The 288358-nt window shown below is 44.9% G+C and overlaps 3 protein-coding genes and 1 non-coding gene across 10 annotated transcripts; 3 read left to right on the forward strand and 1 right to left on the reverse strand.

Moving 5' to 3' along the window:
- Positions 1-39410: 39410 nt before the first annotated feature.
- On the reverse strand, positions 39411-173632 carry ADAMTS7 (ADAM metallopeptidase with thrombospondin type 1 motif 7). Its single transcript, XM_030578602.1, has 23 exons — positions 173159-173632; positions 164749-164947; positions 158768-158964; positions 157315-157398; positions 156259-156383; positions 154393-154542; positions 149503-149646; positions 138976-139120; positions 138346-138438; positions 136636-136781; positions 128708-128877; positions 128096-128229; positions 122317-122437; positions 119408-119652; positions 108460-108601; positions 96062-96188; positions 94993-95206; positions 88425-90341; positions 86026-86178; positions 85068-85241; positions 83397-83543; positions 80121-80280; positions 39411-41494 (listed from the first exon to the last, which is right to left on the reverse strand). Exons 1-23 carry the CDS (start codon positions 173630-173632, stop codon positions 41331-41333), a joined length of 5625 nt encoding a protein of 1874 aa, XP_030434462.1. The 3' UTR covers positions 39411-41330.
- An 18173-nt stretch (positions 173633-191805) lies between these two features.
- Positions 191806-194190, forward strand: LOC115658768 (relaxin-3 receptor 1-like). Its single transcript, XM_030578192.1, has one exon. It carries the CDS (start codon positions 191806-191808, stop codon positions 192874-192876), a length of 1071 nt encoding a protein of 356 aa, XP_030434052.1. The 3' UTR covers positions 192877-194190.
- A 4671-nt stretch (positions 194191-198861) lies between these two features.
- TRNAK-CUU lies at positions 198862-198934 on the forward strand. Its single transcript has one exon. It is a non-coding gene; the product is annotated as a tRNA-Lys (tRNA).
- A 368-nt stretch (positions 198935-199302) lies between these two features.
- On the forward strand, positions 199303-237587 carry MORF4L1 (mortality factor 4 like 1). Of its 7 annotated transcripts, none has more exons than XM_030577548.1 (15): positions 199303-199420; positions 201095-201128; positions 205277-205323; positions 213059-213126; positions 215357-215383; positions 215796-215882; positions 216718-216798; positions 220655-220717; positions 224975-225000; positions 225634-225722; positions 226788-226889; positions 230002-230090; positions 232795-232967; positions 233309-233393; positions 236898-237585. In XM_030577548.1, the coding sequence occupies exons 1-15, from the start codon at positions 199316-199318 to the stop codon at positions 236980-236982; spliced, it is 1161 nt and encodes a 386-aa protein (XP_030433408.1). In that variant the 5' UTR covers positions 199303-199315; the 3' UTR covers positions 236983-237585. The 7 variants fall into 7 exon arrangements, with proteins under 7 accessions (XP_030433408.1, XP_030433413.1, XP_030433410.1 ...); XM_030577546.1 differs by lacking the exon at positions 199303-199420 and adding an exon at positions 200356-200767; XM_030577553.1 differs by lacking the exon at positions 201095-201128 and having other exon boundaries at positions 199322-199420; positions 236898-237584.
- Positions 237588-288358: the final 50771 nt, after the last annotated feature.

The following is a 288358-nucleotide window of genomic DNA, read 5'->3' on the forward strand; positions in this document are numbered from 1 at the left end:
ATTATTTACCACTTCCCCAGTTTTTGGTTCACCTGCAAACTTTATCAGTGATGATTTCTGTTTTCTTTCAAGTCATTGATAAAAATGTTAAATTGCATAGGGTGACGAGTAAAGGGTGTGTTTCCAGTCATGGTCACCCTATGCACCCAATTGCATAAGGTAACCCTGACTGGAAACACACCTGCTTGATGACAATTCCCTGTTTCCAATCACGTTTTGAGACCTATTTGCTAGCCAGTTTTCAATCCATTTAATGTGCACCCTGTTAATTTTGTTCTAGTTTTTTAATCAAAGTGTCATGGTACTAAGTCAAACCCCTTACAGAAGTCTATGTATCTTATATCAACACTATTGCCTTGAGCAACCAAACATGCAATCTCACATAAAAACATAAGAATGGCCATATTGAGTCAGACCAATGGTCCAGTTAGCCCAGTGTCCAGCTGTCATAACTTTAGTCCCAGATTTGGACCTTAGCGTCCAAAATATGGGGGTTAGCATGAAAACCTCCAAGCTTAGTTACCAGCTTGGACCTGGTACTTGCTGCCACCACCCAAAAATTTAGAGTGTTTTGGGGCACTCTGGTCCCCCTGAAAAACCTTCCCTGGGGACCCCAAGACCCAAATCCCTTGAGTCTCACAACAAAGGGAAATAATCCTTTTCCCCTTCCCCCCTCCATGTGCTCCTGGAGAGATACACAGACACAAGCTCTGCGAATCCAAACAGAGTGACTCCCCCTCTCCGTTCCCAGTCCTGGAAACCAGAATCACCGAGTCAATCTCCCTTCCCCCCCAACCCAGAGGGTATGCAAAGTCAGGCGAACAAATCCAACACACACAGATCTCCCTCTGACTCCTTCTTCCCACCAATTCCCTGGTGAGTACAGACTCAACTTCCCTGAAGTTTCCCAGTAAAGAAAACTCCAACAGGTCTTAAAAGAAAGCTTTATATAAAAGAAAGAAAATTACATACAAATGGTCTCTCTGTATTAAGGTGACAAATACAGGGTCGATTGCTTAAAAGAAATATCAATAAACAGCCTTATTCAAAAAGAATACAAATCAAAGCACTCCAGCAACTATAGACATGTAAATAAATGATCTCTGTACTCACAACTTGGAAACAGAAGATTAGAGAGCAGGAAATAGAAATCACTCCTCATAGCTGAGAGAAAAGCAGGCAGACAGAAAACAAAGACTCAGACACAAAACTCCCTCCACCCAGAGTTGAAAAAATCCGGTTTCCTGATTGGTCCTCTGGTCAGGTGCTTCAGGTGAAAGAGACATTAACCCTTAGCTATCTGTTTATGACACCAGTCTACTGACAGTGGCCAGTGCCAGGTGCTTCATAGGGAATGAACAAAACAGGCAATCATCAAATGATCCATCCCTGTCATCCACTCCCACCTTCTGGCAGTCAGAGGTTTAGGGACACCCAGAGCACAGGGTTGTGTCCTTGACCATCTTGGCTAATAGCCATTGATGGACATATCCTCCAGGAATTTATTTAGTTCTTTTTTGAACCCCATTATAGTTTTGGCCTTCAAGTTAGTTTGACAAGATCTATTTTCCATAAACCCATGTTAATTGATATTAATAGTACCCTCTTTTAATTAATTACTTTATTGAGTCCCACATTAGCCACTCCATTATCTTGCTCAGGATCAATGTCAGACTGACAGGCCTACAATGACCTGGATCATCCTGTTTACCATTTTTAAAAACTAGCACAAAAGCCGTTTTTTCCTCAGTCTTCTGGAATTTCTCCAGTATTCTAAGAGTTACTCAAAATCAACATTGACAGTCCAGCAAGCTCTTTTACAACTTTTAAAACTCTTGGATGCAAGTGACTGGACCTGCTGATTTAAAAATGTCTGACTATACTAGCTTCTTGTATCCTCTATAGGTACTAGTAAAATGGAAAGAGTATTATCACCATGTGATGAGACTATCATCTGTTTTTCCCCAAATACAGAACAGAAATATTTATTGAACACTTCTGCTTTTTCTGTATTATCATTGACAATTCTACAATTTCCATCTAGTAATGGACTGATACCAGTGCAGAATTCTCTTTGTTCCTAATTTTAAAAACTATTCCTTACTGTCTTTAATTCTGCTGGTCATAAATTTCTCCTTGTGTCTCTTTGCTTCCCTTATCAATTTTCTACAATTCTTAGCTTTTCATTTATATCATTACTATAAAATTCCCCTTTCTTCTATTTGTTATATATTATTTTTTTATTGATGCCTTTACTTCTCCTCTAAACCAAGTTGGTTTCTTAACCTGCATATCCTTCTTTCTTTTTGGGCATCTAGTAAAGAGTTATTAAATAGTTCCCAATAATCAATTATAATTTTTTTTTCATACCAGCTGATTTGGCACATAATTTTCAGTTTTGTGAAATTGACCCTATTAGTGCACCATCTATCTATCTATCTATATATAACTAGTCTGGACTTATTTTCTCTTGCACACTATAAATGTGATCAAGGCATGATCACTTTTACCTAAGCTACCATTAATTTTTAGTTCTGAGATCAAGTCATACAGGCCCATGTGGAGTTCTCTGGCCACTCCCAAACCAATGGGAAGAAAACATGACATTTCCCATCCTCGCAGGATCCTGTTTCAGAGAAAGAGAACCTTCTTGCAATACCAATGTTTCATATTTACAATAAAAGAATCAGAAATAATGTGAATCAACTGCAGAGGGCACTAGTGAGCCAGAGCAGCACTCCGTGCATTCTGAGAGCAAGCTCAGAAAATGCGGTCTGACTTCTCAGAGTGCTCCGCTCTCCCATATGGCTAATGGCTTTCTGGGTCTTGGGTCCATTGGAGAATTATAATATTCAGGGACTCAATAACAGGGCTCAGGTGGGGGCTGCTGAGCTGACTGATTCCAGAGGCAGCAATCTGGACACCAGGCTAGTGTTTTACATCTTTAAAAGAGGAATCAAATATGTTAAGTGTCTTGGATGAAATAGGCATTAAGGAGTCAATGGTGGTTATGCTTGTGCAAACTATCCCTGCACTTACGTGTTCTCCCTTCCCATGGTACTGTTGGCCCATGTGACAGGTATATGTACAAGGTGCTTATAGGAACATACAGGCTTGGGGAAACTGTCTTTACATGGCTATTAAATTGTCTGAATCATAGAATATCAAGGTTGGAAGGGACCTCAGGAGATCATCTAGTCCAACCCCCTACTCAAAGCAAGGCCAATCCCCAGATAGATTTTTACCTCAGTTCCCTAAATGGCCCCCTCAAGGACTGAACTGACAACCCTGGGTTTAGCAGGCCAATGCTCAAACCACCGAGCTATCCCTCCCTCTGGTAGGAAGTAACAAAGTCATCCCATGCAGCCTAGCTGGAGAGCTCCTAGCAGGGGCCTCTGAACAGGCAGGCGGGCTACAGACAGGGATACTCAGGCCTTTTTGGTCCCAGTCCAACAAACAAACAGAAACTGGGCTTCCTGAGCCAGAGTGTGAACCAAGCTCATACAGGGGCTTGGTCTTTGTCCAGCTTTCTACCTGGGATCAACACGTTGCACAAAAAAATGACTTTGTGCAACTGAACTTCAAGTCCTTCACAAGGCAGGCTGGGCGGGGTTCCAAGGGGGACTTAGGCATGATAGCACTGAGTGCTGTGGCACCTCACTTTCAGGCAATTAGAAAAAAAAATCACAGGAACACATGATCCCCAAAGTCTGATTCCGGCATCCAGGCTCCTTATACAATGAACAGGGACAGATAGGTGCCTTAGGCAGTGATCCACAACGCCAGCAGGGTGCCACCTAAGCCAGGCAATGGGAGATGCTGGTCAGAGGGGCATGTGCAAAGCCCCGTCCTTCTCTTGGGCCCTGACTGTCACAGGTACCTGCCACCCCAAGGAGAGAACAAGGGATAGGCCCCGAGAAGGAGCAATTGAACCAGCGGGTTGTATGTTGTGTCATCATACTCTGGAAGTATATTGAGCAGGGTCTTTTATAAAAGCTTGTAATGTTCTAATCTTAATCACTATGAGCTATGCATCAGGGTGTGGTTATGAATCTCTGTATTTGTGTATAGAGCGAACTGTGCTTGTAAGCTCTGGCTCTACCTCACAGCAGGGTAAAGCGCAGTCAGAGAGGGAGAGACGCCTCTGAAACCAGCTGTTTACACAAACCTGGACTGACTTACTGATCCATTGTACAACCCAGGAAAAGACAATGATGGGCCATTGGAGTTAATGGAAAGACATTGAGACAACTGGGAATTTTCCCACTTTGAATATTATACTGACTGAAGAAAACAATCCTATAAATCCCTTTAAAATAAAGGGAGGTTGAAGTGAAATCCATCCAGAAACTGAGGACAGGAAGCTGTCCATGAAACACTGGATCCACTGGCTAGGGAGGTGCACACTAGGGAACTGTTCAAAGGTAACTTGGATTAGAAAAGGGATTTTATCTACTGTGGGAGTGTCAAGCCTAAAGTTGCATCTTTCTTTATTTTCTGCATAACTTGTAACGTTTGCTCCCCCCTTTTATTTAATGTCATTGTCTATTAAATGAATTGTTTATTTCTCTCCCAAGCAGCCAGCTGGTTTGCAAGTCTGTGGGGTGTGTGCGCCACAGTCAGTGATAACTGGGGGGCTGGTGTCACTCCTCAGGGGTGACGAACCAGGGAGAACATTCTGAATGTCTGGTACGTAAGAGCTCAGGGAGGATGGATCTGGGGAGACTCGTGACTGAAGAGCAGTAGGTGTTACCTTGGCCTACTTACTCCTTGTAGGGTGAGACTTTGTGCATGTGGGCAGGGTCCTGGCGTCAGGAATCTTCTGAACCAGAGCTGCCTGGCACCAAGGCACTCCACTTACAGGGGAGGGGGTGATGGACATTCTTACCAGTATGGGTGGTCCCCAAAACATCACAGTGCTTAGGTCTGGGCTGCAAGAAGGCACCTCCCTCTGCTTTGTGATCCATGAATGTGGGGAGATAGGCATTCAGCGCCTAAGTTGTGTGCGGGATCTAAGACAAAATGGGTTGGGAGGGGGAGACCCTCCTTGCAACCTTTGGCCTAGTGGCCAAGGTAGTCACCCAGGATGTGGGAAACCCCCACTTTCAAGTTTGGTGCCTCCTTGAGGGGGGAGGGAAGGGGGAAAAAGGATTTGAACAGGGCCCAGACATCTCTTGGGTGAGCATCCCAACCACTAGGCTATGGAAAATTCTGACATGGGCTCCAGCAATCTCTCCTATTGACAGAGCCGTCCCATCCATAGGGCAGACCGGGGCAACTGCCCTGGTCCTTGCTCTTCAAGTCCAGGGCAGCCTGGGGGGCTAGCAGGGGGCCTGGCACCAGCGAGCAACCTGGCCCCAGCCCACCTCACTCCGCTGGCTCCCAGCATTGTTCAGGGGAGAGGGCAGAAGCCGGAAAGGGGTGGGATGGAGGTTTGGGGGACAGGATGGGGCCTGGGCCAGAGGGGGAGGGTTGTCCCAGACCCCACACCCCCATAGGGACAACCCTGCCTATTGAAGCTGTTCACTTTAATTAAGCAACTGAATCTTTATATGTTAATGGGGCCAGTGAAAGAAAGAGTCACAGTGACTCCATAATCTGCTGGTTGGGGTTCTCACCTGAGAGGCGGCTGATCCCGCTTCAAATTCCTCCTCCCCCTCTGGAGGAGAGGGGGCTTGAGCTGGCAGTCTCCCACATCCTGGGTGAGTACCCTAGCCCCAGGGCAAAGGGTTATAAGGGAGGGCTGTCCTCTCCGCCTGCCCTCAGTCAGGGCTCCCCACCCCACCCCTGGGGGCAGGCAGCCAAAAGCCTCTTTCCCATTTGTGAGTTGCTCTGGGGTTTAGGCAGGAAATGGGAGTCTGGACCTCTCTCATGGGGCAGCAGAAAACATGCTGAGGCAGGACATAGGTGCCTGGTCTGCACGCCCAGTGGAAGAATGTAGGCATGGAGTGCGTTTAGATGCCTAAGGGGGTTAGCAGCTCCTGAATGGGAATTCACAGTGGTTCCTAAAACCAGGTCTTGGGCATTGAAGCACCTTTCTGGATCCCATTGGCTATTCCCAGTCTGCATTTCCTCCAGGACAGGCCAGCAGCTGCCTCATTCCTTTACCTTGGGTTTAAGTCACCTGACTTGCCACAACGTGGACTAGTTCATACACCATCTCTGCCCCAAGTTCATACAACTCTGGGTTATCCTCTGCTCACGGAGCCTTGTTAGTTTTCTCCCTGGCAATCCTGAGAGAGGATCTTTATGGCTCAGCACAGCTTGGGCCCAGTGAGTGAGGACTTGCTGGGATGCTCACAGAACACCAATGGTCCATGCAGCACTTAAGGGAGACCCTGCTCATGACACTTCCTCATGCAATGCTCCTGCTCACCGATGGAACTGAATTGTTCCTCTCCTGCCAGGCAGGAAATAAAGCAGAATGAAGTGCAAGCAGGAATACTGTAGGGAAGTTGCAGCTGCCCTCAGTCTGGGAGAGAGGCCGCACCCCTTGCAACAAGGCCTCTGGAGGGGCACAGTTCAGGGGGGAATTAGCACCAGGGCCTCCACCACTCAGTGGGATAGAGCAGTTAGTAACCTCAGAGCCCAGGCCCTGAGGCAGGGAGGGGAACTAGTCAGGGGTCCTGCCCCTGGCAGACTGCAGACAAACACAAGTCTCTTGGCCTTGAATGAGGGGCTTGCCACCCCCAGCTGAGGTGGTAGGGGGCAAGGGGATGCAGGCCCACCCAACCCCATCAGGTCCCAGCCCAGGATCCTAACAGTGGCAGTGGTCTGCCACTGGGGCAGCAGGGAGCCCAGCCACAACACGTTAGCCAGTGGTCAGTCAGCAACACAGCCAAACTATATTCTGCTTCCCGAGGCCACTTCCTGCACTCCCATTCAAGGGACAGGTTGCCAGACATCTGGTTTTCAACCAGAACGCCCAGTTGAAAAGGGATCCTGGTAGCTCTGGTCAGCACATTGACTAGGCTGTTATAACCCGTTGGCAGTGCAGCAGGGCTAGGGCAGGCTGTCTACCTGCCCTGGCTCCACACAGCTCCAGTAAGGGGCCAGCATTTCCCACCAGCTCCTAGGCAGAGAGGGGCAGCCAGAGGAGCTCCCTGCAATACTCCCACCTCCACAGCTCCCGTTGGCCAGGAACCACAGCCAATGGGAGCCACAGGGGCAGCACACACACTGCACAGAGCCACCTGACCGTGCTCTGCCTAGGGGCCAGACATGCTGGTCTCTTCTGGGAGCAGCATGGAGCCAGCAGGCAGGGATCCTGCCTTAGCCCCTCTGTGCTGCCAACCAGGAGTCACCGGAAGTAGGCACCAGCCAGAGCCCACACCCCAAGCCCCTCCCACATCCCAACTCCATCCTAGAGCCCACACCCCCTCCCACATCTAAAACCCTTCCCCACCCCAAGGCCTGCTCCCACAGTCCAAACCCCTTGGCCCTAGCCAAGAGCCCCCTCCTGCACCCCAAGTCCATCATCCCCATCCCAGAGCACACACCTACAGTCAAAGTCCTCACTCCATTCTGCACCCCCAGCAAGTGAGTGAGGGCAGGGGAGAGCAAGCAACAGAGAAAGATGGGCTGAAACAAGGGGGGAGTAAGGCCTCAGAGAAGGGGCAGGTAAAGGGTGTTCAGTTTTGTGCAATTAGAAAGGTGGCAACCTGGGTCTCAGAGTCAGCAATCATATCACCAAGGTAAACTGCTAAAGGCAGCCCCAACAGTGCCTCAGCTTTTCTGGCAACCTGCAGTCCCTCCAGGTCTCAGGCACTGTAGTAGCCCTGTCTGCTCCAAGCTCTAGCAGCAGGAAAAAGATATCCTGTTCCTTTCCCCAAGAAAGCTGGAGGGCTCACCTTTTATATTTCTGGTTCCTGCCCCCCCTCTGTTTTTGGTGGGGCAGACATGGGTGTCCTGGCTTCACCCAGCAGAGAGCGGTCATGGCTGTCCCTCTGTCCATCTGGAAGGGAGGCCACACCCCCCACTGCAGGTACTAATCAATTAGGCTACTATGGAAAGGTTCGATCACAAACCATTAGCTAGATATATATTTAGACAGACTCCTGTGAGCCATCTCTGTGGTTTAATGGTCTGAGACTGGATTGAGACACTTTCCCAAGAAGTTTACCTGTGGTGGGTTTAGCCAGCATGAGTGGTGTTGATTCTCTAAGGCCTGATGAAGCTATTTCCTCCCTCACTTATAGACTGCACCTGGGAAGCCCAGGCTTCTGCCCTGATAGGGAGTGGGGCTATAAAAATAAGTCCTGGGCCTTGGCTTAGGAAATTATTCTAAAGAAGAGAAGCTCAGAAATCTGGCCAGGGAAAACAGCAGGAACTGAAATCGGGACAGCATTGTGAGGGGGTGGCCTTTGAGGAGTTTGATCAGGGATAGAGCTGGTAGACAAACCTTAGACTGAGAAACTGCAGGAGCTCTAAACAGACTAGCATGGCTTTGAGAAATATAGGGACTTAAAATCCATGGGACTCCTTTTTCAATGTCTGTGTGTGTTCTCTGGTGGGCCTGTTCGTGGGCCCAACCTGCTTTTTCTCGGTGGGGAACCACTGACGTTCCGTTTGGTTTAAGCTAGGTGTTGGACAAGAGCTACGGAGGAGCTTAGCCTACTCCCACCGCAAGCTTGCAGCACACGTTTTCTGGAACACCAAACATAGCGTTCTGAGGGGCAGGTTCTGCAGCAATGGGCAGCCTTGTTATTTTCCCTCTGTATTTCTTGTTTTCCTTCCTCTGCTCCACTGATCAGACCCTTCTCCACCAGAAGTGAGATGTACTTTTGCCCACTGTGTTGTTTCCTGCATGTCTCCTCATACAGTCAGATGACTTAAGCTTCAGGCGCTAGGTATGCAAAATGGCCAGAGGAGATCCTGTCCACACCGTGATGGTTTGGAGACTCAAATAAAGGGTAATTTTGTTTTGGTGCCGTTTCATGGGCACTCACAAATCAATTGTCTAACATCACAGAACCTTTTTGAGTATTGCCAACCTCTTCATTCAAAAATTGTCAGCCAGAGCCCCAAAATTGTGAGATTGAAAAATCCTTTAAAAAAATGGAAGTAGAGATTTTCTTCTAATCAGATGAACCTGAGAGCTGGGGCTTTGAGGAAAACATCAACTGTAATGAGAGTTGGCATCAATCCCTTGTATTAATATTACTTACCTCTTATAAGACTCAGTGGGGCATCCCTTGATTTATCTGGGACTATTCACATGTGTAAATTCTTTGCTGGGTTGGGGCCATATAGTATCTTTTAGTCATTGCTGTAAAATCCCTCCACAAACATGCCGCTCAAGCTTCTGAAAACTAGTTCGCACTGTGTAGAGAGGGCTGGCATCAGCGTTTTTGCCACCCCAAGTGTCGAAGGGGGGGAAAAAAGCAGCGATCAGCTGCACTTCAGCTCTACCGCCGCTGCTTCATTCTATTCTTTGGCGGAGGGTCTGTCAGTCCCTCTCAGAGGGAAGGACCCGCCGCTCAAGAGCTAGACGTGCCGCTCCTTTGTGCTGGCCGCCCCAAGCAGCTGCTTGCTGTGCTGATGCCTGAGGCCGGCCCTGCGTGTAGAGTCTTAACATAAATATTAGCACAGTCACAAACAGACTAACCACACATCATCTTGTGTCCATAGTTACTCCAATATTAATAACTTCTTATTACAACTTCCACACTGTCCTGACTTCGTGTGAGTCCTGTCTCTTTCCCATCCCTTTCCCTCTGGAATCATGTTTCTCTTTTGTCCCTGCCCAGCTTGAGCTCCTTCCTCCCTGAGCTCCCTGATTAGCGCAGGGAACTTGTCTTCTGGTAGTCAGCTGACCTCTCCTGTAACTTGTGGTTTAAGGACGGAGTATTGAGGTGCAGGGATCTTCTCTCCAGACAGCTTCTTTTTGCCATGGAATGTCTCCCACACTCACGGTGTCTTTCTGAAAGGTGGGTCCCTAGGGAGCTGCCTGTGCCGAAAGCCATCACTAAAATGACTTATGTTCACTCTCTTGCTTTGCTAGAAGACACATTTTATAGCACTACATTTCATTTGTTTGTTTCCTTCTGTCACTGAAATGAAAGTTTTCATCAGATTTAGATGCTCAGATATGTTCCCTTACACTCTTTCCTCCTCACATGAACATGTACTTTCTTCCTCCCAGGGTTTCTATTCAGAGCTGGACCGACACCCCTCCTTTTTGCAGGAACACACAGAACTGGTTGTGATATCATGTACAGTACAAATATGCACAGTGTGAATGGATATGAAAGTTAAGGAACCCACTGTAGAAATCTTACACAGCAGAGAAAAGTTACTAAAATATTGACATGACTTTTCAGTCCAACAGGTCATTCACTAGCTATGCCCAGAAAGCTGATCTGATTTTTTTACTCTCATTTTGAACTGTACGGAGATAGGGAAAAAATACATTCTTTGTGTCCTTCAAGAGACCTATTATCTGATCCTTGAGTAATCCAAACTCATTGCTTTGGTTTAAATAATCACATAGCCAGATGAATTCACTGTAGGTAGGCGAACTTACTTTATGTAACCTTGGCCTTGGACTATTACAATATAAAATCCAAATGTTACATATTATATTAAGATGATCAGTAAATCAGCCACCATTGTCTAAATAATAAAGTAATTTTTATCTCAGAAATCCTTCTATACCTGCTACAGTATTGTAACACCTTGATGAATCAAAGCATTAGAACATATGAATCGAACCTGTCTCACGCTCAGATGTTTCTATCTTGTTTTCAGTAAATGTTTAAATCTTCTCTCTATACAGCCTCCAGCTTTTTGCCTCAGAGAGCTGATCTTGCCAGGCAATCTCAAAATCAGATGTTGGTTGTTTATTTGGTATAAAGGCAAGACAGTTAAGTTGGAGAAGGGAATAGTGCAGCAGAGGCAAAATGACCAAAACAACAGGGATGTAGGTGACAAGGGAGTAGCAATGCTGATATCCTAAAAAGATGTCATCCAATGGGACGTCAGGTTCGCTAGTCTGTTACAAGACTTCTAATACTATGCAATAATGTTGTGTCCTTGTGCATGTGCACAGATTCCGGAGAACAAGATGGCTGATGGCGCATAGTCCAAGTAACACAAGCAGAGCACTCACTCAGATGTGCTCAAAGGCAGGTAATGGAGGGATTCAATCCTCCACAGCCCATAGCTAATGTGCAGCTGAACCACAGCCGTTCTGTTCTGCAGGAAGGCTGGTGAATGCAATCTGATGATTTCCCCTTATGTGGCACCCCCTGGCTAGGCCCCCAACAGGCCCATTATATCTGCTGTCTATGTTCCACTGCAGAGAACCGCCACGGCATGTCCACTGCGTTCTGAGCCTCCAATGACTTTGCAAGTCTCACAGGATTTTGCTCTTACACAGTTTGTCCCTACATAAGATGATTTCTCTTTTAGTTCCATCACAATATAATTGTGTTCTAATAGCCCCATGTACTGTAGTAATGTGCTGGAGTGTCTTGCTATAGCACACAGTTCATATATATTTCTATTTGAAGAAAAGCAGATGCTTATCTAATATGAAGTAAAAATTTTATCTTGTCTGCATAAGTAAAAGAGCCATTTGCATACTCTGCTTTTGGAGTAATTCAGGCAACACCGACAACACAATCTCCATTCCAGCTAAATGTAATGTCCAAAGAAACAATTGCAAGCGACTGAGTTTGTGTGGGTTTGCTGCAGAGGGATCCAGCCCTTCCGAATAAGTCAGAGCTGCAATAAGTCAAGAGACTGGTTGTGCAAACAGTGGTTTGGCAGGAGTCTCCCTGCTAGCTCTCCATGGTTGCTATTGCAGCATTATGTCACTGAATGGAATCTTTTCTTACCCAAAAATATGTGGAAGTTCTTCTTTCCCCAGGAAGAAGATGGATGTGAAAAGCAAAAAGAGCAACTTTATTGTCTAAATAATGAGACATTGGAACCAGGCACTGCAGCCTGTGGTTTCACATCCCATGATTATGTCTGCTGAAAGACCACACGTAATTTGGGCACTCAGTTGTTAATGGTGTACTCTATGGGCTGAATTCACTCCGGTGTAAGTGAGAGCTGCTCCATAGAGATCAGCCTTTATACCCCGTCTGCAGGGAATTCTACTGAGTGACTGTTCCAGACAGTCAAAAATATGATTAACACTTCCCACAGCAGGTATCTAAGTACTCTGGTCTGTTGTTTGAAGACACTTGCAAGAAATCACTCATCCCAGAGGGAACACTGCGTCACGCTGATCTCTGGTACAATTCCCCTGAAGTCATATGGATGCTATGGATTCATTTGGCCCATCTTGTTTCTTTAGCAATGAGAAGATGTTTTCAAATTATACTTCTAGTATGAGTGCCTGGAGACACTACCCTAGTCACCTAAAATTGCTATTGCTAATGTAATATTTTCTATTGCAATACTGGGCTGATTTGTCATGACAATTCCAATCACAGATAGAGTTGACTGAATACAGCAAATGATTCATGGCTATAGTTTAAATCTTAGCACATTCCCCCTGACTGTGTGTGCACATCTTTTCTGTGCACTTTCCATGAATATTCTAGTGAATTAATTTACTGGCAGGAATGGTTGCCAAAACAGCAAATGTTAAGCAACTATTGCAGAATATTTGTGGAGAGATGATTTTGAATTTTTCAGTTATAGTAAATTGTATGTGGAATCTGATTCTAAAGGTTATACTCAACCAATTAGAATAGAAATATGCCCTGTGGTCCATTTCCAAAACATCTGGAATTATAAATAGGGGATATTTGCACCAAGGAAGGAAGAAACTTCCCCTGTGGAGAGATTATCCCAGAAATGACTGTTATGCCGTTTCTTGCATCTTCCTCTGGTGCTGGCCACTGCTGGAGACAGGACAAAAGAATAGCTTGACCCTGATCTGGCGATCCTCATGGAGCTCGGAAGGTACAGATCAAGAACTACTTGCAGGATTATTCACTGACTTCATCTGAAAATCAAAATCATCTGAGAAAATTGTGATTTCTTTGCAAACAATTCACCAACTGAAAGAGGCAAAACTAATTAATTGAAAAAATATTTATGACTTATTCACTAAGTTCCTCTCATAGGCCGGGAATGAGAGAAATAGCTGTGTATTTTTTAAAGAGATCTAGGTACTTCTCATAATGTCACTGTTTAAAGTAGCCATTCTAGCAGTAGATTCTAGCCTAATGGAGATAGAATGGACGCATTGTGATACTCCTGTCTCATGAGGGTACATCTATACTACCTGCCATATCGGCGGGTACTGTTCGATGTGTCAGGGATCAATTTATCACGTCTCGTCTGGACGCGATAAATCGATCCGCTAATTGACGCCCATACTCCACCTCGGCAGGAGGAGTAAGTGGAGTCGATGGGGGAGCCGCGGCAGTTGACTCGCTGCCTTGAGGACGGCCAGGTAAGTTGAACGAAGATACTTCGACTTCAGCTAGGCGAATAGTGTAGCTGAAGTTGCGTATCTTAGTTCGAACACCCCCCCTGCCCCACCAGTATAGACCAGCCCTCATTTAACCATTGTGCTAATGCAGAAGAAGCTGCAGAGACTGGTTTAGAGTAGAGATGGGCAAATCTATTGGTGAATCTCATGTTTTCAGGCTTTGCTCATTTAACAACCTAAACTATTTCCCCCTGTCATCAATGAAAACTTTAATCAAACCAACCACCTTTTTCCTGCTGAAAAGGAAATCTGTGCTCTCTTTAGGGCTAGAGGAACTCACCCAAAGATCGGCTCGCCCAAGAAGGTACCTGGGGAGACTGATTTTTCATTAGATCATTTTTTTATCTGACTTGGATCAGACCTTTATTCAGAGTGGGAATGCACAACCCATAATGTAACTGTCTGGACCAATGATGTTTGAGTGAGTCTGAAATGCGCTGGCCTGTCCCTGTGCTGGAGTTTGTAGAAGATGGAAGTTCAAACTCTTCAATGTTTCCCTGAAGGAGTTTATTGCTCCATTGAGTGGGACCGTGGTCTGGATTTTCTGAGATTTTCTTTCTCTGTTCCAGTTAGTGATGCTTCCTTCCTTCCTACTGCAAGAGCAGCCCATTGAGCAGAGCCAACCTAAAACATGTTGGGTGGGGAGGGAGGAAACCTTTAACCTGTCAGAATGGAGTGGCTTGTACGAAGGCCAATTCCCATCAAGGATTGTCTCCTGCTAGTTTTGGAGGGACATATTCGCTTTCCTTTGCGGTCACTATTCTGTCTTTCTGTCAATGGGCCAGATCCAGTAGCCCTTGCTCTCGCAAAACTTTCAAGGAAGAATTGCCCGAGTTAGGACTGAGTCATATTTTAGTGTTAATGAAAAACAAGTAAACTGATGAGTTACCATGGACCTGACGTGCTGACCACTATCCAGTCATCCAAAAGCTCCAAAGTGCAATTCCTTAAAGGTGGTCTTCAGAAGAAAATTAATGTGGTGGTGCCCTTTTTTTGGTGCTCTAGGACATATAAAGAAAAGAGAGATGTTGTTACCGTCCTCCTAAAATGATTACAGGTTTTTTTTCTTGTTTTCTTTACAGTGGAAGTATCAGGATTGCCAAGTCTGGTTCTCCCTCAGGGCCGGCTTTAGCAAGTGCGGGGCCCGATTCGTGCTCACCCGGTGGTGCTCCGGGTCTTCAGTGGCACTTCGGCAGTGAGCCCTTCATTCGCTTTGGGTCTTCAGTGGCACTCAAGGACCCACTGCCGAAGTGCTGCCAAAGACACGGAGCGCCGCCGGGTGAGTAAAAATTAAAAAGGCGCCAGCGTGGGGCCCTCTTAGGGGCGGGTGCGGGGCCCTCTTAGGCGGAGGGCCCAATTCCAGGGAATTGGGCGAATCGACCTAAAGCCGGCCCTGTTTTCCCTGGTTCTGTTGGAGAGTTTAGTTACTCATAGACGTGGGTGGTAGCTCTCTCAGCCTTTACCTGAAGGAGCTGGGACACCTCAACCAAGACAGCTTTTCTCTGAACACCAACCAGTCAAACAATTCCCATCAGAGTATTAGTCAGTTTCAGTAAAACTCACTTCACTTCTCAGTTAGTCAGGTTTCACTTCCTTGTTCCTCTAGTTCTCCAGTCATGTCCAGTGTCTTCTAGGGGAGCCAAGACCTGAATTCTGAATGTAAAAACAAGCAGAAAATAAGACTCCTGCTGTTCTTCAAAAAAGCCTTTGGAGCCCTCTTTACATATCAAAAAATAAAAGCAACACAAATGGATCCCAGTCAAAGTATGTTTTCTTTTGCTAAGCCTCTAAATCTGTGTTCAGTTTGCAACCATATGCTCAGCACACTTGCTGTGACTCAAATGTCAGGTGTACCTTGTTGTTGCTGGGCCACGAGGCCTTTGATTTGCAGACTTTCTGTCTCTTTGTCTGATGTGCTTTCCAGTCTTTCCACTGCATGTCTAGCTCTATTCTCTGTTTTTGGAATTCTCAATTGCAGAGATTTCTTTGTACTGCCTTCTTTGTTGTCTGCTATAGCAGGACCATGTTTATTTGCTCTGTTCCGTAACACCTAAGAAACCGGAGGGCTAGTGTGCTCATTGATGTGCCAGAAAATTCCGGTTCAGAGTAAGCCTTGATCTGTATATGGTATCATGCCTGTATTAAGCAATAGAGTTACTTGTGAGACTTCCTGTAGGTCATAGAATCATAGAAGATTACAGTTGGAAGAGACCTCAGCAGGTCATCTAGTCCAACCCCCTGCTCAAAACAGGACCAACCCCACTAAATCATCCCAGCCAGGGCTTTGTCAAGCCGGGCCTTAAAAACCTCTAAGGATGGAGATTCCACCATCCCTAGGTAACCCAGTCCAGTGCTTCACCACCCTCCGAGTGAAATAGTTTTTCCCAATATCCAACCTAGACCTCTCCCACTGCAACTTGAGACCATTTCTCCTTGTTCTGTCATCTGCTGCCACTGAGAACAGCCTAACTCCATCCTCTTTGGTACCCCCTTCAGTTAGTTGAAGGCTTCTATCAAATCCCCCCTCACACTTCTCTTCTGCAGACTAAACAATCCCAGTTCCCTCAGCCTCTCCTCATAAATCAGTCCCCAATCATTTTTGTTGCCCTCCGCTGGACTCTCTCCAATTTGTCCACATCCCTTCTGTAGTGGGGGGACCAAAACTGGATGCAGTACTCCAGATGTGGCCTCACCCGTGCTGAATAGAGGGGAATAATCACTTCCCTCAATTTGCTGGCAATGCTTCTACTTATACAGTCCAATATGTTGTTAGTCTTTGTGGCAAGAAGGACACGCTGTTGACTCATATCCAGCTTCTCGTCCACTGTAACCCCCAGGTCCTCTTCTGCAGAATTGCCACTTAGCCAGTTGGTCCCTAGTCTGTAGCAGTGCATGGGATTCTTCCGTCATAAGTGGAGGACTCTGCACTTGTCCTTGTTGAACCTCATCAGATTTCTTTTGGCTGAATTCTCCAATTTGTCTAGGTCACTCTGGACCCTATCCCTACCCTCCAGCATATCTACATCTCCCTCCAGTTTAGTGTCATCCACGAACTTGCTGAGGGTGAAATTCATCCCATCATCCAGATCATTAATGAAGATGTTGAACAAAACCGGTCCCAGGACCGACCTCTGAGTCACTCCACTTGATATTGGCTGCCAACTAGACATTGAGCTATTGATCACTACCCATTGAGCCCGATGAGCTAGCCAGCTTTCTATCCACCTTATACTTCATTAATCCAACCCATACTTGAACTTCACAGACAAGGTCAGCTCCCAGACTGCTGCACTGGGCAGCATAGTATGGGGAGAAGGTGAGCAGCCCTCACTGGAGAAGGAAGTGGCTCAAAACTATTTAGAAAAACTGGATGAGCACAAGTCTATGGGGCCGGATGTAATGTATCCGAGGGTGCTGAGGGACTTGTCTGATGTGATTGCGGCAAGAATACTGTGGGTAACCATATCAAAAGCTTTGCTGATGTCCAGATATATCACATCCACCACTTTTCCCATATCCACAGAGCCAGTTAGCTCATCATAGAAGGCAATCAGGTTGGTACGGCATGACTTGTCCTTGGTGAATCCATGTTGACTGTTCCTGATCACCTTCCTCTCTGCCAAGTGCTTCAAAATGGATTCCTTGAGGACCTGTCCATGATTTTTCCAAGGACTGAGGTGAGGCTGACTGGCCTGTAGTTTTCTGGATTCTTCTTCTTCCCTTTCCTAAAGAAGGGCACTACATTAGCCTTTTCCCAATCATCCGAGACCTCCCCCGATCACCATGAATTTTCAAAGATAATGGCCAATGGCACCGCAATCACATCAGACAACTCCCTCAGCACCCTCGGATACATTAGATCCGGCCCCATAGACTTGTGCTCATCCAGTTTTTCTAAATAGTTTTGAGCCACTTCTTTCTCCAGTGAGGGCTGCTCACCTTCTCCCCATACTGTGCTGCCCAGTGCAGCAGTCTGGGAGCTGACCTTGCCTGTGAAGACTGAGGCACAAATAACATTGAGTACTTCAGCTTTTTCCACATCGTCTGTCACTAGGTTGCCTCCCCCATTCAGTAAGGGTTCCACACTTTTTCTGACCACTTTCTTGTTGCTAAAACACCTGTAGAAACCCTTTTTGTTAGCCTTCACATCCCTTGCTAGCTGCAACCCCAGCTGTGTTTTGGCCTTCCTGATTACACCCCTGCATGCTTGAGCAATATTTTTATACTCTTCCCTAGTCATCTGTCCAAGTTTCCACTTCTTGTAAGCTTCCTTTTTATGTTTAAGCTCACTGAAGATTTCTCTGTTAGGCCAAGCTGGTCACCTGCCATATTTGCTATTCTTTCTGCACATCGGGATGGTTTGTTCCTGTGCCCTCAATAAGGCTTCTTTAAAATACAGCCAGCTCTCCTGGAGTCCTTTCTCCCCCACTTCTCCCGCACATTTGCCTCCCAGGGGATCCTGCCCATCAGATCCCTGAGGGAGTCAAAGTCTGCTTTTCTGAAGTCCAGGGTCCGTATTCTGCTGCTCTCCTTTCTTCCTTTTGTCAGGATCCTGAACTCAACCATCTCATGTTGTATCTATACCCACCACAAGTACAAAGAGGGATATATCAGCGTACAGTATCTCTAGTTTGTTGGGAGGCAACTTTTCTTATGGCAACTGGCATGATTCTTTCCTATTTCGTTGTACCTTTTATCACCATACTGCCAGACTTTCTAACTGTGCCTGCTATGTGAATGATGAATGGCCAGGTGGCCTTGTAAGATTATAGGGATAGTGTGGGCGGGGAGAAGGCAAAAGATCCGCCTGCGTGTGTACATATTTCAGACTCCTAGCTGCTGCATTATATCCATGCTAACTTAGGAACTGTACCTCTTCACACAGGGTGGGTATCTGCATAACTAATAAAGAATGGGGTGGATCAGCTGGTTCACTAACAGAAAGTACAGACTATCAGCAAGTTTTCCTCAATGGTTTTGTTCTTGAAGTTTTCAAGAGTATCATTATTGCCAAAGAGGTGCAAAAAATGGTTTTACAGCTGTGGAAAACAAAGAGGGACAACCCCAATCTGGGTCCATTTCCAGCCCGTGTTTCTCTCACCTCCCATATAATTCACAGGTGGCACTGTTTTATGGCATTTCTTGTACATGGCCAGGGAGATGGCTAGTCCCCAGCGTTGCTTGCGTACTCTGCTCAGTGTGCTCTGCCTTGTATGTTCACAAGATCTAAGCAGGGAGTTAACTAGTCCATTCTGGATGGGATTCCACCTGGGGCTTGACACTCTCACACAAGCACTGGGCTTTTTTGTTCTTTCTGCTTTTTTGACTCTTTAAGTGCTCAGCACCCTGTTCCTGGTTGGTAAGGAGTGAGCTGAGTCACTGCCCGGAGTGGTAGGTCAGTATTTAAGTGCTCAATGCATAAGCATTATTGTTTGTGTTCTAATAGTGCCTTGAGGCCTGTACATGTGTGGTGCTCTATCTCGATAAAGAAAGAGACATCTCTGCCCCAAGGAGCTTACAATTTATGCCTAAGGCAAGAGATGCATACAAGAAACATGCAGAGGGAAGAGAAGGTAACAATGAGGCAGTTGTGATCAATGTGGCAATCAGCAGTCACCGCACACATCTGGCTAACCACTGAGTGTTCTGCAGAAGGGTTTTTTTGGGGGGAGATTTGAAGGATAGTTTTGTGTATACAGCTCCTCGTAAAATTCCACAGCAGCTCATCTCCACTTCAATTACAGATCTATCAGGGGAAGTCTCTATATCCTACCACTTTGTTTAAAGCTCAATGCTGGAATTTTCTGTGTTTTCCTGGGACCTCTGCCCTAAGAAAATCTTGGTGTGCAAGTGCAGAAGGCTGAAAAAAGGGAAAGTTCAATTTTTGCTCCATTTCTCCTGTTTAAATATTTGTATTCCTGCCTTTCCGCTGGAAAAAACGAACCTTGTTGTGGAAAGTTATCCCCTTGCTGGCCATCCCGTGGTCACTCCTGTCGAGCGGTGGCAGTGTGCCTGTTCTGGCTTGCTGAATTTCTAGCAGCATCTATTACCTCATTACTGAGACATCACTGATCGGAGGTTTGCTTCTACTTCCATGGGTGTGCATTGCTGTTCTTGGCATCTTCCCTTCCACCTCAGACATGGACAGGACACTGGTCTGTTGAAAGTCTCTGGTGTTTGGATTTCATAATGTCCAAATTTAATTTGGTTTTTCCGGCTCTTCCCTTTGTTACAGTAAAACGCTCCACTGTAGGATCCGTTAAAGATGGCTGGATTCAGCTGGAGCCTAACGTTGTTTTCATGGATGAGCACTCCATTCATGACAAGCCGCTTGCTTTGATTAGTGATCTGATGACAGGCATGACCTTGGACTTTGTTTATATTAGAGACGCCTGGTTATTTCAGTTGCATTTAGTAATCCCGCTTGATGCATGTCCTCCCAAATCCTCATGTGCCCCCCAGGCCAGACCAGAGCACATTTTACCTGAGTAGCAAGAAACAGTAGAGCCGGGAATGATACCAATCATAAAATCTCAGGATCAGGTTCTCAGTTTGGCAGTCCCTCTTTCCTCTGTCTTACAGCTTTGTTTGGGAGACCACTGCCAGGGGGGTTGTGGCATGGTTTATTCTCCTTTTGTACATAGGACACAGGCACCTAACACAAATTCCTAATTGGATTGTCCCATTTTATTTCCATATCATACATAACCCAATAAGGAAGGGCTATGAGGACAGATCTAGGCCTGGGCTTTCATACTCACACAGTTAGTGAGAATGCTATGATGGGAATTACATCTACCACATCTGTCTCCAGAACAGTGGGCTGGCTCCAGTTCCTGTTGAAGTCAATGACAAAACTCCCAATGAGAGCGATGGAAGCAGTGAAGGGCCCATTGGTTGCATCATCACTCAGAGGCAGCTTGAGGGGCACAGAGGACCTAAAGTAGGAGACACTCGGATAAAGCCAGACAATCATTGGATTTAAGGCCTGATCCTATGAAGTGCTGAGCACCCTTAACTCCCACTGAGGTCAAGTTGGAGTTGAGGTCCGCACTTCCCAGTAGTCACTCAGCACCTTTCAGACACTTATGGCTGAATTCTGCCTTCATGCCTTGTGCATCCCACAGTGGTGTCAGCTGGGTTGCAAGGGCATAAAAATGAGCAGAATCTGGCCCTGAGAACCCCACTGCAGCATTCCAATGCGGCTGCTGCATTAGCAGAAGCTTCCAGTTTCCCCATCTCTTGCAAAGTAATTTTCAGGGATTTCAGGTTCTCGTGCCAGAGGGATCTGTGGCCTGTCAAAAGACATTGGATATTTAACAGGCAAAACTAAGGCCAAAAGAGTTCAGCTTATTCCCCAGCTAATGTTTCCAGTCACACAGATATTTCCACTTTATTGGACAGTTGCTCTAGTTCTAAATGGGTGTTTACTTTACCAGGCAGTTAATGGATCTGAGAGACTTGGAATCAGTTGCAGCCTAGACTCTCCCTCCTGGAAACCTGACTCCAGCTCTGTGTGTGAGTATCTACCAACACAACACCTCCTTGGCCCAGTGTTCTTATCTTCACCTAGGGTGACCAGACATCCCGATAAAATCAGGACTATCCCGATACTTAGGCGTTTGTCCTGCGTCCGAACCGATGTTTGGTCAGGATGCAATTTGTCCCGATATTTCGCAGTGACCCCCCCTCCCAGTGTGTCCCGATATTTTCTTCCTCTCATCTGGTCACCATTTCTTCACTCCCAGCCTTCTCCATGGAGCCACTGATTATTAAAAGGCCAAGTCCCCTTGTGGGGTGACCCATTGTTCAGCCATTTCATTCAAGAGATACAGTGTGTGTCCTCCCCTCCCCCGCCATTTTCTTTCCTCCTTCCTTGGGAATCTGAAAAGGAAACTGGTCTTCCTCCTAATCCACCATCACGCACAAACCAGTTATTGTAGAGTTGCCCTTCGGTGCAGGGCTTTTGCTGCCCTCCCAAGGAAAAATCCATGGTGGGAGAAAGCAAATGAAAATCCCCAAACAACTTTGAAGCCAGGGCTTGCTAGAGCTATTTTTTCCTTTGAGGGGAGAGGTTAGCAACCTCATGGGAAAAGCAGGGGAGGTCCCACCTTTCCCCATTCCCCCAAATGCAGAGACTTACATGATTTGCTTGGAAAGCAGGCACTATGCCACCGTCTATCTAGGTCTCCACATAAAGGGTCTATTGCACTAAGCTGTCCTGTTAGCGCTCTCTCTTCCTTTGACAGCCTGGCCCCCAGCCTACAATCACACATTAGCAGGAGTTCTGCCAGAGCTGATGTCCATCAATTAGCCACTGCTATCATTCAAATCCCTGAAAGGTCCCAAAGGAGCATGACCTAGAATGAAGCTGCTGCCTTGTTCCACTCTGTGGCCCCACAAGAGCGTTCAAGCTTGGGGAGCAAGGAGGGAGGTGTCACTTCTCTCCCACAGGTGTATAGCACCTTACACCTGGCCCTCCATTCCTTTGCTTCCCTCCAGGCTGTGTAACAGAGGGCGCAGCGCCCGTTGTTTATACTTCATCCATTTGGTCTAGAAAGAAAAGTTTGCAAAATTTCCCTCTAAGAGAAGCATGTGAACTTTGCACAGAGGTAAAATGAATTCATGTGTTCAGTCAGTCAAAGGTTAGGCAAACCAGCCTTGACAATATCCTTTAGGTGCAAAATCATGAAAATCATTAACATTAACTCATATGCACACTCCTTGCTACAGAGATGTCCTAGCAACTGGGTTAGGACTAGAAGTTATAGATCTAAAACCAATAATGTAGGAGTCCACACAAAAGATCTACCACCTTTCTGAAACGGCCCTGTATTTGCACCAGAAGCAAAGTCCCTGGGACTTCAAAGAAGCCAGGATGTGAATTCCAAGTCTTCACTCCATGGCACAGTCAGATGGCTCCAACTAGAACACCAGCGTGAAACTCTCTTCAGCTTTACACCAGCTCAGATCTGGATCCAAACACTGCAGCCAGCCCCAGCTCTGCCTGTGAGGAAAGTAAATTCCGCAGACGTATGATGACGCACCGTGTTCTGCGGCAATGGGTTTATTTCACAGCTTTAAAGTGTTCAGCTCTCTGTCTTTTCATCAGTTCCTTGTAGTGTTAGTGTTTGTGGAGTATTTAGTGTGTATCCTTCCATGGCAGTTCGGCCTGGGCAAGGACAATGGCAGCAGGCCCTAAGTGGCATGGCTTCGCTCCACACACTAGCAAAGCTAGCAGCTGTATATTCGCCTGGTTTGCAATACAGTATAGTCAGCGACATTGACTTTGAATACCACACAGTGCTTCCCTTAAATCTGTGCTAGATTATGTTAATTAATCCTCATGCCTCAAAGTCACTTTCCACTGGTTTATCCACAGTAGATTTCAACAACTTTCCAAATTCAGAGAGGTTAAACTACCTGGCCTACATTCTCTTGGATCTTGTCCATGCTTTTCAGGAATAACAGCGGTTAGGTCATGACAGTTGTGAGTGTTCTTTCTAGTCTCCACTCGCTGGGTCTGAAAATCCTAGAAGACCACATTTTAATGGGAGTTCTGTTCATGGAGCGGCTGGAGTAGCTGGGACATCCCTGGGCCAGAATAGCAAAATTCAGATGTGAACATGAACTTTTGCAAGGTTTGTGGAAGAGGATGATAGAAGGTTTCAGACCCTCTGCTCTGGTGTGGGCCTCTCCCATCAAGTCACTGTTATGTTGTATACAGGAGCAAATCTTGTGCCCTACTCCTTGATGAGGTTCTGCTGCATAGGCCAGGAAGGAGGATTTCTGAGTGGCCATTCTGGAAGTGCATATCCCCAGTGTGGTGGGAGAGCCAAGTTCCCCAAGGGATTCCTGCATCAGGGTGCCCGGAGGAGGTAGTTTGGATCATCCGACTCTCCCCTCAACTGCAGAAGAGGGGACCTATGGCTGTGGAGGCTATTCCAATTACTGGTCTCTGCAGAGTGCCCCATAGTCTTCAGGTGAGAATTCCTCCAACATTGCTCTATGGAAATCCCCACTGCCCAGCATGGTTACTTAGTCAGGGCACTAGCTGATGATTTACTCTACTGTCTAGCTGAAATGAGTGGCTTCCTGCTTTACTTTATTTTGTAGCTACTGGCATCACATTTTCTTTAAGGAAACCCCAATGGTCCATATGACTAGGGGACAATGAAGCTTAGTTAACTTACTAAGACTGAGCTAAGATTAATATTTTGAGAAGGGTTGGTTGAAAAATGGTATTTTCCATGAAAAGGTTTTGTTTGTTTCCAAATTTCTCATGAAAACTTTTGATTTTTCATCTAAATGAAAAACTTTGTTTGCTGTTCCCCTCTTTCTCCTTTCTCTTCATTTCACCCTTTTATTCCACTAGGAAGGGAAGGGGGGGGAGAAAGAGAGAAAGGTACAGCACTACCAAATCCCCTGAACTAAAAGCCCAAATGCTTTTGATTATATTTGGAAAAAAAAATGTAAAACTGTCCATGGAACAAAATTTTCCATAAATATTTTGTATAGCTAGAAAAGTCTTTTTTTGTTGTTGACAAAACTTCATGATGAATAAATTTCAACTAGCTCTAATTGTGAGTCATTTATTTCTGAGCCATGTATTTATCTGAACATATTTACTCAAACCTCTGCATGGCAGATAATAAAATTCTGCTTTTTTTATTTGAAAAGGTGGCTTCATTTAAATTAATGTGTTTCTGTCATTACCATAAAAATATTATTCATTTGAAAATAAATTAAAAGTTTGCTCCACAAGCATGAATGGCCTGGATCGTATGGAGAGTTTACTGTACATTTCTACAAAACTCTTAATACAAATCCAGATCTTATCCCCTGTCCAGAACAGTGCATTATTTGAATAACTTACTATCACCTCTACATACCCAGTGCTGCTGACACAACCTACACATGACTAACTAAGAACCATGTCTTTAAGGAAAAAATTTTAAACCTTTATTTTAGAATCAAATGATTACAGAGCCCAATTATTCTCTGGAATAATTTGTATTTGTTATTAGTTCTTTATAAAAGATGCCATGGAACCACAAATATGAAGGCATTTCTCTTGTGTCTTTAATGCCGTCCTTAATTACTGGTAGTCTGGTTGTGTACATCTGCTAGGTTGGGGGTAACTGTGGGAAAGGGTCTTGGAATGCATATTGACATTGTGAAATATGCATTGTGTGCAGCTCTTACTCCAAGCCTCTTTTGCCTACAAGGCAACTTGTTGCATTCTGAAGGTAACAAAGAGAATATAAACTGCCCAATCTGATCCATTCCAACTCTGAGTCTAAAGCTACCTCCTGGAGGGATTTCTCAATAGATCAGTACATAGATAACAATAGTTTCATGCAAAAAACCCCACTGTACCATGACAATTTTTCTTTGTCCAAAAAAGCCTGTCTTTAGTTTATAATGTGTTACTCCAAAAATCGCATGTTAAGCTTCTGTGTAAATCTTTCCGCATTTGGTAATTAGCTGCCATAAGCCACTGCCAAAACACAGTAGCACAATGGATTTTAGGAAACTTTGCTGAAACACAGTTAAAAAGACATTTTGTTTGCTTTGTTTCCTCTGTGGGAAATGTAGGAAAAGCCCACTTATGAATATTTCAAAACTTAATGCTCAGCCTATGTTAATAGCCTTAAGGTCAGAGAAATATCATATGGGATAGTGCGCTGAAGAAGTTTAAAAAAAAAGATTGTTTAAATATGCTCATGTTTTTATGTTTATCAGGGAGGACTACAGTGCACAGATTTTTGGCTCTGATCCTTGAAGAAGTTGGGATGTGAATACAAGCTCTCACAGTGTTTGGAATGGAGTCCAGGGAGATAATAGGTGCCAGAGTTTTATGGCAGGCAAAATTACAATATTTTGGGGTTCTGGGTTGTTTTGATGTTAGGGTACAATGGGAGGTGAGATGAGTAATGTAATTCTCTAAAATGGAGAATGTAAGTGTACTTTTGTCTGACATTTTACAAGGAATGTGAAGATTGGAATGTCAACCTCTTGCAGTCTCTTGTTGAATGAACTAAGATTCTTCCTCATTTTTTTTTATTTTTGGATATTTTTGGTTGATTTTGACTTTTTACTCTTTGATCTAGATGTGCAATTACTCTCCTGTTTGAAAGGAACTTCCCCAAAACCAGCCATTTGAAACATTTCCTATTGTTTTTAACAACTAAAAATGTGAGAAGGCAAATTTTGGAAATCATAGAAGTAAAGTGTTGAGTATTAAATCTTTTCCCCACAAACCGGAACTTCCATATTGTTATTTAGGATTATATGACGCATCTACATAATCATGAGTAAATTTCAAATGTACATGGAAACAAAGAAGTGGCCTATGAAATCCTTAATTAACATTTTGCTGTTTTCAATTCAGCTAAATCAATTTGTGAACCTTGAAAAGATTTGCCATTAAGTTCCAGCTAGATGCGTGCAGACGCCTTGCTGTTTCTATTTGCATTTGATTCATGGACTAGAAAAAAAGAACCTTCTGTTTGCAAGTGTTCAGTTCTTTCAGCCACGAAAGTTGTTTGTGGGCTAAATCTGATGCAGTCATTTTTTAGGTAACATTTTTTGAGCAGAAAGCAGAGCAGTTATATAATCAGAGCCCACTACTTCATTATATCAGGTGATTCCCAGAAAGATTAGACCGGCTACTTCACAACAAAAACTTGAAGTTTTACTTTCCAAACCATGTTGTTTAAAGCACCTCTGCCCACCCTCCCAAACAAAACAACCTCTCCCCTCCACAAATAACAGGACAAACTCACTCTGCATGGAGTGCTGTCCAATACACAAACTAAAGTAACTGGAAAAGCAAACAAATGGGGCTAGATCTCCATTTTTTCTAGCAAGCTCCTGAGCAGATGACAACCTGGCTGCTCAGGTTGTGTGCTGGGATTTTGGGCTAACAATCAAAATAGCCAACGTACAACCACAAGGAGTTTTAATGAGTTCAAGAATCACTGAATTTTATTACAAAGCTATTCCAACTCATTTGTCAATGAAACAATGTAACCACTACAAAACACAGTGCATGAGAATGTTGCAGCGTTCAGTAGCTTGAGGATTTACTTATTTTGATTTCCTGAGTCTCCGCTTTGCAGTTTGAAAGGCGGTGTTGTCTTTTCCGACCTCTAGTTCAGTGCAGTGGGGTTGTTTTGGGATCACTACCCAGTCTGGAGCCCATCGGACCTGACAGATCTGTATTCATTAGAACAATGATTTGTTTATTACATGACTGACCCCTGGAAAGGCCAATGAGTTTCAAATCAGGGCCCAATCACAGCAGCTGAGGGTTGGGCTGCATTGATCTCCTCATTCCAGCTCTGATCAGTGCTGTGATAACTACTGCCTTAAAGTGAAAACTCCTGAGCTTTTGGATAAAAAAGGTGTGACTTGCTCAGTCAGAGGCTATGTTTGCGGCTGGAATTGAATTTCTAGGGCTCGCAGTGGCATCATCAAACTCAATGAACACTGAGCATAGTCGAAATGCCCTGATAGGAAAAGTTGGGTCTGCATTTACCTCTCGATCACCCACAAGTCTGATCTCAGAGATTTTCCAACAGGCAGCTCTTGAGATGACTGTCCAGGGAAATATTGAGCCCAGCTTTGCCTCGTGAGCACTTTCCAATGTATCAGTACAATATCTAAATTCACATTTAGTGAGTCTAATCCCAGGATACATTTTAAAGATTTGTTCTGTGCTTTTGTCTCTGTATTTACCATACATTCTGTTTCCTGAACCAGCCATGTGTATTTTAAACTTCTTCAAAGCCTCTTCCAGCTCTTAGTTTCCATTTCATGTACAGTTTCCTTCATGGCAACCTGCCCAATTATTTGTCTTTCCGTGGTTCATAGGCACAGCAGCAAAAGGAGATGGGGAAATACCCTTAGGGCCTGATCCAAGGCCCTTGAAGTCAGTGGTAGCCTTTCCATTTGGCTTTGGCTCAGGCCCAGTGTGAGTAATAAGTTGTTTTTTGCTACCTAGGGACATTCTGGCACATTGCTAATAATATAACAATGCAGCACCACAACTGGGCTGTGAACAATAGTAACAGTTTACAGAGAGCGGAGGAGGGAAGAGCTGGTCCCTTAAGACATAATAGGAAACCTAAATTTAAACCTAAAAAGAACTCAGAATGTCTCAATGGCCCTGGACATTTGCTGTTGGATTTCCTCTGGTCTATGGGAAACTGATGGGTGGTGCTTATACAATTAGATTACGAATGCTATGTGAACATACTAGCTACATAATTACTTGTTTTTTCACCCCCACCCACTATGGTATGTTCTTTTATTACTATGTCTCTGTTCGCCAGGCAGGTTTTGTCTTCCTCCAATGGTCTAGTCTAACTCCTTTGTAATGTCAGTGGAGACATATCCATTGCTTTCAGTGGAGGGTGGCTCAGGTGCTAAACATTTTGGGTGAAATGCCCTTGACTTCAACAGGGCCAGGATTTCACTCTTTAATGCTCTGTACAGCGTTAAGCATCCTAGGTGCACCAAACTGGTGATCGGAAAGACCCCAGAGAATCAGTTTACATTGGTTATTGGTTTGACAATACAGAAATATGAGCACTGAAGCAGGAGGTATATATTGAGTGTCCATGCAGAGGGGGTATGCTGAAATAACTAATCTGGAATGTGGCTATTTTAGTAAATTTCAAGTGTAGACAAGCCCTGATGGATGAAATCTTAATATCCTAAACATTGCTTGTGGCTCTCCTAAGAGAAAGCTGAGAGTTTGACAGTGTGTCGTCTTTTAGTCACGTCTTTTGGAGATATTTGTATCCTTTTTTCATATATTTTTTCACCAGACTCTGAAACGAGACATTACAACAGGTCCTCCAGCAACTTGGTCTACCAAGAACATTTTGTTGAGGACATGTTCTTCCAGGTGTAAGAAATAATATCTTGAAACTCCATCCACTGGGGTGAAATATTCTTGATTATTCTATAAAACAGGCATGGAATCAAATGGAGGCTAGGGTGACCAGACAGCCAATGTGAAAAATCAAGATGGGGGCGGGGGGTAATAGGAGCCTATATAAGAGAGAGACCCAAAAACCAGGACTTTCCCTATAAAAGTGGGACATCTGGTCACCCTAATGGAGGCAAAGGTGACAAAGCTATATAGGAAAAACATGAATTCCCACCTATGTCTCTAGCAAGACTAGAATCTGTGCAGCATCACGCAGTAAGCATCCCTTTAACTACGCCCATTTTCTTCTCAGAGCAAGCGTTCTTGTGCAGTAATTCAGAGTTCTTATTGTCACTAAACCACAACAGAGCAGAACCAGGGGGCTTGGCTATATCAAAGCATTGGTGTATGGAAGAGATTTAAAGAGCTGTCTTACAGAGAAGCAATGAGCTGGATAACATGTTCCCAAGAAGGGCTGGAGTCAGATAGTATTAGGAGATTTCAGTAAAAGCTGGATGACCTGGGGTTTAAAATTAAGAGGGAAATATTGGGCTTGGCACCTAGGATAGCTGACCAGCATGACTGCCTTTACAGGAGGCTGGGAGGGGATTTTACAATGATCCCTCTGCCCCCCCGCCTTGGCTATAAGATTTTATTTGCACATGAGTTGTCTTCTGACACCACTTTTTTTTAGGTTTTATAACAAGAGGCTAGAGACAGCAAAGCTGTCATCATACCATTCTGGACAGGATGGGTCCCTGGGCTGCCTCTGTTCCTGCCCTATTATGTAAGGGTCACATGCTCCATTTCCAATCAGGAAGCAAAAGTGTGTCCCATCCCTTCCCTGTCCAAACCCTTTATATAATAGCCACTGGCTCCCAGTACACTGCAAAATTTCTGCCTTAGACGAGACAAAGGTTACTTTCCATTCTTGTACAGTGGAAAATGTCAGTGAAACGTAACCTAAGCTGGAATACCTCCAAAGATGTTCACAGTATTTTCAAGTGACACTTGTGTAGGTACTAAGACAGATCCTCCACCCTCACCCCATATTACAGCCTAAACTCAGCTGCTGCAAATGAAATAGTGCACTTCAGGAGAGGAAGGTTGGAAGGAAAAGCAAAGAACTGGTAACTTCTTAGTGCCAGTTAGACTACTGATTCAGATGGAGGCAGGATCAAGCCCGTTATTACAGCCGGGATTATTCATAGCCCCTGCTGTACAAAGGCAACTAGAATTTGCCTAGGATCGCAGAACAATTTCTCCTGCAGACTCCCTCAGTTTGGCAGGAAAACCAAACATTTTCAAGATTGCTAACTAAAACTGAGTGGCCGAAAGATCTGCAGAATGGGCTTCTTAGATTTTTGCAGAGGTGAATTGGCTGACTCTCAGTTGTGCGATTCATCCCCCACTCTGTGGTAAATGATGCATACATGGTTTGCAGAGTTGGTCTTCAAAAGAATCTTTCTGAAGTAATCAATCAAAAGCATTTTTTAGTGACAAATTAGTTGTGTCCTGTAGCCCACGAAAACTTATGCTCAAATAAATTTGTTAGTCACTAAGGTGCCACAAGTCCTCCTGTTCTTTTTGCATATCTATCCTGAATCTTTAATAAAACAAAGCGCTACCTTGGTCTTTATTCTTTATATGCTATTAATAGCACATGTCCTTTCAGAAACACTGAGTAAGAACAGTTGCTATCGCGATGAGAGACCAGGAAGAGCCTTGCTCAAAATAATGACGCCAAGAGAACCCCAAGAGAGCCTGGTGTTGGACCAGGATCTAATAGCAGCGGGCAGATGAACCATTTAAGAAACCCTGGGGCAGAATGAAAAATTCAGATACTGTTGAAATAATTTCTGCTCTGTTCTAACTGCTTTGAAAATGTCTCACACTTCCTGTTCATCCCTCATTTGTTCATCATCTTAGGAAGCGGGGCCTCCTGTCACCCATGAAGGGGAGTGCTGGGGGGCACCAGTGTTCGTGGCTGAGGAGTGTTATCCAACAGCTCCCAGTCAGACTGTAGGTGAGATGTATTTTCACTCTACACTCATGAAGACGTATATCCATCACTAGTAACAGAAACTGTCCCTTTGTGCAGAACATAGTAAAGAACTGCACATTGTATGAATGTGCACAGCTTGTAAACCATTGTCTATGTCGTGTACATGTATGTAACCACTGATATGGGGATACCATGCTAAAATATCCTTTTTACAGTATGTTTAGACTAATCAGTTTCCACTTGGTTTGCAGATATGGCCTTGGCTACGTTGAGTAGGGACCACATATTCATGTTCTGGTAACCTGCGCGCCATTGTAATTTTCACAGAAACTAAGCAGAGCTGCAATTTCACCTTTCCCCATATTACAAACAACATGAACATGGCCATGGAAGTGAGATGAGACTGCTAAGAATTGTGGCAAAATAATTAATAATTCGATGTTCGCCAAATCATTGAGAGGAAACTCGATATTCAGTGCAATTATACTCAAGGATTGTGACCTATAAACATCCTAGCAGCACAGGACTGTAGGTTGAAGAAAAAATAGTAATGCAAATGATTTCATTTTAACATTCATGTAAGTGAACAAAATTAATTGTACAATTAATTAATTAAAACTTTTTTGTTTTTCTGTCCCTGTTTTTCTATTGTAATTCTTTTTTTTATAAATAAAGGTAAATTGGCTTTTTTTAAAGATGCACTTAAACACTTTTTGAGAGACCATCTTTGTTATTAGTGAGACGTTTTCAGTGTATAATTATTTTCATGCATTTTCAGACTCCCGTTGGCAGTTCTCATTCTAGTAATGTCCCTGCAGTGCCTGTATACTGATAAAAGAAAGTCAGAAATAAGAGAAATTTAATACAGTTGTTTGGCTACAAGAGTCTAGGCAGAATGTTGCTATTTAACTGAGCAAAGCAAGTTAATCCATTTATAAAGTTTGCTCCCAGTAAACACTTGGCTTCTCTTCAATAGGAAATGATGAACTCTGAACTCAAATTGCATGGAAATATTTACATTTCAATTTATTTTTTATTCTTATTTAGCTAGAAAAGACCCCTTCATTGCAACAGAAACTTAAGACCTGATTTAGCAAAACACTTAACATTTACTGGAGAAAATCTCTTCCTTAAAATCTTCATTAGAATTAAATTACCAAAAAAATCATGGTGCACCTGCTGGGGCTCGGGGCTTCATAGGAGTGGGGCTGAAACCCCAAGTCCCAGCTGGCGCCTCCGGCAGGGCTGAAGCCCCTAGCCTAGCAAGTGTGACCTGGCTCTCGAGCTTCTGAAGATTGTCATATGCAGCTTGCAGGGTCAGTAAGCTTAGCCACTCCTGGTGTATAACATCAGCCTTGAGAACGGTGCTTACTAGAATAGTATCAGGGGTAGCCGTGTTAGCCTGTATCCACAAAAACAATGAGGAGCCCGGTGGCACCTTAAAGACTAACAGATTTATTTGGGCATAAGCTTTCGTGGGTAAAAAACCCACTTCATCAGATGTATGTATCTGAAGAAGTGGCTGAAGAAGTGGGTTTTTTACCCATGAAAGCTTATGCCCAAATAAATCTGTTAGTGTTTAAGGTGCCACCGGCCTCCTCGTTACTTACTAGAATGACTGACTTGAGCTCTGAGGTCATTCTAAGGAATCTCACCAGCCCAGGGCTTTTTGAATATGTCATGAAAAAAGCTCCCTTTCATTTTGACATCACTCAGTTGACTGTCAAAGCTCACAGAGGGAAAAAATCTGTCCTACAAGCTTCACAGAGCCACATATCGAGTGTCTGAATTTGTTTCAATTTAATAACAAATTAAATTGGCATGATCTACTGGCCTCTTAAAAAACTAAAACAATGATTGTGTAATTGAGCATCTACAGGAATCCTTGGGGTAATATATTGAAGCGAGGCTAGAATTTCACTAATCTAACTAATAATAATAATAATGATAAAAATTCCTGCTATTGCTCCTCAATGTACAATGCTAGTTTGTTTCATGTGTCATTTATTAAATCATTACACAGAGTGCCAGCTGAGATTTTATTTGACAATTGATTCAGTAAAAGACATTGATGTACAGTTCTGCTCTGAAAATTGACCCTATAAGCAGCATCATGGAGCTGTGTGTTAGTGACACCAGTTCTGATATGGTAGGTTTACAATAAAGAAGATGGTTTTTCTATCTATCATCTCTGTAAACTCATCCTGAGCTCCTGTCTTGAACACCTGAAAAGAAAAAAAAAAGGTTCTAGGGGCAAAAAATGTACTTTTATTCTCCGTTGTGCAGCCACATTGCTCCAGCGACACCTGTACACTGAAAAGCTTTGCACAGTTATTGATTCTCCCTGCAATCTGTAACTCAGTAAACAAATCTGTTGCTAGTGCAGAAAAGCAGCTTATTCGTTCAGCTGTGTTTGTTCTGCAGAGCTCACACGGGTAAAAAGTAGTAGAAAACAATTGATCTCACTCTGCACACAGGGAACAGGTCTGTCAACTATAAAGGTGCCATTTTCAGTAACTTTTCAGAGTAGGGATAATAACTCTTGTCATGGTAGATTGGAGAAAAAACTTTTCGTGTTAGACTCTGGACCATCATGTGGAATGAGGCTGATGATGATAGACACTAGGCTTAAAAGGGTAGGGCTGTTTCAGTAAATTACAGTCCTCTTATATTATACAAAGACTGCATGGTACATATATTTCTTAAGGATTGTCAGTCTCATGCAGGTTATTTCCATGTGCAGACTAAAATGAAATTTCTGCATGTGGAAATGTCTGCATCTATGGTGTGTTGTAAGCCGAAGACTTCTCATGATCACAATGGAGATAGAATGTTACAAACCCCTCTCTTGTAATAGATTTTTATGAATGGCCATGCAGCTTTGATGTCATGTGGGGAAAGAAGGGTATAATAGCAAAGATTCAGAAATGTAATGGCTAGCAGTCTCTGCCAAAGACTTATGAATGGAAATGTGTTGGTGGTTGGAACTCAGAACCAAGTATTTATTTATAACCAATCTATTGTAATTTTGGTATCACAAAAATCAAAAGAAATAATTAGGAAAGTGGATTTTTTGATTGTTTTGTTACATTAAAGATAATGCTTGTTAATTAGGAGGCAAACAATTTTGTGATAAGCTGATTAGCTTTCAAAGCAAAATATGCCACCAAAGAGAGACACTTCTTTTGATCTTCTTGGACATTTGAATAACTTTTGTTGTTTTTCAGAGAGTCTTTAATGTGCTCCCGAGAATGCGTGAGTTAGGCTCCAATCCAGCACTCACTGAAGATAACTGAAAGACTCTTGTCTACTTCAATGGAATGTGAATCAGACCCATATAGTAATTAGGGCCTTGCTTCAGCAAAGCACTCAAGCATGTGGTTAACTTTATGCTCTGAGTAAGCAGGGAACCTCAGAGGCGCTGGAACAATTTGTATAGTGGCGGTGCTGAGAGCTTTTGAACCAAACTGTAAACCCTGAATATGATGGAAACCACTTCAAGCCAGCACCTTTCATTCCAGCACCTGTGGGAAGGTGTCATTCTTCAGTTAGTATCACCCTTTTCTAAAATGGATACTGATATTAGACATTGCCAGAGTTCGTGAGGACAGGCTTTTAAGAGACAGGTTCTGAATAAATTACGTATTGTGTTTTCCCTTCCTGAGTTGCAATTATCTCAGTTTACCAGCTATTTCAGATCACTACAAAATATCTTAAATTATTACTTGTGTTACCATACATTTTTATTTGCATCCTCCTGAGATGTCGACCTTGTCATGTATTTGGAAATCAAATGGAAAGCCTGCATATTATGGATCCCCGTAGAGTAGTTAAAAGCAGATAAACTCTCTTGCAGCATTTTAAATAACCACTATGAATGTCTACTGGGTTTCTGGCATGGATCTGGTCTGTGAAGCTAGATTTGTAGCTGTGCTTTTGGTTTAAATTAGTTCCAACTGCTCACAATTTGAGTGCTTGGAAATTGCCTTCACCAGGTTTTTTTTCCCCCAAAGCCATGCAGTGCTCTCCAAGTGGAGTATTGTGACAGCTGGAACTAGTTGTATTTCTAAGGAGCACAGCTCCGATCCGGATATATTGATCCTCTAAGACATTTTGTGGTTTACAGTTCTTGAAATATTCAATTAAATTAACTTGGACCAGGTCCCCACAGGAGGGCACTGGCTCTACTCTTTTGCGCTGGGTAGGAGTAAGGTTTGATTTACATGGTTGGTGCTTCTGGGAGAGTTTGTATGGAGCAGAGGCCAGAGGCTAATTGCCTTGTAGAGAGAGAAGGTGGGTGAGGTACTTTCGTTTATTGGACAACTTCTTTTTACACTCATTTCTCCTCCCATGCCTGTTGAATGTAGAAATTGGACCTGTGGCAGTAAGGATTAACCCTCGCAGTACCAGCGTGGGGCCGATCCGCCCCGTCACAGTACCCCTCAAAGGAGAGGCTGTTGCTGGTTGCTTTAGGCTGACTGCTTGGCTCTCTAAATCATTAGCGAGGCCCCCAACATCACTGAGGCCTGGTCTACACTGGGGGGGGGGTCGATGTAAGATACGCAACTTCAGCTAATGGAATACCGTAGCTGAAGTTGAAGTATCTTATTTCGACTTACCTCCTGTCCTCACTGCGCGGGAACGACGTCCGCGGCTCCCCCGCCGACTCTGCTACCGCCGCTCGCTCCGGTGGAGTTACGGATTCGATGGGAGCACGTTCGGGGATCGATATATCGCATCTAGATGAGACGCGATATATCAATGCCCAATAAATCGATCGCTACCCGCCGATACTGGACGGATCCTAAGTATTGCCATGACGCCATGTCTGTAAGGCTGCAGTGCAGAGTCAGGTTTGTGAGAGGGAAGGCTCTAAGTGAGTGGGAAGTCATATTTATTCAGTGGTGCTCTGATTCCGGTCCCTTCTCACTCTCACTGGCTGCTGGGAAGGCGCAGCATGTTTCTTCTCCTGGCTCCCTACTTTGGACTGCTGGGGAGGGAGTCTTTCCCCTCCTGCTCGCCTCCTCCACTTCCTGGATGTTTGGAATCCCCAGGATCCTTCCCCCTCCTTCCAGTCTGTTTTCCCACCCTCGTCTCGTGTGCAGTTTGGCTGCCTGAGTTCCCAAATGTCTGCACTGGGTCACTGCCAGCAGTAGCAGTGTGCATGTCTGAGTGAGGCAGGGCTGCGGCCCGGCCCCCCTTAACTCCTGATGGCACCTGAAGGGCTGTGTAGGGCCGGGGCTGGAGTTCCCGTTAGGCACAGTAGGCCCGTGCCTCCAGGTACCAGCATTCTAAGGGTGTCTGAAAGTGAAAAGGGGGTGAAAAGTTCCCTTTTTTAGGGCAAACACAAAGGTCAGCTGTAGGCAGGGGAGGGGCGCTGAAGGTGCTGTGCCTAGGGGCGCATACTGTGTAAATCTGGCCTTGGCTAGGGCGGGGTGCATGGTGCAGCTTTTTCTAAACTGAAGTATCACAAGGGCCACTGTTCACCTTCTCCACCTTGCCTGTTGGCATCCTACCAGCTCATTGCTTTCACAGGCCTGGTGCTTCCTGCCACTATCACGTGAGCACTGCGCGAGGATTGCTCTGGCCCACCTCATGCCTCCAGCCTGAAGACATGTAATTTGGACCACAGTATGCAACTGGAAATCTAAAACAATATTGCTTCCAGGTGCACATTCATGCCTCCTCCCTCACGTCCCCAGGCAGCTTTAGCTGGTGGAGGTGGTGCAAAGGGAGTGTTCACCCTTACAGCTAGTAAGCAGCATCCCAGGGGCGGTGCTAGCCCATTCGGGGCCCTACGGAGGATTATTTTGGGGCCTTTCCCCCACAATATAGAATACAAAGTGAATATGGGGCCCTAAGCAATTGCTTAATTTGCTTATGCCTACCACTGGCTCTGCGGCACCCATGTGTTTTCTAGCTGCCCTCACTGAGGCAGGACCGGTGCTAGGCTTTTGAGTGACCTAGGCGGACAGCAATTTTGTTACCCTGCACGCTGGCCCCGCAGCTCCGATGGAGCTGCTGCAGTGGTGTCTGCGGGAGGTCCACCGGAGCCGCACGAGCAGCCCTCCGTCCGCCCGCCCACCTGCTCGCAGGCACGACTGTGGCAGCTCCATGGGAGCTGCCTGCCGCCCCCTCCGGACACCCTGGACTGCTGGCTGCCGCAGCGGTGCCCTGACCCAGGGTCAGTGCGCCTCCGCGGCAGCTGGCAGCCCAGGGAACCCCGCCCCGGGCTGCCAGCTGCCGGGGCGGTGCCCTGACCCGGGGGACACCCTGGGCTGCCGGCTGCCGCTGGCAGCTCAGACTCCCTCTCTGTCCCAGCAGCAGCAGATGGTCAACCATTTAAAAAAAATTGGGGGGGCACTTTTTGGCGCCCTCAAATCTCAGCGCCCTAGGCAACCACCTAGTCCGCCTAAATGGTTGCACCGGCCCTGCATTGAGGTAACATTAGTCTAATTGTTTGGTGGGTTCTCTCTGGAAAGGCAAACTGAGGCTTGTGTCAGATAACCAAGGAACACCTGATTTCCCCCCACATTGACCTGGAGAGCAGGGCTAGTTAGAGGTTTGCTACATTAACAGCTTTGGGAAATTCTGCCAGGATGTTATTGCAGTGGTGCACAAAGCTCTCACGTGTAACCTGTGGCTTCTGCTGTTGGGAGTATATTTCATCACTGTAGCCCTCACAGGCTTAAACTCCCCAAGAGCAAAGCAGTTGTTTGACTTTACATCAACACCTTGAGTGTTTCTGTAGTGCCTGCTATATCACCGTCCAGCCAGTTCCCAGGTCTGCCTGTTTTACATGAATGAAAAATTCATTCATATCTGCGTAGCAAACTTGTCTGGCAATGCAGAGTGTTAATGACATCAAAGTCTTTAGAGAGGCTTTTGAGTCTTTTCCACTGTTCTTTGCTTTTACAGGACCAGGTGAAAGAGGCATTGGTTTCACGAGAGCTGGATCTGTGGTTGCCTTTGTGCACAGCACAAATGTTTCCAGTATAAAAGAACTATGATCTTTGTAATGCTTGGGCCATAGGAACATCCATTATGTTCTTTGTAGTCAGGACAATAATGGTTTAAAAGAGAACTAGATAAATTCATGGAGGTTAAGTCCATAAATGGCTATTAGCCAGGATGGGTAAGGAATGGTGTCCCTAGCCTCTGTTTGTCAGAGGATGGAGATGGATGGCAGGAGAGGGATCACTTGAGCATGGCCTGTTAGGTTCACTCCCTCTGGGGCACCTGGCATTGGCCACTCTCAGCAGACAGGATACTGGGCTGGATGGACCTTTGGCCTGACCCAGCCTGGCCGATCTTACGTTCTTATGACAACCAGCTAACACTATCTCACTAAAGGGGTTCCCAATGACAGTGCTGTAACAAGGGCAAAGCAAGCGAGGCACTTGCCTCAGGCGCAGAAAGTCGAGGGGCGCAGAAGTAATGGACATGTTTGTCACATGTAGTTAGTACACTAAGCTTCGTTTTGTGGTGAAAAGGTTATTCTTGCACAGGCTATTCTCAGGCATTTGAATCCTTCTGGATAGCTACAGGATAGCCCCTGAGTTCTTGGGCTAAGTTAAGCACACAGATACTGCTGTCTCTTTTGACAGAGGTGTTGAATGGTTGAGGCTATGTAAGGGAAGGTATATTCAGCTGTGCATGCTACAGAGGCACCAGCTGTATGGACCAAGAGATGTCAAATTGCTCTAGAATTCTGCTCTGCTTTGTCATGTATGCAAACTGACCTCCAAAAGGCAACAAAGAATGGCAAATCATTAAGGCATATGTACACCATGCCAATGAGTCTATGATTCAACAGAGAGCTCCAAACTGTCCTCACACAAACAGAATACCTACAGCAGAATACATCACCCAGAGTTGGAAACATTCTTTATTCTGTTGGTTTCACTCTGAATTAAAGGATGTAGCAAAACCCAGTGGTGTTTTTTCTACCTTGATGTTGAATTGGAAAGTGCTGTAGGAATATTTTTGCAGCAGGTATACATTTGCTTGGTGTGCAGCTGTTGATTGGTTTGATACTATGCTTGAATGAAATGTACTTGAATGAATACTTCTGTTGCAATATTTGCTTGTACAATGTCCATCTTTGTCAATTCAGTAGCTCAGAGTTTCAGTAGCTCAGAAGGCTGCCATGTTTTCTCAATGAAATGTGACTAGTGCCACTAGATCTGGTCCAATGCTCATTTAAAGGAGGGTCACATGTTGAAAGGCAAGTTTTATAACTCGCAGTTTAGGGAAGATTACTGCAGCTATATGAGAATTCTCCATGATAAGTAAAAACAAATGACTGGGAAGAAGCCATTATGACTAGTTCCTTCTAGAGGCATGGGATGTATGCAACATTGAAAACAATTCTTTTTTACTTTAGATTTCTCTTCCTCAGCAGGAACATATAAATATCAGTTTTACAGCATCTTGATTACCTGAACCAGTCGTATCAGTTATCAAAACTTCCTTTCTTCATAAAATATATGGAAATACATATATTTTAAAGGAGAATTTCAATAATTCTGTTGGAGAATGACCATCTAGATTTCCAAGTAAGATACCTATGTTCATCAAAGTGTCAAAATTAGCAAATTGGCCAAACACTAGTCACCTGTGTTTTGGACATCCTGGGTCACTTGAAAATGTGGACTATCATTGAAAGTACCCTGTCTGGCACAGGGATAAAATTTGCAAAAGCACCTAAGTGACTTTGAAGTCAAAAAGAGTCCTAAGCCACCTAGGCACTTTCACATTTTTACTCCAGATCTGCATATATCTACATGCTTTATATTTTAATCACAAAATTATTAATAATTTCCATCAGCCTCAAAGGATTTTCAGAAGCATCCTGATTGTTGGTTTCTGCTATAGATAAGAGGAAAGTTGTCAGGCAGCCAGTGCTATCATGGTACATACATTTTCTCTATGGGATTTTAATGAAAAATTATTTGAACAGCAAGAGAACAGAGAAACCTGCAGACATTAAATTTCCTTTTGTAACAGTTTAATTTAACACACTTGTGAGCTACAGGCATTTAAAAAAACAACAAACTTAGAAACTATTTCTCAGTAAAGTCTTAGAGCCCTGATGAATGCAACCAAATGATGCATAGGACAGCACCATTGCTGGGAAATACAACAGGAACGTACACAATCTCTTTAAATATAAAAAATTTACATCAGCTTGGAACGAAACAAAATACAGGTGGTAGAGTGATGGGCTGCAGTTTACATACAAATTAGACACAGGAATTTCCCTTGTCATCTTGGCACTTGTACTGAAAATGGCTTCATACAGTACAAATCAGGGTGGCACTAAAAAAGGTTCACTTCTTCTGAACTATACAATTGTATTGCACAACATCATTTAACTGATACTGGGCTCACTCCTACTTCAATTAAAATCAGTGGCAAAATCCCATTTACTTCAGTGCAAGTAGGAATTTATTCACTGTCTACAATTATTTGGTCGTTTTTTTTTTTTTGTATCCTGAAGAGTAACATACAAATGAAGTTTTATCAAAATGTTTTGGACCTTTTCCAGGGACCAATATAATACATCCTTCGTAATACACTGAGGGAGTAACATACAGTCACTGTTGGACCCCAGACAGATAAGAACAATGCCTGTCTTGATAATTATGTACCCTTTCCTTGTACAATATTGGACAGTCTAATTAAAAGAATCAAGTAACTTTAACAAAAGTAAAGCTATATAAGCAGAAAGAAGATTTTTAAATTTGTAGAAACAAAGACAAAACCTTAATTAACCACCAAACTTATACAAAGTGTTGTAATCACATGCAGAAATCCAGTTATGCCATTAACAATCCAATTTGTCATTCGTGCCTTCGAGAGGAATAATGTGGAGAAGGTAAAATAGCAGTATATGCAGTTTTAATACACTGTTCATGAATTAGACTAGGATAGCACTCTGGACTCTTTACGAATATATGCCGGGTACAATGTAATTTTTCCTCCAACCTAAATTTGTCTCTTCAGTCATGATTTGATGTCCTCACCCCTCTACCTTCCATCAAAACACCCTCATATGTACACTCACTTTTACACAGAAAACCACCAGCAGCATTAAAAGGGTAAGGAATACTCAGACATACTGGACAATCTGCAAGCCTAATACTCTTGGTGAAAATGACAAGTGCAGGTATTTTTCTTCCTTGCTCACTCTGATCTGTCTCTGTTTCTTAAATTATGGTGAGCTAACTTCAATTTGTAAACATTCTTAAGTACATTACAAAAGTGGGTTGCCAGCTTTGAGTCCCTCTAGAAATAAAGGAAAAAGGGGAAAAAAGGCCAAAACTACACTGTTTGGAATGATAGATGCTCACTTATAGATAATAATAATTAATAATAATAAAGAGTCACTTAGTGAGAGTTTTGTGCTGGCCTGCCAACACCAACCAAAAGCTGCAAATGTCAGATGATAGCACCATACATCTTTTAGAGAGAGCTCCCCAAAACGTTTGCTATTCTGTTTTAAGTTTGTTTCCTAAAATGTTTTCTTGTAGATTGTCTAACATTAGGCATGACATGAAATATGGAAAATTGTATCTGTTTTCAGCTACTTGCTAGGAAACAGTACATTTCTCCATGGTAACTAGCAGGGCTTTGATTGCTGTCTAGTGAGAGCTAGGCTCTGTTTTTCAGACTGATCATTTGAGCACCATGTATTGTAGTTACAAAAAAACTGAAAAAATCTTCCCTGTGTTTTTAAAGAGCACCATACAAAATCCCCAGTGGAGGAACTTGTAGCAACATTCTGCATTGCTATATGAACAGACCATGTGGCAAAACCTAGTTTTAAGGAATTCCTTTTGTTCATTGCATAATGTATGTTCTCTTGAAGCTTCTACAGCTCTGTTTTTCCCCTCCCCATAAAGGGTCCTTCTACCTAAATGGTTTCACCTCCTGGAGACACGTTCATTCCCACGATCCCGAGCACTGTGACCGTGCTGGCGGCAGGTTCGGCAGCACTGCACATTGACAGTTGGAAGATGGCATCTTCCCAGAATCCTTAGGGTTTGACAAAAACTGAACGTGAGGCGGTCCCGCTCACAGATGAAGGCTGAAGGAGAGAGAATGAAGAGACAGAGATAACATTAGCATGAATACAAGGTTTGATACAAAAGTCTGTATTTGGCTGACATTATAGTAAATAAAGGAACAAAGAGCAGTGCAGCCCTGGGAAGCAGAGTCTTCTTCTCCCCTAGGGCTGAATGTTCATATTTGTTCCCATCTAATCTAAGTGCCAATGGAAACTCACCCATCACAGATCAGACCTGTGACATCACCTTTAGCAAAATCAAGCAATTAGAATTCTTGTATTTATTCATTATTTATCAGTCATGGGACCACAAAGCTTGAGTAGCAGGATTTGCACAGATGGGGACGAGACACTGTGCTGACATCAAAGGGACAGAATCCTCCCCCACAGCGACTTCATGGGATAATGCTGCCTGTCTTTGGGATGCTAAAAGGCACTGGGGTGGCTAAGTTTTGTTATGTGTCAATTTCACAGCAGGCTCTTTAATCAGACATGTACTGCTGCGAGTCCCACTGAAGTCAGCTGGAGTGGATATCATTCAGCTCCTTGCAGAGATTAGTTAGTTAATGTCTGGAAATGGATTTGAAGTCTTAAGTGCTATATAAATGCAAAGTATTATTATTAGTGGGACTCATGGCAGGTCTGTACCAATGATTTTATCTGCCTGGATCTGTCCCTTAACTGTTCTCCTATCTTTATTTCCAAATCGGTGAATTATACAATAAAGGTGGATCATATCGTAAGTATGGGGCACAGTGCAGCACTGTGGATGCCAATCATTCACTTTACTATTGGAATTTAGAGGAATGCTTCCAGGTGACTTTGGGGTATGAATGCTCCATCCCCAGAATCTTTATGGCACATAATTTTCACAGGAGTGCTGAGTTCTTTTACATTCTTACAAGAGCACCATGAACTAACTGGATGGCTTTTAATCAGAACAACATCAGCTATGGTTTAAGATACTGTCCATTATGGATTACCGCATCACAACAGCATTCTTTGACAATATAGTCACAAAACCCCGCTGGTCTAACTATGAACTGCCTCTAATCCTCCCATCTTCAAACCCTGATTTAAAACCATCAGTGTACCCCAAATCTTGTTCGAGTCACCGGTCAGCTGTTAATAAATGCAAACAATGTCCCCTCTTGAGTTTGTATGCGAATACTCTTTCTGTCTCAGTGGGAACATTAGATGTATACTGCACAGGAATCAATCAGCTCAGTGAGCAAGGTAATCTGTGAGTTCACGTCATACTCGTCAGATTAATGCTCCTCTCGGTGAACTGAAATATTCCACGCTGCCATGAAACTTTAACTAGCAATGGGCAAACCTCAAATGGCTCAGCGCTCTGGTGTTTCACTCCCTCGTCCTTTTCCCTCATGGCCCTACCCACGCTGCTTCTCTTCCCCCTGAGGTCCCCTCTGCTCTTCCTGCAAGGATCCCCCACACCTGCTGCTCACACCTCTCTGCCCCCTCCGCTGAGGCGCCCCCAACCCACTGAGGAGTGGCAGGTGGAGGGGGCCTCAAGGGAGAGGGCAGAACAGCGCGAGCGGCAGGGGACTTGGGGGAGGCGGCCAAGCGGGAGTGGGGTCTGGGGTGGAATGGGGATAGAGTGCGGGCAGAGCCTCAGGGGAGGAGGCCAAGCAGGGGGCAATGCCACAGTCTGGGTGCCAGTGGGCTGCCCCACTTCTAGGGAGCTTCTGGCACTCAGACCTAGCCTCCCCAAATGCAGGAATCATGTGCCACCCATGTACACGGCTACGTTAAACACCATTAAATCACATCACCTCTGTCTAGTTCGACTCCCCCCTGTAATCTATAGGAATGATTACAGTAAAGTGTGACTCCTTCCCAAAGTCTAAATCTGATGGGTGATGGTGGTAATCTGCTAATTCACTCTGTATTGTCTACTTTTGGGCAACACTCTCTCATAGACTCATAGACTTTGAGGTCAGAAGGGACCATCATGAACATCTAGCCTGACCTCCTGCACATCACAGGCCACAGAACTTCACCCACCCACTCCAAAGGAGACCAGAATTGTATACACTATTCCAAGTGAGGTCTCACCAGTTCCTTGTATACTGGTACTAATACTTCCCTGTCGCTATTGGAAATACCTCGACTGATGCATCCTAGGATTGCATTAGCCTTTTTCACAGATGCATCACATTGGCAGCTCATGTGATCAACCAATACACCCAGGTCTTTCTTCTCTTCTGTCACTTCCAACTGATACATCACCAGCTTATAGCAAAATTCTTGTTGTTAGTCCCTAAATGCATAACTTTGCACTTTTCACTAGTAAATAACGAATTTCCTATTTCAGTGGAGATCTTTCCTCTCTCTCTTGCTCTCCCTCAGCTATTCCTGCTTGGCAATCATTCTTTGGGGCTTGAAAAACTTGTTTACAACAGACTAAGCCCCTCCTATCCTTCCCTTTAGGGCATCTACTTAAAGGGAGCCCCCACTAGCTAGAAGCTGGTTGCTTTGCATGGTTACAACTTCCAGCCCAGTCAGCAGAGTTGCGGAATCCATTCAAACTCCTGGAAAGCTGAGCTGTACTCAGATCACTGGCTGCTGGGGGTGGGGTTTGAAAGCCCAGGCTGGGGTTTTCAGGAACTCCCCAACAGTGTGTGAGAACCAGCTCAAGATCTTAATGAGAAATCTGCTCCCTAGCTCGTTTCTGTACACAAAGGGCCAGGTTGTGAGTGGCACTTGCCTAGGTTTACAGGATACCCAGAGCTGTCCACTGCCCCCGTTCCAATCACCATGCAAAGGCTAGCACTATAGTCCTGGTGGTCCTGAGGGGCTGCTTTCCACCTGTCTCCTGAAGTGGCCTACACCTCGCTACAGGACCAGATGTCCAAATGTGATGGTGTTCAGCACCTGCCCATGCACCCAGAGAGTCTATATCCCCCGTCTGGGCCCTGAGCCAAGAAGTGCCCTATCTGGCCTCTCCCCCCTCAGTTTTATGAGTATAAAGCAGATCCTTAGCATTGCTTTAAGGGGTTTGTTCAGTACGTAATTTAAAATCGCGGCAGAACTGGTACTTCAGGAGCCACCACAGGACACTTCCATACTGGCTCAATAGTCAGAAAGTGTTTTTTTCGTAGACATCAGGTATTTTCACAGAGAACTACAGACAGTTAAGAAAGTGGAGTAACTTCATTGTGCTTCTTCCATGTTTATAGCTTCACAGACTTTATGGCCAGAAAGGACCATTATGACCATCTAGTCTGACCCCAGCCCAGCACAGGCCCGAGAATTCCATCCTGGAAATTATGCATCAAGGCCTAACCTCCACTTCAGCTACAGCAAACCCTTTAGAAAGAGATGCAGTCTGGGTTTAAAGGCTTTAAGTCACACAGTCTTCATCATGTCCCTCAGTAAATTGTTCCAATGGCTAATCAGCCTCACTTAAACATACTACTACTACTACTAATTAATAATAATAATAAAATTCCACCTTATTTCCCTTCTGAATTTGTCTAGCTTCAAATCCCAGGCATTAGAGCTTGGCTCCCCATTCCTAAACATGTCCATGTCACTAGGCGTTGAATTCTGAAAGCACTGCTTGCAAAATGAGCTCCCTGGGAATTAGGGTCTCAGTCTATCTCCCCTCCTCACAGCACTTATCCCTGTGCAGCAGCAGCCCAGCTTTGGCGTACAGGCCCCATGGGGAGGTGGTTCCTCTAGCACGTTTGCTGCTCTCTGCCGTCAGGCCATAAGACATATCTCTACCCTGATATAACGCTGTCCTCGGGAGCCAAAAAATCTTACTGCGTTATAGGTGAAACCGTGTTATATCAAACTTGCTTTGATTCACCGGAGTGTGCCCCCCGCGCCCCAGAGCACTGCTTTATCACATTATATCCAAATTGGTGTTATATCGGGTGGCGTTATATTGGGGTAGAGGTGTACTTGTACCCGGAGCAGTTTGTCTCCCACTCCCAGACACTGCAGGGCATAGGTCTATTGTGAGGTAACCCGAATATCTCCAAAGCCTCTGAGGAACAATAAAAACTTTGCAAAAACACTAAAAATCATGGACTGAAGAGAGACACTGGGTTGAAGGCTCATTACCACAATCTGTGACCCACTATCCCGCCCCCCACAGCTGCTTCTCCACTCCCTTTTCCTCCCTATGACTGGAGGCAGGTTAACTGGCCACTTCACCTTGAATGGTCTCTCGAAATAGGTGTTAACTGCTTGTGCTAAACAATCTGCTCCACCTTGTATTTAGCAGTGACCCAAGTTAGGGCTTGGCTGCACCGGCATGGCTGCTCTGCTGTAGCACTTTAGTGAAGATGCTATTAAATCAACAGGAGGTGCTCTCCTGTCTGCGTATTTAATCCCAAGAGGTGCCCAAGAGGTGGTAGCAAAGGCAAGAAGTGTTTTTCACACCCCCGAGTGACGTAATTATACCAACATGTTTGTTCATCTCCCAGACCTGAGGAAGAGCTCTGTGAAAGCTTGAAAGCTTGTCTCTCTCACCAACAGAAACTGGTCCAATAAAAGATATTACCTCACCCACCTTGTCCCTCTAAAAATGTTGCACATTTCAGCCTGGAGCAACCGCCTTGAAAGTAAAGGTGTGTGAAGGAAATGTTAACAGATCATTGACCGGCAGGGTTATAAAACTGGTTAAAACTGAACGCACAAACTCACAATCACAATCTTATGCCATTATCTCAGTCACTTATGCAAGTGAAACCATTTCACCTCTATAGGATTCAGTAATCATTTACTCTTCAATAAGAGGAATGACCTCAGGTTAACCCAAACCTGCTAATTTCAGGTTCCTGTGGAATTTCTCAGCTTTGCCTCTAAAATCTCCGCACTTACAGAGCTTCCGCTTTGAAAGTAACATTGAATAGAAGAGAGAAGCAGCAGAAGATGTGTCCTTTGAAGGGATGCTGCAAAGAGGACAGTTCTTGAGCTCTCCATAATGTTCATTAAGCATTGAAGTTAAATAGGTGGAAATGAAAAGACAAAAATATCCAAAAGAGGTTTAAACAGCTTGCCTAAAAAATACCCTGTGCTGTAACCAAGCAGCGCTCTAGCTAGCCAGAATTCCCATAAGGTTTGTATTGCAGCCCTGGGTAACTGGCACTAAAACACCGAGGGCACATACTGAGACTGATGTCCATTGGGCACTGTGTATTTTTTCCAATGTTTCACTTATTTTTAGATTCATAGAATTTCAAGGCCAGAAAGAACCATCATGATCACAGTCTGACTTCCTGGATAATACAGGCCAGATAATTTCACCAGCTGATTCCTGTATCAAGTCCTTAACTTCTAACTGCGCTAGGCTACAGGTTTCAGAAAGCCTTCCAGTCTTGCTTATAAGACTTCAAATGAAGGCGATGCTACCACATCCCTTGACAAGCTGTTCCAGTGATTAATTACCCTCACTGTTAGAATGTTGGATCTTGTTTCTAGTCTGAATTTCTCTTGCTTCCAGCCACTGGATCTCATTATGCCTATGTCTGTTATTAAAGAGCCATCTGCTATTGGAAATCTTCTCCCCATGTAGGTGCTTGTAGGTTACAGTCCAGTCACTTCTAATCTTCTTTACTAAGCGAAATAGTTTGAGCTTCTTCAGTCTTCCACTGTGCGATTGCTAATCATTCTTGCAGCTCTTTTTTAAACCCTTTCCAATTTGTCAGTATCCTTTTTAAACTGCAGACTCCAGAACTGGACACAATATTCCAGTAATGGTCTCCCTAATGCCATGTTTGAGGTAACACCAGATTCTTATTCATATTTGATATTCCACTGTTTATACATGTGTTAGCTACAAAGGTGTGATTTTTATCAAACAACAACAAAAAAGATTTATTCCAGATGGTTTTCCTGAAGATGGTGTTTGGCCACATGTTACACACACACTCACCATAACTTTTCTGCCTATCTTACTTTTCACTTGGCTTTAATTTTTGTGTGTGAGCCAAGCAGTGACCCCTCTTTTGCATTTATTGTCCCTGTACACTGATGGGATAACTCGCAAGGGGTCTGTCTAGTCCTCTTGTCCTCAAGAAGATTAGATGTCATCATAGAGACCAGTTATTGTTTATATTAATTAAATCATCAGAGATTACCAAGGTGAAAAGACTGTTGCATAGCACACTGACGGTAGGAGACTCCATCCCATCTGGTGGACGATGACCTGGCCTTGGTTATGCACACCTTTGTCACCGCCTGGCTGGACTAGAGCAAAGCGATAGATCTGGGCAGGAAATCACCTGCCCTATGGAAACTCCAACTAGTACAAGAACATGGCATTGCATCTTCTCAGCAATGGCTACCATGAGCACATCCAACCTGCTCTCTGCTCTCTGCACTGGCTTCCAACAGAATTGAGAGTCAGACACGTTCTTGGTTCTTATCCTCATGGCTCTCAGTGGCCTGGGCCCAGGATATTTAAAAGAGCGTCAAGTGCCGTGATGAAGATTGTGGTAGTCAACTCTGTTCCTCAGGCAAAATGGAGCTTTCTACCATCAGGCTAAACCTGGTCTGTGCAGCAGATTGAGCATTCTCAAGGGCTGGCCTCAGGCCGTGGAACAACTAACCACAGGAATTAAGGACCATTACAAACCTACCCCTATTTGTTATCCTTACTTAATAGCCATGGAAAGAGAGATGCGTGTTCTTGTGCTGGGAAAAAAATCTGCTTTTCCAGATCTCTAGACTAGAGCAATTGCTTAAAAAAAAAAAAAGAAAGGCTAGCTAAAGCCAGAGCTCTGCTGACACATTAGGAACTGAAAACTTGTTTTGTTTTTTCAAGTTGGCATGAAAGTCACTTTAAATTTCATTTAAACTGCTGCCATTCAGACATAGGCATTTACTTTTATGCTGGAGGGGGCAAAAAATTCCTGGTACAGGTTTTGTAATAACAAGGAAAAGTTTAGCTTGGAGCTGAGTTGACATAACCAGAGAATTAAGCTTCTGACCTCTGGCCTTTGTGATTTTCTGAGTACCCGTTCTGACTTGAAAAAGCATTCTCCCAGTTTGCTGCCTCTTCTAGGGCTGCTCAACTATCGTCATATTGAAATAAATTGTGCGAACATTATCACAGAAAATTGTATATACACCTCTACCCCGCTATAACGCCACCCGATATAACATGAATTTGGCTATAACGGGGTAAAGCAGCGTTCCGGGGGGGCGGGGGGGCAGGGTTGTGCACTCCAGACGATGAAAACAAGTTCGATATAACACAGTTTCACCTATAATGCGGTAAGATTTTTTTGGCTCCCGAGGACAGTGTTATATCAGGGTAGAGATGTATGTATGTATCGGGGGTGTGTGTGTGTGTGTGTTAATGTGTACACAAATAAATTTTATCTCTCTCTATATGGAGATATATATATCCCTCTCATGTAACACATTTTCTCACCTATGTGATGGTAAAGTTGTGACTGGATTTTTCTAATGCTGAAGCAATCCCATCTCAAAATGTCAGTCTAGCAGCACTGGGACTTCTAGCCAGTGACCAGAAGGCATTTTTTTTGTTTTTAAAAACTAACTTCCTATCTCTTTTCAGGCATGTATCCAGTGTGCGATGCATTGGCATTAACACAATTCTTCCAGCCTTGGTGTTCCCTCTTGTGGCACTGAAAAGCATGTCTATGCTGCAGTGATTAGCCCATTAATAAGGTTTTAGGGATGGATCCTGTGCTTAATTTGTGCCAGGAGGGCCTGGCAGTTCATAGCCCTGTCACCTCCAGACCTGGCAGTTCAGATGCCCAGCACCTCTGGGCCTGGCGGTTCAGAGCCTGGCCTCTCTGGGCCTGGCGGTTCAGAGCCCCAGCACCTCTGGGCCTGGAGGTTCAGATCCCCAGCACCTCTGGGCCTGGAGGTTCAGATCCCCAGCACCTCTGGGCCTGGTGGTTCAGAGCCCGGCCTCTCTGGGCCTGGCGGTTCAGAGCCCCAGCACCTCTGGGCCTGGCGGTTCAGAGCCCGGCCTCTCTGGGCCTGGCGGTTCAGAGCCCCGGCACCTCTGGGCCTGGCGGTTCAGAGCCCGGCTTCTCTGGGCCTGGCGGTTCAGAGCCCTGCTGCATCAGTTATGAATGAAAAAAACTGCTTGAGCCACGGCACCGCGTTCATTACAGATTAAGCCCTGGCTGGATCCTACACACACTGAGCTTAATGTTAAAACTCCTGTTGACTTCAGTGAGAGCAGGATCATTCCCTTGTTAGAGCTTGACTAGCTGAGCATTTACAAGCCTTGTTTTCACTCTGTTGGCTAAAGTGCTCATATCAGTAATTAGAAACAGGCATCTATGAGTGACCCTGGGAATTCAGAGTGTTGTAGATTACAAAGCTATAAAACAGCTCATAGCAATGAATTTCGATTTTCACTATGGGGTCCAATCCTGCAAAGGAAGAGCATCCGATGAGAGGTACTGAGTGCTCTCAACACCCACGGACTCCACCTTGTAAAAGCAAACCACAGTTGGACCGAGTTTCCAGTCTATCTGAATGTTCATGAGAGGATGGGGGTGGGGGTGGGGATGGGGGGGAACCTTTGTGATTCAGAGAGAGGCCGGCTCACCTGAACAGAGTTCAATGGGATGATCTTTGTGGCCTAACCATGTGATGTGTGTGGCTACTATGGCCGTCATCTTTGTTTACCAAGGTGGTGAATTTAGGATAGCCAGTGTAACAGTGAGATGTCAAATGGACCAGCTTTCCTCTGTAATTAGGCTAACCTGTTGACGTAGGTTGTCGCAGGGAAGTTCATTTGTGATTGTTATGTCACAGAGAGACATAACACAGATGCAGCTTTTTCCCCAGGGCTCCTTGCTTGGTGACTTCCTGGTCTCTTAACTCCCTTAGTCCAGGATTGTCCTGTTACAGAGGAACTTTTTTCCCAGCATGCCTTTCTGGGAACTGGCCCTTTACATTTGGCGGATGCCTAATGTGGCCATTTTCTCTCTTTTTCAATACTCTGAATCCCTTTCACATTTCCTCCAGTTTTCCCTTTCTTTTTCCAGAGGTGGGAACACAATCTCAGCATGGTCCCTTGACCTACTGAATTGTACAAAACTCAGAGCCCTGGGTGAGCAATTGCTACACGTAAATAAATCAACAATCATAACCTACCCTGTTTATTATGGGGCACATTCTTCTGGGTGCAGCACTCCCACAGAAATCTGTTGTATTTTCCATAGGAAGATGGCAAGATATGCCTCATGTTTGTAATATTTCTTATAAAAGCACAGGCTAATCCATGACTGCATTGCTCCCTCGGATGGACCACTGAGATTAGAAACCAATCACTATTTCTTAAAGAGAGTCATTAAAAAAGATATTTAAGGTAAATCAGCTAATGTTTTTTTTTCAAGGAGAATTCAACAGTTTAAATTTGATTACTCTAAAGAAAATAATTCAAAGACGAATAGATATGATTAAGAAGCAGTAGAGGTTTGACTTTAGTATGGCTTTGGATACTGTTTGAATGACCCACTCATAAACAAACTAGGAAAATACGACCTAGATGGAGCTACAGTAAGGTGGGTGTATAACTGGTTAGAAAACCGTTCACAGAGAGTAGTTATCAGTGGTGGTGGTTCACAGTCAAGCTGGAAGGAATTATTGAGTGGGGTCCCACAGCAATCAGTTCTGGGTCAATATCTTCATCAATGACTTAAATAATGGCATAGAGTACACTTTAAAAGTTTTTCTGGATGATACCAAGCTGGGAGGGGTTGCAAGTGCTTTGGAGGATAGGATTAAAATTCAAAATGATCTGGACAAACTGGAGAAATGGTCTGAAGTAAATAGGAGGAAATTCAATAAGGACAAATGCAAAGTACTCCACTTAGAAAAGAACAATCAGTTGCACACATACAAAATGAGAAATGGCTGCCTAGGAAGAAGCACTGCGGAAAGGGATCTGGGGGTCATAGTGTAGCACAAGCTAAATATGAGTGAAAAGTGTAACACTGTTGCAAAAAAAGCAAACATCATTCTGGGATGTATTATCAGGAGTCTTATAAGCAAGAAACGAGAAATAATTCTGCTCTGCTCTGCGCTGATTAGGCCTCAACTGGAGTATAGTGTCCAGTTTTGGTTGCCAAATTTCAGAAAAGACAGAAGTCCAGAATTGACAGAAGTCCAGAGAAGAGCAATAAAAACGATTAAAAGTCTAGAAAACATGACCTATGAGGGAAGATTGAAAAAGTTGGGTTTGCTTAGTTTGGAGAAGAGAAGACTGAGAGGGCAATGATGACTGTTTGCAAGTACATAAAAGGTTGCTACAAGGAGGAGGGGAAAAAATTGTTCACCTTAACCTTTGAGGACAAGACAAGAAGCAATGGGCTTAAATTGCAGCCAGGGTGGGTTAGGTTGGACATTAGGAAAAGATTCCCAACTGTCTGGGCAGTTAAGCACAGGAATAAATTGCCCAGGGAGGTTGTGGAATCTCCATCATTGGAGATTTTTTAAGAGCAGGTTGGATAAACACTTGTCAGGGATGGTCTAGATAATAATTAGTCCTGCCAAGAGTGCAGGGGACTGGGTTAGATGACCTCTCAATGTCCTTTCCAGTCCTACAATTCTAATTCTATTGGAATGATAACTAGAGAGTATAGGATGGATTTATTACTGAGAGGACTTGTGGATATTTTCCCTCTAGGTTTGAGCTTGTACAGAAAAAAGTCCTGATCCTGCAATTGTCTCCGGATGGGCAGAGCTCCATGGAGCTCCGTTGACTTCAGAGCTGCCATGTATGGGGTCAGCTGCAGAATTGGGGCCTACTGTTCCCAGTTATAGCTCCACTCCACTCAAGCATTAGTGAAATGCTCCAGCTGTAACAGCTGTTGTTTTAAAAATACATTTATTAGAGAGCAAGTAAGCATGTAGCAATATGTTGGCTTAATTGTGCTGAAGTCCATGTAGGCTCTTTATAGCTGATAGACTGTAGATCACACAGATTGGCAGAACGCCACTGAAAATTCCACCCCCCCCCCAAATATCATTCCATTATGTCCTTCTTTAATCCAGCCTTTGATAGCCTCTTTAGCTGAATATATACATATTGTTCAGCTTGGTAAATGTATATTTGTGTGTGAGACTGAGAAAGAGAGAAAATATGCCCTTCTATTTATAGTTTTCTGCCCTTTTAAAATAAGCTCTGTCCCTGGTCACTGTATTAAGAGGGAGAAGATAACATAACTTGGAGCATGCACAGTCACCAAAAGAACGGTATAAATTAAGTGATATAAGCTTCCTGCACTGTTACTCCCCTTTTAGATTTTTGTCCTTGTTCTACAGTGGCTAAGTCCAACAAACTACTACATTCCAAAGTCTGATAAGGACCCCTCCCTCCTGCCCCGAGTAAATACAGGGTTATAGTTCAGAGGTCAGGGTGCACATTGTATGCATGCAACCAGGAAACTAGATTCTTGTGGGCTGTCATTAAAGAAAATGCTTTAACACTTTTGTTGTTGATTACTTTCCATCACAACTGATATCACAGTCCCCCATGTCTGCATTTCTAAAGGGACTATTCCCCATAGCATTAGGCAGGATCTCATGCATGGACTGTGGCAGGCTGAGACGATGGAGAATAAATACAATTCATGTCTACGTGCCAGTCACATCAGAGTCATGGAAGGGATAGGGAGAAAAATAAAGACACAACTTCCATTTCTTTAGATTCTGTTCCTTGTTTTGGAGCCTGCTGCTATTCTCCTTGGAGGGGACTCTTTCTAGATGAGGGAATTTCAGCTGGTAGGGACTGAAAAGAGTTTACATCTGTCCCTTATGGTGTCTGTACAGCACCCAGCACACTGGAGCTCAGGTGTTGGTTGGAACCTCTAGCTCAGTGGGTCTCAAACTTTTGTACTGGTGACCTCTTTCACATTGCAAGCTTCTGAGTGCAATCCCCCTAATAAATTAAACACCCTTTTTAATATATTTAACACCATTATAAATGCTGGAGGCAAGCGGGCTTCGGGGTGGAGGTTGACAACTCACGACCCCCCACATAATGACCCTGCGACCCCGAGTGGTCCTGACCCCCAATTTGAGAACCCCTGCTCTAGCTGCTAACTGTAATACAAATAATAATATCAGATTTATTTTCAGTGGCCTAAATCCAACACTGAGGAGAGATGTGTGGGGAAACTTGCATTACTGTTGACTCGTTCAGTCATTCGTCAGCACTAAATTACCTTTAAAAAAGCTGCTTACCACAGATTATCTTGCAACATGTTTAATGTTTTTGCAGGAACAGGAATAGCCACAATGCTATTAAATTAATTCCTTTTCTTATTTTGGTGGTTGTCCTCATGCAAGGGTTTGTTGGCCAGACTTATAAACTGGAAAGCCCATTAATCTAAGTCATAAAGAGACCTGTCTTCCCTCATGCTTTTTACAAGCACCTTGGGCTGCATGCTGCATATAGGCAGGGGTGTTGGGACAATTTGTATAGTGGAGATGCTGAGAGCCATTGAAACAAACTGTAAACCATGGATATGATGAAAACAACTTCAATTAAGGGGGTGCAGTAGCACCCCCAGCACTCCTAGTTCCAGCACCTATGCAGACAGGAATCCAAAACCTGACATATTCATAGGAGCTATAGCCCAGTGAATATACTAGGATTCCAATTTTTTGCCTCTTTAAGATGTGCACCATTTCCTGCATGGGAAGCACATGCAATACTTTGCTTGTAAATGCAAAAAGGGTGGTTTGCAACTAACTGTGGGGATCTGTGCACTTCTTGCAAGGAACTGTAAAATGTGAATTGTTTTGAGAGAAGCAAATCAAAGACTTTTAGAAAGACCTGGTAATTTTCTGTGTCTCAGAGAGGTTTAACAGAGAGACAGCAGAATCTCATGAAGATTTTGTGGATTAAATGTATTTCTGATAATAACCAGGAGAGTTTTACCCATGGAAACATGGGCCAAGGTTTTCAATACAGGGTGTCTACTAGAGTTAGATTCCAGAGGCACCCAAACTAGTGGGCTGATTTTCATAAGAGCTGAACATTCAGCTCAACTCAACGGTGCTCAGCACTTTTGAAAATCAGGCCAGTTATTCTAAATATGGAATTCGGAGCCTAGCGTTAGTGGTTTTCTTCTGGAAATCTTGGCATGATGTTCTACAGCTCTGTAGAAGATCTGGCTCTTGTTAGTCCATGCTGCATTCTTGCTCCTCGCAACTTACCATGTAACATTTTTATTTTATTTTGTAATATAAGCGTTTACACAGCTTTACCTTTCCTTTCTGGAGATGATTATTTTGGAGGAGACATGATGGCTGTAAAATTGCAGACAGCTCATAGCTGTGAGAGGCTAATCCATCAAATGGTTAAAGAGAAACATATTCTAGAGGTGCCATTGTTAATAGAGATCACTAAATCTGCTTTTAAACTGGGTTACACATTAATAGAAACAGCCTCTTTAAGCCATGGCTTCTTCACTGGCAGCAGCGTTGTTGTTTTCTCCCTTCAGCTAGAAATAACAGAGTGATGGGCGGGGAGGATGTCACACATTCGGACCCCAAGGAGAATAGTGTTTTCATTCTGAATGCAAGTGCTCTGTTCCCATCCAGAGCAAGTAATGACATCACCGGGTCAGAGGTTACACCAGTCCCATTCTACAGCTAGCCCTGAACTAAAGCACAGTCCAATTACGTAGCCTACATCTAACACTTCCTAAGTGTCTGACTTAGGAGAATTGGAGACAAAGGGAAAAAATGCCTGTGCCTTTTGAGAGGTTAAGAAGGATTATCCATTTTTCAGTCTGTGGATCTAATGACAGAGAGAAATTCTCCTTTCCCAAGAGCTGAGGCAGAGCCACAACTGAAGGACTTTTCTTAAACTCATGAAAAATGAATGCGCTTTCTTTCATTTCATTCTCTATGAACAATACGGGGAGAAAGAGCCAACTATGTCTAAATGGGTCACTTAATGCGACCCTGTGACCTCCTATCCAAAATATGAAACCAATTTAAATACACGTGCTAAAGGATTCTCAAAACTCTTGCAAGTTGCATTAACTCCAAAATGAAAAAATAATCATACTCTTATTGCAGCAAATAAATCTTCATGGGCAGCTATTTTGCATAAGCAACATTTTTTACAATACAAAGGTAAAAGGGATAGTGATGCAGTATTTAGGCCTTCCTTATTGGTGGCATGTACTGATCTCTGTTTTGACATCAACAGGAGTTGCACACACAGCCGGATTGCAGGAAGCAGGATTGCTTTAGAGGAGAGGGAAGTGTTAGTTCAAGTTGGCTGAGTTAAAACATGGGTAAAACATGATTTCTTAAAATGGGGAGGAGGAGAGAAGTGCTTTAAGGAGCATGCTGATGTACCCCGGTTAAATGAAATGTTCAGTGATGGGGAGATTTGTTCTATGTCACATTATTGGCCAATCTTCTTGTTTTTTTCCTTTTATCTTTTGAAGACTACTTTTAACAGATAATTACCCACCAGAGTAGCTCTGAACACAGATTTGATAAGTGGCACTTTGGGGGTGCAATACATATTTTTATTCTCTGCTACAGGCCTGAGCTTGGGCTCCTTCACCACAAAAAACCCTCTACTGTTCCCCAAATTTTCTAGAATCAAGTTGCGTACAGAAAATCTGGGCAGTGGATTAGCCAGAAGCTGTAGCAACCCCTGTCCCTGTAGCATCAGCTCTTCTCTTCTCTCCTGTATGTCTCCTAAAAATGCCACAAAATGGAGCAAGAAAAATGCCTTTGATATGTTTTGGAATGTTTTCAAAATAGTTAAGTAAGGGTTAATATTTTGTTGCTCAGATTAGGTCTCACTTCTTCATTGAAAGGCCTCCTTATCAAAGGCTTTCAAGAGAGGCTCCTTTACAGAGCTATTTAAATAGCCAGCAAAGGAGTTCTATCCTTGTGAGATTCTTTTTAGGATGAGACTTCAGAACACTAAAGCTGCTTATGCATTCATACAGATGTAAGACAAAACATAAGATAAACAGAGAGATTCTTTCAGCCTTCTAATTGGTTGCACTAGGCAGTAATGCCTACTGGGATTTAGTTTTTAAAAAGTTATCTGGACAGAGATTGTTCGTGGGGAGGGTGGGGCAGGAATCTTCTGGATGAGTTGATCAAAAAGCATGATCACTTCAATAAAAACTGCACAAGACATTCACCCTGTGATATGAAAATCTACTGTTTTAATTAGGGAATGAAATACCGCTTTGTAGTTGCATCTGAATGATCATTATTAGATTTATTATTATTTATCCAGTTGTGCCATTTGATGTTAGAGTTGGCAATTTCCTGGGACAGGACACTGGTAAATATCAGCTTAAACCTGGTTAAACCAGGAAACTGGGAAAAATAATTGCAGCAGTGTCCAGCAAGTTCAGTAAGCACAGAACTAATCTGTTCAAACTTTGGATACAGCCATTCAAAACTGAGGAATAGGCTTGGTCTAGCCACTATATCAAAGTTGGTCTTCTACTACAGAATACTGCACGGCCAAATGACCTGCACTGGTATCTGCAACTCTGCTTCCTTTTGATTGCTTAATGCTGCAAGCCAACCACAATGCATTATTGGTGTTTTCATATAATCGACTGTTTTTGACTTTTGTTTATATAATATTGAAAACAGAAATATGAGTCATGAGGCGTATAATGTGCTGTGTATTGATTAAACTGTTCTTAAAATAGAAAAATTGTCTTGAACTGGGCCTGCCTAGTGTTTCCTGGGCAGTAAAAACCAAGATTTTACCATCTGAAAACCACCCCTGGTAAACACCCTGCCATCCCTGCTCACTGCACAAATACAGAAGACAACAAAGTCACAGCCTTGAGGATGTGTTGTGGTTGAAAGGGCGTGTGTGCATTTTAAACAAAAAATGTAGAAGCAGTAGGTGTCCATGAAAGATGCTGGCTTGATTGCCATACTGAGTGAAGTCCACCCACCTATAGCCATTCTCCTATGCCCCTCCCTCAATACACCTCTCCTCAGCAGAAACAACCAGTATTACCAGGGTCAGAGCATGCGAGTTCAGCTACCATGCTCCTCACGTTGCTGAGTGCATTGATAAATAATTCTAAAATGTCCACCAGGAAGCACTCCTACATGAAATCAGTGACAAAGTATCATTTGGGAATATCAATTCTTGACTGCATATTATTGGTATTTCGCAAGAAATAAAGGAAACTCAGTGGCACATTTATTGCTGTTTCCCCATCCATGGAATAGGACACAGACTTACATGCACAAATTATTCTGAAAATCAGAATGTGATGCAGTGATTTCTAATACGCCTTTTTTGAGGCCAGCTCAAACACTATATTAATTCTCACCTTACTTGCTAACTAGTACCGAGTTCGACAAGGCATTGCATAGTGTAAACAGCCTCATGGAGAGGAAGGAACTAAAATCAGAAAACAATGCAGCTGCTGTGATTCCATCAGCCCTGTGTTTAGAGTAACAACAGAAGTACCAGGAGTCCATATACTGTGTTACATGCTTCGGCAGAAGATAGACCCAAACCAACCAACACTCCCACCCCACAATCCAATTACAGACAAACTCTGGAGAAATTCAGAGTTGGATCCCAGCCCCCCAAGACTATGGGCAAATTTAGATCTAAAGGCCACCAAACTAAAGCAGTAAATTGCACAACTATTGTGCATTTGCTTTGAACCAAGGTACATAGGTACACAAGGTACAGGGCAGTGGAGAATCAAGCCCTTTAAAACATCTATAAAGTGCGGATAATAATACTTGCTTTCTATTTACACTGTACAGGGCTGGCTCAAGCAGCGAAGAAAAAAGAAAAGAAAAGAAAGAAAAACAAGAAAAACCCGATTGAGCTGCCACTGAAGTGCCGCCGAAGAGGAAGACGGAGTGAAGGACCTGCCACCGAATTGCCGCTGAAGACTAAAGCAGAGCGTTTGAGCTGCCGCCAAAGTGCAGCCCCAATAACGGATGGAGTGCTGCCCCTTTCTATTGGCCGCCCCAGGCACCTGCTTCCTTCGCTGGTGCCTGGAGCCAGCCCTGCCACTATAAATTCTTCAGGGTGGAGACTATCTCCGTGTGTTTGTCCAGCACCTAGCAGAGCGGGGTGGGGCCTTTTGGCACTGCTGCAGTCAATAACAGTCATCTTTGGCTGTTCTAAAGGCATGTCAGAGACACTATCGGAAACAAACATCATGGGGAAAAATGAAACAAAAATGGTGTGAAAATAATAACAGAGTAAAAACACTGTGCTGAACTCTGTTTCCCACGTGTGCCCCGTTGCGGCGTTGCTGGGGGCAGAACTGACCCACTGCACTCACAAGCACCAGCAAGGGGTTCCAAGAATTCTACCCCTCGGCGAGAGATGATAAGGGACAGAAAATGTAAACACCGGGGACGACATTCCCTTTGCAACTGGAACTCCAGTACTGGCTGCCTGGGAGAGCCACAGGAATCCCCGAGCTTGAGCAAGGGTTGGCAAAAGTGCAGCACAAGCAGAGGGAGGAACATTTGCAAGTCTATAATAAAACACATACAGACTGCTGGTCACAGGCATCCCCACTGTAAGCATATGTTTCCCTTTAAAGAACGTTCCAGGACCAGGCTTTATGATGAGAGATGAGGCCAAAACTAAACGGTGACGGTTGAATTTGAATTTCTTGATCTGATTCTGTCCACATGTTTTTCAGAGGAGGGATGTTCCAAAAGCACAAGGTGTCTATTTCCAGTTCCAAACTCTCCTGCTAACAGCTTGTTTCACAAGATGTATTCTTTAGAAAGCCCTTGAAATGTGCCAGACAAAACGGAAGAGAAGATTCCTGTCCCAATTTCTGCCATTTGGGGCTGAAATCCTTGCTCTGATTGGAGCCAGAATCCCAGCTCTGATTCAGTCTTAAACTCCAAATGAGATCCGAGCATGCTTCCCTAGCTCCTTTCTAATTCAGAAAGCTATTCTCAGTGCTCAGCACGCTCTAAAGAAAACCTTTCGTTGCCATTTCATTTGAGTGCAGGATCTCAGGAACAGGCGCGGCTGACCATCCCCATCAGCTCCAGGGGGGCTGATGCATAGGTCTTCAACATACCTGAATTAAATTAACTCCAGCAAGTGACATTTATTAGCTATGGAAAGGCAGGTGGCGGCAGTGGGGAGAATCAGGGGAAGGAACACAAGTTGATGACAACCTACAAGGAATGAAGTGTTTGGTTTTAATGACACAACAATTGACAAAGTATTTTAATGGTACTCTGTACGTATACACTACTCATTATCCAACATGTTTATACTGCTGAACAGGGTAATAATGCTGACAGATCCCAGCTGCCTAGCTTAACGCTGGGGCAACAGCAGATCTTTCCCTCCTGATGCTATTTGTTAATACATTTTTCACTAGATCCAAATTAGCCTTCTGGCTCCAAAGGAGAAATCGTTTCACTAATAGGTCCCCTGAGCAGAAAATCCACCACAGAGTTACATGTAATATGTAGCTGTACTTTGAACCAGACATTTAAAAAGTGTGTTCTTAGGCCAAGTGTGCTGGCTAAAATGGAGAAATCAGCGTCTCAACAAGGTAAGATGGACTTTTCATTATTAATCATGGGAGATGATGGAATTGTTGTTCTGTTAGAAAGGAACTCTGCCTAGTGATTTTGTTTCTTTTCATACTTCTGAAAGAGTTTTGATAGTCTTTGCTGTGTGGCCCGTGTAATGCATTAGCTTCTTTTTAGGGCTACTCCTTAAGTTTAAGAACTTTTGGGATCTGCGTAGAAATAATATAACTCCCACAAAGTGAAAATTTAGCTAAAAACACATTAAGGCCACTTACAGGGGACATCTATCCACACAAACTCTTAAAGCAGGGAAGTGCCTAGGTGCAGGATCCTTCTTTAACATGCCTTAAAACCCCACAAAGCACATGTACTCACTCAGTCCCTCTGTAAATAAATCTCACATACAATGACACTCCCCAAACCTCAGGATTCCACGATAATGCAGTCCTTAACTCAGCCCACAGCACATCAATGTATTTGTCAGTTTGGCATCCAGGAACTGGGAAACTAAATGGTCGGCTCTTTTTCAGTGGGGATATATGAGGGCCGAGTTATGGGATTAGAGACAGCCAAACACAATTTAGAGCAGTCCTGAGGCTGCCCTAAATTGTGGCATGGGCCAAAATGGCCCCAGGTCAGCTGCAGGATGGGGGTGGGAATAACACAAACATGGTATAAAGCCACTTTTGCACTCACTTCCCCATTGGGTTCTGTGTGAATGGGACCCTTCCTTTTTTAAAATTGGGTTAATGCTGCACAGTTCTTGGCTGGGGCACATTTCCATACAATTCAGGATCAAACGCAGGTTCACACTGAAGTTTCACAGTGGTATTAAAAAAAAATTAGGACCCCTGCAACTCAGGCTCATCATTGAATGACCTATAATAATTTCAGGTCATGTGCTAAACTAAAGCATTCTTGGCAGAGAACAGAATGCAGATGGTACCATAAATCCTAGCAAAGCGGGATTGTCCTCTCAATATTTCTGGTCTGCAGATTTAATCAGCAAAGAACTATTTTCTTATTCTCTCTTTTAAAAAAAACCCTCAAGACCTTGTTTCTGCAGCAGCATGTTAACTACTCAGATAGGTTCTTAAGTTATGGTGGATTGTGTCATTTTCCTTTGTGTGATATGAGCACATGTATATACGTGCCAAGCGTCATAGCTCAGCATAGTTATTTAAGCATGGTGAATTAATTGACGTCAGTAAAGTGACTCTGGATTTACATCACTGTATCTGAGCAGACTACTGACCTCAGCTGCAGCTGTAACTACCACAGACAGGACCTGCTCCAACTCTCCGTAGAAGTCAATGGGAGTTGGATCAGTTCCTGACTGCAGAAAACATCATTTTAGCTCTCAGCTTTCAGACTAAAGAGAAGGCAATGAACCCAATGGTGTCACCAGTTGGGATAGACTTGGCTGTGATATAATACCCCTGGGCTGGGGTTAGGAACAACACGACTCACTTCCCTATGCTGCCCCACCAGTATGCCTCATCTCTGACTTGCAGGTTGCCCCCAGTCACCATACAGAGTCAGTGCTTGGCGCCTCTGGTGGTCTCAGCAGTAATGGTGGTTGACGGTGGTTTCAGGGATATGATACCAGCATGTTGTGAACTGGACTGACACTCATAGGTGCCAACTTCGTGGGTGCTCTGGGGCTGAAGCACCCATGGAAAAAACCAGTGAGTGCTCAGCACCTACCGCTGGCCCTGCCAATCAGCTCCCCACCCCCTGAGCCTCCCACCCACCATAATCAGCTGTTCAGCGGCATCCAGGAGGTGCAGCTGGGAAGGAGGCAGGAAGAGGTGGGGCTTGCAGGAAGGGGTGGAGTGGGGGCAGGGCCTGGGGCAGAGTGGGGATCAAGCATCCCCCCAGAGATTTGTGCAGTTGGCGCCTCTACTAACACTTCCTCCTTCCTTCATCTAAGGCGTGGCCTAGGCTACAGAGTTAGGGTGATGTAAGCTGCCTTACATCAATCTAACTCTGTAAGTGTGATGTAGCTTCCTGTGACACTGCCCCCCATATGCTTCATGGTTGTATGATTACGAGATGATTATGGCATAATTATGATGCATTTTGTACAAGATGAGTCATGTGAGGTATCATTGGAAAAGTTATGATTTGCTGAATACAATTATCCTATTTGTATGCATGACTCATTTTTGTATCAAAAGTTATGAAAATTGACTATGGATCTGTATTTCAAATGGGTTACTCTGGAAAACACCCACAGCCAGCCTTTCAGGTACAACAATGAAGAAGCCCGACGGTGCTAATAGCACATCAGCAAAGACAATGGGCTGTGGAATAGCTCAGCCTTCCTGTGGACATTTCAGCCAGCCTGTAAGTAATGGCTGCTCTGACTCTGTGAGGGCATGTGACAGAACCACATGACTCTGGATTCCATTCTGGGTACCTGTATTTTTCCACAAATTGGGCTGGGAGCTGTTTTTGGAACAAAGGGTTCCCACCATATGCTAATGCTATATAAGGCAGGGAGTGACCTCATCTGTGGTCCTTCACTCCCCCACAACTCAACACCTGAAAGAAGTTCTGAAAGAAAAGGATTTGGAACAGGGGTGAGGCTCCCAAGCTACAAAGCAAGTGCAGCTTGTGCCTTGAGTATCTGCAAGCCTATTTGTATCATCAGTCAGGGCGAGAAATTGCTAATTCATATCCAATCTTTCTAGTATTTTAGGCTTAGTTTGCAGTTTTGTTCATTTACTAGGTAATCTGCTTTGATCTGTTTGCTGTCACTTATAATCACATAAAATCTAACTTTTTGTAGTTAATAACTTTGTTTTTTGTTTTAATTTAAACCAGTGTGCCTTTGACTGAAGTGTCTGGGGAAAATCTCAGCTTTGTTTAACACGAGTGTATTGTGCATATTCCTCTCCACACTGAGGGAGAGGTGACCTTTATTAATGAGCTTACACTGTACAGTGGCTGCAGCCTGTAATGTCCCTTTGTTCTCCACTTTTAACACGGAACCTTTCACTCAAATCTGTGACCATTCTGGCAGCATCACTTGTGCCACTAGAGTTCAAGGTCTGTGACTCTTTATTGGAAACCACATTTTTCCATGGTTTAGAACCTGTGTGTATAGATTCCGTTTGGAGAGGCACTGTGCGGACAGCTATGGACATGGGTGAGGAGGCTTTAAAAAAAAGCAAGCCCCCAAAAGACCTAACTGAATGTCAAAGCAAGTAATCTGGATTGGTTTAAGATGCTGACACATCCTGACGTCTCCGTGGCAAAACCCACGGAGTGAACCTCTGAGTGACAACATCTGCAATACTGATCTCAGCCATAAATTCTGCCCTCTCTTCTTTGGGTGTTCCTGAGAAATCACAGCATGGCAGTTCAGGTAGCTGAGGGTCAGAAGTGACCAGTACAAAGCCTCTGCTCAGCTGTCTGTACTGAGCAAGCCTAGGCACCAGTCCTGCACCCAGGGATGCCAATGGGACTCTGCACTAGCCCAGAGGGCTGTGCTAGCACACCTGTTTGCACAATCAGGGTCACAGCAATGTACCATATGCATTGAGTCGATATGGAACTGAAACCTGTGGCCAGAACAGATGTTCACTGGTAGAAGTGAAAGAGCTAATCAACAATGTCACTATTACCTGTGCAATATTCTTACTGCTCTGAAAAATCATAACAAAGGGACATTTATCCTGGACAGATGAGGTATGAACAAAAGGAATCATACACAATGACTATGCATCTCCTGGCATTCACTGTGGCATGAGGACACGCTCCTCTGTTTATCCCTGGTCATTTTGCTTGAATATAAAGTAGCTGTTGCCTTTGTGTTTCAACCAGCTTTGCCTTCTAGATAAAAGGGCTCCTCTTACTTGGGATTCCTGCCATGGGGTCTATTTCCTAGTTTGCTTCCAAGGCTGTAATAAAACTAGATGCACTGCATAGCTCTTTTCAAATTTTCTACCTAAGTGTTTGGAGAAATTCTTATCTGATGACAGAGTGGTTAATGTGGCTGAGCTGACCCTCTGCATTGCTCCGGGGCTCAAAAGGGAAGGGCAGAGACACAGCAACCAGCTTTACCGAGGCATTTGCTGGCTCTCTTATCTTGATGGCAGCCTTGTCTATATTCCAAAATCTGCTCCTGCTCTTATCTTCTAGGACCTGTGGTCAGAGAATGGGACTTCCAGATAATAGTTCTGAAAGTCAACAAGAAATTGTGGGGTTTTCATATGAAGGCAATGCTCATAGCTGAATGGAAGTTCCCATCCAGCAAAGAAATTGGAAAAGATGAACATCTCTGCACACCCACAGACAGGGATTTTTCGGGCGAGGGGGAGAAATGGATTTTGTGACTGGAAACTGAAAATGCTTCCAGCATTTGCAAACTGAAATTTTCCATTTACCCATGGACAGCTGCACTGTGGGTGTTTTTCTACCACCCTCTCCAAAAATTTAGCTCAATCTAGAGGTGAAAGGGGATTCATTTTTCATGCTGCTGCAGTTCCAAGCATTCTTACAGCAGACACTGCTAGTTATGAGATTACACACAACCTGTGCGTTTTGCCGAACAGTAATACAACTGTAAGTGGACAATGTGCTTAGCCACACAGCTCCTGAACTAGACTTTGACTTGAAAGTGTTTTGAAACAGGTTGGGTAATGACCCATGAACAACCTCCCATGTGTCTCTACTACTTTTCCATTGCTTCTTTGGAAGAGAAGCTACCCAGTGTGCACAGGACACAATACCATAACTGAGTGGGAATCTGGAGATCCTGTCCCAGTAATGGGTGAAGTTCAGAAGGCTTTAGAGACTTTGTGCAGTTTGGGGACGGAGCTGAACATTCAGATACTTCTTGGAAGCTTTGGGTGCTTTGGAGGTTTGTTTTCCCACCTTCACTTCCTATAAGTCTCCAACTGGCTCCAGTTGTGAGGTGGGTTTGTGCTGCCGTGGAGCAGAACATCGGCCCAGCAATCCTGAGATAGCATCAGTTCCCACAGAATTTGAACTTTCATTTAAAAATAAATGTAACTTCTAGCCCTTACGGTCATATGAAAACGTTCTGAGTGTGATCTGATGCAGAGCTGTTAGACAACATAGTGCTTTATGGATGACATTTTATCACCAGAAGCATTTACACTGTGCCCACCATTGCAATATGCTGCCTCTCAACATCACAGAGGGTTGTGGGGAGAAACGAAGGGTATTTTTGTGAAGGCAACGGATTTAGACTCAAAAAATCTTGGTTGAGCTCCTAGCTCTGCCACATACTTCCTGTTTGACTTTGGACCAGTCACTTAATTTCTCTGCACCTCAGGTCCCTACCTGTAAAATGGGGAATTAAATGGTTACTGCCTTGGCGGGATGCTGTGAGGATAACTCTGTGAAAGTGTGTATGGTTCTCCAATATGTCAGCTCTGTGGGTCATGTAAGGACACAGATAGATACGATCATCTTTGCCCACAGCTGGATGGGGATTTAACATTAGAAGCTGTCTTAAAAATAACTTCTATGCAATCATTAATTAATTTATGCCATGGAGACGGAACAGGATTCTGGCTTTAATTAGTTCTGACGTTCTTTAATTAGAGATAATTAAAAGTGAGATGTTTGTTTATTTTTGATCTCTTTGCTGCCTATTTTAAAAATTAGAATTATGATGTTTTTAACCTTTAAACTCTGCTGAATTTATTTGCATTTTTATGGCCAACATAAACATAGTCACTTAAAGAGAAATAAATGATTTTGCTGATATCATGGGAGCTTATTTTACAGAAACATTCTCTATGTTCTTCTAACAGACACAGAAATGTCGCAGCCTTTATGACTCCTGTTCTGTAAAATCTCCTTAAAGTCAAAAAGGAGAATACAAGTTTATGTCCATGCCTTCTACCTGTGGATTTACACAGCTCTCACTTCCTGCCACGTGAAGCTTTTGTTACTCATCATAGTTTGGCAGGAAATGTTTGTGTTTCCCACTGATGTTTCCTGCCCTGAGCTATATTTAACATTCATATAGTTTTTAATGAAGAACTTTAGGGTTTGTTTTTTTAAATAGACATTTGTGTGTTGAAGATGTACCCAAATGGTTATTCTGGTAAATCCATGGCTAGATAGTTCAGTATTTATATGACCCTCACCATAGTAGTCCAGCCAGTCTCACTTTCTCTTTGTTTGTTCAAATAACACAAACATTTCCTTACTACTATTACTAATTGAATGTAACTGAACATTCCTTAAGTGTTAAAGTACCTTATAGCACTACAGACTGTACAGACAGGGATCACCTGTCACTAACATGCAGCCATCTGAGAGGGGGAACATTCCAGTGATTATAATCTTGCCAGCAACACTACATGACAATCAAGGGACAGGAAGTAAAGAATAATTCTTTGTGATTGTGTTTAATTGAAGCAACATGGGACTTTCAGAAAGCAGAATGGCGTCGTTATCCCTATGGAACCTGGACAGAAAACCACTGCTATTGGAAAGGAGATAATTAATTACAAGAAATCATCAGGCCCATTGGTTTGTTTCATATGAAAGATCTGATTCAAATCCCATTAGTCAACAGAAAGACTCCCATTAACTTCAATGGGTTTAGGATCAGGACCTCAGAGGAAGACTGCCAGCTAATTACATCACAAACACCACTTAGAATCATAGAAGATTAGGGTTGGAAGAGACTGCTGTCAACTTGCTGAGGGTGCACACCATCCCATCATCCAGATAATTAATGTTTAACAAAACCTGCCCGAGGACCAACCTTTGGCACACTCCACTTGATACTGGCTGCCAAGTAGACATCGAGCTGTTGATCACTACCCGTTGAGCCCGATGATCTAGCCAGCTTTCTATCCACCTTATAGTCCATTCATCCAATCCATACTTTTTTAACTTGCTGGCAAAAATGCTGTGGGAGACCATATCAAAAGCTTTGCTAAAATCAAGGTATATCACAAATATAGATCTCCGTATCTTCTTTTTCTCTGGACTCCTCCAATCCAATACAGTATTAATCAGGTCCAAAGGTACTTATCCAATGAGATTAAGCCTGTGGTAGCACACTGGCCCTGACTTAATGACAAAATTAACCTTAAAAGTATGACGCTACTCTAGTAGCACTTCTCTAGTCTACATTGCATCTACAATGTAAACATGAATTTGAACTTACAATTACATGCAGCAGTAGTGAAACACCATTAGAGTTTCTAAATATATAGAAGTTAATTTTCTAATACAAAAGTTATTGCATCCAACCTGAAATAACTTTACTTTGGACCTGTGGAGGTTGCCTAGGGAGCAGGGATCATGACCTGATTACATTCAATATGGGCAAGGAGAAGATAGTCCCAACCAGTAATATACATACTCGGTGCTTCAAAGGGGCTAATTTCCCAAAGGTGAAGAAAATTATAAGTGAAATTGACTGGGAGGTAAAATGTGGACAGAAAGATGTGAATGAACATTAGAAGTTCTTTAAGAAGAGTTTATTAGAGGGCCAAAAAGCCGCAAGTAAACAATCTAGAAAAAGGGCACCTTTGGCTAAAAGCATATCCTGATTCGGTGGTGAAGTGAAGATAGCAATTAACAATAAAAAAGCAACACATAACAATTGATGATAATTGAAAAAAAGGGGAAGAGATTAGAATCAATATAAATTTTAGAAGTTTATTAAGTCTAGAAAATTGATAAGAGAAGCAAAAGACACCAGGAAAAAATCCAAGGCTAGCAGGATTAAGGACAATAAAAAGGACGTTTTTTTTAAAGTATATTAGGAACAAAAGAAATTCTAGCAATGTTATAGGCCAATTACTAGATGGAGATGGGGAATTGGCGGGAGAAAGAAGTCGGGGGGGAGATCTGTGTGTGTTAAATTTACTAGCTTGATTTTGCATTCCCTCTGGGTGAAGAGGGAGGTAATTCTGTTCCCCAGGACTGGGAACGGGGAGGGTGAAGTCCCTCTGTTTAGATTCACAGAGCTTGTGTCTGTGTATCTCTCCAGGAGCACCTGGAGGGGGGGAAGGGAAAAGATTTATTTCCCTTTGTTGTGAAACTCAAGGGATTTGGGTCTTGGGGTCCCCAGGGAAGGTTTTTGTGGGGACCAGAGTGCCCCAAAACACTCTAATTTTTTGGGTGGTGGCAGCAGTACCAGGTCCAAGCTGGTAACTAAGCTTGGAGGTTTTCATGCTAACCCCCATATTTTGGACGCTAAGGTCCAAATCTGGGACCAGGTTATGACAAGGTGGTAAAATTATTAATAATGCAGAAAAGACAGAATTGTTCAATAAATATTTCTGTTCTGTTACTGGAAGTAAGCAGGATCATGTGCCTGTATCACATGAAGATAATGAAGTACTTTCCAGTCCATTAGTAACTAAGGAAGATGTTAAACTGTATCTAGTAAGGATAAAGATTTTTAAATGCAACAGGCCTGTATAACTTGCACCTCAGTCCTAAAAGAGGTAGTGGAGGTGATCTCTGGCTCTTTGATGTTCATTTTTTATAAATCTTAGAATATCAGGAAATTCCAGAAAATTGGAAGAGTGCTAAAGTTGTGCCAATATTCACAAAGGGCAAGCAGGATGACCTGGGAATGATAGGCTGGTTACTCTGACATCAATCGGTGGGAAAGATGATATAAGATTCAATTAATAAAGAATTAAAGGATAGGAATATAATTAATGCCAGTCAAATGGTTTTATGGAAAATAGGTCTTATAAAAACACCTGATTTCATTCTTTGATGAGATTACAAGTTTGGTTGCTAAAGATCACGGAGCAGAAGTAATATATTGAGACATTTGTACGGCATTTGAACAAGTACCACACAACATCCAGATTTTAAAAAATTAGCACTATACAATATCAATAAAGAACTGGCTAAGAAGAAGAAATGGCTAACGGAGAGATCTCAAAGTAGAAGTCGGTGGGGATCATTGCTGCATGGGGGTCTTTCTAGTGGGATTCCACAGGTATTGATACTAGGTCCGATGCTCTTCAATGGTTCTATCACTGCTAACATTTGCAGTGACACAAAAATTGGCAGAGAGGTAATTAAGGATGACAGGCTAGTCACACAGAATGATCTAGATCACTTGGTCAGTGGGGCCCGTTCAAACAAAATGTTACCCATCTAAGAAGAAGGAATGCAGGCCTGGCCTACAGAATGCGGTGCTGTTTCCTGGAAAGCAGTGACTCTGACAAGGATTTAGGGGTCATAGTGGACAAGCAGCTCAACATGGGCTCTCAGTGCAATGCTGTGACACAAAGGGATAATGTGATCCTTGGATGTCTAAGTAGGGGAGTAGTGAGTAGCAGTAGAGAGGTGACTATCTCTGCATAGGGCGTTGGTGAGAGACTACAATACTGCGTATGGTTCTGGTGCCCACATTTTTAAAAGGATGTTGAAAAATTGGAGGGGTTGCAGGAAAGAGCCACAAAAGTGATTGGAAGGCTGGAGAAAATGGCGGACAGTGAGAGACTTAAAGAGCTCAATCTGCTTAGCTTATCAAATAGAAGACTGAGAGGAAACGTGATTGTAGAGTGTAAGTACCTTCACAGGGAGAAACTTACTGGGTACTAATGAGTCTTTAACATAGCTGAGAAAGGCATAAAAAGAACTCACGGCTGGAAGCTGAAGCCAGACAATTCAATTTGGAAATAAGACACATAATTTTACCAGTGAGGGTGATTAACCACTGGAACAAACTAGGAAGGGCAGTGGTGAATTCTCCATCTCTTAATATCTTCAGATCAACACTGGATGCCTTTCTGGAAGGATATGCTTTAGCCAAACTGCAGTTATTTGTGTCAATACAAGGGCAACAGGTGAAATTTAAAAGTCTTTGATACACAGCAGGTCAGACTAGATGATCTAATGGTCTCTTGTAGCCTTAACTCTATGAATATGAATTAAGGCTGCAAGTAACTCTGATCTCAGCATATTAAACGAGTGGTTCACATTGCTTTGATTGCTTTTTCCGGACTGCATGATCTGGAGAAAGGGGTAAACAGTGAGGTGGTAAAGTTTGCAGATGATACTAAACTGCTCAAGATAGTTAAGACCAAAGCAGACTGTGAAGAACTTCAGAAAGATCTCACAAAACTAGTGATTGGGCAACAAAATGGCAAATAAAATTTAATGTGGATAAATGTAAAGTAATGCATATTGGAAAAAATAACCCCAACTATACATACAATATGATGGGGGCTAATTTAGCTATAGCCAGTCAGGAAAAAGATCTTGGAGTCATCGTGGATAGTTCTTTGAAGATGTCCACGCAGTGTGCAGAGGTGGCCAAAAAAGCAAACAAGATGTTAGGAATCATTAAAAAAGAGATGGAGAATAAGACTGAACATATATTATTGCCCTTATATAAATCCATGGTACGCCCACATCTCGAATACTGTGTACAGATGTGGTCTCCTCACCTCAAAAAAGATATTCTAGCACTAGAAAAGGTTCAGAAAAGGGCAACTAAAATGATTAGGGGTTTGGAGAGGGTCCCATATGAGGAAAGATTAAAGAGGCAAGGACTCTTCATCTTGGAAAAGAGGAGACTAAGGGGGGATATGATAGAGGTCTATAAAATCATGAGTGATGTGAAGAAAGTGGATAAGGAAAAGTTATTTACTTATTTGCATAATACAACAACTAGAGGTCACCAAATGAAATGGATAGGCAGCAGGTTTAAAACAAATAAAAGGAAGTTCTTCTTCACACAGTGCACAGTCAATCCGTGGTACTCCTTACTTGAGGAGGTTGTGAAGGCTGGGACTATAACAGCGTTTAAAAGGTAACTGGATAAATTCATGGTGGTTAAGTCTATAAATGGCTATTAGCCAGGATGGGTAAGGAATGGTGTCCTTAGTCTCTGTTTGTCAGAGGATGGAGATGGATGGCAGGAGAGAGATCACTTGATCATTGCCTGTTAGGTTCACTCCCTCTGGGGCATCAGGCATTGGCCACTGTCGGTAGACAGGATACTGGGCTAGATGGACCTTTGGTCTGACCCGATACGGCCATTCTTATGTTCTTATGCATGTAAGCAACTCCACCAACTACTGAAAATGTAAAAATGGGCGAGGTTACTTCTCAGGTTGTCTAGGTTCACTAGGGATTTTCTTTGCTGAAGAGACGATAAATACGGGTCTAGTGGAGGTTGAGTCTCTTTGTGTCTTTTGTTTGCTATTTCTAACTTTTTTTGGTTTTTATTTGTTTTGCAGTCCCTTCTGCATCCCCAGAGATAGCAGCAGCCTGTGAGCAGTCATTTGGACTGCAGTGTAGCCTCCCATTTAGAACAAAGACTGAATGCACCCCTTCAGCTGAACTTCTCAACTCTAGGCACAAGTAGCAGCTATCACTTCTACAGCTTGCACTGGAACTAGCTTTTAATACATTCTTTGTTAAACAAAACTCTGAAGGGTTTAATGTTTCTTTCTGGGCAGACAAAAAGCTCCTTTCCAGACACATTAAAGTGATAAGAATGAGTAATATTTAACATGTGATTATCAGTGACATCTAATCCTCTTGTTATGTTGCTTTTGCTTTTCAGCAATGTTACCCTTGCAGCCCCAGAGAGATTTCCAGCAGACAGGAGATTGTCTAGTACCAAGGCACATGCATATGTTTCTCTGACAGAAGGTGAAAGGAGCAAGGAATAAACAAAATGCCTGTTACATAAAAGAGCATTATGCCTGCAGCCAAGGTAAGTAAATAAAGCCAGTAAATAGTCTGCCTTGCTCAGGTTAGAGACAGAAATGTCCAGGACTAGTCCAACATCTCCAGGGATCAGTGCAGGATTGTGCTTGACAGGACATTTTCTAGTGCTTAGTCCAGGTTTGTTTTAGCCATTTCAAGTGATAGGACATCACCGCTAAATTGAGTGGCTGTTTCACCATCTAACAGATCTTCCTGTCAGCAAGTTTTCTTTTGGTATTCAGTTCCAACTTTCCTTCTCTTAACTACATCCTATGACTTCTAGTTCTATCTCCTTGTACCACACTAAACAGCCCCCCCCATCCTTGGGGTTACTTTCAAACCAGTTTTACCCTGGTGAAACACTAGTGACTTCAGTGGCATTACTCCAGATTTGCATTGCTGAGAGGACAATCTGCCTGTTGCTGTTTGCACTCATCAGACATTTGTAGGTAGTTTTCACGTTCCCACTTAATTGTTGCTCTGTTTAGCTCTTGTGCAAAGCACTCCTTCCAGCCTCCTGATAATGTTTAATGATCTTTGACCTCCTTCCAATTTCTCTATATCTGTTTACCCAGAATCGAATGCAACAGTCCATGTGCTGGCTGTCTCCCAGATTATCCTAGAAAGAACTTATCTCTATCCTGCTTTATGCCACTGATACCTGTATGCTGTTGCCACTATCTCGTTGGTCTCTTTTCTCGCCATACTGCATTGTAAACCTGTAGCTAATTTACGGCCCACTATCACACTTAGATCTCTTTCTGCACTACTGCTTTTCAGATTTCTGGCTCCCACTGATTGTCTGCATTGCAGCTGATATTTCTCCAGCTATTACTAAGCTGACTATCATACTGTTATTTCCTGCCTTTCTTTCTATTCACTTTATTACATCTCTGTCCTCACTTCTTTGTATCACCTCCTGATTTAGTAACTTCCATGAATTTCATTAACACTCTGCTAGTCCCTAGAGCTGTAAGGTTTTCTGTTTATCATTACCTTTGTATGTGGCACATCAGCCAGTTTGAAATCCATGTGACAGTGCTCCTTTCCGAGCCAAATTGATTTAATGTTGCAAATAAGATTTCATGAGACATCAGATCAAATGTTTTCCGTGGTTTTTGTATATAACATCTAATGAATTCCCTTCATTTACTAACTTTGAATTTTTATCAGAAAAGCAATTAAATTTGTCTGGTCTGATTAGGTCTTGATAAGTTCATGCTGCTCACTGCCAGTGTTTCTATTATCCTCTAATAAACGCACACATAGTCTCTTAATAGTCTGATGAGGAGTTAAAATGAGTTGTAGTTGACAAGATATTTCTTTCCTTTTCCTGAACATCAAAACCACATTTGTCTCTTTCTAATCACCTCGTACATCCCAAGAGTTTACAAATAATTATTTTGTATTACTCATATTGCTGTGGTGCCCAGAAGGCTCCAATCAGTATCAAGATGCTATTGTACAAGGTCCTGTACAAACACACATCTAAGGGGTAGAATCTGATGCTGTTGCTTAGAGAAATGGCTTTCAACCTTCCCAGACTACTGTGCCCCTTTCAGGAAGCTGATGAGTCCTGTGTACCCAAGTTTCACCGCACTTTAAATCGACTTGCTTACAAAATCAGACATACAAAAGCGTCACAGCACACTCTTACTCCAAAATTGCTGACTTTCTCAGTTTACCAAATAATTATAAAATAATTCAATTGGAATAGAAATATTGTACTTACATTTCAGTGTATAGTATGTAGTGCAGTATAAACAAGTCATTGTTTGGATGAAATTTGAGTTTGTACTGACTTCGCTAGGGCTTTTTATGTAGCCTGTTGTAAAACTAGGCAACTATCTAGATGAGTTGACGGATCCCCTGGAAGACCTCTGGTGTACCCCCAGGTACACATACCCCTGGTTGAGAACCACTGGTTTAGAGTGCATAGCACTTTATTCCATACGTAATCCCACCATGGCTGGCTCCAGGGTTTTTGCTGCCCCAAGCAGGGAAAAGGCGTGATCGCGATCTGCAGCTCTACCGCCGCCACTTCAGTCTTTGGTAGCAATTTGGCGGCTGGCTCTTCGCTCCGAGAGGGAGTGAGGGACCCGCCGCCGAAGACCCAGACATGCCACCCCTCACTGTCGGCCGCCCCAAGCAGCTGCTTGCTGGGCTGGTACCTGGAGTCGGCCCTGAATCCCACTAAGTGAACAGTGTTGCTTCACTGGGTCTGGCCCTAAGATGACAAGCGACAGGGGAAAAAAACACTAAAATATGCGCAATGTGTATGCATAATTTGTATGTGCAAATATACTCAGCTGGTATTAACCAATGCAGCTTCATCAAAGCCCTAGAGCTACATTGATTTCCACCAGCTGAGGATCTGACCCATACATTTCTCCTGGTGTTGCCTGCAGCCTAGCCATCACTTGTTGGCTGATTTCTTGCCGCCATTGCAGTAGAACTCTTGAGAAGGTTTTAAAGGAGGAGAGAGCCCTGCTGCCCTTTGCATGGTTCCATGCACAAGGGGTGGTGTGGAAAAAGGCACAAAGCAGTTGGGACAATGGGCAGGCGGGTGTTTGAGACTGGGACTGTTGGCAGTGTGGAGAGAAGAGAGGTAAGGTCACAAGACAGTAGTGAGAGGGAGAGCCGCGAAGGGCCTCAATGGTGAAGAAAGAAGCTTGAACTTGAAATGGCAGCCGTGGAGGGAGGGTTCACTGATTCAGAAATGACTTCTCAGTCTATCCTGAGATTGTGCTCAGTTTTGAGAATCATCCTACTTGGTGTCAGTTACACCCACGACAGATCACGGTTGTCATTGTTGAGAGTGGGGGACACTGTGATTTACAAGGCAGTAAAGGTTATAATATGGTCATGTGTGATCAACCACTGCAAGCACAGCATGTGAGATTCCTCCGAGCCTGTCAGGGACATAAGCAAAGAGGACTCCCAACTCATTGTATCGGTGATGCAGCAATATTTAAACTGGCTTAAGTGGGGTCAGAGGGTCTGCAGCCACTTCTCTCCTCCTCTGCATAGTCCATCTCCTTTTACTCATGGTAACTGCATGTCCTAAATGGCAATAATATATGTGACTTATAGCAAGCTGGCTTTTTGGACTTTGCAAAGCTGCTGCAGAGCCAGCTGTCAGACGCTACCCAAGCACAATGAGCAAGGGGCATTGTCTCTTCACACAGTCACAGCTTCAGCAGGTTTTGAAGGGCACGAGCGTCAAGGTATCTCTGACCTGAGTGCGTCACACAACATAATTCTTCACTGCCTGCTAAGCTGCCCCCAGGGACACTTTGCAAGCTTCTTCTGAGTCCAGTCACTTAACTCTGCCTGTGAACTCCATCATAGTCTGTTTGGAACCTAGCCATGGCCATGACATTCCATGGCTGCGTGAGGGAGTGATGGCTGTTTACGAATGGTGGATGTTTTCTTGACTGAACCAAAATGAAAAGAAAATGTGCATCAAAAGAGTCTAGGGAAGAAACGATTTCTTTAGGGCTCTCTCACGTCAACGTGTCTGTATTTCCACAGGCTGTTTTCACAAATAGGTTAGGTGACTGCCCTGTTCTCAGAATCTGCAGCATGTATTCTTTATTTTGTGTGGGAAGCACAGGCTCAATAAGTTACAGTTGTTTGTACTAGTAGATTGAAATAAAGTTCAGAGTCTGTGCAATGGATCACAGAAAAATAATTGCCTACTGCCTCCAATTTAACTCAGGGGCAGGTGGACTAACATGCTTGGATTGCTTTCAATAGTTTAAAATGGTGAGAGTTTAAGGATTTTTCTTGTTTGCATCCTGGGGAAGGATGGGTGGAGGTAGAATGGAAGGCAGAAGAGGGTTTAGTTTCTCATGTTGTACCAATCATTCTGCGTAAACTCTACAAAATTGTCTTAGCATTCCTGCATTCAGAGTAATAAAATCCCAGTGTTTTGAGTTTTGCTGCATTTCAAAACACATGGCTATGAACTGGAACTGTTCAGCATTCACCCAGCTCTTACAGGAGCCTCTAACCATTCCTGGGCATTAGCCTAACATTCTGGCTTGAAGCCCCAAAAGGTGAGTTCAATCTATACTGCAGGTAACTCAGCTGCAATCAGTTGGTTCTGGCACATTAACCCCCCATCGAAATGCCTGTATTGTAACCATGACCACTGAAACCTCATTAGCCAGCTTTGCTCTCCACCCCATTTCCTAGTTGCATCCCTAATCAGTGTGATCTGGGTCTAAATTCCAGACTGTTTATTAACCCTTTCATGGTTTAAATTCAGTCTGGGTGCAGGGAGAAAGTGATGGGCATGAAAGAGCAATGCCACTAGCCTGGCCCAAGGACCCTATGCAGCCCATAGGCTTGGCACAGCTGTATCCCATGCACGGCTCTGACAATGGACAGAAATAATTGCCAGTTAAAGGTTCTTTTAAATGGTTTTTCGTACCACTGGCATTGGTTACCAGATCCACTGCTGGCTGGATGCAATGGGCTAGATTATGGCATTGACACTCCCAGTGTACAAGGAAAGGAGCATTGTGGAGATCACCCAAAGCATGAGCATTTTCCCCACCTTGTGTGCATGAATTTGAACCATGAAAGGGTTAATAAGTGCTTCTTGTGCAGCCTTCACCCTGCAAGGATCATTGTGACCTGCCCTTTAATCAAGGAAACGTGCAGCAGGGGGCCATTTGTTAAATGGCCCCTTAGACCCCGGTGGCCCTTTGGCACACGTTTCTCACTCTATGCCTCTGGCATGAAGCTTTCCTAGGCTTACAGAAATACAGTCCTATTACCACGGGGAAGCTACTCATCCAAATATGTATCAGTGCAGAGATATTTTGAGCCTATTTATCACTGCTATTCATCATGAGAACAAAGGGAGGAAAAGGAAGAGAACAATCATTGTATATTGCCGTATGATTTTCCATCCACAAGGACTATCAATTGCCTGAGGTTTCATATTGGCAACATGTCTTTCTCTTCCTTTTTAATGATGTGAAACCTCTGAATACCCTGATTTGGACCTATGTGCATGTCAGCTGCTTGCCTTGCCTTCCCCACGGTAGATATTGCTTGGTGCCATTATAAAACAAGTCCAGTCAAGGACCCTGCAGACCTACACTCCCATCGGCTAGGCTATTCAGACGTAGAGAGCTGAAAAACACATGCTATCTACACACTGTTTAAAAATGTGCCAAATATATGGCCAGTCAATTTCACAGCGAAAGGACTAAAACTTAGCTGAAAACTCTTTGTATTAAAAACCTGCCTTGAGTCAAGGGTGGTGAACCAGGCAAAAGGGATGTTCCAGCCACCCCAGCTTGCTGAGGAGGTGCGAGCGATCTGCTATCAATGCTCTGCATTGTATTATTTTAAAGGCAAGACTGTCATCTCCTATTGCATTAGCATTCTTCAGAAAGTTATGTTAATTTCACAGATGACAGCCACCCCCCCCCCACCTCCCCAAACTGGGCAAAACTACTCCATGCACAACCCTTTCCTGGCCAGTGCAGGGATCTGAAAGGGGACTAAACATTTCCTCCTAACATGAAATGGTTCGAGTGTCACACTATGAGGAAGGGGACAGGGAAAGAGAATAAAATATCAGGGGTTAATGAAGGTCCTAAAAATACATTAAAGCCATGCATAAAAAGAATTAGAGCTGCTCCTTATCAAGGTAATAAAGGAATATAGGTTGGAAAGGCCCCAGTTCTCAGCCCATCAACCTGCCAGAGTAGCTGGGCTGGCTTCTGGGTAGCACTGAAGGGCTGGGGGAAAGAACCAACCCCCTTCCCTTCCCTATCTCACTGCTGTTCTGCAGCTCTGATGCTGCAGCAGCGTGCCCCCTCGGCAGGGCAGGAAGGTCTATGCAGTGTCTGAGCCAATAGCACGGCCCCATGTACATTGCTATCTGGCAGCCGCTGCTCTGCGGATGTCCATGCCACAGGGCTACATACGCCTCTCTCTTTATATCACTCCCATCCCATACAGCAGAACTGTGTTGGCTCGACTTTGCCAGGCAACACTCTGCATAGCCATGGTGGAGACAGGGCAGGATTTCCCCCTAAAAGATTAGGTTTGCCCACTGTCTTTCAGCTTGCCATTAACGATCTGCGCTCTCCAGTTAGTTACCCACGAGTGAAATGTGAGGCTGGGATAACACAAACAATGGGAGGCGTTAAGTTCTGTTAGAAACAATATTTACATTGACTGCACCCAGAAAACGCAGCATGTTCCGATGTGGTTTTCAGTCATCTTCAGAGCACAGCTTAGTAAGGGGCAAAGAGACCATAAATCCAAGGATGTGCATGCCATTTAAACAGTATGTACTAACAGTGTGAAATGATGCAGCACTGTATTTCCCTGTACTTATTATAGGAAATAGCTGTGGGATCTCAGATCCTGTGGGCAAATGTTGAGTTTTTAATCTAGTTACTGGTTTGTTCAATATAGCTGTCTGGTACAGTATGAGTTCTGGGATGTTTCCAATCTCTACGGGAGATATGGTAATTGCATTATTGCACAGATGTGCCAAGTCCCACACTGTAAACCTGGAACTTACTTCACTCCTTCATAAACTCAGTATCAAGGGGACTTCTCCTGTATGGCAGGACAATTATGTAAAGCAATATGGCAAGTTCACTGTACAGATGTTTAGGAGGCCTGAGAACCTGAAATTTCATTCTGTCTTTTCGGACGACATCCTGCGCATTGTGCATGATTCATATCTGAAATGGCATAATAAATCTTCGCCAGGCAATGCTTGGCTCCTCACTGAGAGGGTGGAACTGCAGGCTGACAAAGGTTTATAACATATGAACTAGTTGTGTTTATTTTACACACTAGACAGCCCCAATGAGAGGATGAGGAAAGAGAACGAGATGGCTGGGTGGGGGCATGGATGTTCAGATCAAAAGCTTCAATCTTTTTTTCCCCCCGAGTAAATTCAAATTTCTTTGTTACATTTGCTCAGAATTAAATACTCCATCTCAGAAACAGAGAATAAGGGGCCTGATCCAAGATCCATTAAAGTCAATAAGGGGCTTTTAATTGGTGCTGTCCTAACAGCTCTTACTGACGTCCATGGTAAATCTCATTTTGACTTCAATCAGAGCAGAGTTAGTCCAGTGCTGAGCACTTTTGAAAATCCCACCTGTACAGTATAGTACAAAGTCTATCCTGCTATTTAATAAGGCTGAGATGAAAATGTGATAACCTCATGCAACATCTGCTCTGCAGCTAGCCAGACATTTTCAAGTCCAGTAAAACCATGTTTTCTTGTAAAGCTATTTCTAAATTCCGATGTGTGTTGGACACTATGTAAAGCACAATGCTGCATCACAAGGACAACCTTGCAAAGGCAGGGCCACCCAGAGGATTCAGGCCTGGCGCAAAGCAATTTCAGGGGCCCCTTCCATAAAAAAAAGTTGCAATACTATAGAATATTATATTCTTGTGGGGGCCCCTGCAGGACCCGGGGCCTGGGGCAAATTGCCCCACTTGCCCCCCTCTCTGGGCAGCCCTGTGCAAAGGGCTCAGTCCTTCCTGGTGCTCAGCCCTCCAGCCTGATCCAGCCACACACTGAGGCATGTGCTTAATTTTAAGCATGTGAGCAGTGCCATTCATTAAAGTGCTTTGCTGACTTGGGCCAGAGTGTTCAACACCTTGAAGGACTGACCCCCAAAAGCCCAATTCTCCTGTATACCAAACTGGAACATTTGGATGGTTTTTAAACCATTCCTATTGCCTCATAGAAATATCATTGGCTCTAAGGCTGAACAGCAGCACTGACATTTTCTATGCTTAACTGGAAAGGCCAGATCTGCAGTTGGTGTAAATCAGCAAAGCTCCATTGAAGGCAAGGAAGCTACTGATTTATACAAGCTGAAGATATGGCCCAGCTTCTGTGTATTGTGGCTGCTACGATATCTTTATTTACTCCAGGTGAAGCCACTGGTACAAGTCTGAGTATGGTTAAATTTAATCTACTGTCAACCTTTAGAGGCTTAATAATTCTAAGTCGTGATGACAAAATATGTTTTATTGCAACTTTCCTAAATGGGCTCCACATTGTGTGTGATTCCAATTAGTTTTAGCGGTGGCATCATTACAGGGTTACCAACAAGATTGCATTAGAATACAGAAGTGATTTAATGCAAATATTTATTCTGAATGCAATCCTCCACTTCAGAGTTTCTTAACTGAAAGCAAAGTTCAATTGTCTACAGTTCCCTTAGATCAGAACCAAACCTCAGCAGAGTTCATGAAATGCAGAATTTCTACACTGGAAAGCCTTGCACAAGCCCTCGTGCAGCTCGACTCACTCAAAGAGACAAATATGTAATGTTAATTTCACTGGAAAGACGTAGCCCTGAATTCTGGGCTAAGTTTTTGAAGCCATATGACCTTGCATTAGTTATTAAACACTTACTTGACTCGTTATTGTCACAGTCCTGGGGATTGCACTTCTGGGTGTTCTCTGGCCACTGTTCGTGGTCACACAGGCTACTGTCTTCTTCAGCTTCGCCAGTTTTTGTGTTCATGCACTTCACCTGTCTCCGCTGGATGCCACCACCACAGGTAGCTGTGCACTGCAGAAAGTTAATTAGCTGGGATATAATCAACTGCATCCAGAAGTAAGGGTTATTTTTATATGTTGCTGCTGGAGTTGAGACTTCACTTAAATAGCTATACGCTACATCGCTAGTCATATGATTAAACTGGCACCCGAGCAAAATTCCTACACTGTCGTTGTAGAACTTATTTCTCTTTTATCCTCCGCTCCAGTTAGTTCTGTTTCTATGGGATACAAATTCTATTTCTATTGTACATAACCCACAGTTTATCTGGTGCTGCTGGGCTCATTAGCTTCCGCTAAGTGAACAGACCGCTATTAAATCTGCTGACTGAGGAGGTGGGAGGCTTCTTGTTTGACGGAACATGAGGCACGGTTAGCAACACACGTCCATTAACCTTCATTGTCTTCAGAGCTGGCCTGGCTCGTCCAGTTTTTATAATGTATCTGAACAAAACAGGACTTCTTTAGAAACAGAGTCTTCCCCCCCCGCCCCCGCGTACCTTTTCTCAGCACAGCTAGTCAATGAGAAACTCTGTAGCGTGGTTTATTTTTGCCAATATTCTGTACAATTTATTGAAACGGAGTCACTCACAATACGTCTCCATTCACGCCTCAGATACATGGACATGGAATGGGACATTGGTCGGAACTGAAAAGTTTTGCCACCATAACTATGTCAGTTCGGGGGGTGATTTTTTTTGCTGACATCGTTATATTGGGAAAAGCCCTAGTATAGACACAGTTATACTGGTATAAGGTGATTTATACCAGCATCATTTATTTCATTTTGCCAAACCAAAATAAGCTAGAGTGGTAGAAGCACTTTTATGCAGCTACACTAGGGGTTTTTGGCTGCTTTAACTATGCCAGGATAGTTAAAGTGGCAAAATGTTTAAGTGTAGACAAGGCCTTATAAACTCTACTATCAATTGTATGGGCTTGATTGCAGAAACCGTGTTATAGACCAGGTAGTATAGCAGTTGTATGCTTATCTGAGTTACAGAGTATGTCTACAGTACGGGATTATTCCGATTTTACATAAACTGGTTTTGTAAAACAGATTGTATAAAGTCAAGTGTATGTGGCCACACTAAGCACATTAATTCAGTGGAGTGCGTCCATGTACTGAGACTAGTGTCGATTTCTGGAGCGTTGCACTCAGGGTAGCTATCTCGTAGCTATCCCATAGTTCCCGCAGTCTCCCCCGCCCACTGGAATTCTGGGTTGAGAGCCCAATGCATGATGGTGCAAAAACAGTGTCGCGGGTGATTCTGGGTAAATGTCGTCACTCATTCCTTCCTCCATGAAAGCAATGGCAGACAATCATTTCGTGCCCTTTTTCCCTGGATTGCCCTGGCAGACGCCATAGCATGGCAACCATGGAGCCCATTTTGCCTTTTGTAACTGTCACCGTATGTGTACTGGATGCCGTTGACAGAGGCGGTACTGCACCGCTACACAGCAGCATTAATTTGCCTTTGCAAGTTAGCAGAGATGGTTACTAGTCGTTCTGTACCATCTGCTGCTGTCATGGGTGCTCCTGGCTGACCTTCGTTGAGGTTGGCTGGGTGTGCAAAGACAAAAATGAGAATGACTCCCCAGGTCATTCCCTCCTTTGTGTTGTATCTAAAAATAGAGTCAGTCCTGCCTAGAATATGGGGCAAGTGTACTAGAGAACCAGTGTACCAGAGAGCACAGCCGCTCCATGTCAGATCCCGCAGAAATGATGAGCTGCATGCCATTCTAGGGGGTGCCCCTGCAACAACTCCACCCATTGCTTCCTTGCTCCCCCAGCTCTCCTGGGCTATCGTTGCAGTGTCCCCTCCATTTGTGTGATTAAGTAATAAAGAATGCAGGAATAAGAAACACTGACTTTTTAGTGAGATAAAATGAGGGGGAGGCAGCCTCCAGCTGCTATGATAGTCCAGGCAGTACAGAATCTTTTCTTTAGACATGAAGGGCGGGGGGCTGATGGAGCTCAGCCCCTAGTTGCTATGATGAAGATGGTTATCAGCCGTTCTGTACCATCTGCCGGGAATGACCAGGAGTCATTCCTATTTTTACCCAGGTGCCCCCGGCCAACCTCACCTGAGGCCAGCCAGGAGCACTCATGGGATGATGACGAGGACGGCTACCAGTCCTTCTGCACTGTACCGTCTGCCACCGAGGAAGGGAGGGGAGAGGATGCTGTTGTTCAGTGCCGCAGCACCGCGTCTACCAGCAGCATGCAGTAGACATATGGTGACATTGAAAAAAGTCAAGAAATGATTTTTTTCCCTTTTCTTTCACGGAGGGAGAGTGGGGGTAAATCGACGAGATATACCCTGAACCACCCTGGACAATGTGTTTGACCCTACAGGCATTGGGAGCTCAGCCAAGAATGCAAATACTTTTTGGAAACTGTGGGACAGCTGGAGTCCTCAGTACCCCCTCCCTCCCTCCATGAGAGTCCATTTGATTCTTTGGCTTTCCGTTATGCTTGTCACGCAGCACTGTGCTGTGGACTCTGTATCATAGCCTAGAGATTTTTTTCAAATGCTTTGGCATTTCGTCTTCTGTAACGGAGCTCTGATAGAACAGATTTGTCTCCCCATACAGTGATCAGATCCAGTATCTTCTGTACGGTCCATGCTGGAGCTCTTTTTGGATTTGGGACTGCATCACCACCCGTGCTGATCAGAGCACCACGCTGGGCAAACAGGAAATGAAATTCAAAAGTTTGCGGGGCTTTTCCTGTCTACCTGGCCAGTGCATCCGAGTTCAGATTGCTTTCCAGAGCGGTCACAGTGGTGCACTGTGGGATACCGCCCGGAGGCCAATACCATCGATTTGCGGCCACACTAACCCTAATCCGACATGGCAATACCGATTTCAGTGCTACTCCTCTCGTCGGGGAGGAGTACAAAAACCGGCTTAAAGAGCCCTTTATATCGATATAAAGGGCCTCGTTGTGTGGACGGGTGCAGGGTTAAATCGGTTTAACGCTGCTAAAAACGATTTAAACCCGTAGTGTAGACCAGGCCACAGTTAAATCCCTGGAAAACTGCTGTTCAAAAATAATACACGTGATTAATTCCCAAGAGAAATTCAGCTGCAGGAGACATTTATTTCCCTTAAACATTTGCTCACCTGTCCCCATGACCCCACTACCCATTTGGTACATGGGTGAGTGTTGCAGGGTCTTGTGTTATTTGGCCTTAGCATTTCATCACATCGTCCGAATTCTGGACACGTAACTAAACGCTCCTGCTCACCGCTGCCGCATGACTCAGAGCACTAAGGAGAAACAAACAAACCATCAAATTGAAATCAGTCTGGAGTAACAGAAAAGGAAAAACACCCCGTTTACTTGTTTCTTATGGAATTACAGTGTCAAGTGGCCCTAAGAAAAATTTGCCTCCAGTGTTGAATGCCCATTTTTCTGATTATAACTATTGTCTGCGAGTGGTTTCAGTTGTGGAAGTGAGGATACTAAATTGATTTGAAGTTTAACTCTTAGGCACACACAGCTTTATAAGAATACAGCAGATTTCGGCTCATAGACATTTACTACTTCCTAGATCCAAATACTTAGAGGGTCAGATTCCGCCCACAGCACAGGTCACACAATACTCCCACTGACTTCTCATCATCGAGAATCACACAAGCCGAACTGAGTGTGGAATGTGGCCTACCAGCTGACTAGTATACTTCTTAAATAATAGCCGGTGTACGCTGCACTATGAGGCTAAGCAAAAGTAAAAGCCAGCGAAATGTATTTGCAGGGAAGGGAGTGAAAAATAAGTGCTGATGTGAAACATCACATCACAAACCAGATAAAAAATATATTTACTGGATATACAGATAAGAAAATGAATGGGGCGTCTAGTGATAAATGGATCCAAGTTAGGAAGATATTTGACTGGGAGAGTGTAGAGTAAACAATAGATTTCAAGGCCTTCAGATTCCTTTACTTAGCTGACAGCCTACTTTTAAAGCTGAAGGCAAAAATGAACATGGAATAAAAGATAATGGGCTAATCCCATGCTGCCGTGTAAGCATGGGGGTTACGAAAGCAGGACTGTGCCAAGCTCAGACTGGTGGGGAAGGAGAAAATCAGTGAAGAAATAACATTTAAATAACCATTTAAACATTTATCTGTGGAATCTTCCAACTGAAGATACCCTGGGATGCATCATTTTGTGGCTTCACAAATACCAGAAGTCCCCGTTTAATCCCAGAATGCTTCTCCCCAACGATATCCCAGAATGCCTCATTCAGTGACATCTCCGGTAAACAAAGAAAAAACAGGAAAGGAAAACAGATAAGTTACAAGCTATTTTGGGGCTGAGTGCCTTCACCAGCCTGCTCAGGGGACCCTCTGGTGGGCACCGCATATGGCTGGCTTCAGCGGGATTCTCCTACGTCCAACAGGGGTTTAGAACACAGCACTAGCTTTATTAGTCTCCTAGTTTGTGGGGCTGTTGATCTGCCCGTGGAAACTTATGGGGGCAAGTGGAAGAGAACATAGATCAGCAGTTGCTTACTGGAATTTCCATTAAAACATTCAACTCGTGTCTGAGATTAACCCAATTTTCATCACAGTTTGGCAGTTCAACATTTAATAGACACTTGATAATGTTGGGTTATTTGCAAACAGCTGTTAAAACATTGAAAAGAATTTGGTCCATCTGTGCCTTCATGTATTCCTTACAGAGAGGCCTGCTGCATCAGGACCCTCTGAACTCTAGGGACGTTTGGGCCAGGCCCATCTCCGATGATGTATTGCGTGCACCTTCTCTCTCTGGAAATCCCCCTCACCTCTCTCCAGGACGAGATATACCAGTCCAGACAAGGCATGGTTTGGCAGGGAGTCTGCATTGGGGGCTTGTAGAAAACAGCTTGACAATGAAAGGGCCGCAGAAGCCTCTGTTCTCTGGTGTCAACGCAGTGCACGTCCCGAACCTTCAGTCCCCCTCCGCAGTTCTTGGAGCACTGGGTAAACAATACAATGAGTCATGCTGGTGGAGCGGAGGCAGTAACAGTGTCCAGACATGAATCTCTCTGGCAAAGTGGAGTTTACCCAGATATTAAATAAATGAATTGTCAAGCTCTGCCTTCATTAACTCTTTCAGTTTTTACTTTTGGGTCTCTCCCTGATTGTACCTGGCCCAAGCTGGAGAAGGTCCTAAGCATGACTATCACCCCCGGACTTTCCACTCTCAGACAATTCTATTTGCATTTTTAATGGCGAAAGCTTTTTGAGGTCATGTCCCCACACCCACAGATCTTGAAAGTTAAGGCCTATTAAAACCATCTCTAGTAATCCTGCCGTTCCAGGAGCAGTGCCTACCATTTATTCTCAATGGGATTGTCCAGTCTAGTTTCAAAAGTCTCACGCTATGAGGGATTCTTGTGAAACTTTCTGAGAGTCTAACATGGCCAAGGTATTCCCCAATATCCCCCCACAACTCTCCTTAATAGCTTTAGCCCAGACCACCCTAAGGGATTTTACTCCTACTTTTGCTCACTCCCTTCCAATCAGAGCTATTATGTTCTCACTTAGTTACTCTTTACACTCACTGGGTTTCCTAGTTTGGGCTTCAGCCCCAAGAGGAATGTTTACACTGCTATTCTTAGCTGCGTAGCCTGAGCCCAGTGTCTCTGAGTCAATTGACCCTGACTCTGAGACTTCATGGTGTGGATTTTTCTTTGCAGTGCAGACATACTCAGAGACACCAGTAAAAGGCAAGGAGAAGGGAAGTATATTTCTGTTTACCTTACTCCAGTTTCCAATACGCCACGAGGAACATGGTCTCAGGTAACACCTTCGAGCAGGGACAGGTTTATTTGCAGCAACACAATCTTCATCTTTGCCTGTGCTACAATGCACTGTCCTCCAGCTCGCTCCTAAGCCACAGGTTGTGGAGCACTGGAACACAGTCAGTAACAGAGCAAAAATTAACCCCTTCCTCCACCCACCCACAGAAACCAAACTCAGCAATCAGGGAACTACACAGGCAGCAAAGCAAACAACTTGTCTTCGTGGGAAAATCCTATGGAATTCGACGGGTGAAATCACAAGGATGCAATAAAAATTAAATGGGATTCTGCAGAAATGTGTCTTAAAACCTGCAGGGTCCAATTCACCACTGGATTACTGCAGGTCAGTGGCGTTACATCACTGTCAATGCAACAGTGAATCACAACCACAGAATGTAACAGAGACTGAAAGGCTTTCTACAGAACATTTAAACCATCCTGAAGAAGTGAATAGAGAACTTTATCCCTGCTAGAGAAGTGTTTGTGCTAGTTTACAATTCCCCAGCAAGATTCTCATTCTTTAATCAATTCCTAGAGGACTTCAGGCTTCCTTGTGTTTTGGGAGGAAGAAGAGTAGGAAAGGAGATCCTCTAGAATAACTTTAGTTGTGTGTGCTCTGGCTAGGAGACTGTGTCCTTTCTTCTCCACTCCAGCTTTGCCTTTTGAAATGCTTTACAGATTTGTGCATTTGACTGTTACTTGGCATTACCCACCACGAGTTTCTAACTGATTAAGAAGCAGCTGCACTTGCTGGGCCATGAAGCTACAGGGTAAGTGGGTGCAGCTCCAGGGTCTTTATTTCACCAGGGGTGGATTTAGTCTGGTTAATTTTAGAGCTTCATTTAATTAGCATTGCTGGCTTTGTTTGTTTAACTGCTCTCTGCAAAGAAACTCCTCATTTCCTTTAAGGCCAAGCATTCCTTTTATTGTAGTTCACAGTTCAAGTCTTTTTATGTGATACAAGTTCTGATAAACTTCTCTCTCCTATCAGTCCCCTTCCAAAGTGTACAGCCTGCGTACACAAGATGTATAAAAAGGGCATTGAACATGAGCATTATTTGAGCCCTGCATCAGGAACTGACGAGGCCTGTTCAGAATATGTGATTAAATTGTGCTCTCAGTTAAACCAGTGTAATTCTGTTTCATTGCTGTGACGTAGCTGTCCTTGAGCAGCATATGACCCACTGCACACTGTGAACTCTGTAACAGACGTTCTCGATAGAGAAAGTGCAGTGGAGGGAAATTTGGATTATACTCTTTGTGCTTTTTTGACTCTCACTTTATTACCATGCAGTGAATTGCATCAGCCTTTTGTCTGTCATTACAAAGTCTATCCAAAGAGTAGTCATAGGAAGCTATCACCATGTAATAAAGGGACACGAATAATTAGTGATAGTAGCTCACTCAGCAGACTTGGTGCTGTACGATTTTTTTGATAAGTTGTAGTTGTGATGCGAATAGAATCCCTGTGATTTTACCATGTTTTAAGGCTCTCTCAGACAAAGGTGTAACTGAGCTTACCCGGGCAGAGCCTGCGTACTACGGTGTGTCTGTACAGAGCCTCGCACAACAGGGCCCTGACCTGCCAGGCCCCCAGGCACTCCAGTAATACAGATAGTGGAAGGGAGTTGGAAGCCCGTTCGTGGCCTGGAGCTGGCGCACTGCCAGTGCTATATATTTAGCTGCTGGGCGAAGTGCTGGGTGGGGCCACCCCCCCACTAGAGAACTGGGGGGACCCTTCCCCGTAAGGCTTAGCGCACAATGGGACTGTGCAGGCTGCTCCATGCTTCACCAAGTTAGGGCTAAGTTAGGGTTAGGGCTCCAGTGGCTGCACAGCGTGTGGGAGGGACTATGGTGCCTTCTCCCTGCTCTCCCACTTGCGAGGCAAACGTAAGGGCTGCTCTAACCCAGGCTTTGTGCTTGGGGGGCACAGGCTGCCTCAGTGGGAGGATAATGCCGCAAAGGGGGCAGGTATAACTGCACCCCCCTGTTGCACCAGCCAGCAGAGCTAGAGTGTGTGCAGGGGAGACAGGCTGCATCCCTTAGGAGTGTAACAGTGGGTGTGCTCACCCATGCACTGGGAAGCTCTGGCCAGCTTCCTGCTCTTGGTCTCCACCCGCAGCCAGGGCACCTCTGTGCCCCACCCCATACTGCTGACTAAATGCCCATAGCACCACCTTGCACTTAATTCCTCCTGCTAATGCATGGAAATGGAGCTTGGCCAAGGAAAAGAACGGATCTGTGAAACAGGTACCTTTTCTGTAAGCCCTACATGACAAAGCCCTGCTAAAGGGCCGGGGCCATCTGCCAGACAATGCCAGGGCTACTCTTTTCACAGGTGTCAGATGTACTTGCCTCACTCCAGCGCCCAACTTCCCAGTTGGTCGTTACTGTGGCTGCTCTGGTAGCAGGGAGCAATAGGAAAGAATCCTCCTTTGTTTCTGCCTCCTGCTGCTGCTGCTCGGGAAGACTGGGTGTGGGGAGAGACGTTCCATGTTCTCCATCCCTGTTAGCAAATATCCTCTGGGTGCCCCCTGGGGAGCTTCCACTCGGGCCTGTGCTTTCGGTTGGGCCTGCGTGGGTGGCCCTGGGCACGTCAGAAAACACCTCCCTTCTATAATGAGTCGTCTCTATTTCATGTGCTTCCCTCTCAGCCCACCATGCCGTGGTGAACTCGGCTGGCAAAGCAGAGAGCGTCCCTTCTGGACCAGCTGTGGGGTTTGGATCTGAGGATACTGGCATGGCTGGTGCTTGGGCACCCTGGGGGGCTAGACTGTTTGATGTAAGTGTCCTGATTTCTTGTGTGGATGGCTCATGCACATGGGGAGGCATGGACCTCGGCAGGGGAAGAGCTGTCATGGCGGCTGCTCGTGTATCAGGCATCTGTGAAGCAGCATTGAAATCATCTAGCTGCTTTGGTACATCCTCTGCACGGGATGTATGGTCATCCGGTTCCTTGTTATCTAACTTATATGAACCCATAGTGGGGTGAGTATCTTCACTCGTGCCTCCTGTTTCCTGCTTAGATCCGTGTTCAGTGGAGAGGAAAGGGGTGTCTTTAGCTGCAGGATGCAGTGATTCATTTGTCGTTGACTGGGGAGGGAGGTTATGTGGGGGCCTGTTCATGTATGCACTGTCTGCTGTTGCAGTTATGCTGGCCTGTGCTTCTTCATCTTCGGTTTTGGAGCCAGTGTCACCATCATCGATGATGATCAAATCCATTTCATTGGTATCTTCCTGGCCTGGCTCGGTAATACCAGCCAAGCCATCATCTTCGCTGTCGTTGTTAGTAGGCACCTCTGTGTTTTTACCATCCTCTTCTCTGCTTCCAGGCTTTCCTGTAGTTCCCCAAATGTCATACATCTCTTCTCCACCAGCACTGCCCTTGTCAACAGGCAGTGGTGGAGAGGGGATGTCCAGATAAGGATAACTGACAGAGGGGATGGTGACTGTCGCATCCTCTTCAGAAATGGTCCTTGTCAGCAGGACTCCTTGTGTTTTATCAGTGGGCAGATTATCCTGGCTGTTTATAGAATAAAGGCTTGTTCCGTTTTCAGTGGATGGATGATCTTCAGAAAGTGGCGTCTGCATTTCCTTCTCCTCATCTCCAATGTAAGAGGGGGTTATGTAGTGGGCAGTAGCTGTCCCGATATCCTCATGTTCTTCAGTTATACCAAAGAGAGTTTTATTGTCTCCAATGCCACTTTTTTCCTTTTCTTCATTATGCACATCTGCAGAAGTATTTGTCTCACTTCTTGCTGAGTTTCCTTCATTGGGTTCTCCTGGTTTTACATTATACGGAATGTTAGGAGACATTTCATTAGAAGCCTCGCCCTCAGCATCTGGTTTAAACCCCTCACTCTTGATGTCTTTCTCACCCAGGGGATCATAGGACAGATCTTCATGGAAATTGATAAAATTATAATCATAGTAAAAATCATCCACAAACACATTTTCCTTTTTGTTACTGCTGCTTGAAAAATCTTCCTCTGTTATGACATTCTCATCTTTGGATTTTGGATTATTTGGAATTGAGGGGCTGAAGTGGGAAATGTGATGATTGGGAATGTAATTTATTTCATTAAATAGTTCTCTGCTTGAAGATCCGCTGCCAGACCAGTCAGTGTTGGCATTTTCTATTTTCTTCTGGCATTGTTTCAGGGAGCAAGTAGTTTCTGACAGTGGTCTCTGTGTAAGATCACAAGTTGTCCTAGTATTGTTACTGCAATAAACAAGGCGTCTTTGTGTTCCATTTCCACATGTTACTGAGCACTAGAATAGAAAAAGAAATGAAAATATCAGAAACGAGAGCATGAGAAGCAGTAGTCAGTAAATGATAGTAAGGATGTGTATTATCATACAACTATGGGAATGGCTATGCAAATGAGATGCTTTAATATTCACATAGGAATGACTATGCTAATATCAGTGCTAGCTCTCTGAGCCTGTAAAGCCAGAAGGCAGAAAACGCTTGAACTGAGCAGCTTGTTCATACAATTAATAAAAATTCTGTACCTTCTCCAACCAACTTGACTCAGGAGTGCTTTACTAAATATTATGCCACTTCGCTCTGCTGGGTAGCTATACAGTACCGAGAAATCTATATATTACAAAAAAAGTCTGGTAGTGAGCCTGTAATAAAGGGCCATTCATATTTCTGTTACAAACCACTTTTCTGGTGTATTTATATCTCGGCCTATTTTGCTTTAGGCTGAAACTTGGCCTACATGCCGGCCAGAAAGTTTTCTTGGAGTTGGGATTTGTGGAGAGAACTGGTTAAGATGATCTAATAGCCCCAACTGCAGTTGCCATGAATTCTGGCCCTTCTCATGACAGAGATTGTTAAATAAAGGGGTGATAACATGGGTGTGGGCCTGGGAAATGGAAAACCAAGGATTAATAAGACATTTTGTTGAGGGAAAGCACATAATGGACCCATTGACATTATTCAGTATAAAAGAGACCCACAAACTGGAAATAAGGTCAGTGAAATTATCCTGCCTAATATGTAAGTCATAATTTCATTAACATCACACTTGCTCTAATGAGCCACAGATCGTTATGCTTAATTATAACTGATTTATGTAGCATTACTCATGTATTACGAAGTCCTTTACACAATCAAACTAGAAAGGCAAACCTAAGCACAGGGGCTTTCAATAGAAATACCATTTATTTGGGTTGACAATATATCAGTTTGGGCAAAAGTTTAATTTACAGTGAACAAAGCAAGGCAATCAGAATTCAAAGTGAATTTCACAGATTAAGTTCTCAGACTATTTGCAGAGTTATGTGGGGTCTGGCCAAGCTGTGCTTGGGGGCAGACTCATGTGAACATGTGTGTGTGTGGATGGGGGTGGATATGTTACATATGTGCAAAGGTCATTAGGTGCCAACGTTGTGCTTCCGCAGTCCCCATGCTGCTAGCTAGCCCTTGGCACAAGTTAATGTCTCTCTGAGGGACCAATAAGGCAGCTGGGGAGTGAAGTGAGTGGAGTGGAGGTCACATCCTCTCCCGAGAGCACGCAGTGTGGGAGTTGTTTATGAGGATGTGCACATTGGCTGTCTATCCTGGGTGCTCGCCCACACTGGAGAAATCCTAGTTGCCCAGTGAGGGCTGTGATTTGGACCATTCGTGTCATTGGCCCATATACTAAAAAGGACAAATGTATTAATATTGTCAATCAAAATATGGGGAAAGCAGGCCCGTTCTCATGAACATACTAAGACAGAGTTCAAGACTGTGTTTCTACTGCAATGGTTGAAAAGAGAGGAAGTTTGGCTCAATGATTAGGGCACAAGCCTTACTTAATTCCCTGCTCTATCCCGGACTGCCAGTGTGACCCTGGGTAAGTCATTTAGTCTCTTGGTGCCTCAGTTTCCCATCTGTACAATGGGGATAACAGCACTGCCTTATCTCATAGGAGTGTTGTGAGGATAAATACATTGCAAATTGTGAGGTGCTCAGATACTGCGATGAAGGGGGGCAGGGTGAATAACTTGGATGGATGGATGGACAAGTAGCAGTGACATTGCAGTGGGGGATCTTCATTCTGGTTTTATATGCATATCATGTTCAACGCTTTGGGGAAAACACTGGTTTCTTGAACTCTGTTCTCAGGATGTCAGTGAAGGATTTTCAAATACCTTTTTGGTTGTAAATGTAAATCAATTCACGATTTTCTAGTTTTTCTCTCCCCGTTGGGGAACCGAGGGCCAGGTCTGGACTAGCAAAGAGATTATGGTCCCCACTATGATTCCAGCTGGCTCTGGTGTGGGAGGACAGACCCAGTGAAGCATCTTCCCCACCCTTGGTCAGCCCCAATGTTCCCTGCATTTATCAGTTGCTGACTCAGCAGCTTACAGCCTCTGCCTGAGAATCGAAGGGCAGGACTGAGCCTTTGTTTCCTGTAGGTTACAGGTTCTTTGGAAATGTAAAATCTGAGTGAATCTGGGGTAAGGAATGTGCTTGGCACAAGGATCAGTTTATTTAGAACAAGTGTTCATTACCAGACATTTATACCAGTTACAAAATAGCACTGAAATAACCTGTTATGACGTACTAACATCCCTTAGCAGGACCCAAGCCCATTTCACACCACCCTGCTGCCACCATAAGAACACAACCAGACCAAGGAGCAATGTCTACAGCCCATTCCTTATTATGTACACCAAAGCCTGAGAAAACAGGTGACCCCAGAAGGTCAACAAGCCCAGGCAGCTAAGGCACAAGGCAACTGAGTCCCAGAGTAGAAAACCTCTACTGAGAACGCTCTGGCCCGTCTCCTGATGTTTGAATCTAGGGGATCTCAGCAGGCTGATCTCAACTATCAGGATGGCACAAGGAGGGAGAGATTAGGAACTTCACAGGGGTGGCAACCAACAAGCACGGGAAAAGTTTGACAACATACTTTAGCCTTTTGACCACAGCATTGAACTGGGAGCTCATGTTCTGCTGATTATCTACCATGACCCCCAAGTCTATTTCAGAGTAAGTTCTTTCTGGGCTAGCAGTCCCTATCCTGTAACTATGGCTTGCGTTCTTTGTTTCTAGCTGCATGATGTTGCATTTGGCTATATTGCAATGAATATTGTTTGCTTGCATTCAGTTTACAAAGCGATCTGGATCGTTTTGGATCACTGACCTGTTTTCTTCATTATTTACCACTCCCCCAGTCTCTATGTCATCTGCAAATGTTATCAGGAATGATTTTATGTTTTCTTCCAGATCGCTGATAAAAATGTAAAATAGTGGAAGGCCAAGAACTGTTCCCTGTGGGACCTACTGCAAACACACCCACTCAGTGATGATTCCCTGTTTACAATCACATTTTGAGACCTATCATTAGCCTGTTTTTATCTGTTTAATGTATCCACAGAGATTTCGGATCATTCTAGTTTCTTAATCAAAATGTCATGTGGTAACTTGTTAAATGCCTTATAAAAATCTATGTATATTACAACAACACTATTACCATTATCAGCCAAACTTATAATTTCATCAAAAAAGATATCAAACATATACCCATATTTGGCATAGATAATATTACCCTCATTTAATTCTTTATTAATTGAGTGCCATATCAGCTGTTGCATTATTTTGCCCAGGATCAGTGTTAGGTTGGCAGGTCTATAAATACTCAGTTCTTCCAACTGACCCTTTTAAAATATTGGCACAACTTTAGCCCTCTTCCTGCCTTCTGGAACTTCCACAGTGTTCCAAGACTTATTGAAAATCACTATAACTGGTCCAGAAGGCTCCTCAGCCAGTCCCTTTTAAACTTTGGCCGCTCCAGGCCAATGGGGAGGCGGGAAGTGGTAGCCAGCACATCCCGACTGCGAACCATGGCCAGTGGGAGCCACGATTGGCCAAAGCTACAGACGCGGCAGGTAAATAAACCGGCCCGGCGCGCCAGGGGCTTTCCCTACACAAGCGGCGTCCCACATTTGGGAAGCACTGCCTTAGTGTGTACACACATACAAACTCTCGTGACTTCCCTAAAACGCCATGTTGCAGTGGGCTCAAAACATTTGCAAGATTCTGCCAAAGTTTAGGGTGGAAACTCGTGGTGCTGCAAAATATTTAAAAGGCTTTAAAAGCTTTTATTTCTGTCAATCTAATTCTTTGCACCAAGCACTGAGTATTTGCTAGTCCCTGATGGAGGAAACAGCCAAATTTGAAGAAGGAAAAAAGATTATAACAGCCTTGTGGTGATTCTTTATTTTAAGATCTGTCTGGGTCACAAACCTGCTTTTCACTTGATCTGTTTTTTATAATTGCAGCTCCTCAAAAAAAGAGAGAATTAAAATGAATTTTAATGTTTAAATTGTCAGGACTCAACTATTTCCAGGAATGTCTGACAAGTGGGGTTTGAAAGAGCTAGACACCTCCTGCCCCTCCCCCAACCTGAGTTTTCTGTCTGAATTCCTCTCCTTCCCCCCTCTTTAAAATGGTTTCATCTGAGCCAGCCCCTGTGTAAAGTATTTCACTGCTGAGATTGTTCTAGGATGTAGTGATTCCCCAGAGGGCCCAGTGCTTTGCATGTGAGTGCGGTAATGAACAAGCCACCTGAATCAAGGATTAGTTCTCTAAGCTGGTGGGTCTCAACTTTTTTTCATTTTCTAATGGAGGTCTGGACCCCTTTGGAAATCTTAGACATACTTTGAGGGCCCCCAAGGGTCCTTGGACCACAGGCTGAAAACCATGGTTCTATGGTAATTACCACCTTTCGCAGACCCCTTAGCCATAGTCCACAGATCCCCAGGGTTGAGAACCACTGGACCTCGGCTGAGAACCACTGCTCTAATATTTACTGTGGTTCCAGCAGAGCTCAATGTTCCCTGAGCATGTTTATCTAAGTGACCCTTCAAGCTTCCCAAGGAAACTGAGACTAATGTGCTCTTCACCCTCTGACTTTCTCACCTCAGACCAGTTGCCCACGGCCCATTGAGCAGGACAGAGGATATCCCTATTACAGGGCGCAGTGGCGTCTGGCTTGGAGAGATTCTGACATTCTGTGTGCTGAAAAGCCCGCTGTTCGTCCAGCCACACGCTTTGAATGCAAAGGACCGTCCTCTTCATGAGCCCAGCTTCACCACAAGTGGCAGAGCATTTCTGCCACTCGCCAACCCACCACCTAGGAAAATGAAAGGGGAAAAGGTGGGAGCTGAAGTGAGCTTTCATATTAGCAGGTTTGTTGCCAGCAACAATGCAATATCTATCCTCCTTTGTAAGACGAAACACTCAGCATTACAGAGATGTTCACATCTCCACATTCTGAGCTAGATTTCAAACACTCCAATCTGCACAGGCATTGAGAGCCTGGAGCGTGGTTTAAGGTGTAAAGACAGATGCTGTTTGCAAAGCAGAGGCTAGTTGGGACTGCTCTCCTGCCTAGAGGTCAGAGGAGTGGGGGTCGCTAGGGAAACTTGGCTCCTGATCAGGGTTTTGGATTTCAACCTTCCCAAAAGTTCAGCGCATTGGGATTCAGGATCTGCAGTTCTGTGTGGCATGAGTTGTCATCTACAGGGCAGCATGTGAGTTCATGGTCCTTTCCAGCAAGGTCTGAACCCAGAGGAGCTCAGACCCAGCTCCTCTTAACTTCCATTGATTTCAATAGGAATTAGGCACTTTAATACCTTTGAGGATCTGTCTACAGGCCCAAGCTGCAAATGCCTATTCACATGGGCATCAGTGAGGCTCTGCATAGGAGCAAAAGGTCTCTTGTATGGATCCAATTGCAGGATTGGGGCCATAGTTCTTACCAGATGCCAGGGTGGAGGGAGTCACATGCAGAATCATGGAGTCCAGTGGTCACTTTTATACAGACAGGCCAGCGCCCAGGCTGCTGTAGGTCAGTGCAGTTCTGCTGACTTCAGATGCTAATTTGCACCAGTTGAGGCTCTGCCCTTCTGCAGCCACTCTGCTAAAGTAGTGACAGCATCCAGGGCTGGATGAGAATGAGAAGCTGGAAAAGCAAAGAAAAGCAAACCTGGCTGGGCAGGGCTCTTCACTACACGTCCTCTGCTTGTCGTCGGGTCGGGTTAATGAGTCACAGTACCGCTCTTCCACTATCCCAGCCATCTTTTCAACACAGTGCACAATCTGCCTCTGAACACCTGGTGACAGAGAGAGGCAGCAAACACGGGTTCAGTTTGGCAAGCAGGGCCCCCACTGAAAATGGCTTTGGTGTGTCAAGAGCTGAGTGTTTGAGCTGCACACCTGCAGGTAGCTGTTACAATCGGTCCCCTTTATAGGGGGCTTGAGGCATGGAATGTTATAATTAAGTGGCCTCGGAATGAAATGATTTGGGCCTCAGGTCAGCAGATGTCAGGTTTAGATTGCAGCGCTCTGAGACACACATGCACAGCACTTATTATGAAGTATGAACAACCAGCGCCTTTGTCTGAGCATTTCCTTTGTTAGCCAGTCTGCTGGTAGCTCCCTCCCTATTTAAAATCAACCAAAAAAGTAGCCTATAAAAAATTAAAGATAATAATGCTGACTATGTAGGAGGAATAAAATGAACTCCCCACAATAGATCCTTTAAAATGGAAGCTACAAAAACATCAGTCGGGCACTGGCGTAGTGTGGTTTTTATTCTCTTGTTTCATTAACCCCAAGGTGTTTGGTCATTGAAAATCCATTGCTAACATGTTACAGGAGGCCCTCAAATAACTTGACTTACTAAGAAGAAAAGAAAAAATCCTTAAAAATTAAATGACTTGAAAAGTCTGTTTCTGCAGTTTGTCCGTGATGCCTGCCCAGAATCTTTTATACCATTTATGAAACTCACAAACTGTCAACTTTCTGCTCAGCAGCCACTTCATTTTGCTCCCTCTCTCACTCATCTGCACTGGCCCAGCTTGTCGGTGGAACAATGCTTGCATTGTCCATGGATGTGAAACGGGCAGGAGGAAACCCAATACATGATATGTTATCATGATCAGATTTCTGGAACTGCACAGTGCTGGAAAAGAATCCTGGATACACAACTCCCACTGGTCGGTGCAGTGTGGAGGTGAAGGGTTAGATACAGTACCAATTTACCCAGGGCACCAAGTGTCTAAAATGAAAAACACAGCAAGCAATGCAAGATTTTCCCCAGGGAAGCAGGATGTGTTATCTGTTTGGCCGGAATGAGATAAATTCTTAGAGTCTGACTTTAGATCCAATCTAGGGCACTCCAAGCAGAAACCTACAGATCAATGGTAGAAAGATCTTGTAAATGTGTAGCTGTCAAAAAAAAAATAGAAGAAAAGAAACGTGCCAATTCACTTTCAAAGCTCAGGGTGGTGGGGAAATAACACTAAATAAGCAAGGACATATAAGTTCCCTGGTCCATAGAATACAGTCGGTATTTAAACAAATCAAAGTTTGCTCAATAATGTAAAATGAATGTAATTCGCCTTGTTACACTTTACCCTTCACTCTGAATGAAACTTCACATTCCATGTGCTCTGTTAATCCATTCCGAAAGAGTGAAGCATACATTTCTCAGTCTAGCTGACTTTTCATAGAAGTGTAGGAGTGGAAGGGACCTGAACAGGTCACCTAGTCCAGTCCCCTGCACTCAAGGCAGGCCAACGTATTGTTTTCAGTTTAAGGAAAACGAAGAAAGAGGACATATCAAGTCTCCAGGAGAGAATGACTACCTATACTGTGGCTCACTCTCTTACAGTCTGTATCTGCACGCAGCCCATGTGGTAGCTGCCTCACAGGTCCCTCTGCAGCAGTCAGAGAGGCGTTCTACGTTAAAGTTCCAGCACACAAAGAAGTGGACTGCTACTCTCTTCTTTTAACTGCACAATGTGCAGGTTTCACTAATGGAAAAGCTCTCTGCTATGTGGTTTAGCAATCAGGTAAATTACACACAGCCTCTTCTGGCTGGGGGTGCATAAACTGACTTTCTCGTTGCGGAGCATTTCTGAATAGAAGAGACTCAGAAACAATGTAGGTAACATGATCTATACCTGCCACCATCTCCATTGGACCCCCGGGGATAGGCTCCCCATGTCATGCGTCTGGTGCAGTATTTCTGTAATACAGTGTAATTATGATAATAACTCCAGCTGAGGAGTGCAAGTTTCCCTACATGAAATCCTGGCCCCACTGAAGTCAATAGGAGTTTTGCTTAATTTTTCAGAACCTCCAGCTTATTTTAACACAATTGTTTGCACGAACAAACATGTATCTGTCCACTTACTCATAACCTTGACTAGCTAAAATAGGAAGCATCTGGTGAAAGGATAAGAAAGATCCCCTGCTGACTCTTCCTGCAATGGGCATGTTGTTCATTATTACCTATGACAACATTGTGTATGACAAACTTCATTTCCTTTCGATTATAAACAAGTTGAAACATTAAAAAAAACACCAGCTGTGAACCAATCTCTCTGCAGGTGGAGGGAGCTCACCATTCGAGGAGCTGGAAGGTTTCTCAACTTGCAATCATTGATAATATGTACAAAGGATCAAAACTTACTTAATTGCCAATTGCAAGCAAGGCTTGAGACATAATTCTTCTGCTCTACTGCGTGTTGATTAGGCCTCAGCTGGAGTATTGTGTCCAGTTCTGGATGCCACATTTCAGGAAAGATGTGGACAAATTGGAGAACGAGCAGAGAAGAGCAACAAAAATGATTAAAGGTCTAGAACACACGACCGATGAGGGAAGATTGAAAAAATTGGGTTTGCTTAGTCTGGAGGAGAGAAGACTGAGAGGGGCCATGGAAACAGTTTTCAAATACATAAAAGGTTGTTATAAGGAGGAGGGAGAAAAATGGTTCTCCTTAACCTCTGAGGATAGGACAAGAAGCAATGGGCTTAAATTGCAGCCAGGGTGGGTTAGGTTGGACATTAGGAAAAACTTCCTGTCAGGGTGGTTAAGCACTGGAATAAATTGCCCAGGGAGGTTGTGGAATCTCCATCATTGGAGATTTTAAAGAGCAGGTTAGACAAACACCTGTCAGGAATGGTTCTGCCGTGAGTGCAGAGGACTGGGGACTTTAGAGGTCCCTTCCAGGCCTATAATTCTATGAACATCTGCCTTTGTACACACAACCCAAAATGGCACCAGCCTTTCCTCCATCCATATTCTATTTCAACCTTATGTCTGGTTCGTTGCTCATTGTCACCTCTAACTATCTCAGCATCTTGACTTTCTAGGTGTCTCCCTTCTATCAAGTATAAGAGTTTGGGGTTATTTCCCCCTAAATGTATAGTTTGCATGTTTCCTAGTTGAGTTTCAATTTATTATTTTTCTGCCAGTGCGTCTAATTCCTCTAAACTGGCGCACAATCATTTTGCTGCTTCTGTTTGTTTATGCAGAACTAGCACACCCAAGAACATTGACTAGTTGGGTGAGGTTTTTTCCCTGAAGAAAAATCTTTGTGTTCAAAACTAGCTAAGCACTCCAGTAAGTGGCAGGTGAGCAGAGAGCTCAGCTTATCATGAGAGCTGTGTGCCAGCCCCCTGTGTATTGACGGATTTGCTAATCTATCTCACCAATAAGCATCTATATACGCCACGGTGAGAGCACAAAGTGACTGGTGCTAGGCTGAGTTACACCAGATGAGCACCCCTCCCTCAGTCACCTACACTAGATTCTTCATGCAGTCTTGATCACCTCTGAATGACAAAGGCCATGGCTCCTACAGTAAACGCTCATTAGGCCCAGACCACAACTCCATAAACTGCAGGTTACAATAAAAATAAAAAACCCCAGTTCAACAGCTGCTTGCTTTGTCCCCCTGGAGGTAACAAAACCTGGCCTGACCTGCAGATCTCATTTCCTCGAGGGGGTGACCTTTGCCCTATAGAGCAGGACCAGTGAATTTAATGGGATCACAAGATGGTGTCACACTGTTTGCACAAGCAGTCCCATTAACAGCATGACAGGCTTAGCCTCTAACCTTAACCTCTTTCTTGAGCTGGGAAAGGGAGTAATTCATTACTACATGTGAACCAAAACAGAATGTACTGCAAGGTACAAGGGTCTGAAATTACTAGCGGGGGGATACTATTTCAGAAAGGTGACTGTATATCAATGTACATGTTCCTTTCAGCCCCCTTTCCCAGAAGCTACTAGAATCAGAAAGAAAGAACACTTCCTTGGTGCAAAAGAATAAATTAATCAGCAGTTCGCTGTGCTCGGTAAGACCAACCAGGACTTTGGAGTCTTCCTTAGAAAGGCCTGGAGTGCAGAACAGCCAGAAGGGCAGGACAAAACATTGGTAAAAGTTGAAATGATCAATACCCATTGCAGGTAACGTTGTCATGCCCTTGTAGTGGCTGGTCATTTTCTGCTAGGTTAGCTCAGGGTGTGGAAATGGACCCAGGATGCTCGTGTTTGAATCAGTGCAGCCTGGGTTGGTGATGGAAGCAAGGGATCTGGGAAGCACAAGGAGAGATCCACCTGCACTGGGCTGATAAGAAGCGGGTTAGATGTTCTGTGGGGGTAGCTATAGGGTGGACAGTAAAGAAGATGACGGGTTTTAGGAATCACAGGTGAGAACAACAGACCAGTAAATAACTCCTCTGTGTTTTTATAGCATTTTCATTTGAGGAGCTCAAAGCACTTTACCAACACTAATCAATGGAGAATCCCAAGACCTTTTAGCGCATATGCTCCATTATTAGCTCCATCCTCCAGACAGGGAATCTGAGGTTCAAGGAGGTTAAGTGATTTGTTCCAGAGCTGAGAACAGACACCAGGTCGCTTGACTCCCACTTCTGCCCTTGTACCACAGCCTCATCCTTCCTCTTTTCCTGTCTATGCTGAGAGTAGAAATGATGTAAAAAGCACCAGCTCGTCCAACCACTGAACTGCAGGGTAGAGATTAAACCATGTCATGAACCTTGCTAGACTCCAATAAACTTTGGCAAGGCCAGGTTACCGTCATCTCAACTAACCACAATGAACCTCATGGGCTTTCTCTGTTCCACAATGGCTGATGATCTATCTTTGTGTTTAAACAGTTCAGAGCAACAAGCCTGTTATAAAACACGTGTTCTCTTTGCTAGCAAGTTGCAGCCATTGCTATGTTCACTAGGTGATGCCTCTGTGCTGGTATTTCTGGCATCTGACTTGCGCCTTTCATCTCACACATACTGGCCTGTGGCATTGCTGGATGAATTAGGCAGGGAGGAGAGGCAGAGAATAGCTTCTTTGGACAGACAGATGTTTTATACTCAACAGCGACAGAAAAGAAAATTATCCTCCTCAGCGAAGAGTCCAGTGGAATTTACTAGGGATGAACCCAACAGGGATCTCTAGAAATGATGCTAAATACATACAGGGCCAGGTCCTCAGTGTGTGTAAATAGGTGTAGCTCCACCGAAGGACAATGAAGTGCTGCTGATTTACACCAGTGGGTGGGCCACAGACTTTTAATAGAGAATTATACTGTGTCCTTTCCATCAGTTTTTGAACCATCCTAAAAGAGAGTGAAATAATAATAACCCCCAGCTCTTAGCCAGCACTTTTCATCTGCAGAGCTCAAAGCATTTTACAAAGTATGAGGTCAGCATCAGTATCATGATCCACGTGTGACAGATGGGGAAACTGAGGCACAGAGCAGGGCTGTGACTTGGCCAAGGTCACCCAGCAGGTCAGCAGCAGAACCAAAAAGAAACCCAGGTCTTAATAGATTCTATAGGGTGGTTCAGAGAACCTACAGAAAGGCTGTTGTTTTCTGCTGCATTTTCTAGAGGTTTTCCACACAGGTGGGATGAGAGCTTAGTGGGGTGTTAAAAGATGCTGTGGGTTAGATTTTGCTCTGGAGGTCTGAAGGGTTAAAATCCATGTGTATTTTATTTAACAACCTGGTCTATGGATTGTGCCAGCTCTTTTCCACACCCAAAGGCCAGAATTTGGTCAAGAGACCGGAGGCCTAGCAAATAGTGATTAGCTAAGAGAAAGCTGGGGTAAACAGATAATCTTGTTTTGCTAAAATAGGCCTGGTCAGCAATTTGCCAGGTGTTGGAGGTAAGAACTAAATAATTGTGTCTTATTCAGAGTTGCAAATTGAACAAAGGATCCCTGTTGTTATTATGTTAGTCTCTTCTGTAGAGAGACGTTCTTCCCACAGATCCAACCTTGAGTTTATGAAAAGTTAGCACATGTCAGTATAAAAATATGGCATCCTTCCACCTCCCTTCCCAGGGACCAATACCTGCCTTAAGACATAAAGGAGACAATCTTTATTGCCATATACTTTCACTGTTTCTTTTCTTTAACCCCTAGGAATGTACTTGTTGGACCATCAAATAAGTTGCTCCATTCCTATGGACCCCAAATCAGAATTCAACATATATATTTTATAGTAACAACATTTTATCAAAGTATTAATTAAACGTTAACTTGCTAACTTAAGACTGTGGGCAGAGACATTATGTAACCTTTTAACCGTTGGCTAATGTGCTATCTTGTCTTGCTGCAAAACCTATTTCGGGGTGTGGAACTGCCTACCCCGTCACTTTCCCCTGCATATGGAAAATCTATATATTCTATTGTAATCAATTGATTGACAGTGTCTCTAAGCCTAATAGCAAGGTAACACTCTGCCAGTGGTGTGTGTAATAAACTCCTATGCTTGACCTACATGGTGTGGATTTATGTCCTTCAAGGTCCATCCAGCTGTAGGGGCATTTCATACACCATGCCTCCAGGAAAGCCAGGAGAAGCTGGTTTCTGGCTTGTTGTTTAAGAGGGTGCAGCTATGGTCTCCCTGGGAGAGACCAGCTGGGCAGAGCTAATCACCTTGTTTTAAGCTCCCTCTGTTCCTCGGGGAGGGGGTGGGGGGATTTAGAGCTAGCAGTGGTGTTAGACCCATGTCATTGTGCTGCCAGAATGCAAAGGCTGGCATGGCCCCTGGCCCCAGCTCATGGCAGGGGCTGGAGAAAGCAGAAGGTGCCTCTGCTATACAGTTCTGCACAGAGGTGAGGTACAAGTGAGCCCCAGATATTCGTATTAGTTATCATTAATCACATTTACTACAGTAGTGCCTACAGGTTAACCAGGAACAGGGCCTTGTTGTGTGGAAATGGCAGTGATTCTCAAGGCAGCGCTTTCAATCGTATAGCCTACCTCGGGGTCTCCGAATAACCCCTCCCAGCGTAGGACACCTACCACACGCCTACTGTAAGCAGCGGACTTTACCACTGTCCGAGTGAGCAGTGGAAGATCTCACCCACGTGTCTGCTGTGAAACACTAACCCCTCTGGTAGTAGTATTGTTACGGCTGAGCTGAGTAGAAACCGTCAGCACCCCACACTCCCTTAGTCTGGTGAGCTGCTGCAGGGCTCGCGCTTCGGTTCTTCTGGGGCTAGTGCCTATCTACAAGCTGTCAAAAGCATCCAAGATTCCCTGCAAATAAGGAAGAGATGTGGAGGCTCATTTAATGTTCGAATGACAACCATACTCCAGGGACCCACTAGCATTCAGCCCTGACAACTCCCAGTTGGCAGGCTGGTAGCCTGCGTCTGTGATTGGATATCGGTTTTTACAGCTGCACTTTGGCAACAGTCTCAAAAAAAAAGTTTGACTGGCAAGAAGCCAGCTCTTGCTTTGTTGGCACTCTCAGTGAATGGCTAAATCATCTGATCGAGCTTCCTGTATCCACTCAGCAGCTCTGGTGGGGAGAAGCAGCTAAGGATGAGCTCACGTTCCACAAGCTGCTGAGATACCCTTTTTTTTTTTTTAATTCTTGCAGCACGCACTTCTGCCGTGACTGTGGAGAGCGTAACTAATGATAAGACCGAGTCGCTGTGAAGTAAGGAGGCAGAGGGAATTCCTGGGCTCTCCTGAAAAGAGGAAACTCCCAGACCGCTTGGCTCAGCTTTGTCAGAGAGGATTTTCGGAGGGTATTTGGCGCTTGTGAAATGTGTGAGGTTAGCAGCCCTGGTGCCTGAAGTCTTGTTTATTTACAGAACAAGTAAAGCACGAGCTTTCCCACACCACTGCCCTTCGAACCTGAGCTGCAGGGGCCTCGGCCAGACGAGGGGAAGTTTGCACAAACTGTTGTTCTCGGTCCCCTTACTGTGTGGCCTGATGCTTCCAGCATCGCGGTGGGCAGAGGAGAGCGTGGAGCCATCAGACTGCTGTTCCCTCTCCTGTGCAGGTGGTGGAGGTGTGGTGGGCAGCGGAGCAGCTGACATGCACAAGCCGAGTGGGAAATAAGCTGTGCTGGGTGCATGACTGATGCAGCTTCCCCCATGCAGCAAGGGAAAGGAAGGGAGAGAACCGTGACTCCTGCTCTGCTCCGGGATAGCACAACCAAGTGCTGCTCCTTCCTTAGGACAGACAGTGACACTGCAGCCAAGCCCTATGGCATTAGATGGTAGTAACAAATACCCTCTCAGACACTCCCCCACCTACCACGGAAATCAATGGGCCTGATTCCAATTTCACACCACTTTTACATCTCCACTGACTTCAACAGAGTGACTCCGATTGACTATGGGGTAAATAGGATCAGGATCATCTCAGTGGGGCAGGTTGGGTAGCTGTGACTCTGTATGGCCACCTTATTTCCTCTTCCATCTCTTCTGAAACATGATTAACTAAAACAAACAAGCAAATCCCAAAGTGAAATGGATTCTAAATAAAAACGCGTGAGCAAAGTTCTCTCTCTTGTATCTCAATCCTTTATCACACAGCAGTGTGCTAGTTGGGGGACAAGTCCCAACCAAGTGGAGATCCAGTGTAAAAACCTAGGAGTTTGAGATGTGCCAGGAACCTTCATGTTTCAGGGCATACACTAACCTCTAACCGTTGGGGGCTAGGGAGGAATGTTCTCTGGGGATAAGTTATTATGGATCTACTCAGTGCAGAGTTTCTTTGGCTGAAGCAGCTGGCACAGGTCACTAGCAGGGCCAGCTCCAGGCACCAGCGAAGGAAGCAGGTGCTTGGGGTGGCCAATTCAAAGGGGTGGCACAGCCAGGTCTTCGGCGGGAATTCAGCAGCTGCCGCTGAAGATGAAGAAAGGGAATGAAGGACCCACTGCCGAACTGCCACCGAAGAATGGAGCAGTGTGATTGAGCTGATGCTGATCGGCTATTTTTTTTTCCCTCCCCGCCACTTGGGGTGGCAGAAAACCTGGAGCCGGCCCTGGCCACTAGGTTACATTAAGAATTAGGAGTTGTAGGGATAAAGTTTTCTCAGATGGTAAAAGCATCTTTGGACTGTTGGAAAAGTAATTTGCTGTGTGTGTGTGTGTGTGTGTGTGTGTGTGTGTGTGTGTGTGTGTGTGTGTAAAAACACATAAATACACATACACACACATATATTATCCACCAACCCTGCTCCAGTTAAAGATAATGGCAAAAATCCCCCAGGAACTTCAGTGGGAGCAAAGATTGGGCCCCCTTATCTTTACGTACTTGGGTCAGATACTTTTATTTTTGACAATTATTTAAAAAGAGAAATAACCACTTGGAAGTTCCAAAAATACTTACAAGATGTGTGCCTCGTGCCCTATGAGATTACTGTCCATACATCTCAAGGTACCAGTCTCAGAGGAGCTATAAGAGATGGCTATGCAGACTTTTTAAACATTCTCAACTGATCACAAGAACAATTCAGTTAGAAACAGATTTCTTAGAACCCACTGCAGGACAGGAAAAAATGTTTCTTTGGAAAATGAAGGTGCCTTGGCACATAAAACATAAAATTCAGTTAAAAGAATGGAAATGGGCGAGTTTCCTGACAGAGCTGATCATTAAGGTGGGTTTAAATATGTCCTTTCAAAATAAAGAATGTGTGCTAGGCAGCGTTTCAGCTTCTAATGACTTTCCACAGGGATCAGTGGACACACAAATACTTTATGTGTGAAAGACAAAGAGGAAAATCATGCAAGATTTTCCACAAACTTTCCACGTACCCAGGTCACTGAATCTCTCTCTCTCTCTCAGAGCAGCGGGAAATGCTGACCATAATAATAATATAATATAATCCAGAATGGCTTCTGAATAAGGCTGTCAGCAGTGCAGCGGAGGCGCCTACATTTGCAAACTGTGCACTCAAGTGTGAGCCTCTTTGGTTTTGTGTAGCTGCCTTGCAAAGTTTTACATTCAGCTGCTAGACCACAGTTCTCATTATAGCCTCATGCTGTGTCACCGCTCACCCTCAAAACTAACGGGAAAGGAAGATAATATGTCATTATAAAGCCAAAACCAAAACAAGAGACAGATTCTTCTCATTTCTGTTTGTGGAGTAAAATCAAAACAAAGTGTTCGGTTGCCTCTGAGAAGCTGGCGAGGAGATAGAGGACCACACACACATACACACCTCGAAAGCTTCAACCTCCCAAGGGAGCCATGGGATCATAGGAAAGAAATCTAAAGTTCAAAGACATGTAGCAATGTATATGCCTCTCTGCTGTAGCTCTGTAACAAATACTTGAAAGTTTAACCTTCCTCATTCTGGACAAGTAGTTCTGTAAAACTCACAGACAGCTGGACACCCCTTAGCCTCCCACTCTTCTAACTATGGGATAAATTGTCTCCATTATGCTGACAGTTTGGAAACTCACTGGGACTTGTAGTTTACATGCAGCCTGACCAAGTGTCATTATTTAACACTGCAAAATATACATTGGCGGTGCTGGAGTGGTGTTTGTCCCAGGATATAGAGAGACAAAGTAGGAGAGGTAATAGTTTTTACTGGACCAACTTCTGTTGGTAGAAAGGACAAGTTTTAGAGCTTCAAAGAGCTCCTCTTCAGGTCTAGGGAAGGAAAAAAGAGTGTCTGAGCTAAATACAAGGTGGGGCAGATTGTCAAGCTTAAGGGGTTTACACATGCTATAGGAGACCATTTACATTTAAAATGAAGTGGGCAATTAAGGGTGAGCAGACAGTGGGGTGTGTTACAAAGAGTTGTGATGAGCCATAAAATCAGAGTCACTGGTGAGTCCATGGTTTATAGCATGAGTCTACCAGAGTAGCGAATTTAAGTTCCCAGGCTTGTCTTTTGAAGGTGTTGTGTGGGTTCCCTTGGAGGATGAGGGCTGAAAGGTCAGATGTGGGGTGCTCACTTTGGTTGGGTGACAGGGTGTTTGGGAGCTAGCTCTTTGGGAGCGGGTCCTGGCCTGGACCCCAGAGCACAGGGTGGGACTGGGGTCCCAGCCAGTCACAGGGAAGGGGGCCTACAAGGGTGGTGGAGCCCAGCAGGCTGAGCTGAAGCCTGGCTGAGGAAAAGCCCCAGAAAGGGTGGAAGGATTTTTGTTTCCGTTAGAGACATTTTTAGACTTTTATTTCGGGACGACTGGGAGCCGGAAAGGGTGCACGAAAGACGGTGTCCCGGCCGCAGGGCTGAGTTCCGAGGCAGAGACACAGTCCCGGTGCTGGTGTGACCCCGGCAGGGGGCGCTAGCCCAGCGAGAGAGCTGTGACGTCTGGCCGCGAGGGGGTACCTTGTGGTGAGTAGCCCATTACACACATCCTGAAACAGGCAGACTGCTCACCAGAGCCAAGGAGGAGAGCATAGGAGAAGCTGTGGAAGGAATGGAAGGCAAGCTGAGGGAAAAGGGCAGGGGGAGGTGACTGATGACCTGGTGTGTTGACTTTGGGGAGGGGACAGGCGAATCACGGATACAGATCAAGGAACAGCATGAGCCCTACCCTGCACGCTTTAGGGATCTGCTGGATGAGGCATTTCCATGGAATCTCTCAAGTCTGATCCTCTGCGAGTTGCTTGAAATTGTTTTTTTAAAATAGTGTTGTGCAAACCCCAATACAGGCAACTTTATGTTTATTCAACTTCTTTAAAACTCTTTTGTCTGAATCAACCAGAAGGCCCTGAAACCTCCAGGCAACCAGCATGGTAACAGGACACCAAGTTAAGAGGAAAAAGCTGATAAAGTGCAGACTCCAAGCTCCTGAGCTCCACAGGGGGTCTGGTCTGGATATTTATGACCCCAGCAGCTGTTTCTGTATTACAAACCCACTGAAACCTAAGGCCAAAGAGTTTCTAAGACACATGTCAGCAAACTGTTCTGATGTGTATTTTCTAGGTTGTGATGTAAAATGTGGCACAAATGAATTATTTTGTGTTGTTCCCTTTAAACATGATGTTTATAGAGATTTGGCCAGAACTGGCATGTTTCAGACCTATTTATTGGGGAGGTCACACTGTTCCCATGAGAACTGGACCTATTCTGGTACCTTAACTGTGGTGGTAACCCCTGATGATTATGCAAATATTTTAGCGTGAGACAGATCTGATCAAACTGATTTCTGATGGGATGTGCTGTACCAGAACTTGTTGGTTTCTATGTGCATGGAATACTTTACAAAAAATCACCTCTACTCCCCTTGCTATAGTAAAGCAGCGTGTGAGGGCAAAGCTGATTGTAATCGTAACACTGCATGAAAAGATCGACAAACGTACCTGCCCCACAGGTGGCAGTGCACTTAGTCCAGGAGCCGTATCGCCAGGAAAACTCTGAGGGCTGAGTCTCATTCTCATGCTCAGGCTCCCTTCGGATCGTGTACTGGTATCGAACCCCTGGGTTTGTCTCCTGGAACAATAGCTGTGAGGAGAAAAAGTCACAGCTCATTCAGCAACGTGGCATTGATTGGGCTTTTTGGCTTCTATTATAGGTCAAGACATTGCTATGCAGCAGCATAACATACACAAACACACTTGCGTGCAACATAGGGATCTGGAGAGGACTGGAGAAAGTCCTATTCAATACACAAGGTCCTTGGGGTTGTCTACACAGCAAAGACAATATGCGGCTCGATGTGTCGGCTGACTTGGGCTCGTGAGGGCGGCTGGGCTGTTTCCTTGCCATGTAAACTTCTGGGCTCGGGCTGAAGCACGAGCTCTAGGCCCCTGCAACGTGGGAGGGTCTTTAAATGCTGAAAAGCTCAACCAGAACACACCGATTCTGGGCCAATTTCAGTGCCAATACTTAGAGCGGAGCTACTTCATCGACACTGGTATACATGAACTAGAGTGACCAGATGTCCCAAAATTATTGGGACCATCCTGCCATTAGGGGCTGTGTCTTATATATGCAACAATACCCGCCTTCCCCAAAAAGAGTGTTCCAATTTTTCCCACTTGCTATCTGGTAACCCTAAAATGAACTCAGAATTTGGCCTGTTGCCTCTTGTTCAGGGGATCACTGGCAACAAATCTGCCATAACTATAGAAGCAGCAAAGAATCCTGTGGAACCTTATAGACTAACAGACGTTTTGGAGCATGAGCTTTCATGGGTGAATACCCACTTCGTCGGAAGTATGTAGTGGAAATTTCCAGGGGCAGGTATATATATGCAAGCAAGCTAGAGATAACGAGGTTAGTTCAATCAGGGAGGATGAGGCCCTGTTCTAGCAGTTGAGGTGTGAAAACCAAGGGAGGAGAAACTGGTTCTGTAGTTGGCAAGCCATTCACAGTCTTTGTTTAATCCTGAGCTGATGGTGTCAAATTTGCAGATGAACTGAAGCTCAGCAGCTTCTCTTTTGAAGTCTGGTCCTGAAGTTTTTTTGCTGCAGGATGGCCACCTTAAGATCTGCTATTGTGTGGCCAGGGAGGTTGAAGTGTTCTCCTACAGGTTTTTGTATATTGCCATTCCTAATATCTGATTTGTGTCCATTTATCCTTTTCTGTAGAGACTGTCCAGTTTGGCCGATGTACATAGCAGAGGGGCATTGCTGGCATATGATGGCGTATATTACATTGGTGGACGTGCAGGTAAATGAACCAGTGATGGTGTGGCTGATCTGGTTAGGTCCTGTGATGGTGTCGCTGGTGTAGATATGTGGACAGAGTTGGCATCGAGGTTTGTTGCATGGATTGGTTCCTGAGCTAGAGTTACTCTGGTGCGGTGTGCAGTTACTGGTGAGAATATGCTTCAGGTTGGCAGGTTGTCTGTGGGCAAGGACTGGCCTGCCACCCAAGGCCTGTGAAAGTGTGGGATCATTGTCCAGGATGGGTTGTAGATCCCTGATGATGCGTTGGAGGGGTTTTAGCTGGGGACTGTATGTGATGGTCAGTGGAGACTTGTTGGTTTCTTTCTTGGGTTTGTCTTGCAGTAGGAGGCTTCTGGGTACACATAGATCAACAAAGCCCACACTTTCACAGGCCTTGGGTGGCAGGCCAGTTCTCGCCGACAGACAACCTGCCAACCTGAAGCATATTCTCACCAGTAACTGCACACTGCACCAGAGTAACTCTAGCTCACATACAGCACCTCTTGCAAGCAACAAAGTGCTTTAAAAAGTATAAAAATAAAGTGTTTCTAAAGATCACTGCTCCTTCCCCACCACTGAGCTTCAGCCATCAGAATTACCCCAGCAACGCTGCCCAGTAGCTTTAGAATAGAGTGAGAAAACTGGCAAATCCAAGTGAAGCAACAAGGAAGTTGCAGTAGGTGCAATGTAGTTAATCCAGTGGAGACCTACTCACATCCATGGGGCTCACGCCTCTAGTTTTGTCTTCCCTCCTCCCCCATAGAAGTGCCAGAGGACCTTTGATAACCAGACTGTCACCTCAGCCCTCCGAAGCACAGTGCCTCCTAGCACCACATCAGCGTAGTGAAGGTTGATGGTGTTAAAATTAGCCATTGCAAGGGTATTATGGTTAGGAAATAGTTAAAAGGCTTTCCCTTCTATTAGAGATGAGGCCAAGCTGCCAAGTGCAGGCCAGATCAGGACTAAAATAATAATAATAGGAGATATACCTATCTTCTAGAACTGGAAGGGACCCTGAAGGGTCAGTAAGTCTAGCCCCCTGCCTTCACTAGCAGGACCAGTACTTTTGCCCCAGATCCCTAAATGGCCCCCTCAAGGACTGAACTCACAATACTGGGTTAGCAGGCCAATGCTCAAACCCCTGAGCTATCCCTCCCCCTTTCTCCAAAATGCTTTGTTGTTTGATTCAGTTACTTATATAAAGGGCAAGCCATGAAGTTCAGGGCCAAGCTTTTCCAAAGGGGAGAAGGGTTTTGGCTCCAGAGTGCAGGCTGAAATACATCTTTAGTTCTAACTGGATGAAAGGAGAATGGGATCAGGCTGTGTTAACTGCAGTCTCAGTAGACGACCTCTTCCTCACTCTGTGGAATATACCAAACTTTTGCGTGGACCAGAGGGGCACCATTGGATGGCTGCGTGATTACCTGGCACTGAGCTGCCTGAAGGCTAGTTCATGTAAATTGCTTTTCCTGACATCTCCAATAAGGAATTTTATAAGTGATGGGAATTTCTGAGCTTCTCGCTTTTCCTGGCTCTGTAGGTGAGACTGGCTGTTGTCACCCCAGAGGAAGACACAGAAGAAATGCTGATGCGGCAGAACATCAGGAAAAACACTGTTATGTGTGAACCATTAAAACTGACTTGTCTTAAGACAGTGTGAGAAGGAAGCAGGAAGGGAATGCAATTAAAGTTTGTATTTTAATAGGCGATGCGAGAGAGACAGAGAGTGGGAACAAAAATCTTCTGGCAGAAGCATGTTCTAGAAGTCATTGCTGTGAAGCATTTGAGCTGGTCAATCATAAAATGAGGACTTTGGTTAAATTGTTGTTAGAGGAGGTAAAATACGTTTGCTTTTAAAATAAGTCTCTGGGCTTACGTCATTTCCACTGTTGTCATAAACATCTGAATAAAGTTGGGTGGCTCACACTACTGACTTGGAGACAAAAGTGCCACTGATTAACACTGTTTCCTGAAGGTTTTCCCTGGAGGTTTCCCAACCAAATACTGCCCATACCCAACTCTGGTTAGCAAATAGAATCTGTTGAGACCATAGCCCCTTTTGATATTGCATCAAGCAAAGAATCAGCATGGTGTCACACTAACTTGCAATGGTCTAAGAACTGCTAGCACAGAGAGATGGAAAGTAGCGGAGATGAAAAAAGTATCCAGAACAATCTTCAGTTAGCAAAAACACACTTGAAAAAATGTTATGCATTCCTCCCATGTGAAATGTGGGGCTCTTTCTCCACATGACTGAAATGGATTCACTGGTTAATATAAATTCAATCCAAGCTGCTTCACATACCAATAAGCAGGGCCACAGCACTCATGAAAGCTTGTGGGCTTAGCCTTGTTTTCTTAGCCTAAGTGCTTCCATTATCGCCAAAGCTCTGTTGTTCTTGGAACTTTGGTGCAGCAGAGGGCTTCCTTCCAAGAACCTCCTGATGAATAGTGAAACCTCATTGTCAGAAGGGTTTAATTAGGTTACAAATCCCAGGAAGCTTTCCAGAGATTTTCTGGGGTAAGGCATTCTGAATAGTTAACATTAACAAGGGAAAATGATACTGACAATATTAGGACAAGAAAACTTCACGATTTCTCTTACTTCTTTCTAAAAATGTATTAACATATCTGCTTACTTGATATTTATCAAACTAACCTTTCCATCAAAGCAGAGAATATGGCCGAAGTACCATAGGTTGCTGCTTACTTAACCACCACTTCTAACCCATCATGGTAGACTGATAGCTCCAACATGCAGGAAGAGACACCTAAAGGGAGCATGAGGTGCCATGAAGAGCATGAAAATACAGTATTAAGAGGTCTTGAACCACTTCGCCAAACTCTGTAAGAGACTGGGAGGGTCCCATAACACAGCAGCAGTATCGGGCACTTCTTATAGTTAATATTTAATTAAATATAAGCTAAATAAATAAAAGTCACTGGCTGGATTGCCAAGGTTACGCTGCCTGAGAGTTTGGCCAATTATGCAAAACTTCTTTTGTGCCACGAAGCATAGCATAGATCTTTTGGCCAGCTAGGCTTGGGAACGCATAACTTGCTCTACAATTAGCTTCTGCAAAGAAAGGCTTGGGTTCGCAAGAGCATGAGGAAGGGTGTCCCAGGTTGGGCTGAGATACTTTGCCTACAGGTGTTTGTTTACAAGTAGAGACAGAAACTAGTATTTACTTCCTGGAAAAGGACTGTCAAAAACTGGTGGTGGCATGATGGGAAATATATTCATGGTAAATAGAAGATCACTGACAAAACACGCAAATAATACAGGGTCAATAAGAATACGGGGCCTGATAGTCCACTGCTTTGCACCTTCTGCTGCCATGTGCACCTGTACAAAGTGGGCATGAAACAGTATCCAATCAGAATTCCCTACACCAGTGGTAATTTCAAACACCCCACGGCCCTGAGTGCATGATCCTGCACCACTGACTTCAGCAGGCAGAGGCAAGCCCTCACCTTTCACAGGCGTAAATGACAACACAGAGTTCAAGGATGCACAGGATTAGGCCCCAGGATCTCCCGTCTCCCTCCCACCCCACTCGTGGAAGGGAATGTCATAACGCTGTGGATGCTGGGGGCTGGGGTTCCATTTGACACATACAGCAAAACTCTGCATCCCAGGGAAAGGATACAGGCAGGCTTCTCATGACAGCTGTTGCTGTCATTACCTTTTACCCAGGCAGCCTGCAAAGGATGGGAATGCAAACACAAGGGGAAATAATTAAGTAGGGAAATCTGTGGTCTAAGATTCTATCTGCAAAATTACAAAGCCAAGAACTCCTACGGAGCCCCTTCCTCCCCTTCAGGTATTTGAGAACAACTTGCCTTGCACCGAGGGAGTGTCTTATTTCCTTTTGCCTTTGCTTTTCCCCCTTGAATTAACACAGCTCAGAAAGCAGATGCAATCTGTCTTTCCATGTATTAAGGGGCAGTAAAACGGAATAATGCAGTTAAATCAACAAATAAACCCAAATGCCCACGTGTGATTTGCTCTGGCTGTATTTCAAAGAGGCATCATCGTATGCTGCATTTTGTGTGAACCTTTGGGCAACTGATTGTTCAGATGTGGAACTGCAGATGTTAGAAATGAACAGACTATGAACCACAAGAGGGTAGAGGCTGGTTCTACTGACATGAAAGTCAGTGCCAAGTGCCCATTGACTTTAATAGAAGCTTCAGGCTCATAGTCCTAAAGAGAACAGTTCTCAGGTAACTCCCATTCAAAAGCTTCAAGAGGTTCCATCAACCGGGAGACTTTGTGTTAAACCAACCAGGGCTGGCGTCTGCAGCAGTGAGTATGTGCATTTGCGCAGCCAGATCCATAGCTGAAAAGTGGGATGAGAATTGGCTTCTGTGAAATCCACATAAAAATAATTGCTTTAAAATTATTCGATTTCCTTGTTACTTTTCAGACCATCTCTTCATATAGATTGATAGCCCCCCACAAGCAGCCACAGCCAATTAAAATATAAAGCAGCTCTGAAAAATACTACTTCCAGCAATGCTTTTACATTGAGTAGGGTGACAAGTAAAATGGTAGGATTTGTTTGCAGAACAGGACAATTTTCAAATAAGCACCAGACCTTCTGTAACTGCCATTGAGCAGGGATTTATTGGGATTCAAGTCTTGCTCTTATTCAGAGTGTTCCTCAGATGCCTCAAACATACATATTTGTGAAAAGGCTTCCTGGGCAACTGACAACAAACGTGAGTTCAGGCTGCCCAGCCCCATCACAGGAGAGCCCAAGATATGTGGGGAACTTTTGGGTTAGAACTCCTGAGGAACCTACCAGCTGGAGTAAACCTAATACACATACTCATCATTTGGAAAAAGAAAAAAAGACTTTCCTCGTCAATGGGAGTGGGAGGGAGGGGAGGAGAGGCGAAGGAGGGGAATGTTAAAGTAAACAGCTCACCACTGGCATGAATAAACTCTGAAATTCATTAACTGCTCCCTCTGCTCCCTGGGTTGTTTGCTCTAGTCTAAGCAAAGAGAAGAGCCTGTTGAAATTAACATTTGCAATAACCAGGGCAAAGGACCTATGCCCACCCCTCCCCCATCCCTGCTGCCCAGCAGACGAATTGTGCAGTGGATTTCTTAAAATGTACACTGACTTTTTAGGAACATGCACAAATAATAATAACTCTCCTTCCTAGGCTGAGGTCCCCCTAGCTGAACCCCAGAACTAGGGCATCATTTTCTGTTATGTGCAGCGATGTCAAACACACAAGTACAAAATGGGGATGATGGTAGGTGAGCCGTACTGCTCACAAGGGTCTGGGGGAGTTACAATGGGTCACAAATCGAATATGAGCCAACAATGTGATGCAGCTGCGAAAAAAGCTAATGTCATTCTGGAGGATATTAACAGGATTGTCGCATGTGAGACATGGGAAATAATTGTCTTGGTTTCCTCAACACCAGTGAGGCCTCAGCTGGAGTGCTGTGTCCAGTTCCAGGTGCCGCACTTTAAGAAAGATGTGGATAAACTGGAGAGAATCCAGAAGAGAGTAACAAAAATGATAAAAGGTTTAGAAAAGCTGAGCTGTGAGGAAAGACTAAAAGGGCTGGGCATGTTTAAGGAGACTGAGTGGGGATCTGATAACAGTCTTCAAGTGTGTTAAGGGCTGTTCTAAAGAGGACAGGGATCAATTGTTCTCCATGGTCACTGAAGGTAGGACAAGAAGTAATGGGCTTAATCTGCAGCCAGGGAACTTTAGGTCAGACAGTAGAAAACCCTTTTTAACTCTAAGGATAGATAAGCTCTGGAACAGGGAGGTCCAGGGAGGTTGTGGAATCCCTGTCATGGGGGAGGTTTTTAAGAACAGGTTAGACAAACACCTGTCCAGGATGCTCTCAGCTGACTTGGTCCTGCCTCAGAGCGAAGGGATAGACTAGATGACCTCACAAGGTCCCTTTCACACCTATGTTTCTATGATTCAATGATTTCTGATGTTCTCCCCCTGCTCCCACCTCCCAAACTCAAGAGTTGACAAAAGCCAACAAAAATTCATGACCATGGTAGAGCACTGTCCTTGGCTCCTGCCACAGCGAGATTGGCCAATGACTGGACAGGATGTGGGCAAAGGGGAAGGTCAGGCTTTGTTCTGAATGTCCTGGGGTCTGACTGGTTTGCGTTGGAGCTTGAAGTCCAAATTCCACATAAACCCATCCCCACAGCATGTCCCCAGGAGACCACTGCACAGTTACTCTGTGTATAGGCTCCTTTCCCCTCAGGGAGTGTCTCTGGGCAGCATTTTATGGGCCTTCTCCGCCAACGCTGGTCTATAATGATCGTAGCTCCACTGAAGTCAAACAGTGACGCTGGTGCAAAGTGGTGTAAAATGAGAGGAGAAATCAGCCCCCTTTATTTTTAAAACTTAAAGACTCACTCCTGGGCTGGAAGTTAAGTTGGCAGAGATCCAACTGGAATAAAATCTTGAGCCTGCATAATCAGAAACGTCTGACAATTTCGTTATTTAATGTAAATAGTGACACGGGCCCGGCCTTTACTGCAGAGTAGCACTGTTTGGAAAGGTATTTAAACATGAGGGAGAGGGGACAGCTGGCTACTCCTAAGAGCTCGTGTTTTAAAAGGAAAAATGATCAAAACTTAATTAGTGAAGTGAGTCTGGCTACCTAAAAGACACAAACCTATATGCTAGTTAGTATGAGGCAGATTCACACTGAGCGGAAGTTTGGGCAGGAAAAAGAAACTTTGTTGCTCTTGCTAAAAGTAAGTAATTAGATTAATAGATGAAGGGAATGGGCAGAAGTGAAGAGGACTCTTCCCTACAAACAAGAGCCTGCTGAATTACGCAGACAGAACTCCAATTCCTTCGCGGGGAGGCGGGGGGAGGGTGTCTGGTGACCTGCTGAAACACAGGAGCAAAATCTGAATGGATGGCAAATAATAATCTTTTCTCTAGTGCTTTTCCTTGGTAGATCTCAAAGCACTTCACGCGTTTTAATGCATTTATCCTCACAATAGCCCTGGGAGGGGAGATGCAGTGTTAGCCCCTTTGCGCAGACAGGGAACTGAGGCACACAGAAGCTGAGTGACCTGCCTGACATCTTGCAGGAAGTCTGTGGCCGAGGAGGGGAATGAACTGGGGTCTCCAAAGTTCTAGACGAGACTTTTTTGAAATCCCCAAATGGAAATTTAGATTAATAGTTCAAGCTGCAGCTGATTCCTGTGTAACATTACATTGGAAGGTGATGATGGCTGCCAGCAAGGGATCTGGGATCCAAAGCCATCACAGATCACGTTAAAGCCAATGGGGCAGGCACTCTCTTTCAGGCTCAATGGAAGGACAATCAAGCCCTGTAGTAAAACCAGGTGGTGACTTTGGGGCTAGCACCTGTACTAGGCTGCATGGTAGGTCATAGCAAAACCATGGGCTGAGGGGTTTCCCTGGGGACAGGCGCCAGGGCTGGGATACTGGTTCCAGGCTGTGTATGTTGGAGGCAGAAAGACAGGGGAAAGAGTTGTGAGTGTGACCCGGAGAGGAAGCAGAGGGACAGGGCTTTGGGGGCACAGAGCTTGCTGGTGTGTCAGACTTGGGGATTTCTGAGCAAGGAAACTGCCTGCTGCTGCTTATTTCTGCTGTGTTCAGGGAGACAGGATTTTGGGAAAATTTTTGGTAAATAAACAAGATTGAATTGAGAATATACCTGATGCACATCATCAATGTATTATTCTAATGAAAGCAACCCTGCAAGGCCCCGAACTTTGGCTTATCTCCTCGGGAACAATAACTTAAAATAAGAGTGGGGCAAAATCTTTGTCTCCGTTTGCCTCAGAAAGTTTCTTGGTGCTTCCCTCTTGCTGCTATTACAGAGCTGTGTTCATGCCTCTTTATAGCCTAGAAACATGACTCTTGGGGGCTAGGAGGAACAGAGAGTCTGGATTTTGCCCTGAGTAAGAGATTCTCATCGTTTGTGGTTCTCCCCTCACTCCCATGAGCATCCGGAGCTGACATTACTCCCACAAAGTAGGCTGATTTGCAGAGCCTTTAACACTGCAAACCAAATGTTATATTTGTATATATATCCATCAGCCTCCTCCCCCCTGCCATAGTTAGTGCCCTAGTGCAGGCCATGGGCTGACCCTCATGCCAAGACTCTTGGCTACAGGATGCTTGAGGGGCTGGCGAGATGCCACCAGGTCACAATACTGCATTGTAATGGGATAATGGCATTGTCATGGCCTTGCACTGCAAAGCAACCCAACACTGCTGCTGCATTCAGGAAGGGGCATCTAGGCCAAGGGGTCTTATGTCAAAGCATCTTGAGGGCTCTGTTAACCCTGTTAAAAATGTTGTGATCTCTTTCCCCTTTCCCTATGAGATAAGAAAAAGGATTCAAGAAATAGACATTTCTTTTAGTATTCTCTCTCCTGTGTAAATGTTTTGAGGAATGCTGCTCTTTGGATTAGTTTCAGCTGCAAAGAACATGGGCTGGATCCACCCACTAATTTGGAAATATGCGCATCAGATCAAGCGAATCCTTCTGGTTGCTAATTTCAGCTGGTCCCAAAGAAACATGCACGATTACTAGTTGCCGTCAAAGCACCAGTTTGTGCTGAAATTCTGACTGCCCCATGAGCAGAGAGAACTAGGCATACTGTGCTCTTCTACAGAGAAATCCCACGGGCAGCTGTGAGCTCTGATGCGAAAGGGAAGAGCAGAAGGGATTTCCAGAGTCTAAGGTGTATCTGATTGCCAGCACAGTACAGCTGAGTTCCTATAAAGAGATTACAGTGCTTGAGGTTTGGCTCTGCAGACGGCGAATGCAAGTGCTCTCGTTCCTCAGCTCAAGCAGCAGCGAGATGGTGTGATAACCAGTCCAACGTTTTCCTTGCATGAGACTTTTAATAGTCAGTTGCTCTGAGCTCCACCAAATGCACACTTCATTTGGGAGGATCTGGTGGTAGGTTTGCCAGGTTCTGTTATGCATAGCTGTAGGTGTGCTGTCTAACCAGAGCAACTGTTTAAATTGGACTCAGCAAGGAAAATCAAAATTATTCCACTGGCTGCAATTACCACGAATTGAAAATATTTTGATAGGCTCAGCTGTGCTTTGCTGATTTGAAATCATACTGGGAGAGAAATTACACCCAGTTCGGAATGATAAGGCATTTGCTCTGCTTTAAAGCTTAATGCTTCCCTAATCAAGGGGAAGGATGGTCTTATGGATAAGGCCTTGGCAGCTCTGGGTTCAAATCTCAGCTCTGCCATAGAATTCCTGTGTGACTTTGAGCAAGTTACTTAATTCTCTGTGTATCTGTTCCCCCTCTGTAAAAGGAAGATAAGTCCTTTGTCCATCGTGTCTATTTAGATTGCAGGCTCTCTGGAGCAAGGACTTAGGTGAATGTACAGTCCCTAGGTCAGTGAGGCCTAGATTTTGGTTGTTGTCTCTAGACAATATCATAATACTACTACTAATAATCAGAGCTATGTTATCAGCGAATGAGGACTAAGTGCCCTTCCTAGCTGTCACTGGCATTTTTCTAAGTTTATATTTGTGAAGAGCTTTGCTGCATGTTGATCTGCCCCACACAGATCTTTGCACCTGTCACATGTGGCTACATGGCAAAATAAAACATCGTACAAGTACCTGGATCCAGACGGGCTCCCCTGTGGGCCCAGGGGATGTGAGGTTCTCCCAGTTTCCAGTCCTCTCGTAGGTGAAGGTTGTCCCAGCCACTTTGTAATCTCCGTTCCATTGGATGGTCCACCCGCCATTCAGAAAGTATTTCTCTGGATCTTCACTCCTTAAAGCCAGAAAATTTCCTGCTTCTGCCACTTCCTCAATTCTAATCTCCCGGGCTCCAGCTGGGATCATCCCAATGTCAACGTAACCTGGGAATTTCATTGACTGTCAGTCTCAGGCAGTCGAACAAACAGAAGAACCCCATGCCAGATAAATCAATCACTTCCAGTCAAATGGCTAGAGCAATGAGAGCTGCCAAGCTGATTAAACAGAGCATTTTGTCTTTTAGTTGCTGATTTCAGCACCAGCGAGTACTTGGGGCCTCAGATAAAATAGTTCTTTCATTCCAGGTTTCAGGGGTAGCGGTGTTAGTCTGTATCAGCAAAAAAACCAAGGAGTCCTTGTGGCACCTTAGAGACTAACAAATTTATTTGGGGCATAAGCTTTCATGGGCTAAAACCCACTTCATCGGATGTATGAAATGAAAAATACAGGAGCAGGTATAAATACATGAAAGGATGGGGGTTGCTTTATCAAGTGTGAGGTCAGTCTAATGAGATAAATCAACTAACATCAGGATACCAAGGGAGGAAAAATAACTTTTGAAGTGGTAAGAGAGTGGCCCATTACAGACGGTTGACAAGAAGGTGTTTGTAACAGTAGGGAGAAATTAGTATTGGGGAAATGAAGTTTAGCTTTTGTAATGACCCAACCACTCCCAGTCTTTATTCAGGGTCATTACAAAACCTAAACTTAATTTCCCCAATACTAATTTCTCCCTTCTGTTACTCACACCTTCTTGTTCAGTGGTTCTCAAACTGGGGCCGCCACTTCCAGCAGCTCCCATTGGCCTGGAGCAGCGAACTGCGGCCAGTGGAAGCCCCGATCAGCTGGACCTGTGGATGTGGCAGGTAAACAAACCAGCCCAGCCAGCCAAGGGCTTTCCCTACACAAGCGGCAGCCCCAGTTCGAGAACCACTGTTCTTGTCAACTGTCTATAATGGGCCACTCTCTTATCACTTCAAAAGTTATTTTTCCTCCCTTGGTATTCTGCTGTTAGGTGATTTATCTCGTTAGACTGACCTCACACTTGGTAAAGCTACCCCATCCTTTCATGTATTTATACCTGCTCCTGTATTTTTCACATCTTTCTTTCCAGTGAGCCACATGCAGAATCTTACATGGAGCCAGGCTGTGTTTTCTGCTGGTCCATTCCATTGCAGAACTGAAAGTGTCCCCACTGAGCCTTGACCAATGCATTTAAAGTGCTTTTACCTTGTCCACATTGACCATCCAAACCCTCTAAAACCTTCTGTTAAGCTGAACCCAGAGGTCCAGCTAACTCAGATTTCTCTACACAGTGCAGACAATGGCCTAGCAGCAAAGGTCTGTAAATGGATATTTTTCCTCCAAGCAGTAAACACTGGGATGATAATCAATTTAACATGTCTCTGTTCCAAAGGCTAAAGCTTTGCCCCCTGGAAGTCAAGTGCAAAAGTATCAGTGATATTAAAAGGAGCAAGATTAAATAGTAAAAGATGATTTCAAGTTTTTGGTCTCTAACAAATATAAATCAGAATGAAATGAATGATATTGATGGAATCACTCCCTTAGCTTCCTACATGTCATAGCCAATGCCTTTCAGAACAATTGCACTGCCAATAATTTACTTTCTCTTTATTGCTGACCCTACTTTCCCCTGTGGAATTTCCTAACAGTTGCATTATTGAAGAGTTCCTGTTTGTAAACCGGTCCTGCCCCTCCCCCCATACTGCTGATAAAAGGAAAAACTGGATCTACAGATTAAGGGTGTTTGTATTAAGAAAATCATTTAAAACAACAAATCTGAATCTTTTTCTCTCTTTCTCTTATTCAAATAGGCGAGATCTTTGACCTAACCTCATTCTGTCCACTTGCTCAGTTTTCAGGGCCACGTTTAGTTATTAAGGTTGCTTGGTTATACTTTACAAAGTTCCAGTCATGTTTCTTTAATGAAAAGAAGTGCTGTCTCTATCTATCTGTACAAAAACCATCTTGGCATTTTAATATATAAAGCATGGAACAGAAACAGAGCTTTCCTATTTTAAAAAAAAGTTGTGAGGGAATTTTGTGCTCAAAAACATAATGATAAATAGTAATAATGGTACACCGCACTTTTACAGCACTTTCTGCCAAAGGATCTCAAAGCCCTTTATAAACTGTGATGAACTACAGTCTCCTTGTGAGGTTGGAGTTTTCCCTGTTTCACAGACAGGGAAAATTGATGCACAAAGATGCTAAGTGACTCGCTCTAGGTAACTGTGTTGTCCTGAGTCAAGCAGAGTACCTTGAAGGGTACCTCAAGGACCCTGAAAAACCAGGGCCATCCACATGCACTGTGTCCCCTAAGCAGCATGGTGATCTGCCAAGTAAAGACTTATCTATTCCCCAGAAAGTTACTACAAATGCTGCCACCACCGGCATGAACTGGCCAGGAGTACATGCTGCTCACACGTGCATTCCACAGCACATCCCCTGCCTGCCAGTCTAGCAGCCTCCGGCCTTAGCTTGCAGGGTTCCTGGAGAAAAGGATCTGTGTGGTGGATTTGTCCCTTCTACCTGCAAAATCTCTGAGCACCTTTTCTTGCTATATCTTATTAGTATTTGTTTAACCTTTAATGACCTGCTTCCCTTCCTAAATGTGTCCGTCATGGAACATGGCAGGTGCTGTGCATTCTCACCAATTCATGCTGCTCACAACTGTTCCCTGTCAGAACAGGAACCAGCAAAAGTTCAGGGACAGGTTGGCAGATGGTTGTGACAGACAGCCTTACCCAGCCCCTCGCTCTCCTCGAACATCTTTTTCACAGTCTGGCAGGTGGATCCATCCCCATGGCACACCCCGCAGCGATCCTCAACAGCGTTGGAGTCAATTTCATAGTCGCAGCCCACGTTCTGAAACACAAGAACTCCCAGAGCTCACAATCTCTTCACAAGGCTCTGGTTTTAAATGACGAGAGAAGTGCAATTTCTGTTGGTTCCAACAGCTGCATTATGCACTTCCAGAGTCTCAGAAAGTGCATGGGAGCCTGCTGTAATAATGTTAATGGGTCTGTTTCTCCATCACACAGCACGCAGGTGTCTCTCAGTGCCAGCAAGCTGTGCCCGAGACAGAGAGTCATGATGGGATCACCAGTCCTCACAGGAAATAATGAATGTGACCAGGACCAGGCTGCCTGGCAGTGTACCATTTGTCATTGGTAGGATGCGAAATAAGGAAGACAGATACATGGGTTACCCAGGGAGATTAAGGGCCAGATTCTGGCATGGGGGAAATCTTGAACTTACATACAGCCAGTTCCTCCTGCTTCTCTGGTGCATGGGGTAGGCTGGGACTCTGGCTAGGGGCAGGGAAAGGCCACATACAGTGCTTAGCACCATGGTGTCCTGGTCCGTGGCTGGGGCTCCTTGGACTCTACAAAACTATTAATTCCAAATGATAATAATAATGTCCTGGGCTGGAATATGCTGTGTTCTGCCAAGACTCGGCCAACACAATAACCCAGAGGGGACTGCTTTTGCCAGTGTAAGTGAGAGCAGCCTTGCTGATCCGGGGGTCTCGATCAGGCCCCTGCCTGTCCCAGGAGAACAGGGTGGGGGGTGTTTAGGTGACATGAATTTGGTGATTGTGCCCTGAACTGTTTTGTCCATGGCCATCGCTGAAGAATTATGTATTGTTATTACATTTCTTTTACAGCCTTCTATTTTGTTTCACTTCACCATCCCAGGGTGTAGCTGTAGTATCCAAGCGCTGGTTCCATCTCTCTTCTTGCAAACAATGCGGTCTCAGCTAACGGCCCTGAAGTTCGGTTCATCTTAATCTAGGGATCAGGGCACAAGTAGATGCAGCCTGTTTAGCTTCAGTGAAGTTGCAAACACTTACACAGGGTTGAAGCCAGCGGGATGTTCCTTATGCTGAGGCATACGGTGTCAGATTTCTAACTGTGCACTTACTCATGACCACTTTTCCTGCCATCTGTCCTGCTCAGAAGGGATGAAGGAGTCAGGTCTGGCAGTTCACTAAAGATTCACCAAAGCCAGCTCGTGTTGGTAAGTTATTAAATTGTCGCATATGCAGCACCTGGGTTTCTTTTTGAAGTTAGGCACTCACATACCTTGACAAGAATGCAGTCCATATACCTGTTTCCATTTTCTTCTGGGCCTGTCTGTGAGCATCTAGCATTTGTTTGCACCCTTTCAATTTTACACCGATTTTGATGTAAAGTTGGATGCAATACTATTTGTAAAAGCCCAACCTGTTACCTTTCTGCTCATTTCTTTCATAGTTTTCTGTTACATGAACCTAAGAGTAGGGAGTTGGTCAGGTAGGAGAAGAGAATTGTTGGACCTCGTTAGTGCTAAATCCCATGCTTTAGTTGGGAGACGGCAGCCTTCTGATTGGTAGATCTGCCAGTGCAGTTTCTCTGCAGTGCCAGGGAGATTTTTTATATTCTGCTAACATACTGTGTGCACTCACATGCAGATGGCAGTGCCCAGTCTCTCGCCCTTCAGTACCAGAGGTATCCATTTGATTTTAGTTCAATAAAAGCCCTGGAGTGAATGCCTAAAGGGTCCTTTTAGTATGTGTGTGTGACAGCGTGTACCGGGCCTTCGTGTCCCCTGCTGGAGGCCCCGCTGCTCTGCTACACTCCGTCCCAAGAAACTGCAAGATGGGCAGAAAAAAAGCCGCAAAGCTGCATCCTCTAGGCTTGCTTAGAGAGGCCTCACTGGAGCGGCCATCTTGGAAGGAAGAAAGACCTGGTCCATCAAAGGCTAGAAGGGCTAGTGATGACCAGTCAGAGCTCAGCAGGCTCAAATAAAAGATCCTGAGGGGCCTTAGCAGGTCAGTTCCCAGTGGGGAGCAGAGGGGTGAAGGAGGGTGCTCCTCTTTAGTCAAAGGCCGACAAGTAGACAGCACTCATGGCTGGCTGAACTTACACTGCGACTGCAGAGGGAGAAGGACCTGGGGACACCGGCCCGCAGTTAGGGCTGGAGATCAAAGGGCCCAGTAGCAAGGGGCCCAGGGAAGCAGCAGTGACAGATTGAATAAACAGTACCTGGCTGTTGTGCATAGGGTCCCTGGATTGAAACCCGGAGTAGAGGGTGGGCCAGCCCTATCAGCCATAGGTAAAGTGCCATGAAGCCCAAGAAGAGGATAAGCCTCATTTGGGAGCCTGAACAAAAAGGTCAAATCTAAAGGGCCCAGAGCCAGGGATGAAGGCCCCAGCAGGGGCAAAGAGACTGTTAGTTACTGGACTCTTTAATACCCCCAGGTTCATCTGGACTTTGTGATATGGCCAGAGGGCCATGCCACTGAAGACCCGCTCAGGTTAGCTGGCAGCCTGTACCGGGTGCCAGGGGTGAGAAAAAGTCTGCAGTACCACACCCAGACACTTGAAGGCACTCAAGAGGTAAGTGCCCCTTCACACAGTGTGAATAGGCGAGTTGTCCCATTTGGGTTCAGTAGTGTCCAGGAAAACAGTTTTATTTGTGTGATGGGGAAAGAATGTTGTTACTTTTTCCTACCATAAGAGCCTGTTCTGAGCCAAGGAGTTAGTTTTAATTTTGGTGTCGGAGACTAAGACAGCGCCAGCTTTTTGTGTGCCACAAGCTCTGGCTGACTAACCTGTCATTTGCACAGGGCTGCTAAATCTCATTTTTCACTTGTACGTGCCACATGAAGATTGCGACCCTTTGAGCTTATACTAAAAGTGGAGCCAGCTCTGTGAGTACTGCTCGGCAGAGTAACTGCCACCGGGCTTTGGACTCTGGCTCTGTTGGCCACAAAATCTGAATAGCTGTTTCTAAGGAAGAGTGAGATTTTCCATGAATGGTTTCGACATAAGCAGCTGCAAAGATAATTGCTTATTGATTATTTCCCCATCTCCTCTCTGTGCCATGTGGAGTGCAAAGACCCAGCAGCCCACACAGATCTGGGAAAGTCTTGTAGTGCTGGTGTTGTTCTGCAATACCAACAAAGGGGAACAGGCAGCACTGTGTTTCCTCTTTTGAGTCCAGTAATTTCTCTTTCCGACTGGCAGCAGCCAAGACTTGAGTATGTTCAAACACGCTGTTGCTCGGCGTTTAGCTGCCTTTCTGCTCTGAGTGATATTGGTGAGTACATAGCAACCCACATGAGCGGGAAGATAAGGACTTATCTTTTCCCTTGTCTAGTGACTGTTTCTTTTTTATCCATTCACTCTAGGTCGAGCTCACTGCTGGCACACATGGGTGGCTTCTCAGCCTCCTCCTAGTGCAGTCAACACATGATGTATAGAGCCAGAAATCACCCTCCACCTTCAGGCTTGTTTGTATTAACAGGCTAATACCAAATAAACACTATCAACCCCAGCCCAAGCATTTTCCCAGGCTCCTAGGAACAGGTCAGTGCCAGATGCTGCGTTCCTGTCTGCAGATCCACTTCCCCTACAGCCAGAGCAGGGTAAATGACCCACCTGGAACACCGAATGAGCAGGCTCAACAGGGCAGGTGCACAGAAGGAGTGTCCTGATAGGGCATAACTCCCTCCAAGCACAAGGAAGCTGTTGGTGAATTTGGCCTGTATTGTGCTTGTAGTCGGCTGGGTTTGTTTTCATTAATTATGTTGGGGAATATCTGGCGGCGAAAGCCGTCTGGGAACGAGAGAGCTCTTGGCAAGTCACTGAAGGAGCACGCTGCTGACACAGAAGCCTGAGCATTGCACTAGGCCAGCTACTGTTTCTCTATGCACACCACTATTCCACACAGCTAACCCAGGCGGTGAAACTCCCAGCCATGGAGCACAAGTGCAATGGTTGTAATCCCTGCATGGTTCATTGTACTCGATGGAACGGAAAATCTGCTCCTATGTGGTCTGCAGGCTGATACAGCTGGCTGCAAATGAAACCATGTGCTGCAACTGTGAGAGGGGCTGGACAATGGACCCACAAATAAACAGCATCTCTGGCCAAGGAATTAGGGTGCAAATCACCTCTGTACAGAGCAGAGGGTGATTTCAGTGGTGGTGAGGACTTGTCTGGTCATCTGCACGGGGGGCGGAATTTCACCCTTACATTGTACATATTCCCATCTTCGTGGCAGTCCTTCAAAGTACATTTTTACCTAAGAGCTACTGCAGGTACCATGCACCTGCCACGGATGGAACTCTGATCAAACAGCTGAATCCCAATCATGTGCTCTCTGGGTCACTCTTCCTCTGCTTGCTCTGGGCAGTATTGGTGATGTCAATTGCAAGAGGAGGGAAGTGACTCACATGTAATTGCCTGGAAACCACCATCACTTTTCAGAGAGTGGGCAGCCCTGTCAATGCAAGTCCATGTTGTTGCAGCTGCTTAAGATAGCAATAAATTTGGTCCACGGACTGCAAAACTGAGATGCCTCCAATTGCCTTCTACGTGTCTGATCCAATGAGCACTGAAGACTTTGGGGCGCTCTCCGTTAACGTCATTGGGCACTGGGTAAGACTCTATTTTAATAAGTAAAAATGGAGCTTAGTTATAAAATATAAAATAGAGAGTTTTCTTTGTGAAAACATTTTCTGATAAAACATGAGGCGTATTCATTATATCCCAAATCTTGAGACTACTCACCTGAGTAAGGGCTATGAGTGTGAGCAAGATTTTGCAAGACTGCATCCCTCTGTCCCCTGGAAAAGTCTTCACAGAAATCTAAAGAAGACTCCTACAGGATTCCAAGGCAGGCATGATTCGACAGTCCTGAGGTGGGTTTTAGTAGCAAGACAGCCTGCAAAACTTGTGCAGTCTGCTCTTCATCAGCGACACCTTGTAGATGGTTTTGCCAAAGGGTGTTTCTGCCAAAGGAATTGCTTCCTGAGGCTGGCTGTCATGCCTCCTTATCTGCCTCCCAGTTGGCTTTGGCAGCACTTTGTTCTAGGTATCGTGAGTTTGGGAAATGTCCTTCCCAGATGTCAGTCAACAGAGCTCGGCCTGAAGCCAGCATTAGTTTTTATAGCATTTCAAAGACAGAAAATAAAAATTTAAAAAATCAGAAACCCACAGGGTCTGGATTCTATATTAAGATTAAAATGTTCTTTTGTTCAGATGTGTCCATTGTTTTTAACTTCCATTCCTGAAGGCCAAATCTCATCCACAACATGGATCCAAATATGGCCATGTCTTATCTTCATGCAACCCCATCCACGTGAGTCAGGAAGGACACCATCATTCCCACGCATGAAAATAATAACAAAGTTTGTCAATAAAACATCTGTTTTGGTGCGAGCAGGCAAAGCCCTTATACCATTCCTTCACATGCTCAACACACACAATAGAGCAAACAGTAACACCAGTCCTGGGTTTGCCTTTATTTAACAAATCTCTAAGATCAGTCTTGTGCTTACAAACATAACTGGGCTTTTCCCAGCTAGATTCCTGTCTCTCCCTCTAAGTCTTTCTTCCTGAGAGAGCCACCTGGAGTTGAAACTAAGGGGATTCATCTGGCCTGGATTCTAGGGTGAGTCAGCAAAATACCTCTGCACCTCTGCACAGGTTCTCAGAGACACATTTCATAAAGAAAGACTACACCAAAGCATACCTTACAGATCCCATTGATACAGAGATCCCGGCTTGCGTTCCCTTCATAACATGGAGTCCCATCGATGACAGCATCCCGGAGCTTTTCGGAAAAGTATTCATCTTCTGGGCGGCAGTGCAACTCACACGGATTGACTGAGGGTTCCAAACAGACTGTAAATAAACCTTCAAGGCCAAGAGTATCTGCATACTTCTACTCATGTCCTGTCTTCTCCCATCCCTGCTACAGAACCACGACTTGCACTGTCAGGACTTTCCTCTGCTCTAAATAATCAGCTTCTGACTCATAAACTAAACCTGCAAATGCACCTATGACCCCTTCACTTGAAGTGCTGCCAACTTAGAATGTCAGCTCTTTGGGGCAGAGATTGCCTTTTTTCGTTCTCTATTTGTCCCTAGTACAATGGGGTTCTAGTGTATGACTTGAGCTCCTAGATGCTACAGAAACGCAAATAATAAATTAATAATAAATATGCCTTAATTATGACAGCACTGAAAGATAAAACTTCTTGGCCTTGTGCATGGATTCTAACCATTGATACAGATCATTAGTAAAATCAATTTAAAATAATGGTCTAGCTTTGCAAATAGAGGCTCAGGAGGTTGGACTTACTGTTGGTTGGTACTGGCATCCACTTATAGAGTTTCCCTTTATATAGCAAGGCATCAAACTGGCTGCACTGGATGTGGCGGAAGGATGGTTTGTCTGTGGGGCATGGCTTCATGTTACAAACCCGGAATCGCTTCCGTTCCCCAAGGCAGTATTTACCACCATACTTTGGTCTGTTATCAAAAGCAGGAGAACAGAAAACACAAGCAGGTGCAACACATTAGGATGAAATTCACTAACTTATCATAGAATATAAGGAGCACGTTACTCAGTGTTATCCCTATTGGCTGCTAATCTTTTAATTTACCACATTTGGTCAGATTCCCTAGTCAAGCAAAACCCTGTCTAAAGTCAATGGAGATTTGCTCAATTAAAGTCCACGTAATTTGATACCCTATGACAGGTTGCACCAATATAAATCCAGAATAACTCCACTGTATTCAGTGGCTTTACCCCAGCAGAGCAGAGAGCAGAACATAGCCATGTGACTCTACAATCACATGGAATGGAAAGCATTACCTGTGCTAACCAGCGATGGCTCAGAGTTTCAGCCTTCCATCCCAGATCTGAACATACCCATATTTCAGGGTGTGTGAGTGTGTAAGTTTGAAGTCAGGTGTTTGATTAGGACTATTCTAGAGAGGGGAGACAGATCTGGATTTGAACTGTGAAGCTCTGGTATGTTTGGATCTGTAGTTTTGGTTCAGATCTGTCGCTCGTTTTAATAAGTATGATTCTCCTTCCTCAGACAGACCTACAACTGTAACACAAATAAGGAGCTCACTTTTTTGCAGCTCTAACATACCCAAATGGAAAGTGCCACAAAAGGAAGTTATTTGTGTCACATTGGACCAATGGCTGGTGTCTCTGTATCTTATAATCACATCCCTTCGTTCGTTCCCCTGCTGATATATTGTCAGTTATTGGGACATTTCTTTACTCTGGGGCAGATCCTCACTGAGGTTGATTGGAGCTTTACCACTGACTTCAGTGAATGATGTATCAGGCTCTTTGCTCGTAAATCTTTGAGAAACTCCATAAAAGCAGCAAACATTCCAGGTTAAACCTAAATCCACCATAAAGCCAGTTTTCCACTGAAAAAGCCCTGAATCCCTACTATACAACTTGTTTCTAGATTAATAACCCTGTTGATGATGTAATTGGCAGAGGTGTCTTCTGGACCCATTGGGATTAGAACTTGACCTGTTGGTGGTTTATTAACATGGCAGCTCAAAGATGGCTTTTACTAAGTGAACGTTGTCAAGCTGAATTTCTTTACTGAAAGACCTCGCTCTCTTGTTGGCAGGTTACATCATCTCCTCTCACCCCACCAAAAAAAGAGAGAGGCAACATTGTTTGCCATCTTGGGGAAGGAAGCTTTGATCCCTGGAACCAAGTCCTTTGCTCATCTTTCAACAGATTTCGTGAACAAATAAGCCCATACAATTCTGACTTTCAAACAGAAATGAGCTGAACACCAATTAAAAAATAATGAAGCTGCAATTTAGTGCAGGGTTCCTGCCTTTTCTCCCCCGCCCTTTTCCCCCTGGCTTGAAACAATGGCTGCATTCAGAAGCAACTTTCCCAAAGAGCCAATCTGACCTGGCTGTGAGAGGAAGATCTGAGGCCCTGCCAGTGTCTGTGTTACATCAAAAGGTGTGAAGCCTGAGGCCCTCGGCTGTCGCAATGGCCTCCAGTTCGGCTGAACCTCTCCATTGACTCTATGGAATATCCCAGTCAGGCAGCCGTGGGCAAACGGCTAGCTTCCCGAGCTGTAACACACCGTTGAACAGCACAGGAGACCTCTGGGCTGTGGCATCAAAGGAAAATTTGTGGGATCTGAGCTCTTTTCAATAACTATTTAAGTTAGCGAAAGTGACCGAATTTAAGTATAATTGACTTTTATCGGGGGTGCTGCTTGTTTACATTTTGCATTTCACTCCACCAGAGCAATGAAACCTGACTAATTCCTTTTGGGTTTGTTTCTAGACAATTGCACTTTTGAGTTTTTCTGCCTTAGCAGAATGTTGCACTGTCTGGGCTACCACACTGCAGGGAAATATTTAAAGCCAAACGGGGGAAAAAACCCTATTTTCTTTTTTAAAAATTAGAATAGAATACAATAAAGCACAAGTTAAATAATTTCTATGACTTCTTTATATGATTTTTTTGTAAAACTATTAAAAAGCAAATGTACATTGTGGCTCTACCTCCACAGTGTGACTTTACTGTTACCAATATGGCCAATTTTACGGCCTCACTTTATGATGGTATAAAAATGGTTATTAAAGTTAAGCGTCAATGGTAATGTTTGAAGCCCTTCTTTCCTGCAATTGCAGTCAAGAATCATTATCTACGTAGGAACCTATAGTCTCAGCCATCTCCTCAGTGTTTTCAGTAACTGACAAATGATTGCCATTTCTCAAGATAAAACTGGCTGCTTACGTTCCACAAAGCATAAAGCCATCTATTTTACCATCTTTACAAGTATGCCCTGATGAGATTGCTTTGGCTAACAGCATGGATTACTGGAACCAGAATCTTCCTGAACTGGCCACACATTTGTCAAAAATGGCCCAGCTATTGGAAACATTTCAACAGAGATCCTCTTTTGTCATCAAGTCTATTTCTGTATTAATAAATAGAAGGCACAGGTCCTGTCCTCTTGTCATGTAGGTATAAACATGGAAACATTCTATCCTTGAAATGAAGCCTCATTGGAGTTATTCCAGGTTTGCACCAGTGTAACAGAGATCAGAGTGTGGCCCATTTTGGGTCTGTGTTGGAGAGTGCTACTTTTCAGCTTTCCCAAGGACAGGCCTCCAACCTTGGGTCTGCTCCTGTTCCAGCTGGAATCAATGGCAAAACTGACATTGCCTTCTGTGGGTGCAAGACTGAGCCCTTTGTGTTCCAAGTGCTGTGAAAATAACATCCACTGTTTACCTTCCTTGAGTCTAATGTTCTGTGACAGGTGGCTGGAGCACATGGTACAACACAGTTATTAAATCTATAAAATGACGATTAATTACAGTGATTGTTTAGTTAACCATATGTCTATTGTTCTCCTTTGAAACAATGTCCTTCTCATGAGTGCTTTAGAAGAGTGAAAATCTCAAATATGCTAAACAAAAGGTTTGATCATCACACTTGATTTTGCATGTGATTATTATGTGCTAAATGTTTGCACTAATATAGCACTGGAGAGACTTTTTGCCAGCTAGAATACTCTTTTCTTTTCAATAGTCAGGTGTAAGTGAGTTCTCATTTGTCTCCATATCGTTCACATCACTACAGAAACCTCTGTATTGCCCATACCTCTACAGTTTGCCCTTGATACATTTTTTTAAAAGATGTTTGGCCAACAAATGCTAGTAGAACAATTGTCATGACTATTTATTTACACTTCCGGGACAGAGGAAAAGGTCCAAAGATCATACACACACAGAACCATGAAGAGGTGGCAAGGAGCAATACCACATTTTACTAACTGAAATATATTTAAAGCTGCATAACCTAACTTGAATTCACATCAGCTCATTGGGTCTGGTTCTGATCTCACTTATACTAGTTTTATATTGGTGTGCAGTTACTCGTCATTTTTATCAGTGTAACTGATATCACTGGGGAAGTGGTCTGATGTGTAATAATATATCCCATCAAATCCTACATCGAGTTTAGCGATAACAGCCAGGCACACTAGCTAGAACTACTTTCCAGGCCCTTCCCTTTTATAAACCGTCACCTGAACTGATTGTAAACTCTTTGGGAGCAGGAACTGTCTTTTATTTTCTGTTCAGTGTCCAGCACTGTGACCCTAACTGGTGTTTGTTTATAGGTGCTACTTTAATTAGAGCTGGGTGAAATTTTTCAGCTGAAACTCTCTCTTAATCCTCTTAATCTTCATCTTAAATAATTTTAATCAAAAAAGGCAGTTGGGGGACACCAAACTGTTTTCCAAATTTGTGTCCATTTTGTCAAATTGTTCATTTGAGACAAAGATCTGAAATGTTTTGATTTTTTTTTTGGCTTCAAACAACTTTTTGTTTCTAAATTTCCTTTAATTTTATTTTTTAAATATTTAAAATTTAAAATATTCAAAAATGTTAAGTGGTCAAAATCAAAACAAAACATTGTTTGACCCAAAATTAATTTTTTACAAACTTTTCAGTTTGCTAAAAATAAAAAAAAATGTTTTTGTCCAACCTAAAGCTATTTTTTTTTCACTTTTCAAATTTTCCAGTGAAGAGAAAAAACTGTTATTTGCCAAACTCTATCTGTAATATAATAAATGCCGAAGGGCCTGATACCAGCAGCATAAGTGATTTCATAACAATCTATTCACATATAGAACACTGGAATTCATATGATGCAGAGAGAATTCCCAAAAATTGCAACAGAAGAGCTGGTTTGAATTTTTTGGCACAGTGTTTTTGGGATGTATGGAACAGACTTGGCCAGTCACAAGAAAAGGAATTGGTATGCTCTCCACCATGGAAATGAAGATGCTGAGATGATCAAATGGTTGGACACTTCATGAAAGGAAATGAAATGAGGTTGTGAGGATTCTTATGTGGGTTGCCCCAATTGAAGACAAGTTGAGGGAGGCTATGCTACGTTGATATGGATGTATCCAATGGAGACCTGAGAGTGTTATTGATAGGAATGCCCTTGCAATCATCATGGATGGAAGATGACCAAAAGTAGGCCAAAGAATCAATACGTGGACCCGATATCAGTGGACCTTAGAGAGATCAATTGCATGACAGCCTGGTGTACAATCAAGAGTTTTGGAAGAAGACTACAAAAGTCACTGACCTCAAACAGAGATGTGTTGAAGAAGAAGAAGATGATGATGATGATGATGATTTTTGGGGGAAATTGTCAGCATTTGCAACCAACTGTCCCCACCATCTTTCCCGCACTGCTCCCAATCGGCCTCAGATCTACTCTGAAGGAACAACTGGCACTACTTGGCAATTCTGTAAGGAGTCTGAGTAGAGAGGCCAAAGACTGGAGGAGCTATGGGTATTGAACTTTTTTCCCATCATTGAAAGGTGATTAGTCAAAAGTGGACTACAGCAGAACTAGGATGAGCTCAAAATTATATTAATGCAAAGAAGTCTGGAGGGCTATTAAAGAAATGAGCAATGGCTTCAGTTAGGCAACTCATGTGAGCAAGGACTGCAGGATTGGATCACAGCCCAGCCAAGAACACGTGTCTGCAGCTGAAAGCACCTCCTCCCCCATCTCCACACCATTTGTATAGTGGAAGGGCAGTTCATTAAGGGTATTGTAGTGGGGTGGCCTGCCCCTTTAAGGACTGGAGGCCTGCAGCTTGCCAGCCCGCACAGTTAACCTGCCTGCCGGGGATGAGATGTGGGGTTTAATTAGAATCAAAGGGCAGCAAGAAATTGCTAGAGAGAGGGAGAGGCTCAGGAAATTGTAGAGAATGAGAGACTCCTACAGGCAAGATCCTGAGGCCAGGCTAGGAGGAGCAGGGAGAAGCCTACTCAAGAAAGAAATCCCTGAGACCAGGGGACTTTGGGGCAGTGTCCAGCTTAAGGCCGGAGGGAAAATTTTTTGTGTTTAATTTTGAACTTTGTTAAAAAACTAATTCCTAAGGAGCGTTGTTATTGGACTTGTAAAAGCCTCTTCTAGAGTTGATTGTGGAACTAAGAAGGGACACTGAGGCGAGGGGCAGTTTGCAGGGCTGTCCTGAGGCCACCAGGGCCACTGGGAGGTGGAAGGGCCACTTGATGTCCGATAGGATTCAAAACTCAATGGAATAAATGGGAACCTTTCCATTTCAATTGATTTCAGTGGGTTTGAGATCAGGTCCTCAATGCTCCATGCTAGTAGTTTCTAAATGATGGAAAGAGTTTTTTCACTGTGCATGTAGGAGGCCCAAGCTCTGCATTGTTCTCTAGGGTGTAATGGGAAGGTTGTTCCAAAAGAAAAAAAAAAACAAAAACCCCTCCTCTCTGTCTTTTTAAATGAGTAGAATTCTTTTTCTGTAAATAGAGTTATTCTCTGTTTGGAAGCTACCAGCACATCTGGGCACTATTTGTAGCTGTTTCCTGCTTCTTAACCCTTTGCCAACTTGAGCTTGTTGTGACATTTCCCATGGCGCACTTCCATATGACTATAAGGAAGTTACATTTTCCCTGAACAGTTTCTTCAGAGGAAACTTGAATTAAAGAAAATAAACTTAATTTATGTTTTATGGTTATGGAAACACCTAAAGAAGAAAAACTGCCGTATTCATACACGTTTGCTCCATCTGAAAGGCAAGGCCAAAGAGATTTACCTACAGCAGCCAAAACAAATAATTTCCTTGGGCGAGCTTTGCCAGCTTTGCAGTGTTTGCTCTCCCACATGCCTGTGGTTGTGTTTAAAATACTCTGTAAACGACAACTGCACTCCTCCAGCAAAACTCATGTCAAACATAAACTTTGCTCTTGACCTAGAAACAAGATTACATAAAGTTTTTTTTAAAACCAAGTTCAATTGCACATGCTAAAATGATGTACTTGTGAAAGTGGTTAACCAGGGAACCTATTCTGGGCTCATTAGAGACCTTTCTTTATCTGATTCTGAAACTCCTTAAGCCATGAAAGGCTGAATGCCATCTGAAAAATAAGTAAAGACCATAAAATTGCTCTTGTGGTTGTGATTGATTGTGTACTCAAAAGACCTCAAGAAAACCAGGGGTGTGCGTTAAAACACTTGGGGGGAGGGAGTGCTGTTAATCATGCACCTACATCGTGAGGTCTGTGTTAGTTCTGCAAATCTGGAATGTCATTTCAAAGCTCATTTGGAAGGACAGACCATTGTGAAAATATTCCTCTGCAAGGAGCTTGGAGGCAGTCCCCACTTTACAGATTATCCCCCCTCTTTTTTACCACCAGCCCTGGCACTTTTTCTGGGGGCTCATTTTAAAAAACCTTCTTATCTTTTGCCCAGATGGTGCCCCATTGCCTTTTAAGTAGAACTCATCATAGACTTAATGGGAAGTTCTGCTTATGAACTGAGGGCATGACATAGCCCCATATCCTTTAAACCCACTGTGTCGCTATGGTTCATTATAACTCCTGCTCCTCACCTTGGGTCACAGGCTCTGACACTATAACCTTTGGGAAAGCTTTGTTTCTAATACCATCCAACAGTTATCTGGTGGGGGAAGGAAGAGACATCTGGGGACCAGCTGTGTCAGCCCAGAAATCATGGAACACACAATGCTACACCATAGTCTGTTATCAGATGCTTTGATTATAGGGCCACCTTAGAAAGTTACGCCACATTTGGCCACTGCCACATTAAAATCTGACAGAAAACAATCCTCTTGTTGTGCCTCATACACTTTGTTATAACCTGTATGCAAACTGCTCATTGAGAACAAAGGGCAGTAAATGGTGCTGGAATTTCCCCCAGTGATTCTGAATCTGCTTAAAGGAACATTTGTTCTTTGGGGCATTAAAAAAGACATTGCATATGTGTTACATTCACAAGTGCTTCGTCTTTACCTTTGCTTTGAATTGGATTTCAGGTGCTTTCTGCCTGGACTAATCATGAGTGATTTGTATGTAAAGGTAGACAAAGAAAACTCTAAACCTCAATCCCCAGACCTTCCACTGCACAGATTCCTAGCTAGCCCCATGAGTTGAACTGCTTGTGTTGTTTCAGAGGTATGCTGTTTTAAAAGATATAATTAATGGCATTTGAAAATACCCTCTCTGGGGTCACTGCTTTGTTACTGTTTCACTGCGTGAGACATCATTAGGCCAGAGCCCAAGTGGTCTGCGCTTGGGGCACGGTCATACCTTGCTAGATAAGAAGATATTCAGATATGTGCTGTAAATGGGGTTTTCCTAACGAAGTCACCTAGTTAATGAATCTAATCACACCCGGACAAAGCAAGAGCCTTAACTTACGTGGGGTTGTTGCACTGCCTTTCTGCATTCTGCACGCCAGCACCACATGTCCTAGAGCAAGCAGACCAAGAACTCCAGGTTCCCCAGCCTCCATCAATAGCGTCTGGGCGGTAGCCCACCTGCACACACTCTCCATTGAAGCACCACTGCAGAGTAACCCAGACAAGAGTGAGGCCAGCTGACGTTCTACAATACTCTTACAAGGCACTAACTGGCACTCGTTTACAAATCCCAGCCTGGTGAATGTGCAGCACAGGGAAGAGAACTCCGAACGAGAGCGGTGTGTATCACAGCACAATGGGAAATGCCGCAACACTTGCTTAGTGAGTGTGCACATGGGAGTAAAACTGGTTTCACACACACCGATTTCACCATAACTCACACTCCAGCTTCCTGGCAGTGCCTAGGCAGAGCATGTGTCCCACCTGAGATTAATGCTTTGGTTCTGGTGTCATAACAAAGACTCTACCAGCTGGCTACCCCGTTAACATGGAGAATGGGTAAGATGGCAGGTTCTACAGGGAAAGCCTCAGGAGTCCTTCATGATCTGTAGAATTGAACTAAACTCTTCAGGCCAGAGTATTGGCACCAGCCATTCTGCATTTAGCTCTACCCAGGATAGGGGGATGTGCAAATGTTTTTACGTTACAGTTATTCTGTTTTATGCTACTTGAACCCGAAGCCACTGTCTTGGTCCCAAGGTGCAATTTAGAAGCGTCTCGGTGTTGCTCTGTGATGTGCTCACTGGGATTAGCCCACAAAGGGTCATTACAGCAGCCAGGGATTGGCTGGTTGTGGCTGCTTTCTGGCCATGGCCTCTGCCCCTGGAGAGGGGGCATAGGAGCCGCTACCCTAGCCCTAGGCCACAGAAGGATTTCTCTACCTGTTGTGTGCTGCTACTACAAAAAAGCAGGTGGAATGGTGGCCTCAATCTCGTTGTTAATTCTCCTCTTTAGTTCTAGCTGCACTCTGCTGGGCTGGAAGAAAGTTGAGTGTGAATGAGGCTACAGTTGCATATGCAATGCTTGGAAAGTCAGGCCCATAAGGCCAATAGCTGCCATGTGAACGAGTCACGGAGCAAAACACGACTCCGCCTCTTATGCTGCTTCAATGGATTTAGGGCCCAGTCCCGTCATTCTTACTGGTGCAGATCTCTCCCTGCAAGCCACTGGAATTGTGCCAGAGTAAGGACTGCATGACTTGGTCTGTATTAAGCATTCTGATGCAGGGGTGTATTTTTGCCTGCAAAATTTTGGATTTTACCCGTTACCTTTAAAGTTAAGCAGAAGAGATCAAATCCCTCATTTCCCCCACACCGCACAGGTGTGCTGATCCTTGTGCAAGTTCACCCAATGTACCAGAAAAAATATACGCAGCTAGGTCCTTCTAGATCTCACCTTAGCAAAGCTATGCTGATAGCCGTGACATGGCAAACATTAGCACCTGGCTGCCTCGGTGATTTGAAGCATACATTGATTGAATACTCGACAATACTGAACGTTTAAGTAACTACCAGAACACACAAACCCAGTGGAGCTGAATGTATCCATTTCTAGGTATGTTCGCAGCTGTAGTTCTGATGCTGCGGAATTACATTCTGCAACTTGTCCTATTTCTTGACTTATATAATAAACCAGTGTGGTGAACATTGTCCCTTACATACAAGAGAAGGAATCGACTGTGGCTGCGAATACAATTTACTCTAATTACCTTGTTCTCACCACACTTTGTGCCGTCGACGGCAGCATCCAGCTTGGAGTGGCACGTGTTCCCCACTGAGCACCAGAGTGTATTGCAGACATTCTGCGGAGAACAAGTGTGGACACAGCCTGGGGGTTACTGAGCATTCCAAAGGGCCAGCCCAAATCTGACATATTTGAAATGGAAATGTGTTCACACACTGAATTATCCCACTGATCTAATCAGTCAGCAAAGAAAGCCACGGTGACCTTTTTGTCTATAAAACTCCCCTTCTGGCCAACCTTTTCTCTGGCAGTTTGGATGTTCGCTTTCCCATATATAGCCCCCTTACTTTCCTCTCCTTTAATGTGACCTTTCCTTAAACCAGTGTGTTTGCTGTCAGTCTGGCTCCTTGGATCTATTGGAAGGGGAGCTTTGGGGGCAGAGGGCTCTACAAACAAACAAACCCTCTCCTAATTCAGCCAAGATGACAATAGTCTTTTTTCCGCTAACAATTCATAATGCAGAATTTATTTATCCCTTCATCAGCAGAGAGTGAGGTTCTATGCAAAGATTCTCACTGTTCAGACTGTCACTCAGCAGTCACAAATTCTATCATTACATAAAGGAAAACTGCAGGAACACCCAACCCCAACTTACATCCATGTCATCGCAGAAGACGGAGTATGCTCCATACTGCAGCCGGCACTGATGGCTGACATCATAGAGGACTCCTGGTGGAACCAAGGGGTAGTCTACCACTTCTTTGGCAGGTGGGTCATCCAGGCACAACCCCCAGCCTCGACTGCAAACATGAAACGGATAAGTCAGAATCAAGCACACGGGGATCAATGTAGGGCAAGAAGAGACCCAGCAAAATGGGCTCTTGTAGAAAATTAGAATTGTTGTTAAAAACACAGGAAGAGTCGTAAATCTGGTGCATAAATGGCAGCGATGAGTCATTTGCAGCTGGTGAGCACTAGTAGCCCTTTGCTCTGATACCCTGCTGGAGCCGAGATTTCATGGGAGAGCCTGTTCTCACGGGCTTTCCGGACCACAATTGCTGACTCAGCACAGCTGGTGAAAGTGGCGGCAACTCCACAGAAGTCAATGGAATTACAACCACTCAGCCCAAGAGGTTTCAGTGAGCTCAATGTTAGGTACTCAGCTGAGCCAATGAGGCTGTGAGGATTTCCAGCGCTTGCTTACCCTGGTGCATGTACATACAATGTTCTGTGCTGGCTGCACGAGAACAGCTATTCCCAAGCATTACCTACCTCTTTGCTCTATTTCTGCCTGTAAAGTATTTCAGAATTTCACTTTACTCCTGCTGAAGTTAGTGGTGAAACTCCCAGGATATGGCCCACTTTGTGTGCAAGACCCCATTGAAAACTTCAATTTAACATTAAAGCAAGAGAAGAAAACGCTTCCACTCATCGGTCTGAATACAAACAACTCCAGCCTAAAACCCCATTGTTAAAGATGGGAAGGCAGCCTGGTTTTTACTGTGGTACCCTGAAAGCACTCAAGTAAGTTATTACTGAGCTTAAATGAGCTATCAGAAAGCGGAGAGCAAAATACTGCTCGGACACATTCTCAATCTGCCAAGATGAGAAATGTTAGCTATAAAATTACACCTCCCTGAGAGCAGCTGTCAGGGTTTTTCTTGTACCAGGTTAATCTGAGAGGGAAGTCTGAGTCTGCAGCCCCTTCCTTAAGCCTAGATGGAACAGCACTGGTTTCCTCTGCTCTGTTTATTAGTTTTGCTCCTTTAGAGTTTGATGAGGTGGCAGGCTTGAGGCAGACGGCCTGCACTTTAAATTCTCTCCTTGCAAGAGCATACTGAAGGGTTGAGCTCTTGGCTTTGTTCCTATTATGGGAGATAATTTTTCCTGTTCCCAGCATCTGGCTTTGTGCCTGGTGCTTTTGAAGCCCTATCTATAAATCCCTTACTCAAGGAACCTGCATGCGGTCCCACCCCACACTCCAGCCATGGAACAATAGCTTCCATTACCTGTTTCATTTAAAGGTCTCTGAGAGCTCATTGCAGTGCAATGGTTGTTATCAGGTGGAAAAGACAGCACCAGTTCTGCAGGTCATTTAAAATATAATAGCGCACAGGCTCCTTGTCACAGCTACCCTGAAAGGAGCACAGCTTAAGGTCAAGAGCTGCAAAATTAGGTCAGCTAGAGAGATGCTGTTAGTGCCGACATGGAAATAAGCAGTCAGGATATCTTATTAGCAAGTCAGGGAGGGACTCATAGAATATCAAGGTGGAAGGGACCTCAGGAGGTATCTAGTCCAATCCCCCCACTCAAAGCAGGACTAATCTCCAGACAGATTTTTTGCCCCAGATTTCTAAACAGCCCCCTCAGGGATTGAACTCACAACCCTTGGTTTAGCAGGCTAATGCTCAAATCACTGAGCAGACCCAATCTATTAGCAGACCTAATCTATTCCCAGTTAAAATTAGCACAGTAAATTGTGGGTGCTTCCTATGTGGCGTAGGACAAGTAAGGGCATCGCAAATGTGAGTGTGTGGAAAAGACTTTGCACTGCTGCATTTATTTCAGTCGTGAGGCATCAGCGTGTTTATGTTCTCACTCAATGTTATTTAAGAAAGGCCAGCTGCTGAGCTCAAGAGGATGCCAGTATGTGTAGGAGACCAAGCATAACAGTTGCACATCAAGTTGTGACAATGTTTACGTCCACAGAATCACAAGATGTAGACATAACTAGCAGCCGTTTTATGAGATTCAGGAACAAAGTCCAAATGGTGTTTCAAAGCACCACAGCAGGAGGGAACAGGCAAAATATTTTTAAACAAATGTTTACCAGCATTGGAAAGAAATCTTTAAGGATGTTTATGTTACAATGGATTTTTAACCCCATAGAGGAGATAAAGTCAGAGATGAAAAAGACAAATAAAATGGTTTCCACTCCATCACAGTTTTTTTTCCTCCTGCCTTGTGCTTCATGGATATCCAGAAAGTTATGTATTCAGCCATGCCACTGTGCTTGCATTGCAAAATGAGTGGTGATACAGTTTAACCGGTAGAGTTCATTATTCTAGGGCAGAGATGGTGCGTTTAGAGGAGATGGAAGATCCTTTTCAACAGCTATATAGGCAAACTTTAATCTTCTTTTAAGTCCTGTATTTTGGAGAACTGGAAATTTTAAGGCATAACAGCAATATCATCTTCCATTAGGCAATGCTTTCAGTACATAAGGATCCCAGTGCAGTCACATTTATGGTCAGCTCTGCTAAAATGCAGCTGCTTCCAAAGTGAAAAGCAGCCATCAACCACCATGCACCAGAGTGAGGGGAAATGTGGGACAAACAGGTAGTTTTTCAAGAGAAGCCAATGCCATAAGAGTTCAAAAACCATGCAAAGCTGACGGGATCTCGGCAGGACGGCCTTGTCCAAGAGACCCACACATAGTAAAGTGCACACAAGTCAATTTGTCTTCTCTGTGGGGAAGCAGACCTTGATCCAGGATTTAACTCTGTCTTTCTAAGAAGCCAAGCTTACACCAAAACACTGGTCTGTTTAAAAACATGTTGGCTAGTATTTATTTATTTAGTTAGTTAGCTAGTCAGATAAAGTAAGTCAGAAGCAGCCTGACTCTTCCAGAATAAAACAAATTGGAGCACAGGCCTGGGGTTCAAACACAGAGATCTCCTTCCAGTCCTTTTAACAACAGCTTCTGAAAAAATGCCTCCCTTAGCCTGTACTGGAGGTGCGTATACTCTGGGAAAGGCTTGGGGAGGGAGAATTTAGTGATTAGCTTTCCCCATGGAAATCAAGGCTCTCATACCCACAGGGCAGGAAGAAGGCAAAGCCCCTTAGCAAGCACATGTGTTACATGCATTTGCTGGAAATGGTTATAATTTGTTATAATTGCAATAATTTGCAAAATATGCTAATTTACTAAATATATGAATGGGGCACCTACAAATCACGGGGGTGGGGAGATAAGGAAAGGATAGGGTTAAACGTCTGTCATTTGAAATGGGCAGATGAGGGTAGGACGCAAGAGGATCTGACAGTTCTCTAATGTGTAACAAATCAAGGTAATAGCAAAGAAAACGTCTTCCAATGAGTCTCAAATCTTGACATCTGTCCAAATCCTGCTGGTTTTAGGAAACTGAAAGAGCTTCACCAGAAAGGGAATATGGACCAGAGGATCCTGTTTGAACTGTGAGGGACCATTTGGCTACTTAAACCTAGTGGTGCTTCTCTGGGTAACTCCTAGTTTACTGGTAAGAGGGTTGAGCCTGCAGTATTGCTGCTGGAATGGGTTTGCTTTCACTATCCTCTCCAGCCTTATGACCTGAAATCAGCTATTAAAGTGTAATAGTAAAACAGATGAGAGTAGCAACATCCTGAGGAGGCTTTAAACTCCTGACTCCTTGGAACCTCCTTACCCAATCACAATCTGAGCAGGGAGCACTCCTGGGGGAGCTGTTATAAAATTGCAAACACCTATTGCTTCAGCATTAGGGTCCTAATTCAGGTCAGTTTACAATGCCCTTGACTTCCACCGTGATGAGCATTCACAGATAGGACAAGCACTATTTGCTTGATTTAGTACCATGCATTTGTCTCAAGATGAGCTACAAGAGAATCCCACCACCAATTGCAAAGCATCTCAGCGACTCCCTGGAGGAGTACAACCAACGGCATGTTCACTAGGAACAAGTGGCAGGTTTTTAGCTGTATAATGAGGTCACAGCCAAGTTCCTCGCTCTGAGGAAGTCATGGCCTCAGTTTCATCACTTAGACGAAACGGTCTTATCAGAGCAAACAAGGCTAATGAAAGATGTCCTGGTGCTTCATACATCATACAGTTAATGTCAATGACCTACTAATACAGATGGTCAGCTCCAAAGCTCACTGACCCTCAGAGCTGCATCTCCAAGCTACAACCCTCAAAAATGAAGCTGGTAGGTACTGAGGAGAGCACCTCTAAAGGAGGCTGCATTTCCGTGGCTACTACTGTATGCATACGAGCGAATGTTCCTCACTGCCACTTTCCCCAGTCTCATCACTCGTGTTCTTTACCTCTTGAAACATCCAGAAGCAAAGATGACCAGGTTTGTTGATAGTGGTATATCAGATGCTAAAGTCTTCAGAGGCTAGTAAAAGTCAGTGAGGCATAAGGATACATTTAGAGGATGCCCTGTGGGCATTTAATTCTGGAATGTTCCTGATCTGCTTTCATTGCCATCAAATGCTTTTGCTGTTTTATCCAAGGGCTTGTCTATATGAACAAGTGTCACCGGCTTAACTTTAAGGAGTTTATTTAAACCAACTTCATTCACCTGATGCAAACCCCTGCCTGGATACTCTGATACACGTGGATTATAGCAGTTTAGCTTAAGGTGACTGGGAAGAGGTTTAAATTAACCCAAAATAAGACAGTCTTAAACCAGAATTGGAGTATCTGCACAGGGGTTTAACTAGACTGATTTAGAAACTGATTTAAGTGAAACTGGCCCGCCGGTCTCACGTAAACAAGGCCTCCCACTACATGGGATTACAGCCTATCACACAGTCAGATACACTTCCGCACAACATGCAGTGAGTAGCGTGTACCCCCAGGATAGACACTCTATATGTTTCCAAAGGGTGTGGCCAGTCCGGTCCCAGACAGCACTCCTCCTTTGGCCTAACGCACAATGTCTCTGCCAGTAAGGCTGCCCATCTCCTCACCCTTCCTATCACAGAGCATTGACTTTGCAGCCCCATGCAGCTCATTGAAAACGCAATGATTTAAAATTACATGGATCTTTTTCCACAAGCAGCTTCCCAGCGACTTTCCTTTCGGGACAGGTGCCCAACACTTTTAAACAGACCGTTGCTTTGAAATTAGTTGTGTCTTTCCAGCCACATGTATCTAAGTCTAATTATAGCTAGGACACACCATCATCTAGACTATGCTTGAGAGGTCTAGATTTCTGTGAGTACTATAGCACTGAACTGGAATTAAATATTATATTCCTGCTGCAATCTTTACATTCATTTCTGAGTTGAGCAAAGTCACTGCCTGGCAGCTCCAAAGCTATTTTCTTTACTTGCTCATGGAAAAACATCAAAGAGGTGTTTTATAGAAAGAGAAACAATGTATTCAGTGCCATGTCAAGTCAAGCTGTAAGAATTGGACTCTAAGCGTCACCTGCACCCATGGCATTGCATTGCTGTTCCTTAAGACTGGCTTGTTCACTGCCTGATGTGAAACTTCAGTCAAAAGAACAAGGGCGAAAAAACCTGCTCCTTGATCTCTCCATGGCATTTGGTACGGCCATTCAGTCTCTAGATAACTGTAACAAACAGACAAAGAATAATTACTCCTGATATTTTGGTTTTGATGCCATGAGCTCTCCCCTGCCTATGGCGCATGCTAGTCTAGTCTCCTGTGGGCTGGAATACTTTGGTCTCATTTCGGTCGTTGGGGTTGGTGTGTGATTGGAGTTGGTGTGTGGTTGGGGTTGGTGGGCTGTGATACACAAGAGGTTAGACTAGTTGATGGCCATCGAGCCAGAGAGTGCCGTCACAACATGGAAACCTTTGGATGCCTCCTGCTTTTCAGATCACACAGAGGGAGTGGCACTAAGATAGCAAGCACTTCGTTTTCTCATTCTTGGCATCTGCCTTTGAAACCCTTTTCCTGTGTTCATGCATCATCTTTGGAAGCCAAAATCCTCCCTCATTTTGTGGGTCATTGAGCTGCAGCTCCTGTCAGACTGGCAGCCAGCCCCTTACCTCCAAGAGTACTTCTGTCACTCTATCCAAAGTATTCTCTCTCCCTTGGCCTAGACAGTGAGAGGGCTGGGAGAAATCTGGCACTGATGGGACAGGAAACAGGCATAGTTCGTTCCCCCCCATAGTAAAGTCAGTCTTCTACTTTCACTATGGAACATCTTCCCTTTGTGGTGACACCGAAGAGTCTTAATACTCTCTTGTGCTAAGGCTAGAGAGAGAAAACTACTTAGGTGCCCTACTTTAACAATGCACTTGATTGCGAGTGCACAATTGTTATCGCTTCCTAAGTCTATTATTTAAGCTGTCAGACCCCATACCAGACTTGCCTTGCAGGATGATTTGAACTACTCATGGCAATAGCCAGCTTTGCTGGCACTTGCACCAGAGACCCTTGGATCCATGAGCAGCAGAGCTATTTCTTGAGCCAAAGGAGGGTCTCCATTAGCTATTGGGGGCGATAAGATTCATAGCCTCCTCCAGACTCATGGTGGATTTCTTAGATTTAAATGGTGCTGGTCACTTTAAAAAAAATCTAGTCACAATGAGGGAGTAGGAAGAGGTGACTCGCTAGGGCGAGGCCATCTCTGGTCTTTGGGACCTCACCCAGCTGAGTGCTGCTGATCTTCATGTGAATTGTTCAGCCCCTCACATGTTCAGGCCCGGAGGCTTCCGAGCAAGACAGGTAGGTTCACATGGATGCATGCCCAGGGCAGCTCTCCATTTAACATACACATTGTTTTCACATGTTCAAATCTTTTATTGATTTCTTTCTCTCTTTTGTACAAAACTGGACAGTGCAATTTTCAATGTAAAGACTGTTACAGGCACATCTAGCAAGCCTGGGTCACAAGGGTCTAATTCCTTGGCTTATACCTCCCCACTTTCCTGCCAACGTTATTCTAACAACACAGACATTTCTGTGCTCACACCATCCCCTTTCGCTGGCCTGAGGGATGTCACAGACAATGAAATACTTTTGCTGAAGTGTTCTCTCTCCTTGAAGGAAAAGCTGCCCTTCTTGGGGGAGCAGAGAAACAGAAATTAACTGGAAATGCATCCAGATGAATCTTTTCTTTCTTGGGAAATGCGATTCAAGGTTATGGTGATCAGGAAATTCCTATTCTAAAAGTGAAGTTAAAAATAGAGGGCCAGAGCATTAGCTGGTGAAAGTCAGCATAGCTCCATTGAAGTCATAGATCTACACTAGCTTACACCACCTGAGGGCCAAGGCTGTGTATTTGAGCTGTTGGCTGTCATTTAGAGCTGAGTACCTGAGATGGGGGATCAGTGACACAACCAACCCTCACTCCGTGCCCATAGCTAGGCCTTCTGCCTGGCTGCCCGGTTCCTTACAGATGAGCACAATTTCCCCTGGCAGTGCTTTGTGAAGGCCCCCTCATTCTTTTCCCTGCAATAATGAAGAGAAATGTCCCAGCAATGCAAGGCACTTATTGATGGATGTAAATCTCTAGGCACCAGGCTAAGAACCCAATAACAAACCGAAGAGTCAGCTATGTGGTGCTAAAAATAAACAGCTGTACAAAAGAATGTGGCTCGGCCTAGCTGCAGCCTGGAATACCTCCGGCCCAGAGACAAACAGAATTCGTTTGCCTTGGAAAGTCACTCAGTGCAGAGCGGAGGGTAAAGCAAGGTAAAGCTTTGCTATGAGAACACCAGGTCGCGAGAGCATGAAAAAGTCAAACTGGCACAAGCCAGGGCCTGTGTTTTCGCATGTCATGTTTGCAGTGGCGCTGGGAATGCCTGAGAAGCAGAACAGAAGAGATCACAGGCACTTGTAGTGCTTGTCTGGGCCCAGATTGCTGTCCATCCTGTTTGCCAGTGCAAGGCAGTAGGGGGGTGGAACATTTCAGACTGAGCTGCCCCCTTTTTTCCTTGCACTGTGCTGCTGCTTCTATTGCAGGAGTGGGGAGCAGGGTCTATAGAGTGGCTACATTCCTACTCTTCCAACTGTGAAGTTCATTGTGATGGGAAAATGACATGAACTAAAGCACAGGTACTGCAATGTCTCCCTATGGCTGGAATCTCAGCCAGGTTCTCCTCTAGTTTGCACTGGTGTAAATGAGGAGTAACTCCACTGAAATCACCGGAGTGGCACTTGTGTGAGCGAGAGCAGAACCAGTATTCCTGGGCGTGCACGTGTGACAGCTGCACGTGTGAGTATCCCGACTAGTAATTAATAGAGAAAATTGGATGCATCTTAAGGATCTACACTGAGAGCAACAATCTAACACACGCATTCAAAAGACCATCTATTAGTTTATAGTGCTTCGGGTTCTTTTCTGTAGGATACAGCATAACACCACACGTTTATGTGACATGACATAAGGACATGTAATCCAGAAAGTTTTGTGTGATTTAAATGTGCATTCGGAATCGGGATTAACAGCCAATGGCACGAGGTAATGAAATGTAGAAAAGAATGTAACTGAAGTTTTACACCGCTCCGGAGCCTGAGAGTGAGTTGACACCGGTTGGCTGGATGGCAGTCATAGATCTTGTGTTGCAGTGGGAAAGAAAATAGGAGGCTGTTTAGAAAGGAGATCAGTGGCGTTGCTACAATGCTTTATTTTCGGTAAGAGAGAGGAATAACCCTAAAGTGAAATCCTGGCCCTAATGAAGTAAGTGGCAAAATTCCCATTGATTAGGGATTTGGGGCAAAAATCTGTCTGGGGATTGGTCCTGCTTTGAGCAGGGAGTTGGACTAGATACCTCCTGAGGTCCCTTCCAACCCTGAGATTCTATGAATGGGACCAGGATTTCACTGCTAGCATCCAATCCAGCACGCCCACTCCCACTCTGCACAAAGGGCTCTAATGGTCAGTCCCTGTGAATGGACTGTCATTCACGTAGGGCCTGATTCAGCAAGATGCTGAGATCCAATGGGAATGAAGGGCAGCTGTCTGCATCTCAAGGTGGGGACCAGCAATTCAGAGAACTGGGCCCGATGTTTGCTCCACAGTGCCCAAGTCCCGTCATCTAACTCCCTATTTGGGAAAGCCCCTTGGGAATACATTGACTATGAAAGGTGCTGTCCGAAAGCAAATTCCTTTCTACTCCCCAAACAGTTCTCTGTCAGCTGTCAAAATTAGATACCAGTGATCTGGAGTCTGGACACACGAGGGCTCATGAGCAATAAATGGGGGAAGAATGAGGTTGCACATTTCCACTTACCCCCAGTTCCTCCACTCAGTTCTCATTAAACAGAGAGCACATCAGGCACTAACATTTGTTGAAGACAACAGAAGGTTTCAAGTGATGCATGTTCTAGAACAGTGTTTCCCAAACTTGGGCCACTGCTTTTGTAAGGAAAGGCCCCAGTGGGCCGTGCCATGCCGTGCCAGTTTGTTTACCTGCTGCGTCCGCAGGTCCGGCTGATTGTGGCTCCCAGTGGCCATGGTTCGCTGCTCCAGGCCAATGGGAGCTGTGGGAAGCGGCGTGGGCTGAGGGACATACCGGCTGCCGCTTCCCGCAGCTCCCATTGGCCTGGAGCAGTGAACCACAGCCATTGGGAGCCATGATCAGCCGAACCTGTGGACGTGGCAGGTAAACAAACCGGCCCAGCCCGACAGGGGCTTTCCCTACACAAGCGGCGTCCCAAGTTTGGGAAACACTGTTGTAGAATATCAGAAACATTGGTTGCTAATTACAAAAGGTCCCAATCCTCTGTCCCATTCTCTGCCTTGATATGCCAATATCAAGAACATCTACAGCTCATTGTTGAATGGTCCTTTCTGCATGACCTCCACCCAAGACTGAAAGCCCTTTTGAGCTGCGTTTCAGTGAGAAGCGCTGCTTCAAGAAGTCAAAATCCCATTTACAGTAGAGGCTGAGAAGTTATCTCCAGAAGTGCTAGTGAAAAAAACCGAGCTTTTCCTCCATTAACAAAGGGCTTGCAGCTCTCTTTTTAAGGCACTGAAAATAGAGCACAATGAAGATTAAAAATGCATCCCGAGAATGTTAACCAGTAGATGAGATAAGCCACCTCTGGAGGCCCTGTGTCCTTACCAAGTCTTGTTGTAGTGTTGGTCTTGGTGTGGATGGATCAAGGCTACACAGGCCCCAAGTCCATCCACACTTCAGCCCTCTTCTTCTTCCAGAAAATTCTTCCTCAGGGGCAAACCCACCTCCACCCCCACTCCCATTGCCTCCTCACCCCTACATAAGGCTTGTCCTCCTTCCACTGTCAAGTCCTTGAACTGCCTAACAATGACTAGGCAGCCCAGCCACTCCAAGCCCATGCTGAAGGCAGCCAGCCAGTAGCAATCAGATGTGTTCTGTACCTATTCTCCATTTCATCCAGGCCCCCTCTGACTATGGCGCCAGACTCCTGACTGACTGATGAGCCCTGACGCTAGCACAGATATTGAAGGAAGGTAAGGAGAGAGGGTGGGGGACTTACTCAAGGAATCGTGTGATGTACTCCCTGCTGCAGCGGGACCAGGTGAGTGGAGAGGTGTCATACAGGAGCTGTGGAGACATGATGAAAGGTCTTTTCCCAACTGGCTCACAGTCATTGCCGCTTCCATCATGCTGAATCCCAAAACTGTGTAAGAGCACAGTCCCACAAAGGAGAGGTGAGCCACATGCTTGGATACAACCACACAGGTGCTTTGCTTTCTAGCACATTCACATCAAGCCTTACAGTACAGAGCCCCATGACAGTTTCTCCCAGTTACTCTGTTCTTAACACACCACTGCTCTGTACAGAGACTTTACCTCATCAGCAACTGTAATGAATCCAGATCCAATGCAATAAAAGTTACATCACACTGTCATTGTGAACCCAACTGGTTCAATGGACTGGACCCTGGACTGGGAACCAGGAGACCTGTGATCTATTTCTGGCTCTGTCACTGATCCACTGTGTGACCTGGGGCAAGCTACTCCCCCTCTCTGCCTTGTCTATTTAGACTGTGATCTCTGTGGGGTAGGGACTCCTGGGTGTATAGACAGTGCCCAGCGCAATGGGGCTCCAGTCGCAGTGAGGGCCTTAATGCACTACCGGACTACCAATAACTAATCCAAGGGTGGAGGGAAGTGGGTGGCTGGGTGATGTGGGGAATCCCCCCAGTTACTGCACTTTATGCAGGGCCTGCAGCAGGGCACAGAGACACAGAATCATAGGACTGGAAGGGACCTCGAGAGGTCATCTAGTCCAGTCCCCTGCACTCATGGCAGGACTAAGTATTATCTAGAGTCTAAAGTGATTCTTAACCTGGGGTGTGCGCACCCCCTGGGGCTGCAAGATGCTCTTTCTGGGGGTGTGAGACATGCCAGATTTTTTTAAAAGGTAAATCATCGAAAACATAAATTAAGCACAGGCACGTAAGTACAAATACTTTGTTTCATCAAATCTAAGCATAAGATAACGGTTGGTGTGTGGGGATCAATTTGCACCAATGGTGCCCCTGCCATTCTAGGAAAAATTTCAGGATTTGTTGCCTTTGTAAAGAAATAATAATAAATACGTAATTCTAAAAAAAGTGTGTAATTTTTCATGTATTCTTAATTTTACTGAGAAATTAAAATAAATATATAATTCTATCTCCTTCATTCTATGAATGAAGGCAATAGATATATGATATATCTAGGTTTAAACAACTGACCGACTTCAATGATTTGTGATAAGGGGTGCGAGAACATATTTTGAGAACCAAAGGGGTGCAGGCTGCAGTAAAGGTTAAGAACCACTGAAGACCATCCCTGACAGGGGTTTGTCTAATCTGCTCTTAAAAATCTCCAATGGTGAAGATTCCACAACCTCCCTAGGCAATTTTGAGTTTCAGTGCTGGAACTGGAGATGTGGACATGAGGTGGATTTGCTGCCTGTTGATTGAGGGAAGGGTGGAGACCAGGACAGCACATACCATAAGCACAGCTGAGTGGATAATACACAACAGATGATATAGCACTCAGTTAGCCTCCTTTTCTGATTGCACAACACCTGTGAGTACTTCACAATTTCCTCAGATTTAGTTGTTAGAAATCTGATGCACTTTCATGTGATTATGTTTTTAACACCACAGAAAGAATTTGATTCTTGCTGAATTAAAGCTATATTTGGTTAGTTATGACTGGTCAGATAAGTCACAGGCTATTGTTTCTGTTCCTTGATTGGGCAAGCATGCTACAGCCACAAGTATGAATTGAACGTTTGGTTTCCACAAGTACTCGTACGTTCAACTTTGCGATGTACTTTCTGTGAATAGTGCTGCCAGTAAAACGCGCTTGCACAAATGATCCTGAGAAGTGAATGCACAAAGGGCACTGAGTGCAGACTAAGCAAAGTGAGAGAAAATTCGAGCAGATACTTGCAGCTCTTTTTTTGCAGTATTGCCCAATTTTTGCAGTGGGGCATCAACACTGGCAAGACTGAAAGGCTCCCACGGTGTGGAGTCCCAAGTGGTGGCATGCACTTAAAATTGGCCCAGTGAGTTTGTCTGATATATGTAAAACCCATACAGTACAGGATACAATTTTCCAAAGCACCAAGCCCCACTGTAAGTCCCTTAGGTGTTCTGAAAATTTTGCCCACAGATAAAACTGAAGGGACTATAGCCTCATAATCTCCTCTCCATAGTTACTCTACGTCCTCCTAACCCAGAGGCCTGCTGTTCCTCTCACACTGGTGTAAGTCTGGTGTATTTCCACTGAAGTCAGTTGAATTACATTGGCCTTAATCCAGTGCAAGTGAGATCAGAATGAGGTCCAGAGAATTCAGTGCAAGAATGATTGGCTAAGCCCAACTGCCTAAAGATGATGAAAATTAGCTTGTTTCCAATTTGTTCTCTATGAACAAATATTTGTCTCATATAATCACTGCAGACACTGGCGTACAGGAACATGCTGTTCACAGTCTGAACCTTGGGGAGTCACTGCTTAGCTCCTTGTTCCTGCAAATGGTTCATTTTGTGCTTTTGCAAATGCACAACCGCCAAGCTTAATAATTCTTTTATTGTTGCTTTCCCACTCGCTGAAATGCATGGAATTAGAAATGTATTTATTACACACTGTCAGCAGTAACTACAGCTAATATGGAAAGCTCCCAGGGGCAACTGATATAAAAGACAGTGAATCAGGTGCTGACAGGGGGCTTGTCTACATCAGAAAGTTGCAGCGCTGGTGAGGGAGTTACAGCGCTGCAACTTTGAGAGTGTCCACATCTGCAGGGCATCACCAGCGCTGCAACTCCCTGTTTGCAGCGCTGGCCGTACTCCCGTTTTGTCTCGGGTGTAGAGGATCCAGCGCTGGTGATCCAGCGCTGGTAATGCAATGTAGACACTCACCAGCGCTTTTCTTGACCTCCGTGGAAGGAGGAAGCCTCTGGTAATCAAGCTGGTTTCCTTTCCCGGTTTGCTCTCTCGGTCCCGGAGCCAGCCAGCAAACCGCGGGGAAGGAGACCTGCTTGCTCGGGGTTCCGGGACCGAGAGAGCAAACCGGGAACGCCGCGGTTTGCTCTCTCGGTCCCGGAGCCAGCCAGCAAACCGCGGGGAAGGAGACCTGCTTGCTCGGGGTTCCGGGACCGAGAGAGCAAACCGGGAACGCCGCGGTTTGCTCTCTCGGTCCCGGAGCCAGCCAGCAAACCGCGGGGAAGGAGACCTGCTTGCTCGGGGTTCCGGGACCGAGAGAGCAAACCGGGAACGCCGCGGTTTGCTCTCTCGGTCCCGGAGCCAGCCAGCAAACCGCGGGGAAGGAGACCTGCTTGCTCGGGGTTCCGGGACCGAGAGAGCAAACCGGGAAAGGAAACCAGCTTCGCCGCGGTTTGCTCTCTCGGTCCCGGAACCCCGAGCAAGCAGGTCTCCTTCCCCGCGGTTTGCTGGCTGGCTCCGGGACCGAGAGAGCAAACCGCGGCGAAGCTGGTTTCCTTTCCCGGTCCCGGAACCCCGAGCAAGCAGGTCTCCTTCCCCGCGGTTTGCTGGCTGGCTCCGGGACCGAGAGAGCAAACCGCGGCGTTCCCGGTTTGCTCTCTCGGTCCCGGAACCCCGAGCAAGCAGGTCTCCTTCCCTGCGGTTTGCTGGCTGGCTCCGGGACCGAGAGAGCAAACCGCGGCGAAGCTGGTTTCCTTTCCCGGTTTGCTATCTCGGTCCCGGAACCCCCCTTGAAGCCGCCCAACAGCGCTGCAGTGTGGCCACATCTAACACCACTTGCAGCGCTGGTTGCTGTAAGTGTGGCCACTCTGCAGCGCTGGCCCTATACAGCTGTACTAATACAGCTGTAACAACCAGCGCTGCAAAATTTTAGATGTAGACATGGCCAGGGACAACAAAGCAGGCAGTAAATGGTGTTACTTAATTTAAAGGCTGTGGTTTACTATAGCTGTAGCTGTCTGTAAGTAGCCAATTTGACACATTATTCACTTTTGTATATTTCTGAGGCATTTGCTAAAAATATAATTGAAATAATGTGGAAGAAATAATGTCTGCAAAGAAGAGGATCAATGTGGCATAGCTGATATCAAACCCAATGAGGACGTAAAAGGGGAAAATGTAAAACAAACATTTAATTAATGGATCGATGAGTCCAAAGTTTAATGCAAGTCAGTGCATTAAGTCAGTATCAATACATGGTACTTTCCTTAAAGTATATATTTTAATGTAAATATTAAAGAATTTTGAAGTAGTCTTTCTTATTGCAAACCCAAATAAGGAAAAGATGAGACTATTGAACCACACTGATTTAATTAAACTTCAGATAATATATACTTACCCACAGAAATGTGATATTCACAATATGAGATGAAATTAACATTTAAATATATAATGGTTTCCTGGAGCTGTATTAATTTGATATTTAAAAGACCTTTCCAAAGGTTAACTGCATTAAAGAGGTTGGGAGAACAAACCAAACATTTGCCGCCAATTCTATAAATAAACTAAATTTGAAGAATTCCTAATTAAAAAGCTTTGTTCAAAACATTTCACGAATTCTAGTTTGCTCTTGGGCCAGCCCATTTACAGAACACCACTCAGCTTGCCTCGGAGTCAGAGACACCAAGTTCAGTCAGACTGGATTTGACATATGAATGTAACTGAGCTGGGACTCCTGGGAGTGTGCAGAGACAGGTTAAACTTAGAAAATAACAAAGTTCTAAAAATGAAACTCTCTGAGCAAAACCCGCAGGGTAAACTCAGAACTTCCACTGACTTGAGAGGGGTTGCCTGCGTAAGGCAAGGCTGAGTACAGATGGATATTTTCCCACTTTCTGTACCACATGCACTCTTTAAAGAGCTGAACAATGTCTCTTTCCAGGAGAGGGGTCATGAAAGAGATTAAACAAATCCCTAAGTACCTGTGTCCGAGTTCATGTGCCACGGTGAAAGCCAGGGGAAGTCCTGTATCCTCATTTATATTACAACTTCTGTGAGGCTGACACATTCCTGACACATGAGAGAGACCCAGAGTCTCACAAGGCCTGTTCATTGCAGCACAGATGTCTTTCCTTTTACATTCAGGGGAAAAAACAAAACACACACATAGGACAAATCAGTTATTTAAATCATAGCACCTTCCAAAGTGTCAAAATAAAACTGAGCAAAACTATTGTCTGAAAACTCTGGAGTGGGCTCAGCGATTAGATTGAAAGGGGAACTCTGAATGTTGCAAGCAATGCAAGGTTTGTATTCAGTGGGGCAGGAGTAGGCAACCTATGGCACATGTGCCAAAGGCAGCACACGTGCCGATTTTCAGTGGCACTCATACTGCCCAGGTCCTGGCCACTGGTGCGGGGGGCTCTGAATTTTAATTTAATTTTAAATGAAGCTTCTTAAACATTTTAAAAACCTTATTTACTTTACATACAACAATAGTTTAGTTCTACATTGTAGACCTACAGAAAGTGACCTTCTAAAAATGTTAAAATGTATTACTGGCATGCGAAACCTTAAATTAGAGTGAATACATGAAGACTCAGCAGAGCACTTCTGAAAGGTTGCCGACCCCTGGAGTAGGGGATTGTAAACATCTCCCTGAATAGAAGGGACTCTGGTCTCACTTCTATATAGTAGGCTCTCGGTACTGTGTACCTGATGGATACAATTTGCACAGTGCCATTATATCTGCCTCCTATGGCTAACTGGGCACTGGTGTTCCATCCTGGGACATGACATAGTATCTGACTAACCCTGCTGTAACATATATAGTGTGTATATAAAAGGTGACAACATATTAAGTGGCTAAACAGAAACAAAGAGTGGATGCATCTGAACATAATAGATTTATGACCCTCTTTTTCCATTTGCTCTCCCAGGAGCCCAGCTTACTAAGGAGCCTGATTAATTTAAAATCAAAAGGTGCTTGGTTACATTAATTGGACTTTAAAAGCACAGCTGGGGCTGGGAATAATTAAGCAATGGAACACGACAGGAGGCCAGTGCATTTCTTGGGGGATCACGGCAACCCCAGGTAGCTATGGCTGTGACTACAGCTGCCCAAGAAGGACAATAACAATAACCCCACAGGCATGTACTGCCCTGCAGTGTCTTATTTCTACTGCAAAATAGATCTCCTGGAGAAAATGGGAGTGTTGTGGGAGATGCCGTGCTTGTGAATGCTTTGGGAGTTACTGAAACAACTTGATATCTCCATAGACCAGACTGCAGTGGCTTAAAGTCTGCAGGCTGTACCCCTTACCCATAAGGAAAACACACTTGGGCTGGGATCCTCACAGAAGCCTGAAGAATCTAGGTGCCTAAATCCCACAGGATTTCACTGGGAATTAGGCACCCTCCCTGATGCTCTTTTGCAAATCCCTGCCTTGATCCATAAGACAAAATGGCAAGTTTATACAAGTAAACATCCCCGATGGGGGTCAGGAAACTGAAGATGGGGTCAAACCAAACCCCTGCATTTTAACAGCCCCAGATGCTGGTAAATTTGAATCCATATTCCAGATTTGGATCTGAACTCTGAGGCTAGCGCCGATTTTGGGAATAGGCTAATCACAAAACAGCAGGTTGCATCTCTAGTCACATGTGTAAGACTCAAAAAAGGGCCCACATAAGGAAAATGGAATTTAAATAGCATCCTCTTTCTCTCTCTCTCTCACATTAGATCCTAGTGTCTCTCTCTATCTCCCAGCTTTGTAGGTATTTCTAACTACTTGGTAAATTGCTGAAACCAGAGAGCTAGCACACGCAGAAAACACAAAGCAGGATACCTGGTCAGCAAGACAGCTACATCATGATGTAGTGGGTGGGCTTCTCCTTTCACATTGATGCTTTTCTGCCATTTGCAAAAACTTCTCAAGCTGTTGTCCGCGTGATGGGTGATTTTCAAATCCTCCTGCCAACATAAGGAAGTAAAAGTCTGCTGTCATGGTGGTGTCCTTTTTGTCACTTAGAGACACCGGGGACAGATTCTGACCTCAGTTACACCAAATTCAGATTGGAAGGAACTACACTGACTTAGATGGAATTACTCCAGATTTACACCACATAGCTGAGCTCAGAATCCACCTCTTTTTTACTATCATTTGATTATGATCAAGTGGAAATGTTAGACAGTCTAGTGAAGGGAGTTAAAAAAACCTGCAGGAAAATATTCCCATTAGTCTGTCAAATCTTTTACAAGGACACAGCTGGGGGAAACAGATCAAACAGCTGAGCAACTTCAGGCTTAGCTGAGAATGATAACTGCAGCTGGGAAGCACAAACAATCAACATTTCACATTCATCATACAGTGCTGCTAGCTGGGATGCTCCTATGGGACAAAGCCAATTCTGGAAACTAGAAAGAAGACTACAACATCTGCTGAGAAACACCCTAACTCACAGTCACATCTCTGCCAGAGTGGAGCCACCCTGCCTCTAATGTTAATGGAAATGCTGCCAAGAGAAAAACGGCATGTCCAGTAGGCAGTAGAGTTAGTTCCCAGAGGTTGCTGGATGGGGAGGATGATACTTGCATTTTGTTAGGAATCCTTTAAGAACTACTGAATAAGTGGCTACTTCTCAATATAAGGGCCAGATTCTACAATGTCTCTGCCTGTGGAACTCCCACTGGCTTCCAAGAGAATCCCACCCATGCAGCAATCACAGCATCAAATCTCTAGTGCCTGTGTTTATTCTGTGGAAGATCTTTCTGGCCATGCACATGAGATGAAAGTGAGAGTTTATGGAGTTCATGGCCAGTTCTCAACTGACCATACAGAAGCATACTGAGCTGCCAAGATGGAAATGGACCAAAAATATGAGTCACATTGTTTTCTTTTTACCTCATCATCTTCTAACAGGATAAGACGAACTATTGCAATGTTGATAGGGTTTCCAATGCTGGCATCATGGAATATACCTGCCACCTGCAGAAATATAAACAGCCGGGAAAATAATGGGTGGGAGAAAGCAATCACTCTGCTTGCAATACTCATGGCAAACACATCGGATAGAGAAGCATGGTCTTAAAAGACACTGTTGGGTAGTGTAGTCCCAAATCGGAAGTTCCTTAGAATCAGGGGTGGGTTCAACGCTAAGAAAGTTCAGACCCAGAGCTGGACCTAAACAAGAATGACATGCCTACAGCGCTACTGGAAATCATTAGAGCTGTGAATTTCAACCAAAAAGGTGCATGGGAATGTGCTTACACTGCGTAATGACTGTGTATGGTTTCTCAAGGGGAACTGTTCCAACTTGGTCACTAATGATGGAGTAAATGATGTGGCACCCAAGTCTTCTGCCCCCATCATCTTCTGCTGGAACCACTAGCCACATCCAGAACTGTGTTAAGAGAGGAACAGGCTAATTGTGCCAAATTATGCTAAACTGTCTGGTGGTTTTATGATATGAGCAAATAGCACCAGGTGACTAGACTGAGATCACAAAGTTCATTTCACTTGTGACCTCAGACAAAACTGAATGTGGGTCTCTGGAGGCGAAGGGCTAGCTCATTAACCCAACTCATTAATGCCACCTAGCTTCCAATTAAATGTATCTCTGAGCTCTGAAAGATTAAGCAGCAATGTTCACCGCTGAAGCATTTGAATGCAATTACTGTAATTAACTTTTCGAGCCTGCGTTTGACTTTTATTACAGCCCTTACGGCACATAACATACATTCTCCTAGTTCTGTGCCAGGGTTTTTCCTCACCTATTACTGGCTGCTTTACTTGCCTCTTTCCCTTTAACTGTTCACAATGACACATTCCTAGGAAAGCCATTCACGTACCCAGTGCTAGCCAGGCTAGTATTTCACTCGGTCCCGGGTCAGCTGGCCCCAGCTCAGAGCATTATTTGGTGAGCTGCAGGAAGCTGTTTCTAGATGAGGTTGCTAAACACAACTGCATCTTCTCCGCAGCTCCTCTCTGACGTGTGGTACTAACACTGAAATCTTCAGGAGTCGTGAGCATGAAGGGCTTGATCCAAAGCTCCCTCAAGTCAATGGGAATCTTTGCGTTGACACCAGTTGCTTAGGATCAGGTCCAAAATGAAGGCAGGCTATTACCTTGCATTTGTTTACCAAGCAGAGAACTGTCAGCTGCCTTACATGCGTGCATAGGGGAATAAGGGAATGTTAGTCACAGCCTTCCTCCCCTGCACAAGCAACTGGCATCGCTGGAAAGGGCTGAATCCTGGAATTCAAATGACCTGTATCTATGCCACTGACCCGTATGGGTTACATTTGGGCCTCCAAGGACACCAATGGATTTCACGGTCATGGAACCCAGAACTCACCATGTTCATTACGGTCAGCACATACTTTTCTATATTTTCACTTCCGTGATACTCCACCATCTTGGCGTCCGCTACCACCAAGGTCTCCACCCACTTCTCCTTGCTGATGGAGCGCTGCTTTATTCTTCGCTTCCTCTGCTGTTTCTGTTCCCATCTCTCTCTCCGTTTCTCAGACGTCTCCAGGCTTTGTGGAGATTCTGAAGAATGGAGAAGGGAATGGGCTTTCGATAATGGCTGAAAGCTTGGTGGAATATAAGAGGATTTTTTATTTTAAAAAGGAATTAATCCCATCCAAGCCACTAGAGCCCTCAAGACACAAACCATTGACTCACAGACCATTAACTCCCTCTTACCTACTCTGTCGAGCCACATGTTCAAAAGACCACTTAGAAGAAAGGCCTCTGAACTCTTTCTGTTGCTTGGTGGCATTAGCGTATTGGAGAGAAATCCAAATGTGGGTTTGGATCAAGTTCTTTTACTGGAACTCTGCCCTGGAATATTGCACGCAGGCCATGGAGAAACTCAAACAGCAACAGGAAACCTACATTGCAGAGTTATTAATATTTTTATTTATATACCAATTTATTAGGCAACCATCAAGGAATGTCTGGGCACATACGTGAGAGATCAATAAAACTAGTGGCTGAACAATATGGATTATTTTCACCCATGCAGCACCAGAGGTTCTGTCAAGGGGACACAGCTCCTTAATACAATAAATTCACTACCCTATAAACTGGATTGATGGCTCACACCAAATCCTAGAGGTCTCCAAGGGTCCTGACCAAGCTAGAAAAGTCACCAAGACCTAACCTCAGGCTTTGTGGGGCTGCACAGGAGATGGAATTCCACTGAGAATCCCTTGGGCCTGCCACCAGGAGTTCCACCCTAGAGAGAGACAACAAGAGTGTTCATGTAAAAAAAAAACCTGGGAAAAAAGATGGCATGATGCTGAAGGGAAGCTGGAATGGGCCTAATTACACATAGCAACTGGGCAGTGTCATGTGGAGAGTTCTCCTGTGATACTGCCCCCGTGTCAGGGTCAATCGCAGGCTGAATAAGAGCTTTACTAACCGCATCATAAATAGCTGGAATTGCTTTTCTGTCCAGGCTTGAAAGGTTCAGGATTACTTCACTAACAATAAACTTGTCCATGTTTACTGTCTGCATTGTGCTTTAAATAATGAGAGAAAGTTTGTCCTCTAGTCCTAAAGAATCCCAAATATCCAGATAATTTGAGAAGTCTCCAGTGTTAAGATATCATCATGGAAGTTTAATGAAAATAACTTACTTAGAACTCATTTTTGTTGCAAACTTCACTGTAAAGCTTTGACTTATGTGGGTCTTATGATGTGGGGCAATTGGGAAAACATGGAGTTCTGGACACCAAAGGAAGTGCGTATAGAATGTTAACTGCAAACACTGTCCTAAATACTCACCCTGCTGTATGTATATGTTCACTGTATGCAGCAGGACACATTGGCAGAAAACAATATATGTGGTGAATGTACCATTACCTTGCTGGGTATTGTTTTATACATAAAATCAGCCCCTTTAATAATCCAAAGTGGTAGGACCAGAGTAATGGAAATCCTACGGATTTTCTACATGCTCTTTTCCAAAGTGTGATTTGGACTAAATTACTAGTCCATACTCTAGTAGAAATTTACATGCATCATCATCTGGGCAAATGAGGCCCCGGGGGATTCACTCATTCATTCAGTATCATAAATTAATAGATTTTTAAGGCCAAAAGGGATCATTTGCTTGTAATGATAGACTAAAGATGCTCAATGTATTTAGCTTAAGAAACAGAAGGCTATGAGATGACTTGATCACAGTGTATAAATACCTACCTGGGGAAAGACTTCTGATACAGAGACCTCTCCAATCTATCAGACAAGGGCTGAACAAGGTTCAACGTTTGGGAGCTGAAGCTATGCCAATTCAGTCCTAGGTGTAAATTTTTAAGAGTGAGAGTAACTAACCACTGGAACAACTTTCCCTAGGTACTTGGTGGAGTAGGGCCACGGCTCTGGGAGGGGGGATGTAGACAGGGGAAAGGGGGCTGAGGCTAGGACAGGGGGCAGGAGCAGAGCCTCGTCCAAGGGCCTTGGCCAGCAGTGGGGGTCCTGGGCATGGGGCCAGCAGCCACGGCCAGGAGCAGAGCCTTGAGAGCAGGGCCAGCAGCCGGGGCCAGAGCCAGGGCCAGGAGCGGAGCTGAGTGGCACTTGCTCCCCACCCCTCCCCCAGGGGTGCTGGCCAGGCTCCAGCCGTGCCCCCCAGAACATTCCTCCATGCCCCCTAGGGGGCACGCCCCACAGATCAGGGGCCTCTGGACTAGAAGATCACAGTGGACTCTCTTGACCTTTAAATCTATGAATCATTTAGTCTCATCCTCCACATGGTACAGGCTACAGAATTTCACCCAGTGATTCCTGCATCAAGCCCCCAGTATGTTCAGAGTGTCTTAGAGTTACCCATCACATAGAGATTTACTGCTCCTCTGCTATTTACGGTACTTGCACAGGGAACAAAATGCAGCTCCTGTCCAGTGCTGCTCTGTACCATGCACCCTACTTCACCTTGGACAGAATTCTACTATGCTCCACAGCCGCAGAGAAGCCACGGTAAGGATGTGAAGAATATTAGCTAATATTATTAACCAGCCCTTGTCCATCTCCTTCAGTGTCAGAAGGACACGTGATTGTGCTGCTGATACTCTCTGTGGCAGCAAGTGCTGAGAAGATTTGGGCTCTTGGATCAGCTTTGGAGGGTCTCACCTGTTCTGCAGTGGATCCAATCTACAAATTTTCCAAATGAGCTAGTAACCAATGAACGGTGCATTTAAAGCTTTCTGCCTTGGCGCACAAGGCAGATAATATACCGTTTGCTTCCTGCCCTGGCAATTGAGATGTCTGTCTCAGAGACTTACACAGCTCCCCATTATCACAGTAACTGAGCATTTCACAGTCTTTAATGTATTTATCCTCAAAACACCAGTTAGGTAGGAAAATAGTATTTCATAGATGCAGAGCTGAGACACAGAGAAATAAATGACTTTCCCAAAGCCACTCAAGATGTCTGTGGCAGAGCAGGGAATTGACTATGGGTCTCTCAATCCCCAGGCTGCTGCTCTTATCATTAGGCTATCCTTCGCCTCTGAAGAGAGTGGTAGCATCATTGGGAAAAGACTCAGGATTTCATAAGGGACTAGACGCAGGCCTCCTCCTCTGAGGCTGGCACAGGTTCACTACCAAGCCTGCAAAATCGAATCTCCTCTAGTTACTGTCCAATACGACAGTCAATGTTTGAGGCACAAAATGTAATTTGGAAACTCTTGGGTGATGCTGCAGTGATCATGGTGTGTTAGTACCGACTGTGATGTTGCACTCTGTATGATTTTATGAAAATATGCTAATGAGTGTGACTATAATGTAACTGGAATATGCTTCACGCAAAAGGTCTCTTGTAAGGGATCATTACAAAGCTTATAATCTACTGAGTGTGTTTGTCCTATTTCTATAATTGTATCACTCTTGTATCTGAAACTAGAAATATGAAATATAACTCTGGGGGCCTATTGTAATGATGCAAAGTGTGGGCCATTAATGGTGCTTTGGAATCTTGATGGCTCCCATTAACCAGGACAATTGTCTGTTGATGGCTCTGTTTTCCTTGTAAGTCTTCCTGTACACATGTGTGCTGGCAAGTGGGTAATGAAGTCTTACAGTGACATGTGATCATGTCACCTGAACTGGAATCCATCTTTAACCTGGTGTTTTTCCATTTAGAAGGGCAGTGGGGATCCAGAGAGACAAAAGATTCCTGCCTTGTGCCAAAGCTATATAAGAAGGTGGAACAGAAGAGAGGGGGCAGCAATCATAAGAAATCCCCTAGGTATCACCTGAGCTGGAACAAGGGCTGTACCAGAGGAAAGGATTGTGCCCAGATTTAGGAAGGTGTCCAGTTTGTGACAGAAGCTTATTGAAACAGCTGAGAGAGAGGTTTATCTGTATTCAGTTTTCTTACTGTAATGGACATAGACTTGTGGGTTTTATTTTATTTTACTTGGTAATTCACTTTGTTCTGTCTGTTACTGCTTGGAGCCACTTAAATCCTACTTTCTGTATTTAATAAAATCACTTTTTACTTATTAATTAACCCAGAGTATGTATTAATACCTGGGGTGGGGCAGACAGCTGTGCATATCTCTCTCTATCAGTGTTACAGAGGGTGAACAATTTATGAGTTTACCCTGCCTAAGCTTTATACAGGATAAAATGGATTTATTTGGGGTTTAGACCCCATTGGGAGTTGGGCATCTTAGTGTTAAAGACTGGAACACTTCTTAACTTGCTTTCAGTCAAGTCTGCAGCTTTGGGGCACGTGGTTCAGACCCTGGGTCTGTGCTGGGTCAGACAGGTGTGTCTAGCTCAACAAGACAGGGTGCTGGAGTCCCAGGCTGGCAGGGAAAGCAAGGGCAGAAGAAGTCTTAGCACATCAGTTGGCAGCCCCCAAAGGGGTTCTGTGATCTAACCCGTCACACCTACATGGGGAGAATGCCTGACAGGAGAGGGCTGTTTAATCAAGCAGACAAAGGCATAACACGCTTCAGTGGCTGGAGATGAAGCTAGATAAATTTAGACTACAGTTAAGGAGCAACATTTGAACAGTGAGGATAATGGACTGTTGAGACAGTTTACCGAGAGATGTGGTGGATTCGCCATCACTTAAAGTCTTTAAATTCAGACTGGATGTCTTTCTAAAAGATATTTGCTAGCTCAACCACAAGGTGTGGGCTTGATACTGGAATAGCTAAGTGGAAGTGGGTAGCCTGTGCTATTCAGGAAGCCAGACTAGGTGACCATAATGGCCCCTACTGGCCTTAAAAGCTGAAATATATGGAATGGCCCACTGGTCTTTCAAGGCACGCTCTCTTCTTGGAAAGGAATGCTGCTGATTTGAGTCTTCACGTCTCTCCTCTTTTGGATCAGCTATTCTAGATCAAATAATCCTCACCTACATTCCAAAAGTCCACCGCTCTGGAAGAATTTGACTTCAGTGGGGCCACTATTCCACTCTGAAAGTCCAACCAATGGCTAAGTCACAACAAACTGATATTTGCAAGAAAACAAACAGTCACCACAAAGCAGAAAGTTCACATTGAAGTAAGAAGAAAAACATGGCAATCAGTGGCTTGTGGTTTAGGGCTGCAGTGCCTGAGCACATGCACACGAGAAATGATTGCCATGTGACAATAAAAATACTGCACTCTAGCATAACCCTTGTTACTCGTGCGACTCAAGTTGTGAATACCACAAAATGATTGCCTGGTGCTCCACAAGCAAATTCCTTAGCAGCTGTCACTCACTCATGACCAGAAATTTGAAAAGCGGTCAGCCCTTCCATAATACAACTGCCTGTGGAAATAACGTTTGTCTACAGTTCTGGAAACTTGGCACTCTCTTCGCTATTGATACATCTATCTATCCTAGAGTTTCATTGTGCTACCCTCATTGTAGTACCGGAGCATCGTCCACTTCAAAACTTGTCTTGCATTAGTGACTTCGTGAAGGCTCTGGCTCTGTCCCTTTTGGGGCATAAATGCACTTGCAGTTGGAGTATGTCTTTGCTGGAAATATTCTGGGTGGCCTAAGAGCTTTCTTTTTAGCCAGCCTATTGCTAGTTGTTACACTTGACCTGCAGTACAATACATTCATGGAATAAACCCCCAAATTTCAATGTGATTTAGCATCAAATTAATGTTCAATTTCTATCCCTCTTACAGGTAGAGTTGTGTGTGAGGATGCTGAATGCTTTAGCACAGGAGGTAGATGCTGAGCTTTAATATCAAAGGCACTCAGCACCTAGCAGGATGGGACCCCAAGTGTTTATCTTTCATTGTCCTATTATTAAAATCAGTTCTCCTCTAGCAACTATTGACTCACTATGAAACTGCAATAAAGTAGATAAAATACCTTGGACTCCACATGCTCCCAAGTTATCGGGCTGTTTCCTGTCTCGCTTTCTGCTGGATTCCACTATCAACTCTTCTTCCTCATATTTTGGAGCATGACGTTTATAGATCCTATGGGGACGGGCTGTACCGTCCTCATGCTTATTTGTAGCCAGAGGTTCAATGAAATAGTCTTCGTTTGCGAGCCGAAATACACCTCTCTGGGAGGGGGAGAGAAAGTTGGTGTGATTTCTATGATTCATTGACTCATGGTGAAGACAATTACAGTGGGATGGGTTTGCAGAATTTGTCATGCAGAAATAGATGCTTTGTAAAGACGTTGCTTTTGCCTCTTTATCCATGCTGAGAACTGTAAGCTCCCACACACAGAAGAACAAACCAGCATGGACTGAACATAGTCCAGATTTGAGATTCAGAAAGCAAAATTCATGCCTGCACTGCAAAGTTTAACTGCCTCCAGTTAGAAACAAACGGAAAGGCTGTTTGATGCTGAGGTGCCCAATAACAGTAAGGATTTAGACGGAGACAGACAGAGGCTTCTGAAGACAAACAGACACAGAAAACACCAAGAAAGAACAGTAAGGTTACATGTGCGAGTCAATTGCAAGCTTCTTTTTCTCTCCTGTGTTAAAATCGCTCTTTGCTTCTGCCTTTATTTAAAAGTTCTGTTATTCTTCTGTAACAGACCAAGGTGCTACATCTTATACAGGGCTACTCCAGTATTCTGAGTAGTTCTTGTAGAATACTGCAGTGTTTTTATTAGGGTGTCCCTCTAAATTCAAGCTAGTTGCTGCTGCCCATTTACACTGTCTACGCACCCATGGTTTTTAACCACCCTTAACCCAGAGTTCCAGGCTCTGGCTTCTCATGCTCACACATCAGAACATCTTTAGGGAAGCAGAGGAACAGGGGTCCAAGTTCACTGCAGGAACCCAAAGCCAGGAAACTCAGAGTTACTCACGGAGCCAAATGATAGCATGGACGGTACAATGAGCATGTGCTATTGGCATCTTTCCTTTGGCAGGAAATGAAATCCTAATGCTTTCATTTGTTTAATAAACTCCCCCACTGCTGATCCCTATGGGCTCTGTGTTTGAGTCTCAGATCTGTGATATCGAACGAGATCCGTAGTAACTACTATTAGGCAACGTTCCCATTCTCCTGACTTCAACCTCTCTGAATTTGCTCTGTGTATCTGTTTCATTCCTAGGAATGGGGAGCTTTAGGGCAGGAGTTTGTAGGTTTCTTAGTAGCGGATGATCCCTGAGCTGCGGGAGGGCAGTGCTGCTAGCTGTGTGACTTGACTGTTTCTTCATGTTGTAACAGCACTCTGTGGGTTCTTAGCTGAGTTCATTGCTGTGGAGTGGCCCTGCTCTATGTCTGGCTTGTCTGAAGTGGATTTTTGTGTAGGATGCTTACATAATAACCCACTCCTTTTCAGCTTCGTTTATTATGCTTTTGATCTGACATTTTCATTACTTTTGCATGCCACAAACAGAAAAAAACCAAGGGAAGATGAAAATGTGGCACAATAAAGCCTTGTTATTAGACTCTCCCATTTATTCCAGGAGACATTTGTAAGTATGATCATCAGTTCACCGGGCTTCATGTGCCCTGATTCCACGCAATTAGCTTCTCCTTTCCCCAGAGGGCTAGATCCACACTGTGGAAATCTTCCAGCCACAAGGCCTACACAGACACGACGGAATTCGCTTTCCTGGGGGCTATCAGAGCTATTGCTATGCTGTTTGTTTGCTGTCGTTACAAAGATCCTGAAAAAGGGCATTTCCTGGCACTTATGACTCATTGTTACAGGGTGGCTGCCCCTTAAGGGCCAGAGGCCTGGGGCCAACCATGGTTACTGAAGAGGCACATCTGGGTATGGATCAGGTGATTTCCCTATAAAGCGCAGAAGCCGAGTGCAGTGAAGGAGTACTTGCTACTGAGGACGGAGAGCAGGGACTGCTAGGAGTGGGCTGGCTCCAGTAGAAAGTCCTGGGACTTAGTACTGAGACGATAGCCAGGTAGGGCCTGGCAAAGCAGGAAGGCAAGCTCAGGCAGGAAGGCCTGGAAGGATGGTGATTACAGACCACTAGGAGTGTGGAGAGGAGATCCCTGGGATGGCGAACTGAGACTACAGGCAGGAAAGGACTGAGAGTAACCTGATGAGGGTTAAATGGCTGGACTTTGGTTTGGACTTAAAGTTTCATCCTTGAGTTTATTTTATCTGATCCAGACTCCATTAGGGGGTGTTGTGACTGGACAAAAAGGGTGTGTGGAGTTTCCTTAAGGAGCCCCTTGAGGGGAAACTGAGGCAGGCTGCCTGAAGCATGACCCCAGGCCAGGCAAAGGTGCTCTGGTGTAGGCTACTTCCTCACACTCCTTTTTTTCTCCTGCTATTTCATCCCACAGTGAAGCCAAAATGCTACTCACATGCGCCAACCTCACATGCACAGGCTGGGTCTGGCAGAGTCCAGCAGGAGCTGCACACCACCGAAGAGCAGGATTTACCCCCCCAAATTAGGCCCTGATCCTGCAACCAGATTCACAAAGACAGGCCCTTATGCACATGCAAGGCCTCAGTGTCTTTAATGGGCTTTGTGCAAGGGTCTAGCCGTACAGATCCAATTGCATGGTTGTGGCCTTAATTAGTGGTGGAAACTCAGAGGTTTCCATGGAAAAGACTATGGGTCTGTGATTTTCCAGACGCTGAGCATCTACAGCCCCCACTGATTTCAGCTGGAGCTTTGAAAATCAGGCTCATGGGGCTGAAATTAATTTCTTATGGTGTCACTTCTCTTCTCTCTGCTGCTAACACCAGCCCCACCAACCCAACTAGCACCTAGTCCTGTCTATTGCTATCCTCCATGATGTCTCCGACAAACAGAATGGCCTCTCAACCCTGGTGTGCCTGATGCCTTCTGCCCTTGGAGCCCACAAACACTAATAAAAAAAATAAATTATCCAAACTTTGGAGATGTTCGTATTTGGATCAGAGCTTCCCAGTTGGGCCCATCTCTATCAGGCGAATGTAGGAGTTAACATTGTGTTCTAGCCTATGGAGGAGACAGTGGTTCCACTGCAAATCCCAAGGCCGGGACACCAAGGACAGCGTGGGTCTCCGGCTCTTGTCCACATGAGGCATATTCTTTAATGATGGTTCACGTGACCTTCCAGTTGGTGTTTGGTTGATTTCTTTCTTGTCTGTGTGCTGGGGTGTCCACCCACACTTGCCCTAAAGGCGTTAATGGAGGCAAGATGGGCCAATTAGTCTATTTGGCAGCAAGCTGACAGAAGTATGGCTGAGAGGAAGACCCTAATTAGGGGAAGCTCACCTGTGCAAGAACAGGTGGGGCGTCTATAAAGCCAGGGAGCTGATGGCAGAGAGAAGCTGCAGGGAGTAGGTTGCAGTCACTCCCTGGGGGGAGGGAGTTGTGAGGCTGCAAACCCAGAGGGGTGGGGAGAGCCAGAAGGTATGGAAGAAGCTTAGGGAAGGGTATTAATGTCCAGGAGGGAACAGACCTTGGCTGCGGAAGAAAAGGCCATGGAGATGGAACCCAGAGCAGGGGGTGGGCCTGGGTTCCCCTCCAGCCTCTGAGGAAGCGGCACCGGCTGGCAGTGAATGGGAAGACTTCCCGAGCCCATTTGACAGGAGAGACTTTGGTACCAGGGAAAGGAGAAACACAGACAGTGACCTGGTCAGAGTGCCCGGTCACGAAGAGGAGGCTGCAGGGCCCAGAGCAGGAGAGTGGCCACAGAGAGAGAGCAGCGGCAGGTCATGCAGCGAGCAGCAGAAGGGGACTTTGGGCCTGGAAAGATTCCCCAGAGCTGCCAGGAGGATGCGCCACCTACAGTGAGTGGACCCATGACAATCTGCAGCTACATTAAGGCATGAAGGCCCAGAGGGTTAGCTGTTAGCACTGCCAGTGTGACCTCACTTGTTTTCTCATTTAAGAATGAAACCATTAATTTTTCAGGTTACATTGTTTCCAAGATGTATCTTATGGCTGAATGATGCCTTCATCTGTACTTGTGATGTGTGGAGGGGAAACACCACACGCGTGTGCAGTCAAGCACAGCTAGCTGTCGGGTGTGTATGGGAGGGTTACGGCAGCCCCTAGAATGTGCTGGGAGGATTTCAGCTCTGGACTGGAATGGTTCTCTGAACGGTTCCTGTAATTCCATAAGCATGGTGCTGGTGCTTCTGTAGTTCAGTGTTCAGAGGGGAACAGGAATGCCCCAAGTACATTCTTTGCAGTGTGGAGTACCAAGGAGACTTTCAGAAACACGAGATATTAATACTGTCTCTGGAAAGATTACAATACATCAGTGGCATAGCCACAGCGGTGCTGAGATGGGAGCTCCAGGAGACATTGTCCCTTACACAGCTCTATTCCTTATGGAGATTTCAATGAGTTTCTTAATATGTTTTATTGTGTCTCCCTCCATAATGGAAGGTGGACGTGTATCATGGCCTCTGTCTGATAACTGCCCAGAATATCCTTCAAAAGGGACATGTTTCATCACAAGGAGATTTTCTCCTGGTAAAATATTTGAAAATTAAAAATTACTAATGGATGAGATTTGCTCACATCAATATTTACAATTTTATTAATACTTTTCCATATTGCATGTGATAATTCCTTATTTCATCTCCATAATTCCTGTACAATACACAGGACAGATTCTATTCTCACTTACACTGGTGTAGATCAGAAGTAACTCCACTGAAGTTGATGAAATTACACAGGCAGAAAACCAGCGTAAGAGAGAGCAGAATAAAACCCTTAACAGGCAAAGGAATAAAGCTTGCTTTACTTTAATTTTCTGGACAGCAAGGATCTAAGTGAGATGGTCTTTTTAAAAAACAATCTGTTAGAGATGAAACGTGGTCATAAAAACACAAAGCTAGAAAGGCAGGGGAAGGATACTACTAAACATGTAATTACTATAATTTACACAGAATAATGAATGCTAGACCAGATGTTGATCAAAAAGATAACAGAGATATTTGGCCTTGAGGAATGCTAATTACACTTGATCTTGTCACAGGCAGAAATTTCAAGTCAGGTCACTTGTATATTACAAGTTGGATGGAAGCCACATTAAGTTTAGAATGTAAAGTATTACCATCATATATAAAAGAAGCGACTGTGTCCTACCCCTGTAGTTCCAGCTTCTGCAGAACTGTATTGTCTTCCTTGTTTACATACTGTAATTCCTAGCATAATTCCAAATGATATGTGATTAATCCTTTATAATGAAGCTACAGCTCATGCTGCATTACTTTCAGCAACTGTTATAAATGACATTATAGTATGGCATTAGGTGTTAACATCTGTCTGCTGAAAAATTCAGGTTTAGCTTTAAAAAAAATATAAAGCCACATTGAAAAGCTCACTGATTTGGGAGCATTAAACTGTTTATTCTCTTATGATTCTAAATAGCTTGATGATATGATAAATAGCCGCTCACCAGCTCTGCTAAACTACATTTTGTGAAGTTCTTCTAGTCTAACAATTTTTCCCATCAATCATTACTTTAGTAAGTCTGCTTTTAAATAAATAATAATAATCCTTAGCATTTATACTGCACTTTTCTTCATCACTATTCTTTACAAACTAGCTATTTAGTCCTATCAACACCCCTATGAAAGGGACTGAGCTGGCTGAGTTATCCCTAGCAAACAATGCATTTGTTGACATTAGTTCCTTGTTTCTGGATTATGTGCAAATAGACTTCAATTCTCACTAATCTGTTTCTTATCTGATGAATGGCTCATGTGAACATACTTCAGCCTATGAACTATTTACAGTTATTGCTCTGAGTATTTGTTTATGCCTAACTCCTGCTTTGGGGCTGGTCATCTGGTATTGTTTCTGTTTCCTGACTGGATAAGTCCCCCACCTATAAACTGCTTTCAAGATGGCCCTGTGAACACTTCCAGTCTGCCTATATATTGGCATAGGATATCTATGTGCAGATACATTCACATGAGCATTCATGACACTTCCCCTTTCCATGAACAATCTTGGCAATCACTATTTCACTCAGACCCTTGCAAACATGTGACTCAAAGGGCTATAGGCTCCTCCTAAAGGAATTCACCTCTTATCTGAATGAATGCTTGGGACTATATTTTTTCCCTGCGTTTGTCCATCTCAAGAAGTGAGTAGTTTTACTATCCCATCCCAACTTCATAGATCTGGAAATCAGCCGAGGCCAGAGAAGCAGTCAGTGTAAGCAGCAGCATTAGAACTCCATGGTTCCCACTGGGTTGCCCAGGCAACTAGACTGCATCTCCGCCCTACTCTTTGCTCAGCAGGCTTACATCGAAATCCAGAAAGTCTTCTCTTCCGTTGTAGAACTTAGGGGGAAAGTTCCAACTAAAGGGCCTGATCTGCAATGTAATGGGAGATGCTGAGCACTGATAGCTCCTGTTCCCTTCAGTAGGAACTAAGGGTCCTCTGTTCCTCCCAGGATGTGCTCAGCACCTTACACTATTCTCTCCATGATGTACGCCCTGCACACGGTGATCACACCTTTCCTGATCTCTGCAGTGATTAGCTGATACCTTAAGCATCTCCCCAATTTTATCTTTAAATTCCAAATACATTATGCTGAATGTTAATAGTTACAAATATTTGATCTTAGCTGTTACTACCTTCACCTTCTCCAACAGATGAACTGATGCTATGTGCAGAGTTCGATCTGCTGCCCACTGCTTTGTAATCTGCAAGAGGGCTTTCAGGGCCAGATGCAATGGAGCTACACTGACTTGCACCAACTGAGCATCTGACCTACAACATCAATGATTTTGTCACAGAATTTCAGTGGCAAATGCCTAAAAAACAAAAACAAATCTGTGATCTGTCCAGGTTATTGATTCTAAAAAAAGCATTGCATTCCAGAGGACTAATGCAATGCACAGATGCATATTGCTTTTGTTTAAATACATTAAGATTAAAACATGCTGCAGGGCAACAGACACAATTACTAGATGAATCTCACACACACACACACACACACACACACACCCCTGCTGGGGAACCACATCTAGAGTCCTCCTTATCTCCAAAACCTCAGGCCTCTATCACTTCAGCTAAAAAGGATTTCCTCAATATGTAGCAGCAGCCAGTCCCTTTATTCTGTCTGTGGGCCAGGCACTAGAAGACAAATATACGTTCCACTGCCTGCTGTAAGACAATCAGAATATTTGTTGCCCCTAGACATCTGCATGGAAACAGCGATGTCTGGATCTAATGATATTGATCAAGATAGAGGATAATATTTTCAAAAGTGCCTAAGTGATGTAAGACTCAATCCTATTTTCAAAAATGACCTGGGCACTCAATGAGACTTCCACGTCAACTCCTAAGTTCCTTGGTCATTTTTGAAAATAGGATTTAGAGTGCTAAGTCACTTAGGCATTTTTGAAAATGTTACCCTTGGACTTGTTTAATTCTCAGCAAGGCAGGCAGTTGTGACCCCTAGTCCAGGGATCGGCAACCTTTGGCGCGCGGTCCGTCAGGGAAAGCCCCTGGTGGGCTTGGCTGGTTTGTTTACTTGCTGGGTCCACAGGTTCGGCTGATCATGGCTCCCACTGGCCGTGGTTCGCCGCTCCAGGCCAACGGGGGCTGTGGGAAGCAGCGCAGGCTGAGGGATGTGCTGGCCGCCGCTTCCAGCAGCTCCCATTGGCCTAGGACAGCAAACTGTGGCCAGAGGGAGCTGCAATTGGCCGAACCTGCGGACGCTGCAGGTAAACAAACCAGCCCAGCCCGTCAGCGGCTTTCCCTGATGGGCCGCATGCCACAGGCTGCCGATCCCTGCTCTAGTCTAATAACAAATGGAAACAGACTGGATTTATTGTACCTTTTATCTTTCCTTCACTGGAAAGGTCATTTCGTTTCAGACCCAAATTTAGCAGCTTCCTACGCAAACCTGCTGTTTTCACTGATTTAAATTAGTTATAGCGGAGTGTGACTTTGGCACCAATGTCCAGATAACAGTAGTTTCACCATAAATCTCTTTAAGCTTTCTGCACTGGCTGTTTTTAATGGAGTCCTTTGTGATCTCACATTTGGACTATAGCAGACGAAGGAGGTACGAGATATGACCGTCTTCAGTGGTTCGCACCTGAAATCTACTTTCCACAGGAGTACTGAAAGAGGACAAGAAAGTATAGTCCAAATAAGTAAGCCGACAGGACATGAATCTACACCACTGGAGTCAATTGGAGCTTTGATGTTAACTTCAGCATCAAATTTGAAGGGTAAAGTCCTTACTCTATTGAAGTCAATGGGAGTTTTGCCATTGTCTTCAATGGAGCCAGGATTTTACCCACCATTTCTAATACTTTGATATCCCTGTGATTAAAGTGCCATTTTTCAGGATTCAACTGGAACACTTACCAGCCCATCACACGTGCTAAGAGCTGCTAAACCACCTTTCAGTGCCCAGTTCTGGACCTCTCCAAGCATGTGACAAAAGTTGTGATTATAAGACTGGATCTTGGCATTGGTGATTCCTCCATATCGTCTCTCACTAACAAACCCAGGAGCAAGGAGATTGTTATTAATGCTTAAATTGAATTTTAGATGCTGTCCTTTGTAATGCAGCTCATAAAAGGAGAGGAAATTGTTCCTTGAGGAAAGGGCCCTTTTGTGAATTGCGCGATAAGCCAGATCATAGGACAGAAAAGATCCACTCTCATCAACTCGGACTGGATGAACAACGTCATAGCCAGAATATTGCTGGAGAACCGTCTCTGTGAAGAAAACATTTGCAATGATCAGATATAAAGACGATGATGATATTTCATCCCAAAGGATCCCACTGCACATTATGTTTATTGGTTCTACAAATTCCCAGTAGGGAGGGATCATTCTTCCCACCTCTGAACTGGAGACACATATGGGATGATAAGTGTCAGCTGTTTAAAAGAGCAAAGGAATACACCACAGTAATTCAGAACAGGAAGTGAAGATTATCTGAGAGGGAGAGGGAGAATTTAGGCAGCTAAATTACATGAGCAGATAAAATTATTCAAACTGGAATGATGTCAGGACACCTGAGTTAACCCCTTAGTCTTACAAAAAGTGCCAGAGGAAACAATCCCAAATAAATATGAAAGTTTTATTAGACAAGTAGTAGAGAAGAGCAGACAGTCTCCCTCTGAAACAAGAAAAAGTGTTTTCTGGGTGAGTAGTTATTTAATTTAAATATTTTTTTTAATTCTCACAATGGAACTTCATAAGCAATAGTAGGTCAAATGTTAATATTTATTCCTCAATAGATAGAGTTTAATTTGATTGTTTTAATTACAGTTGTTTCAAAACTGCCACCCCAAAAAATTAATAAAAATGTTCATGAACATAAGAACGGCCATACCGGGACAGACCAAAGGTCCATCTAGCCCAGTATCTGTCCACTGACAGTGGCCAGTGCCAGGTGCCCCAGAGGCAGTGAACGTAACAGGCAATGATCAAGTGATCCCTCTCCTGCCATCCCTCTCCACCCTCTGACAAACAGAGGCTAGGGACACCATTCCTTACCCATCCTGGCTAATAGCCATTTATGGACTTAACCACCATGAATTTATCCAGTTCTCTTTTAAACACTGTTATAGTCCTAGCCTTCACAACCTCCTCAGGTAAGGAGTTCCACAGTTTGACTGTGCGTTGTGTGAAGAAGAATTTTCTTTTATTTGTTTTAAACCTGCTGCCTATTCATTTCATTTGGTGACCCCTAGTTCTTGTATTATGGGAATAAATAAATAACTTTTCCTTATCCACCTTCTCCACATCACTCATGATTTTATATACCTCTATCATATCCCCCCCTTAGTCTCCTTTTTTCCAAGCTGAAGAGTCCTTGCCTCTTTAATCTTTCCTCATATGGGACCCTCTCCAAACCCCTAATCATTTTAGTTGCCCTTTTCTGAACCTTTTCTAGTGCCAGTACATCTTTTTTGAGGTGAGGAGACCACATCTGTACACAGTATTCGAGATGTGGGCGTACCATGGATTTATATAAGGGCAATAATATATTCTCCTTCTTATTCTCTGTCCCCTTTTTAATGATTCTTAACATCCTGTTTGCTTTTTTGACCGTCTCTGCACACTGCGTGGACATCTTCAGAGAACTATCCACAATGACTCCAAGATCTTTTTCCTGACTCGTTGTAGCTAAATTAGCCCCCATCATACTGTATGTATAGTTGGGGTTATTTTTTCCAATGTGCATTACTTTACATTTATCCACATTAAATTTCATTTGCCATTTTGTTGCCCAATCACTTAGTTTTGTGAGATCTTTTTGAAGTTCTTCACAGTCTGCTTTGGTCTTAACTATCTTGAGCAGTTTAGTATCATCTGCAAACTTTGCCACCTCACTGTTTATCCCTTTCTCCAGATCATTTATGAATAAATTTAATAGGATTGGTCCTAGGACTGACCCTTGGGGAACACTACTAGTTACCTTTCTCCCTTCTGAGAATTTACCATTAATTCCTACCCTTTGTTCCCTGTCTTTTAATCAGTTCCCAGTCCAAGAAAGGACCTTCCCTTTTATCCCATGACAGCTTAATTTACATAACAGCCTTTGGTGATGGACCTTGTCAAAGGCTTTCTGGAAATCTAAGTACACTATGTCCACTGGATCCCCCTTGTCCACATGTTTGTTGACTCCTTCAAAGAACTCTAATAGATTAGTAAGACACGATTTCCCTTTACAGAAACCATGTTGACTTGCTCAATAGTTTATGTTTTTCTATGTGTCTGACCATCTTACTCTTAACTATTGTTTTGAATAATTTGTCCGGTACTGACGTTAGACTTACCGGTCTGTAATTGCTGGGATCGCTTCTAGAGCCCTTTTTAAATATTGGCGTTACATTATAAAATTACTCAACATAGTGACATCAAAAGCTGACTGAGAAGTGTTACAGAGGGGTCTCACAAAACTGGGTAACTGGGCAACAAAATGGCAGATGAAATGTTGATAAATGCAAAGTAATGCACATTGGAAAAAATAATCCCACTATACACACAAAATGATGGGGTTTAAATTAGCTGTTACCACTCAAAGAGATCTTAGAGTATCCAGGGATAGTTCTCTGAAAACATTTGCTCAATGTACAGTGTGAGTCAAAAAAGCTAACAATGTTAGGAACCATTAGGAAAGGGATAGATAATAAAATGGAAAATATCATACTGCCTCCCTATAAATCCATGGTACACGGACACCTTGAATACCATGTGCAGTTCTGGCTGCCCCATCTCAAAAAAGATATATTAAAACTGGAAAAGTTACAAAGAAGGGCAACAAAAATGATTATGAGTATGGAACAGCTTTCATGTGAGGAGAGATTTAAAAGATTGTGATTGCTCAATGTAGAAAAGAGACGACTAAGAGGGGATATGATAGAGGTCTATAAAATCATGACTGGTGTGGAGAAAATGAATAAGGAAGTGTTATTTACCCCTTCACTTAACACAAGAACCAGGGGTTACCTAATGAAATTAATAGGTAGCAGGATTTAAACAAACAGAAGGAAGTAATTCTTCACACAATGCAGTCAACCCATGGAACTCATAGCCCGAGGATGTTGTGAAGACCAAAATTATCACAGGGTTCAAAAAAGAATTAGATAAGTTCATGTGGTTCATCAATGACTATTAGCTAAGATGGTCAAGGACACAGCTTCTAGATGTCCCTAAGCTTCTGATTGCCCATAGCTCAGACTGGACAACAAGGTATGGATCACTTGATGATTACCTGTTCTAGTCATTCCCTCTGAAGCACGTGGCACCGGACACTGTCTGAAGACAGAATACTGAGCTAGATGAACCATTGGTCTGGCCCAGAATGGTCATTCTTATGTTCTCCATCATTTGAAGAACCACCGGACAGAGGAAAACATGAATAATACAGCCCAGTACTCTAGGAAAGTGTACTTTGGTTCCCCCAGAGTTGAGTTCCAGAGAAGCCACAAACTATCACCTAACCACAGAATTGTTAAAATTAGTTAACAATTAACAGAAATGAACAATCCCAGAAGAGAATCCCAAACCCCATTTTCTCCTGGAGGCATTCTGCATCAAAACATAAAAAATTCTGCCCACAAATTTTAAAATTCTGCAGCCAATACACCTGAACCCCTTACCCCCTAGAGTCCATCCATGGGACCACCCCGGCTCAGATACATGCACCCTATCTCCCCCCCCAGCCCAATCACAGGGCACTCCCCTTGTCCAGATACCCACACCTCCTCCCCCCAGAGCCCAGCCATGGCCCCCCTAGCCCAGACACCTGCTCCCCTCCCGCGAACCCAGGGATGCAGAGGGAGGAACAGTCTGATGTTCAGTCTCAGGCTTGCCCTGAGTGCTGTCCTCTCCTTCCCTCAGGGCATGCTGGGAACTACAGCTGCCAGGAGCCGCTAGCTCCCTCTCCCTCTATGTGCGAGCTGGGCAGTGCCAGGTTTACAATGGTGCCAGTGGCTCCACGGAGCTGGGCCCATGTTCAGAAGGGGCCCCAGCCTGCTCCACACTGTGCCCTGAGACAGGGCATGGGGGACTGGGTCTGTGGTGAGCCTGAGGGGGAGGTGCTGGGCTGGGAGGAGGAGAATGTGTGTGTGTTGGGCCACGAGGGAGTGAGGGTTCTGTGGGGAGGTGCTGGGCAGTTGTGGTGGGGCTATAGGCAGGGGGGCGCAGGGTAGGGGTGGTGTGCAGGGCGCTGGGCATTTATGTGGGGAGGGCCTGTGGGGGGAGCTGGGCATAGTGGGTTGGGGGGGCTCTGGCCATAGGGAGTCAGGGGTGTGTGTGTTGGGCTGGGGGGCCACCCCTGAGGGGAAGGGGTAACTGCCGGTTTGTAAATAGTGCCCTTGCACTGGGCGGAGCGGGGCCGCCCTTGCCATGCCATGCCCCATTGCCCCTGGCTGGCCCCTCGCTCTGGGGACTGACCTCCCTGCGCCATGCTCCAATGCTTCCATGGTGGCCCACAAAAAGTTAATCTGGCCCTGGAGCTGGGCTCTGCGGGGTCCAGTGGCCCCTAGTGGCAGCTAGCAGCAGCCCATTTCTGTGGGAGGAAAAGAAATTCTGCAGGCAAATTAATTTCTGCAAAATTCTGCATTGTGCAGTGGTGCAGAATTCCGCCTGAGGGGACAGAGCCTGCCCCACTCTACCTCCTCAGAAACACCCCGAAGCCCTGCCCCTCCATGCCAAGCATGCCGCGATAGCGAGAAGGCCCAAGTGTCACTCTCACATGCGTGACTGCCCATCCTCCCAGCCCCCATGGTGATTTATGTTTCTACCAGCTGCTCCTGGCACCCAAACCGACCTGCCTGCACTGCCATGGAGGGGCATGTGACCGCTCTTGTGGCTTCCCTTTGCTTCCCCATCAGGTCATTTTTCTGTGGGGAAGCAAAGAAATCTGCGGGGGACATGTATTCTGTGCATGCACAGTGACACAGAATTCCCCCAGGAGTATCCATTATAAAAGGGACAGGACACACAATTCAGCACACCGGCCTCAAAGACATATGGATCCTTTGGTCTGTCAATACTGCAGGCAACAAACAGTCCTTGTAAATATATATTACAGATAAAAAAATGCCTGTCACACCAAAAGGGACAAAGTAAAAAGTGTGCTGAGATTGCCCAGGAAAATCACTGTGCAGCGGATGTGATTTCTGAGACAAAGTCTACTTAGGTAAACAGTTGCCCCCTAGTGATAAATGTGGTGACTACTTAACGCTTGTACTGTAGTTCCACTTGTATGACCCAGTCAAGGCACATGCCCCAGGGGAAGGTACCAAAGCACCCTGTATACCAGGGGATCTCCCCAAACCTCTTGACTTCTTTGGCATCTGCACTGCTCCTCCTCTGTCTCTGCTCATCTCTAATCTGAGTGAGGAAGGGTCCTGGCTCTGGCGGACTCTCTAGGAGCTGGTCTGGGCCAAGTAATACTTAGTCCTGCCCTGAGTGCAGGGGACCTCTCGAGGTCCCTTCCCGTCCTACCATTCTGTGGCTCTGAGGAGGAAAGGTTCCCAGCCTTCCCGATTCTTTCCATCTCTTGGCACCTGCAGCAAGCCAGGAGTTTATTGTTGCAGGTCCATTACAGGGCTGCTAACGCTGGGGAAAGGGGAGCGTTTAGGTTTGGACAAATGCCCCTTCCTCTCCGGGCCAGCGGGCACCGCCGCTTCCCGGGGCCCTTCCATCTGCCCCGCAGCTAGGACCTTGCCAAGCGCACGGTTCAGCCGCTCGGCAGACGGATCCCGGGGTCACTGCCGCGGAGCGTTACTGAATGGCCCGGCCAGAATTAGCTCTCCCGGGACGCACGGGCAGGAGCAGAGCAAAGCTTGCGGCTCCCACCCTGAGGCGCCCCGGGGCAGCCGCTTGCAGCCTCCGGAAAACACGGCTGCAGCCAGCCCGGGGAGGCAGCTCGCCCCACGCCGCCTCCCTCCCTCCCTCTCCCCGCCCTGCTGCAGAACCGGCAGCGGCTTCTCCCCGAAGCGCACACCAGGGCCGCCCGCTGGGTACAGACCTTTCTCCGCCGCTGCGTCCGGCTGCTCCGCGCAGCGCGCCAGGGCCAGGGCTCCGGCCAGGAGCAGGAGCAGGAGCAGGAGGCGCCGGAGCAGGGCTGGCATGCTGGGCACGGCCCGGCCGGGGGTCACTGCTCCTGGGGGCGGCGGCGGCGGCGGGCTGGGCGAAGGGGCATGTCCCAGGGCCAGCCCGCTCCGGCCGCCGCTGGCTCCCCTTCTGCGTTCCCCGGCGGGGGCCAGTCCTCGCCCCGGGGCCCCGGCTGGCACTTGCCGGCTCTGCCTGTGCCCCGGGCTGTCAGCGTGTGCACGGCGCGGTAACCGGCGGAGAGCGAACAACCCCCCCCGGACCCCCAACTCCCCGCGGCTCCGCTCCGGGGGAAACGAGCGTGTCCCGGCCCGCGCCGCCGCCGCCGCCGCCGCTGCTCCCCGCGCCCACGGGGCAGGACAAGCGCCGGGAATGACTCAGACCTGCCCCTTCCCCGGCCCGGCCCGGCCCGGCCCTTCGCGCTGGTGCGAGGGAGCCTCCTGGTGGCTTCGCGGAGCACCCGCCGCCGGCGCTCCCCGGGTGTCCCCCGCTCGCGGAGTCCTTGGCCGGGCCCTGGGGCTCCTGCGGCGGGGGCTGTACTGAGACTTCACCCTGGTGCCTCGATGGCCCCTTTGTTCCAGGGAGGACAGGTTCGCGGCCCCCCGGCTGCCCTCCCCCCTGGACGAGTGAACGGGAACGTGCGGCCCCTGAGGCGTAAGTGCAGCTCCGGCTAGTCACTTTCCGTAATGCTGAGCCTCCCCTGGGTGACTAGCCACGCGGGTCAAAAATGGGCCATGGTTTTATTGATGATAAACCCCAGGAGCCATTCCAGCAGGGACAGGCCCAGTCTTCGGGGCTCTGTTTTATATAGGCACCTAGTACCCTCCACCTCCCATCGAAATTGTTCACACTTGTGCTCCTGTCACCCTATTTGCACAGGTTAAGGAACTGAACAGGAATTAGAATCATAGAATATCAGGGGTTGGAAGGGATCTCAGGAGGTATCTAAGTCCAACCCCCTGCTCCAAGTAGGACCAATCCCCCGACAGATTTTTGCCCTAGATCTCTTGGCCCTCTCAAGGATTGAACTCACAACGCTGGGTTCAACAGCAAACCACTAAGCTATCTCTTCCCATTATTATTTCCATTTTACAGTTAGTAGTAACTGAGGCACAGAGAAGTTAAGTGCTCCAGGGTCTGCAGTGGAGATGGGAATAGGACATTGATTTTCTAATTCTTAGACCTGGCCTTTAACCACAGAACTCCCTTTCCTTACTCCTTTGTCCTACAGAAGGCTGCTCAGCTGCTGGGTTTTCTATGGATACTGATTTAATTAATGCTTATCCCAAATCTTCAAATAATAGTGCAACAAACATATTTACAGCGTTAAACAGAGGGGCCTGGTGAGTGGTGAACACTCAGCTACAATCCTGAAGGTTGTTGATCCGAGTCTTGCTCGATCTCACACTGAAAGGTCATCTTCAGTTCATCCAGCTGCAAAATGGGTACCCAAGCCATGGGATTAGGGCCGCCAGAGGCAGTCAGAGCTGATGCTGGCCATATCACTTCCTGTGCACCAGTGGCTGTGAAACTCACATGCCTTCACTGTGTCAACTGGAGGAGCTATTGGCTCAGGTGAACTTTGACTTTGAAAGCTTGGGCAGGAGAATGCAATGAAGCTCAGTCTCCAGTGAGCGTTAGCACTTGGGACAAGGTCTGTACGTTCACTGGAGTACGTTTTCTCCCCCATCCCCACATAATAATTGTATGGAGTACAGAAGGCACCTTGGGCTACATTCTCCTGTAAACCACTGTCACATGCTCACTAGTCAGTCCCTTTAAGGGGAGCTGGGGACAGCCGTGCCTGTGCCATGAGTTAACTGCTTTCCAGGCTGAGGCAGTGGAATTAAGGAGGGCCAGCTGATACCTGAATGGACACCTGGGCCTTAGGAAAGGGCTACATGAGCTCAATGGGGGTTTGAATCACAGATAGTAGGTAGGTAGGTGCCTGTGAAAGGCCCTGAGTCAGGATCTGCAGGAGTCAGCTGAGTGCTCCTGGGGGTCTGGTGCACTACAGTGGAGGATGCATGGAGCAAACCCAGTAGGGGCTGACAATGGTACTCTAGAGTACTCTATCCCAGCCCCAGAAATGGAGGAGAACAGGATCCAAAGGGTGGGATGAAGAGAAGCCCTTGGAGGGCAGAAGAGCCTTTTGTTTGTTGGGACTTTTTAGTCGGATTTTTGCTACCCCAAAAGGGATTGAGTTTGTTTATGCCCTGCCTGGTGAGCAGAGCCATATCTCCAGCCCAGATCAATCACTATGTGGTGAGCTGAGGAAACCCAGCCTGGGGAAGGAAACTGAGGCAGTACCATGTGTGGCTAGCAGGGGGTGCCCTGGGGGGGCCTGTGCTGTGCACAGCACAAACACTGTATAAAATAAGACCATGATACAGCCACCAGAGTAAATGCTCCCAGATTAGAAATAGCTAAAGGATAATATGATCCTAGGCTCTGCCTTGCTAAGTATTTTTTATTTAGACCAGTGCTTCAGCACAGCACTTGGAGTGCAGGAAATGATGCATCTTTATTAAATACATGCAGTTATTTTAATGTACCAGGATTATCCTATTTCATTTTGCTAACTGGATCCCTCCTTCATTGCTAACGTTCATCACCAGGCAAGCTCAGTTTAGGGAGGAAGGGGAAGAGATTTAATGAATGAGTGTTTGGTTTCAGAAAAGTACATGTTGGAGGGTTATCTCCGCTTTTTTTAAATGCAAGAGTTTCATGAAAACAGGATGTTAAGTTTTTGTTCTGTTGGACCTGCAGACACTTTTTAATAATACTTTAATACTTTATTGCCCGAGCTATTGGTCTTGCTAAGTGCAATTGAGCTAGTCTTTGCATTATGTATTATTAAAGTTGCCAAAAGCTGGGAATGGGTGACAGGGAATGGATCACTTGATGATTCCCTGTTCTGTTCGTTCCCTTTGGGGCACCTGGCATTGGCCACTGTTGACAGACAGGATACTGAGCTAGATGGACCTTTGGTCTGACCCAGTCTGGCCGTTCTTATGTTCTTAAGATATTTTGTAGAAGGTGAAAGTATATTTAAAGGTTTTAGCCTGATCTTCCATTCCCTGATGCAATCTCCTAATGGACAAACAAGTTAGAAAATACTCATTCTGGAAGGCTGTAATGTAACTCTACTTTATTGCTTGGAATCCAGAAACCTAACATACAACCCCTAAAATCAGAGAGACAAAGCAGACTGCTCTCTTAGGCAGAGAGGCACAACTCACCCCATTTTGTTCCAAGCAAGTTTTTGCAGAGTGCTCGAAAAGGACCCATATCACACAGCTTCCCTCAGAGCCCCTTAGGCTGCAGGCAGAACCAGGAAACGCCTGACATGTAAAGTGTTAGCTGGTCATTTGAACAGTTTTCAGCATACCACACTGTTAGTTATTGCATTGGGCTGAAGGGATCTGGTGAGAGCCACATTGCACTAAGCACTGTGCAGACATGCAGAAAAAGACAGACCTCGCCCAAGGAGCTGACCATCTGCATTGTGACAAGAAGCAACAGGTGGAAGAAATAAACCAATGGAACGGGGAGGGAACAGTAGAATTGCCAACTGTCCAACCACACAAACCCAAACACTTTTGTCCTACCCCTTCTCTGAGGCCCTGCCCCACTCACTCCATCCCCTCCCCCCTGTTGCTTGCTCTCCCCTGCCCCACTCTCTTTCACCAGGCTGGGGAAGGGGCTTGGGGTGCAAGCTCTGGGAGGGAGTTTGGATGCAGGAGAGGGCTCTGGGCTGGGGTAGGGGGTTGGGGTGTGGGTTCTGGGAGGGAGTTTGGGTGTGGAAGGGGGCTGGTACAGGGAGTTGGGGTGAGGGAGAGGATGAGGGGTGTGGGCTGCAGCCAGGAGGCCCTTACCTTGGGCAGCTCCAGTCAGTGGTGCAGAGGGGCTAAGGCAAGCTCCCTGCCTGCCCTGGCCCCACGCTGCTCCTGGAAGTGGCCACCACATCCTTGCAGCCCCGTGGCAGAGGCACGGCCAGGCAGCTGTGCACAGTGCATGCTGCCCACACCCACAGGCATTGCCCCGGCCATTCCCATTGGCCATGGTTCCTGGCCAATGGGAGCTGCAGAGTCAGCACTTGGGGTGGGGGCAGCATGCAGAGCCCCCTAACCCTCCCCAGGGCCTGCAGGGATGTGCCAGCTGCTTCTGGGAGGGCAAGGAGCCAGGGCAAGCACGGACCCTGCCTTAGCCCCTCTGTGCTGCTGGGCTTTTAGCAGTCTAAAATCTCCCAATTTGGCTTCGGGAGTCTCCAGGAGCTACAGCCCGATTCTGGGAGACTCTTGGCAAAACCAGGAGAGCTGGCAACTCGAGGGAACAGTAAAATGAAGCAGTTATACAATAAGCAGAGGTCTCAGCTCCTGTTTACTCATTGTTAGGATCAGACTCTTTACTCTCTCTGCAAACAATAAAGAGGAATAAAATAATGTTTAAAAACCTCACCACATTTAAATTAATGCACTAAAGCCCAAGCAACATTCTCGCTGTGGGGGCTGATCCTGCAAGGTGCTGAATGCCCTTTGCAATGCCCAGGGATGCTCCTCGCCTTGCAGCTCCTGGCTCATTCACTGCCTAAGCTGAAATTTTCAGAGCTTTGGCCAAAGACAAATCGGAAGTCTTGTAATTTCTGCAGACACTGCCCTTTGCTGTAATATTTACCCTAAAAGGGAAGAGTATTGTAACTTAGTATTTCATTCTGCGTAGAAAAGATCCTGTCATTTGTATCTATACGAAAGGCTAGAAACATCTGAGAACTAGTGGGCAGGCAGCTGAGCCATCTCTAAATTTCACAGGGACTTATGCTGTGAAGTGTACATCAGGGCTCTCTCCTGCTTCTCCCTCTGCCTCACTCTCTGGCATGTGCACATCGGACCTGCCTCACCCCAAATCCCCTTGCTTGTGCCGGGGGTTCAGAGGCGAGCAGAGAGGGCACACATGAAAGAATTCAGTGTATGTGAGCCAGATTTGCTTTCTGCCAGCAGAGTAAATCTGGAGTGACTTCTCTGAAGTCAGAACTGTAACCCAGTGACTCTCAACCTTTCCAGACCACTGTACCCCTTTCAGGAGTCTGATTTGTCTTGCATACCCCCAAGTTTCACCTCACTTAAAACCTACTTGCTTATAAAATCAGAGATAAAAATACAAAAGTGTCACAGCACACTAACACTGAAAAATGGTTGACTTTCTCATTTTTACCATATAGCTATAAAATAAATCAATTGGAATATAAATACAGTATTGTACTTACATTTCAGTGTACAGTATGTAGAGCAATATAAACAAGCCATTGTCTGGATGAAAGTTTAGTTTGCACTGACTTGGCTAGTGCTTTTTATGTAGCCTGTTGTGAAATGAGGCAAATATCAGGATGAGTTGAGGTACCCCCCGGAAGACCTCTGTGTACCCCCAGGGGCATTTGTACCCCTGGTTGAGAACCATTGATCCTGTGCATTTGCACTAAAAGTGGTTATGTGCAGGAGGGGTGGGAATGACCAAACCAAGACAGCAGATGCATGGTTGGTTATTTGACAATGAGGCAATACACTAAAATATTTTTTAAAAAAGAAATTGAGTAAATCCCTGCTGGACTGGAGCAGGGGGCAGGGGCAAAGTCAGTGGTCAGGTGAAGCAGCAGGACTTTGAGTTTGACTGACAGATCCCATCTGTTATGAATTAACTTATTGAATCAGACATTCTGGCCCTCTGCACATGGGTGAATTTCCCCCTAATAGCTGATGTTCCAGCAAATGGGAATTGCTGCAAAAACGTAATGAATGAGATTTTTGAGCACACTTAACTTTGGCTCAATTCTGGCTTCAGTGAGGGCAGAATTAGATCTGTGCCGGGCAATTCTGAAAATGCAGCCACTCTTTCATGTTTACTTAAAGAAAAAGATTTATGATCGTTTTGAAACACATTCAAAATGTTTGCCACACTTTGGCCAAATTTTGTGCTCAGCTACCCCAGGCTAAATGCAGAGTCACACTGCTCACTTTAAAGGACCTATTTTCAGTTACACTGGGATTGGGTATGTATCTGAGAGCAGAATTAGGCCCCTTTTGCCTTTCTGATTTTCAGGAATATTGTTTTGAAAATAACACTGATCACATTTTGAGGTACATTTTACAGTGAGCATGACACCTGGTGGGGGAACCAAATAATCACAGTCTGTGTAAGCCTGATCAACAGATGCTTAGGTATAAGTTAAAATACAATATATATTATACTCTATGAAATAAAGCAATGCTGCTTTAGTGTCACGGATATTTTACAAACCAATGGTGCTAAAAATGTGGAACTAATTATACCCTTAGAAATTCAAACTATGTATTTGGATATCTCTTGAAAAAAAACATATGGCATTTCTGAAACCTGGGTCACATATGTATTAATGTCTAGTAGCTTTCCCATAAACTTCTCTTTGTGCTACTCTTTTTTTCTTTGTGCCTGTTTGTGTCTTTTATTTGACTGATGACTGAAATGTGTGAAAAGGTCCAGAGAAAAAAAAGGAACCACAAGAAGAGATTTTACAACCAGATTGATAAATGTTTAGCCATAAACAGTTGGATAATTAGACATTTGTTTAAATGTGCCTGATTTCACTAATGTGTCAATTTACAGTCATTTTAACTTTATAATATGGATCACTTGTGTCCAAAAAGCTACCCGAGTGATGGGCATCCTAGAAATATCCAGATAGACATTGGTACGCTCAAGCTATGTCACATGTGAGAGCTCTTTCAGTGCTTCTGTAATATTGTAAAGAATAGCAGGCTTGTGTTTTGATAAAGAGCCCAATCTGAGGCTGCTCCACACATGGTTACAGGTTCAGACTAGATAGTCTTTTATCAGGTAGGGCTTTTACACGCTATAAGTGAATCAGGCAATGGGAGCTGGATCTGTGGAAGTTGAGGGTGCTTTGCCCATCACAGGTGATACTTAGCACTGGGAAGGATTGAACTCTATGGCCCAGATTTTCAAGAGCTCAGATCCCATTTAGGCATCTAAATAAGGACCAACTTTTCCAGAATAATCTACCCTTCCCCCCTGCATTGTGGCCAGTTCAAAAGAGTTCAACCCACCTAGTATGCTGAACTCTTTTAAAAAATCTGGCCACAACTGTGTGTGCTAAGTTCTTTTGAAAATTTGCCATAAATCGCTGCTACTGAAATGCACTATTTCTGGGCTAGAGGAAGAAAGCTACCCATTCCCAGAGAGACTACACAGCTGTTTTTGGGGGAGTACAAGTGCAGAATAACTTCTTCAGTGAACTGCAGAAGGAATCTAAGTTAGGCAGAATATATTTACTTCTGTTGAAATTTGCTGGGTACGCACCCCTACTTTGCAGAAAGTGAGATGGGTGATTTAATGGCCTGGCACTTGCTTTTATCATTCATCCATAATGCAGCATCTCCAGCAGGACAGTCCCTCCTGTGTCCTCCAACAACATCAGGTTGGGATATTGGGTCAGAGCCGACACAGTAGGAAGCATGCCAACCAATGAATCACCAACACCACTGTCTGTAGCACCTGGGTTCTAGTCAGATGTCACTCATTGCAGTATTGAGCAGGCCTAGCCTTGCATAGGCTGGGAAAACTGCTCACAGTGGAGTGATTGAAGGTTAATTAAAATTGCCTTCAACAGATATGCTTTGTCATAGATTTGACAACAATTTTATGAACTATTGTTTATTTTTACCAGGAAATCTCCCTCCTCACTTCATTCACAATACAAAAAATGCATATTTACAATTACTTACTGGGGAATTCTGTGTCACTGCACACACACACACACACACACACACACACACACACACACACACACACACACACACACACACACACACACACACACACACACCATGTCCCCCACAGATTTTTTTTCTCTGCAGAATATAGATTCTACCAGAGAGGCACTGCAGTTACACCTTTTGCCTCCCAGTAGCTGCTGTGGCACTAGAAGAGAGGGCAGCCAGCTGGTGGAGAGGCTGTATTCCTCACAGTGGGGTCACGTGAGGAGGCACCCAATGGACAGCATGGGGCAAACTTGGCTGCTGGGGAGTCAGACTGGGGTTCAGAAAGGCTAGTGGGGGGGACAGAGTGGGGCGTGGGCTCAGGAGCTACTGGGGTAACAACATTGATCCAGGGGATGAATGGGTTGGGGCTGCAGGGCCACTTGGGGATGGGGAGGGGGCCTACAGGACACATGGAGACAGGGTGTAGAGGGGTAAAGGGACATGTGGATGGGGGAGGGGGCTGCAGGGACATACAGGGACAGGGGTTGCAAGGACACATGGGGACAGGGCAGCTGTGCCTGACTGAATAGGAGAGGCTATGGGTCAGCCAGCATCTGCATGGTGGGGAGGGATAGCTCAGTGGTTTGAGCATTGGCCTGTTAAACCCAGGGTTGTGAGCCCAATCCTTGAGGGGGCAATTTGGGGATTGGTCCTGCTTTGAGCCTTTGAGCAGGGGGTTGGACTGGATGATCTCTTGAGGTCCCTTCCAACCCTAATATTCTATGGTGGAGTCTCCCCAACTCCCTAATAATCCCCCCCCAAAAAAACTGTTCCATACTTCTCCCACCCACACTCAACAACCCTCTAAGTTCACTCCCAGGCTCCTTCCCTCTCCCTCAGCTCCTCTGTTACCTCCATTTCCCCTTTGCACTGCTTCTGAGGGGTGCAGGAAATATGTTTCTGTATCATAGTTTAAATGAATTATTACTCAAAGTTCTGTATTAATATCCCTAGTAATTAATTTTTTGTTGTCTATATTGCTACAGAGATACTTGTATTTTGAAATGAATTACCACAATAATTGAAACTGGCATGATTATATTGTGTTATTTTGACAAAATACACAGAATTTTGCAGAATTTTAAAACACTGTGCACAGAATTTTGAATGGTTTTGGTGCAGAATTTCCCCCAGGAGTATACAATGCTCTCTGAGCTAACTGTCTAGCCACATATGGTATTTATGATCAGTCACCATAGTATTTAATCTATGATAAGAAACATTAGCATCAATTGTAAACTTCTGTCTCACCATGCAAAATATATTAACATTTAAAGATCTCCTTTGGATTTTCTCTTACACAGAAGCATGATATGATCTTGTCAAGCAGCAATCAGGGAAATGTACTGCAACTGCAAGCAGGCATCCCTATTACTGCTGCCATCCAGTTGCTTTACGAAGCAAAATTTAACAAGCACCGAGGGTTAAATATGTGCTGTTTATTATAATTTTGCATGAGGAAACAAATGGATCTCATGCTGGCCTCAAAAGCCCGTCCTGGCGTTGGTTAGCCTGACACTGATGACATGTGCAGAGGTGGGGAGAGATCTCGGATCTTGTTGAAGCTTGTGGTAAGGTCTTAATCTCAAAGAACTAGGTATGAACAATGCTGATACAGAACAACCATATAGAAACCACTCAGAATCTTCTGATTGCAGGATAGCTAGATTAAACTCTTACCTGAGATGTATCTGAGTTTTAGCTCAGTTTTTAATACATATTTGAAACCAGTATCAAACTGAAGACACAAAATAAATAGAAACCACCCTTGGAGGAAGAGGTGGGTTGGCCCAGGGAGGGTTCCTGGTGGGGAACAGTGCCTGTTACATGCTAACCTTTGCTTAGAGCAGCTTGAAGCCTGGCAGGTTGCCTATGCATTATGCAGAGGCTGCTCCAGCAATATTCCCACCCCATCCATTCTTTAGGATGGAGGAGGAAGGGGCCGTGTGATTCACACCCACAGCTGGGCCCTCAAAGCCTTGGCCCCTCTCCCTTTTGCATGGCAATGTCCCAGAGCCCTAGCGAACCCATCTTGCCCCCTGGGTGTTTCATGAGGTTGGCCAAGAATGGACTCAAGGCAGAGGAGCGAGAGGGCTGGCCCCCTGTTCGCCAGTCAGTGCCAAGCACTGTGCCCTCTCCGTGCCTGTCTCTCCAACAACCCAACCATTCTCACAGAAAGCAGTTCAGCAAGGCAAAGCCAGAGGCCTGGAGAACACCAGAATCTGGACAGGCTCATTCTGTGTAGGGAAATGTCCCCTCCCCCACAGACCTTTCACATCCCCAGCCAGACCTTTCCTGCAAGTGGCTAGGCTGGGGCTTTGAGTGACGGGTTACCAATGGGATTATCTTTCTTTACACACTTTTCCTTATTTTAAATTCTCTGTGTGTGTGTATGTGAGTGTGCCCCTTTGTGTGTAACCATGTGTTCAGGGAGAGTGTGTGTGCATATGTGAGTGTATGTGTGTATGTGAGTTTGTCCCTTTGTGTGTAACCGTGTGTTCAGGAGAGTGTGTGTGTGTGTATGAATGTGTCCCTTTGTGTGTAACCATGTGTTCAGGGGAGAGTGTGTGTATGTGAGCGTGTCCATTTGTGTGTGTGCGTGTGACCATGTGTTGGGGGAGTGTGTCTGGGTGTGTGTATGTGAGTGTGTCCATTTGTGTTTGTGAGTGTGACCATGTGTTGAGGGGTGTGTGTATGTGAGTGTGGCTATTTGTGGGGGTGAACTTGCCTTTACTATATTCACTGCCTTGCCTTTATTATGCCGCCTTTATTATATTCAGCAGTAACGTACGAAACCTAAGGCCTATCTCCTGTACGACATTGGCTTCAGCCGTTAGCATGAGGCTTGAGGCCTATAAACTTTGGCACAGATAAACGACCCAATGGTCACCCCTAAGTTGTGGAGAACTGGAAGTCAAGTGTCCATAATGACATCAGCCAACCACAGAAACAGCTTTTGGGAAGTTTTGGAAAGAACATCCAACCATAAGAGTGCCGTGGCAATGAGATGATGTATATGATAATGAGCTGAAAACATTAATAAACTAACCTAAAAAGGTAGGACACCTCAACATTAGTAGATTGAGGAAATACAAATAGGGAAGAGGAGGGAGTCCCTATTGAATATGCATTAGACATCGTGGTGTCAGTGTAACATATTATACAAGTTGCATCCCAGCCTAGGGGCGGTAGGACAGAGAGATGTCGTCCTTGGGAGGGGACAGAATGCTGGCCACTGATGAAGATAAGGAAGGTGACGATGATGAGGAAGATAATGGCTAGCATTGCAGGTTGTTCTGCAAGGGATGGTGTAAACATGGATGTTCAGATGTCCTTTCTGTATTGTCTCTATCCACCTTCCGGAGACAGAGTGAGTGTGACTGTGCTAAATGGAAATAGTGAAGAATTCCCATAATGTGAGTGCACCCACCTGTGCCCATCGGGTTCCCAGCTACACAGTCATTTCAGTAATACTGGGCCTGCTCTTGGGACAAGAACCCCTCAGTCCTCCCTGTGATAACTGGAATGCTTAAGTGCTTAATCAATATAATTAATACATAGATCAGGCTACAGAGCTTGTGTTGGGGGGAGTGTGTGTGTAGGTGGGTGAGTCCTCTGTGTGTGAGGGTGTGACAGTGTGTTGGGGCACTGTATGTGTGTGTAGGTGGGTGAGTCCTTCCCTGTGTGTGACAATGTAATGGGGCAATGTGTGTGTGTAAGGGGCACAGGTCTGACCCTTGGCTCTGTGACCCAGTGGCACATGCCTGCGGGGCTGGGCAGTACCACAGGCTGCTCCTGCAGCCCCTGGGCTTCACTGGCGGTAATAGGAGGCTCAGGCCTTTCGGAAAGTGCCCGGTGGGTTTGTTTTCCTCTGGCGGGGGCGCTGAGTGGCCCCTGGTTGCGCTGGGAAGGGGAGAAGCGGACCCATAGGAGCGGGTTTTAATCCCTTGCTGGTGGTCTCCAGCGGGTGCCCCCGGACCAGCCAGCGAGCAGCGGGAACCGCCTCACAGGCTCCAGCCCCGCAACGCGCAGCGCCCTGACAAGATCCCGCAGGAAACAGCCCTGCCCCGGGAGGCGGCAGGTCTCCTGCATCGCCCGCGCAGGGCAGCGCCGCACACCCTAGTCCCTGCTCCAGCCGGCGCTGCAGACTCACCCCTTCCCCTTGGAGGAGCCGAGCCACCAGCCAAGCGCCGCAGCTGTCCCGGGCTCCCCGGAGCCGGGCGCCAGCCGCTTCCCTGGAGAGCCGCCCGCAGGGGCCAGGCTCAGCACCGCGGACAGCTCCGTGCGGCCCGGGGGCTGGCGGCCCCTCCGGCCGCGGGCGGCCAAGGCGGCGAGGGACCGGCCAGCCCCCCTCCTTGCCCGCAGCCTGGCACCTGCGGCCAATCGCCGGGGCCAGGGGAGGCGCCTCCGTGGCGGCTCCCCCGATAAAAGCGCCTCGCAGCCGGCCACCAGCCAGCCGGCGTCCTCCGTCCCGGCGCCCAGCCTTGCGCTCGGACCGGCCCCTCCCCGGCAGCTGCCGGACTCACCCCAGGCCCTGAGAGGGACCCCGGCTGCAGCACGTCTCGGCTGCGCGCCCAGCCGCCCGCCCGCGCTCCCTCGCGGGGCCCTGGCAGGGCCATGGTCCCAGCCCGCGTCGGGGCGCCCCCCAAGGGCGGCGGGGCGGCCTGGCTGGAAGGGGGCCCCGCCAGCGCGTCTGGGGGGCTCCCGAACGCCTCGGCCTGGCAGCTGCCGAGCTTCCGCACCCTGGAGGAGGTGGCGGTGCCGGCCCGCGCCGCCCTGGCGCTGCGGGTCCTGATCGCCGCCGTCTACCTGGGCGTGTGCGCCCTGGGCGCGGCGGGCAACCTGCTGGTGCTGCTGCTGCTGCGCCGGCGGCCGCGGCGCCCCCGCTCCAGCCTCGACGCCTTCGTGCGCAACCTGGCGGCCACCGACCTGCAGTTCGCGCTGACCCTGCCCTTCTGGGCCGCCGAGGCGGCGCTGGACTTCAGCTGGCCCTTCGGGGGCCCGCTCTGCACCCTGCTGCTCTCCGCCACCGTGCTCAACATGTACGCCAGCGCCTTCTTCCTCACCGCGCTCAGCGTGGCCCGCTACCGCTCCGTGGCCGCGGCCCTGCGGCGCCCCAGCGGCCGCCTGCGCCCCGGCTCCGTGCGCTGCCTCTGCGCGCTCCTCTGGGCCGCCGCCTGCCTGGCCAGCCTGCCCGCCGCCCTCTTCTCCGCCGTGCGCCGCGTGGCCGGCGAGCCGCTCTGCCTGCTGCGCTTCCCCGACGGCCGGGACTGGCTGGCCCTCTACCACCTGCAGAAGATCCTGCTGGCCTTCGTGCTGCCGCTGGCCACCCTGGGTCTCTGCTACCTGCTGCTGCTGCGCCGGCTGGGCAGCACCCGGCCCCGGGGCTCCCGGGTCACCCGTGCTGTCACCATCACTGTGCTGGCCTTCTTCCTCTGTTGGCTGCCCAACCAGGCGCTCACCCTCTGGGGTGTGCTGGTGAAGCTGGGCGCCCTGCCCTGGGATAGAGCCTACTACCTGGTGCACGCCTACCTCTTCCCTGTCACCGTGTGCCTGGCACACGCCAACAGTGGCCTCAACCCCCTGCTGTACTGCCTGCTGCGCCCCGAGTTCCGCCAGCGGCTCCGGGAGCTGTGCCGAGGCCACGGGAGGATGGGAGCCAGGGCGCGGAGCCTTGGCCCTGGGTGACCCTCCCCTTCATCCCCCAGCACACCCAGGGGAGTGGCTGTGCAGCCCCCGGGAAGGCACATTGGACCCACCTTGGAAGCCAGGCTTCCGGGGCAGCTCCAGGAGAAGCCGTGCTGACCTAACAATTCTTGGCATGGCCCCAGTCCCGCGGCTCAGCCCCTCTGGGCTCCCAGGCCTGAGCCCTTTGGCTGAAGGCCGCAGGAGAGCTAAAAGTTCCTGAAAACTCTGCCAGCGTGGTGCATTTCCCACGGGCACCGGCGCGGAGTAAAGAAAGGAAGGCGGCTGAAAAGCACCAGCTCCTAGGGATGTGGTTCGTTCACTGAGGGCAGAGGGGGATTCATTGTTATTGCTTGCAGGGGCCTCGGGCAGGCACCAGCCATGGCACTATCTCAGGCAAGTAGCATGCGAGTGCTGTCGGTTAGCAATAGGATTGGTGGTGCATTTCCAGGCAACTGCAGTTTGCTTCTGGGAGCGCCAGCCACTCAGGGTGACTACAAAGGCTCAGGAAGGACAAAGATCCCCTAGAAATGAAATCCTCGAGGAGCATTTGGATGCACCATTTCTAGTGGAGAATGTGGAAAAGGTGCGCATGAACTGGGCTTTGATAACATGGGGTGACACAATCATCAACCACCTATAAAATTGTATTTGTCTCCTCAGCTGCAAAGCCAGGCTGACCAGAGTTCCTTGGAGGTGTGAGCAGGGTGAGATCACGCCTCCTTGGCAAAGAGAGATGCCAATAGGGGATCTCCCTCTTAATCTGGACGGATGGCTGGATTTGCTTCAGCGCAGCATGGCACCTTTTCTCTGCTATGGGCACAATGCAGCACAGTGGGTACAAAGGCTCCATTGGCAACCCAAATACAAAATGAGTTGTCTTAAATGTGAGTCTTCACATGAATCCTTGTAAAGTGCATATTTCTTTGTATGTGTTATTTTGCTCTCTGTGGCAAGCTGAAGTCAGCAACATGACAGCTCAACATCAGAGTGAGCCGTCTACACTGGATTATTCGTATGATTTGTTTGTATTTTACTGGCATTACTGCAACGCTTAGGAGCCCTAGCCATGGAACAGGCACTGTATTAACACAGAACAAGGACAGTCCCTGCCCCCAAGAGCTTCCCGGCTTGGTAAACTGCCACCAGCTCCACTGGAATCCTTAACTGTTAGAAGAGTTTTACTTTAAAAGATGATTTATAAACTGGCCTAAGAAAATGGAGATAATTTTATCACAGAAGGGCAGCAAAGTATGAACTATTTTAAAGTGATTCTTTATGCTTGATTTGTACAAATACATGAATGACCTGTACATAGCCAGACCCTTGTGCCACTCTTATAACAAGCTGCTTCTTGTGCTATTTAATGAAGGCTCAGTACTAAACTGCCAATAAAAAGCTGCTTTTTAAAATTATCTGCTCCCCAAATTGTTTGGTTTAGATCAACCTGAATGTTTATTTTGTATTTGTGGAATCACAGGGCTGAATCCTGCCCTGGCCTGCACAGTGCATCCTGCATCCTGCTCAGAGCCTGGATTCATAGAATTCAAGGCCAGAAGGGACTACAAGGTCTGACCTCCCGTATTTCACAGGCACCAACACCACCCAGCACCTGCATGCTAAGCCCAACTACTGAAAGCAGACCAAAGTCTTCCTAGCACTGGAGACTAGACTATTATCTGCCAGAGGCCGAGAACTACAAGGCCCTGAGTGCCTGAGGCCTCTGCAGTGACGGAAATAATTCAGTGAGATACACCCAGTTAATCCTGGCAAGTGACCTGACCCACAGCCACACGTGGCAGAGGAAGGCAAAAAATCCTCAAGGTCACTGCCAGTCTGACCTGGAGGAAAATCCCTTCCAGACCCAACATGTGGCAATCAGTTAGACCCTGAGCACGTGAGCAAGAACAGGCCAGCCAAGCACCTGAGAGAGAGAACGCTCCGTGCCAGCTCAGAGCCCTGGCCCTCTCCACCCCCATCCAATGTCCCATCTCATGACCATCCCGGATAGTCCAGAGGAAGAAGATAAAAACCCCTGACAGAAAACATTGAGGCGGGGGCGGGGGGAACACAGGAGCTGAAAGCCTGAAGCATGAGCTTAAGGAACATAGGACATAAACTGGAAGAGAGCCCCAGGGTATCTGAGCCCTGCCCCCGACCACTAGGGGCTAGCCAATCATAAATTACAGTAAGACAAGATTCAGTCCTCTGCAAAGGGCCAGAACAAGGACTAGGCACCACTTATACCTTGTCTTGGCTCTCTTCAGGGGACGGATTTCTCCTAATGTGTGGAGGTGCGCTGCATGGTGAAGGGTTATGTAGAGCCCTACGAAATTCACGGTCCATTTTGGTCAATTTCACTGTCAGAGGATTTAAAAAATCATAAAATTCATTATTTCAGCTATTTAAATCTGAAATTTCAGAGTGTTATAATTGTAGGGATCCTGACTCAAAAAGGAGTTGTTGGAGGGTCACAAGGTTATTGTAGGGGGGTTGTGGTACTGCTACCCTTACTTCTGCACTGCTGCTGGTGGTGGCACTGCCTTCCTTGCTGGGCGGTTGGAGAGCAGCAGCTGCTGGCCAGGAGCCCAGCTCTGAAAGGCCGAGCTGCCTCCAGCAGCAGTGCAGAAGTAAGGATGTCATGGTATGGTACTGACACCTTTACTTCTGTGCTGCTGCTGGCAGAGCACTGCCTTCAGAGCTGGGTGCCCGGCCAACAGCCGTCGCTCTCCAGCCACCCAGCTCTGAAGGCAGCTCAGAAGTAAGGATGGCAATACTACAACCCCCTTAAAATCACCTTGCAATCAGGACCGGCGCTAGTGTTTTTAGCACCCTAGGCGCACAGCCATTTTGCTGCCCCGCACACTGGTCCCACGGCTCCAGTGGACCTGCCGCAGCCGTTCCTGTGGAGTGTCTGCTGGTACACGGCTCTGGTGGAGCTGCCGCAGGCGTGCCTGCGGCAGGTCCACTGGAGCCGCGGGACCAGGGGACCCTCTGCAGGCACGACTGCGGCAGGTCCATTGGAGCAGCCTGCCACGTCCCCCGGCAAAATGCTGCCCCCCAATAATCCTGGTGCCCTAGGCGATTGCCTAGGCCACCTAAATGGAAGCACTGGTCCTGCTTGCAATCCCCCACAATCCCCTTTTGGATCAGGACCCTGTTTGAGAAATGCTGGTCTCCCCCATGAAATCTGTACACAGAGGCCATATTTCACGGTCCATGCCGCATTTTTCATGGCTGTGAATTTGGTAGGGCCCTAGGTATGGGATTAGTTGGCATGGGGAATGACTGTGCGACAAACTGACCAACATATGCTGCTATAAACAAAAGCTCTGCCTGCCAGCCATTCAGAACATGCGGGTTCTGCTGGGAATGTCTGAATAAATTCAAATACAAATTCTTATATTTCTTAGACCTAAAATATAAATCAAAAACAAATGCTCTGCTATGCCTCTTTAGCTTTTATATGCATAAGCTATTTTTATTATTATTAATGTAGTTACAAAGCATCATTTATTTGGAAGACTCCAAAAGCACTTTACAAATTGACATACAAGTTGTATATTCATAGGAATTATTTCATCCACCATTGAAAAGCAATCACTTCTGGTGTGAAGCACCCACGGGGTCTGTCTGAGGGTGTACAGCAATACCTCACATTTTACCACAATGATTAAAAGGAACCTCTTTGAACCCATAATAGATTATTGCCAAATTCTAGAAATCAGCTAAGTAAGCAGCTTGTGCAATCAGGCAAATGAGCACCAAAGCCAGGGCACAATTTACACCGGGTTGGATTAGATCCCCAAAGTGAAAGGATAAGCGGAATGCTCAACTCCAGCATGCACGTATGCTAGGGAAGGGGGTGGGGTGGGGTGGGGAGGAGGGAAACTCAGCATGTTTTTACAGGGTTTTGGACTTGTGAATCCTCCATAAGCAGATCCCTTGCCAACCTCCCTAACCTGCCCTCTGGCTTGCTGGGTTCCAGTTCCTTAGCCAAGGCTTTTGTGGCAATGGGAGTGGAGCTCTGCAGGGAGGCTCAGCCTGGAGACCAGCATTGCACAGTGCAGATATAGAGAAAAATGGATCCCTTTCCTCTAGACCTGCTATCTTGGATTCATTGCTGGAATTGCTTTTTTTACTAGGTTCTTTAGTCTTTGGATATTTTGAAATCACCGGGCTCTCTGGGCAGCTGAAGCAGGTTAGCACTGTATAAGATATCAAGTATCAGGGGGTAGCCATGTTAGTCTGTATCCACAGAAACAACAAGGAGTCTGGTGGCACCTTAAAGACTAACAGTTTTATTTGGGCATAAGCTTTGCATGCATCTGAAGAAGTGGGTTTTTTTACCCACAAAAGCTTATGCCCAAATAAATCTGTTAGTTCTTAAGGTGCCACCGGACTCCTTGTTGTTACTGTATAAGATGGTCCCTCAAAATGGGCTGAGTAGCTGACTAAGGGCAGCGGAAAGAGGAAGTTTTCCCAATGAGATGTTATCTGGCAAAACTGTATGGTATGTACCCAGTGTCTAACCTGCATACTGCTACCACTACTCTGGCCCACACAGCCAGCAGCACCTGAATAGTTAATCTCTTAAGGTATTTACATTTTGGCTTCATTTTTAAAATGTTTATCGGAAATATTTAAAATATGAAGCACATCAACATATACCTGCGCAGAAGAGGCTTAATGTTAGAGAGCACTGGCACAAATTAAAGTCTCCCAAGGATTGCAAGTCTGGCAACCTTTACAAAACAGTGTTTAGGTGAGGGACGGGCACATACACTCTATACTCACTAACCCATTGGTGTGGACTTTACAGTCACGGAATTTTGTGCCTGTGCTTGTGAATGGTCAAACCAGTCGCCTGGCCCCTACATCTTATTATCTAACTGATCTCAAACTGGTGCTGGTTGATACATGAAAAATCTGATCCTGGCTCGTCCCATGTTAGAAATCCAAATACTCCTTTTAATCCAATGAATATAACAATAATAACAAAAGCAGCCCAGATGTATTTTGGGAGCAAAGGGATACACAGGGTGAAAACAAAGTTTGGACCTAATTTGCAATTTCTCATGATTGATTATGAACAAAAGTTTTTGGTTTCTGGGGCACCAGTGGGATTTTTGTGTCTGAAACTGGGAACTCTTCAGCACCTGAAACCTAGCCCTCCTCTGATGGTGCGCTAGGTCAGTGCAGACAGACGGAGAATCTGAATCACTCAGAGATGGATCAATTGAAGCTTAGCTTCATGCATCCTGCTGTTCGGAAGGAGTGTTTGCAGCATGGACTGTTTTTAAGAGGCGAGCATGAGGAAACCCTCGTCTGTCGTGCTGTGTGCAGCAGGCTGGCGATTATGCCGCCAAGGCCATGTGACAAACCAGCGGTATTTTGGCCCCAGTGCCCGGGCATTTTCAATGAGTGACTGTTGCCAGGAAAGCTGAGGACAGGCAGCTCCAGAGCAGTGTGACGTGTTGGCACGAGCCTCTAACAGCGCCGAGTAGGGTGACCAGATAGAAAGCGTGAAAAATCGGCACGGGAGTGGGGGGCAATAGGTGCCTATATATGACAAATGCCCAAATATCAGGACTGTCCCTATAAAATCAGGACATCTGGTCATGCTAGCACTGCGAGATGAACAGGGCCATTCTCCTGCACCCACCCCCGTGGGAACTGCGTTCTCCAGGCAAGGCAGTGCCCTACAGTCCTTGGGCCCCACTTGGGAAGAGCTCCCGGCCCCGGCCAGTCACTGTGCGGCACGCAGCTTGCAGCCAGCCATGGGAGGGCACCTGCATTGCAGTTGGAGACGCAGGGCAGCAAACGGCAGCATGTTTCCAATGTACAAACGCGCGGACATGGCTTTATGCAACAGCCTAATGGTCCTGCCCCACCCTCCCCAAGTCCGCCCAGGGGAGGAACACAGCAAACACAGCTCAGATGGAGGTATGGAGTGAACTACCAAAAAGAGCAATGAGGGTACCCGGTGCCCGGCTAGCTCAGTCGGTAGAGCATGGGACTCTTAATCCCAGGGTCGTGGGTTCGAGCCCCACGTTGGGCGCGAGCTTTTCTTTTCCCTGCTCACCCCCTAACCCGGCTCGCTTTGTTCGCTCGGGACATGCCCAGCGCCGGGTCTCGCTGCAGCCCCCGGGCCGGGCGGGCGGGCGCTGGTGCAGCCAGGCGAAGGGCCCCCAGGGCGAGGGAAAGGGGCTGCAAGCCGGCACCGGCGCAGTGCCAGCCCCATGCGCAGCCCCGGCCGGCGGCTGGCCCCTGGGGACCGCCGGCCATGGGGTCCCCTGCCCGGGGGGGGGGGGGTCGCTGGCTGTGCAATGCCAGCGATGCCCGCCCGCGGCGCGCAGCCGGACGCCAGCGCCTGGGCTCAGGACTACAAGTCCCGGCATGCCTAGCGCGGCGGCGCGCATGCGCGGGGCTGGCCGATATAATGCGGCGGAGCCGGCGAGGCCCTGCTGGGAGGGGCGGGGTGGGAGGAGGGAGAGTCACTTATAAATGGCGCCCAAGCAGGACCCCAAGCCCAAATTCCAGGAGGGTGAGTGCGGGCCGGGGCCGCGGCTCCCCGGGGCGGGGCGGGGTGGGGTGCAGGCCCTGTGTGGGGCGCTGAGGGAGGCCTGGAGACCGTGTGCAGCGCGAGGCGGGCTGGGCTGGGGGGCGGGTATCGGTGATGAGGGGCTGGAAGCCACCTGGGGCTGTGAGGCGCTGGGCGGTGCGGGAGGCTGGCTGGGCTGGGGGGCGTGGAGGGGCTGAGCTGGGGGGCGTGGGAAGGAGGCGGGGGGGCTGGGAGGTGCGGGGGGGTGGCTGGCTGAGCTGGGGGGCGTGGGAGGGAGGTTGGGGTCGTGGAGGGGCTGAGCTGGGGGGCGGGTATCGGTGATGAGGGGCTGGAAGCCACCTGGGGCTGTGAGGCGCTGGGCGGTGCGGGAGGCTGGGCTGGGCTGGGCTGGGGGGCGTGGGAGGGAGGCTGAGGGTGATGGGGGCGGGGCTGGGCTGGGGGGGTGCGGGGGGAGGCGGGCTGGGCTGGGGGGGGATCTGGGAGGCGGATATCGGTGATGAGGGGCTGGGAAGGCACCTGGGGTGGGGGCGCAGGGGGGTGAGGGGTGGGCTGAGGAGGTGCGGGGGGAGGCTGGCTGAGCTGGGGCGGCGTGGGAGGGAGGTTGGGGTCGTGGAGGGGCTGAGCTGGGGGGCATGGGAGGGAGGCGGGGGGCTGGGAGGTGCGGGGGGGTGGCTGGCTGAGCTGGGGGGCGTGGGAGGGAGGTTGGGGTCGTGGAGGGGCTGAGCTGGGGGGCATGGGAGGGAGGCGGGGGGCTGGGAGGTGCGGGGGGGTGGCTGGCTGAGCTGGGGGGCGTGGGAGGGAGGTTGGGGGTCGTGGAGGGGCTGAGCTGGGGGGCGTGGGAGGGAGGTTGGGGGGTGCGGGGGGAGGCTGGCTGGGTTGTGGGGGGGCTCGGGGGGAGGCTGCCTGGGCTGTGGGTGCAGGGGTGTGTGGCTGATGCGGATCCTGTGGCCAGTCCACGCTGTAGTATTGCACGGAGCTGTGTGTGTGTCTGCGCTGGAGAAGGCCCTTTCTAATCTTCCGGCTGCAGTTTATTTTTCTAATGTGGGGGGCTAAAAGGAAATGATGGTTCTCTTAAAAAACAAACCCCATCAACCAACTGCTGCATTTGGAGGGGAGGCCACTCCAGCTCTCTGTGCCTTGTACGGCTTGTATGCACTTTGTGTCTGAGACTAGTGACTTGTGGACTGGGGGGGGGGCTGAAAAAAGCCTCCAAGGTCAGTTATGACCCATGGAGATGGCACATCCTGGCAGGTGGTGATGAATCCGAGTGGCCTTGCAGCATGGATCAAGGTGGATGGTTTCCTGCTGGAAGCAGTCTCCTCCAGAAGGGTAGTTGCAGTCTATGTACTCCATTTTACAGAGTGCTTGCAGCTAGCTCCTTGGCAATCCTTCAGTGAGGCCTTTAGCTGTGCAGTATTTGAGCTCCATGATGTTATGGTACCTGAGGGAACAGAGGAGCTTTAGGAGCTCACTGGATCAGAGAGAGGGTTAGGAAATGGCTGTTTGTTTTTTTCATACTTCTCAACGCTCTCAGCTGGACTTTTTCCTTTACTCAAAATATGCTTGATTTTTGTTTTTCTCATAGGTATGTATCAAAGCACTCCCATGGACATCGGTGGGCATTTAAGCCATTGAAAGATTTTTTTTTTTTTGTAGGACTGTCAAGATTTTCTCTTCTTGAGGTTGAGAAGTATGTTTATTTTGTTACTTAAAATATCATTATAAGATAGCTCAATTAGAGTTCTTGAATCTTGCCTTATGACATAGTCTTTATAAGTGTGGCTTAAGGATATTGTAAAATACCATATGCTGATTATTATGGTGACTAGCAACACTGCTATAGTTATGGTGGTCTCTGTTCATAACAGAACCCCTGTTTTTTGAGGCATTTAATGTTTTAGGGCATGTCTATACTGCAACATTAAGTTGACCTAACTTATGTAGGTTTACGGTTGCTGCAGTAGATTCGCACAAGCGTTGTAATTACACTTCGCTCTTTCTGTCAGTGGTGCGCATCCTCACCAGGAGCTCTTTTACAGATTGTACTGTCAGTTTGGGGGATTGTATGATGGCTTCTGAAAGCCAGGAATAGTCCATATAAGCAACACAGTGTCTACACTGACACTGCATTGACTTACCTATATCAACTTTGGCTCTATGCCTCTTGTGGAGGTGGAGTTAAGTTAGTGTAGCAGGGCAGTTATGTTGTTGGGAGCAAAATTTTAGTGTATGCTTATATAGTTACGTCAACGTAGGTCAGCTTATCTTGGTAGCATAGACCAGGCCTTAATTCTCATCAGGCTGAAACAAGACATGCATGTTTTCATGAAAGATGCAACTTGTTCCATAAAATCTGGTTTAAAAATAAGTGGTGGTTTTAGAATGGACACATGACAACTGTTGAGTGTATATTAAGCTTTGTTGGCTTTGGAGATGAATTTTGCACAACACTGAAGTCTATCCTTAGAGCTATTGCAAAGGAAATATAACCTGGCCAGTTAATAACAGTACCATTGGAAAAATCATAATTATACAGGCTCTGTAGTCATTTCTCTAGAACGGGTGGCCAAGCTTACTGGCCCTCCGAGCTGCATAGAACAATCTTCAGAAGTTTGAGAGCCAGGGCACGCCTGCTGGGAGCCAGGGTTTGGGGCTTTAGCCCCACTCTTACTGAAGCCCCAAGCCCTGGCAGGTGCGCCCCACAAGACTGAAGCCCCAAGACCCTCTGCCCTGCTGGGCAGAAGCCCCTACCCCACTGCAAGGCAGCCCTGGGCAGCAAGGCTCAGGTTACAGGACTCCTGCCCAGCGCTGAAATCCTTGGAGTTTGGCTTTAGCCCCCTGTGGGACTGGGGTAGGCTCAGGCTTCGGTCCTCCCTCCTGGGGTCTTGTAGTAATTTTTGTTGTCAGAAGGGGGTCACGATACGATGAAGTTTGAGAACCTCTGCTCTAGTTTATCTGTAGACGGAGTCCTGGTGGGGATGGCGAGAGGGGAGAGTTCTCTTTAGCTTTTTAGAATAGATTCACTAGGATTTAAGAAAATGAAATATTTTATTGATATTTAAATAGGTAATCTGAAAGGCTAGTAGGTTTTTGAAATGCATAGGTTAAGATGTATTCATATAGGAAAGAAGTATCGTAAGTGCTGATGTTGTAAATTTCTGGTGTGTATAATATACCACATTTTTATTTTAGTTTTAGAAAAGATGACACCACGTGATCTTTAAAAATTTCCCCTGGATTTAGCAGTATTTATTGACTTCCTTTAAAAAGCAGATTTATCTTGCAAAATTCTTTTTTGCATTGTATCTTGTCCATTCTGGATCTTGATCCAGCAACTGGCATTTATTGAAACCTCATTGAAGTCAATGGAAAGACTTCACTTGCAGTTGGATCAGGTTGTTAATGTAGATGATATTAGAATTCCATGGACTACATGAGACCTTCCACCTGTGAAACTAATGCAGCATTAAGCATTTAAACCCCAGTCCTGCAAGGTGTGTGGGGTCTGGTTTTTTGGCTTATCTGGAGTCCAGTGGAAGCCAGGATTGTGCCATTTGGGCAGAAGAACTTGCAGGCTCTGAACAGCAGCGTGGACTGACCACCCCTAGCTTGGAAACTAGGAGCAGCATTACTAAGCAACAAAACCACTTGGCATAGTCTGGCATCCAAGAATGTTGACAAAGCATGCCTGGTTCTCTCGAGAGCTATTTTGCTGCCCCTCCAAAAAAAAAACGCCATTCCAAAAAGTCGTTTTTTGTTGTTTTTTTGGAGAGCTGAATAAATAAAGGTGGTGTCTCACTGTGGTGTACCTTATTGTGTCTATATACTGTAGAGATATGACTTGGAATTATTTTGATCTAAGCTAGTGTTGGGGAAGGCTATGGTAAATTTCTTTCTAATGTGTTTTCTTTGTGTGACGTGTTGTTATGGGGGAGAAGGTTTGTCAGTCTTTCTGATTTCTCAGTACTGGGTGTCTTGGAGAAATAGTGCTATGGAATGTTCTTGGTCTGTATTTATGTAAAGAGCCTAACTCCTCTTAAATGTAGGCAAAAATGTTCATTTTTAAGAACAAGTAAACGAGGCTTGTTTTCCAGCAGTGTTGTTAAACTGCAAAATAGAGCTGAAATAGTGTAGTTATAATTTTTAAATAGCTGTTCTGCATGCTGAGTAACTGGTTTTAAGATTAAATATTTATAATGGAAAACACATTTTAATAAAAATACACAAGAGACTTCAAAGTGGGTTCTTCCTCTGTGCAAAATATTTTTTAAGCTGGTGTCAAACTAGTCTTGGTGAGCCACTTTCATACAGATTTTTTTTTCTGAACATAACTCTGTACAGAAACTGTTTTATTTTGAATTTGCTTTCTTATAAGTGTATCTTTTTTCTCACCCACTGTGGGCATGAAATCCCGCTGATTAGCATTTACAGTGAACTCGCCAAATCTATTTTATCCTACCGCTATATTGAATCTGGGAATAAAGTATTAATTGAAAAAGCGGTTTAGTAAATTGATCATTAAATATTTTGTGCAGTTAAAGGATTATTAAAACCATCTTACCCTGTAGGAATAAAGGAAAGGCAAACAAAGCTAGGAATGGCCCTCTTGCAGAAGGAAGGGAACTCAATGGTGGACTGTAGGGTACTCAACAGTGGACTGTAACCTTGTAAATTATTGGTACAGCTTAATTATTTTGGTATGCAGAACCGGTCACAAATGTAAAGGGTGTGACCTTTATTATAAGGGAGTACTGTACAGGAGGAAACATCTGCCCTCTGAGATTTTGTTAGATAAATTAGACTTCCACTTTGTAAACAACTGCACAACATGGATCTTATAGCAGCTGAAATCCTGATTGTTTTTACAATCTGTTCAAAAGTGAAACAGCCTCTTCCCCCTGCAATGCCCTCATTCAGCTGTACTCCCCCCCCCCCCCCCCCCCCCCCCGCTCCTTTGTGGAGGGAAAGAACCTGATGTCATTATATTTGGTTTTCTTTAGTTTATTTTTTGCAATCGAAATGTCAGGTCCTGAGTTTCTTCCAGGAAAAGGAAAACTCTGATTTAAATATTAGGCTTCTATTGCACCATAATTTTAAAATGAGACATAGGTTGGCTGGCTTGCTAAGAGAGCATAATGTTCCCTTTCACAAAACAAAATGAAACCGAGCCCTCTGAAAGAATTTGTCTGTCTGCAACAAGACTGACCTGTTTCTGCTGTGCTGTTTACTGCTTGTACATTCAGGCTGAAATTCAGTCCACTCATGTAAAGCCAGAGTATTAGTGCTCTGTCCGGTTAGAATGCAGAGAGGCTAGGCAGGTAGGATCCAGCCTGAACCAGGGTATAGGGCTGCTGGGCCACTCCCTCACAGCTGTTGCCCCAGGCTGTGGGCTGGAATAGAGACTGGGCTCTCTCCTGTGTTCTGTATCTGCATCAACAGATGTCTGGGCCAGTCCAGCCCATACCGCGTGGCCCTCAGTGCCAGCCTGTGCAGAGGTTGTGCAGAAGTCCTTCTTGCAGAGCACAGGGGATAGGCAGGCACCCCAGTGTGGCTGCTCAGCAGGCAACCCCTTTGCACATCCCCAGTTTGGGGCTTAAATGGTGCAGAGAGCCTTGAGCTAACCCTCCACTCATCTTCTATTTTATAAGCAAGTGCTTTTTGAAGTGATTGCTTTCTAGCTTGACAGTGTGTAGGTAATATGCTGCCACTGGGCAGTCTCTTAGCACAGCACTCTTAATGGTGTTTTGTTTCCTGTGTTCTTTTGTAAAATGCATGTCTTTGTATGTAGTATTGTTTGTCAATATGACTAATCAGATGGCTATCTGCAAACTTTTCCAGGTGAACGAGTGCTGTGTTTTCATGGACCTCTCCTTTATGAAGCAAAGGTATGTCTGGGTTCTCATTTTTGCAGATGACAGCAAAAAATAACATTTACATAATGAACACAATAATTGAATGGATTAAAGTAGCCTATTGGCTAAGTACAAGATGAATTGAGTCAAGAATTCAAGCTAAACTGAGGAGAGAACCGATGAAAAGAAAATACTATCAAATTACTTTACTGTTTGTAAAACTGCAGGTTTCTTACAAACTGTAAAGCGCATACATTTGTTGGATATTGATAGATTAAAAACTTGCAAGATAAAGGTGTAATGGCAGTAGTGAGTGGGAATTTGAAGCAGTATGACTGACACTGTCAATGGACCTAGACGTGTGAAAAACATGAAAAGATTTCTCCAAATGTGAAATGGAATATATATCCTGTAGACTCCTCTAGAGTTCTGCGATTTCTAAATATGCTCTCGGATTCTAAGGAGCGTGTGTATGTATTAATATTACAAAATAACAAATTGAAAATTGGTTTGCCTTCCAGTTTGGCCTCCGATTCATCATGAATATCATCTCTTAATACTCTTATCAGTTGTTAGATACAACACTGAATTGTCTTAGGTCACTGATGCCCCCTGTATGCACTTACCATGTTTCTAATAAGATCGATTTCTAAGAGAAATTTTCTAGGCTCTAAGGTTGCTTGTAAATCTGTGTAGGTGGGGTCTAAATGACACCTAATTGCTCCAATGGAGAATAACAATAAAACCAAAAAAAGCTCTGTCTTGTACTAGGACAAAATGAGGTGTAGAGGGAGAGCTTTAAAAGGATATTCTAAGGCAGAGCAGGACTACAACGTGGCTTACACAGTGAGATTACTCACATTCCAAATGTTTTCTACCCCTTTTTTATGGGTGGATGTGGGTGAGTAGCCAGTTCTCCTCAATACATACCAGATCTACAGAATTAGTCAAAACCCAGTTTATGCTACTGCTGTTGAATTAAATCATAATGTGACTTATGTTCATACTACTCCTATTTTTAAAATGTGTTATGTGGTTGTTAGAGAACAGTGCTGATCCTGCTAAAGATGAGGCTAGAGAAAGGGAGGCTTGTCACTGTCGTTCTGTCTTATGTATTCCATTCAGATAGGTTCGGGATTTGGTTTAGAGACCTCAGCCTGCTTAGTACCGTGATGCCAACACCGTTAAAAATCCTTTGTGTCGTTTATTGAAGATACAGAAAAAGGAAAAATAATTAAAGCGTTGGAAATACAAGCCCTTAAATAAGGTTTCCATTTGAACATCCCTTGCTCCTTTTCCCTTTAGAAAGAAAAATGCTCTTGTTCGACAGTCGTAGGTGGAGCTAAAGAGGCTGCTAATTGTCCTTTTGGGGGAAAAGAGAAGATGTTAGTTGAGGTGGGCTAGAGCTGAGATGGTGGTTGTTTAAAGTCTGATCCTGCTTCCTAGAAGCCAAGAACACCACACGAGAGAAGAACTAGAAAATACAATTTCTGTCTCTGGTGCCTGATATCACTTGCAACCTCACTGTTGGCAAAACAGGCAGAATACATGGTTTTATCAGCCACTCTTGAGACCTGGCAGATTTTTACCATCATGGGCTGCATTTACTGTCTCTTCGGTCACAGGCTCACAGTAATATTGCGAAAGACGCAGTGTTTGCTGGCTAACCAGACTCTTACTGAACAGAAGTTAAAAGAAGAGGGATAGGAAAGAAAAGGAATAAGGTGGGGAAAGAAGAACACGGAGGGGTTTAGGAAGAGACGAAGTCTGACACATTAGATGGTGGTTGAGGTTCACCTGGAGCCAGTGGAGGTGGCTGTGTCATCTGGATCCTTCTCTTGGCCTGAGCTGGTCAGGATGCTGTCAGGATGCTAAATGCCCAACAATGTCACAGTGGATTCCAGGGTCCCAGGAGCCTGTGGGAGTAGCAGCCATGATGGTGATACTTGCTCCTTCCCTTCTTTGAGTCAGCCGTTGTTGCACTCATCCTCAAATTATCCCCAAAACTCTGGGTTTTTTTAAGGACCTCAAAAGATAGTGATGGGTGGAATAACTCATTCTTTCGTTATTTTGTCCCCTAGCAGGCCTAATTTCAGACACCAATTTTAGGTCCCACGCTTTTCTTGTTTACCAGTCATGAGCTTAACACCATCCTGAAGTTAGATCAGGAGGCTCCTTTGATTGGACTAATTCAGTCTGTCTTCAGCAACTTTTCCCATCAACATTTATCCTTCTATGTGACTGAAACACTTTGTAAACATTTAGCCACTTTCCCACAGTTGAGCTCACAATTAGGGTGAATTTCTAAGCCCAGTTACTACAGCAGGTTCAACTATTTGCAATGCCATGGTAGCTTAGCGTTAGCGTGACATGGCTTTACAGACAGTGATCCTAAAGATCTATGCTGGTATACTCACTAAAGGCCCACTCTTTCTATTGACCTTAATGAGAGTTGAGGTGCCTATCCCTCTGTGGGAGGCATTAACACATCATGAGATTGTGTCCTAATGCTGATGCATGACTATTATGCTAATTTGAGCTTCATTAGGAATGCAGAGGCTGAATAAAATCAATGTTCATCAGACAAGACAAAATTGGAATTGAGACCAATTTTATTTCTCAACAGTCTGAGAGGTGGCTATAGATGCTAGATTAAATTTAAAACAAACTTGATAAAAATTGGAATGAGTGTGTTAATCTCAGGAACTAAGCATTAGGCTTTGTTACTATGCAAGTCTGAGTTTGCTGCATTTATTTTTTTTAAACCATTTGGTTTGTCTCTCTTCACCTGATACCATTGTGCAGTGTCATCTGTTTATTTAAAAGTTCTGTCCCTGATCTGTTTGATACTGGCTAGAACTCTGTGTTCCTCTTGAACCAAGGAGCTTTAGGCATATTGGTTGTGGGATTTTGTAGACATTTTCTTGAGATATTTAGTTTATGCTTAGACCTACCAGGAAAACTGATGCTTTAATTTAATAGTTTTTAGTATCAGTGAAGGCTAATGGGAAAAATTACTATAGGGAAGACTTGATTGGAATGGAGTAGGTAAAGGGAGACTGTTTAAAAATGTCCCAAATTTTCTTTATGCCATTTCTGAAGCTCTTAGAGGAAAGGCAAGTGATCAGGAACAGTCAGCATAGATTCACCATGGGCCTGACTAACCTAATTGCCTTCTATGAGAAGATAACTGGGGGTGTGGATGAGGGGAAAGCAGTGGATGTGTTTATTCCTTGACTTTAGCAAAGCTTTTGATACAGTCTTCCACAGTATTCTTGCCGGCAAGTTAAAGTATGGGCTGAATGAATGGATAATAAGGTGGATAGAAAGCTGGCTAGATCGTTGGGCTCAACGGGTAGTGTTGGTCCTGGGGCTGGTTTTGTTCAATATCTTCATTAATGATCTGGAGGATGGTGTGGACTGCACTCTCAGGAAGTTTGCAGATGACACTAAACTGGGAGGAGTGGTAGATACACTGGAGGGTAGGGATAGGATACAGAGGGACTGAGACAAATTAGAGGATTGGGCCAAAAGAAACCTGAGGTTCAACGAGGACAAGTGCAGAGTCCTGCACTTAGGACAGAAGAATCCCATTTGCTGTTGCAGACTAGGCACCGAATGGCTAGGAAGCAGTTCTGCAGAAAAGGACCTAGGGGTTACAGTGGACGAGAAACTGGATATGATTCAACAGTGTGCCCTTGTTGCCGAGAAGGCTAATGGCATTTTGGGGTGCATAAGTAGGGGCATTGCCAGCAGGTTGAGGGATGTGATCATTCCCCTCTATTCGACATTGGTGAGGCCACATCTGGGCCCCACACAACAAGAAGGATGTGGAGAAATTGGAAAGAGTCCAGCGGAGGGCAAAAAAAATGATTAGGAGGCTGGAGCACATGACTTACGAGGAGAGGCTGAGGGAACTGGGATTGTTTAGTCTGCAGAAGAAGAATGAGGGGGGATTTGATATCTGCTTTCAGCTACCTGAAAGGGGGTTCCAAAGAGGGTGGATCTAAACTGCTCTCAGTGGTGGCAGATGACAGAACAAGGAGTAATGGTCTCAAGTTGCAGTGGCAGAGGTCTAGGTTGGCTATTAGGAAAAACTTTTTCACTAGGAGGGTGGTGAAGCACTGGAATGGGTTATCTAGGGAGGCAGTGGAATCGCCTTCCTTAGAGGTTAAGGTCAGACTTGACAAAGCCCTGGCTGGGATGCTTTAGTTGGGAACTGGTCCTGCTTTGAGCAGGGGGTTGGACTAGATACCTCCTGAGGTCCCTTCCAACCCTGATAGTCTATGATTCTAGAAGTGATCATTGTAATGTAGTAAACATTTTCAGGAGTACCTCTATCAGGGAGACTTTAGTTTGTCGTTTAGAATGTATCTCGTATAGCTAAGACACTAAATGTTTATTTCTTTAAATATTGGGCTGAATGGATGCAAAATTTAAAGCAGTAAGTTTATTATAATAATCTGTTGCATTTTATTTAGTCTTTTTCTTCCCTTCTCCTGGCACTTGAAGATGGGCTCATTTTGAATGTGTGCACTTAGGTCCAGATTGCCTCCTGTGGCTGAACTCTTCCTGACACAGCAGAGGGGAGGTGATGGCAGGGAAAATCATTATGGCTTCCTAATTATGAGGGCCAGTCTCTGCTGCCACCAGTCCAGACTCCTCTGTCAGTTGGAGCAGCTTGTAGGCTGCTCCATTTTATGCCTCTGTTGTGTGATCTCTTGTGCATCATACATGCATAGTGTGTGATCAGCGTAGCTCTTCTTTTCCATGCTGCACAATACATCCCCTATGCAGAGGTGAGGTGGATGGTGCAAGAACTGTCAGAGTAATTCCTGCTGCCCACTTACAACCAGTATCTGACCCCTTTGAGCTGTCTGAGTGGCACAAAGAAGTTGCATCTTAAGTGAGAATTTAGTCCGTAGCCTGGTATGTAGTATCCTTGATTTCCTCTCGTTCTCCACACCATCAGTTTCTTTAGTCTACTATTTTATCCTTCTGTGCTCTTCCATCTCCCTATATGACAGCTGGGAGTGTAGAAGGAATGATTTTTCTCCATAATTGAGACTAACGCAGCCTGTTTCCATAAAAGGAGTAGTTGGTAAGGAGAATACTGCAGTCCACAGAACTTGCCCTTCTGAATCTCACTTGCCTTTTTCATTTTAATCTGTGTTCTTCACTTAAATGGTTTGTAAACTTCTCTTGGGGATGAATGAATGTTTTTAAATCAGCAGGCCTAGGTAACTTGCAATCAAGAGTCCTAAAAGAATTGGCTGAGGAGATCTCTGGCCCACTGATTATAATTTTTAATATATCTTTGAATACTAGGGAAATTCTAGAAGAGTGTTAATGTTGTGTCGATATTAAAAAAAAGAGCAAACTGGCAGACCTGAGTAACTATGGGCTGGTTAGCCTGACATCAATCCTGGGCAAAATGGGGTTCAGTTAATACAGCATTGAAGGCTAGGAATATAATGCCAGTCAATGAGGTTTCATGGAAAACAGTCTTGTTAAACAAACCTGATTTCATTCTTTGAGAAGATCACAGGTTTGGTTGATAAAGATAACTGTACCAGTTGTAATATACGTTGCCTTTGTAAGGCATTTGGCTTAGTACCACACAACACTTGGATTAAAAAAAAATAAACTATAAAATACCACTAGAGCACATGTAAAATGTATTAATGACTGTTTAAATGACGTCTCTTGAAGTAGTTGTCAATGGGGAATCATCAATGGAGGTGTTTTAAAGGTGTTCTGCGGGGACTGATACTAGGTTCGATGCTATTTAATATTTTTGTCATCAATGATCTGGAAGTAAATATAAAATCACTACTGATAAAATCTGTGGATGACACAAAATCTACTGTGAGGTAGGGGTGTGATTCTCCTGGTTGTGTGCGCACACTCACTAGCCCTCCTTGAGCTAGCAGGAGTGTAAATAACAGTGTAGCCACAGTAGCCCGTGCAGCAGCAGAGGCATGACTTAGCTGTGCCAAGTACAAACCTGCCTGAAACTCCTGGGTACATACTCAGCACAGCTACGTGGCGTCACCACTGCCCATGGCGCTGCAGCTACACTGCTAGTAATACTCACTAAGTCCATCTGAGCTCGGGTGAGTATGTGTGGGGGACCAGGATACTCGCTCTGTGTGGATGTAGCTAAAGATGGGTGGTGTGGTAAATGATGAAGACAGGGCAGTCATACAGAGTGTTCAGGATTTCTTGGTAACCTGGACCCATTCAAACAAAATATGTTTTTAACATAGCCGAATGCAGGGTCATGTTTAGGAGCAAGGATTGCAGGCCATACCAACCAAATGGGGAAACTTGGCCCTGCTAGTGAAGGCAGGGGGCTGGACTCAATGACCTTTTGGGGTCCCTTCCAGCTCTGAGATAGGTATATCTCCATATATATTTATATATAACTGTATCCTGGAAAGCAGTGTCCTTTGAAAACAATTTAGGGATCATAGTGGCCAAGCAATTCAACACACTAACCTAGTGTGATACTATGACACAGGGATAATGACATATTTGGAGTAGGGAGGTGAATTTTACCTCTGTATACTCTATTGTTGAGACCGATATTAGAATAAGTCTAATGTCAACACTATTAAAGGATGTTGAAAAATTGGAGAGAGGGAGTGGAAAAGAACCACCGAAGTGATTCGAAAATGTGCCTTGCAGTGAGAGACTTAGAGCTCAATCTGTTTAGCTTATCAAAAAGATTGAGAGCACTTGATTAGTGCATCAGTACCTTCATGGGGAGGAAAGACTGTACTCTAACTTAGCTAAAGTGTGTAACAATAACAGTTTATCTTCACCTTGATCAGATATTCAGGGCTTTGAATGTTTCTCTTAGGTTTCCTCAGTCTAGTATAAGGATAACAAAGCTTAGCTTATTTTCACTTCTTCAGAAATTCTTCAGCCTGAAAAGCACCTACTGCAAATCATTACTGCTGAATGTAGAGCTTGCTATGTGGATGCAGAAATCCAAAATATTATTTCCTTAACTTTGAGAAGTCCTGTCCTGTAACTAACTGACATGGGGGTATGCATGCGGACAGTGATACTGAGGGCTTGTCTTGACTACTGGGGTAAGTCGACCTAAGTTGCACTACTCCATCTACGTGAATAATATAGCTGGAATCGGTCACTTAGGTCAACTTACCAGAGTGTTTTCACTGCGCTGAGTTGACGGGAGACGCTCTCACATCGACTTCCCTTACTCTTCTTGGGGAACCGGAGTATCGGAGTCGACCTGAGAGCACTCTGCCATCGAATTAGCGGGTTTTCACTAGACCAGCTTAATAGACACACGCTGCATCGATTGCCGCAGTGAGGTAGTGAAGACAAGCCTTGAGTCATTCACTATGTAAACCTGGCTTCTGGTTAGCTTTCCAGAGAGTACTGAAGAGATTAACGTGACCTGCTCCTTGTGTCTTCTGGTCAGCAGCATGTTGTCTCTTGCCCTCCTCCTAATGGAAGTTATTAAGCCGTTAAAAACCCTCTGGGTAGCTGAGCATCAGTTAATTGTTCTGTTTATATAGCCCTTCTGATAACACACAAAATATTTAACTGAACTACAAAGCCACTAATAATGTATCTTTTGCTGGGCAGTTTCTATTCTGTAGTGACATTTCTGCCAAATACTTCAGTGGCTTGCACAGAAATCTTTGTATTTAGACTGAAAGCTTTTAGCCAGACTTCCAGAGACTATTTTTTTCAAATCCTATTGCTAACCCAACTTTCTTCTTTCTTTCAGTGTGTAAAGGTTGCCATAAAGGACAAACAAGTGAAATACTTTATACATTACAGTGGTTGGAATAAAAAGTAAGTAGTAAGTCTCTGAAAACAAGACCTAATTTTCCTTTATTGATTGCTCAAGCTGGTGTTAGCTTAATGGACTGACACTCCCAAGCATAAGTCAATTGAAGATGTTTCATTAGCTCAGAAATTAACTTGCGTTTAAGTCAATTTACTGCAGCAAAGCCTAACCATTTAAAGCCTGGTATAACACAAAGCTAATGTTGCTCAAGTAATTGTTTAGTTTTAAAGGCACATTTCCTTTGGTGCATCAGTTGGATAGTCAAACTAGCTCAAAGTGGCAGTAGATTGCCTCATCGCAGCAGTCCAGTGCACAGCCTACTCATTTTAAGAACTGTTTTCATGATTTCGAGGCTTGAAGATATAGGATACAACAAAAAGTTTGTTGTATATTGGGATATGGGACAACCCCTGCTTGTTGAACAGTGGAGCAATACTTTCTCCAGTCAAAGATGCCATCTGTTCTAATTATGTAACCAAATACTACAAGTGGTGGAAAAGGGAGTAGGATTAGTGGTGGGGGGAGGGGGGGCCAGGTGCTCTCAGAGTAAATGAGATGGTGTGTGCCCTAAGTTAGGATAGGTGAGGCATTCAGTCTCTACTGTACCATCTGCCTGTTGGGTAGCAACGTACTTGAGGTCAGGGGGTAAAGGAAGGTTGTACTAAAGCTGTACAAAGTTTTCCTTTCTGTAAAATAAAACTTCTCTTTCATGTCTCCAAAGATTAAAAAGTCTGAGAGCATCTTGCTTTTGGAATTGCAAGTATATTTCTTGTGAAGTTTTTTGGGTGATCAACAAGGATTGAGAGCAGCATCATTGATTAAAACTTGTTCCTATTCTTGGTCATCAACTTTCTGTAAACAATCCTGATGCAGCATCCACATTGTGCTTGTGGGTTGTGATGTGTTTTTATTTTCAAAAGGGGGATACTACTAGACTACCCTCAGTTTTATTGCTCAGTTCAACTATATTCTACAGCCTGACACTGAGTCTCGGAGCTGTAAATACTTGTTTTTCCTTAGCAGCTGACGGAATACGAAAAGCTGCAAATTTGAAGTCTCCTTCAGAGACAGCAGTTTTCAGAGTCATTTTGGTTTGTGTTAACAGTGCTGCCCATATACTCTGGAAAAAAGCACGGGTGGGGGACACAAGGCTTAATTGTTTGTTTTTTGTCAGCATGTAGTGAGGTCCAGGTTAAACTTCATGTTTTGGTATCTGATATCTTAAAAAAAAATGCTTCCCCCAAAGCAGTGAACAGCCACAGGAGTGTCTTCATGTAAATGCCTGTGTAACAAGTTGGAACTTGAACTCTTGTGCCTGCTGCTAAATTCCTTCTGACTCTTAGGGATCAGTTAAAATCCATTCTTTTCTATTTAATAGGTAGTGGTGGGTGCAATTGACTGTGTCAAACGACTTTTTCTTGTCTTTCTCCACTTGCACTAACTGTTTGCCTTTGATTATTTTCTTGCTTTTCCAAGCTTCCAATTATCTACATTAAAAGTGGCATTGCTGCAACATCTAGACAACTGGGACTGTATGGCTTTTTAATTTATGACTTTATAATTAAGCTATGGTTCTCTGTAATTCATGAGTTTTAAACTGCTTGGCTTCCTGTGTTTTTTACAAGCCTTAGTAGTAAGTCGTTTTCACGTCATATATAGTATACTTTCTCTCACAGTTGTACAGTTTTCTTCTGTTGAGGGTTTCTGGCAACAACATAAACTTTGGGAGCAAAGATCAAGTTGCTTACATACTTCACCAAGGCCTCATCCTAAATATATAGCCTCTACTATATGTACGTTTGGATGTATTTTATTTTTGTTTTCTGTAATACTTGTACACTAAACTTACCTTTAAGAATCTTGAAGACTTATGGTGAACTTGTTTTTACCATGTTGGCATTCTAAGCTTGACAACAACTTTTGCAATGAGATCATTACTTCACCATGAAATGCAAGGTGGAGAAACTCTTATTTACAAAGCTCTGTATATTACATACACATTTATATAAATAAACATACAACTTGATATATTTGGAAAATGTGTACATAATTTTATATGGCCATTTTTAATGTGCTTTTAATTTTAAATCATTCGTCAAATTGCTGAAAGATTGTCTGCTCTTTGTCAAAGTGGAATTTGCTTGCTTACAATGGCAATTTCTCCAACATACATTTATATTAAATCATTTGCTTTAGATTTTTCAAATGTTCATGCCATCTTGGTTTCCTTTACAGAGAGAAATCAGAGCTCTTCTTTTTACAGTAAGATCTTATTGCTGAATTTGTTCACTTATAAAATATGTTGGAAAAAATACAGTACATTTATCTTGCTGCATAAGTTAGTTATGGCTGCAGATTTCCCATGTTACAGTAAGCCTAGTCCTTTTTTTAAAAAAAGGACTTCAAAAAAAAAATTAAACATTTTAAGATTTGGAATCTGTTTCACAATTGGCAATCTCTGCAGGAAAGACTGAACATTTCACTTTGTCTTAGAGAAATGGTTAGCGCTTCAATCAGTGGGAATGCATTTTATCTGGTAACTTACACTTTCAATTGTGCCAGTTCATGACTTACCACAGAAGCAAAAATTCAGTCTCAAATGCTGTGAAGTCTTTGATTATTGGGAACAGAATCTAATTATGTAGTGTTTTTGAATGGTGGTTTAATTTTTCAGCTGGGATGAATGGGTTCCAGAAAGCAGAGTGCTCAAATACGTGGACACGAATCTGCAGAAACAGAAAGAACTTCAAAAGGCCAATCAGTAAGTATTTTGTGATTTATCATGATTTCCTTTTTACAGAGCTTCAGCCCAAGAAATAAATCTCCAGGGGAGTAGGTGGGTTTTTTAGATTTCAAGGAATGTGCTAGTCATATAGTCCTCTTTCCCTATTTGTTTTGCTTTGTGCCTGTCCTCTTCAGACTTCTAACATAGACCTGTCCTTATCTTTATAGTCTTTCAACCAAATGGATCGCTACTCCTTGACTTCCTGATATTTCAGATTTTGATTAAAATCTATGTGAATTTTAAGTGGCAAGGAAAAGGGTAAAATAGGTTTAAATGAAGGCTATTGCTTTTGGTATCTCAGAACTACATTCTGAAAATAAAACATATATGTATATATGTAATTGAGTTGATGGTATCTGTTGTGTGATAGTCACCTAAAATATCTTGTAAAATGGTAATGCTGTCTTACCAAAGACTAATTTTTTTTTTAATAAGATGGGTCTAAATGTATTGATCCTTATGAATGCTTTTTTGTCTTGATCTGGAAAAAAGTAACATCTTGGAATACAAATATTTCTAGTAGGCATCTTTCTGAAGCCGCTCTCGTGTATTTTTCTCACAATTCTGAGTATTGGGGTGGAGGGAAAGAGTTGGATGTCCATGTGTAGGTAAAAATGGTTGGTCAGCACTATAATAAAGTTCAATCTTGTTAGTAGTTGGATTTTTTTTCTCCCTGTATCATGAAGGATCTTCCTTAGTGTCTGTTTTCTTTAAACCCATTCACTACAAATTCTCTAATTTTTTGTACAGACTAGAAAAGATAATATCATTCTCTTACATTAAAATCTTATTGCTAACTTTGTTTTTAAAGGGAACAATATGCAGAGGGCAAGATGAGAGGTGCTGCTCCAGGGAAGAAGACATCTGGTCTGCAACAGAAAAATGTTGAAGTGTAAGAAGCTTTTTTAAAAATTTATCTTTGCTTGTCAGTCATTACACTTAAATCTTAAGCAGCACTCTTCTGTGCGGTTCAAGAGGTTAAATTTAAGGTGCAAAATCTTCATTTAAAATTCAAAGAAACATTAGTTAATAAACATGGAGTGTTTCTGTTGTGACAAACTTATCTATCCAGCAAAACGTTCTTTCAGTGCACTGTTCACTGATGCAGGATCCACACGTTCCTGAAAGTAAATGACTGGATGCACTTACGTTTTTAAACTCTCCTCCAGTCTTTACATACCATTCCTCTTAAATTACTGAACAGAAGTTATGAGGGCACATCATATCTCACATGGTAGATTTTAGTGAAACTGATAATTCCCCATTGAATGGCAGAATCAACCCTGGTCTCCCAAACAGTAATAAAGAATCTTTGAAGACAGGAATGTAGCTCAAAAGAATAAAATGCATATTGCCTTCATGGTGTGTATTTATTAAAGCATGGTTTAGGATGCAAATGAAGTTTTGTGATATTCTGCCATTCACAAAACACTGGCTTATTTACCACAGGTTGCATTTTGTTCTTTTTTTAACAATTCTGTTTCTTTGGGCAAAATTAATGCGAAGAACATGTGTGGATCTGAAATGAAAATGGCTTTGCATGTTAAAATTGTAAGCCTAAGAGACTCAGACCCAAGATCAAGTGTTCGTTAGAAAAAACATGTATTTTCACTAGTAGTCAACAGATCTTCAGTTCCATCCATAGGGTTTTAGTGACTCGTATTGTGGCCTTATCTAGACTCAATTACATCCAGTCACTTAATGTTAGAGTGAATCGGCAACATTTGCTCCAGACTCATCCGCAATGTATTATTATTTAATATTTTATTTCAGAAGGTAGTGGATTTGATTAATTTTTGAAGGTATTCATTGCTAAGGTGGTACTTTGAGCTCCTACCTGGATTTGCTTTTTGGTCTTTGTCAAGAGAGCTGGCAAGTTTTGACACCATTTTCTAAAAATAAAGGCATTTGATGGCAGTTTTTCAAATCTCTTAGGTCCTGTATCATTCTTTCAATGATTATGGATATTTTTTAGCATTATGAAATACATATCTCTGTTTTGGATCTTCTATTTTGACATCAAAAGTGTTAGACACTTTTAGTGTAACACTGTTAAAAGTTAGGATAATAGATTTAAATTGACAGGAGCTAGTGTTTCTGTTGAAAGGCCTAGTGCACTTGATTCTATGGACAGTAAAGTTGGTAAGAATACAGTTGTGCTTCTGTGGTGCTCTGTGACCATAACAGGGTTATGACTACTAATCATGAATATATTTATCAATGCTTTTGAGATTAGAGTTCTGACTCCCCCCAATTTGCATGGTATCGAATACTCCCTAATGGTAATGTTAGGGACCAGATCCTGCTAGTCTTACTCAGGTGAGCAGTCCCAGGTGAACTTGCTGGGATGGCTTGTGAGAGTGAGCTGAGCAGGAGTTACCCCTAAAGATTTAACACTCTCAGAAAAGCAATGAAATTCAAAGTTACTGTCATAATCCTCTCAGTCACTCTTAATTGTAAGGGCACATCAGAAACACCACTCTGGTGTGGGTTTTTTTAAGAGCCTCAATCTTACTGTGTAATTTAGAAACCATATTTTCAAGCCCTGGCTTTGCTTCCCAGTTGAAACAGTCTCAGAGGAGGATGTGTCTCTTCCTCTGTTGCCACTAGAACAGAAACTGGGGTTGATAATGTCCTGTGGTAGCTGGGACACTATCATAGGTAGGTTAACTGTTCTCCTAAACCTTGATAAGAGCGTCTCATTTTTGGAGTGGGGAACAGTTCATCAATGGTGGATCTTCAGATTTTAAGAGGAATCCATGAAAAAGGAAGATGTCATTGGAATAGTGATCTGGCTTTTGATGCTATCATTCATCTCATGTAGGGCCCTACCAAATTCACAGTTCATTTTGGTACATTTATGGACATAGGATTTTAAAAATTGTAAATTTCATGATTTCAGCTGTTAAAATCTGAAATGTCACATAGTTGTAATTGTAAGGATCCTGTCACAAAAAGGAGTTATGGATTGGTCACAAAGTTTTATTGTAGGGGGTTGCGGTACTGCTACCCTTCTGCACTGCTGTTGGCAACAGCCCTGCCTTCAGAGCTGGGCAGCTGGAGAGCAGTAGCTCTTAGTCAGGAGCCCAGCTCTGAAGGCAGAGCTGCTGCCAGCAGCAGTGCAGAAATAAGGATGGTATTGCTACCCTCACTTCTGTGCTGCTTCTGCTGGCAGGGCACTGCATTCAGGGCAGGGCACCTGGCCAACTGCTGCTGCTCTTTGGCTGCCAAGAAGTAAGGGTGGCAATACTGCAAGCCACCCTTAAATAACCTTGTGACCTCCCTGCAACTCCCTATTGGGTCAGCACCCTCAATTTGAGAAACACTGGTCTCCCCATGAAATCTGTATAGTACAGGATAAAAGTACACCAGACCAGATTTCACAGTACATGATGTGTTTTTTCAAGACCATGAGCTTGGTAGGGCCCTAATCTCATGGTATTAAAGGAACCTTTTAGCTTAAGGTCCATGTGCCTCTTGCACTGAACTTGCTCTTCCAACGCTTTCATTTATGTCAGCACCATTGGTGCTTCCTCTTAAATTAGCAGCTTGGATGTACCACTGCTTCCTTCAACAGCAGAAACTCTGTCCTCTTCTGATGGGGACTGAGGAAGAGAAGTCACTTACCTATGATAGGTTTCAGAGTGGTAGCTCTGTTGGTCTGTATCAGCAAAAAGAACGAGGAGTCCTTGTGGCACCCTAGAGACTAACAAATGTATTTGGCCATAAGCTTTGGTGGGCTAAAACCCACTTCGTTGGATGCACGCAGTGGAAAATACAGTAGGAAGAGAGAGAGAGACGTATGTAATGAAAAAATGGGTGTTGCCATACCAACTCTAAGACTGGGTTTCTGGGTTAGTGTTTTTGTTGTCTGGTGTGTGGCTGCTGGTGAGTGTGGTCATTACACAAAGTAAAAACTATTTCCCCTTGCTAACTTTTCCCCTACTGTTACTCACACCTGTTTGTCAACTGTTTGAAATGGGCCATCCTTATTATGACTACAAGTTTTTTTCTCTTGCTAATAGCCCACCTTAATTGATTAGTCTTGTTAGAGTTGGTATGGCAACACCCATTTTTTCATGTACTGTGTGTGTGCGTGCATGCATCTGATGAAGTGGGTTTTAGCCCATGAAAGCTTATGCCCCAATAAATTTGTTAGTCTCTGTGCCACAAGTACTCCTCATTCTTTTTACCTATGATAGTATCCCAACACTGCCTGGGACTGTAGGGCAGATATTTGCAGAACAGTGGTCCGCGACTACTTAAGCCAGAAAGTGAAGATGGGATCTGAGAACTGCAACTATATCCTCTCGAATTGTACTACTAAAACAAGAGTTTTTTCTTTTAAAGAAACCTTAACTGGAATTTTAAAAAATAAAGGGGCATTGCAGGTGCATAGTGTGGTTAGTGGGGAGGGAGAGTAATTAATCTAACCACACTTTTAAAGGGGTAACACTGTCAATCTGTTTAGGCCTCGGAATTTACCTTTTGTAGCATCCTTGGAGGATGCCTGTAATGTAAAGAGACAAATTTTAATTAAAACAAACAACAAATTTGACTTCTCAGTGACCCAAACAATACTAGAAAGGAAATAACAGTGTAAATATGTGTATCATGCTCCAGGGATGTGGAATGTGTTTTTAACATCCTCTAAAAGGTAAATTTTTGAAGCTTAAATAGATTCTCTCTCTAAAGGCTAAATATCAGGTCTGACACTCTGTCCTTAACTCAACCCCCATTGTGCCTAGATTTTTCAGACGAGATGGAGCGCATACTGTTTGCTGTTTGGAGACGCCTACAATATCGACACGGTGAGTTAAGGATGGATTGTCACACCAGGATTTTCATCCTGAAATCCAAATTTCCTTGCTTTTGTAGATTTCTTTTATAGGCTCTTAAAGTCTCTTAAGTCGCAATAATGTAAGGTGCTGGTGATTACACAGGTAACAACTGAGGAAGTAACTCTTACTTTGACAACATCTCCATAAAGTGCAGCTCCTACTTAAAATTATTTTTAAGTCTGTATGGGCTAATAGCTCTTACCTATTTCTAAGCGAGTGCACTGTGCCAATTGAAAGTATACAAACCTATGTGATATACACTCTTCAGTGAGAATTCAGTGCATCCATTTAAAAGAACTGCAGACATTTAACTTTAAGACTTCCATTGATTTATTTTTGTGTTAGAAACTAGTGGTTTTAGAAGACTAGTCTTGGTCTGCTACCTGTTTACCAACGGGTGAAGTCCTGGTGTCACTGAAATCAAAGACACAACTCTTACTGACATCTGTAGGGCTAAGTTCTGGCCTTTGCTCATAGATGGGTGCTGTGAATGTAAGGATTGAGTCTCATGTAACTATGGGTTTGGGAACATCTAAAATACTTATTCAGTGGCCTGCTATAGTTTGTATATGGGAAAAGTATGCTGAGGGCATTAAGTAATTTTTAACCAAATACAATGATTTGTAATGTGCAAATGGTATTAATAGTACAAATGTGTTTTATGATGCTGGTTCTTACTGATGGGAAGAATGCCATGCAAGGACAGCTGGCTATCAGAAAAGACAGGGTTGATGTTTTCTAGAGAAACTTCCCTGTACTTTTCTCTACAAAATTTCAGGCATCTGGCTGCTGGCACTGGACGACTCAGGGGTTGTACCCTTCTGACATGGCTGACCTAGCTACAGACGTTTTCACGTAGAACAGCTAGCAGGCAGGCAAAAGGCAGCTAGTGCTTTGGAATATGTGAAGAAAGACATGCTGTACTTTTAGGGAATCAGAACACATGAGCCAGTGTCAAAGCTGTCCGAGAAGTCAGGAAAGGGAAGTCTTGTGGTTCCTTTTAGCATGATTTGCTAGGGTTCTGGTCAGAAGTGCTACCAAGGCAACTGCATTGACAACTTTAGTAACCTGGGAATTGGAATTTGTTTGCATTTTTCTCCCTTTGATAGAGCATGCAGTCATCAGGCTCCACCTATCCTTTGAAACACATGTGTATGTTTCAGGTGTCCACCTTTGGCAAAATGAGATAAAGCTGTATGAATAATAAACTCAGGTCTCTAAGATGTGAAGTTAATTTCCAGCTTTAACTTTCATATTGCCTAATGCTACAGCAAGAACTTGTGTGCTGAATTTAAAAAGGCGGAGTTACTCTGACTTCCTTTTAACACGGAGCTGTGGTCATGTATCAGTTCTTTGTTCTGAAAGCTCACGTGCTCCGAAGCAATTCTCAGCATGCACACTTCAAGTTGTTTGAAAGTTGGCATTTCTGAGCTGACTCGCTGGCAAGTCATCTTGTTGCCAAGTGACATAATGTGTTCCACTGGCAGAATGGGAGCACAGCACTATACTGTGAAGTGAAACTATTTTAATGTTGAGTGTTTGTAATTGAAATCTTGCTTTGTTTTTTCTGTTTATCAAGATGTGGTTGAGTTCTGGAAGAGGAGCCATTCAAACTCGCTTGCCCACTGCTAGATTAGAACATTCCCATTAAAATTCTGCATCTTAAAACATTGACTTCAGTTTAAAACCAGCCATCACTAAAAGGCTCTAGAACCCCATTACTTTCTGGACAGTTGCTAAAATGGCATTTACCTTTCAGTCTTTTTGGTTGCGGTGAGATCACTTCCTGTACTGAATTGTAATGCTGTTAAATTACTGCCATGTTCAGGCTCAGAGGTTTGCATTTCAGTGGTAGGTGAAGTTTGTTCTATCTAAGTAGCTTGTAAAATACTTTGGGATCCTTCAGGATGAAAGATACTGAGTAAATGTCAGTGCTGCTTCATCAGTGGGATTGAGCCTATTCCTCCACCGCTGTGGTCACAACTTTGAGGTACTTCTGTTCATAATAAATAAATCTTTTACTAAGGTGTCTTGGGTCAGTTACTATATATAACAATATTTAGTGTTGCCTTCTAATATATATGACTATATCAGAAGATTGGCTGTCACAGAAAACTGAAATAACAGCTATTTTTTTTAAATCTACCCATTACTAACAAACTATTTTTAACCTATTTCAAGAGGAGATCTTAACTTGTAGTCTTGGGTAGGCTTCTCTTTTTTTTTCTATATTTCTCTTCTCATCTCCTCTCCTCTCCACACAAACTGAGTACTATCACTGATATAGCATGACAGCTATTCCACCCTGTTTGTGGCTGCATTTCAGTGGGAAGTGAAGCGATCCATTGCCTTTACCCTCCTCATTGACCTCTGCAATACACTGATACTTTTTTCCCCCTACATGGGGTGCATAAAATGTAACTTATAATGTCTCTTCTTCCCTAACCCCCACCACTTCTGTGGTGCCTCCACTTGTCCTCTTTGTTACCCAGCTAGTGCCTAGTCACATACAGGGTAAGAGTTCGGAAGCTGGTTGGAAAACCCAGTGCACATGCTGTTTCACTGGTGGCCTGATGTATTGCTAGCTGGACTTTAGTGAACGTTGGATTGGGCCGTAAAACAGTGTAACTGGAGGCTCCTGTGTGAAAAAAGGTTCTGTATGTGTACATTGACTTACTGGTGTTTAAAATATGAATAGAATGAAACCTGACCTGACTCTGCAGTGAATTTCTGAAGGTTCACTCTTACAGTGTGGAACAAAATCAAAACATGATTTAGTGTATGGGAGCCTATTTGTTAGTCATAACATTATAAAGAACATGGCCCAAATGCTTATGACAAACTAGATTTGGGTGACAGAACAAAAATTATCTGGTCTAAATCATGGTATTAATATTAGAAATCTGCCCTTGAAGATGATAGGCAAATATGAATGTGACAGAATTATGGATAAGGTCTTATTTAAGACTGTATCCAGACAACTTGAACCAGTGACCTGGCCTAGCAGATGCATATGTAACACAGGCAGTTGTCTATATCCTAGAAAACAATTGTGCTTGTATGTGATTGATTTTGGATTTTAGGCTAATTCTGCATTTGTTAATGTTAAGGAAAGTAGTTGAAGAGGGTTTCCATGTTTTCATTTAAAGTAATCAGCTTAGGTTCTCTAGGTGTTCATGGAAATGATTTCTCTGTACAGTTGAGAACAGCTTTTCATATTTTTATGCTGAATACAGAAGTGTAGTGGGTTTAGAGAACAGTCTAAAGAACTGCCTTAGATTAGAAACATGAAAAGGTACATGGAGTAGAGCAGGTGCTGAACAGTATCTGTGGTGGTGAGTATGCTAGTGAATTGTTCTTGCTAGTCATGATGCAGATGTGAAGGACAATCCATACTAGCTTCATACGTCTTTATCATTCTGACGTTGCCATTTACTGAAATTTCTTCTCGTCCTGCCTCTGTGGTGATAGTACTAAAACATGCCAATTTTACCTAAGATTAGAGTGAGATTTAGCTAATTTATAAACCTCCCTATCAAGCTGGATTCCTTTCACACCACTGATCTTATGATAGCCAGTTTCAGTATTTCAGGTATTGCCTAACTACAAATCTTATTTAGTTACCCAAGATATGCACATTATCCAAGATAACTTTGAAGTATCACCTCTGCACAGCACACTAGATATTGATATAAATGTCAGTATCTGTTCTGAATATGAATAGTTCTTGGCCTATATCTTGTGTCAGAGAATTCCATAAGTTAGTCATGCATTGTGTTTTTTTAAAAATATCCCCACCTGTATAATCTACTTTTATACTACCATTCCAATCAAAACGGTCTTGTAAATGTTCTATTAAATGGTAAAAGATGGCATAGGATTAACACTGTTGCTAAGAGCATGCCACTAATAGCTTTGATCAGTTTAGAATTTGTTGCCATTAACCTTATTGGTTGCACCTTTTATATTTATATTGGAGAAAGTAAATGACAGTGCCTTAGTGACAACCTCTACCTTCCTTTATGCTGTTAGTTTCTACTTGCTATATAGTCAAGTGCGTTGGTGGGCTTTTGTTCATTGTCCTGGGTTTACTGGGTCAAGTTGCCTCTTGACTGACTTTTTTAAATACTTTTTGGAGATCTTTGTGTATAGGTGTCCCCAAAAATTCAGACTTATTTCTAATGGTACCTTAAGGCTTGAAATAATGTATTTTTCCATTTTTTGCAGGAAAACAAAAAAGAACAAACAGAAGAGTAAGCATATTTTTATTCATAAGTTATAGTTTATTCAGTACACAATGGAAGATCTACTGGGACAGACTCCTCTGATGTAAATTGCTATTCTAATTAAAGTGGGTCTATGATCATTTATTTGGTTGACGATCTGCCCAACTAAATTTATGAAGTAACGTTCGTCTCAGTTTTTAGGCTGTTAACCAGGTGGAAGCATTAAAAACATGCAAATGAAAATGTCTGTCAGGGTCAGGACTGCTTACAAATTAAAAACAACACCAAATGTTTGCATGTAACAGTTCTGCAGTCGAATCATTCTTTCTTGGATTACACAGGTGTTGGGTACTCTTTCAGAATGGAATATTGTGCAGGCTCAGATGCTGTAATATAGTGGGGATGTGAAAATGTAAGAGTGCGTCTGCAATAGGACATACATTGTGTTGTAACCTGTAATCTTTGTGTCCACGTTATCAATGTAGGGGATGTTTCAGGAGGGTAAATGATTTTTAATTGAAAACAATGAATTCATCTGCAGTTTGAGACCTGCGTATAGTCAAGCAAGTCCTTTAGTGAAAATGTCGGTAGAAAAAGTATTGTTAGTGCAGATGTAAAATGCATCTGCAAACAAAATAATAGCTGTTTTTGTGTGTGTAGCTCCTGGAATTGGGGAAGGCAGCAGTACCAGCGAGACTCCCCAGCCTCCTAGGAAGAAAAGGGCTCGAGTAGATCCCACAGTTGAAAGTGTATGTATTTTAACTCTGTATTAACCCTCCATTTAGCTGCAACAGATTGAATGAATGGTTTATCTTGATTACTGTTTTTTTTAAAAAGTTGTTGTTTGAAATCTGCAGCTTTGATCTGCTTTATCTTTTTGGTCACAATGCATGCCAAGTATGTCAGTAATTTAAGCAGGGGGAAAATATTCCGAGTAATGTATTTACCTGAGTTAGCTTCCTATCCCAGTTTAATACAGAATTTTCAGACCTAGCATTCCAAGCTATCATTGTACTTTTGGTAAAAAAGATAAGTATATGGAGGAAAATGCCACGAGTTAATGTGCTATAGTTGTGAGCAGCTTTCAGACTGAAATGTGAGAGCTTTGAGTTTTAGTTCTTTCCATCTCAAAGTACTGCTTTAGTTGATGCATCCTCTTAAGTATTTCAGAGATAATGAAATAGTTCTTAAGTGCCACAGCTGCAAACATCAGCAGTTTTATTTTTTTAAAAATCTATTTTCATAAGTTCTGATATTTAAGTAGTCTTAAATGAAAAACTTGTTTTGGTTGGAGGGAAACACTTAATGTGTCAATAGATCTACTGAATAGCATTTAAAGACCATCAGATGTGAGTCTAATCACAGGTGCCACTGAGCCATCAGCACAGCATGAAGGCATTTGTAAGTAGAAGTGAAGTTGCATAGTAATATAACAACTTAAACTGGTTTATGATCTGTTAGTATTGACTGTGTTCCCTATTCAACAAAGTGGTGGTGTTAGCATGAATTAACGAATATGTAATATAACAGAAAGGAGAAGTAATGCTCCCAAGTGCAAAAGCTCACCTGGTTTTGTAAGGTTCGTATCTTAGACTTAAAGTGCTGCCATAAGGATATCTTTGTTTAACAGCTGAAATACAGTAAAATTCTAGCAAGAGTTGAACTGTCTGTCACTTCAGAAGATTCTGAGGTAACAATAGCAGCTGCAGTCTTGAATCTTTTGATAGACTTATGTAATGGCTACATTTTGGAAAATTGAGACGGTCTGGGTATGACCACCAAAGCAGGATGACCATTTTTCCTTGATTCTTCAGGAAGAAACATTTATGAACAGAGTTGAAGTAAAGGTAAAAATTCCAGAAGAGCTCAAACCATGGCTTGTTGATGACTGGGATTTGATCACCAGGCAAAAACAGGTAACCCTCACGTCGTGAAAATTATCCTTTTATCTATAAGCATGTATACTGACTTCAACTGACAGTTTGGAACTTCTGCTCTTTCCAGCTGGGGGAATGTGTTGGTCTGTTTTTCAAGGTATACTTGGTATTATGTCTCCTCGAGGCTTAGTTGACTGGGTTGCAGGTACTAGCTGGTTTCTTCCCACAGGTCACCTGTGATGTTCAGTAGAGTTACATGTTGTCTGGAGCACACCCTAGAGCTTCCTTAAGCCAGGCAGGCATAAACTAAAATGTCATCTTGCCCTTTTAAACTCATGATGTTGCCTGTGGCTCTTTGTTGGCCTTTTGATACTCATTTTAGCTGGTCCATAGCAACATTTTATATAGACATTGACATGCTCCATATCCTCGTCAATTATTTAGATAGTGGCATAGAGTACACTTAAAAAGTTTCTAGATGATACCAAGTTGGGAGGGGTTGCAAGTGCTTTGGAGGATAGGATTAGAATTCAAAACTGGAGAAATGGTCTGAAGTAACTAGGATGAAATTCAATAAGGACAAAGGCAAAGTACTCCACTCAGTAAGGAACAATCAGTTGCACACATTCAAAATGGAAAATGACTGCCTAGGAAGGAGTACTGCGGAAAGGGATCTGGGAGTCATAGTGGACCACAAGCTAAATTAGAGTCAACAGTGTAACACTGTTGCAAAAAAGTGAACATCATTCTGGGCTGTATTAGCAGGAGCGTTGTAAGCAAGACACGAAGTAATTCTTCCGCTCTACTCCCGCTGATTAGGCCTCAGCTGGAGTATTGTGTCCAGTTCTGGGCACCACATTTCAGGAAGGACGTGGACAAATTGGAGAAAGTTCAGAGAAGAGCAACAAAAATGATTAAAGGTCTAGAAAACATGACCTATGAGGGAAGATTGGAAAAAATTGGGTTTGCTTAGTCTGGAAAAGAGAAGACCGAGAGGGGACTAAATGGTCATTACAAGGAGGAGGGAGAAGAATTGTTCTCCTTAACCTCTGAGGATAGGACAAGAAGCAATGGGCTTAAATTGCAGCAAGGGAGATTTAGGTTGGACATTAGGAAAAACTTCCTAATTGTCAGGCAGTTAAACACTGGAATAGATAAGCCTAAGGAGGTTGTGGAATCTCCCTCATTGGAGGTTTTTTAAGAACAGGTGAGACAAAGATCTGCCAGGAATGGGCTAGTAGTTACTTGGTTCTGCCATGTGTGCTGGGGGCTGTTTCCAATCCTATGCTTCACCTTCAGGATAGGAAAGGCATTGAGAGAATGCCAAAGCCTAGAGTGGATCTCGAACTTGGGTCTGCAGGGCTCCTGGTGGGTGACTCATACTCCAACCCTCCACCTGATAGCTTACCAGCATGAGCTAGAACTGGGACTCCTTGAAGCCCCACTCAGATAGGGCGCTCCAGCCTGGGCCCGGTTGGTGGAACACAGGAGCTCCTCCATTGGATTGCCTCCCCCTATTTGAGCCAAAAAGGAAGAACAGCAAGTCTTCTGTATAACTGAGCTCCACCCTGCTTCAGATTGCTCACCCAGCACTACCTGCTTGTCTCCTAGCTTCCTGGCTCTGCTTGATTCCTGGTATCTGACTCGAGGTTCCTGATTTTCTGGTTCTGAGCCCTGGCTGGCATGGGACCCAGCACTCTGCCCATAGCTAACCACTAGGCTGCCTACAACTAGGTTCTGACATAATCAGTTTTTGTGCAAGCATGATGTAGTTTCAAAACAAAACTTTCCAAGTTGCACCGAGGCTCTGTGAAAATTTTCTTGTGTTCCTGTCTCCTGCTTTCCAGCATGATTTGAATTCAAAACAAGGCTTCTTGCTAGATTAATTTAGCTAAATTAAACTCTGCTTGTCCTGCTTCTGTAATAAACTAAAATGCAATTCTCTTTTCAATTAAAAACCTTAATGAATTGTTGTAGATCATAATTTACTTTTTTCCTGGAATCTTCACGCAAGCAATCCTCCCCATCCCCCATTTGAAGCCCGTAAGTCTACCACAACTACTTCCTTTAAAAAATGTGATCATCTTTTAAAAGCAAGAGATCGGTAGCCTTGACTTGAATCTGACATAAGGCTGTGGACACTTCCCCATGCAACTCTGCAAATGTACTTCGGTAGTGGTATTCAGTACAGTACTTATTCCAGTTCTCGGAACATCAGTTTCTGAATCCCCTCAGACTGGAATGCTCTTGTGAAAGGAATTGGATCATTGAATATAGATGTGACAAAAGATTTGTATTTGAGCTTATGTATCAGAAGTGAAAAGCAGGTCCATTAATATACAGTTTAATTATGGCTTGTGTATATATAATGGCTTCTATATACAGCGTTAAACATAGAAGCTAAAATCCTTAATGGCACATGCATTTGAATAATAATAATCAACTCCTCTGCTTCTCTGTGCTCTGGTACAGTTGTGTGATGCCCTCTTTAGATAGACATTCCACCTGCAGGCATTACAACTTACAGACATACAAGGTATAGTCAGTGGTGTCTGAAATACGTCTGCTGTCAGCAAGCAGATCTTGGCAGAGGGTGATCAAGAAATGATGAGCTCTTGATATCTGTAGGGAGCTAAGAAAAGAATCTGGACTCTGTGTAATGCAGTGCTATCGGCTGTTAGATTTAGAATAGAATATTTAAGATGAAAATTTAAAATAGTGGGCTAGGTTTGATGCATAAAGATATTGTGGTGCTCCATCTTGTCCCTGGATGGGAGGAGTTCTGTAATTCCTACCTACATCAGCTAGATCACATAGGGATTTGTTTGCTGGTGTTCTAAAATTTATTGCTGCATATTATAGATTCTGAGGAGCTCTGCTTAGTTGAACAGTAAAATACTATTTTTGAAAAGCATACAACATGCAAAAAGGGAAGGGGCAAACATGATGGAAGGGTTAGCTGTGATTTAATACTGTCATGGTCAAGTAAAATCTTAGTTACAAATTCTCTTACCAGCTGAATGTTCTAGAAAAATTCTTTTCTACAAAGGTCTTCGCTGTAGTTGTCAGTACTTTAAAACCAGTATGCAGACACACACATTCTGCAAATTAGACTGTTTGTATTAATCTATTTATTCTTTGATTTTCATAGCTCTTTTATCTTCCTGCCAAGAAGAACGTTGACTCAATTTTAGAGGATTACGCAAGCTACAAGAAATCACGAGGAAACACTGATAATAAGTAAGTAATGGCATTTTAAAAGACATAGCTTTCTGCTGTTGACTGTTACAGACTGTCCCAGTCCTCCTTCCTTGATGGGCACCACTTCCTTGTAAATGGACCACAATCCTGGGCCCAGTTTAGCACAGGAATTTCTTAACCACAGACATTTACTGTGGAACAGCACTAAAATGTTATAGATCTTTGGAAAACCGCAAACCTCTGGACGCGATCCACCTGATTTGATATCCCTGCTCTTGTCAGCCTTGGGTTTGTTCAGCATCCTTAAGAAGGTAGACCACCCTTGCTGCCTTCCTCTTTCTGTCTCAGTCTTCTGGTATCTGGTGGTGGATGACTTCCCCCTCACAGACCCACCCTTAGTCCTTTATCTGTGGTCAGGTGGTCAAACTGCAGCTCTCCAGCTATGGGCTTAGACCAAGGAGTTCCAGCCCCGTCCTTTTAGATTTGGGTAGTCAAGTCAGTTGCGCCTGATGGTTCTGACTCTCATTTATAATCATTCACCTATGTGACCAGTCCCTAGCCCAAAAGGAACATTCTAATCCCCAAATGAAGGCGACTGACGGTTACAATTAAAATGAAAGCTGAAATATAACCTGGAGTTCAGTTTGATCCAAACATCTCCCAATCTCACAGCGACCCCAGAAATTGTTAAAAATACAAACAGTAGTTTAGTACTTGAAGTGCATATCAAGAACTGAACCTGAATAAAGAAATAAATAACTTATGTGCTACCAAAGTGTCAGGCTGGAATTTTCAAAGAAACCTGCAGTGTAAATGTACCTGCTTGTTTCTCTCTCCTTCTATTGGTATATGTAACACAAGGTCCAGTTGCTAAGTGCTGTTCGTAAAGGAGACTAATCTTGTGCTCCTGTATATGCCAAAATCTAGGTTGACACTTTTGAAAATTGGGCTTGCATGTCTATGTATAATCAGTTGTTACAGTTGGAGTGGGTCTGAGTATAGCTAAGGGGGATTGGTGTTTCCCTTGTAACACCCTGTTTAGCTTTGCCCCCTGTGTGTGTGCGCACAATACACTGTTTACGTTTCCTGCAAGACCCTAGCTTACACTTTTGGACTTCTGAGTGCTTAATTGTGCAATCTTAATCGTTTAAACTTAGTTTTTTTAGAGGATTTTTCTAGGGCTGGACACAACTGAAATGCGCTTTCATGCACTTTGAGGCCCGGAGGAGGAGCCCTTCTAAGAAGCTGCACAGTCTCTTACTGTCGTCATTGTGCATCTTGTAAGGGCTCCTACAGGATCCTCCCAAATCCAGGCCTGATCTAATGTCCATTGTAATAAACACCCATGTGATGTCAGTGGGAATAGAAACATGGGGATTAGAACTGGGATCCATCTAGTCTAGTATCCTGTCTCTCTCAACGGCCGGTACCGGCTGCTTTAGTTTAGAGGAAGATGCAAGAAACCCTGCAGCATGCAGATGAACGCTAATGTACCCTCTGTGAAGTTCTTACTTAAACCAATCTCTTAGTGATTAGTTTAAGACCTGAAAGATTTTTTTCTTGGTATGAACTGCTAGAATGTTGGGTATGCTTGTGTTCCAAGTGAATGGGCCAGTGCCTTTGCCTCCATTACATCATGAGGCAATGAATTCCAGTCTAACTAAGTAAATTGCACAAGTGTTTCCTTTTATCAGCTTTGAATTTGCCATCTTTCAGTTTCATCAAATCCCCTTTGTTTATCTTTGAAAGTAGACGTAAGAGGGAATGTAACAGAACTATATAAAATAGGGAAAACAGACGCTCCCAATCGCAAACCACAATAAACAATCAGTCCTTCAATCTCGTCAATGAGTCTTCACGTTCCTAATTGTTCTCCTTATCCTTTTCTGAAAACGCCTTTAATTCTACAATATCATTTTTGAGATTGGGTGACTAGTATTCCAGATGAGGATGAAACACTGATTTATATCATGGCATCCTGTTCCTGATATGTCCTGGCATCTTGTTTGGGTATTATATCAGACTTCTTGCAAAATGTCTGGAGAATAGTTTGGTTTAATGGATTTGCTATGGTGGATGAACCCTGTGGAAATAAGATATGAGTGGAAGAGAAATTTTTTCTCCAGATGGTACATCTTTTTCCATCCTTACTCCTATGCAGGGCACAGCACTTTCCCCAAATGTTAAATGTTATCTATTGGATGTGAAAGGCTTGTGGTCTTTGCTGATATTATAGAAATCTAAAGTTAAAAGCAGTAACCTTGACATTTTGGGGAAGGAGTTGAAATAGTGGCAGGGAGGGGGTGGGGCCAGGGGAAAAGGGGGGTCAATCACCCACCAGCGGGAGCAGAAGTTGGCGCCTGTGAGGTGTGTGGCATAGAACTGACTAGTGTATCTTCCAAGACTAAGAAATTGCCTTTTCATCTTACTTTGAATGTGCCGCTTTAGACATGTTTGGATAAGTATCACGTGCAGGTGGGCAGGCAGAAATTTTGCTTTTAGTCACTTTTTCTTAGAACTAAATAGGCTTGAAGCATGTCTTCATGTTGAGCCAGAATACCTCGTGTTTAAAAAGCAGAACCGCTAGATCTGTGCATGTTTCTCTGGACCATCTCTCATGAATATTGGCTCTTCAGAGTTCTAAAAGTCAAGTGCACGACTACCCCAGAAAACCACAGCCCTGGTGTTTGCGTTTGGTTTTATTTAAATTTTTAATAGTTTACTTTTCCTTTCTGTGTGCCAGAGAATATGCTGTTAATGAAGTTGTTGCTGGAATAAAAGAGTACTTCAATGTAATGTTGGGGACTCAACTGCTGTACAAATTTGAGAGGCCACAGTATGCTGAAATCTTAGCAGATCATCCCGATGCGCCTATGTCCCAAGTCTATGGTGCACCACACCTACTGCGATTATTTGGTAAGTTTGGCATCTTGATTCTACCATAAAAGGGGACAAATGGTTATATTGCTCCAGCTTCTTTGCTGTCCTGTTAATAATTGGAATAAGATATTGAATCAGAGTAAAATGTCTAAACAAATTACTCAGTTCTATCCTTTGGTCATTTACATGAAATGTTCAAAACCACAAATCATCTACTCAGAATGGAAGTTTTTAAAACTAAGTTGTTTAGACAAGCTTGCGTAGTTAAGAATGGGATTCTGAAGTTAGTGATCATGTCATATGGATCTTGGACTTATACTCATGTATGGTTAAGGTTGTCATGAAAAACAATGTCATATATGCTTTTCTTTAAACAGTACGAATTGGAGCTATGCTTGCCTACACCCCTCTTGATGAGAAGAGCCTGGCTTTGTTGTTAAACTACTTGCATGATTTCTTGAAGTAAGTTCAGCATTTCTTGTTTGTGTTGAAGGTTTTTTAAAAACACTAAAGCCCTGATCCTGCGTATATGCTTAACGTTAAGCATGTTTGTTTATACAACTGTGACCTGATCCTTTTTTATTCTAATTCTTTTTATGACAGTATTTTGATTATTGACAATGCATGTCAGTTAATCTGCAACACTAATCCAGAGCAAGCACTTTGGTCTCAACAGCCTTTCTTGCAGTTTTGTGGTGGTGGTCAGTTCTGCATAGTTAGTATCACAACCTATTGTGCATTTTACTGAAGAGTAACTTGTTAAAGATTTCAAGGTTCAGGACCTATATTTACCTAAAGCAGCTTAAATTTTTCTGCACTAACTAAACAAATTGAAAAAAGGTTGCTTGGTTAATATTGCAGTTAGTCATCCCTTTGTAGCAACAGAGTTGGTATGAGAGGTCTTGTACTAGAAATTGCTTTGGAACTCTTTAGCTCTTGGCATACTAAAAAATTGTTCCTGGTTATAGAGAAGTGTGTATTTCCATTGAAGGCACATAACAGAGGTGAAATGCATGGGGTTTTGCAGTTGAATTTTTCTGTCATTACTAACATTCAGTAAAGTTCTTTGACATCTGAAGCACAGTTGCCAACTTTCACGTGGTAAATAAGCACCCTGACTTTCACAATAAGCCAAAAATCAAGCCAGTCCCGAAGAACTCAACACTCTGACTAGATTTCTCCCCCCCGGGCATGCAGTCTGGGACTGTGGTGGGCCTGCTGTGCACCCCTGGCGCATGCACGCACAGATGCGCACCTGCCCCTGCTTGCTGGGAGCCAATCCAAAAAAAAAGCAACAAGCTATAAGCAAAAAAACTAACCAACAATCAACTCACAATCCAATTAAACCAAAAACAATCCCAGTTTCAGCATTTGGTTTTTTTTCCCCATGGATTTGACATGTCGTCTGATCTGAAGTACACTGCAGTTTTAGAAGGAAAAATCAAACAAACCATTTGGGTAGGAAAAAGATCCATTTTTGTTCTTGCGTGTGCGGCTGCAAACTGCTAAATCAGAGCAATTCCATCAGGAGTTTCAAAAACTGTCCTCTATTGTCTTAATGAAAAACATCTTTCTTTTTTTTTTTTTTTTGCATCATTATATTTTAGTCAAGTGTGTGGAAGCCCCTGTCAAGATTGGCACCCAATTCTACATACGTGCAATAAGAGCCAGTCCCTGCCCTGAAGAGCTTATCCAAGTAGACAGTCCAGACAAAGGTGGGGGGGGAGGAGCATTATCCCCTTTTACAGACAGGGAGCAGAGGCCAAAATATGTTAAATGATTCATCCAAAGTCTCTCAGTTTGTGGCAGAGCTGGGAGCTAATCCCAGTCAAGTAGCTGAGCTGTGAGACCGTCTTTCAGCTCATCGAAAGGCCAAGCTTAAGCCATTTGTTTCTTGATACATTTTAGAACTCGTTGATCTGCCTTTCCTGAAATATGTGCAAGGCAACAGACTGGGTTTGCAACTCGATCCCATGTGTTTAATATCACTTTGAGGCACTTAAGCTCTCAAGTCAGTTAGGTGCTTTTTAAAGTTTTACTCTATCTTACTATAGGACTTAAATATGAAATCTAAAAGTGGAAAGTTGATCTGCTGTAATGGAGCTGGAAGTTCATGCTCTGTTAGGGGAGGAACTGACTACGCTACAGAATTAGTCCTCTACATTTCTAAAATGTATAATCTGATTTTGAAGTTTTTAATGATGAAAGAATCCTCTGCACTTCTCAAATTTAAGAGGACTTCCTCTAGTTATGGTTTATGCTTTAGAACTCTGGATGCATGGTTAATTCTTCAGTTGTCATGGTGTCACATCTATGCTTATAATCCCCAGTAAATGCACAAGGACGATTGTCATACTTTCCAGTATTGAAGGGAAATGTCAGACAGTCTTGTAGGCAATGTAAATACTTTGTTTGAAATTGCTTGGCCTTGTGCATTAATACTCCAGAGGCATACCATCATTTTCTCTCTGTGCTAACTACCTGTGTGTGCGTATAGTGTCTTTTTACCACCGCATTCTGTTGCTTTCTCTTTATTCCTTCAATAAAGCAATTATTTCTTTAACACTATTGTGAAGAATAGAAAACGGACTTAATTTCATAGGTGAAAGACAGACTAATGTAAAAGCCATTGGTAGCTAATCCATAATGTTGGAAAATGTGTTGTTAAATGAAGTGCAGTAGGTGATTAAATTAGTGATTCTCACAGGAGGCCTCATAGAACCCTAAGAATATCACCATTTGAAATGTAAAAGCATGTGGTTAGGGAGGAAACCTGATTCTGCCCTATAAAGAAGGCCTGAGTATCACTGTGCAGCACTTGGTTTGTAGAATGCCATATTCTACTAGCCCTGGTTATAAATAGGGCCTTACCAAATTCATGGTCCATTTTGGTCGATTTCATGGTCATACGATTTTTTTTAATTGTAAGTTTCATGACTTCAGCTATTTAAATCTGAAATGTCACGGCGTTGTAATTTGTAAGGATCCTGACCCAAAAAAGAGTTGTGGGGAGGGTCACAAGGTTATTGTAGGGGGGGTTGTGGTACTGCTACCCTTCCTTCTGCACTGCTGCTGGCGGTGGCACTGCCTTCAGAGCTGGAGAGCGGTGACAGCTGGCTGGAGCCCAGCCCTGAAGGCAGCGCCACCGCCAGTAGCAGCACAGAAGGGAGGATGGGATTGTATAGTATTGCCACCCTTAGTTCTGCACTACTGCTGGTGGCTGTGCTGCCTTCAGAGCTGGGCATCTAACCAACAGCCTCTGCTCTCTAGCCGCCCAGCTCTCAAGGCAGCCCAGAAGTAAGACTGGCAATACTACAACCCCCTTAAAATAACGTTGCGACCCTTCCCTGCAACTCCTTTTTGGGTCAGGACCCCCAATTTGAGACACTGGTCTCCCCCATGAAACCTGTATCTCATGGGGTAAAAAGCACAGACCAGATTTAACAGGGGGAGACCAGATTTCACGGTCCATGACGTGTTTTTCACAACTGAATTTGGTAGGGCCCTAGTTATAAAGCTTCACCTAGCACCTGTTAAGAGCCACATTTGTTAGTACAAAACAGTAGTATACTTCTTACCTGCCTACTTGAATGACTGGCAGACATCCAGAAAGGACAAACATTTGATAGGAAGCTGAACCTCATATTTCATATTGTATTTCAACCTGTTGGAGGTCTTGTGGCAACACTTGGCTGTAGTCAAATTTGTCTGACAGTATTTTACTGCTTGGAATTCCGAGTGAGGCACTTTGTAGGATTTCATTAGTACAACGTCTGACACGTGTTAAGAATTAAACTCAGTATTTCTCTGGGCTGTTCAAAGACTAAGGTTAGATTTTCAACAGCAGATGCTGGAATCCAATTCCAAGCAGTGAAATAAGTTTATGTTCACTAGAACTTAAATCTTGAGATAATGACCTGAGCAACAGGGTATTTTAATTTCTGCATTTGTATGTTTCTTTCACAGGTATTTAGCGAAGAATGCTTCCACATTGTTTAGTGCCAGTGATTATGAAGTAGCCCCTCCCGAATACCATCGGAAAGCAGTATAACGGCATGCTGTTGTATAGTGAAGTAATGCTTGGATCTCTGTAACAGTGCTGTCCATTTCTACGTTTTGTTCTTTGTCCTTCCATTGCACATGTCTCTTGCACAGATTATGTAAATTTAAAGTGAATAAAGGATGTTAAAACTGAACTGACATTGGTAAGTTCTAAAGTTTTTTTTCTTTTGTTCTGAAACAGAAGCCTAAAAAGGCTTTGGGACCCCATAAGTGGGATGTAGCAAGAAATGCAATTAGCATATTATTTCGTTGTCTGAGCTCCTTAAAGTTTATAGGTTCATTGTTTTGACACTAAACTCTTATCTAACCTGCATTATTCCTTAGTGATGACAAGTATGCCACAGGGGTTGTGATGTCCTAACTTACATGCTACTAATTAGTCTGACTTTCAAGCCCACTCACTTTCTTGGTGTTTGAAGTGTAGCATTTGTTAATCCGTAAATTCATTCCTTGCCTAGAGAGTTGAATGATTGTGATTTTTGTATTCTAACATAATGGAAAAATGCATTATTGTATCTTGGTGTTCTGGAAATGTTGGTCTTTCAAGGAGCTATTTTACAAGTCTTCAAATAAACTTTTTTATTTCAAAAATCACCTATTTTGACTTTTTAACTGACCTGTGTCCTGCTTCATATGTTGGAGTATTTTCACATGATCTAGCACTCAGAAGTCATAAATCAAATCGTGTTGTCATAGTTAAATCTGCAGTATCCTGAAAATATGAGTAAAGTGTGAATTTGTGATTTTTTAATTGTAATTTGGAGGTGCTGTTTCTGAGCTGCCTTCAGCATTCCTTACTCCTAACTGAAATCAATAGGATCCAGCACTCTGCTACTCCTGACTTCTATGAATAAAGAAATTAAACTGCATGAAACAGCAACAAAGCTGTAAAAGAGCTCATTAGAAACAGTGTTTTGAAACTGATTAAACACTTTGAAAACAGACCACTTCCCGGCCCCTCCCAACACATTCAGGCAGCAGAAACCGGACATTCACAGGACTGTGACCCTGGGCAGATAAAATGTGGAGTAAGATGAGCATATTTTTCTCAAAAAGCCCCAGTGTCTCTTGTTCAATAAACACCATTTTCCAGTGGTAAAGAAGCATCAGAAGTCTTTATTTTTTCTATTGATGGATTAGATTCCTCCCTCCAGTAGGGAATAATTCAATTCCTGTCTACTGATAAGGCATTTGCAATATACATGACTTGTGTATCTTTCTAAACTAAATTGGGACAGATTAATAATGCAAACTATGCATGAAGAAACTTGTATATCTACAGTGGCTTTAATCCAGAACTCTTGAATACCCTGTTAGTTCCAGACAATATGCATGAAGTCGCAATTGTAGTTTTACATACAACAGGCTAAGAGCAATATGTTCTGTGCATTTCTCTTGGATAATGTTTAAAACATTTAAAAACTGTGTTAAATATATATTGATATGATTTTTGTCTGAGCAGACGAGAAATGAAAATTTGTTAGAATAATGTATTCCCAAATTTTCCCTCTTAATTTTCTGTCTGTATCTTTAACCACAGTATATTGATACAAAGTTAAGTATCAGAGGGTAGCCGTGTTAGTCTGGATCTGTAAAAGTAGCAAAGAATCCTGTGGCACCTTATAGACTAACAGACGTTTTGGAGCATGAGCTTTCGTGGGTGAATACCCACTTCCTCAGATGCATGTAATGCCATTACATGCATCTGAGGAAGTGGGTATTCACCCACGAAAGCTCATGCTCCAAAACGTCTGTTAGTCTATAAGGTGCCACAGGATTCTTTGCTGCTGATACAAAGTTGAAACCTGTTAAAACACATTGCCAAGCACTGATGTTCTAACAAATTAAAATCTGCTCAACAAGTACAGTAGATTTCAGTTACTTCTGAGTTCTAAGCATAGTGAATAGTTGAAGGATATAAATGAGGCATAACCCCTCAATGGACATCTGCCTTAACATAATTAAATCTTTATATAATGGTAGCACCCAAAGACCCTAATTAGGGTTGATTATCCTGAATTGTTGCAAATTCATAATTCCAGTACTTCAATTCTTAATTATTTTTACAGCCACACAAATGTGCTAAGGACTTCAGTTGTGGGTCTTGACCCAAATATAAGCTTCCAGTCTTAGCAAGAGAAAATATTGCTGTGGGAGAACTATATGAATATGTAAAGTCTTCCGTAGGCAGTAGAATTCAGTCTCTCCAGTCTGAAATCATTGACACTCCTTATTTTAAAAGTTTTTTTTGCCAATGAACATGGGAAAACTAGCTCTGAAGATTTTCCAGAAGAAGCTATAAGCTATTTTGCTGTCTTTACATCTGACATTGTCATGGTTTCAGTTTGGTTATCCATGTGATCTTAAACTTAATCTGGAACAATAGTAACAACAAAACTTGCAATTCTGTGTGTACATCTATCTTGTATACATCTGCCTTCCCTCACCCTTCTATAACTTTAAAATCAGTCTGACGAAGGGACACTCACAAATGTCTAATTTGATTATTTAAAGAAAATTTGCTGTTTAAATCTAATTGTACAAAAAATAACTGAGCAGATATAAAATGTAACTTTATAGCACAACTGTACAACATGAAACACTTAGCTGCAGCGAAGGCTAGAGAACGTTTGCATCCTGTATTCCTTAAAACTTTTTGGTGGTCATGATAGATTCAGATTCATCCTTCCATTGATGCTGCCTCTTGTGTTTTAGATAAGGTAGGGGATAAGTGTCTTAACCATACATTTTTCATGAGACTACTTACAGCTGAATTTTGAATGTCTAAATGATAGCTTGTTGAGAAATACAAATAACAAAAGAGCACATTGTCTGTCTGTACATGGTATGTGTAGCTTTCATGGTACCTGTATGCACCGTGTTTGTTTGCATGGTATGTGTAGCTTTTTAGATAGACCTTTCAACACTGATTTGGCAAATTGACTTGTTTTCACCCAGTTTCCAACATTTCCTTCTGTTCTGTCACAAACTTTCTTCTGATGGTATAGGAGTGACCAAATAACCAGTCCATATTTTTCAGCAATAAAATCATTCCTCATCTTCTGCTCATCTCAGTAAACAACTCAGTTTTGCAGTAGTCACTATTTTCCAGTGATCTTGGAGAAGTCACAAATCAATAAGCTTCTTGTGAGTTATCTGAAATACATAACAGCCATATTAAGCCAGACCAATGGTCCAACTAATTCAGTATCTGGTCTCTGACAGTGGCCCGTGCCAGATACTTCAGAGGGAATGAGCAGACTCAGTAAATTTATTGGGTGGTCCATCCCCTCTTGTCCAGTCCCAATTTCTGGCAGTCAAATGTAGGGACACCAGGAACATGGGGTGGCATCTCTTGGCTAATAGCCGTCGATGGACCTATCCTTCAGGAACTTCTCATTCTCTTTTGAACCCAGTTGTAGTTGTGGCCTTCATAACATTCCATGGCAACAAGTTCCATAGGTTATCTGTGCGGTGTGTGAAGAACTGCTTATTTGGTTTTCTTAATGCTGCTGACTATCAATTTCATAAAGTGATCCCCGCTTCTTGTGTTATGTGAAGGAGTAAATGTCTCCATAACATTCATTATTTTGTAGACCTCTCATACCCCTCCCCCCCCCCACATCCTTAGCATAAGTGCAGACTTCGTGGAGGTGGGGTCTGAGGCATAGCAGGGGATTGAGCACTCCCTGGGCCTGGAGGAAGCTGGCACCTATGGCTCTTGTTCATCTCTTTCCTAAGCTGAACAGTCCCAGTCTTTTTAATCGCTCCTCGTATGGAAGCTGTTCCATACCCCTCTTTTTTTGTTGCCCTTCTTTGTGCTTTTTCCAATTATCTTGTGAGATAGGGTGATCAAAACTGCATGCTGTATTCAAGTTCTTCGAGTGCTTGCTCCTATCGATTCCAATGAGGTGTGCGTGCCACATGCACAATCATCAGAAGATTTTTACCCTAGCAACACTCTAATATTTTGTTTTATTACTGAATTAATTAGTTATTTAGATAAGTGTTAATAGGCACAAAGACACAAACCATCTTGTGATCAGCATTGTATACATGCTTATTTCACAAATGATGTTAAAGTGGCATAAGATTGAGTCTGTCCTAGGCCATGTAAGTGGTCACTAGCAAGTAAAGATTGTGCACAATCTCTGCTTTAGTGAAATGATTAGGATTCTGTGTAATGGCATGTCCCCCCCCGCATGCCCAGACTAGAACCCATCTAGCCTGACTCTTCTCGATGTAACTGGAATCTCATAATGTGGAATCGTTTACAGCTGATGGTGTTTCAGCACAGGAGTTCTAGAACAAGCTGCATGTGCATTTCTGTCAATGGAACAAACCTGGTGGAGGATAGCCACACAACTTTGTATTAACACTTGCTGTTTTGCTACTTTTTAATGTCTAAGGCTTAATCTCTCTCAAAAGATTGCATTGCGCTTGGCTTTTCAGCAGGAATCACTCTTCTGGTGTGTGTGTGTGTTTTAATTTTCTAATTAGCTTTTAACTAGCTTCTGTGTGAAAATGTGAAAATATTAAAGGGCAAATGGGATGACCTGGGTAACTGTTGGCCTGTCAGCTTAACATTGATCCTGGCCAAGATAATGGGGCAGCTGATACAGGACTTGATTAATAGTGAATTAAAGGATAGGATAATAATTATTGCCAAGCAACTTGGGTTTATGGGAAATCGATCCTGTCAAACTAACTTGATATCTTTTGTTGAGCTGACAAATTTGGATAAGGGTAATCGTGTTATATATTTGGACTATCAAACGATGTTTGAGTTGGTACCTCATAACACTTTGGTTAACAAATAGAATGATATAATTAACATGGCACACATTAATTGGATTAAATGCTGGCAAATTGAAAGGTCTCAGAATAGAATGGTAAATGGGGAGTCATCAAGCAGGCGTGTTCCTGGTTGGGTTTTGCAGGGCTCTGTTCTTTGCTCTTCACTATTTAACATTTTTGCCACTGACCTAAGAAAACATAAGTTTGCAGATGAGACAAATTAGGGGAAGTGGTAAGTGAAGAAGAGGCCCCGTCGCTGATAGGGTGATCTGGATCACTTGGTAAGCTGGGTGCAAGCAAACAATGTGTTTTAGCACAGTCAAATGTAAATGTGCACATCTAGGAAAAAAGAACATAGGCCACAGTTACTGGATGGGGGACTCGTGCCTGTGAAGCAGTGACTGAAAAAGATGTGGGGGTCAGGGTGGTTAATCAACTCAACATGAGCTCCCCATGTGACGCTGTAGCCAAAAGGGCTGACATGATCCTTGGATGCATAACCTCTCTGCTCCTACACCAGATTCCTGTTTATTTCACCTCTGTATTTGCCCCTTGAGAGATCATTGCTGGAATAGTATGTCCAGTTCTGCTGCAAACAATTCAAGAAGAATGTTGATCAACTGGAGAAGAACCCCAAGAATGATTAAAGGCTTAGAAAACCTACCTTACAGTGATAGACTGAGCTCTTCGAGTCTATTTAGCTTAACCCAGATAAAGTTAAGAGATGATGTGATGACAGTCTATAAGTGTCTACAATGGAGTTGCATCATAGGTGCATTTAACTTATGTGATTTTAACTATGTGCTCAAAGAGAAAAATAACAAATACTGTACCTGTAGTGCAAGTGAGTCTGCCTGCCATTCCACTCAATGAGTGTTTGACTATACGCGATTTTCGCCTTATGTGCTGACTTCAGAACCTAACCCCCGCATAAGATGCGACTCCCTTGTATATGGGGAACAAATATTTGATAATGGGTTTTTCACTGTAGCACAGAAGAGTCTAACCCACTCCCCTGGCTGGAAATTGAAGCATGACAAAATCAGCCCGAAAATAAGGTGTAAATGTTTAACAATGAGAGTAACCTTTTGAACAATTTACCAAGGGTCATGGCAGATTCTCCATCACTGGCAATTTTTAAATCAAGACACGATGTTTTTCTCAGAGGTCTTCTCTAGGGATTAGTGGGGGAAAGTTCTCTAGCCTGTGCTATACAGGAGGTCAGACTAAATCACAGTTACAGAATCACAAAAGTGTAGGACTGGAAGGGACTTCCCTTGAGGTTTATGGAAACCCTAAATTACGTGGGGAGCGGCTTATGTTGGAAAGAGAGGCTGGTTTTGGAGGATCATAGGACCTCAATAGGTCATCTATGATCTCTTCTAGCCTTGGAAGCTATGAATCTATGGAAATACTGAACCAGGAAAGAGCAACTTGAGCTGCATTAAGTTGATGTGGTCTGTATGTGATGGCTTTCTGGAAGCTATTAACATCTTTAGTTACCTGGACTGCTTAATGTAGAGTTTTGACAGCCAGGTCACCATGTCTCGGTTTATGTCCTTAGTTTACCCATCACTGATGTGATAGGGTTAGAACTCCCACCAGGTGAGTTGGATGGTCCATGTACTATGTGACCCTTTCAAAGTTTGGAGACATTAAATAGATCTGCATGAGAAGAAATGGATGCCAAATATTGCAGGGTGGTGAGATAGAACCAGGGGTTACCACGTGTCATGGTGATGAAAGGGGAAACTGATCCTTCCAAAGTCAGAGGAGTTGAAGGACTGCCTGATGGGGCTAACCACTTTAAATCTGTTGTGCTGAGTCCTCTTTGGCCTTCAGCAGGTTTGTTTGTCTGATTTTTTTTGCTTTGGCTTCTTTCTAACAAGCATCAGACATCTGGATCCCCCTCTTTCTTGGGAGGTTGCAAGGCCCCTGCCAGCTCAACAGTCTTTTGTTCTAGGAAGGGCAGAGTAATTGGAGTAGCCCTAGGATGCAGCTCACTTTTCAAGCATGCTGATTTGCACTGGTTCTCATGTTCTACTTCCTGCCCATGCTCTGTCCATGTCTCGCTCCCTTTGTCTCCTTCCCTTACTCAAGCATTTGGCTGCCTTTTCCTGTCCTTCCCCGTTGCTAGGACTAGTCTCCCTGCTCGTGTGGAGCAAGCCCCCATCCCACTTTCCCAATGTCTTAGTCCAAACGTTGTTTCACGTCCAGACTAGGAATTAAAATCGATTTTAGATACGCAACTTCAGCTACGAGAATAACGTAGCTGAAGTCGAATTTCTAAAATCGAGGTACTCACCAGTCTGGACGGCGCCGCATCGATGTCCGCGGCTCTCCGTGTCGATTCCGGAACTCCGTTCGGATTGATGGAGTTCCGGAATCGATGTAAGCGCGCTCGGGGATCGATACACCGCGTCCAGACTAGACGCGATATATCGATCCCCGAGCAATCGATTTTAACCCGCCGATGCCGCGGGTTAGTCTGGACGAGGGCTCAGTCCTCCCTCCCTAACGTCTTCTCACCTGTGGCAGCTTCCACTTTGATGCCTGCTGCATCGTTTTTTAATGTCTACTTTAGACTAAAAGCACCCTCCCAAATGTTTGCCCTGAGTGTTTATAAAGCCCTCTACAGCTATAGTGCTTTATACATTTGTGGTGTTAAAAACTAACCCTGCAAAAACAGTCAGACTGCATTTAAATGTGGCAGGTTTGTTTTACTGACAAATATTCTCATACTGTTCTTTCTGGTTGTATCTGGGAAGGGAATTGGGGATTTCCCCCTAAACATACAAACCTTATTCAGTCTGCTCTCCAGCTTTGCATGTCTGAAATGCTGATCATCAAACTGTGGAATCAATTCCTGCTTTGGCATAGGGACCACTGTATGTGCCATTGAATAATGAATGTGGCTTTCCAGTCCTCCTGCAGGCAATTACTGTAGCTTTATTCAGAGTGATTGATATTCCTAGGCCAGGTGCAAAGGCATAGAATTTAAGTTTTCACAAGAAGTCCAGGACTACAGGAATACCTGGAATGCAAGATTTGTCTGGCTGTTCCTGTGCCCTAAAGGTTCAGATGGGCCATTAAGGCACAGGACAGAATAATGGTCTGGGCAGAGCTTTGTTGCCCTGGGGGAATCTCCAGAAGAGATGGTTCCTGAGAGCCTCTGCTTCACACAATACATATGGAGTTCAGCAGATGCACTTGAACGGGAGACATTCTGACGTGCATAAGACACGGTGATTATCAGGGCATTTCTATGATGAGTCCTTAGGGCGACCAGACAGCAAGTGTGAAAAATCGGGTCAGGGAGTGGGGGGTAATAGGTGCCTATATAAGAAAAATACCCAAAAATTGGGATTGTCCCTATAAAATTGGGACATCTGGTCACCCTAGGGGTCCTTGACTTTGCATTTGCAAATCACTTCCTCTACCCTCCCATCCCCACCTTGCTCCGTCAGAGGTCAAATTTGTTAACCTCCTGGGTATGCTGCAAAGTGCAGCTACTCTCAGGCAGCTGAGGAGGGTGTGAGCTGAGGACTGGTGGTGGCTGCATGCACAGGTGTTCATTTTGTGCATCTTTAATTGTGCTCTAGATGCCCAGAGCATAAGGTTTTAATACACGCAGACACATAAGAGTTGATCACTTTTGCACAAAACTGAGCAGTCCCCTGGCTGGCTATTGAGAAGTAAAAAGACAAACAGGAAAGATCTAAAGGACCAGCAGGCGTCTCTTTAAATGGAAATAAGGACACTGAGCAATTACGTTTCCGCAAGTTGCTATGGAAACTCTAAATTACAAGAGGAGCAGCTTATATTTGCAAGAGTGATTGGCTTCGGAGGTTTAGGGGGCTCAGTCCAGAGAGGGCCCTTTGCCTTGCTGTGGACTCAGGCTGTACCCCAGGGTCTCCTGGGAGGGCAGTTGGAGGAGAGGCTGAGTGAGGTCTCTTCTCTAGGAGCGAGGAGACCGCATCTCTCAGGTTTTGGACATTGTTACGATTGCCGTGCATACCACTGAGTGCAGTATTTAATGAATAGCTTTTGAGACTGTAATTAGCAACTACTTCTGATTTATCCTGGCTACTGCCCAGCAGGAGAGCCCAGATTACATTATGAATTTGAGCCACGCCTTGGCAGTTTGCCAAACCGCCCCTGCGAGTGGAAGTGGGGGCTTCCTTCCAGCACACTGAATCTGGAAAATAGTGGTTTGTGTGTGCGCCCTACAGATCTGCTAATTCTTCAATTGTTCCTTTGGTGGGAACTAGATCCCTGCACGCTTTTGTCAGAAAAACGCGAGCGGTGCTGCTGTCACTAAGCGGGGCGATGCAGGGTAGGACTAGGGAGCAGGAGAGTTTGGTGCCTGGAATTAAATTGGCCTAGGGATGAGACTAGGCAAATTTCAGGGTAACCAATGAAATCTCAACAACTGAGGTTTAGGTTGGACATTATGGAAAAACTTCCTAACTGTCAGGGTGGTTAAGCACTGGAATAAGTGGCCTAGGGAGGTTGTGGAGTCTCCATCATTGGAGATTTTTAAGAGCAGGTTGGACAAACATCTGCCAGGGATGGTCTAGATCAGTGGTCCCCAATCTTTTTGGCTGGCGGGCGCCAGCTGAAGGACCACTATGGCGGTGAAGCACCCACCGAAATGCCGCTGAATTTCAGCAGTGACACCTCGATGATGTTGCTTGCTGTCGACAAGCGACGTCATTGAGAGGCATCCCCGCCGAAATTCAGGAGCGACGCCTCTCGATGATGTCACTTGTCGACGGCAAGCAGCGTCAGAGAGAGACGTCCCCGCTGAAATTCGGGGGTGACGCCTCTCGATGATGTCACTTGTCGACAGCAAGCAGCGTCAGAGAGAGACGTCCCCGCCGAAATTCAGGGGCGACACCTCTCGATGATGTCACTTGTCGACGGCAAGCAGCGTCAGAGAGAGACGTCCCCGCCGAAATTCAGGGGTGACGTCTCTCGATGACATCACTTGTCGATGGCAAGCAGCGTCAGAGAGAGACGTCCCCGCTGAAATTCGGGGGTGACGCCTCTCGATGATGTCACTTGTTGATGGCAAGCAGCGTCAGAGAGAGACGTCCCCGCCGAAATTCAGGGGCGACACCTCTCGATGACGTCACTTGTCGACGGCAAGCAGCGTCAGAGAGAGACGTCCCAGCCGAAATTCGGGAGCGACGCCTCTCGATGACATCACTTGTCGACGGCAAGCAGCGTCAGAGAGAGACGTCCCCGCTGAAATTCAGGGGTGACACCTCTCGATGACATCACTTGTCGACGGCAAGCAGCGTCAGAGAGAGACGTCCCCGCTGAAATTCAGGGGTGACACCTCTCGATGATGTCACTTGTCGACGGCAAGCAGCGTCAGAGAGAGACGTCCCCGCTGAAATTCGGGGGTGACGCCTCTCGATGATGTCACTTGTCGACGGCAAGCAGCGTCAGAGAGAGACGTCCCAGCCGAAATTCGGGAGCGACGCCTCTCGATGACGTCACTTGTTGATGGCAAGCAGTGTCAGAGAGAAACGTCCCCGCTGAAATTCGGGGGCGAAGCCTCTTGGTGATGTCACTTGTCGGCAACATGCGTCGACATCGAGAGGTGTCCCTGCCAAAATGCCGCTGCGGCATTTCGTCAGGTGATCTCCCGGGGGCCAGGACACGGGCGCATTAAGATGCCCCTGTGGGCGCCATGGCACCCATAGGAACCGCGTTGGGGACCCCAGTCTAGATAATACTTAATACTGTCATGAGCAGGGCTGTCCATGGGGGCCGCGGGGCCTGGGACAGCCCCCTGCTCTGTCCCAAGCTCCTCCTCTTTCCCCAAGCCCTACCCCACCTCTTCCCACAACGGCTCTGCCCCACCCATATTCCACTCTTTCTGCGCCCACTCCCACCTCTTTCTGGCTTCATCCCCTCCCCTGAGCGATGCCGGGAGCCAGCGGAGTCGGGTGGGCTGGGGCCAGGTTGCTCACTGCTGCCAGCACCAGGCCCTCTGCTAGCCCCCCCGGCTGCCCTGGAGCCTGGGTCCCAAAATGCAAGGCCCGGGGTGGTTGCCTCGGTCTGTCCTATGGACGGGGCGGCTCTGGCCACGAGGGCAGGGGACTGGACTAGAGACCTCTCGAGGTCCCTTCCGGTCCTGTGATTCTGTGTTTGTTTGCTTGTCTTCCCCAGGCGCCATGTTCATCAAGGTGAACATTTACAACGTTTCATGTTTGTCTCACCCTGGTCCAAATAAAGCGCGTTCAGTTCAAGAGCCTCACATGCAGCTCTCTCACTACGTGGTGACATCTCAGGTGGGAGGCCAGGTTGGGGTGGTGACTTGTCTCTAGTAATGGCTCTGTGATGGGATGCCCACCCAACACGAGGCTGCAGGGGTTGGCGTGACTAGGCCAATAAACTGCCCAGGCAGCACTTGAAGAAAGAGACCGGAGCAGGACACTAATTTGAAATGGGCGCAGCCGGGCAGAACAGGAGGGGCCTGTATAAAGCCCAGGAGCTGTGAGCAGCAACGGGGGCTCCCTGGGAGGAGGGAGATGGGGCTGGCCAGCCCAGAAAGGGGGGAAGTCAGATAAGCAGGAAGAAGCCCAGGGAAACAGTAGTGAGGAGTAGGACCGTACAGACCTTGGCTGCTCATTATAGAGTCCCTGGGCTGGAACCGAGTGTAGAGGGCGGGCCAGGGCTCCCCTACCAGCCATTGGGAAGTGGCACAGGAGATGCCAGATGGACTGTGGGTCTGGAAGACTTTGATTTCTCCAGAAGGGGAGGACTTCAGTGAGCTGGTCGGAGGGCCAAGCCACGAACAGGAAGCTGCAGCCCCGGGAGTGAGAAGGGCCACAGGGTGACAGAGATGGTGGGTAGAGAGACTGCCAGAGGAGGGGAGCACAGCACCTAGCAAGAGCTAATCCCCAGAGCCACCAGGAAGGGGTGCTACATGCTGCGACAGACACCTTGCTTTGGTGGCCCCTTGGTCGGAAAGCCAGCGTTTTGGTCAGTTTCGATGTAATCTCTTGCCTGTGTTTTTCTGTTGGCAATGTTCCTTTGCAAACCATGGTAATGAGGATGCTTCGCACGATAATATTCAGAAGTAAATTCACTGTACATTTTATCCTATCAGTCCTTTAAGTGGGCAGTTGGGGGTAGGAGTTCTGCGGTGAGTTGGAGCGTTAAATGATGGTAAAAAGGACTTGGAGTAACACTGGTACAAAGGTGCCTCGCAAATTAATAGCCTCCCCTTTCCTGACATGAGCAGCCAAGCGATGCACAGGCTGAAATACCCACTATGCCAGGTGGGCCATGTGTTGGTCAAAGTTCACACCTGATCTTGTTATTTCAGACTGCCCTGATCACTGGCATTTCTGTCTTCTAAGTTTTACCTGAGTGAACAGATTGCTCACCAAAAACTGGCTATGTTTGGCAAAGTTAATTATAAAACAGGAAGAGAGAATTTAGCCAAAGCAATTGTGATGGGTCTTGAAACCATGAAAATGGTTGAGTATGTGGTGGAAACAGAAAGATCACAAAGAGGACATCTCTCTATTGGCCACCGGTCTTTCACCTGGACACTGATTTTTAGACATCTCAGATTGAAATGACTAATATAGGTTGTCTCCATTCATTTCAGCCTCACTTCTGATTTTCATTTTTACAGTAAGAAAATGCATAAGAACAGCCCTACTGCATTAGACCAATGGTCCATCTAGCCCAATATCCTGTCTTCTGACAGTGGCCAATGGCAGGCGCCCCAGAGGGAATGAGCAGAACAGGTAATTATCAAGTGATCCTTTTCCCGTCACCCATTCCCAGTTTCGGGCAAACAGAGGCTAGGGGCACAACATCCCTGTCCATCCTGCCTAGTAGCCGTGGACCTATCCTCAATTAATTTATCTAGTTCTTTTTTGAACCCTGTTACAGTCTTGACCTTCACAACATCCTCTGGCAAGGAATTCCACAGGTTGACTGTGTGTTGTGTGAAAAAATGCTTCCTTTTGTTTGCTTTAAACCTGCTGTCTATTAATTTTATTTGGTGACCCCTAGTTCTTGTGTTATGAGGAGTAAACAACACGTCCTTATTTACTTTCTCCACACCAGTCATGATTTTATAGACGTCTAGCACATCTCCCCCTTAGTCGTCTTTTTTCCAAGTTGAAAATTCCCAGTCTTATTTCTCTCTCCTCATATTGCAGCCTTTCCATAACCCTAATCCTTTTTGGTGTCCTTTTCTGAAACTTTTCCAATTCCAATATATCTTTTTTGATATGGGATGACCACATCTGCATGCAGTATTCAACATGTGGGTGTACCATGGATTTAAATAGAGACAAATATATTTTCTGTCTTATCAATCCCTTTCTGAATGATTCCCAACATTCTGTTTGGTTTTTGACTGCCGTTGCACTCTGAGTGGATGGTTTCAGAGAACTATCCACATTCGAGTTCCTTCAGAACTCTTGGGTGATACCATCTGGTCCTGGTGTCTTATTACTGCTTAGTTTATCAATTTGTTCCAAAACCTCTTCTAATGACACCTCAATCTGGGACAGTTCCTCAGATTTGTCACCTAAAAAGGATTGCTCTGGTGTAGGAATCTCCCTCACATCCTCAGCGTGAAGACCAATGCTAAGAATTAATTTAGTTTCTCCACATTGACCTTACCATCCTTGAGGGCTCCTTTAGCATCTCAATTGCCTAGTGGCCCCACTGGTTGTTTAGCAGGCCTCCTGCTCTTTACATATTTACATTTTTTTGCTATTACCTTTTGAGTCTTTGGCTGGCTGTTCTTCCATTTTTTTTTTGGCCTTCCTAATTATATTTTTACATTTCATTTGCCAGAGTTTATGCTCCCTCCTATTTTCCTCACTAGGATTTAACTTCCACTTTTTAAAGGAGGCTTTTTTGCCTCTCACTGCTGCTTTTACTTTGTTGTTTAGCCAGGGTGGCACTTTTTTGGTTCTCTTACTGTGTTTAAGAGCCCTAGGATGCAGATTGCTCGGTGTAGGAGATTGAATGTGCAGTGGAGTGTATTGAATGGTTTTTAGATGCTAGGCACCCTTGGCTTCCCTGAGGTCAAGAGACAACCATGCATTGGACTTAGCACCTCTCTGTCCACAAGAGTGCAGAATTGGAGTGTGCACCAGCATGAACTGCCCTCAGGGAGAGATGGGTGAGTGCAGTAGAGGCTAGCAAAGGGTCTGCTATGGTGATTGCTGACTGGGGAATGGCAGGAAGGCCAACCCCATGAGTTCAGGAACAGAAGGACAGAGCAAAATACCCCCATGGGATTATTTCCAGCCTTCCTTCAGGGTCTGCGCTCTCATCCCACATGCGCATCATGGCATCTGTGCTGGGAGAGCTGAGTCCTGAAAAGATCCGGGGCTAGATATCCAGGGGGTCTGGCAGCTCATACGCTCCCTGGTACCAGTTGGAAAATACTGCTTCGGAGTTGGCTTTGCATCATCTCTCCTTGCCAGCAACTGACAAGCCCAGGGGACACCCCCCCTCTGAGAGGCACCCTTGCCTTTCTTCAAGCCTGGGGTGTGTCAACGTCTAGGCATTTTAGCAAAACCAGTTGATTGTAGGTCACCAAACAAGTGGAAACAGTGCACCGACAACACTATAAAATGGTAGTTTCTATTTCCATAGCATCACTTACTGGATCCTCTCTCACACAGCGCTGCCCTAGGTCAACATCTGCTCACGGGACCAGAGGCATGTGAAGTAATACTTGGCAGCTTCCCCTGGAAGGAAAGGACAGTGACCCGTGGACAGCAGAGCCATTCTCGGCTATTGCGTCAGTGTGCTTGCTGCCCTCGGCCTGTGTGATCCCAGAGAAGGAAATCGACTTACAAGCCAGTTAAAACACGGATAAGCCTTGATCACAGCGTGAGAACACAACGCACATTTCCAAGCAGTGAATCGTGCAGACTGGGAGCAGAATGGGCATCCCCACCTCCCGCCTCCCACTTGGGGAATTGAAATCAGAAGGATTTTTTCTCCCATGGGGTCCTTGCAACAACTGAGCATCAGTGGTGCTCCAGCCTCTCCTGTCTCTTCTTAACACTTTCCCCTGTGCCAGAGCAATCCCCAGCTGGCCACTCGGACTCAACTTCACAGTTACAAAAAACAGGAATAAAACAGCCTCTTAGCATAGGGAAAATTCACAAGCTAAAACAAAAGATAATCTAATGCATTTCCTTGCCTTTACTTACAATTTCCGTAGCTTTATATGTATCATTTCATGTATCTTTTTAGGAGCAGGTTTACCTGCTTGATCCCTCTCTCTCTGTCCCAAGAGGGAACCAACAAAGAGAGGACCTACAAAACCTTCCCCCCGCCTCCCAGATTTGAAAGTATCTTCTTTTCGCATTGGTCCTTCTGGTCAGGTGCCAATTAGGTTAATTGAACTGATTAACCCCTTACGGGTAAGTGATTCTGTACCTCTGGCCAGGAGAGATTTTGTTACTGCAGACATAAAAGTTGTTACCCTTCCCTTTATATTTATGACAGCCTGCCAAGCCTGGGGCTCACAACCCCTGCTACAAGGTAGGCAAGTAGTGTTGTATCATCCCCATTTTATAGCTGGGGAAACTGACTTGCCTAAGCGTACATAAGTTAGTGGCAAAACCTAGCATCCAATCCTGACTCTTGGTCCCATGCTCTGACCCCCTGGACCTTCCTTGGCTGTCAGCTGTCCTTCCACAAGTCAGATCCCCTTCCCCGACAGGTAGAGCAAGTGGCTGTGATATCTGTATCAGGAGAAGCCTATTGTTATCCTGGCTGTCTTCACTCCCTCTTCTGTTGTCAGCCCCTCACTTCTGGGTCACTCTGACACAATTTGCCCTTCCAGATCAGCAAAGCCTGAGCTGGCTAGAGCACAGGGAGCGGCCGCACGGCCCTAGTATGTAGGATGAGCTCATCCTTCTGACCGACAGTGGGGTCCATTGTGAGTGCAGATGGCTTTCAGCAGGTTTTTTACACCTGACTGGAGCCTTGAGCCAGGCACTGGTGACCGCTGAGCCGTGGTGTCGCTCTGCCATGCTAAACAATGGCCATCCTCGTGTTGTGGCTGCAGTAAGCGGAAGTAAATGTGCTTGTTTCCACATGTTCGCTCTTGCGTGCTAATCCCAGCTCCAGCATCGACTCACTGTGTGGCCTAGGGGACGTCCGGGCCCCCCTTGGCCTCCGCTTCCCCCTCAGCGAGGTGTGGATTACAGTACTTACCTCACTGGCCAGGCTGCTGGGTGGGTCTCTGTCTGACCATGGCAGCTGAGTGTTGTGAATTAGTTATTTAGGCCATTTGGAAACTTGATTTGAGCCTTTCTGGGTCAGTTGTGCCATTGGACTGTGTTCATTGGGGGAAATGATTGGAGCTGGCCTATTGCTTATAAATCTGCTGAAAATACTGGGCCCGTTCCGCAGAGAGCTAGCGTAGCAGATTTGTACAGCTGTAGAGTTGGCTCCTGAGTGCCACGGTCTTGGGGACGGCATAGGAGATAAAGACCTCTGGATTCAAGGCCAAATTTACACACACTCCTTCTCCTGCTGTGAACAATGTTCCGGGGCCAATTGTACCCTTTGACTGAATGATCACCTCCCCTCCAGCTAGGACCTGAGAGGCGTCAGTAGGAGAGGAGTGAGAAGAAGGGCTTTGATTTCTAGTGCTGCCAATCTGGCAGGAGCCATAAGCATTACATTGGCTGTTGGAAGGCGGGGGGGAGGGGCAATTGGGGCTCAAATTTCTCATGTTCACAGCCTGCAAATGGAGCAATTAGATAAAACATCACATCCTTTGGCTGGGAGGGTGCAACGTAACACAACTTTATTTCTCAGAATTCAGAGCAACAACACCCCCCCCCCCACAAAAAAAAACAGACAAAGCCAACTGTTCATTAAAACAGACAGGTACAACTCATCCCACCTTACTTTGGGCTGGCTGGCTGTCAACTTCTCTGCAGAGGCCCTCGCCTGCAAGCAGGACCAGGATACCCCTCCCCCAACATTTAAAGTGGAAGCTTACAATATTAATATAGTTTTCAAAACACCCCAGAATTGGCCAACCCCTGTGCTAGCCAAGAGGGGCCTTCAGGTGTTGAAAGATGCCAAAGCTGAGTAGACCCAGGCTCCCCCACTGGGGCGAGTGTTTGTGCGTGGCGTAAGGCAGCTGATGGGCTGAAGGTCACTGAAGAGCTTTGGTTAGTTGGTTAAAAAACCCTCTGTTTCCAGGATGACCCAAACTGTTCCTTTTCTGTGACAGACCCTGCAACCACCCTGACCCATAGGCATGGCTGCATCCCAGCACAGGGTTAACACTTTCTCTCTGTTGGCGCAGGCAGCTGTAATATCCTGCCCCAAACATTGTTTCACCTTTTTCCTTCCTTCGCTGTAATCTGATGGTGATTTCCTGCCTTCGGTGGGGCTGGGTGCAGCCCCGCTTTATTTTTACTCTGCATTGTGTCATGCTGGTTCAGTTCCCATGCGGCATAATGAGTAAGGTCGTGTATGAAATCTAATTATTCCTCTGCCCTGCCCAGTAGTGTCCTATTCCACAGAGCTCTGCTTCCCTGGAGCCGGTGGGCTGGTCACTGAACTTCCATTGTTCTGTGCCCCCAGTGGGAATGCCATGGAACAGCTGCCTCGTCTGTCACCCATCGCTCACTCTCTGACGGCTGATTGGAGCTGCTGATGTTCCCAGGGGGCTGATCTGAAAGGACAGGCAGGCACCTCTGGCCTCTCTCGCCTTCGTGGGTGAGGTCATGGCATCCTTGTGGGTGAGGCTGAAGTTCTTTTGTTTCCGCTCTACTGGTGCTCCAGGTGCATGGCTTGTCTGATGATTTGTATGTGGTGTTGGGCTTGTGTTTGCTTCTTTGCTTCCCTTTGTGGCTTCCCCAGCATGTTGCCTCTGCAGCTTAGCTGGGTGTTAAGGGACCCACACGCTTTTGGCCATTGCCTGCCAAAAAGGAATTGTTGCTTTTTTTTTATTAATAATAATAATTAGTCTTTGTCCAGCTATACTGTAGAATAAGTGACCTCTGTTGGCTGATAACCAGGGACCCTAGTTTTCCATGATAACCCCCCCAAAATTTTCTGATTAAAAAAACAACATAAAAATCCACAATTAAAATGAAACACTGAATTTTAGTTTCTCTAGCCACAATGTATATAGGCATCAGTTGATCACAATGTTTTATTGATATATTTACAATTTTTAACCAAGTTCAAAGCCTACCAGTACCATCCATTATAATAAAATATAGTTTATAGAATGATTCAGTCACTGTCCATTGTTTCTTTGCTGTTGTCGATGGTTCTGCTCTATCAGCCTCTTGTTTTAGTTTCTTTTCATTCAGTTTGTTTAGTGCTTTCTGTGTGTTCTACAATTGTTGGCCTCTGAATGTCATCTCCAGCCTCGCTGCACATAGTACAGAACAGCACGTTACCATCAATGTGAAATTTGTCCTTGCCAAACTCAGTGACGTGGACTTTAGGGGGATTTTTAAAGTTTTCGGCAACTTTTCATAACTTTAATTACTTGCGTCTGGAGGCTGAGGTGAAATTTGAGATGCATTAAAACACAAACCCCTATGCACCATTGAGTAACCTCTGTACACCGAAAGCAGTATATTGGAGTATATTTAGCTTGTAAATTTAGAGTGCATTGAAAACTCAGCCACAAGTGGGGCAGGTTGCACACCTTGAATAAGTGACCCTGGTACTTTCAGTAAAATATATGTGTTTATTTTTCACAAAATATAAAAACTAAAGATTCTCTGTCAAAACGCAACTTCTGTGTTTTTCTGTGGCAAACAGATTTCTAGACTCCTGTCTGATAACTGTCAACAAGCACAACAACGCCACTTTAGGGTACACCTGTTGTCTACAGAAACCAACAGTCCAGCACCCTTAATTAAAGATGCAAATTGAGTTAAAAATTGCTAGGGAAGGGATGAATTGGAGGGACACAATTTTGAGCCTGCTGAGCTCAGTCACCTGGGACTGGAGGTGGGTATTTCCTGCATGTGGAGAGATAAGGAGCATAACCCTGAGAATAAAGAAATAGCAGCTATACCATGGAAACCCTACTAGGGACTTGCCCAAAGTCCATCAAAATCTATGGGAGTCTTTTTATTGACTTCAGTGGGCTTTGGGTGCGCTGTGGTGCCATATGACAATTATTCTAAACCTAGTCTTGCCTATTCATGTTAATGACTAACATGAAATGAATTGGCTAGTGAATTGTATATGAGAAATGCAGCTAAAGCGCCTGACCCAAGAAGCATGTTAGTGCAGTCAGAACAAGGCCACTCCTGTTCTCTGAGTGTTGATGTTGTAAGCAACAGGTGTATTTCTGCAGAGCAGGCTCCAAACCAAATCTCAGTTCTCCTCCACGTGTGTGCAATAGTCCCATTGGTTCCTCTCCAGAAATGCAACTTTGAGCCCTAACTTTGAGCAGCTCCCAAGCAGGGCCGGCCCACAACATTTTGGCACCTGAGGCGGGGAGCTCAAATAATGCCCCCATGTCCTCTCGCTTGGGCCAAAACTTTGCAAGGTTTCAATTCTGCCTTTTCCCTGTTCTACTCCTCTCATGGTGCTGCTCTGCTACCTACCCCAATAAAGGAGAACTAACAACTTTAAAGGCCTTGTTCAAAAATTGTAAGTAACACTTAACTTTCAAACGCCTGAACAGCACATGTAACTTTTCTTGTCTGCATAGTAAACACTGGCATTTTTATCTGTTTGAATAATTAAAGTGGTGCTTTCCGTGCCTTTTTGGTTGCAAAGTTTTGAACTGCTTCCTGAAGGTCCACAGCCTGGGCCAGCTCATGCTCTATTGAGATGGTTGCAAGGCTGACCAGCTTCTCCTGTGTCATTGTGGAGTGTAGATGTGTTTGTATCAACTTCAACTTGGAGAAGCTGCGTTCTCACTGACAGCTGTTCCAGGAAGTGTTAGAAGTATGTGAAGAGCAACAAAAGCATTTGGAAAGAGGGTGATCATCTTATTTGTGCACATATATTCCAGAACAGCCTTTGGAGTTGATCTTGCTGAAATGTATTTTGAAAGGGCTTTTAGTTCATCACCTAAATCACTTGCATCAACATCATACGTTACCATGTGTCAACACTGTCTCTAGTGCCCTGCATTGCTGGTGTAGGTCTTCTTCAGGGATAGTGAGGAGTTTTGGAATATCATACAACATCCCAAATATACTGCTGTGTTCCTTGAGCTGCATGAAATGTTCTCAAACTGACTGTCTTGCACAATCTAGCACCTGGTTAAAGAATTCAGCTTTGAATTGTTGTTTGAGGTCTCTTATGGGATTATCCCATGCCTCATAATCAAAATGTCTTCTTCTTCGGTTACTCTTGTATTCTTGAATGGGTGGGAAAATAGCTTCAGTGTGAAGTTCCTCTGCCAACTTCTGTGCAATCTTCAGAATATTTTGAAATCCCTCAACTGACTGGTAAGACTGTAGGTATGACTTTGCTTTGTCCAGTTGTTCCATTGCTCCAGACATGTCAAGGTCAATACCTCGGAGTCTCTTGCTTACAACATTTATTCCAAACAGTATGTCATGCCACAACGCTAAGCCACACAGAAATCTGAAGTTACATACGTTTCTGGTGATTCCATTTCCCTCTGCCACTATTCTCCCACAAACAGTTCCCGTCATAGCATTATCCTCCATAATGGCAACTATGGCATCATCTGTCTTCCCAGGTTGGTGTTGGATAGGCTTTATCACCTCCACTCAGCTTTCCCATCATGTGGCACTCAGTGGTTCCAGTGTTAGAGAGGATCTTCCCAGAGGTTGCTTCAAAATTTGCCATCGATGAGTTAATGCAGAGAAAAATACAGAGATGCTTTGAATTACATTTAAAAAATTCAGCAGCCTCATTAGAAGTTGATGCTGCATCACTGCCACCAAGTTCAATGAATGAGACCTGCATGGGACGAAAAAATCTTGAGGTTTTAACTCTCAGATCCGTGTCTGCACTCCTCTGTTCTCTCCTCTCATGTTGACGCCATTATCGTAGCCCTGACCTCTCATGTCAGCTATCGCAATTCCCAGATCTTCCAGCTTTTTAAGAAGCACATTTGTCCTATCAGCTCCTGTAGTATCATCAATGTCAATAAATTCTAGAAAATGCTCTCTGACAATCACCATTGCAGGGACATTTTCACTAGGTTCTGTTGTTGTTACAAAACGCACCATTAAAATCATTTGTTCTATATGGCTGATGTCAGGTGTGCAGTCCAGAATAACAGAGTAATATCTTGCTGACTTCGGATCTGCCACAATCTTCTGTTTGACTTTTGTTGCCAGTAACTGTATGATCTCATTTTAATTGTTTTTCCAAGGTAGTGGTGGGTGTACATTTCTTGGGTGGTGACTCTTCTTAGATGCTCCTGGAGTACAGCATCAAACTCAGCCATCAGCTCCACAATTTTAAGGAAGTTTCCATTGTTTGGCACATACAGCTGATCTGAAGTGTCATGCAGTGCTAGGTTTTGGGTAGCAAGCATTCTCACAATGGCAACAAACCTTTTCAGAACATTTTGCCAATAAAGAGACTCTGATGCAATCTCCCCTTGATGCTGATCATCTATGGTGGCCTTTAACCTTAGTCTCATCTCAAGCTCTTTCCACCTATGGAATGCTCTCTGGTGATTTGCTGCCTTCTCATGACATGCCAGTCCTTTGTTCCTGTAGAATCTAATGTGGCTGGAACATTAGACTGGAAGAGTTTGCAACAAAAACAGTATGCACCATTCTGGGTTTTTGAGTACATAAGACATGGCCTCTCCACTTTGTCACCATTGGGGATTTCACACCAGTAATGTGTTGGATGGAAACTTCTATTTTCACTGTCTTTGGGGAACATGGAGTTTTTCACTTGCTGTGGCCCAGGCAGTACAAGGAAGTCCCTCACGCTACTGCTCAAGTGGCTCCACAGTCCTGGATCATCTAGACTTAAGGAACTAAACTCAGCAGCAGCTGTTTCTTGCGCCTCTGTCACACTCCTCTCTGATCTACACTTTTCTTCAGGAATGTGCATGGCTACATCCATTTGAGATGGAGATATGGATGCTGCAGTAGCTGCCAGGTCACCTGCACTCTGACTAACTGGAAGATCAGGCATCTCCTGACCACTTCCATCCTCACTGGGGCCGGAAGGCTCACCATGAACATTTGTGTCTATAAAAAGCAGCAGAGAATCCTGTGGCACCTTATAGACTAACAGATGTATTGGAGCATGAGCTTTCATGGGTGAATACCCACTTCGTCAGACGCATGCACCCACGAAAGCTCATGCTCCAATACGTCTGTTAGTCTTTAAGGTGCCACAGGACTCTTAGTCTGGATCTGTAAAAAGCAACAAACACAGCTACCCCTCTGATTTGTGTCTATGTATCTTCCCCCCCTCACATTAGCTCTAGTCTCTGCTATTCAGTGAGGTTGTGAACAGCTGTGGGTGTTTCCAATTTTTTAATCAAACCCCCTAGAGTTGAAAAAGCTTTATAATTTCCCTGGCTTTCTAATAAGTATCTGCACACTCTTTCTCACTGCTTCCACGCGAGCCAGTGAACACTCTTGCACTACTGGGCACTGAGATTTTTCTCTTTCCTGTGCTACAAGCCCATCTCTCTGCGTGCAGCCAGCCCAGTCTCTAGGTTCAAAGCGATCTGTGAGGAGCATTACTTCAAACGTTCAGAAACTCCAGCCAAAGTCAGTTGACATGTCAGTATGTCAGTTATGGGGTTAGATGGAGATGTTTGAATAGAATAAGAAACCAAGCCAAAACATGGTTAGTTTTAAAAAAAAGACATTATTATATATTACTTTGGCAGTGGTTGTAGTTTCACTTTCCCGTGCAATGGCTGGTTTCTTCAGACACTCAAAGTCTGAGCATAGCTCTGGATATGGGGCGTGAGCAGGGAGAAGTAAAGAGATAGATGGGAGAGCAGTCTAGATTCCCAACAGCGGGGTGTGTGTGTGTGTGTGTGTACGCACGAGAGAGAGAGAGAGAGAGCTGAGTCAACCCAAGCCAGTTTCCCAGGACAGCAGAACCTACGAACACCTCAGGAATGGAGGATGTTCATAACTCTCTGAACAAGCCGTAATGGGATGCTCCTCAGGGCAGACTGCTCGAGGCGGAGCTCACAGCTCTGCAGTGGCTGCCCGGTGGGTAGGGAGGGGGACAGGCAGCTGTTTCTAGCCCCTGGCTGCAATGATGATGAGTGAGGCACCTGGGGGCACCACAGTGTCCGTGGGCGTGCAGTGCAGGCTGTGGCCCTTTAAAACTGAGCCATTCCTCCAGAGCACAGCATGCAGGCAGGAGATCGGGCTCTGGCGTCTGCAGCTTATACTCCAGGCTGGGTTTCAGTAGCAACCGGGGCTCAGAGCTTGTAAGCTTGTGTCCCCCTCCCAGCCAGGGAGAGGGAGAGGGGAAAACAGCATTCACCACCTCCTACCTGTAAGTGGCTGCCCCATGCCATGCCTTGGCGAGTAGGGGGTGGACGGGCAGCTCAGATGTGCCTACCTTTAAGACGCAATACAGGCAAAGTACAATATTTGCTTTTTTTGGTCTCTGCTGCTGCCTGTTGGTTACTTCCAGTTCCCTAGGGTGTCTGGTTGACTGGTCAGTCCCTAACTCTGGAGTTCTTATCTTTGAGGTTCTACAGTAGCTTGGAGGGGCAATAGAGATGAATTGAGGAAAGCTGCATGGAGAATCTCAGTTGTTCTCCTAGCTGCACATTGTCATGTCAAAGCTGTGTTCATTCATTCCACAATTGTGTGTGGGTCTTTTTGATGAGCAAGAGAATGACAAAAATCTAAAAAATGCTTTTTATTTCGCAATGCATCCTCCTTTTTGATTGCAAACGAGGCTAACGCTGTTCTCAGGAAATTAAAAATCAGGGGTTACAATAACTTTTCAAGACCTTTTTGGCAGTGTGCCCCTGATCAGGTCAGGGTATTCAGTGTCCAAGGGCTTTAAAAGAGATATTAGAGATGCAGAGAGCCTCTGAAGGAACATGCTGCCTCCCTGGTAGGGGGATGGAACTCAAGAGCATGGCACTGCTCCATATGCCATGTGTGTGGTGTTGGTAGCTTTGTTGGTCCCAGGATATTAGAGACACAAGGTGAGTGAGGTAATGTCTGTTACTGGACCAACTTGTGTTGGGGAGAGAGATGAGCTTTCCAGCGTACACAGAGCTGCTCTTCAGTTTGCACTGCAGCTGGGAGGTGTGATTGCCAGCGTGGGAGACAGACTTGGGCTAGCACTGCCAAGCTAGCAGCGATGACGCTCTCCTCAGAGAGGCCAGAACCGTAAGCTGCTGCGTTACCTCTCTGCCTGAGCAAGAGAGAGCTTTGCTGGAGCTTAAACGGTGTCAGCTCCCAGCCACACCACTTCATCCACCTCACCAGCAAACTCCTTGAGGCTCCACCAGCCATAACTTCCTTGCAGGTGATGTTGAGTGCATCCCAGTTCCCAAGTTCCCCAGAGACGTCTCTCTGCAGTATCCAGCTTCTATCACTAGACAGCCACAGAAATGACCAAGTCTGCTGCTTCCAAAGAGACTGTGCACACCCCAACCTGTTAGTCTACCTGAGGACCCCACTTACTTTCATACACAGCACTGAGATGGTTCAGAGTAAAACTGAGCATAAATGTATTAACAAAGAACATAGATTAAGTGATACTGAGCAAGAGAAAGAGACAGGTCTGGTTACAAACAAAACAAAATCTCGCTTGAACTTTTGCAAGCTACAGTCTTTGCCTATGCAGCTTTCTCACTTACATCAAGCTATCAGCATCTCCAGCCCCTCAGGCAGGAGGATCCTCCAATCGCAGAACCGGAGGGTGTTGGTCCATTTGTTCCCAAAGTGATGGATAACAAAGGAGTTCCCTCTCTTTCCTTTTATGGCCCAGAAAATCTTTGACATGTATTCTTTGATAAGTAAAGCCAGACAAAGTTTTTCTCCCTGGTTGCTTGTTCTTTGGGGTGCAGGTGCCAAGCCACTTCTTCATCTTCTGGTCAATTTGCTTTCTCAATTGGCTTGATCACTTTGTTTACCTTAGAGGTAAATGACCTTTCATTGTTCGTGGCTAGTAATAAAGCCGTGCTGTTTTCTCATCCACCTGTTGGCCTGATCTGTGCAGACTGGTAAATCCACATTCCTTTCACTAGGACAGAATTAATTATCAGCTGCTTCCACAATTTATTTTAAGAACATATTTCCAGCACACCTACGTAACTGTGTGCACACCACCCATAGATAGATATCACAATGATATTCATGACCACTGTGCCACCGGGTATATGCTAGGGTTAGGGTTAATGTGAGTTCTGCGGAGAGGTGCTTCTCCCAGCAGGGCAGGGAGTTGGTGTTTTGTTTACAAACAGGGGCAGGGTGACTAAGATAAGAAAGTATCAGAGGGGTAGCTGTGTTAGTCTGGATCTGTAAAAAGTGACAGTCCTGTGGCACCTTCTAGACTAACAGAAGTATTGGAGCAAAAGCTTTTGTGGGTGAATACCCACTTCGTCAGACGCATGTGGTGGAAATTTCCAGAGGCAGCTATAAATATGCAGGCAAGAATCAGTCTAGAAGATAAGATAAGAAAGGGATGGTAATTAAATTAAGGCTCTGGAAGGCCTTAGATAAACTTGTAAAACAGGAATCCCTCTGTGGGTGTGGGTGTGTGTGTGTGTGGGGGGGTGTTGGAGCGAGAACACAGGGGACTCAGAAGAAATACAACTGAGCCTCTGAGCCAAGTTTACATTCAGAAAAGAGGGAGATGTAAGGGGAGATAGGTGAAAAGAAGTGGGCAAACCCCAGGGAGGGACTGGCAGTGGTATAAGAGAAGTTCCCACTCTACCTGTGGTACTGGCCCCATCACCATAGTATCTGAGCACCTCTCATCACAGCCCCTTGGTGAGGTCGAGCATCTGTTATACCCATTGTACAGATGGGGCACTGAGGGGGACATAGACTAAAGGGCAGATTTTCAACATTTTTAGGCACCTCATGGGATTTTTTAAATCGCCTAGAAGGTTCAGTGCTTTGTAAACCCCACTAGATGCTCAGCTGCATCTTTGGGTGCCTAAAAACCTTTGAAACTCTGTCCCTAAGGCACTGACCTGAAGTCCTACAGGAAGTCCATGGGGATGGAGTAGAACCCATCTCTCTCAGGGTTAGCTCCCTATCCATTGGACCAACTTTTTTCTCTGCTGCATGCTGTAAAAAAAAGAGGACTCACGTGGGAGCAAAACCAAGGCGTCCGGTTCTCTGAGACTCCAGCAGTTGGTCCCAGGTGATTGGGAAGGATGTCATGGCTGACAGTGTGAAAAGCAGCATAGAGGTCAGGAAGGATGAAGAAAGAAAGAGCCAGATGAGAGAAGATCACGTAACCGCAGGTTCTGCCCCAGGCTGGGCTGTACAGCAATGCCTGTTGTGCAATTTTATATTGTAACTGAAAACCATTTTGTTTTGTCATTTTTTGTTCTGAGTTTGAGAAAAGGAAGGAATGAGAGAGTGCCATGTGAGTATCAGATTGATTATACATCAAATTCTTAGGGTTTGAGCTGTATTCAGGCCAATTCCAGAACAAAGAACAGAAATTGCATCCACACAGTCTATAAAGTCGATGATTATTGTCATGATTTGCATTATTCACTGGGCACCATCTGTGCCCTCAGCACTGTTCAGAATCTGTCAGACAATCCAGTCCCTGAGCCAATGCAGGTAAGCTGTGTGACTCTGGGGAAGATGGTGCAGATATTTAAGGATGAAGTGTATAGTTACTGACCACACATGTGATGTTAATATCTATAAGTAGAGGCGCTGATGGCAATAGAAGTTTTACTTGATTAAGGACTAGAAGATTTGACCCTCCAACTTTCTTTCAAGAGGGAGAGCTGCCCAGAGCTCCTGTGCCTGTTAGTTTTCCGTTTCTGCCTGCAGTGGACCTGAGATACCTCAGAAATCTTTTTCTCATCTTTAAAATGTGGAATTTTGTTGGTGTTTGGTTTAAAATATTTGCCTGTGAAAAGTTCTCATATTAATCCCAATCTTCCCCAATTGAACTAATAATTTCTCATTTGGAGCTCTCTCAGATGCTTTACTGACATCCAGGTAGATTAGATCTGCTGCATTTCTTTGTCTAAAAAACCAGTTGTCTCCTCAAAAACAGATATTAGTAACTTTGTTACTACCTCTTGAATAAAACAATTGAAATAACTGTAGAAAAATCTTCTATTACTTTCTATCATTTAAGCTGCTTACTTTTTTGCAGTTCACCAAGCTTGGAACAGATCATTTAACTTTAGGAAACATCCTAACAGCCCTTCCTTATCTTAATCACCCATTAATCCCTCTAGAAAAACAAAGAGGAGTCTGGTGGCACCTTAAAGACTAATCCCTCTGTTCATAAACAAAATTTGCACTCCTTGTGTCAGGGGCAGGGCGGCTGCAGGCACCAGTGGAGGAAGACCGTGCCTGGGGCTGCATGTGCTAAGGGGCAGTATTCCGGACATTCTTGGGGCTGCAGCAGTCCTAGGGGTGGTTTGTTTTTTTGCTTGGGGCGTCAAAAATGGTAGAGCCGGCCCTGGTCAGGGGCACAAGCTGGTAGCAGTGTTTCCTGTCTCCTCAGCAGAACCCATTACATTGCATGCACAGGCTCCCTGCCTGAGGCTTGCAGTTTTGGTAGGGGGGAAGGTAATGCCCTCCCATGCACACCGAACTCCCTGCACACTGCTATTTTTAGTGTGCGAGGCCCAGCGGAGCTAATATGAATCTATCTACCTGTGCTGGGGGTCACACTGGAATTAATGGAGCATGGCCCAGGCATGGGGCGGGAGGTCGGATCTAGCCCCGTGGATCTAACTGCAGGATGGAGGCCATAGAGCCAGATGTCATCCTTTGCCCGGAATGTTCCATGAAAAGCGAGATGGTCCCGTGGTGCAATCGAAAGGGATGTTATTAACTCACTTTCTCTGGAATAAAACTAGCCAGCCTTTCCACAACAGAACACTGAGATTGCTCACAATGGGGTTGCCTTGGTGAAGCCGTGTATCTTTGCAGATTCCCATAGCAACCACTGCCTTGGGCTCAGTGAATTTTATATTCCATTACTGGTGGGCAAAATATTGCTTAATGGATCGTTTGTTTCTGAATGATGTTGTTTTTAGAATCTTGGTAGGTAAATGGACAAGCTACTGACATAACCTTATTCCCAGATTCTGGACCTTAGCGTCCAAAATTTGGGGGTTAGCATGAAAACCTCCAAGCTTAGTTACCAGCTTGGACCTGGTACTGCTGCCACCACCCAAAAAATTAGAGTGTTTTGGGGCACTCTGGTCCCCCTGAAAAACCTTCCCTGGGGACCACAAGACCCAAATCCCTTGAGTCTCACAACAAAGGGAAATAATCCTGATTCCCTTCCCCCCTCCAGGTGCTCCTGGAGAGATACACAGACACAAGCTCTGTGAAACTACGCAGAGTGAGTCCCCCTCTCCGTTCCCAATCCTGGAACAAAAGCACTTTCCTCTTCACCCAGAGGAAATGCAAAATCAGGCTAGCAATCCAACACACAGCTTTCCCCTGATTTCTTCCTCCCACCAATTCCCTGGTGAGTACAGACTTAATTTCCCTGAAGTAAAGAAAAACTCCAACAGGTCTTAAAAGAAAGCTTTATATAAAAAAGAAAGAAAAAATACAAATGTTCTCTCTGTATTAAGATGATACAACACAGGGTCAATTGCTTAAAAGAATATTGAATAAACAGCCTTATTCAAAAAGAATACAAATCAAAGCATTTCCAGCACTTATATTCATGCAAATACCAAAGAAAAGAAACCATAGAACTTACTATCTGATCTCTTTGTCCTTACACTTAGAAACAGAAGACTAGAAAATAGAACTACTTCTCCAAAGCTCAGAGGAAACAGGCAGACAGACAAAAGACTCAGAGACACACTTCCCTCCACCCAAGGTTGAAAAAATCCGGTTTCCTGATTGGTTCTCTGGTCAGGTGTTTCAGGTGAAAGAGACATTAACCCTTAGCTATCTGTTTATGACACGCCCCCCAAATTGCAGACAGTGGGGAAGCTCACTGGCGGCAATTTCCTTCTAGAACTTGAAAATAAACAGATTAATACAACACATGCACCTTTACATATACTACTAAGTATATAACTAACAGACTTTTACATTTTAAGAACACTTTTTAACTACTGGATTCTGGGAAACTCTCACGGGAGAGTGCATTAGCAACTTTGTTAGAAGCTCCTGTGATGTGTTGAATTTCAAAATCAAAATCTTGGAGAGCTAAACTCCACCGAAGAAGTTTCTTGTTGTTCCCCTTGGCAGTATGAAGCCACTTTAGTGCAGCATGGTCAGTTTGTAGTTGGAACCGCCGTCCCCAAACATATGGGCGTAGCTTTTCCAGGGCGTACACAATGGCATAGCATTCCTTTTCACTGACTGACCAGTGACTTTCCCTCTCAGACAGTTTCTTGCTGAGGAACACGACAGGATGGAAGTTGTGATCTGTTGCTTCCTGCATGAGTACTGCTCCTATACCACGCTCAGATGCATCCGTGGTTACTAGGAATGGCTTGTCAAAGTCCGGGGCCCTGAGTACAGGGTCAGACATGAGCGTTGCCTTAAGCTGGGTAAAGGCTTTTTGACACTCATTAGTCCACTTAACGGCATTTGGCTGGGTCTTTTTGGTTAGGTCGGTCAATGGGGCAGCGATTTGGCTGTAGTGTGGTACAAATCGCCTGTAGTATCCGGCCAAGCCTAAGAAGGATTGGACCTGTTTTTTTGACCTTGGGACAGGCCACTTTTGGATAGCATGCACCTTGGCCTGTAGGGGGTTTATGGTTCCTCGACCCACCTGGTGCCCCAGGTAAGTCACTCTGTTTTGGCCTATTTGACACTTTTTGGCCTTAACAGTTAGTCCTGCCTGCCTGATGTGCTCAAAGACCTTTTCCAGGTGGAGTAGGTGTTCGGGCCAGGAGTCTGAAAAAATGGCCACATCATCGAGGTAGGCAACTGCAAATTCTCCCAGTCCAGCTAGTAGACCGTCTACCAGCCTCTGGAAGGTGGCGGGTGCATTTCGAAGGCCGAAAGGAAGGACATTGAATTCATACACCCCCGTATGGGTGACGAATGCTGACCTCTCCTTGGCAAGTTCATCTAGCGGTACTTGCCAGTACCCCTTGGTTAAGTCTATGGTAGAGATGAACTGGGCACGTCCCAACTTTTTCAATAGCTCATCAGTACGTGGCATTGGATAGTTGTCCGGACGAGTTACAGCATTTAGCTTACGGTAGTCCACGCAGAAGCGTATTTCCCCATCTGGTTTGGGTACCAGAACCACTGGAGATGCCCATGCACTGGTAGATGGGCGGATTATACCCATTTGTAGCATGTTCTGGATCTCCCGTTCTATAGCAGCTTGGGCATGAGGAGACACCCGGTAGGGTGGGGTTCTGATTGGGTGAGCATTACCTGTATCAAGGGAGTGGTATGCCCGTTCAGTCCGTCCTGGGGTGGCTGAGAACAATGGGGCGAAGCTAGTGCACAGCTCCTTGATTTGTTGCCGCTGCAGACGTTCCAGGGTGGTTGAGAGGTTCACCTCTTCCACGCCACCGTCTTTTTTCCCGTCGTAGTAGACACCGTCAGGCCACTCAGCATCATCTCCCTGGACTGTAAACTGACAAACCTGTAAGTCTCTGGAATAGAAAGGCTTGAGAGAATTAACATGGTACACTTTAGGCTTTAGTGAGGAATTGGGAAATGCTATGAGGTAGTTTACAGCTCCCAGGCGCTCTTGGACCGTGAATGGCCCTTCCCATGATGCTTCCATCTTATGGGCCTGTTGCGCCTTCAAGACCATAACCTGGTCTCCTACCTTGAAGGAACGTTCTCTGGCATGTCTGTCATACCAGGCCTTTTGCTCTTCTTGAGCATCCTTTAGGTTCTCTCTAGCAAGGGCTAAAGAGTGTCGGAGGGTGCTTTGTAGGTTGCTTACAAAGTCCAGAATGTTAGTTCCTGGAGAAGGCGTAAACCCCTCCCATTGCTGCTTCACCAACTGTAATGGCCCCTTAACCTCGTGACCATACACAAGTTCAAATGGTGAAAACCCTAAACTGGGATGTGGTACAGCCCTGTAGGCAAACAGCAACTGCTGCAACACTAGGTCCCAATTATTGGAGAATTCGTTGATGAATTTTCTTATCATGGCCCCCAAAGTTCCATTGAACCTTTCCACCAGGCCATTGGTTTGATGGTAGTACGGGGTGGCAACCAAGTGATTCACCCCATGAGTTTCCCACAGTTTTTCCATGGTCCCTGCCAGGAAATTAGACCCTGAATCTGTAAGGATGTCAGAGGGCCAACCTACCCTGGCAAAGATGTCTGTTAGGGCCAGGCACACAGTGTTAGCCCTGGTGTTGCCTAGAGCTACTGCTTCTGGCCATCGGGTAGCAAAGTCCACTAAAGTCAGTACGTACTGCTTTCCTCTGGGCGTCTTTTTTGGGAAAGGGCCCAGAATATCCACAGCTACTCGCTGAAATGGGACCTCAATTATGGGGAGTGGCTGGAGAGGGGCCTTGACCTGGTCTTGAGGCTTACCCACTCTTTGGCATACCTCACAAGACCGGACATACTTGGCAACGTCCTTGCCCATCCCCTCCCAGTGGAAGGACTTCCCCAACCGGTCCTTGGTTCGGTTCACCCCAGCATGGCCACTGGGATGATCATGGGCTAAGCTTAAGAGCTTCCCCCGGTACTTAGTTGGAACCACCAACTGTTTTTGCGGCTGCCATTCTTCCCGGTGTCCACCAGAAAGAATTTCCTTGTATAAAAGTCCTTGGTCTATAACAAACCGGGATCGATTAGAAGAGCTGAGAGGCGGTGGGGTGCTCCGTGCCGCCGCCCACGCTTTCTGAAGGCTGTCATCTGCTTCCTGCTCAGCCTGGAACTGTTCCCTTGAGGCTGGGGTCACCAGTTCTTCCTCAGACTGTGGACTTGGGCTTGGTCCCTCTGGAAGCGATGTAGGTGATGGGGTTGTTTCCGTTGCTGGTGAACCGCTCTCCGCTGGTGCACCTGAGGGTATTTCAGGCTCTGGCTGAGCCTTTTGGGTATGGCTGTTTTTTGCTTCTGCCAGTTCTGGCTCGCTGGCGCCCTCTGGCGTTGAGTTTGAAGATGTGGTTGCACTTGCTGGTGCTGGTTGCTGTTCCAGTTCCGGGCCTGGGACTGGAGATGCTGTGGCTGTTTCAGTGGTAGGCATGGAATCCGGGTCCACTACCTCTGTCTGGGTCTCTGGTAACACAGACGGGGCTTCTGTGGACGGCTCAGGAACAGGAATGGGTCTGGAAGCTTGCCTGGTTTGGCTACGGGTAACCATTCCCACTCTCTTGGCCCGCCTCACCTGGTTGGCCAAGTCTTCCCCCAGTAGCATGGGGATAGGATAATTGTCATAGACTGCAAAAGTCCACATTCCTGACCAGCCTTTGTACTGGACAGGCAGTTGAGCTGTAGGCAAGTCTACAGCTTGTGACATGAAGGGGTAAATTGTAACTTTGGCCTTTGGGTTGATGAATTTGGGGTCAACGAAGGATTGGTGGATAGCTGACACTTGTGCCCCCGTGTCTCTCCACGCAGTAACCTTCTTTCCGCCCACTCTCAAATTTTCCCTTCGCTCCAAGGGTATTTGAGAGGCATCCGGGCCTGGGGATCTTTGGTGTGATGGTGGTGTAATGAATTGCACTCGCATGGTGTTCTTGGGACAGTTGGCCTTGATATGTCCCGGTTCATTACACTTAAAGCATCTTCCATCTGATGGTTCACTGGGCCGAGGTGAGTTACTGGAGACTGGTGAGGTTGAAGAGTAGGGTATCTGTGGCTTTACTTGGGTGGTATGGAGGGTCTTTGGCTGTCCTCGGTTGTAGGGTTTATGGTCTGTGTGCCCCCTGGGGTAATCGTTCCCCTTGACAGTAGCTTTTTTGCTTTCTGCCAGTTCCATCCATTTGGCTCCAATCTCCCCCGCCTCAGCGATAGTTTTGGGATTTCTATCTTGTATGTACCGTGTGATGTCTTCAGGAACGCCATCCAAGAACTGCTCCATTTGTATGAGGAGGTTCACTTCTTCCAAGGTTTGAATGTTGTTTCCTGTTAACCAGGCCTCATAGTTTTTTGCAATGTAGTAGGCGTGTTTGGGAAATGACACCTCTGGTTTCCATTTTTGGGTTCTGAAGCGCCGACGGGCATGATCTGGGGTTATCCCCATCCTGTATCTGGCCTTGGTTTGAAAAAGTTTATAGTCATTCATTTGCGGCTTGGGCATTTCAGCTGCCACCTCTGCTAAAGGTCCACTGAGGTGTGGCCTTAATTCTACCATGTACTGGTCTTCGGGGATGCTGTACCCAAGACAGGCTCTTTCAAAATTTTCCAAGAAGGCCTCGGTGTCATCACCTGCCTTGTAGGTGGGAAATTTCCTGTGCTGGGGAGCAATAATTGGCGCCGGGTTGTTAGGGTTGGCTGGCACATGCAGCCCAGCTTTTGCCATCTCCAGTTCATGTTTTCTCTGTTTTTCCTTCTCTTCATTCTCTTTTTGTTGTTTTTCCATTTCTTTTTGTTGTTTTTCCATTTCTTTTTGGTGCTTTTCCATTTCTTTTTGGTGCTTTTCCATTTCTTTTTGGTGCTTTTCCATTTCTCGGCGGTGGGCTGCCTCATCTTCTGCTTGTTTCCTTCGGTAGGCCACCTCTTCTTCTTCTAGTTTTCTTTTGTGTGCTGCCTCTTGGGCTGCCTGTTCTCTTTGGAAGGCTGCCAGTTTGAGGCTTTCTTCCTTTTCTTTCATCTCCATCTGTCGCCTGTGTTCAGCGTCTTTGATTTGTTCTTCGGCGTCAATCCTTGCCTTAGAAGTCATGGTTCCTGTTTTCTTGTGTTGGAGTGCCCTCCGATGTTTATCTTCTGAACTGCAGGCTCTCTGTTGCCTCCTGAAGTCTGCCTAGCAACAGTGCTTTTTTCCTTTTCTCTCTCTAGCTAATGTTCAATGAAGGGAAACCAGAAAAACCACTTTATTTGCATGCATATAGAGTGCTGGTATGACTCTCAATGGGAGTGCTATTGTGTGACAATAGACTGTCAATAGTCTGCTAATGGCTTCTCGCTTAACATGCAAACCACAAACTGCTAGAGAGAGCAGAAAAAAAAAAAATTCTCTCTGGTTCCCTTTTAAAACCAAACTGTTTCTCTCTGCTAAAAAACCCTTAGCAGAGAAAAGAAAAATATAATATTCCTACTGGCTTCTGGATTCTGTCTATCTCCCGCCACTGCCACCATGACATAACCTTATTCCCAGATTCTGGACCTTAGCGTCCAAAATTTGGGGGTTAGCATGAAAACCTCCAAGCTTAGTTACCAGCTTGGACCTGGTACTGCTGCCACCACCCAAAAAATTAGAGTGTTTTGGGGCACTCTGGTCCCCCTGAAAAACCTTCCCTGGGGACCACAAGACCCAAATCCCTTGAGTCTCACAACAAAGGGAAATAATCCTGATTCCCTTCCCCCCTCCAGGTGCTCCTGGAGAGATACACAGACACAAGCTCTGTGAAACTACGCAGAGTGAGTCCCCCTCTCCGTTCCCAATCCTGGAACAAAAGCACTTTCCTCTTCACCCAGAGGAAATGCAAAATCAGGCTAGCAATCCAACACACAGCTTTCCCCTGATTTCTTCCTCCCACCAATTCCCTGGTGAGTACAGACTTAATTTCCCTGAAGTAAAGAAAAACTCCAACAGGTCTTAAAAGAAAGCTTTATATAAAAAAGAAAGAAAAAATACAAATGTTCTCTCTGTATTAAGATGATACAACACAGGGTCAATTGCTTAAAAGAATATTGAATAAACAGCCTTATTCAAAAAGAATACAAATCAAAGCATTTCCAGCACTTATATTCATGCAAATACCAAAGAAAAGAAACCATAGAACTTACTATCTGATCTCTTTGTCCTTACACTTAGAAACAGAAGACTAGAAAATAGAACTACTTCTCCAAAGCTCAGAGGAAACAGGCAGACAGACAAAAGACTCAGAGACACACTTCCCTCCACCCAAGGTTGAAAAAATCCGGTTTCCTGATTGGTTCTCTGGTCAGGTGTTTCAGGTGAAAGAGACATTAACCCTTAGCTATCTGTTTATGACAGCTACTATGTTAAACCCCCAGTTATTTAAATGTAAAATTAGAGGGTTTAAAAACCCTTACTTTTAAAGAAAAGACTTTGAAAAACATACCAGTAAAAGCCCAAAATAGTGTCTGCTTCTTGGCGGTCATGCCAGCTTGTTCCAAGTTGTTTCAGTCCCAACAGTAGTATTCATTCCTGACAGATTTCTGCCCAGTATTGCTGGCTAGTGGCTGCTGGATAAGGTGTAATATTCCTCATTCCAACAAACACTGGGTGTAACAAATGTGAGGGTGCTTTCTAGTGCCTGATAATACAGTGTCTGGGTCTGCCACTGCTGTGGTGTGTCTCTCCTAAGGGGCAGAGCTGGGATGGATATTTCACTCTCGGGGGCATGTCTGGGTAGCCTCCAGGGAAGAGAGGAGAGACCCTTTCTGATAGTTGCCAAACAGCACACACTTACAGGTCCTTAGGAGACAATGCAGCAGGACAGAGCTAAGTAGCCTTAATATTTCCAGCCGGCTCACATGGGGAGCATTGCAAGCCAGTTTGGAAAAGGCCGGTTAGACTTGGTGAAGAAGAATGAGAGTCCTTCAGACACAAAGGTGGCTCTGGACTGGTTAGGAGAATATAAAATGGTTCTGTTCCTGTATCTGAAGAGAGAAGCCAATCTAACTGAGCTTGGTCGGCTGAGGGCAGGTGGAGGGTCTGCAATTCCGCCCCGGCTCTTCACAGTTGTTTGCCTGTTCTTACAGAGAGGCAAAGTGACATAACTGCAGTCACACAGGAAGCTGGTGGCAAAGCAGGGAACCTTGAACCAGTGAGCCATCCTTCCTCTTATCTGCCCTTCCCGAGCCATGTCAGCAGGATGTTGGATGTGGCTATGCAGTGGACAGGAAAAATTATACGTAACATGTTATGCCAGACAGAGAGGTGCGTCAGGCTCGTGCCAGATCTGTGCAGAGTGAAGTGCAGCATGACACACTACGCTGGCCATTCAGTCTCTGGTGCCTCTCTCCACGCTCCACAAACTACTTTCTTGAACACTAAGGGCCGTGTTGAGCGTAATGTGCAAACTGCTTCTTGACTCCCATCCTTTATCTCTGGCTCCTATCTCAGCTCTGTTAGTCTATAAGGTGCCACAGGACTCTTTGCTGCTATCTCAGCTCTGGCCTGCAGCAGGCTTCATTTTTGTTCTTGTCTAGTCTTTGGTGTGTGACTCCAAGTTCCCATTTTGCACAATCTTTACTGCCTCCTCTGGCTTGGCTCATGCTGCATTTGATGCACGAGATCCCACTTCTGGCCCTATAGTTACAGAATAATTTCACGTGCCCCTCGTGCGCCAAAGATCGATGTACAGATTTCACTAGTATTTTTGCTTAGCCATCTCACAGGGTGTTTCTAGGGCTTTGCTAGTTGGATGGCAGAGTGTGGTGTTAACGGCTCATGGTCCCCGGGGCCACTAGTGGTTTCCTGTCACCCGAGAAGGAGAGGGAACTGAGCCTACCCAGATACAGAGCAAGAGCCGGCTCATTGAGATGCCCTCTGACCTGACCTCCATCACAAAGGACATGGTAACCAGCACCTGCCCTCTAACTTCTGGGAATGCTTGGCAGCTAGAGCTAGCCAGAGGCAGATAGCTTAGAAAAGCTCAAGAGTTAACCTCACCCATCCCGCCTCCCTCTGTGCAGAGAGAAGGAGCAAGCGATGGAGGGCTTCCTGTGGGGCACAAGGGAGCGGATTAAGAAGTGACAGAGATGGCTGCTAGATGTGTGAGAACAGGGATGCTCTCCCAACAGGGATGCTGCTTCTGACAGCACATTATCTGTCGCTCACTCATGCAGCTCAGTTCAACCTGATTATTTGGTGTGGGAATAGGAGAGACGGGCTGGAAATTCTTTCACATTTCCTTAGAAACAAGAGGGTTTTATTGTCCACGCTTTCTCGCTTAATCAGGGTAATTAGGTTTCGGATCCACTGTCTCCTCTTTATCACCAAGTACTCCATGGAAACAGAGCCCAGCATTGTAACCAGCTTTATCTACAAAACAACACCTATCACTATCAGCTGAGTTTGGGAAATTTACATTATGAAGGTGTTTTGGAGGAATCTTTAGGTTCTCTGCAGCCTCTCACTGCGGTAGGGTGACCAGACAGCAAGTGTGAAAAATCTGGACGGGGTGGGGGCTAATGAGAGCCTATATAAGAAAGACCGCAAAATTGGGACTGTCCCTATAAAATCGGGACATCTGGTCACCCTGGGCTGCAGAAATGGAGCCCACCATCTTATTCGGTACAACCCTAGCAATTCATTTGCACCCATTTATATTTTCAAGGTTAAATCACAAGGAAAAGTCTAGAAACATCCCCTTTTTATTAAAAAGTGCCAGCAGAGATTCTTCTTTGTAGCCCTGCAAGCCCTGTGAACAAGGGACTTCCCCAAATTTCTCCTTTCCCCCTGCCCCCCAGTTCACTGCTGGTTCCTGATTCATGCAATGTGGCTCCAAGTGCAATGTCATTCATCAAGGCTAGAGTAAGGGACAGATGTTTAAGAGCTCATCTCCCATGTAGGCACCAAAATAAAGGTCCAGATTTTCAAAACAACTCGGTGTGTTGGGTTCTGAGCTTCTGAAAATCGTCCCATGAGGGAGCTGCTGGGTGCTGCGCACTTTTGAAAATCTGGGTCTTAGTTAGGTGCCCACCTATCTGGGAGCTAATTGAAAACCTGACCCCAGGTGACCTGCCTACCTGCATTCAGTATGTTCCTTCACCTGTGCCAGCTCTGCCTCCCTCCCACAAACATCACACGTGCCGCATGGTTCCTCATCTGATTAAATTAGGTGAGCTAAGAAAGCAGAGAGCCATTGCTGCTGGGCTGGGTGCATCTGAGAAACGACTGCATTAGTTCACTAGCATTTTACATGCACACCAGCATGTCATTGGCTTAGTAGCCACCAGATGGCAGGAAAAAGATGAAAAGTGCTGTCCTGCCGGGTTCTTATTGCAGCCTGTCCTGTTTACTGTTCTGTTTCAAAGCATTGCAAGGCTAGCACAAGGGAAAGCTGCTCCCTGGAGCAAGATGCAGAGTCCTGGCCTGGTCTCTCCACAGTGGCAGAGACCACCTCTGATGGACAGAGTTTGTGGCATGAGGCTAGCTAGGGACAGTGAACAGAATTTGGCCCATAAAGGTCTACACAGTGACTTTTCTTTCTGTAACTCTCCTGTGATTTCAGCAGTGAGTTGCTGGGGGCTGGGCCTGCAAGCTCTAGGGCCATGGCCTCCAGTGTGGCTACTGAAGGCCTGGTATATCATAGATCCCATGCAGTTCTGCTTGGCAAGAGGGGCCTGCCAGGATTTGCATAGCACCTGCAGATGGTGCTTTGAAGATTCTAGCTCCCTGCGCAGCAGAGACAGCTCCTGAGTGCACTGGACGGAGAGGGGAGATCTGCCCCTCTACAGATCCACAGAATGTTGTGCCCACAGAAGCAGGAATGGCGTGGGCCGTCAGAGGGACAGATCAGCCATGGAGTGACTTCACTGGCATCCTGAGGCCTGGGGGGAGGGTTCCCAACTCCTCTAGGCTAGGACCAAGCCTGGCTACGTGGGACTTGGTGTGTGTAGGAAGATTTGGGCATCGGTAAATTGTGAAATGAATATTGTGGACACTGACTCCCAAAGGGAGACGTTGCCTTAGTGACAGGTCATGAGAGACTGCTCTTCCCCTGCAAGCTGCAGCCGCGTTAGGGATTTGCGTGCCTTATGGCTCATGCCAGAGATGGATGGACACCCTGCCCAAACCCTGCATTTCAGAGTTGTGCAGGGCTCCGGGAGCAAAGTGGCTCTTGTTAATTTTAACTTTTTGTTGACAGTGCTGTGGTAGCCGGGGATGCCGGGACACAGGCAAGCTGGGCCAGGTGATAGCTTGTGTTGGACCCATTTCTGCAGGTGAAAGAGAGACAGCTCCACAGAGCTCTTCTTCAGGCTCCCACTTAGGTGAGCCTCTGGTGGGCTAGTAACCAAGAGCAATGTCAGGGGAGGATCGGCTAGGACAGTGGGTCCCCATTAGCCATTGAACATGCTCACAAAGCTGCTCCAGCCCATTGCAATGGTACATGGTAGCCTTTTCTTATAGAAGTATGGCAGTGTATCCCATCCAGTCCAGCTCTCATGCGTGGGGGTGCAGAAGGATTCAGTTTGAACTGCCTGTCACTAATCAGTGATTTCTTCCACACTCCCACCCCAGGAAACAGTTAGGGAAAACCCCATCTTTAATCATCTACATTTACTGAAAAGGAAAGTAACTGTTAAAAAATATCACTTCAGGATTAAGAGGTGTACGTATGTGAATGGCTTTGCAGAGAATTCAATGTGCTGTAATTCTCAATGAGGCTTTAAAATGAAACATTAAAATTATTATTAAGAATTGTTTATCAAATATTATTTTATGAACCTGTTTGAATCTAGGCTTTCCTAAATTATGAATAAACAGCAATTGATAGCTGAGGACCTTCTTTCCCTTTTCTGATGGTGCAGAAGTTAATAAAACAAAAAATTATTCGGGTGCATATGTCATTATTATTGTTATATTTATCATTAAATATTTGCACCATGAAGCCTGAGACAGGAGCGACCCCCCATTATGTTAAGTCTTGTGCATACATGAACGCATGGTCCCTGCCCTGCAGAGTTTGTGGGAATTCATCAAAAATAGAAATGAAGAGGGAGATTTCTAAAGGCACACGTGACAATAAGACAACTGGCTGGCATTTGTGCTTTTGAAATTCCCTCCCTAAATTCGGAAAAGCTTCTCCATCTCCACCCCCTCCCCCCGTGCACACATAGTGCAGAGGAGATGAATGTTTACTTCTTCTCTGGACAGAGAGCAGCTTTGTTTGGATTTGCTCCGCATTCCCTCCCCATTTAATTCCATTAAATCGCACGGGAAGGATGGTCTCGTTAAAGCACTTGGTTGGGATTCAGGAGACCTGGCTTATCTTCCCAGCTCTACTGCAGACCTTCCTGGGTGACCTTGGGCTAGTCACTTTGCCTCAGTTTCCCCATTTCCATAATGGAAGAGGATGATAATATTTACCTGTTTTCCCAGTCATGTTGAAAGACTCTGTTCCCTAATGGTCCCAGAGCACTTTGCAATCCTTCAGTATCAGGTACTATAAAAGTGCAGAACATTTAGTATTACTCTTATTTGTACTGTTGTATCATTGAGGGCCCACCAACATTGTGAGAAAACTATGGACAACTTTACAAAAAGTCAAGGGAAACTGTATAGAAAATACCAGACACAGCTGATGCGTTTTAGGGGATTCAAACCTGCTGTTTTATTTCTTAAACAAAATCAAATGTTTGTAGCAGTCTGTTACCCTTTGCATGACTGTTGCTAGGTGACATACTTTCCTGGCTCTCAAGCCATCCAAGGAGAATTGGGACCCTCACGGAGGATTTTCTGCAAGTCTCCTGCCTTTCCCACCGCTCTGCTGCTGCAGCTGCTCTGAGCAGGATGAGATGTCAGGGTGGCGGGAAAGGCCTCAGTGAGGGAGCTCCAGAAACTCCTCAGTGTACACCAGGCCCAGGCCTCCTTGAGAGCGTGAGTGAAGGGCAGAGTCCTATGTTCACCCTAGATACCCAAGCCAATCAAGCAGTTCCATAGACTGTCTCACCTTCAGGGCCTCACCTGAAACATGCCTCAGTCCCAACCCTGTCTGTCTCTGTGTCCTACTTTGCCACCACCCTGGCTCAGGGCTGGCCACTCAACCCCCACCCCAAACATGCTGAGACAGCTTGGCCATCACTGTGGAGTCTCTGTCCCACACACAGCTTCAGCCTTGGGGAGAAACTTGGGAGGAAATGCCTGGGCAGTTCGAACTCCTCCTTCTTCCACCTGACTTCACCACAGGCTGCTGGGTGCCTACGCAGTGCTCACCTGTTGCTTACTCTCAGGCCTTGTCTTCCCTGCTAAATAAGGCGTGTTTTTTACATCAGGGTCACTCCCACGCATAAGTTATCCCAAGGTAAAAACACGGTGAGAAATAGGCACTGGAGTTTTTCCAAACAGCCTAGGTCAAGCCAAGGGTAGACCATGGTGAGTTCACCTCACTGTGAAACTGAAGGGCCTGGGAGCAGTGACTGTGAGTGTCCCAAACTTGTCAGAAAGTGTGTGACCTGCCGCTTTGTTCATGGGGGCACCCAAGGAAGGTGGTACTGCCAGCTCTCACCCGCCATCTTACTACAAGTCTCATGATATTTGGGTGGTTTTCCAGAAAGTTCCTGGAGGCAGGTGATATATCAGACTCTCCCCATTCATTTTTTGTTAAAACTAAATTCTAGCCCTCCAGAGAAAAGCTGTAAAAACGTGTCCTGGAAGCAGCATAAAGAAAAGCTCAAAACTCCAGAAGGCAAATAATAAGCAGCTGAAATTTATTAGGTTTTAAATTCTCATTATTTTTTAAAATCCATCTCATGGTGTGTGTGGGTGGCTGACTTCGGCTGGCGATTGGTGAAGGTGAAGGGCCTGTATGTGGGCGTGAATGGGGCACAGGAAGAAATATGCGAAGTGGCCGTGTAATAATACCTTGCAGTGTAAAGATGCTCACTCTGCGACATGGAAACACCCTGAGAACTAGCGAGAGTCAATGACAAGAATAGGGGTCATTAATCCAAGAACTAGGGGTCTGATACAAGAACTAGGGGTCACCAAATGAAATTAATAGGCAGCAGGTTTAAAACAAATAAAAGGAAGTTCTTCTTCACACAGCACACAGTCAACTTGTGGAACTCCTTACCTGAGGAGGTTGTGAAGGCTGGGACTATAACAATGTTTAAAAGGGAACTGGATAAATTCATGGTGGTTAAGTCCATAAATGGCTATTAGCCAGGATGGGTAAGGAATGGTGTCCCTAGCCTCTGTTTGTCAGAGGGTGGAGAGGGATGGCAGGAGAGGGATCACTTGATCATTGCCTGTTAGCTTCACTCCCTCTGGGGCACCTGGCATTGGCCACTGTCAGTAGACAGATACTGGGCTAGATGGACCCAGAGGTGTAGCAAGCGCTCTCTGTACCCTCCGACCAGAGGGGGCCCCGCAAGGAAGGGGGCACCTAAAAGTGGCCAAAAAAATGTAAGGTATAACTAGGTAAGTGACATTTATTGACGCTATTGCACAATCCATGTCGGTTTTACTGACAAAACCGTGAAGTCATATGATACATCATAATGCTATTGGCTACATCAGTTGTCTGTCGGTCAGTTTCGAATTTTAGTTGGACCCATTCAAAGAATGTGTATCTGCGTTCATAATGGCGGTCGGCGGATAAATGTTATTAATTTAGTTGTTTAGTTTTTTATCATTTCCAACGCAGAAGCGTGCTTTGTGATGTCTAAGAGAATGTATAAGAGCGGAGCCAGTAAACGAAAGGCAGCAAAAGATGCCGAGAAGGAATTTGAGAAAATTCCAAAGTTGCCAACGTATTTTGTGCTGCAATCTAACGTACAGGTACAAGCACATGAAACGGACAGCGCTAGCAGCGACGAATCGTATCCAGAAGTATCCAGAAGTGCTTCAAGTGAGGTCGAAGGTGAAGCCAGTTGTTCTACCAAACAAACTGTGACAGATATTCCAGCTGCTGCTGGGAAAGAAGTATCTGAATCTGAACCACTGACTGATGATCCAGGAGATTGGCCATCTATAATATCGGACAGGCAAGTGTGTGACATTGTTGCACGTGGCCCACCGCAACAGAATGAAAGTTACGAATTTCCATTTAACGAGGAAAGACGGAGGTTCACAAGTACTCATTTCTATCGAACCATGGCAAATGGCGAGAAAATAAGACGTTTATGGTTAATGTACTCAGTTCAGAAAGAAGCCATTTTTGGTTTTTGTTGTAAATTATTTGGCACTGGCGACATACCGCTATGTCGTGGAACATCTGCTTGGAAAGCACTGTCAAAAAGACTTCAGCAGCATGAAACAAGCAAAGGTCATCAAGACTGTATGGTGAAATGGTTTGACCTTCGGTCAGGCATAATAAACCATACATCTATTGACCAACTCGAATTGCAGGCTTTTCTGAAAGAAAGAGATTTCTGGAGAAATGTTGTCAAACGCATGGTTGATGTCATTATTTTCTTGTCCAAAAGAAACTTGGCATTTCGAGGAAGTAATGAAAAGCTCGGCGATCCTTCGAATGGCAACTTTTTGAGACTGTTTGAATTGCTTGCAAAGTATGATACTGTCCTCAGCGAACTTTTACAGAGGATTAAGAAGGCAGAGACACATGTTCAGTACCTCAGTCCACAGATCCAAAACGAGCTGATTCAACTTGTTGCCAGTAACATTCAAGAGGCCAACATAGCGCAGCTTAAAAAAGCAAAATATTATTCAGTTATTTTGGACTGTATTCCTGACGTGTCACATGAAGAAAAGATGTCTGTGGTGTTACGCTTTGTTGAATGCAACGGTGAAGATGGTGTCAATATTCGTGAAGCGTTTGTTGGTTTTCTTAATGTTCATGATACAACTGGCGAGGGCTTATTGGAAGCGTTTCTTGAAAAGGCAAACAACTTAGGAATAGACATTGCTGACATGAGAGGCCAAGCTTATGATAACGGGGCAAATATGAGAGGAAAGAATAAAGGAATTCAAGCCTGCATGCTAGAAATAAATGACCGTGCCTTGTATGTACCATGTGGAGCTCACACTTGGAATCTTGTGATCTCAGACGCGGCAAAGTCATCGAAATATGCCGTTGACTTTTTCGGTCTGATTAACAGAATATACGTTATCTTTTCTTCTTCACCTTCACATTGGGATATACTTCAAGAACATATGCCAATATCTGTTAAAGGGTTATCGGACACTCGTTGGGAGTCGAGAATTGATGCTGTGAAGCCATTGCGTTATCACCTTGAAGAATTGTGCAATGCTTTGTCATCTTTGTGAGAATATGCGCTCGAAAAGAAAGATGGCAATACAGCAACAGAAGCTGGTGCGCTTTTAGACCATGTTACTACGTGGCCTTTTGTTCTGACTGTGTACACGTGGTACGATATACTATTTCACGTCAATAAAACCAGCAAATTAATTCAGTCACCAGATGTGTCAATTGACGTACTGCAGGCAGAAGCTGGTGCTACAATGAAGTTTTTGGAAGACTATCGAAATACAGGATATAACTCTGTGGTCACAAATGCACGTGAAATAGCAGAGCATATGGGTATTGAGCAGGTGTTTCCAGAAACCAGGGTGCGACGTAAGAAGAGAATGTTTAATTACGAATGTGCTGGTGATTCGAGTCATCTTTCTGCCGAAGAAAAATTCAAATCGCAGTTCTTTCTTGTTCTCACTGATCAGGCCATATCTTCTGTTTCGTCGCGATTTGACCAACTCATGGAGTGGTATAAGTTGTTTGGATTTCTGTACAACGCTAACAGCCTGAAGCAGTGTCACAGAGAAAATGAACTGGAGAATCACAGCAAAAATTTTGAAAGAAAATGGGAGACATTGATGCCAACGAACTCATAATGGAATTGAATCGTTTTATTTATGTCATCGAGAAAGAGAGAGGACTTGTCACGGCAAACAATTATTTAACATACATGTACAAGAACAGCCTTCAGGAGATATTTCCGAATCTTTGCATTTGCATCAGAATTCTTCTGACCACACCAGTTACTGTCGCTGGTGCTGAAAGGAGCTTCAGCAGAATGAAACTGATCAAGAATATCCTGCGCTCAACCATGACAGATGACAGGCTTTCTGAGCTTGCAGTTATCTCAATCGAAAACAAGATTGCCAGATCTCTGGACTATGATGCATTGATTAACCAATTTGCGGAGAACAAGGCTCGAAAGAAGGGCTTTGCATAAATACGGAATACATGTACACTGTAGGCCTATGTATACATAATATGAACCCTGTATATTGTATAAAATAAATACCACATTCCAGTTTCTGCATTGTAAGGGGCCCCAGACATATGTTCGGAGGGGGCCAGGTTCTTTGTTGCTACGGCCCTGGATAGACCTTTGGTCTGATCTGGTACGGCCGTTCTTATGTTCTTATGATTATAGTATTGTGGAATGTTCCTCTAGAAGGAAAACTCACTGGTGTAATGATCATTGTATTGTCGCTGATATTTACATGGCTAGGATTTGTAAACCTGTTAACTGTTAATAAAGACAGTTTTTAAAAACAGTAACAGATGACTCTTTTCATTGCTTTCAAAGCACTTTACAAGGAGGTCATTATTATTATCTCCATTTTACAGACTAGGAAACTGAGGCACAGGACGGGGCAGTGACTAGCCTAAGGTCACCCTGTAGGTCAGTGTCAGAGCCAAGGTCCTGAGTCCCAGTTCCGTGCTCTATCTAGAAGGTCATATCCCTTTTCCCTCTCCAGACCTGTGTTTTGCAGTAGCCTAGTTTGCCTTTACTAAGTTTGGCAGTTCCCAACCACCCACAACTCAATGCACTTTGCACAGTTTGCCCCGCCGGAGAAGCTGAAGAGTGACCGGGCAGTAGTAAACACTTCAGAGCAGGGCTGGGGGCACAATATGCCTGTCTCCAGCTCTTACCAATAGTCCCCTGCTTTTAGACGTATGGGAAAAAATCAAATAAATATGAGTCAGAGTCTAGCTGACCAGACTTCTTCAGATTCTTTCCTCTAGATTTTGGCCTCCGTCCTCCAGTCTCTTTCAGCTGCCACCTGCTTTCTAAACTTGAGCAGCAGCCCGCACTGGGGTTCCATCCAGCTGACACTTATACTCTAGGTAGTGTGGGTATTTTGATCCCTAAACTGGCCCAAAGCTCTTTAAGAAGCAGTCCTCAAATTTCTGATGCAGTGTGTTACAGAGTGCACCAGCTCAGGTTACAAAGCCCTGTGCCATGTCTTATTTGTATTATACTGCATCAGTAATGTAACAAAATACTGTATAATGGAAAAAGTAGTAGATGTACTGTAGCTGTGTCTGGTATATTATCGCTAACCCCATGTAGAAATAGGCCAGGGAAAAGGGATAGGGACATTGCATCCATTGGCATATTTCTACTTTTAACATGATAAATATCATGTCTGCAACCAGCTATAATTTTAGGTCATCATATATCTGACCTGAATGCCTAGCATGGAAGAATTAGAGCAGGTATAAAATTAGCTATGGTATTTATGGATTGGCGGTTACCAGCGCTCCATCATCACGTAGTTCAGTGCCTACTCATGCTTGAGTTACTACCCAGTAAACTTGGGACAAGAGCTAAAAAACTAATTCCCCTGCATCTGATGTATGAAGTCAAAATCATGGTCTCCAGGCAAAGGTTTATAGTGAGAGGAAGCAATTGCTATGCATAGTTGAATCAGGCTTAGATATAGTCCAAATTGCATTATCCAGAACACTAAACATTTATAAAGGCGAGGAACAAACTGGGCCAGTTGATGGAGGGTTGGCAAATCGATTCTCTTCCTTGGTGTCCATTATCTTGCACTCCGGATTCTAAGCTTCTCTTTAAAATCTTCGGGGAATGGGTGTGATGAAAACTATCAAAATGTGAACTAACTGGAGGCCAGCACAATGCTTTTTACAAAGAGCCTGAGACAATGACTGTGAGAGTTGTTAATTCTGGAGCCTATTGATGCTAGTATAAACATCACTGTTAACTTCTGCTCAGAGCATGCAAGAAAGAAGGAGGATCATGTTATGCAGATGCACACAGTCCAATGTGCTGGGCATCTCAGGCTGGTGTTACGTGTGGGTGGAGCTTGAGTGGAGTGCATCAATGTTTTTCTTGCCTGAGAACAACTGTGTCACAAACAGCTTCCAGTGTGGCAGCCCGTCAGAAAACATTCCCATGTTACAGGGCTCTCAGTGTCTGATAGAAGCTGGTCTGTGTTATTGCTGGTAGCAGAGACCTCTGCCTTTGTCTGCGCCGGGAGCCAGAAACTGATTAGTTGTGTTGATTTTCTAATAGATATGTCAATTTGTGAGGGTGGTGCGCTCGCACTCATTTCTAGGTCTGGCTCTGCCATGTCCCACAATGCATTCTTGGTTCTGATCCAGGAGTTGAGCGTGAATTAAGATACATTTTTCTGTGGAGAAGGCTGCAGGCTGTATGCAGATAATCAGCTGCAATTTTGTACAAAGACAAACTCTAAATTTCTTTTAACAGATTGCTCATAGTCAGCACTTTTTGCAAACCAGCAGCCGATGTGTGTGAGGGGGGGTGGGGTGGGGTGGGGTGGGGGTGGAATCCTGTTCTCTGAAGAATGGGGTTTACCTGTAGGTAGTTTTCCTCTTATTTAGCATGAACAGTATCACACCATGATGCACTGGCCCAGGAACCACGAGAGCTGGGTTCTATTCTCAGCCCTGACCTACCGTGGACAAGACATTTGCCATCTCTGTGCCTCTTTCCCCTTCCCCGCTTTGTCTGTTGGGCTCTGGAGGCTCTTTGAGGCAGGGACTGTCTCCTGCTCTGGCTAGGTACAGTGCCTGCCACACTGAGGCCCCATTCTTGGTTGTGTCTTCTAGACGCTACAGTGATATGCATGTAATGATAATAATAAGAAACCATAGCCCTGCTTTTGCCAGATAAAGTTCTGTGGAAGCTGGCTCATAGCTTGCCTTTCCACAGGTCAACATTAAGCAAAGCTGGTCCTGGAGAAGGGCCTGTGAGCACAGTCCATGTGGTGATGTTCATCAAAACATGTTCCCACTCATCTGAGAACACAGAACTGAACGTGGTTGAGGTGCACAATGAAAGGGTAGGTAACAATCAGCTGTGAAAGGTGTGGGGAGCACACACATTAGGGACCATCAGGTTTAAAACAAACAAAAAGAAAGTATTTCTTCATACAACACACAGTCAACTTGTGGAACTCCTTGCCAGAGGATGTTGTGAAGGCCAAGACTATAACAGGGTTCAAAAAAGAAGGATATGTCCATCAGTGGCTATTAGCCAAGATGGACAGGGATGGTGTCCCTAGCATCTGTTTGTCAGAAGCTGGGAATGGGCTGGGAATAGATCACTTGATGATTACTTGTTCTGTTCATTCCCTCTGGGGCACCTGGCATTGGCCACTGTCGGTAGACAGAATACTGGGCTAGATGGACTTTTGGTCTGACCCAGTATGGACATTCTTATGTATCATTTCCATCACCTTCTTTGTGTTTCTTTGTGCTTCTTTCTGCATGCCCAGTGGCTGGAAGGTGGGTTTACATGGATAATGAAATGGGGAGAGGTAACTTTAGAGTGGAAGCCCTCTCCTCCTCCTCTCCTCCCCCCAAGGTCAGTCACTATAGCAGCTAGACACATTAACACCCTTTCCCTCTCTCAGCCTCCTGGTTCAGTGGGGGAGCGTAGTGCCACCCAGCTCCCTGGTTTGCTTGGTCATTATTTCCTTGTGTGCCTTCCTCAAGAGCAGAAACCCATGGTTGGTTGAGGCATGCCTCAACATGGCCCCTAAATGGGTGTCTAAGAACATCACAGGCATGGTAGTATTGAAAATGGCTGTAAATCTGGGGGCACACATTGGGGTCCCCCACATTCCAGGAGCCCGAGGACCAGGAGTGCCACCCACTTTTTAACATGGGCATAGTAGCCTTGGGCAGATGTGGAGTGTCAGCCACAGGGTCTGCGCTTCATGACCACGGAGCTGATAAGATCATCTGCCATGAAGCACAGTCTCTGCTAATGGTGTCAGCCTCTTTGTGGAGGGGGCGTGAAGTAGACCTGAGCCCTGTTTTGCCACGGGGCCCCACCCCTGATCCTCCTCTTCCCCTGAGGCCCGGCCTCTTGGCCAGGCCATGGTAAAAGCCACATGGTAAATGGGCCACTGTGGGGAGCCCCAGACCTTCCACCTGCTCTGGGCACTGTGCCCTGGGGAGGGGGTACACAGGCCAGGGGCTGATCTCGGGCCCCCCAGCCTCCTGCCCAGGACACATGGAGAGTCTGGGGCTCCCCACAGTGGCCCAGACTCCCTGGACAACTCTTACCATGGCTCGGCTCTGGCTTCTGGCCTAGACCGGGGGCAGGGTCTTAGGGAAGAGGAGAAGTAGTGGGGGCAGGGCCTCAGTTCTGGCACCAGTGGCCCCCTACTTCTACACAGGTTCTGGAGCTCCTGGAGCCCCCTCAAATTGGCTGTGGCCTCTAGGGGGCATGGGCCTTGTGGGCCCATGCATTATCCACCACTGCACAGCAGCATGCTCTTGTTCAGCTGGAGTGATATAATGCTAATTTGTTAGTAATGCTCTTCTTCCAGACCTGACGAGGAACTCTCTGTAGACTGAAAGCTTGTCTCTCTCATCAACAGACCCAGAAGATATCATCTCACCCACCTTGTCTCTGTATTGTTGTGAGCTAAGCATTGCTGGCTCAGCGGAGGAGGGTTACCATTACAGAGCTTCCTGCAGAAACTAACTAATTCACTCAGTGAGGGGTTAATTAATGCAAGAAATCCCAGGCAGGTAAACCGCTCTACAGAAGTACCACCCCCTGGTGGAATTGTATAGACTAGCTTTGGCCGGGTTCAAGAGACAGCAGACAACGAAGGAATGGTATACAGTCAGCCTGAACTGTCTCAAAAGTGGCCCTCCCTCCATCCATGAATTGAGAGGAGACTTTAATCCAGAGGCAAAATCCTGCTGGAAGGATTTGAAGGTCTTTTGAAACCTTCTAGGGTCTCCATGTGGCAGATGAGTGACACCCACTAAGCTAGCATGTGTGCTGACCGTTAATTGTTTCATGATGTATTTTCTCTGTAATGCTTTTGTCTTAAATAAATGTCTGATGCTTTGTGAGGTCTAGTAGTCACTGATCCCCCTATCCTAGCTTCTCGGAGAGAGCAGAGCTGCAGGTGCTGGGCTAAAGTTAGACCTGCTGGGACAGTCACAGTGAATTAAAAAAGGAATTGCAGACTAAATTCATGCTCTGGAAGGAGAGGGACATGAGTTTTCACCCTGAGAAAGAGGCCTGAGACCTGAGTGGGGGAGCCACGAAGGGGTTAGAAGTGCAGTTACCCCAAAACTGTGACCCAGTGTTCAGTACCAGCTCAGCAATTCCCATGGCTGGCAACTGTTGTCAGCAGCAGGTAGGTTTGCTAGTGTAGACAAGGCATAAGTTACACAAGATTGTTATTTATCATTTATATAGCAGTAAAGGCCTCACTGTGTTAGCTGCTGTCCCAAAGAACTTACAGTGTGAAAGACCAGAGGAAACAGGTGGAGGAAAAAAACAAGGAGGATGGAGTGAGGAGGACTGGATAACAAATATAATAAAATGTGCAATCTTCGATTGGTCTCCGCCCGTTGGTAGTGATCACAGCTCTCCATTTGCCCAGCTATTAGCAGGTTGTACTCTACGGTCTGCATTCCAGCAGAAGTGAGTTCTGAGGAGGGACTGGGTGGAGGACAGGGTGGTGGCTTTCTGTGTTCTGGATGGGAGCTTGTAAGGGGTGGCTGAGGAGAGTGTGTGAAATAAAAGGAAGTATTTCTTCACACGACGCACAGTCAACCTGTGGAACTCCTTGCCAGAGGATGTTTTGAATGCCAAGACCATAACCGGGTTCAAAAAAGAACTAGATAAATTCATGGAGGATTGGTCCATCAATGGTTATTAGCCAGGATGCTGGGAATGAGCAACAGGGGATGGATCACTTGATGATTACGTGTTCTGTTCATTCCCTCTGGGGCACCAGGCCCTGGCCACTGTCGGAAGACAGGATACTGGGCTAGATGGACCCTTGATCTGACCCAGTAGGGCCATTCTTATGTTCTTAAAGTGCTTCTCAAAGCAGCTAGGTGTCAGGTGATAGAGATGGACCTGCTGATAGAGTGAAAGCAAGAGTTCACAGCATGATAAGTCAATAGATTGCAGAGATAGAAAGCATAAAGGGGCATACAAATGTTTAGCATATCGGTCACATAAATACCTTGCAGTGCCAGCTACAAAAATGCCATGCAAATACCTGTTCTCACTTTCAGGTGACATTGTAAATAAGAAGCGGGCAGCATTATCTCCTGTAAGTGTAAACAAACTTGTTTGTCTTAGAGATTGGCTGAACAAGAAGTAGGACTGAGTGGACTTGTAGGCTCTGAAGTTTTACATTGTTTTGTTTTTGAGTGCAGTTATGTAACAAAATAAAATCTACCTTTGTAAATTGCACTTTCACGACAAAGAGATTGCACTTCAGTACTTGTATGAGGTGGACTGAAAAATACTTATACCTGCCTCTGGGAATTTTCATTACATGCGTCTGACGAAGTGGGTATTCACCCACGAAAGCTTATGCTCCAATACATCTGTTAGTCTTAAAGGTGCCACAGGACTCTGTTGCTTTTGAAAAATACTTTTTCTTTTGTTTAT

Source organism: Gopherus evgoodei, chromosome 10 (genome assembly GCF_007399415.2).
Source record: "Gopherus evgoodei ecotype Sinaloan lineage chromosome 10, rGopEvg1_v1.p, whole genome shotgun sequence".
Taxonomy (NCBI): Eukaryota; Metazoa; Chordata; order Testudines; family Testudinidae; genus Gopherus; species Gopherus evgoodei.

Bases quoted from the DNA above. Each gene is read 5' to 3' on its own strand.
- ADAMTS7 (XM_030578602.1), bottom strand. From the start codon at position 173,632: ATGATCCCTCCCTACTGGGAATTTGTAGAACCAATAAACATAATGTGC. The intron at 164,948-173,158 runs GTAAGTGTTCCA...TCCCCCTCCCAG, and splicing joins TTAGCACGTGTGATGGGCTG to AGAGGTGTATTTCGGCTCGC. The intron at 83,544-85,067 runs GTGAGGGGGATT...GTTTCTCCTTAG, and splicing joins ATATCTCGTCCTGGAGAGAG to TGCTCTGAGTCATGCGGCAG.
- LOC115658768 (XM_030578192.1), top strand. From the start codon at position 191,806: ATGGTCCCAGCCCGCGTCGGGGCGCCCCCCAAGGGCGGCGGGGCGGCC.
- MORF4L1 (XM_030577546.1), top strand. From the start codon at position 200,660: ATGACCCATGGAGATGGCACATCCTGGCAGGTGGTGATGAATCCGAGT. The intron at 201,129-205,276 runs GTATGTTTATTT...AAACTTTTCCAG, and splicing joins TCTCTTCTTGAGGTTGAGAA to GTGAACGAGTGCTGTGTTTT. The intron at 232,968-233,308 runs GTAAGTTTGGCA...TTCTTTAAACAG, and splicing joins ACACCTACTGCGATTATTTG to TACGAATTGGAGCTATGCTT.